General features: G+C 36.9%; 27 protein-coding genes, 9 long non-coding RNA genes, 2 other non-coding genes and 5 pseudogenes across 71 annotated transcripts in view; 17 read left to right on the top strand and 26 right to left on the bottom strand.

The window, feature by feature from the left end:
- The first annotated feature begins 2,667 nt into the window (after positions 1-2,667).
- Positions 2,668-7,070, top strand: LOC103953317 (ALA-interacting subunit 3). Its single transcript, XM_009365059.3, has 8 exons — positions 2,668-3,047; positions 3,878-3,936; positions 4,056-4,130; positions 4,221-4,334; positions 4,535-4,605; positions 5,302-5,599; positions 5,780-6,069; positions 6,776-7,070. The coding sequence occupies exons 1-8, from the start codon at positions 2,960-2,962 to the stop codon at positions 6,879-6,881; spliced, it is 1,101 nt and encodes a 366-aa protein (XP_009363334.2). The 5' UTR covers positions 2,668-2,959; the 3' UTR covers positions 6,882-7,070.
- Positions 7,071-11,914: 4,844 nt separating this feature from the next.
- Positions 11,915-15,084, bottom strand: LOC108867662. The gene is made up of 2 exons (XR_001953633.2): positions 14,848-15,084; positions 11,915-11,966 (listed from the first exon to the last, which is right to left on the bottom strand). It is a non-coding gene; the product is annotated as an uncharacterized LOC108867662 (long non-coding RNA).
- A 15,089-nt stretch (positions 15,085-30,173) lies between these two features.
- Positions 30,174-30,913, bottom strand: LOC125470612. Its single transcript, XR_007252913.1, has 2 exons — positions 30,683-30,913; positions 30,174-30,390 (listed from the first exon to the last, which is right to left on the bottom strand). It is a non-coding gene; the product is annotated as an uncharacterized LOC125470612 (long non-coding RNA).
- A 234-nt stretch (positions 30,914-31,147) lies between these two features.
- On the bottom strand, positions 31,148-34,982 carry LOC103952792. 4 transcript variants are annotated; one of them, XR_007252909.1, is made up of 10 exons: positions 34,614-34,982; positions 34,441-34,510; positions 33,916-34,054; positions 33,668-33,770; positions 33,428-33,509; positions 33,248-33,289; positions 33,046-33,096; positions 32,270-32,928; positions 32,102-32,173; positions 31,148-32,008 (listed from the first exon to the last, which is right to left on the bottom strand). It is a non-coding gene; the product is annotated as an uncharacterized LOC103952792 (long non-coding RNA). The 4 variants fall into 4 exon arrangements; XR_007252910.1 differs by having other exon boundaries at positions 33,940-34,054; positions 34,609-34,982; XR_007252908.1 differs by having other exon boundaries at positions 33,940-34,054; positions 34,614-34,981.
- Positions 34,983-54,192: 19,210 nt separating this feature from the next.
- On the bottom strand, positions 54,193-54,903 carry LOC125470522. The gene is made up of 2 exons (XR_007252817.1): positions 54,774-54,903; positions 54,193-54,644 (listed from the first exon to the last, which is right to left on the bottom strand). It is a non-coding gene; the product is annotated as an uncharacterized LOC125470522 (long non-coding RNA).
- A 3,502-nt stretch (positions 54,904-58,405) lies between these two features.
- LOC103953318 lies at positions 58,406-59,059 on the bottom strand. Its single transcript, XR_007252816.1, has 2 exons — positions 58,890-59,059; positions 58,406-58,763 (listed from the first exon to the last, which is right to left on the bottom strand). It is a non-coding gene; the product is annotated as an uncharacterized LOC103953318 (long non-coding RNA).
- Positions 59,060-63,663: 4,604 nt separating this feature from the next.
- Positions 63,664-67,278, bottom strand: LOC103953357 (annotated as a pseudogene).
- Positions 67,279-68,034: 756 nt separating this feature from the next.
- Positions 68,035-68,883, bottom strand: LOC125470616. Its single transcript, XR_007252917.1, has 2 exons — positions 68,698-68,883; positions 68,035-68,399 (listed from the first exon to the last, which is right to left on the bottom strand). It is a non-coding gene; the product is annotated as an uncharacterized LOC125470616 (long non-coding RNA).
- A 2,899-nt stretch (positions 68,884-71,782) lies between these two features.
- LOC103953320 (inosine-5'-monophosphate dehydrogenase 2) lies at positions 71,783-75,664 on the bottom strand. The gene is made up of 4 exons (XM_009365060.3): positions 74,536-75,664; positions 73,788-73,967; positions 72,580-72,837; positions 71,783-72,122 (listed from the first exon to the last, which is right to left on the bottom strand). Exons 1-4 carry the CDS (start codon positions 75,529-75,531, stop codon positions 72,051-72,053), a joined length of 1,506 nt encoding a protein of 501 aa, XP_009363335.2. The 5' UTR covers positions 75,532-75,664; the 3' UTR covers positions 71,783-72,050.
- Positions 75,665-76,214: 550 nt separating this feature from the next.
- On the bottom strand, positions 76,215-78,013 carry LOC103953358 (proline-rich receptor-like protein kinase PERK8). The gene is made up of 3 exons (XM_009365100.2): positions 77,467-78,013; positions 76,470-77,306; positions 76,215-76,383 (listed from the first exon to the last, which is right to left on the bottom strand). The coding sequence occupies exons 1-3, from the start codon at positions 77,546-77,548 to the stop codon at positions 76,352-76,354; spliced, it is 951 nt and encodes a 316-aa protein (XP_009363375.2). The 5' UTR covers positions 77,549-78,013; the 3' UTR covers positions 76,215-76,351.
- A 1,688-nt stretch (positions 78,014-79,701) lies between these two features.
- LOC103953321 (pentatricopeptide repeat-containing protein At1g79490, mitochondrial-like) lies at positions 79,702-82,577 on the top strand. Its single transcript, XM_009365061.3, has one exon. It carries the CDS (start codon positions 79,899-79,901, stop codon positions 82,434-82,436), a length of 2,538 nt encoding a protein of 845 aa, XP_009363336.2. The 5' UTR covers positions 79,702-79,898; the 3' UTR covers positions 82,437-82,577.
- A 594-nt stretch (positions 82,578-83,171) lies between these two features.
- LOC103953322 lies at positions 83,172-84,508 on the bottom strand (annotated as a pseudogene).
- An 8,247-nt stretch (positions 84,509-92,755) lies between these two features.
- On the top strand, positions 92,756-102,251 carry LOC103953328 (2-dehydro-3-deoxyphosphooctonate aldolase-like). 5 transcript variants are annotated; one of them, XR_007252864.1, is made up of 15 exons: positions 92,756-92,993; positions 93,258-93,327; positions 93,432-93,532; positions 93,653-93,749; positions 94,093-94,158; positions 94,645-94,704; positions 94,862-94,936; positions 95,072-95,156; positions 95,489-95,547; positions 96,223-96,321; positions 96,674-96,721; positions 96,853-96,900; positions 97,313-97,391; positions 97,828-97,931; positions 98,238-102,251. XR_007252864.1 is itself a non-coding variant. In XM_048569838.1 (14 exons), exons 2-13 carry the CDS (start codon positions 93,292-93,294, stop codon positions 97,367-97,369), a joined length of 831 nt encoding a protein of 276 aa, XP_048425795.1. In that variant the 5' UTR covers positions 92,756-92,993; positions 93,258-93,291; the 3' UTR covers positions 97,370-97,391; positions 97,828-98,142. The 5 variants fall into 5 exon arrangements, 4 of the variants coding, with proteins under 4 accessions (XP_048425795.1, XP_048425796.1, XP_048425797.1 ...); XM_048569838.1 differs by lacking the exon at positions 98,238-102,251 and having other exon boundaries at positions 97,828-98,142; XM_048569839.1 differs by lacking the exon at positions 98,238-102,251 and having other exon boundaries at positions 93,264-93,327; positions 97,828-98,142.
- Positions 98,822-102,251, top strand: LOC103953327 (annotated as a pseudogene).
- A 1,633-nt stretch (positions 102,252-103,884) lies between these two features.
- On the top strand, positions 103,885-127,126 carry LOC103953324 (receptor-like protein EIX2). 19 transcript variants are annotated; one of them, XR_007252859.1, is made up of 19 exons: positions 120,729-120,871; positions 121,075-121,156; positions 121,265-121,442; positions 121,749-121,803; positions 121,933-121,984; positions 122,077-122,170; positions 122,258-122,293; positions 122,456-122,510; positions 123,299-123,330; positions 123,427-123,469; positions 123,552-123,620; positions 124,795-125,046; positions 125,123-125,245; positions 125,360-125,449; positions 125,575-125,734; positions 125,812-125,865; positions 126,020-126,114; positions 126,280-126,458; positions 126,550-127,126. XR_007252859.1 is itself a non-coding variant. In XM_048569830.1 (13 exons), the coding sequence occupies exons 1-12, from the start codon at positions 120,857-120,859 to the stop codon at positions 124,311-124,313; spliced, it is 723 nt and encodes a 240-aa protein (XP_048425787.1). In that variant the 5' UTR covers positions 120,729-120,856; the 3' UTR covers positions 124,314-124,350; positions 124,774-124,876. The 19 variants fall into 19 exon arrangements, 9 of the variants coding, with proteins under 9 accessions (XP_048425786.1, XP_048425787.1, XP_048425788.1 ...); XR_007252858.1 differs by having other exon boundaries at positions 125,575-125,865; XR_007252860.1 differs by lacking the exons at positions 123,299-123,330; positions 125,123-125,245; positions 125,360-125,449; ... (3 more) ...; positions 126,280-126,458; positions 126,550-127,126 and adding exons at positions 122,935-122,973; positions 124,302-124,350 and having other exon boundaries at positions 124,774-124,876.
- On the top strand, positions 107,072-113,351 carry LOC125468103 (annotated as a pseudogene).
- On the top strand, positions 119,883-120,669 carry LOC125470536 (receptor-like protein EIX2; the record flags this gene model as incomplete). The annotated part of the gene is made up of 1 exon (XM_048569758.1): positions 119,883-120,669. A coding segment is annotated over one exon (639 nt), but the record flags the coding sequence as incomplete, so codon positions are not given.
- On the top strand, positions 125,032-126,607 carry LOC125468090 (putative cyclin-B3-1). The gene is made up of 6 exons (XM_048569761.1): positions 125,032-125,046; positions 125,123-125,245; positions 125,360-125,449; positions 125,812-125,865; positions 126,280-126,458; positions 126,550-126,607. The coding sequence occupies exons 1-6, from the start codon at positions 125,032-125,034 to the stop codon at positions 126,605-126,607; spliced, it is 519 nt and encodes a 172-aa protein (XP_048425718.1).
- A 576-nt stretch (positions 127,127-127,702) lies between the features above and the next one.
- On the top strand, positions 127,703-128,985 carry LOC125470562. Its single transcript, XR_007252865.1, has 3 exons — positions 127,703-127,823; positions 127,915-127,956; positions 128,799-128,985. It is a non-coding gene; the product is annotated as an uncharacterized LOC125470562 (long non-coding RNA).
- Positions 128,986-129,346: 361 nt separating this feature from the next.
- Positions 129,347-130,794, bottom strand: LOC103953330. Its single transcript, XM_009365070.3, has 2 exons — positions 130,312-130,794; positions 129,347-130,097 (listed from the first exon to the last, which is right to left on the bottom strand). Exons 1-2 carry the CDS (start codon positions 130,611-130,613, stop codon positions 129,617-129,619), a joined length of 783 nt encoding a protein of 260 aa, XP_009363345.1. The 5' UTR covers positions 130,614-130,794; the 3' UTR covers positions 129,347-129,616.
- A 3,618-nt stretch (positions 130,795-134,412) lies between these two features.
- Positions 134,413-134,504, bottom strand: LOC125470636. Its single transcript, XR_007252932.1, has one exon. It is a non-coding gene; the product is annotated as a small nucleolar RNA snoR116 (small nucleolar RNA).
- Positions 134,505-134,567: 63 nt separating this feature from the next.
- On the bottom strand, positions 134,568-134,646 carry LOC125470637. The gene has a single exon (XR_007252933.1). It is a non-coding gene; the product is annotated as a small nucleolar RNA snoR117 (small nucleolar RNA).
- A 923-nt stretch (positions 134,647-135,569) lies between these two features.
- LOC103953331 lies at positions 135,570-138,405 on the bottom strand. Of its 2 annotated transcripts, XM_048569842.1 has the most exons (6): positions 138,247-138,405; positions 137,066-137,339; positions 136,600-136,838; positions 136,257-136,475; positions 135,877-136,146; positions 135,570-135,813 (listed from the first exon to the last, which is right to left on the bottom strand). In XM_048569842.1, exons 2-6 carry the CDS (start codon positions 137,337-137,339, stop codon positions 135,733-135,735), a joined length of 1,083 nt encoding a protein of 360 aa, XP_048425799.1. In that variant the 5' UTR covers positions 138,247-138,405; the 3' UTR covers positions 135,570-135,732. The 2 variants fall into 2 exon arrangements, with proteins under 2 accessions (XP_048425799.1, XP_009363346.2); XM_009365071.3 differs by having other exon boundaries at positions 135,570-136,146.
- Positions 138,406-140,547: 2,142 nt separating this feature from the next.
- On the bottom strand, positions 140,548-155,383 carry LOC103953359 (annotated as a pseudogene).
- Positions 144,164-147,908, bottom strand: LOC103953333 (ribosome biogenesis protein NSA2 homolog). The gene is given in 11 exon segments (XM_009365079.3): positions 144,164-144,616; positions 144,744-144,795; positions 144,886-145,074; positions 145,076-145,122; positions 145,370-145,427; positions 145,539-145,607; positions 145,692-145,800; positions 146,251-146,318; positions 146,418-146,537; positions 146,703-146,772; positions 147,790-147,908. Coding segments are annotated over 10 exon segments (783 nt in total). The 5' UTR covers positions 146,706-146,772; positions 147,790-147,908; the 3' UTR covers positions 144,164-144,548.
- On the top strand, positions 148,076-150,974 carry LOC103953332 (programmed cell death protein 2). The gene is given in 12 exon segments (XM_009365075.3): positions 148,076-148,230; positions 148,381-148,651; positions 148,654-148,721; positions 148,796-148,879; positions 148,995-149,125; positions 149,202-149,299; positions 149,430-149,518; positions 149,616-149,724; positions 149,818-149,972; positions 150,132-150,202; positions 150,384-150,498; positions 150,632-150,974. Coding segments are annotated over 11 exon segments (1,239 nt in total). The 5' UTR covers positions 148,076-148,230; positions 148,381-148,479; the 3' UTR covers positions 150,779-150,974.
- Positions 155,384-160,585: 5,202 nt separating the features above from the next.
- Positions 160,586-163,297, bottom strand: LOC103953335 (metal tolerance protein 10). The gene is given in 7 exon segments (XM_009365080.3): positions 160,586-161,182; positions 161,521-161,751; positions 161,873-161,953; positions 162,276-162,521; positions 162,716-162,777; positions 162,780-162,827; positions 162,899-163,297. Coding segments are annotated over 7 exon segments (1,212 nt in total). The 5' UTR covers positions 163,086-163,297; the 3' UTR covers positions 160,586-160,825.
- A 1,850-nt stretch (positions 163,298-165,147) lies between these two features.
- On the top strand, positions 165,148-170,204 carry LOC103953336 (DCN1-like protein 2). 2 transcript variants are annotated; one of them, XM_048569884.1, is made up of 11 exons: positions 165,148-165,331; positions 166,057-166,118; positions 166,538-166,674; positions 167,195-167,253; positions 167,387-167,410; positions 167,932-168,014; positions 168,131-168,195; positions 168,439-168,488; positions 168,825-169,010; positions 169,694-169,753; positions 169,857-170,204. In XM_048569884.1, the coding sequence occupies exons 1-11, from the start codon at positions 165,329-165,331 to the stop codon at positions 169,962-169,964; spliced, it is 837 nt and encodes a 278-aa protein (XP_048425841.1). In that variant the 5' UTR covers positions 165,148-165,328; the 3' UTR covers positions 169,965-170,204. The 2 variants fall into 2 exon arrangements, with proteins under 2 accessions (XP_048425841.1, XP_009363356.2); XM_009365081.2 differs by having other exon boundaries at positions 165,156-165,331; positions 168,909-169,010.
- An 18,954-nt stretch (positions 170,205-189,158) lies between these two features.
- Positions 189,159-193,563, bottom strand: LOC125470623 (glyceraldehyde-3-phosphate dehydrogenase GAPCP1, chloroplastic-like). The gene is made up of 14 exons (XM_048569926.1): positions 193,314-193,563; positions 192,806-192,900; positions 192,639-192,706; positions 192,517-192,555; positions 192,110-192,210; positions 191,453-191,565; positions 191,220-191,319; positions 190,990-191,136; positions 190,546-190,606; positions 190,353-190,450; positions 190,069-190,211; positions 189,889-189,972; positions 189,672-189,761; positions 189,159-189,552 (listed from the first exon to the last, which is right to left on the bottom strand). The coding sequence occupies exons 1-14, from the start codon at positions 193,401-193,403 to the stop codon at positions 189,504-189,506; spliced, it is 1,278 nt and encodes a 425-aa protein (XP_048425883.1). The 5' UTR covers positions 193,404-193,563; the 3' UTR covers positions 189,159-189,503.
- Positions 193,564-199,805: 6,242 nt separating this feature from the next.
- LOC125470538 lies at positions 199,806-203,285 on the top strand. Its single transcript, XM_048569762.1, has 12 exons — positions 199,806-200,007; positions 200,154-200,204; positions 200,473-200,603; positions 200,725-200,841; positions 200,968-201,087; positions 201,322-201,474; positions 201,819-201,832; positions 201,934-202,100; positions 202,213-202,266; positions 202,498-202,607; positions 202,785-202,898; positions 203,008-203,285. The coding sequence occupies exons 1-12, from the start codon at positions 199,831-199,833 to the stop codon at positions 203,195-203,197; spliced, it is 1,398 nt and encodes a 465-aa protein (XP_048425719.1). The 5' UTR covers positions 199,806-199,830; the 3' UTR covers positions 203,198-203,285.
- Positions 203,286-208,376: 5,091 nt separating this feature from the next.
- On the bottom strand, positions 208,377-211,516 carry LOC125470584 (phosphoglycerate kinase, cytosolic-like). The gene is made up of 7 exons (XM_048569874.1): positions 211,343-211,516; positions 211,017-211,228; positions 210,010-210,087; positions 209,651-209,911; positions 209,141-209,458; positions 208,898-209,056; positions 208,377-208,819 (listed from the first exon to the last, which is right to left on the bottom strand). Exons 1-7 carry the CDS (start codon positions 211,506-211,508, stop codon positions 208,625-208,627), a joined length of 1,389 nt encoding a protein of 462 aa, XP_048425831.1. The 5' UTR covers positions 211,509-211,516; the 3' UTR covers positions 208,377-208,624.
- Positions 211,517-214,989: 3,473 nt separating this feature from the next.
- On the bottom strand, positions 214,990-218,675 carry LOC125470565 (phosphoglycerate kinase, chloroplastic-like). Its single transcript, XM_048569845.1, has 6 exons — positions 218,037-218,675; positions 217,200-217,277; positions 216,817-217,077; positions 216,157-216,474; positions 215,845-216,003; positions 214,990-215,430 (listed from the first exon to the last, which is right to left on the bottom strand). The coding sequence occupies exons 1-6, from the start codon at positions 218,451-218,453 to the stop codon at positions 215,221-215,223; spliced, it is 1,443 nt and encodes a 480-aa protein (XP_048425802.1). The 5' UTR covers positions 218,454-218,675; the 3' UTR covers positions 214,990-215,220.
- Positions 218,676-219,844: 1,169 nt separating this feature from the next.
- On the top strand, positions 219,845-230,825 carry LOC125470596. 2 transcript variants are annotated; one of them, XM_048569890.1, is made up of 8 exons: positions 219,845-220,353; positions 220,684-220,743; positions 220,952-221,200; positions 221,379-221,455; positions 222,033-222,109; positions 222,390-222,522; positions 222,618-222,720; positions 230,745-230,825. In XM_048569890.1, exons 1-8 carry the CDS (start codon positions 219,897-219,899, stop codon positions 230,795-230,797), a joined length of 1,209 nt encoding a protein of 402 aa, XP_048425847.1. In that variant the 5' UTR covers positions 219,845-219,896; the 3' UTR covers positions 230,798-230,825. The 2 variants fall into 2 exon arrangements, with proteins under 2 accessions (XP_048425847.1, XP_048425846.1); XM_048569889.1 differs by lacking the exon at positions 230,745-230,825 and adding an exon at positions 222,913-223,050 and having other exon boundaries at positions 222,618-222,821.
- LOC125470598 (uncharacterized protein At4g26485-like) lies at positions 223,130-224,694 on the bottom strand. Its single transcript, XM_048569892.1, has 3 exons — positions 224,232-224,694; positions 223,600-223,798; positions 223,130-223,527 (listed from the first exon to the last, which is right to left on the bottom strand). The coding sequence occupies exons 1-3, from the start codon at positions 224,374-224,376 to the stop codon at positions 223,278-223,280; spliced, it is 594 nt and encodes a 197-aa protein (XP_048425849.1). The 5' UTR covers positions 224,377-224,694; the 3' UTR covers positions 223,130-223,277.
- On the top strand, positions 226,245-227,103 carry LOC125470600. Its single transcript, XR_007252894.1, has 3 exons — positions 226,245-226,577; positions 226,669-226,864; positions 226,963-227,103. It is a non-coding gene; the product is annotated as an uncharacterized LOC125470600 (long non-coding RNA).
- On the bottom strand, positions 227,164-228,969 carry LOC125470597 (uncharacterized protein At4g26485-like). The gene is made up of 3 exons (XM_048569891.1): positions 228,732-228,969; positions 227,649-227,847; positions 227,164-227,576 (listed from the first exon to the last, which is right to left on the bottom strand). Exons 1-3 carry the CDS (start codon positions 228,874-228,876, stop codon positions 227,270-227,272), a joined length of 651 nt encoding a protein of 216 aa, XP_048425848.1. The 5' UTR covers positions 228,877-228,969; the 3' UTR covers positions 227,164-227,269.
- Positions 230,826-231,136: 311 nt separating the features above from the next.
- Positions 231,137-232,768, bottom strand: LOC125470601 (uncharacterized protein At4g26485-like). Of its 2 annotated transcripts, none has more exons than XM_048569894.1 (3): positions 232,629-232,761; positions 231,618-231,816; positions 231,137-231,545 (listed from the first exon to the last, which is right to left on the bottom strand). In XM_048569894.1, exons 1-3 carry the CDS (start codon positions 232,684-232,686, stop codon positions 231,239-231,241), a joined length of 564 nt encoding a protein of 187 aa, XP_048425851.1. In that variant the 5' UTR covers positions 232,687-232,761; the 3' UTR covers positions 231,137-231,238. The 2 variants fall into 2 exon arrangements, with proteins under 2 accessions (XP_048425851.1, XP_048425850.1); XM_048569893.1 differs by having other exon boundaries at positions 231,138-231,545; positions 232,542-232,768.
- Positions 232,769-237,869: 5,101 nt separating this feature from the next.
- On the bottom strand, positions 237,870-239,541 carry LOC125470587 (uncharacterized protein At4g26485-like). Its single transcript, XM_048569878.1, has 3 exons — positions 239,260-239,541; positions 238,651-238,861; positions 237,870-238,418 (listed from the first exon to the last, which is right to left on the bottom strand). Exons 1-3 carry the CDS (start codon positions 239,411-239,413, stop codon positions 238,058-238,060), a joined length of 726 nt encoding a protein of 241 aa, XP_048425835.1. The 5' UTR covers positions 239,414-239,541; the 3' UTR covers positions 237,870-238,057.
- A 3,588-nt stretch (positions 239,542-243,129) lies between these two features.
- Positions 243,130-244,774, top strand: LOC125470580 (NAC domain-containing protein 68-like). Its single transcript, XM_048569872.1, has 5 exons — positions 243,130-243,290; positions 243,678-243,850; positions 243,960-244,140; positions 244,234-244,490; positions 244,581-244,774. Exons 1-5 carry the CDS (start codon positions 243,278-243,280, stop codon positions 244,653-244,655), a joined length of 699 nt encoding a protein of 232 aa, XP_048425829.1. The 5' UTR covers positions 243,130-243,277; the 3' UTR covers positions 244,656-244,774.
- Positions 244,775-253,088: 8,314 nt separating this feature from the next.
- Positions 253,089-255,505, bottom strand: LOC125470621. The gene is made up of 2 exons (XR_007252919.1): positions 255,042-255,505; positions 253,089-253,336 (listed from the first exon to the last, which is right to left on the bottom strand). It is a non-coding gene; the product is annotated as an uncharacterized LOC125470621 (long non-coding RNA).
- A 441-nt stretch (positions 255,506-255,946) lies between these two features.
- Positions 255,947-257,547, top strand: LOC125470619 (protein SOMBRERO-like). Of its 2 annotated transcripts, none has more exons than XM_048569925.1 (5): positions 255,947-256,089; positions 256,252-256,477; positions 256,661-256,844; positions 256,936-257,192; positions 257,276-257,547. In XM_048569925.1, the coding sequence occupies exons 3-5, from the start codon at positions 256,730-256,732 to the stop codon at positions 257,336-257,338; spliced, it is 435 nt and encodes a 144-aa protein (XP_048425882.1). In that variant the 5' UTR covers positions 255,947-256,089; positions 256,252-256,477; positions 256,661-256,729; the 3' UTR covers positions 257,339-257,547. The 2 variants fall into 2 exon arrangements, with proteins under 2 accessions (XP_048425882.1, XP_048425881.1); XM_048569924.1 differs by having other exon boundaries at positions 255,953-256,089; positions 256,227-256,477.
- Positions 257,548-257,823: 276 nt separating this feature from the next.
- On the bottom strand, positions 257,824-273,067 carry LOC125470618 (guanine nucleotide exchange factor SPIKE 1-like). 2 transcript variants are annotated; one of them, XM_048569923.1, is made up of 30 exons: positions 272,667-273,067; positions 272,272-272,434; positions 271,511-271,638; positions 271,274-271,377; positions 271,105-271,160; positions 270,846-270,943; positions 270,574-270,705; positions 270,144-270,419; positions 269,643-269,924; positions 269,003-269,170; positions 268,723-268,914; positions 268,564-268,607; positions 267,811-267,880; positions 267,243-267,404; positions 266,818-266,925; positions 266,599-266,636; positions 265,717-265,861; positions 265,346-265,472; positions 264,332-264,525; positions 263,775-263,905; positions 263,244-263,319; positions 262,820-262,930; positions 262,048-262,230; positions 261,525-261,671; positions 261,176-261,349; positions 260,686-261,033; positions 260,269-260,601; positions 259,529-259,714; positions 258,421-259,395; positions 257,824-258,310 (listed from the first exon to the last, which is right to left on the bottom strand). In XM_048569923.1, exons 1-30 carry the CDS (start codon positions 272,724-272,726, stop codon positions 258,056-258,058), a joined length of 5,466 nt encoding a protein of 1,821 aa, XP_048425880.1. In that variant the 5' UTR covers positions 272,727-273,067; the 3' UTR covers positions 257,824-258,055. The 2 variants fall into 2 exon arrangements, with proteins under 2 accessions (XP_048425880.1, XP_048425879.1); XM_048569922.1 differs by having other exon boundaries at positions 270,144-270,455; positions 272,667-273,066.
- A 6,346-nt stretch (positions 273,068-279,413) lies between these two features.
- Positions 279,414-282,171, top strand: part of LOC125470531 (ATP-dependent zinc metalloprotease FTSH 12, chloroplastic) — a 7,473-nt gene continuing 4,715 nt past the window's right edge. The window contains exons 1-6 of one of the 3 annotated variants that reach the window (XM_048569732.1): positions 279,415-279,934; positions 280,573-280,757; positions 280,943-281,169; positions 281,484-281,761; positions 281,896-281,973; positions 282,055-282,171. The exon at positions 282,055-282,171 is cut by the window's right edge and continues 126 nt beyond it. In XM_048569732.1, the coding sequence (XP_048425689.1) occupies positions 279,521-279,934; positions 280,573-280,757; positions 280,943-281,169; positions 281,484-281,761; positions 281,896-281,973; positions 282,055-282,171 (1,299 nt within the window). In that variant the 5' untranslated portion in view covers positions 279,415-279,520. Of the gene's footprint in view, positions 279,935-280,572; positions 280,758-280,942; positions 281,170-281,483; positions 281,762-281,895; positions 281,974-282,054 lie in introns of all 3 variants that reach the window. The other 2 variants (XM_048569733.1, XM_048569734.1) reach the window with 2 other exon arrangements.

The raw sequence follows: 282,171 nt of genomic DNA on the forward strand, positions 1-282,171 counted from the left end.
ACAATAGTTATAATATTATATGGTTTTAAATAGTTTTTATGTGCAAGGAATTCTAACAATAAATATAATTATCAGAATATATTTCAACAATACGGAGATAATTTCGGTTTAATTAATTATATTTTAACAGGATAGGCTCATTTTCTTATTTGCAAATAATGTATTTTTATTGTATAAATTTTTGAAACTGGAACCGTTCAATGTCTTTCTCTTAATTTAAAGATCAATCCTATAAAAAATCATTTGAATCAATGATCATTTAATATTCAAATGTATCAAATAAATGAACGATACATCGTTAGCTAAATTTCTGATAGGTTGAGACTCATTCAGTGCTTATGTCTTGGGGCTAGGCTTCCGAGTTCCTTCATTAACTTCACGTTGGCATATGTTGATCAATGGTCATCATCTGCACCAATCCATGCATGATGGATGCAGCAATGAACAATGATCCATGATGAAGAACTGGATCAATTGATCTCAAAAACTGGATTGGAACACGATCTATAGGTTACCTTCTACTTATGCGACTTTGTTTTTTAATTTTACATGAAATTGTCACCCAAAACTACTCGTTCCACATGCTACTTTTCTAAGGTCACAAGAAATAAAAAAGAAGACTAAAAAAAAGAAAAAAAAAACCCCCATCTCCAATCATTTTCTTCACTTGTTTTTAGTTTTATTCTATTTAGGTTACCATATATACATACATATATTTGTAAAAAGTTCAATACTTAATTGTGAATAGTAACTTTGGGGGTGTCATAGTTTATTGTGATATAACACTTTAGAGATTGAATAACATCATTTAAGATCCCATTTAATGGGCTGGATAAGACAGTTTGTGATCACTTAAAATACACTTAGTCCATATAAAAAAAATTAAAATAGACTTAGTCCAGTTCATTATTTGTTGTGTCAAATGTGAGATGAACATGACTGGACATGATAGGTTATAAATCTACAATAGAATGAGTTATCTAACCTATCCTTATACATAAGTTAGAAGTCTTATCGTACACGTTCTTGCTAATCTAATTCCATTCATAAGGTTCAATCTTGTCCAACCCACCAAATGGGCCGCAAAATCTTAGGTGGCTAGCACATTCATTTCACTTTGCCCTTTGAAAACATGTTTTTGGAGAGACAAACATCTTAATTGATGCTAATACTAGCGTTCGGCTTAATAGACACAATTTACATATTTGGGGTAAGACTCTGCCTACTATGACAAAAAAATGAGTGTTTATTATGCTGGTACTCGTTACCGTAATCACTCTATTTAATGGTTTAACTTTGATTTATTTTCTTGAGCAAAATATTATTTTATTTTAATTTTCTCCAATAACCAAAAACTTTTTATATTAGCACCTTACAAAATGTTGTGACTTATTTTCTTCATATTAAAATTTAATATTAAATAGCTTATTTACCTCACTATGCATTATGCAATGACAATTTTGACCTTATTTGGTTTTTTAAAAAAATAAAAATTTCTAAATACACCTTAAATCACTTTTAGCATATTATTTATCTTTTCAACTATCAAAACCCTCTCATCCTCCATGTTGAACAAAATCTTAACTAATGAAACTGTAAATATGTTGATTGAGAAAAATTATTTTTGACGAATGGAACACGAAATCGATGTTTCGGAAATTTCACATGAGGTAAGACTTCATATTTTTCATTGTTTTAGTGATTTCGATAACATCGATAATTATTTAATCTTGTATTTGCTGCGTTAAATTCCTATATTCATATTCATCTTTTAGACAAAAAATGATGAATATGAATATGGCTATATCAAGGCTTCTGTAGCGTATTCATATAGCTACATCATTGAATGTGATCTCGAGGCTTCTGTCCTTCCTTTCCTGGTCTAAATCAAGTTTTTGCTTTAATTCCTTGTCCTTATCATCTAGCTACATCATTGAACACAAAAAAAGTAAATACTTGAGGCTAAAACATGCGACTTAGCACGCGTTAATAAAACCTGAGATAGATGTTCCAATCTTACCGCAGCATAAATCTCATCATTCTTCTCGAAGTCGCCACATTTCCGTGGGAGGATATGGATATGAACATGGGGGTGCAGTCTGTCCTGCTTGGGGTCCATCCTAAGGTTCAAACAATGAGGACATAGTTAGCTTCGGGGGACATAAAACTATTACAATGTGCAGCAACAAAAATTTCAGAGCCGATATATGAATTTGAGAACTCCAACACATATCATAAGGTGTATACTGAGAATTAAAAATGAGTGTTATAAGATTTGAGAAATGTGGAGTGTATGTACAAAATATAAGATGTATATTGAGAATGTGGAATACGAGGGTATTATAGAAAAGTATGCGAGATGTATTAAGATAATTTTTAAGTGAAAAAACAAATTTAAGGTGCATTAAGTACATGAAATTTATTCAACAATTTATGTAGAGTAAATATAAAAAGCGTAACCAAATAATAGTAAACAAACAAAATAAAATTACCAACACAAGAAAAGAAAAATCAAATTGAAGAAGATTGGACACGGAGTCCAACCGTGTAATTGCATTGTACTAGTTTGACATTTCAATGGTCTTTGTTTCTCTCTCTCTCATAAATTTCTTATTCTAGTCTTCCTTCTTCTAGACGTAGAGAGAGAAAGAGAGGAGAGAGAGGGTCGCCGGCCACCTTGTAGAGAGGGAAAGAAAGGAGACGCTTTCTTCCACATCCCTCTCTCTAAAAAACTCAACACAAATCCCCAATTCCTCATTTCCTCAAAACCCACCACCTCCATATCCATTTAACCCTTAAAAGAAATCGACCCCAAAAAAAAAAAAGAAAAAAAATTCATCCGTTCGTCTATTGATCATCGCATACGATTCGAATCCGAAGTTCGAGTGGGTTTTTCTTAGTTTCGGAAAAAGAAAAAGTTATTTAAAATCTCTGCTGCGGAAGACAGGGTTCGTCTCTGATGAGTTCCAACACGGTGCCGTCAAGCTCAGGAGGCGCCGGATCTGCGGATGCAACGTCTACCAGGAGGCATTCGAAGCGACCCAAGTGTAATTTCCTTCCCAAGCCCTAATCTTGTGTATTAATTTTGGGTTTTGAGTTATTTTCAGAAATATCCAGATTAAATTTTGTAGATTTTTGCCATTTCTATTTTCAGTTATCTGAATTTTATTGTCTCAAAATTTTATGGTTCCTGTCTAGTATATATTTTCTGAGTGAGGTTTAGAAATTTAGAAGTCAATTACATGTTTGAGAGGATTTATTAAATTTGAGGTTAAATTTTCAACCTAGGCTGCGTTCATTAATTTGAAGGCAAGATTATTCGGTTTATGAAAATCGACACGAATAACTGTCGTGGTTTTAGAGTAAAATTATAAGATTTCGCATAAGGAGCCTTGTATGGATATGGCATCTGGTGGGTTAACTTAGATGATGGTAGGTAGGGGTCCATACCACTCAAAATACTTTCACTACAATGGATTTATATAAGGCACGTGGTAACTAGTGTTGGAAATCTTTCTGTGATTCAATTGTTGGGTACCTATGTGAAAGACTTGTCTATGGTAATAAAAGAGTATCTAATGTATACTGGCGGCGAAGTATGATTTGGCGTGGTGTGCTAATATATGGCAAAATATATGGATGTGCCAGACATAGTGAGTGATTTCAGCCAATGCGTGAAATCTGAAATTACGTAATCTAAGATGCTGATATGTAGAGGAAGCTTTTCCATTGTTTTTCCATTTGTTCACTTGATAAGGTGCAGGACTTGGTCGTCATGGACAAAGCCGACTTTATGTTATCTGTTGCATTTCATATGATTCTCAGTAGCCTTTCTATCAATTGTAAACTAAAAATGTTATAAACTTGATCTTTTCAGATTCAAGGTTTACTCAGCAGGAACTTCCAGCGTGTAAGCCAATTCTCACGCCACGATGGGTAGGTTTTATAGTATTGTATTCGATATCTCCTTAGTCAGGCCATCCACATTCACGTGTTAGATTTTTAGTTGAACTCTTGCCTTATCTCGTTGTGCGTGTGTGCACTTGTTCTTGCAGGTGATCTCAGCATTCATGCTCGTAAGCATTGTATTCATTCCCATCGGAGTTGCTTCCCTTTTTGCTTCTCGAGATGTATGGCTGATTTAAACCCAATTCTCTGCATAATCTGTTTTCTTTTCTAGTACTACATGTAGTTGATCAGGAAAATGATGTTTCTGTCAGGTTGTTGAAATTATTGATCGTTATGAAACTGATTGCATACCAACAACCAATAGAACTGATAAGGTCAGGTTCATACAAAGCCCTGGACCTAAAAAATGCAACAGAACTCTGAAGGTACGGTTTTCCCTTGGTTTTTTTACCATTAAGGGACTGTAGTTGCCACATATATGATTAATACTCATTTTTGGTGGTGGTTGCAATCCTTTTTGAGTTATATCTCCAGGAAATATGTAGCATTATGCACATTTAGATTAATTTTTTTCATTAGAACTGAGAGCTTATGCCCCATGGTTACTGATGGATAATTTGTGCAGGTATCAAAGCGTATGAAGCAGCCTATATATGTATATTATCAGCTTGACAATTTCTACCAGAATCATCGCAGGTATGTCTCCTACCTTAGCCATGATCCTGCATTTATGTTTAATATGGTTGATGCAAAAACCTTTATGCAGACAGTTAATGAAAGGGGTGGGTCAAATTACTGTAAGGCCTAAATTTTATCATGGCTATATTGGACCCTTGATGTTTGCAGGCCATATGTGAACAGACCAGTAGGTAGACCAGGTTCCATGGAATCGCTTATAGCACATAATGACACGTGGTCCAAAGAACAGCACGACTTTAAGATCATGTCTGGCATCCTGATTATGTTGTAGTTGTTGTCTAGCAGAGAAGATATTGGGTGTTTTATCAGGATTTTGATTCCTACTTGGTCTTGTACAAAATGAAAAATAAAACACTTAGTCAATCACGAGAGTTTTAGTAAAATCCTGATTCCTGGAGAAAAAGTATACACTTTATGTAAATCCATGTGATGTTGCAGCATAATTTGGGTTAAGGCATGTGCACTAGTTCTTTGAATAATTTTTCATTCACACAGTACACTATTCTCACTTCTGCTACCTGCCAGCAATTCTCATTCTTGAATAGTTTCACTGTGCAACTACAATGGATCTTCCTGGTAGATTGTCGCTACAAATGGTTTTGTCGGAAATATTTATAATCAAGTCAGAGATCTTCATTTGCCAGTATGTATAAATATTATTATCCACCCTGACTCTGGTTTTCCACATATCAGATATGTTAAGAGTCGAAGTGATCAACAGTTGAAAGATCCAAAGTCTCAGAGTGACGTAGATGCTTGTAAGCCTGAAGATATGGCAAATGGTCTACCTATTGTACCTTGTGGTCTTATTGCTTGGAGTTTGTTCAACGACACATATAGTTTCTCGCGCAATAAGCAGCAGTTGACGGTAAACAAGAAGGATATCTCTTGGAAGAGTGATAGGGAGCACAAGTTTGGCAAAAATGTCTTTCCAAAGAACTTTCAGAATGGATCTCTTAAAGGTGGCGCAACTCTCAATACATCCAAACCAGTAAGCTTTTTGCCACTTGTCATCTCTAGTTTTGAAGTGTTACGGTAAAAAATGAAAGTGTCTTGTATCGTACCAAATGATATTTGTTTTGCTGAAATGTTTTATTTTAATGGTTGGGTAAGTGAAATGTATTCTCCGGGAGGCAAGCGGTTAACCAGGTCAATATTTTTTGTTTAACAGTTAAGTGAGCAAGAGGACCTTATTGTTTGGATGAGAACTGCTGCACTACCAACATTTAGAAAGCTGTACGGGAAGATAGAGGTGGATCTGGAAGAAAATGATATGATAGAAGTGATACTGGATAACAATTACAACACATACAGTTTTAATGGAAAAAAGAAGCTCGTGCTCTCGACCACCAGTTGGATTGGTGGCAGGAATGACTTCCTTGGCATTGCTTATCTCACTGTTGGAGGGTTGTGCTTCTTTCTGGCCATGGCTTTCACAGTTGTGTATCTCGTTAAGCCAAGGTAAACTCCTAAACCAAACATACCTGCCTATTTTTATCATGCAAGGAATATTAAATGCTATCAACAGTTGCCTTCCATGAACTCTCCTCTTTGTGGCATGATGCTTGTATCATTGTCTGAATGGTCTTTCAAGATCCATAAGAACCAGCTAAAGAAACCCTGTAGACTACTTCATGTCGAGCTAGTTATTAGAGTGAATGCGATTTTTTAAAATAGAAAGATGTGGCATTTGTTTCCTTAACCGCTTGTCGCCTCAAGTAACACTCTTTGATGGCAGCTTAAAGATGTTTGTTGTGCATGCCCTTGTGATTCTTAAGTTCATTTCACTTTTGGTTTATGGCTGGTGTACTCTTACTAGGATTAGCTTTTTCTTTTTCTACCTTCGATATTACTGGCCTTGATTTTTCCAGCACAGCCTTCAATTTCGTAATATGTAGACACACACTCATCCACGTGAAATCTATAGCTTTGGTGAATATGGACTTTCTCCACATTATATGTTGACAGACAGATGACGTTCTGTTAACTGTACCATCCATGTTAATCGAACACTCTTTCGTAGTAATTTTGTCAATGCCTAGATAATTTTGTCCGGGGTTGGATATGATGTGGCCGCTATTTCTAAATGCTTCTACGTATGTACTTTTTGATAGCAAACACTTTAATATTTCAATATGATGACCAATGACCCTTTCTCTTCTTTCAGGCAACTTGGAGACCCAGTCGTATTTGTCTTGGAACAGAAATCCAGGAGGTCACTAAGGCAAGTAGAACTGCTGATGTCGATGGACTGGCTTAAGCGTTTCCCATGACCGATTTTAATCATATGTATATTAATGTTTTCAATGTGAGCAGTACATATAACTTTGGTAAGCATTTTGGTCATTTGGAGTTTTCTTTAATTTTTTTTCTTCCCAGTCTCTCCCGAGAGTGACAGAACGAACACTTTCATGTATAATTCCAGAAATAGTATTGAATACATCTAAAGTTATTTCCATTGATTGATCGCTCTGTCTGGGCGCTGTTGAAAATGTATGATTGGGTTGCGCTTGTGTTCTAAAGTAAGTTTGTCAATCTTCAAAGGATCCTCGGAAGGACGTTAGAAAGGTATTTGCCTTCTGGGTAGGATGGGTCAATGGGATGATTGCGTGCTGATACGGCGTCCCGTGGAACGGTTATTTTTCTCCTTGCCGCTGATGCTGCATCATGAAAATTTTAGCGAGCAAATAGTTGAGAAAGATGAAGAGTTGCTCCTCAAATTAATTATCAACCAAATTTATATGAATAAAGTGTCATGGTTTGATTCAGATAACAAGCTAACAGTACATGCCATTTCAAAAATCGGAAGAGATTTTCGTTTTACGCCTAGTCTTCCTGTGCACTTGCAGAAATAAGGGAAGGGAGTGCAGAAGGAGAAAGCGAGAGCGCGGACACAAATTCTATTCATTTTGGCCAAAAACGACATTTTCGTAACCGTGCTTCGAGGCAGCATTGTATGCTGTCTCTAGTTTCAGTTCCGAAGTGTAGAAAACTGTTGATTTTGAAGCTCTTTAGATACATTATAGCAATCGCGCTTGAAGTATAAATGAACAGAGTGGAACAAAATGTCGCTTCGGGAAACATGGGTATTGAATATCTTAAAAACCCGTAGATTCCCAATTTAAAGGAATTCCTGCCAAGATGACAGAACCTACCGTAGGTGCCTCTACATGAGCTTTAGGTAACCAAATATGAACTGATACCACAGGTACTTTGACGGCGAAGGAGGCGAACAAGCAATCCATAGAATGATGGTGAAAATCAGAGCTTTTTCTATTGTAGATGCAGCATCAACCTATATTCATCTGAAACACTCATCAACAATCGGAAACATACATGAACCTGAACGAATAATCTTCTTTATGCATACAAGGCTCCTAAGCCAGCGGAAATCGGTGTTCATATAATTTCATGAGATTAGTAACGTCTACTGTATTTAGGGCGTTAAACATTTAGTGAAGGTACCGTTCAATTTGCCTGAAGAATACGCAAGAACGTCCCACTCTGCGTCATAGCTCCCGAACATGAACAAGTCATGAGAAGACCACCTCTCTTTGTCAGTTGCATTGCCAATGAATTCAAATTTCTATACATCCCTGATGCAATATGTAAAACCTGGATTCAATAACAACCCAATAAGAAGCAGTAAGATTCACAAAAGAATCACTAACGGACAGGCAGAAGAAGCAATGAGTAATAGACGGGGGAACAAGCACAATGTGCTCGTATTTGTAATGAAACAACTCGAATACATGGTACGGATTTAACTGAACAGTACCTTCTTTCGGATTTAAATGACAATATCCCACGATTCATTCCTAGAAAGAGCACCCTTCATAAACTCACTTGCATCTTCTTTAAGCAACGTTATTCTTCCTGGATCCATGTTGTTAAGAACATTTTCTTTGGCTAGCTCAATCGCAGGCAATGATGAATCGATGCCTGACGGAATACAGGAATAATTAGAAACTCATCTAGCTTTTGAACATGCAATCTTAAGATGTCCTATGAAGATGAATATATAGCATCGAATTCTAGACGTCCTTTTAAACGGAAGATTACCGAGAAAGTTAAATGAATATCAGGTGAAAAATTCTCAGCTTTTGTTGCCTCACAAAATGAATACGTCTTCGGTATTAAAGATCCCTCCCATGGCCTGATTCATATTTTATGAGCAGGATGATCAAACAACAAAAGTGGGACAAAATCTATCTTTGAATGGCAGTTCAGTAAGAATCGAACCTAGCCAATTTCAGTGAAGTTCTTATAGAAGGACATGTTCTAAATCAAATTATTCATACCAATGACATTCGCAGCACCCCATTGTGCAGCATTTAGAGCAAAACTACCACTGTAGCAGAACATATCAAGAACTTTCTGACCGTCTGAAATTGTTGATATGAATTGATGGTTTCCACGCTGGTCAGCATTAAACCCTGTCTTCTGTCCCTCAAGTGAAATGGAATAAAAGATCCCGTTTTCCATAACCTAAATAATTGCAACAGGAAATTAAACATTCACTTACCACAGATCTCATAAAGCACAAAAAGGAAAAGTATAAACTGTGCTGCCTGAAGAATGTTAAATTTTGTGGGGTATCCTACTTTGTTCTTTGAGGACAGATATATGGATCCCTTTCCTTGGATTTTGACACATCCAATCCTTCTCCTTTTAAACTTCCAAAGACGGTCTCCAGTTTACATAATTAACTTGGTCAATTCTACTAATACAGGCCTCTACTTCTGCTTTGTACTTGTCAACCCAAGCAGCAGACAATGCTACTACCGCTACACATCCAAATGTATCCACAATTAGTCCTGACAATCTGTGGTGAAAAATGGATATCAACAGGAAAATTGGTGAACTAGTATGTCCACAGAAAATTCCATACAATATAGAACTACACATTTCAGATTAAGTGATACAAATCCCACATGTTTCGTTTACACTAATTTGAATTCCAAATTTGACGGCAAACTTAACAAAAGACAAGCTTAACAAGTTTAACAAGTTTCTATTAATCCTACAACAACACTAACAGAAATCTAAATTTACTACTCAAGGTCATGTACCTGTGTGCTTTTCACCATTGACAAGATGGAATCTCCAGTCTCCACACATTTGTACTAGCTGATGGAAGCCCCAAACTCTTACGTAGTTCTACAGCTTCATTAATTCTTCTTCAAGTTGCATCAGCTGAAAACTGAACATGGAGACTGAATTGTACATGCCCCATCCTATCAACACCTACCAAGGCCAGCCCCATCACAAAGACGTTTAAGAAATTTTAAGAATTAATCAACGCATAGAAAGCTCCTCACAAGAATTTTAAGAATCTTCTAGCATCAAAGTAAAGTTTAAGGAAAACAAATGAATGTGAAACTTTAACAGGCGGACTGGAAGAAGATGCTGCACACCTTTTTTTTTTTTTTTTTTTTTTCTTTCCGCAGCTCGGAGAACACTGTGTCAAACTGAAAAGGATTTATCTTTATCATCACCAAAAGTAAGCTGTTTACGGGTTTCCCCATACCCGGCTACCCGGCTTGCGTCAATGTGGCATCCATTTAGTGGGTTAATAAGTTGTTTAATGCTCTTCTTCTTCCTTTTTGTTGGTTTGTGTCTGCTTATCTTATGTGTGATGCCATCAATGTGGTACTATTTGATTTGAGAAAATTGAGAAAATTGCAGCAGTTTCTTTCGTATGGTTTTGGACTTCAATCTTAGTTTTGACTTTGTTCATGAAACTGCTATTTCTTTTGTCTGTATAGTTATCCAGTTGATTAATTCCTGAATTCCTTTCCTTATTTAATGCAAGTTTGATGGAAAGGACATGCCAATGGACCTCAAGTGTGAGATTTTATCTCAAAAGGTCTCCGTGTAATTAGAAGAAACACATTTTAGATTATTTTTGTACTTCTCCGATATGGGATTCTCTTCACTTGGCGTAATTAGAATTGAAACACCTACATTTAAACCTTATATTATTGTTGTACTTCTCCGATGTGGGATTCTCTTCACATACATCTTGGCTTGTATTGAGCCAACCTTTAACACCAACAATCGCCACCTTGGCGGTGCTCCACTTAGCTCTTGGCAGACTAGGATTCCCGAGCCCTACTCTATCAACCATGCATCGCTCTTGGCAGACTAGGATTCCCGAGCCCTGCTCTATCAACCATGCTTCACCTTTTTTCCCTAGTCCTCCAAGAGTAATGAGTTGCAACCGCGTATCAGAGTTTGACCATGTGCCTTCCACCTTAAAGGTGTGCGCCAAAGCCGAACCACATAAGTGTCCACTACTAAGGTTGTTGGGTACTAATATTGGCCCCACTTAACCACCTAGGTCCAATTTTTCTGGGTGGTATTACGACCAGTGGACCTCAGGTGTGGAGTTTTATCTCAAAAAATCTTGGTGCAATTAGGAGTGGAACACCTTATTTAAACCTTAGATTATAGTTGTAATTCTCCGATGTGGGATTCTCTTCACATTCATCTTGGCTTGTGTTGAGCCAACCTTTTACACTAACATGACCATTATAGGGCTGGAGTAAGGCGAATCGAAATATGAATAGCTCAGAAATTCGGTCATGCACTCAACAACCTCTATCGCAGAGTTGTACAAATGGATAAGTGATGCCACCATCATTTTGTTTCGGATAAGTGGGCGAAGTCCATCGACTTTGCAAAGATTGACCATTTTTGTTCCATTAGATGCGAAAACCTAATCTACTACGAAATTATCCAGTTTCCTATATTATTGAAGATACCTGTAATCTAGAGATCTTACACTTGGTGATCAAGGATTCATAGTCACTCACTTCCTTAAATCATACACTTCAATTCATGTTCCTCAAGTGAACACTCAAAGTTGATAACTCGCTACTATAACGATTAATTAATCCACCCTGGAGTTAGAGATAAGAGTTGGATAAGAGAAGAAATTACTCTTTCCCAAGCCAAAGGCTGTGTTTTACTCTCAAAATCTGAATTAATATTACAATAAGGGACAAGGGTTTATTTAGGTAGTCATGGAACATCCCTCCATGAATATATAGGATAAACCCTAATTAAGAAGACGCATGGATTACAACTAGGGACAATACAAGCACGAACCTGAGCTTAAAAACATTGAACTATATATAGCAAGAACTAAATAAGGTAAACGCACCTTGTGGTTATTCCAAATGAATCAAACCTTTATAAATTGGATCATGTGCAAATTCATCTTCAATTGCTAGATTAGCTATTCGCTCGGTATCAATGTCCTACTCCGGGCGCTTTATTTTGTACTGGTACGCTTATTTTGTTCGCCATGCCAATCTTTATTTGCAAATACCGCCTACTGGTCGTCACTTTCTCTGCAATGGCAATAAGGAAACTTGGTAATCAGTTATCAATCATATATGCTAAAAACGAATAAATGTATACATATATGAGAAAGAGACTAACTGCTATTTTGTATTCGAACAATAACAAAATACTGCCGTAGGAATCAAGTGAACAGTCCAAGTTTTATATGTCACAGATACATCGTTGATACACTCAATACTTTGATCTTACAGTTGTTAATGTGTGGTTGTGGGAGGATAAAATTCGGTTTTGACGCATGGGCTCATCGCGAGTTATCCAAAAGGATAGCCCAAGGACGTAAGGACATTATCAAGTTTTTGGCATAAAGCTCAAGAGGTATTAGAACGGTATGGTTAGGGACCGGCTATAGTGAAGCTTTCGAGAATCTTGAGAAGTTCAATACTTCGCAAGATTGTTGGCTAATTTTGTTTGGCTTCTCGAAATTTTGCCGGCACAATGGGTGATCTATAAGTAGTTGAAGGAATCAAGAAGCTCAACAACAAAAATTACAACATGTGGCGGCGTACATGGAGTCTTATTTGCAAGGCCAAGACCTTTGAGAGGTCGTCGGTGGTAGGGAAGGTACTCAGTCGGAAGAAGACACCAATGGCACATTGCGTAAGCGGAAAATCAAAGCAGGAAAATCAATGTTTTCCCTGAAGATCACAATTGAAGAAGAATTGTTGGACGAAAAGCCATAACACCGAAAAAAGCATTGGACACCTTCCCCACACTCCTTAAAAAAAAGAACAAATACAAGGCTACAGCTTCTCAAGAATAAGCTATTATCAGTGGCACAATAGGATATGACGATTGTTCAGTATTTTCACAAGGTAAAGTCCACATGTGCCCGGAAATTTCTGAATTAAATCCTACTGCTGCCATGGTAGAATCTAGGATAGAAAGAATAATTATCCAGTCTGAGACCCGAATACTAAGGCTTCGTTGTTGTTGTACAAGGATGGCTGACTCAATCATCGCTTGTTGAGTTTGAGAATAATGAAATGTTTGAAGGCAAATGTTACAACTGTAGAAAGAAAATTTATGTCGAGAGTAATGTTGCCACTTCCAAAAAACAAATAAGAACTTGAGGAAGATTGGGACCCCGAAACATCTTTTGCTATAGAGAAGCAGAAGTTAGCACTCACAACAAGAAGTCTAGAACAGACTGACTACGAGAATGGCCGTGGATTTAGGTTGTTCAAATCATATGACGGGCGATTAAGAGAAGTTGCAGTATCTTTCTGAATACATGGCGTGGTAGTAATACACGATAACCAAGGTTACTGATAGCCCATGTCGGTAAGGAGTAATGGTGCCCCGATATAGAACTAACCAGGTGTCACTACAAGATGTCTACCATGTTCAGAATCTGCTCTGATTGGTACAGCTGACTCGTCAGGTTACTATGTCTTGTTCGATCCCCAAGATGTGAAGGTGTATCGATATCTAAAGGTCTTAGAAAAGCCACCAACAAAGGGATGAAGATTGGAGTCAGTCTATGTAGTGTAAAAAAAAAAAATTGCATAAGTAGACAAGACAAAGAGTAACAAGACAACAAATTTATGGTATATGAGATTGGGTCATGTTAGCTATCATTAGCTCAGACATAGTTTCTGCTGGATGCTAGTATGGTCAAACACATCAACTACCATACAAGGAGTCAAAATTCAAAGCAAAAGAACCATTAGAGTTGGTTCACCCTGATATGTTTGGGCCTATCAAGCAACCATTGGTAGGTGGGATGCAGTGTATGGTGACGTTCATTGATGACTTCTTCATGTACGTGTGGGATTTCTTTATGAAAGAAAAGAGATAGTCGAAGGAGAAGTAGGAAAAAAGATTTGTTGCTTATGCACAGATAATGAAGGAGTATAACTCATGTGAGTTCTTCCAATATCTACGATAATATGAAATACGTCACCAATTCACTTATGCCAACACTCCACAACAGAACGATGTAATAGGAAGAAAGAATCGACATCTTGCACAGATATGTAAGAGTATGCTACATGCGAAAAATGTACTAGAAAGGTTTTGAGCTGAAGCTATGAGAACTGCAGCTTATGTGATCAACAGACTTTCTCAACCAAGGTTAGAATTTGTTTGACCCTTTGAGAAATTGTGGGATACGATACCTACAGGAGTTTGTATTTGTTCCAAGTCATCCACCCCATTTAAAATCAAGAAGTAGCAAGCAAGTAAAAGAGAACCAAGAAGTGGCAAGCAAGCAAATAACCAAGAAGTGAGTTCCATTTAAGTGTGAGTGAGATATAAGGTCTTTGTGAGGAATGTGAGTGTTTTAGAGTTTGTCCCTAAAAAGTAAGTAAGTGTCATAACTTTTAAAATTGTGTCTTCGAGAATTTATGTGTTGTAATATTTGTGAGTGTAATACAAGTAATTTGTTTACTTATTTTGTCTAACACTTAAATATTAGAGTTGTGTACTCTAATTTTCTCAACTGTTTATAAAAGCAAATTTCAACCTTCAGGCGATGGTTTTGGTACCTACAAGAGAAACTTGATGATAAGTGAATCTAGCTTGTGTATGTAGCTACATATTTATAAGACAAATGTATTAGGAAACTGTTATTAGCACTCTAAAAATCTCATTTTGCACTCTTTACTTGTGCATTTTTCTTTCTAATTATAGAAAGTTTGAAAGGCCAAATGAGATTTTTGAGGTGCTAATAACAATTCCCCATATATTGTTACCCTATATTTTACATGGCATGCATGACATGCATACTATTAATCTGCAGAACGGCAATATATTTTAGTATGCTGGTACATAAATCAACAGTAATGATTATGCCAAACCATGCGTAAGAAATCAATTGAGAGAGAGAGAGAGAGAGAGAGAGAGAGAGAGAGAGAGAGAGAGAGTAACTGTGTATTGGATCATCAGAATCATTGGCCAAGTCTGTTTTGGATGAGAGCAATAGCAATACAATGAAGGGAATCATGCAGACAACGCAGGCCTTGTGAACCATTGTTTTAGGTATACGTACGCAAAAGAATTTGAGATTGGAAAGGAAAGTATGAATGGAAAAGAGCAGAGAAGAGGTGAGAATAATTTGTGATTGATTTACTTGATTATTTGCATTATCACAGATTGTATATATATACATGTTACATCAGTTGACTTTGTAAAGTCATAGAAGGCAAGTATTAGAATACAATACAAAAGTAAAGACAGAGACCGAGTGAATCGTGCAGTGCAGCAAATCACGTCCTAATGGTAGATTTGTCTGCTTGGTTTGCTGGACCTGTAGTAATCTCTTTACCTATATCTACTTACTACTTTATATAAAGCGACCAAGTACATGTCTGATTAAATACGTTTTAGTTGCTGATTAGTCAAGGTCGTTGCCCCTTGATTGCGAATTACGGGACTCAACTCTTCCAGAAACCAAACTATTCCACGCGAATTACGGGACTCAACTCTTCCAGAAACCAAACTATTCCACGGTCATATATTGAAAATCAAATAAGTACAGCAATAGATTATAAGAAAATAATAATAGTTATGGTATAATTGGTCCTCAAGTCAAATGGTACGCCAAAGTAAAACTACCAAGTTTTTTTTGGCCACAAGGTAAAATTTTACCATCATCGCACAACAAACATACACAACCGGATGCACAAATTTACAGAGAGCACACAACAACTATGAACCTCCACAACACCAACAAAAGAATAGTCCAACCCGAGAGTTGATACCCAATATAGAAAAGACAAGCATATAAACCTAAGCGACTAAATCCTCTTTCGCCGCCGAAGCACTCTCCGTTGTCCACTAACCAGGCCCCCTACAATTGCCGAAGTTCAAACCCAGCCAAGCCCCAGGAACATAACCATAAACAAATTTCATCATCCTTAAACAAGCACCCCACAGATCGAGTTTGCATCCACCAAGGGAAGGAAGCTAGTGGGAAAAAACCTCCCACAGGCAAAAGTGCCGAGAGTGACACACAAATGGAAGGTGGTGGTGTAACCATCTGAGCCCAAGCTCTACACACCTTCCTAGAAAGTCGTGAAACACGGTAGAATGAAAACGTTACGAGATCGAAACAATGGAATCAAGATCGGATGAAGCCAAGTGAGAGAGAAAGAAAGAAAATGATTTGAGTAGATGCATGGAGGTGGAAAGATTATGGGGGAGGATAAGAAGGGATAGATCAGAAAAGGAGAATTTCCGATTGGGGGCAAAGGCTGGTTAAATCAGAAGCACAAGGGGTGGATGACAGAGGAAAAACGGGTAGGAAAAACAAAGAACAACAGAGGAGGAAAGCAGGAAGAAGAACAGGGAAATGGGCTGCCACCGACCCTAGCCACTACTAGGGTGACATGCCAGACCTCTATATCCTCCAAACGCCAGGGCAAGCACGTGCTGGCCGACACCCGAGGGTGACGAAGCCATATTAACATGCATGAAAGTTATGAAGAAAGAACAAACGTAAATAAAAACATGTAAATTTAACTAATATGAATATGCAATTGTAGGAACGTGTTCAGAGCATACAACTAATCAAGAATATTGTGGAAGGAATATTATGAAAAGGTACAAACAAAAGAATAGGTCATACACCAAGAGAACTTGAAGATACCAATGTGGGAGTACCTTGACGTTAGGATTATACGCCTCGATTCTAAGTCATGAAGTGTGCGCAAAACAAAGCATGAGTGGACCAAGTTTATATGTAAGTAATACTAAAACAATTACTCTTCAAACGTACGAACCCCCATAGAAAACTCATATAGCTAATAAGCAATAGGTTTTCTAAATACCCTAGCACACCATAAAACCTTCGTAAAACATATATCATATATAGTGTACTTAGTAGTGGTGTCACAATCGCTCGCCTAAATGCATATATAAATCTTCCTCCCATAGGCCCTATATTGTCCGCCCGAAGGCGTATATAAATATCATTCGCTCGAAGGCCTTACATCGCCTGCCCGAAGGCATATAAATCTTTTGCTTGTAGGCCCTACATCGCCTGCCCGAAGGCATGTATAAATCTTTCACCCGTAGGCCCTACATCGCCCACCCGAAGGCATATATAAATATCATTCACCTGAAGGCCCTACATTGCCCGCCCGAAGGCATATATAAATGAATATCCACTAAGTAAGCATAGAAAATCATAAACATAATCTTTCCAAAATATATCTCATCGGAGCTTAGTAGCTCAAACATCATATCATAAATCATAGGAGCGTTCGAGCTCAAATCATCATCATAAACCATGTTCATAAGTGTATATATATAATCATAAATATTTCAAAGAACGTAAATTCAATAAAGCATGATATTTCATAAAGCGTAAATCCGATAACTCATAAACGTTTCATAAAATGTAGTCATAAAAATCATGTTTTTCATGTATGCATTTCTAGTAATTAAATCATGCATTTTGGAAGGGAACTCATAGATACTCCGTTGCTGAAGAGCTGTTCGAATAAGGGAGGACGGAAATGCCACTAATAAATGAACCTAAGCACATAAAGGGACCAATTAGTAAAACCCTATTAAGACGACTGAATTTGGAAAAACGGAGTGCAGATTTAGAATCAGGGCGTTGAAATACCTTTAGAGGGGTGCCGGGCAAATTTTATAAAAGTCAACAAAAAGTCAACAAGAATATTCCAAAGAATATTCTTTAACGGAATATTCTTGAATATTCCATCGGATTTGGGGTCAGATCCGGGTCAACCCGGTTGTCGGAAAACCCACCAAAAACTGGGTTTTTGGCCGGAAATCTGGACAATTTTCAAAGCTTTGTAACTTCTTCGTTTCTTAACCAAATTTAACCCATAATATATTAAAACAAAACTAGGAAAGTGTAGAACAAGATTATACTTAAGAAGCCCAAAGGTTGCTGAAGATGGCCGGAAAATGGCCTGGAAGGTGACTGGTCCGCGGGAAAACTGAGGAACTCACTAGAAACTGGGGAAACTTTAAACGTTCATAACTTCTTCAATACTCAACGAAATTGAGTGGTTCAAATAAAATCATACTTCTTGACAAGACAAAGAGAATGGTACCTTTCTCAACGGCTAACTTGCCGTGGTTTGGCCCGAAAATAGCTTGAAAGCCGCGGGGGTCGCCGAAAACTGGGTAAACTTTAAAAGGTTATAACTTCCTCATTTCTTAGCCAAATCGGACCCATAATATGTCAAAACGAAGCTTAAGACAAGAGGAATAAGATTATACCTATTTAGAAGCCAAAAGGTAGCCAGGGATGGCCGAAAAATGCCTACAAACTTACGGGTCTCACCGAAAAACTGGGGAAGAGTCCCCTTGCCGTTTCTGGGTTTGCGGGGGTTCATATAGAGGGTGAGGGATGGTGGTGTGCAGCTGCTGCTATTGTTGTTATGTTTGTGTGCTTTCCTGGAAAGGGAAGGGTAGAGAGGGATGAGAGAAATGATCGAGAAGATAGAGTTTTAGAGAAAGTGATGGGAGGGAAAGAGAGTGACGGGGAGAGAATTTGAAATAGCATGCTATACATAAATACTTGAAGATAGGAAGAAGAATATATATAAAGAAGAAATCAAGTCAGAACGGTTACATAAAGGAGAATGCCACTCCGTCGCGATCGGATTGCAGTGATTCCTCTTTCAGGCCTCCAAGCTCATACTATCTTCCCCCATCAGTATAATAATAGTATCATAACTATAAAAAAATATAAAGTCAAAAATCTATAATAACGTAAGGTAAAAAATATGTACTCATAGTAAGATAACGTCAAAATAGATATGTATTAACATAGAAGATGAAAACTTGTACTAAATTTAAAACCGAAAGTGGAAATGACTCACCCAAACATTTGTAATGTAAAAAATACAAATATATAACTATAATAATGTAAGTGAAAATACTTGCACTGAAAATTAAAACCGAAAATGAAAATAGGTCTTGCCCAAGCATTCGTAACGTCACGTACTTTGTAAATAGGTGTGTGTGTCTTTGGGTCAAAGCCAAACAATAATTAATTAGTAACTAATACCGTAGACGGGTCTACTTACCTACTTGCATAGCAAACCCAACGAATAAGCTATCGATATTACAGTTTGCAGCCCGCAATATCGACAACACATTGTTGTCTCGATAAACAAGTAACTTCCTAAGGGTGCAAAATTACCATTTTATCCAACTCCAAGGTGACATCATCTCAAGCACACAGATTGCAATACTCTTCTGTCTAACAAGTGTTGCCTGTAGAATCTCTCATACTGTGTCTCAAATAGTGCCATACCCAAACCAAAAATAATAATTGTCGTTGTAAACAACTCTAATAGAGATCGGTGCAATTTCTAAACATGCTGAAAGCACATAACAGATGCACATAACATATCCTCCAAGGTCTGGATAGTTCGTTTAGACTGGCCAACAGTCTAAGAATGAAATGTGGTACTGGACAACAACTTAGTACCTATGGCCTTCAAAAAAGCTTCACAAGACTTAGAAGTGAAACGCGCATCCCAATAAGGTATAATAGTGACGGCACACCCTATAACTAAACAATGTGATTCACAAAGCCTAGGCAAGCTGATACATTGAAAAATTCTCTTGGATTTAGCGAAAGGCTATGTCGAGATAGCTAAAAAACCATTCAAGAATTTAAGGGTCGAATCATGTCCATTAAATATAAAGTACAAGATAACTGGATTGAATGCGTAACTTTGATGCAAGAACACGTGCGAGTACTTAACTTGATTATGTGGTGGCAAGTTGAGTTGGTTGAGTGCGGACTTAGACTTTTTCCCATTCTAATATTCACAACAACTTGTTACAACGATAACCTCAGGGAGATTCAATCACCAGTGGTAATGATTCGCTCGATAGGGTATTAATGGGTGATTGAATAATTGATGGTCTTAGCTAAAACTTTCAAACCTGAGTGGTTTTCTTGAATAGTCTATTTACTTTAGAAATGATACGAAGTCCTGTAAGGTAAACACAAACCCAAAGTTGACTAGCATGCCTTCCAATATCAGGAGGAATCTAGGATTACGATCGAACTCGATGTTAATCGAGATGTCAGTCTAACAAAGTCTAGAATGAAGAATTCTACCAAGCGGTTAAAAGTATAGTCCTCATAGATTGGTAGATAATATGATGAGTGAGTTGATCAACAAATACTGAAACGTCATCATAATCTCCACGTGTACAAGGTGGTTTGTACATGAAATTTATGTTGGCATTCACCCATTTCCATTTGCATCCCCAATGGGTCCTCGACAACCTAAAAAGGACAACTATGGAAATTTCTTCCTATCGCCAAACCGGAATAGAAAGAAATTGAGATAAGCCCAATGACTTCTATCTCTATGCTTTCATTTACTAATAAATCAAACCTTTCCTCACATAATCAGCGATATCCCATTCATACAATACCAATAATAAAATGGACGAAAACAGTGGTACAATTTAGTACTACCAGTATGCATGGCATACGCTGAAATGTGAGCCTCATAAAAAATTTTCCTTTTTCACAGCTTCAATACCCTTTGGAAAATACAATTTGTTTCTTATCAATAGAGTTCCAACTCATCGGACTTTCAAATCATGTCTCATGTCATTCGACATGCACTCCCTCGAACTCGCCCATTACTTATCAAACTGATCAACTCCTAGGGAATGCATGTCGTAGAGTATCGGTCCGTCGTTCAAAGTCTTCCTTCATTCCATTTCGTCACCAATGAGGTACAATCCTGACACGAATTTCATACTTCAAATAAGGATGTGGCAATTTAGACAGAAAGAAGATTACACAATTGTGCCAAAAAAAGCACCAATAAACGGAAGCTATGACATCAAAATGATATCAAAGCCGACAAACTACTAAAGTAAGAGACGATCTAAGTATACTCTTAACAAACGATGCTCTAATACCAAATTGACACACCTGACCTGATATCCTCAAAACACTAGGGCAGGCACATGATGGCTGATACCCGAGGGTGACGAAGCCATATTAACATGCATGAAAGTTATGAAGAAAGAACGAACGTAAATAAAAACACGTAAATTTAACTAATATGAATATGCAATTGTGGGAATGTGTTTAGAGTATACAACTAATCAAGAATACTGTGGAAGGAATATTATGAAAAGGTACAAACAAAGGAATGGGTCCTACACCGAGAGGACTTGAAGATATCAATGCGGGAGTGCCTTGACGCTGGGATTGTACACCTCGATTCTAAGTCTTGAATGAGATGCAAAACAAAGCATGAGTGGACCAAGTTTATATATAAGTAATACTAAAACAATTACTTTTCAAACGTACTAACCCCCAGTTTTAGAAAACTCATATAGCTAATAAGTAATAGGTTTTCCGAAAACCCTAGCATGCCATAAAACCTTCGTAAAACATATATCATATATAGTGTGCTTAGTAGTGGTATCACAATCACCCGAAGGCCCTACATCGCCCGCCTGAAGGCATATATAAATCATCTGCCCGTAGGCCCTACATCGTCCACTTGAAGGCATATATAAATATCATTCTCCCAAAGGCCCTACATCGCCCGCTTGAAGGCATATAAATCTTCCACACGTAGGCCTTACATTGCCTGCCCGAAAACATATATAAATATCATTCGCCCGAAAGCCCTATATCGCCCGCCCGAAGGCATATAAATCTTCTGCCCGTAAGCCCTACATCACCCGCCCAGGGACATAAATCTTCCACCCGTAGGCCCTACATCACCCACCTGGAGATATAAACTTCCACCCGTATGCCCTACATCACCCGTCTGAATGCATATATAAATATCATTTGCCCGAAAGCCCTACATTGCCCGCCCAAAGGCATATATAAATGAATATCCACTAAGTAAGCACAGAAAATCATAAACATAATCTTTGAAAAATATATCTCAACGAAGCTCAATAGCTTAAACATCATATCATAAATGATAGGAGTGTTCTAGCTCAAATCATCATCATAAACCATGTTCATAAGTATGTATATGTGTGTGTGTGTGTGTGTGTGTGTGTGTGTATTTCAAAGAACGTAAAAATGATAAAGCATGATATTTCATAAAACGTAAATCAGATAACTCATAAACGTTTCATAAAATGTAGTCATAAAAATCATGCTTTTCATGTATGCATTTCTAGTAATTAAATCATGCATTTTGAAAAGGGTCCACTCGCAGATATTCCGTCGTCGAAAAGCCGTTTGAACAAGGGAGGACAGAAACACCACTAATAAACGAACCTAAGCACATAAAAGGACCAATTAGTAAAACCCTATTAAGACGATTAAATTTGGAAAACGGAGCGTGGATTTGGAATCAGGGAGTCGAAATACTCTAAGAGGGGTCCTGCGCAAATTTCGTAAAAGTCAACAAAAGTCAACATGAATATTCCATAGAATATACCGAAGAATATTCCCTAATGGAATATTTTGAAGAATATTCCATCAGGTCTAGGTTGGGTCAGATTCGGGTCAACGGGTCGAGTCAACCCGGTCGTTGGAAAATCCACCGGAAAACTGGGTTTTTGACTGGAAATCTGGGCAATTTTCAAAGCTTCGTAACTTCTTCGGTTCTTAACCAAATTCAACCCATAATATATCAAAATGAAGCTAGGAAAGTGTAGAACAAGATTATACCTATTTGGAGGCTCAAAGGTTGTTGAAGATGGCCGGAAAATGACTGGTCCATGGGAAAATTGGGGAACTCGCCGGAAACTGGGTAAACTTTAAATGTTCATAACTTCTTCAATACTCCATGAAATCAGGTGATTCAAAAACAAAAATGATACTTCTTGATGAGATGAGACGAAGAGAATGATACTTTTTTTATGGCTAACTTACCATTGTTTGGCCGGAAAATGGCTTAAAAGCAATGGGGATCACCCTAAATTGGGTAAACTTTAAGAGGTTATAACTTCTTCATTTCCTAGCCAAATCAAACCCATAATATGTCAAAATGAAGTTTAAGACGAATGGAATAAAATTATACCTATTTGGAAGCCAAAAGGTGGTTAGAGATGGCCGAAAATGCCTGCAAACTCACGTGTATCATTGGAAAACTACGGAAGAGTCCCCTTGCCGTTTCTGGGTTCATGGGGTTCACATAAAGGGTGAGGGATGATGGTGTGCAGCTGCTACTGCTATTATTGTGTTTGTGTGCTTTCCCGAAGATGAGAGGTTAGAGAGATTAGAGAAATGAGAGAAGAGAGAGTTTTACAGAGAGTGAAGGGAAGGAAAGAGAGTAATAGGGAGAGGGAAGAGAGAGAGAGCTGAGAGACAAGGGAAACATATGGGCCCCTAGTGGCTCACAAAACAAGGTCCATTAAAGACAAAAATACAAATATCTCCCAAACATGAAATTACAAAGTGCCCTCGACGTTCTGTGTTTCGTAAAATCCGGGATGGGTCATTACATAGAATCGACGGCTAAATGATTCATTGGAATTAGGAGTACTAACTCACAAAAAGTGAGAAAACCTCTTGCACAGAGAGAAAGACCTTCACACGAAGAGAACTTTCAGTAAAAGTACCTAGTTTAAGCAAATGATTAGCAATAATAATTTTCTTTAAGGCAGATTAATCACCCTTTCATGCAGCATTACTATCACATGGGGCGACAACGTACTTTTAGCCCCATGTCATTTTACACCAAAATAGAAGCAGTAGCTCCAAAAAATGCATGGAACTGCATTAGCTATCAAGCACTTATTTTTTTCATAATATAAATTAAAGTCAGCATAAGCTTTAGTCCAAGAAATTAAAATTCGGGACTTAAGCTTACTAAGTTGACTAAAATTGTGTGTTTCTCTTTCTGCACCAAAATTCGAACTCACACCCCCGTAATTCAAATTAGTTTAAATTAATTCAAGCGGTAATATATGTTGTATTAACACTAAGCTGTGAATTGTAAAAGAAGTAAATGAAGAACAATTGCAGAGAACTTAGAGAAAGAAAGTGAATGACTGAAGTTTTGTACTGCTTTGAATGAATACCACTTACAGATAGGAGTTTGTTATACAAGTTACTAGATATTATTTGCTTCACTGATAAGCTACTACTAACTAACTAACTTCCTTATATTCCTACAATCTCAACAGACTAACAACCTTGCTGATGTGTCAACTAACTGCCTTGCTGATGTGTAAACATACATGTTGATGTGTATATCAGTCAACATCCCTCCTCAATCTCAACGAGGATCCCAAGTTTGAGATTGCATAAGTGCTTCAAGAAAGAAAGACTATGTAACCCTTTTGTTGATATGTCTACAGTTTGATCTTCAGTGGGCAAATATTGAACTTGAAAGTCCCATTTTTGAACCCTATCTCGTGCAAAGTGATAATCTGTGTCTAAGTACTTAATCCTTGAATGAAACACTGAATTTGCACTCAGAGCAATGATGTAAAACCCCTCCCCAAAAGTATTTTGTAATTTTACATTTCCCCTAAAAGTTTATGTAATTTTGCCTTTTAGTCCCCTATCCTTATCCAATCAAAATCTCTTTTTCAGATTTTCTTAAACCTTTCTTCCTCTCACTGCCTACCACGTGGCAGGTCACAAACTTATCTCTTTTTTTCCCTGATCTTTCTCAGCTCACTTTTTTCTCTCTCACTTTCACTTTATCTCTCTCTTGCACGCTCCCTTCTCGAACTACCCATGCCACCATCGAACCCACCACCAGTGAGACAATACCACCCTCACCCTTGCAAGGATCCCTCCTCCCTCTCCACCATCTTCATGAAGCTTCAGCACACCTAGAGAACACCAAACCCAGGTCCGGTGAGCCGTGGGTGTGCGAGCCTAAATCCAGCCATCTCGGGCCGTTTCACGGCAAACCTCAGGTACTAACTTCTCCCTCTCATCTCTACCTTTAATTTCTTAGGTAGATCGTACGTTAAGGTAACCATACGACGGCGACCGGAGCTAGGGAAGCTTCGGCCTTCCTCCCCGACGAGCAACGGGTCGAATGACCCAAGTCCAGTGAACCCAGGCCCTTTGGGCCATTTAGAACCTGGGGCCTCAGGCCCGTCAAGCCCAACCCACCTATTTTTATTTATTTATTTTCTATTAAAAACCCAAAAGCTATTAGGCTAGGCCTTTAGCCTAAGGCCTATTAGGACCAAACCTAAAACCCTTATAGGCTTAGGCCTTCGGGTCGTGTGAATTTGGGCCCGAACCCATGTACCCAAGCCCAAAACTAGGTCCAAAACCCTAGCCCAGTTGTGTGGCCAGCGCGTAGGTACGTGTCAGTGCCTATGCGTGGGGTACACGCGCCACCGTCCGCGACGGCGCTGACGACGGCCGCCAGAGCCGCCACCTTGTGACAATGCGTGAGGGCGTATAGGGAGGTGCGTGACCGTACTTAAGGTCCATTTTTATGTTTTTCAATGTCTCGAATCCGTTTATGACATCTGTTTCCTAAAATTCAATTGTTTGAGTGTAGTTTTGTTAATTGTACACTTTATGTGTTTAGGTGACACTATTAACGGCAATTCCGTCATTCCTATTTCATACGGCTCTACGATGATAGAGTATTTATGAGTAAACCCCTTCTAAAATGCATGTTTTAATAGTAGAAATGCATACATGAAAAACATGATTTAATGATTACGTTTTATGAGATATTATGCTTACTGAGAATATTTTGGAATGCCATATTTTATCGAACTCATGTTCTTTGTACTATAGATGATAGATGACTTTATATTGCTCATGAACGTGCTTTTGCACACTTCTTTATAGTATAGATAATGGATGACTTTATACTTTGAAGATGTTCTAGAGATATATGTACCTATATTTGGAAAGACTATGTTCAATGGTTTTGTGTTTATCTAGTGGTCACTACTCCGCCACGGGTCATGTATATGGTTGTTGGTTGTAGGCCCGGAGAAATAATCTCTGGCTTTGGGTCGAGAGACATGGAGTTGGCATTGGGCCAGGAGAAATAATCTCTGGCTACGGGCGTAGAGACATAAAAGTTGGCATTGGGCCAGGAGATATTGTTATTGGATACCACTATTTATCACACTATATACAAGATATGTTTTGGAAAGGTTTTATGGCATGCTATGGCTTTCGAAAAACTTATTATGTATTATAATATTGAAGTTTTCATTAAAACTTTGGAAGTTAGTATGTTGATAACTGTTTCAGTATTATATATATATATATATATATATATAACAACTTGGTACACTCTTGTTTGTTTTTCACCCCCTTAGGACATAGAAACGAGGATTACAGCCCGAGCTACGAGGCATTCCCCTACCAGTGACATCGTGCCATCTCTTCTACTTTGACATCATTGTAATAACATCTTCCGTTGTATTCTGAATTAGATTATGCTCTGAACATGTCATGCATTATCATTATGTTTTTTCATTGTTGACAGTTGAATATTACTTTATTATATTAGTTTTCAAACAAAATTTATATGCATGTTTTCTATGTTATCAGCTTATGCATTAATTAAATGGTTTTCGTCACCCTCGGGTGTCGACCAGCACGTGAGCATCCCGATGTCTCATGGACATCTGGATTGGGGCGTGTCAAATGGCAGACTTATTATCACAATATATCACAGTGGAAAAGGTAGCACATCAGCCATATCTTTTAAAACATTTTGTATCTATGCTACATCAACTACATTGTAGGCTAATGCCTTATACTCAGCTTATGTAGAACTCCTTGAAACTGAATCCTGCTTCTTTGACTACCAAGACACTGGTTTATTCCCAATGTAGACTACATAATCAATGACTGACCTCCTTGTGTTCAAGTTTGCAGCCCAATTTGAATCACTAAATGTTGTGATTCCCACTTCTGTATTAGTTGAGAATGTTATACCATTTTGCATAGTTCCTTTTAGAAACCTTAAAATCCTTTTAAATGCGCCAAAATGTACCCCTGTAGGTGAAGCCATGAACTAACGTTCATAATTTACTGCATATGCAATATCTGGCCTTGTAAAGGTTAGATATTGCAGAGATCTTACAATACTTCTATACAAACTAGGATCGGTCAACAATTCTCCTTCAGTTACTAGCATTGGACTGTGTGGCTTACATGGTGTTGATGTTGGCTTACAAGATTCCATTCCAGCTTTATGAAGAAGATCTCTGATGTACTTAGATTGATTTACACAAATATCATCATTTTTCTTGTAATTGACTTGCAACCCAAGAAAGTATGTTAACCTGCCCATATCTTTGAGTTCAAACACCTCAGATAACTCTGTGACGACATTTTGCACCTTCCTTGAATTAGAACCAGTTATTATAATATCATCTACATGTAACAGTAGTATGATAACATTGCACCACCACACTATTTGACAAATAAACTTGAATAAGATGTTGAAGCTTTAAATCCCATTGCAGGTAGGTAGCTTGTGAATTTGGAGTTCCAAGCTCTTGGAGCTTGTTTAAGTCCATATAGAGACTTGATAAGTTTGCATACATCGGATGGATTAATCATATCCACAAAACCCTGAGGTTGTTTCATGTAAATGTCTTCCTGAATTCACCATGCAAAAATGCATTTTTGATGTCTAGTTGTCTTAAATCCCAATATTTGATTGCAGCAAATGCCAATAGTATTCTTATTGTGGTGTGTTTCACAACAAGACTAAAGGTTTTTGAATAATCAATCCCTTGTTCTTGAGAGAACCCTTGTGCCACTAGCCTAGCTTTAGGCCTTGACATAGTACCATCTGGATTCGTTTTGAGTTTGTATACCCATTTGCTGCTAATAATGGATCTATCATCTGGTGGTGGTACCAATTCCCAAGTTTGTTAAGCCCTTGTTTCCACCAGAGAACCTCCTATTGTTGTAGTTAGACCTTTGTTGTGAATTAAAGGTATTTCCACCATTACTTCCATAGCTAGATCCTCCATTGAAACCATTTCCCCCTTGATTTCTTTGAGTATTTGAGCTTTCACCTTGTTCATAACCTTGGTAGCCTCCTTAACTTTGTGAACCTGAAGAACTTCCTTGAACAAACTTTGCAGACATTGAGTTAGACAAGGTATTGAGTTTTGATTTAATACTTCCCTCAACACCAAGAAGATGGGCCCTGAAATCTTTCAATGAAATTGGAGTTTCCCTTGAAAGAATTACTGTCTTGATCATCTCAAATTTTATTGGCAATTCAGATAAAGCAGCAACCACCAAATCATTTTGAGTGATATTTTCTCTTGCAACAATTAATTGGTCTCTAATACGCTGCAACCTAAGCAATTTGTCCACTGAATCAGCCCCCTTTTGTGCAGTATGAAATTCAGTCTTGAGTTGATTGATTCTCACAATTGAGATAGATGCATATCTCTCTTCCAAACCTTTCCATGCTTCATGTGAATTCTTGCAGCCAATGACATGATCCATAACTTCATCCGAAAGTGTTGCAATTAACAAACTAAACAAGGAAACATTTTTCTTGACCAATTCCTTATAGGCTATAGTAATTTCTTTTGTCACACCAGCATGAAGCGTAATGATAAACTTTGATGGACACTGAGATTCCCCATTAAACAAATCAAAAAGATCAAATCCCTTAGGTATTGTTTGGTATGCAGACGGGACGGGACGGGACAGGACGGAACAAAACAGAGCAGGAGCAAAGATGCCCTCGGATGAAAACAAGGAGGAAGAAGAAGGAGACGGAGAGGTTATAATTTTGTGTTCCACGGATGTGGAACGAGTCGTTCCAGGGGGGTGAGGTGGAACAAAAATTCACCCAAAACTCGTCCCATGGAACAGCTCGTTCCACCCGTTTTAGGCGCACCAAACGTGGGACGAAACGCCATGTCCCACTCTATTCCGTCCCTTCCCACGTACCAAACGGTACCTTAAGAACCGACTTAAACTGAAGGGGACTTTACAAAGTTATCTTCTTGTAGTTTGATAGTAATCATACCCAAAAGACTCAATTTTAACAGAACTGAACGCCATACCTTCAACAATTCAATATACTTTTCACAAATGCACAGGAAACCCTCTTACAAATTCACACAATGCATTCAAGAATTCACAAATTCAGCACTTCTTTGGCATCGGCCTTTCTGAGTGCGAGCAACAATCAATTTTTAACCAAAAGCATTAAAGGTCTTCATTTTTTGTCAAAAAAATGACACGTGATATTTGAAGTAGTGAAAATGTTCAAATAGAAATATTTCTGCAACTGTTGCTAGCACTTTCTCCCCTAAAAATGAAGAAATATTTCCCTTTATACATAACCCATTAAGTGATACATAAACAGTAGCAAAGAGCGTGCGACCTTTTTTTGGCTTATTTCTTCCATTGTCATCTGAAACTCGACATCATTCTCACTTTCTCCCCTAAAATGCAGATTTATCATGATAAATGCAATGAATTAAAGTCATGATTAATTTAGTAATTAACGTCGCCACTCACTCTCATACACCTCTTCCAGTAGTTTATATATAATCAAACCGCTTACCATACATCAATGGTGCTGCTTAGATATACTAATTAAAACTCAGTTAATTCTGGAACCAAAAATATAAACATCAAGAAACTTTGGTTAGTTGCTGATGTCTTGAAAGTGTTAAAAATATTTGAAGCATAAAAGTTTGAAAACATCTGAAATTTAACGAACAGATAAAGTAGATGAGCAATTGCTTGAATAAAAAGTAGAGGGCATAAAAATGAGAACAACCCTAACACGCATGAACTGAATACGAAAATAGTATGTTACTTTGTTTATCAAGTTTATGAGAACGAAATAACTGCCATACTTGTTATGATGTAATGTAAGGGTTCCACATCTATGCTACAAGCATTGGATGGGGTATGGATTCACGAGACCGAGACATTTTTTAGTGTGTCGAGAACACGGTCTGGTAGAAAGCTGTAATAATACACTTGGTTGGAAACATTAAAAAAAAAAAATCTAACCAATTATATTATGTCATTTAGTATATCAAGCCGTGAAAATTTTCTCTACCAAACCACTCTAAATCATCCAATGCTTGTAGTGTGAAAACTAAAAGGAAAATGGAATTTGCAGATGAATATAATTTCTTACGTTATGGACTTGATATTGAATCATACATGGCTTTATACAGTAAAAGGAAGTCTACTCTAGGTAAATACATCCTGATTGCTTGATAATTACATTAGGATCCTAGCTATAATCACTCTTAAGTGAATCGTTGACTTATTTTCTTTCCTTAAACATGTAACATGAAAAACTTTCCCGTGATGTAACTTTGAATAATATTTTATTCAATAATAAAAATAAAAAAATTTACAATCGGGGCGATCCCTGATGGGTCCTAGATGGCCGACTCATGGGACTTACTTTCCTATTCCAGGTGGGTTAGAAACTATCGGTACGCCTATTTGCGCCCGTTTCTTTGCCAAAATGGTCTCCACTTGCATTTGCAGATGCTGCGACCTCCTAATCATCATCTTCCCTGCATCATATGCAATGATAAGAAGAAACTTCCGTTATCAGTTGACATATATAGATGTTAAAGGCTGGTTACCTTTTCACTTTTCTAGTTTTTATTTTTATTTTTTTAATTTGTTTGAGAACTAAAAATTAAAAACAAAAAATAGAAATCAAGACGAATTTTAAATATAAAAAAAGTAGCTTTAATTTTCATTTAAAAAAATCGCAAATGAAATAGTTATCAGACCTAAACTAGAATTCAATACGTGCATGAGAGAGAGAGAGGGGAGAGAAAGAGAAAGAGAGAGAGTAACTGTGTATTGGATCTTCAGAAACATTGGCAAAGACTAATTCTGATGAGAACAGTAGCAATAGAAAGAAGGGGATCATGTAAACGCTGCAGGCCTTGTGAACCATTTTAATTACTTGAGATATGAAGTTTGGCTCCTTCGTTCCGTAGCTATTAGCTAAGCTAGCCCTTTTTATATATTGTGCGACTGGGCTACACCGCATATACCTAAACGCGTTTTAGCCTTTTTTTGAATTAGTAATTACTAGAAAGTTTTGCCCGCGCGTTGCTGCGGGATTAGAAATTGTGTGAAAAAATGTGTTTAAAGGTATAAACACATCAACTTTATCACATCTAATTGAATTACTGCATCAACATATTGACGCGCTTAATATGAAAATCCATAAACTATTTGACAATATGAAATCCAACAATCTCTAAAGATGAGAAATGAATGTAGAAATTCAGCAATCTCTAAAGATGAGAAATGAAAGTAGAAATCCTATCTCATATATATTAAAACAATTAACAAATTCTCAGTAAATGATCACAAAAGAGGTATAAAAAAGTAACTCAATTTCTTAATTTAAATCAGTTCTCACCATAACAAAATAATGATATCGTTTTCACATTAACTTGGATGATCACCAGCATTAATAAAACCAGTGACTTTGTGCAAGCAAACGACCAAATTAGATGCAAGCCAACCAACTTCGAATTTGACCAAATAAAAAAATAATTACAATTAAACTAACCTCTTATTCCCATATGAAGTAATTGTTGTTCCCTGATTTGCCTTTGTGACATCTTCTTCCCATATGAAGTAGGTGCTCAATCAGTTGATATAAACCATTTACTTGCCATTTTATTTATTCTTTACCTTTTGTTATTGTGATGTAATTCGGTAAGTCATTCTTATTGGGCGGTTATATTTTTCTCTTAATTTTGTTTGACATTATTATTTAATCAAGGACAGCACTGCTTATACTAAAAAACTGATTAAATAAACTGTGTAAAGACAGTGAGATAACAACATTTGGCAACTATAAAGAGTAGTGAGTTTGATAGACAGCTTCAAAACAAAGCATGTGCTAAGAATCTTAAATTTCGACTGTAGTCAGTTTGATAGACAGCTTCTTAAAAAATTGGAAAATGAGAATAGATTTGTTGAATTTATGTACAGATAAATTAAAACTTGTACAAAAAGCAAGTATAAAGAGTAGTTACCTAATCTTTTTTGGAAGAATCGGAATCTGTTTTTTGCAGCAATTGGAGATGACTTTTTTTCAATAGCTTGATAGGAACTCGGTCAAAGTCCTGCGCATTTTCTTCTGAGATATCTTCTACATCACTGTTTGAAATTGGTCCAAAGATCGGCAAACATGAGCATGCAATAGTTTAAGATTTGGACATTGGTAAAAAAAATTATACAGTTAGGAATGACCTTTGTTCAGAACTGGCAAAAAGACATCTTCTGACCGAAGAAGAATGGGAAAAGTAGTTTAAAGGAGGTACCCTAGGAAAGGGAAAAGAAAAGGATTGAAATACATGAAACAAAATTGTATCACAATAGAATTATATTATGAACAAAATAAGGATAGATTGTGTTTACCTAGTGTTTTTTTGCGGGAAATAAGTCTGGTTTTGCATGAGTTGGAAATGACCTTTTTCTGGCAATTTTATAGGATGTCAAGAAGTTTTTGCCCGTTTGTGTATGCGAAATGTACATTAAATAAGAGTTTGATTAAACATATGAAAAAAATATTGATTAATATGGTGTAAACACAAAATTACACATCGGTCAGGATGAGATTGCAATTAAGGGTTAAACCCCTCAGTCGTCATATGCATTCACAGAATGTAAACTGATTGGTATGTTTAAGCAGTAATGATGATACTTTTGGTCTAGCATAGTTAGCAATATGTGCAGTACATGTATTACCCTAATTGTATCTTATTATTAATCATTATAAGACTAAAATCTCTCCTCAAGCTTGTAAATAAGGTTGAGTTTAAATTGACTTTCCTACTTTGAACAAAACTTTATTCAGATACATCAAATAATCAGAATCATATAAAAACCAAGCATCCTAGTAGCTAGCTAGTACATGAAATCGTGGTTTCACTGATTATATTAAAAATATTAGGAAATTTTTTAGATACAAAAAGCAAATAAAGTTTGAAAAATCACTCATTGAATGTCCCAAGAGATCCTTATTTACAGCAACATTTCCAATCCTGGCTAGCCATCTTCCATATTGATGACGTTTGCTACACAGAGAAGAAACAAAACAAAAAGATTTTAGAGATTTTTATTTGGTATTTATATTATTTCTCATCGATATTTTATCTAAATTATTATATAAAATTATGAATAGCTATTAAGACCTTGTAATTCTTCTGTACATTCAGGCCCCTCTTGAGAATCCATTGCTTTTCCTGTAAAGACCGCATTATGTTAGTAATCAATTAGCATTTAAACGCTATTGTATATATAAATCTATTGAATGCATGATTAGTAGCATGAACTAAAACAACATGCTTTGACAGTTAAAATGGTAAGCCAAATTATATGTCAAAAAATGCTTACCCAAGTAAACTGAACATCCATCATTTGATTGTAATTCCCCAGCTAATCAAAGAAAAACCAAAAATTAAAAAATAGAATCAGCATATAGTATGGAAAATAGTCAGAACAAAAGCAGAATTTGACTGGAAAAAAATGCACATTTCTTGTAATTAAAAACATCATTGTGTTTTCTTGACAAACCTTGCTTCCCTTCCTGCTCTACCCTTCTTTGTTGCAACTATTGTCCCACAGATGCGCTTCGTATTGACCAGTCCATCTATACCTGATCAATAGAAATGCATCAAGAAATATAAAAAAAACTTAGCATCGAGGCAACTGTTCTTTACGGTTTCATATAACAAAAATGCTCAGTCAACCATGAATAAACAATAGCAATCATCGCTAATCAATCTTTCACCAAGAAACAACAAAAAAGCATACTTTTGAATATGCATTTGCGAGTAAATTTGTTGTCATGCCAACGTCAAGCTCTGGCCACCGAACTTATGACAATTTCCTCCATGCAACGTTGAAGTTCCAACTCCTGGAACAAAATGCAAGTACTTTCATAATTCTTCCAATTCCTTTCTACATTCAACCAAACAAACACCATGTACTTGTCCTACCAATCTATTATAAACTCCTTCCACGACAAAACATTCATTTCACAAAAAATTAAAAATTCCTACCTTTAAATTGCTCCAAAGGCATACCTTTGAAGATGCATTTCCCAATAAATTTGTTGCCAATGTAGCCATCGAATCAGAATGTCAACCTCTAGTAGTGGCCATCAGAGAAATTTGTCGATGTAGGATTAAATTGCAACTTCTGGAACAAAATGTTAGAATTTTTATCATTATTTGAATTCCTATAACAAAACAAATAAAACTAATTCTTGCAGACCCTTTGCGTTTTCTACCATTCAAGAGTCCTTTGAAAATCTAACAGTCATCTTTATAAGCATTGCTAGAGCATGAGATTGGATAAAAATGCAAACATGATCCGAATTTTTAAAAACCTTTACGATAAAAAAAAAAAAAAAAAATTCTAAAACCCTTTGATTAGTTTTCAGACTTACAATTTCAACCCCAACGGAGGTAACCGCGAAGTAACAACATAGGGCAGATCCCATGGAAGCTCTTAGACAATTAGTAAAAGATGAATGCTTACAAAACTGAAAACAAAAACATTTAATCAAAGAAAAAAATACATACTTGATCACAAAGGGCTTGCAGCCTTGCAAGCTTGCAGACAAAAACCCCAATATTCGAAGACCAACGTTTCCTGAAAGCAAAAATCAAACCAGATCAGACAGCCAAAAGCAAATCACCAAAAAAATTTAAATCAAGTACACAAAAATCAAACCAGTTCGATATTGAGACCTTACAAAATCTTGGCGTCGGGGAAGTCATTGTCTGAGTGCTTCTCGACCTTGAACTGGAGCTGGTAACCATCGGGAAGTTCGCTGTTCTGTTTGGCCAAGAATTTTGAGCTTCAGAGAGAAAGCTATGCAGGAAAATTAAAGTAGATGGAGTTGACGAAGAGCAGCTAATTTGGAGTTGGATGATAACGGCAAATGGAGAACGAAGAGTTTCTGGGAGACAGAACAACAGAGAAAAGGGGAGAGGAAAAGAAGTGAAAAGCAACAGAAGGAAAAATAGTGAAAAGAAAGAGAAGATGCCAGAAGACGCTGCGATGGTCGACAGGTGGAGTGGAAGGGCAAAAATGCATATTTACTGTAGAGAATCCTAAACAAAAGGCAGCCATACAGCATTGTAATGGCATTTTCGCCATTTTACTGCTCTAGAACAGTACCACATCAGTTTGAGTTTTAGTATATATAAATTTGGCATTGAACTGACTACTGCATGCCAAGTCAAATATTAATGAGACTAGTTCAATCTTTCATACAATGGAGCTCGTATATGTACGTGATTCGGATCCCCACTCAAATTTAAAACCAAATGACTTGGACATAAGTTTGAGATAATTAATAATATATTGACGTATATTAAAATATGAGAATATGAAAGTAAAAGAGTCCAACAATGGTAGAAGGAGAAATCTTGCAAGGACTTATAAGAGGTTGAGCTACTTTGATATTGCCAATTGGTTTTATGGTAGAACCTGAACTTCTTCATGGTATCAAAGCAGGTTGTCCCACATGTGAAGTCGAATGACCACACATGCTCCACGTCACCCAATTCGTGTTGTCCACGTGTTTGGCTTAAAAATGCGCCACACATAAGGGACGTATGAAAATGTGAAGGTAAAAGAGTCTCACATTAGTAAAACAATAAATTTTGCAAGAGCTTATAAGAGGTTAAGCTACTCCCCATATTGTCAATTGGTTTTATGGTGAAACCTCAACTTCTTCACAAATGCTATGTGTAATAAGAAAACAATAGTAACAAGAGAACTTTCATGAAAAGGGTTTGGGCTAAGTTTATTTTAACCAAAAATCATGCTATAATTTTATTTAATGAAAAAGACTTAAATTTTAATGAAAAACCCTTAAACTTTAATAAAAATGACAGAAGAACTTAAATTTTAATGAAAAAGACATAATTTTATTATTAAAAAGAACTTGAAAAAACTAACGCGCGGGACCCGCGCATCCTCACACATATTGTTTATGAAATTTAACAGTACTACATTGTTTATGAATTTTACTGCAGTGTTTATGAAACTTACTACATTGTTTATGAAACTTAACGGTACTATACTGTTTATGAAATGTAATGGTACTACACTATTTATGAAATTTACTACATTATTTATGAAACTTACTATATTGTTTATGAAACTTATTATATTGTTTATAAAACTTAATAGTACTACACTGTTTATAAAACTTAGCGGTACTACACTGTTTATGAAACTTAACAATACTACTCTTTATGAAACTTAACGCTACTGCATTGTTTATGAAATTTAACACACGCTAGGCACACACGTTTATATTTTATGTTTTTTTTTGTCTTTGTCATTAAATAAAATTATTAGATAATTTTTTATTAAAATGCAAAATTTTGAAGTTATTTTCATTAATTTTCTTTAATTATAAAGGTAGACGGCTGGACTATGAACCAGCTTCCAGTTATGCGTGAAAACCCGGGCTAGTTCAAGAAGGTGATTAGTTTTTGTGTATGCAAGTAATACAATTATATCAAGCTCGTACACATATGTTGGTATTAGACTTGTGGAATAGTACGTACCTGCTCCTTCTAGCTATTCCGTCTCATCTTGCAATGTGATCTCATTATTTGTAGTAATTTAATGATCATTTCTGCCAAATAAAAATAATTAGTTGACGTAGATGCTAAAATAGGTGGGCACTGATTAGTTGAATCAGTTCTTAATTTATACATAAACACACTAAACATTTGATTGTATTAAATAGTTTTATTCGATGTCTAAAACGACATGTCAAACGAGACCTAATTATTGCATGATAGTCGAAATGTCTGCCATTCAGCAATTATATATGACAATTCCAACGTGTTCCTTACGAAATATTGAAAACCTATATCGACTATTGTTTAAGAAACTGATACAACAAATCCTGATAAAATATGAACCTGCTAGGGTTTCGTGGGTTCTAAGGTTTAAGCCATGAGAGAGAAGTGTTGAAGATGGTTTTGTATATTTGCTTAATGAAACAATTACAAGATGAAACATATATATAGGGAAGAAAAAGAACATAAGCCTAATTTTGCCTAACTTACCTATCTTGCTTGACTAACCTAACTTGCCTAACTTTGAACAAGAAAATTGACTAGCCTACCATTATTCCAACATGTTTATTTCATGCATTTTAATTGCTTAATACTCCCCCTCAAGGTGGAATGTGAATGTCAATCACACCCATCTTGCCAAGTAATGAGTGAAACATCCCTTGTCCAAGCGGCTTGGTAAATATATCAGCCAACTGTGCTCCAGTACGAACGTAGGCTGTCGTGATAACCCCTGATTGAATACGTTCACGAACAACATGGCAATCGATTTCTATGTGTTTGGTACGCTCGTGGAACACGGGATTGGCTGCTATATGAAGAGCCGCTTGATTGTCACAATGCAGTTTTGCTGGCACATGATGATCAACTCGTAAGTTAGCCAACAAGTATTTCATCCATGTAAGCTCACACGTCGCAGAGGCCATGGCACGATACTCTGCTTCTGCTGAAGATCGAGAAACGGTGGTTTGTTTCTTAGTCTTCCAAGATACCAATGCTCCTCCAAGGAATATGCAATAACCCGTGACAGATCTCCTTGTAATTGAACATCGAGCCCAATCGACATCACAATATCCAGCCAAGATTAGGTCCCCCTTCGAAGGAAATAGAAGTCCTTGTCCAGGTGCCCCTTTCAAGTATCGCAAGAGACGATGGACTGCATCTAAATGTGGTTTTCTTGGTTGTTGCATGTATTGGCTGAGTACATGAACTGCATATGAAATTTCCGGTCTAGTGATAGTAAGGTAAATAAGTTTACCAACAAGTCTCCTATACTTCGAGGCATCATGAAGAACTTGCCCTTCTGTTGGAGATAACTTCAAATTTTCTTCCATGGGAAATTTTGCAGGTTTGGCACCCAGTAAGCCGGCTTCATCAAGAATGTCAAGCGTGTATTTCCGTTGTGAGATAGAAATACCTTGAGAAGACCTAGCCACCTCTATGCCGAGAAAGTATTTTAATGGTCCCAGATCCTTGATTCGAAACTGAGTGTGAAGAAACTGTTTGAGATCACGAATGGCCTCTTCATCATTGCCTGTGATGATCATGTCATTGACGTAGATTAGTATAGCTGTGAATGAGTGATCACGTACCTTGGTAAACAAGGAATAATCGGCCTTGGATTGTTGATACCCAACTTGGTGTATAGCAGTGGAAAATTTGTGAAACCAGCTTCGAGAGGCTTGTTTAAGCCCATAAAGTGACTTGTTGAGTCGGCATACATTGTGCTCCCCCTGACGACGAAGACCAGGAGGCAGTTGCATATAGACTTCTTCCTCAAGATCTCCATGGAGGAAGGAATTTTGAACATCCATTTGGTGGAGAGACCAATGACGAACAGAAGCTACGGCCAAAAGACATCGGACGGTAATAAGTTTGGCAACTGGGGTGAAAGTCTATTTGTAATCGATACCTTCACGTTGTGTAAAACCCTTGGCAACAAGGCGAGCTTTATAACGCTCGACAGACCCATCTGAATGATACTTGACCTTGTAAACCCATTTGCAACCAATAGCTCGATGCCCGGGAGGGAGACGAGTGAGAGTCCAAGTCTGATTTTGTTCCAAGGCTAGGAGTTCAGCTTGCATGGCGGCTTGCCATGCAGGATCACTATTAGCTTGCTCAAAGGTAGTGGGTTCAACAATGTTGGAAATAACACAAGCAAAAGAACGGTGTGAAGAAGAAAGATGAGCATAAGAAACATAGTGAGATAAAGGGTAACGTGTACCTGACATGGAAGAGGAGGTGGCACTGGGAGCAAGAGAGTGTACATGATATAAATGATAGCCCTGAAGTCGTACGGAGGGTTTTGGAGGACGGTTGGAGTGGCGAATGGCAAGGGGAAGAGGGGAGGGAGCAGGCTCGGTGATGAGAGGGTCCGAGGAAGGGTTGGTGGCATGGATAGAGCGTGTGACTTGTGGTGGGTCGTGCAGTGGGTCGTGTGGTGTGTCGTGGGATGGAAGGGGGATGGTAGTGGTGGTAGGGGCAGGTGAGTCGATGGTAGTATCAAGGGGAAGGGGGAGAACAACACTGTCAGGTTGGTGATCTGGGGGTTGGGAAGGAAAGGGAAAGGTGTCCTCATGAAAGATCACATCACGGGGTGTGGAGAATTTGTGGGTAGTGAGATCATAAACACGGTACCCCTTTTGACCAAGAGGATATCCAACAAATATGCATTTCCGAGCACGTTGATCAAACTTGTGTGTGGGAGTGAGATTTGTGGCATAGCATAAGCAACCAAACACACGCAAGTGATGAAAATCTGGAGGTGTACAATGTAAAAGCTCAAATGGGGTTTTGTGATGGAGGAGTGGTGTTGGTAAGCGATTGATTAAATAACATGCCGTTTGAACACTTTCCCCCCAAAAAATTAAAGGTAAATTGGCTTGAAAACGAAGTGCTCGCCCAACATTTAAAAGATGGCGATGTTTTCTTTCAACGACCCCATTTTGTTGGGGAGTAGAAGGACAAGAAGTGTGAAACACAATACCCTTGCTATCAAAAAAAGAACGTAAAGAAATGAATTCAGCCCCATTATCTGCCCTAATCGTCTTGATCATGCGATTGAATTGTGTTTGAACCCAAGCAATAAAAGAACGTAACAACCCTTGTGTTTCAGATTTTAAACGCATAAGATGGATCCAAGTAAATCTTGAATAATCATCAACAATAGTCAAAAAATATCTAGCCCCCGAATGAGAATTGACTTGATGGGGTCCCCAAATATCACAATGTATTAAATCAAATGGTGCTTGAGATGAAATAAAGCTTGACGGAAAAGACAAACGAGTTTGTTTAGCAAGGGGACAAATGTCACACAAATGGCTAGAATCAAACATAATAGTTGGAACTTGCTTGGTCAAAAGTTGTAAGGGACCAGTGGAGGGATGTCCTAACCGTCGGTGCCAAAGGTTTGAATGACGGTTGACATTGTGAGCTAAATGAGGATTTTGTGTTGACGACAAGTAATAGAGCCCATTATATCGCTTGCCCAGGCCAATCGTCCTCCTCGTAGCCATGTCCTGTATCACACAAAAGGTAGGAAAGAAAATCACTATGCATTGTAGAGACTCAGTGAGTTTGCTAACGGATAACAAATAAACTTGAAAATTTGGAACATGTAACACATCATCAAGTTTAAGAAGAGGAGTTGCTTGGACGGAACCAACAGATTCTATAATGGCTTTTCCCCCATTCGGCATTTGTACATAATCACACATAGATTTCTTGTGAAGCAAGTGAGGTGAAGGAGATATATGATCCGTTGCCCCACTATCAATGATCCAATATAGGTTTTTCTGTGGTAAGGTTCCTGACATTTTAGACAGAGGTGTAAGAGTACCTGTGGCGTTTGCATAACGGTGAGGATTACCATCCAAGTTGTTTTTCTTGAGCATGGCCATGATCTGGTTGTACTCTTCAGGAGTGAACTTGGGGCTGTCACCGTTGGTTTCATGATGGTGCTGATCCGTGACTGTGGCGACTTCACTGCCAGTCTTTGTTTGATTAGCCGCAGGTTTCTTCTTGTTAGGAGGAATCATCTTTTTGCCATGGTATTTGTGCCCCGGTGGAAAGCTATTGAGATAGAAACACCGATCTACGGTATGATATTTTTTATCACAATATGAGCATTTAATAGAGGAGTTACCTCGTTGTGCAGCAGATTCCCTATGGCTTGTCAAATGCATCGCATGCAAACTGTTGTTATGACGAGTGAGAGATACCTCCACTTGTTTCTCTTGTTGTAAAACAAGAGAGTATGCCTTCCGAGTGTCGGGAAGTGGCTGCATCAACAAGATTTGCCCACGTACTGCGGCATAGGACTCGTTTAATCCCATGAGAAACTGCATCACTCTTTCCTTTTCATCACGTTCATTGATCTTCTTCAAACCCCCACAAGTGCATGTTGAGGGCTCATGATAGGACGTCAATTCATCCCACAATGCCTTTAGTTTGGTGTAGTAGACTGAGATCGATTGTTGCTCCTGTCTGTGCTCAACAATTTCTCTCTTAATTTGGTAAACACGTGAATCGTTCCCTTGAGAGAAACGATCACGCAAGTCAGCCCACACATCTGCTGCTGAAGTGTAGTAGGAAACGCTGCTTGCAATGTCTTCATGTACAGAATTCAGGATCCATGCGAGAACCATGTCATTGCATCGTTGCCACAATGCAAATTGTTTATCTGTTTCAGCAGGTGGGTCAATGGTTCCATCGACCAAACCTAGCTTGTTCTTAGCACTTAGACTGATGCGCATAGCACGGCTCCATGTGTTGTAGTTGTCTCCTTGAAGGGTTTTGGAGACCAAGATGTTCCCAGGTTGATCAGAGAGGTGTAATAAAAACGGGTTCGAGAGATCAGTAGCCATCTCTAATGGTTTTGTGTTGGTTCCTGAATCACTCATGATGACGATGTTGTTGGTTGTGGTGCGGAAGTGTTGAAGATAGGTGGGGTATTCAAAGTCACCAGAAACGATGCTCTGATACCATGATAAAATATGAACCTGCTAGGGTTTCGTGGGTTCTAAGGTTTAAGCCATGAGAGAGAAGTGTTGAAGATGGTTTTGTATATTTGCTTAATGAAACAATTACAAGATGAAACATATATATAGGGAAGAAAAAGAACATAAGCCTAATTTTGCCTAACTTACCTATCTTGCTTGACTAACCTAACTTGCCTAACTTTGAACAAGAAAATTGACTAGCCTACCATTATTCCAACATGTTTATTTCATGCATTTTAATTGATTAATAAATCCGAACTCATACACACTGGGACTCGTAGAGTTTACTTTGTTTAGTATTACACAAATTAGTTTTGTTTAGTATTACACACATCATTTTGTTACAAATTATATTGTTCATAAGAATTTAGCGACAATAGAGAGAAACAAAACCCCAGCTAGAGAGAAAAGAGAGAGTCCTACACCCTAGCCGCCGACTCATGGCTTTGGTTTTAGGGTCGCCCATGAACCACACATATTATACCCCTTTCTTCTTCTTCTTTTTTTTTTTTTTTTTTTTTTTTTTTATTTTTTTCTTTAGTCCAACTATCAATCACAACATCATACGATTTTCAAAATATGATCTAAGAAAATAATCTCTTTAGCATCACTCTTTTTGCTAACTTAAAATCAAATTACAAAAAGATCATCTGCGATGTTTTGTTGACTAAATCAAGATTACTTTTTTTTGTTGGTCATGTATGATTCCCTATCTGAGCTTTGAGTTTGGATTTGCCTCGAAAATTATGTTGTGATTGATAAGTTGAGAAGATTTACTCATTATTTGGTGTCATTTTTGCGCTTCGATGTAATGTCTTCTTCAATTGGTTTGAAAAACCAATTATATTTTTGTTTATATATTTTATTGCTTACGTAAGAAAATAAAAAATAAATTTTGTTATCCGCGATGACATGACGTGTTTCAGTTATGAGAAAATTTCAAAATGGAAATGTCTTATGAGGTTTCAATCTCGAATGTCTCTTTCAAAGAAAAAAGTGTAGATTAACCAATGTAATTAATAACTTCGTCAATGACTCAAGCTCAGGAAGTGGGTAGGAAAAAGTCTAACGTACAGCGACCACTTGAACTAGAAAATAGAGGCCAGGAATACTTTGAATCTTTCCCAAGGACGCTACAGCGACCACTTGGGGAGGAAAATTTGTCTGTCAGATAAGTTTTTCTGTGACTAATTTTTCATTATTTTTTTCTAACAAACGATATTATATATCTATACTAATTAAAGAGGTGAGAGATTAGGCTAATGCATGTTCCATTTATTAACGCTATTGAATTACAGAAATCTTAAAGAAGAAGAAACTAAAGGAATCGAAGAAGAAGAGAGAGAGCTTTCAATCATATATTCTGAGTAAAAGGAAATATTACATCATGAGTCTCTAAGTCTCTAAGACTATACTTATATAGAGACTATGTTGCACAGTTTTACATTTTTACCCTTTACACTTAACTCCAACTACCTCTAACTATTTGAAGATAAGTCCCACCTGATTCCAACTAATTCAATTTATTTTGGTTAATACTCCCCCCTCAAACAAAACTGGGAATTCCTAAGTTTTGTTTGCATCTACAACGAAGAACTAGTAGGACTGTCATGGTCCGTATCTGCTGACGCTTCTCGAGCTTGGAAAGACTATTGACCAACATCAGTTACTCCAATATGTAAACTATGACAATGTTGAATGAACACTGGACTATGTAAACCTTTTGTGAATATATACGCTACCTGTTCATGTGTTGATATGTATTGAACACGAAGATCCCCTTTTTGAACTTTTTCCCTTACAAAATGATAATCTGTGTCCAGATGTTTAATCTTCGAGTGGAAAACTGGATTGGAACACAATGCCAGAGCTGAAAGGTTATCACAATGCAAGGTAGGAGGTTGTGTAAGAACTTGATGAACATCCTTAAGCAGAGACCTAATCCAAAAGACATCTGCAGCACAATGGGCCAAGGCTTTGTACTCGGCTTATGTAGAACTTCGAGAGACAGTAGCATGTTTCTTTGACTGCCACGATATCGGATTGGAACCCAAATAAACAACATAACCAGTAATGGACCTCCTAGTGTTAATATCTGATGCCCAATCCGAATCAGAATAAGCACTGATTTAAAAATCAAAAGACTGAGTGTATGTCAACCCACAATTGGATGTACCCTGAAGATACTTCATAATCCTTTTCACCAGATACATATGGGACTCAGAAGGATTGGTCATATATTGACACACTACATTCACTAAGTGTGCAATATCTTGCCTGGTAAAAGTCAGGTACTGTAAGGCCCCAACCAAGCTTCTATAGTGAGTAGGGTCACACAATGGTGTGCCTTCAGTTGTAAGTAGTTGTGAGTGAGGCTTGGAAGGTGTGGAGGTTGGTTTACACTACTCCATTCCAGCCTTTTTCAACAACTCCTTTATGTATTTGGATTGATTCACAAACAAAGACCCATCTGCATGATATTGAATCTGGAGGCCCAAGAAATATGTCAACTTTCCTATATCTTTTAAATCAAGCACAGCTACAAGATGATTAATGACAGACTGAATTTTCTCACTATTAGATCCAGTTACAATGATGTCATCAACATATAAAAGGAGTAAAATAACATCACTCTTATCCACCTTCACAAATAAGCTTGTATCAGACATGGAGGTTTTAAAACCAAGTGCAGGCATAAAACTTGTAAATTTCGAATTCCAAGCTCTTGGAGCTTGTTTCAACCCATATAGTGATTTGATTAATCTGCACACATAACTTGGGTACTATGGATCCATAAAACCTTGGGGTTGGTTCATATATACTTCTTCTTCAAGTTCCCCATGCAAAAACGCATTTTTAATATCTAATTGTCCTAAAGTCCAGCTGTATTGGGCTGCCAATACTAGAATAAGCCTCATAGTTGCATGTCTAACCATAGGACTAAAAGTTTCGGAATAATCCAACCCTTGCTCTTGACTAAACCCTTGTGCTACCAATCAGGCTTTGTACCTTGACACTGTCCCATCAGGATTTCTTTTCACTTTATAAACCCATTTACTACCAATCACAACTCTATCACTTGGAGGAGGGACTAATTTCCATGTACCTTGTGACTTTAAAGCATCATACTATTTCCTGCATAGCATTCTGCCATTGAGACATAGTTGATGCAGCTCTACAGTTCTTTGGTTCCTCTTCCTCATGTATGTTAGCTAGAAAAGAAAAACCACATGGTATATGACCATTGACATCTTCAATATCATCATCTTTAAACTGAATAGATTTTAACTTGGGTATTGCAGCTAGACATGATGTGTAATCTCGTCTCATAATAGCACCTGTCTTAAGTCTAGTTTGAATAGTATAATTGTGTGACTGAGATTGAGTTTGTGCACTTGGAGGAAGAATTACCTGAAGTTGAGATAGATCGAGGACAAGAAGTAAGGGAACTGTATATTGAGAAGAGGAAAGAGTATTTGTGGATGCTTGAGTTTCAAATCCCTGTATTCCAGTGCTTGATTGTTCTGAAGAACTGTTAATGTGTGAAGTAGAAACTGAACCTTCTTGATGCATTGTATTCACAGAAGCTGAAAATCTGTGTTGTACAGGAACTGGTACTACCACAGTGCTACATTGAAGTGGACTTGAAGGGACTCTCTGTCCTTGAACTTTAGGTTTTATCAATGCAAAGATAACATGTCCAACCTCTGTCATCAAAGATAACATGTCTTGAAACAATACATTTCTGGCTTTGTACATTATAACAGACTACACCCTTATATCCCCTAGAATAACCCAAAAACACACATTGATCAGACCTAGGTAGTAACTTATGTGCAGAATATGGTCTTAACCAATGATATACTGCTGATCAAAATACTTTTAAATTTTGTAACTCAAGATCTTTACCATACAATTTCTTATAAGGGGACACCATGGACAACACTTTGCATGTCATTTGATTGATAAAAAAACACAGCATGTGCACATGCATAGTACCAAAAATCAAGTGGTAATGCAACTTGAGCAAAAAGAGTAATGGCAGTTTCCACTATATGCCAATGTTTTCTTTCAACTACTCCATTCTGTTGTGGAGTGTATGGACAAGAAATCATTTGTTCAACACCATTTGCAGCAAGAAAAGCTTTAAAGGAATGACTTGTGTACTCACCCCCACCATCAGATTGTATACATTTAATAGCAACACCAAACTGTGTAGAAATCCAGTTGTAAAAACTCACAAAAATTGCATACACATCTGATTTATTATACATTGGAAAAATCCAAACATACTTTGTATATTGATCAACAAAAGTAACATAGTATCTATACCCCTCTATTGTTTTGACTGGAGAAGGGCCCCATACATCTGAGTGCACCTTTTCAAATGGTGAGAAGTATCTATCATTGCTAGGAGAAAAATGAAGCCTACACATCTTTCCTCTAATACAGTAAGAACACATACTATGATTCATATCTAACTCTAATGGTATATTTGATTGTTTCAACATGATGGACACGATTTCATTGGATGGATGACCAAACCGTTGATGCCACATAGTTGATTTCACTAACTGTCCAAGAAAACCATAAGGCTGCTGAATCACAGATTGAACTCTTCTTGACTACTTGATAACAGGGATTTGAAACAATTGTCTTGCTTTACTCTTTCCTCTATACAGTATGTCCCTTGTCTTCTTGTATTGCACAAAAAACTCATTCTCATCACAAACAAACCAACTATGATTGTCAGCACACAATTGTTGTATAGATAGCAGGCTTCGGGCAATTTTTGGAACATGTAAAACATTATTAAGAACCAGGCTATGAGAGTTAGTTTTAATAGTAGTTGCACCAGTATTTTCAATAAATAAACTTGTCCCATTGCCAACTAAAATTGTTTCAAAACCTTGGAAATGTGTAACGTCAGTGATATGGTGAGATGCACCAGTATCAACAATCCAAGTATCCTGAGGAATTTGTTGGTCTGCCTGAGGAATTTATTGTTCTGCTTGCTAGACTATCATAACTGTGAACTGTGCAGGTGGTTGTTGACCTTGGAACACATAATTTCCTCTGTGATAGCAATCAAGAGCAGAATGACCACGTCTCCCATAAATCTGACAATCTATTTGAAAACTAATACTTGGTGCAGTAGCATTCCGGTGAAAACAATTAACAGTTGTATGTCATCTCTTGTTGCAGATTTATCACTCAATCACATTTGGAGACCTATTTGCTGTATTCCCACTCCACACATTTGTACCAAATTGTCTTGTACTGCCAGATGAAAAACCAGAAAAATAGCCTGTATTGGACCTTTTGCCTTTAAAACCAGCATTTGACTTAAAACTGTTATTACCCTTATAATTTGGCTTCGGTGTAAATGGAGGTCTTGAGCCAGAATTTGAAGAGTTACCCATATAGCCAACACCATAAGGAATCTGTGGATAAACAGTACCTGGAAATTGTTGAGGCATAGAAGGTTGTGGGTATGGTTGTTGTAGCATAGGAAATTGTTGAGGCATAGGAGGCTGTGGTAAACCAAATGATGACGAAAGGTGTTAATGCAGAGGAGGTTGAGGGTATAGGTGTGTGTATGGTTGAGAATAAGGCTCAAACGAATAGGGATATGGATTAGGAGTTAGGACACCCCCAGTTGTTCTAGGCAAGTGACTATGTCCTGCAGGATTAGACCCCCAAGCAGAAAACTCTCCTGGGGTCATTTGAGAACCTTGAACATATAATGTAGAGAGACCACTAGATTCACCTTCAATTTCTTTTTAAGCCCCAAGCAACAAAGCTCGAAATTCTTTAAGAGAAATAAATGATTCTCTGGCTAATATCGTTGTTCGTATTATAGCATACTCTTTTGGCAAACCAGCAAGACCAGCAATTATGACATCATTATCAGAAATGGATTCTCAAGCAGCAGTTAACCGTTCCCTTATATTCTTCAATCTTAGCAGATATTTATCAATTGAATCCCCTCCTTTGTTAATTGTATGCAATTCTGATTTCAAATGATTAACTTTAGACTTAGACACAGAAGCAAACCGATCCACAAGATTTAACCAAGCCTCGTACGCAGTTACACATCCAAGAACATATTCAATAGCCTCATCAGACAAAGTAGGTAGTAAAAGACTTAAAAGTGCCATATCTATGGACTCCCATTCAATATATGCATCATTAAGATCAGAAGAAACTCCTCCCTCAGGACGAACTACAAATTTCGACGGACAAGCAGTAGTGCCATCAAAATGCCCTAACAATTTATGACCCTTTAACACAGACTTAAAATGAAATGCCCATTTTGCAAAATTATCATCCTTCAACTTTATAGTGATCATTCCCAAAAAAATTTCAACTTTGACAGTAGAACTAGCCATGACTCCATGACGTAAAACACACACTTTCAAGAATCAAACAAACACCCAATCTTTGCTATCCAGAAAAAAAAAATCAAGAGAGAATGAAACTCCCTTTGCAATCAAGAAAGATTGAAACTTTCTTGAAGAAATCTTGAAATATAAGCGAACTCAAACACACAACATACACCAAATTCTGCGATCGAAACCTTTTAATCAAGACTGAAACCCAATTAATCTTCTAATCAGGACTGAAACCCAATTAGCCAACAAAATCAATTTACAATGTCACCTAAATTGGAGCCAGAATGCACACCCCAAGAACCACGATGAACTCTTTTCGAACTATTTGATCATGTGTAGCAGCAAAAGAACTAGAATCGACAACGGAAATGAGCAAATGCCGGCGATGATACCATATTAACACTATTGAATTACAGAAATCTTAAAGAAGAAGAAACTAAAGGAATCGAAGAAGAAGAGATAGAGCTTTCAATCATATATTCTGAGTAAAAGGAAATATTACATCATGAGTCTCTAAGTCTCTAAGACTATACTTACATAGAGACTATGTTGCACAGTTTAACATTTTTACCCTTTACACTTAACTCCAACTACCTCTAACTGTTTTGAAGATAAGTCACACCTGATTCCAACTAATTCAGTTTATTTTGGTTAATACCATTCAATTGCAAATAACTTCGCCACTCACTATTTTCTGTCTCCTCCACGTTCATTTTATCCTGCTAATTTCACATGCATCATGATGATTCCATAGCTTATACCAAGGCCAGCCCTGAGAATTTGGGGGCCCTAGGCGAGCCTTCGAAATGGGGCCCTAAAATTCTCTGATCTCCGGTTTTTTGTATATTGATTTGTATAAAAAAGAATTCATTAAATACATAAAAAGTTCTATTTTCACATCAAATATCCAAAGAATTTGTTAAAAATTAATATCAAAAGAAGATAAATATACAAACATTATTTAAACATTACATGATTCACACAAATGTACTAAATGTTTGCAGTCAAGAGTTTAAGATTGAGAGTGAAGAACAATAAAACTTGATAATCAAGAGAGTAAATAACAATAAAACTTGATTGACGAGTATAATAAATTTAACGCCAATTGTTTCTCTTGTGTTTTTTTTTCTTCTAAAATCAACATCACACTAACGAATTGAATATTAAAATAATCCATTGAATAAAAAGTTATTGAAAAAAAAATATATAATTCAAAGTTTTGATTACCTCAAAATACAATCTTTAAGATCATATGAAATCTAGTGACTGAAAGGCAGCTTCATGTTTCGAACTCAACACCCAAAGAAAAATGAAGCCAACATTTCCACTGCACAAACAAATGAATTATGATATTTCTTACTTTTTTTTTTTGTATTTATATGTTAATTACAACATTTCCAATAATACTTTGAATCTTTCCGAAGGACGCTACAACGACCACTTGGGGAGGAAAATTTGTCGTCGGATAAGTTTTTCTGTGACTAATTTTTTGTTATTTTTCTAACAAACGATATTATGTATCTATACTAATTAAAGAGGTGAAAGATTAGGCTAATGCATGTTCCATTCAGTTGCAAATAACTTCGCCACTCACTATTTTCTGTCTCCTCCACGTCCATTTTATCCTTCTAATTTCACGTGCATCATGATGATTCCATAGCTTATACAGCATTAATGGTGCTGCTTAGATATATATACTAAAATTTAGTTGTTGTGGAATCACAAGAGAAAAGAAAAGTTTAGGCTATTTCTAATGTACCAGAAGTTTGGAGTCGAACTATTATATTTGACTCAATTCCTCTCCAATTTATCAAAAATATTAGGGTTATGTTATATTTGGAAAATTGAGAAATTTTGAGAAATCTGAAAGGGTTATATTATATATGGGATAGGATCAAAGAACAAATATTTTGACAAATGCGTTTACACTTTTTAAGTCTTTAGATTCATAATATCTAACGGTTCTCATTTATTCATTAAATGACATGGATGCTCACGTGAATTTTAAATAATATTAAAGATGAAAAAATAAAACTGCAAAAGCAGTAAATTTGGAAGAAAATTAAAAATAAAATAAAAATGAAGAAACCCTGTAAACATGCAAACAAGGAAGGAGGTAGAACTCCATTGATTCAAAGTCCTTATTCGTCAGTCTTGATTAGTTCTCCTCACTTTTGGGATAAAATTATTTTTGTGAGAATGTAAAGGTAAAAGAGTCCCACATTGGTGAAAAAAGAAATCTTAGGCCATCTCCAACCGAAGCAGGGCCATAGGGCTCATTTTAGCCCTCTGGCCCTCCGAAAAATTAATATTTTAATGAACAGCGCAGACCATATTTTTTACCATCTCCAACCGAGGGCCATAGGGCTCTTTTTAGCCCTATCACAAAAAACCATCTCCAACCGAGGGCCAAAGGGCCAAACAGAATTTATTATTTAAATTTAAAAACTACAACAACTTAAATTTAAAAACAACAAATAACTTATATTTAAAAACTACAACTTAAATTTAAAGTCCATAATCAACATCATCTTCATCATCCGCCATTGTAGGAGTATAGTCGGAGGTAAACAACTGCCGCCGGGTCATAATTTCCCACCTTTTCCTATCAAAATAGGCCTTACTCATTGGAGTGTAATCCGAAGTGTCCCTTTGCATATTCCTATCATCCATCTCTTCTTGTATTTGTTTGGCCCGTTCTTCATGCCTACGGTTTCTTTCTTCCGCGGCAAAGGCATTTTGCTCTGCCATTAATCGCAATGAGGCCGCCACTTCCAGTTGAGCGGTGTAATCCTCCTTTGCCTTGCCTTTTTCCTTCAACCCTCGGGCCTAGTTTCGTCTCATAGCCCTAGGTATGGAACCTTCACCCGAAGACGGATTTTCTACCCTTGTTTCTTGAATGGTAGGAGATCCATCTTCATCTACATCTACAGCTGAGGATGCAAATCCAAACACCGGCATAGAACCTACTCTATGTTGAGGTGGATCTTCAAATAATACCTTACAAATTTCTCAACAACCGTGAAACTGAAAGGGTTTTGAGCTGCCCTCCATATACAATTCCTTCGTTTGGCGTACCTAGAAAATATAATTACAAAAATTAAAGGAAATTAATTTATGAAATTAAATGTAATATAATTAAATATTAAAAATAAATTGTGAAAACACTTACTTCATCGTAGTAATTGGTGCCGCTTTCATGTCTACTTGCGGTTGCTAACAGTGCTTGATGCCATTTATTCAAACTTGGTTGGAGATGTTTCTTCCATCTTGAAGAACAACTCTCATAGTTTCGGGTATTCGGTGGAGTGGTGCCTTCGTAGAACTCATAGTATTTTTTGGACACACGAGTCCAAACACCTTCACTTGTTTGAGAACTCCCCCTATCTTCCGAGACCCATCTATAAACCTTGCAAAGATCTTCATCTTCTTTTCGGGCCAAGCCCTACCTTTCATTACATATGAGGCCATGAAAATTATTGAAAAAATTGAAGGAAAGATTATTGGAAGAGGAAAATATGAGAATTGAAATGGTGTAGGCATGGTGAAAATTATGTGAGAAATGGTGTAGGAAGGCTTAGGTATTTATAGGAAAAAATGAGAATTTTAAAAAAAATTTGGCTAAAAAAAAAAAAAAAAAAAATCAAATCCAACGATAATTGACGTCAATTAGCCGTTAGGATTCAAAATGTGACCTGGCCCAAGGCCAGCTGGCTGGCTTCTTTGGGCCGGCTGGTTGGCCTTTTGGTCCTTTTTTGTCCAGTGGGGCCCACAAGCCCTTTGGCCTGGCCCTCGGTTCAAGACGGTTTTCGAGCTATTTTCGGCCTTCTGGCCCTTTAGAGCCTTTCAATTGGAGATAGTCTTACAAAGGCTTATAAGAGGTTGGGTTACCCCCCATATTGCTAATTGGTTTTATGGTGAAACCCCAACTTTCATCTTGGTATCAGAGCAGTTGACCCATGTGTGAAACCCAATGTCCATACGTGCTCCATGTCACCCAATTCGTGTTGTCCATGTGTTTGGTTTGAAAATTCATTAAATGTGAGGAGATGTGTGAACTTACAAGAGGTTGGACTACTCTTTGTTTTGAGATTGAACTACTCTCCGTATTGTCAATTAGTTTTATGGTACATGAAATCCCAACTTCTTCATTTTCAGCAAGCAGCAACATTGTTATCTAATGTGAGTGCTAGACGTGATAAATCTTCAAAAAACAATATAATGTCAACAAAACTTCATTCTAATCCTTGGCAAATATGACTTTTAGACTAAAATCATGAGTAAGGTCAAAATATAATTTTAGTCCCTTGATACATTAATAACCTCATTTATTAATTACATTTGCATTGTTTAATTATTTCTCTTTTTCTTCCTAATTTTAATGTATTAATTTTATTTCATTATAATTTTCATTGTCATTTCATTTATCGTAATATATTTTTTTGTAAACATTTAGATAAACTAATTTTTGTTATACAATATATTTTGATGTACTTTATCTTCTTCATTTAGGTACATTAAATTCATTATAATACATTTCGGTGTATACATTTAGGTACATACATCTCGATACAAACATTTAGGTACATTAATTCAATATAATACATTTGGGTACATACATTTTGGTACTAACATTTCGGTGCATACATTTCAGTAAACACATTTAGGTACATTAATTTAATATAATACATTTCGGTGCCTATATTTCAGTACATACATTTCGGTACTAACATTTAAATACATTAGTTCAATATACTACATTTTTTATTCATACGTTTAGTACATTAATTGAGTCTTTCAAGTTTGAAGAATGTGAAATAAAATTAATAAATAAATAAATAAAAACTTTTTTTGGTAAAAAAATAAATTAAAATTTGTATATTAATAAATTTAAATATTTATTGTGAGACATTAAATAAAATGCACATTAGTTATTTTGAATTAAGGACACATCAAGAGACTATAATCAATATGTAATCTAACACCAGGTTTATTTTAAATTTCGATCTTCTTGAAGGATTAAAGTTAAAAAACCCCAACAATTTATGGGTAGACCGTTGTTGCTTACAGAGTTTTCCTCCCCTTTTTTATTTTTTATTTTTGTCTAGTTTTGAATTCTTTTTTCAGTTTTATTTTTTTATTTTTAGTATTAGTTAACATATCCATATAACCATCTATGTCATTTAATAAATACATGAAGATCTTGAATGTTATGTAATCTAAAAGCTTAAAAGGGTGAAAATATTTATCCCTTGATCCTATCTTATTATATATAAAGATAACTTTAGTGCTTATATATATGCAAACATATACTTGATTCAATTCCTATCCATTGAAACCGCACCAAGCCAACCGGCCATATGATTAATCGGTTTAGTTCAGCCAGTTTAAGCCTTTTCCAATACATCCAATAAAAAGTAAATCATTTCAATAGTTTTTATATTTCAAAAGATCTACACTTCTCCAAAATTTCAATTCTAAAGCCCAATTCGAGCCAAGCGAAATGCTAAAAAATCGTGAAGCACGTGTGCTAATCTGAAAAACGAAAACTAGGCAACCGAAGGAAGTCTGAATGCAAAGAAGTAAGAACTGCCAACAGACGGGAGTCATGCCAGTCCAAGTTAACTAGCTAGGACTAAGTTTCAATTAAATAAAGAAGTTTTGATATAGGCACCTCGTTTTTCAATTTCGTTAATTAGACATCTATTTTCATTGATTAAATTTTTTTTTCTACAATTTTATTAGAGATACAATTGATTATCTAGAATATTGGTACATTTGATTTTATGGGACACTTGAATTTCTGGTACATTTTGTTTTTTTTGGTACACTTAGAATTTATGTACTAAAAGTTCATACATTTATTTTCAAATGCACCATAAGTTTTAAATACATTTTTTTATATAACAATATGTAAAAATTCTCACCTAATTAATTGAAGTTTTCTTATGACAGTATTAATGACTTTTTTTTAATGAAGAAAGAGACTAATTAAATAGAATAACAGAAATAAGAAGTTACTCTTTTTTTAATGATATTCATAAATTAGTTGAGTTAATATTTTTAATAAAGCCACTAATTTAAAATTACTAAATTGTAAGAAATTAGTGGTTAGCTAACTTAAGTGGATATTTATTAAATAATAGAAAATTGTTGCAAGTGGCTCTCTACCACAGTGGTGGAAATGAGTGTTACCCTTGCACCATGGTATGAGTTCAAACCCCGTTGGGATGCTGAGTTTGTAGTTGACCAAAGCATCTTAATCAAATTGTAAAGGAACAAATGTTTAGTCTAAACAAGTTGGAAAAACTGTAGGGCATTAAAACTCATGCTGGCGAAGGATTTATTAATTACAATCTCACAAAAGCATAAAATACAAACACATTTTGTAATTGTTAAAGTCATTACAACTTATAATAAATTGAAACTTATAACGTTTATTGTAAGACATCCATACAACCTATAATATATTGACTTGTGTAAAATAAATATAATTGATAAATAAAATATATATGATCGGTTCGGTTTGATTTTGATCGATTTCAAATTTTATCAAATCCAAACCAAATCAAAATAAATCACTTTCGTTTGGTTTTTAAATTGTTTGACTTTTTCTTGATCAAAACCAAACCAAACCAACCAAAACAGTTCTAATCAAACTGCTCGGTCGCCCGGTTTAATGGCCCCTACTTTCCTGATCCAGGCGGCTTTGTAGGTTTTGGTACATCTATTTGCTTTGCCACAATATGCAAATGCGATCTACTGATGATCTTCTCTCCGTCATCTGCAATGACAAGGATTAACTTTCATCATTAATTACCAACTTATACCAACCATATATAGATGCTAATTAGAAGAGAGAGAGAGAGAGAGAGAGAGAGAGAGAGAGAGAGAGAGAGAGAGAGAGAGTAACTGTGCTTTGGATTTCCAGAAACATTGGCAAGGACTAATTCGGATGAGAACAATAGTAATAGAATGATGGGAATCAGGTAAACAACGCTGGCCTTGTGAACCATATTGTATCAGATCGATGTACAAGTTTGGCTCCTTTGTTCCGTAGCTACTCAATATATAATGCGATGTCCAAGGCGCGTTTTAGGTGTTTGTTCCTGTACAAGTATTATAATTTGACCTGGAACTGATTTGCGTGCTAGGTCAAGGTTTCTGCATTTCCTTTTATGAGACTTTTAGTCTTCCATACTTTCGGTATATATGGCTTGGACATGAGTTCGAGATAATAATAGACTAATTCTTTGACATTTATCATTTATTTGCACACGAAGTTCATATAGCTGTGTTACTTGCGTACAAAGTTCACATGGGTCAAACATGGTAAGTAGTCTATACAAAGACTAGAAAATTACAAACATGTCACCAAATTTTAAAGCAATACCAATGTCCCAATTTTTATGATTAAAAAAAAGTATATATTATGGCATCAAGTTAATCGCTTATATATAGTGTAGAGCTTAGTTCATGAAATATGGGCATAGCTAACAGCAAACCACAGCCAAAATAAACAAACTTTTTTTTTTTTTCTTTTTAAACCCTAAACCCAACTACAAACAAAAAAAATTCTAAAACCCAAAGACCCGCTAAAAATTATTACCGAATTGTTTCTTGAATAAATTCCTCATTTCATTTGGAGAATGACACAAATAAACTTTGACCATCGAACGGTTTTGCTATTAAAAAAAAAGGTAATTTAGTCAAAGATCAATAAAAACTTTATTAGCAACATATCAGTGATATATTTTTATTAATTAGGTATAGGTCAATAATAAATGCTACATGGGCTTTAAGGCACTATCAATAGTCAAAATTTTACCCTTCTCTCATTCTCTCTCATTTTTTTCAAAAAAAATTGTGACTACATGCTGCCCCAACCTTTCTCCTCCACCCCACAATCAACCGCTAAGCAGATCTGTGAGATATGCAATCAAGCCGTCCACGTGCGCTCCGTCTTCCCCTGCCAGGACACCTCATCGATCTCTCTCAGCCTTCTCCCACTCCCAATCCAACCAACAACTTGTTCTTGGTATGAATCTTTGATGACACCACACCACCGCCACCACCTGCAGGAGAAGAAAAAAAAACCTGAAATCAAACCTAAAAAGCTCTAATTTTAATACATACGCCTCACTGCCACCATCTTTCACCGGCAAGGCTTTCTTGTTGAGCCTGAAACGGGTAAAGTCATGACGAGGATCTACGGGGGGATGAATTTTATGGGTTTTGATGTTTTCTTCTTTCGGGTTTGAAATATTTTTTTGTTTTAATTAATTTGATGGGTTTTATCTCCTTTTGTTCTATGATATGAAATTTATAGTTTTTTTTTTAAGAAGTAATTTTATGGGTCGAGATAGACTCCATGAAATGTGGAAAAGATTCAGGGAAGAAGAAGAGAACCAGGAAACGAACATTGCAATGCAGCGTCTGAATAGAAATGTAAAAATAGAACCAGGAAATGGACAAAACCTAAAAAAGAAGAAAAAAAATAAATAAATAAAAGAACTAGGAAACGGACACTGCATTGTAGCGTCTGAATCAAAATGTAAAAAAAAAGAAAAACAGAACCAGGAAACGGACACTACATTGCAATGTCTAAATCAAAATGTAAAAAAGAAAAAGAAAAAAAAAACAGAACCAGGAAACAAACACTGTGTTGTAGTTCTAAATCAAAATGTAATACAAGAAAAACAGGACAGAGAAACAAACACTGCATTGTAGTGCCTGAATCTAAACGTAAAAATAAATAGTCGCTCGAAGAATGAAGTATAGAAGGCGTGTGAGTGATGGAAAAAAAAAGGGAACTAGGAAATAGACACTGCAATGCAGCATTTGAGAAAGGGGGTGTCAATTGAAGTGGGTGCTAGCTGTAATGATAGATTCTGTAATTTTTGTTTATTTTAAATGCATTTAAGTGTCATAATACAGGATTGACCTATTTATAATTAATATAAATATTGTTGATCTATTGTCAATATGATAACTTTGTATTAATTTTATACAAAATCACCCAAAAAAAATGTAGTTGTTAGGGCGTTTACTAATTATGTATAAATTATAAGTAAAGGTCAAGGTCTTTACGCGTATATACATGAGAACCTATATAAACTTTCATCAATATAGAATTTCTTATGTTATATTTCCCCATCTCGATTTAATTATCCCAGATTTGATAAATGATGAGGTGTATGTAAATACTATACAATCAAGTAAACAGTCGTGTTCCTCAAATAACCCTATTTAAAGAATCTCAAGCGTAGATAAATGGGACTTCAAAAAATTCATAATTTAACACACCATACACAAAAATAGGAAAAAAAAGAAAAGAAAAAAAGAGAGCTACTAGACCTAGCCCTAGTTTGGTACTGAGGTGCTTCTAAAAAAAGTGGGTATCAAAAAAAGATGGAAGCTTTTTTATGTTTGGTAAACATTCAACTTCAACTTTTTTTCACAGTTTTAGATGCAAAACCCAACTTTTGTGCAAACCGATTTCGCAAGAGGCGCTGAGGCCTTTAATGAAAATTTTCAATACCCAAAATGACCTTTAGCAATTAAATAAATTATAAATTATACCCGTCAACTTCGTCGCCGACTCCGCTACGTCTCTCTTCTATCATCTCTGTCATAATAAAAGAAAAGATAAAAAATTTATTATATAATATTCAACATCATATCTTTTTTAGTCATTTTACATAGTCGCAGCTGTTTTACATAAAAATTTGCCAAACACTTTAACACTGCTTTTTTTGTTAAAAGTACTTTTACAAAAAAAAAAAAAGTTTACAAAACACTCTACTGCTTTATTTCACAGCTGTTTATTCTTGCAGCACAGCAGAAGTAGTTTTTTTTCAAAGCACAGCAATACCAAACCAGCCCTTACTCCATTATCTTATTTCTCTACCCACGTTATAATCCCACCCACCTTAAAAGAATTAAAAATTAAAGTGTTATTTTCCCACACACTATTATTCTCAAAATAAGCTTTAACATATACATACGTATGAAATTATAAAACAACATAATTATCATAATGCATCTTAGACGACAAAAACAAAAGGAAATACTAAAAGCTCATATAAATACTAAGCGTTCCTACAGGCTCTTATGCAGATCATGAGATTTAAAATATCTGACTATCGTCTCTGAAATTTTTGTGACAAGATGCAGTGATTATGTTTTTGAAAGAAGAAGAAAGAATAAATTTCTCGTGCATTGTGTACGGTTAGAAAGTAGCATGCAGGTTAAAATTTCACTTAATGGACCGTATACTAATATAACGGGGATAACCTTATAACTGCTAAAGGCATAACTCAAATTCTAGTCAAGGAGCGTATCTCAATTGTTGCAAAAGATGGGTTAGGGTAGATTGAGCATGGAACCCAACATTTTTCATTTTTTTTTTAATGATTAAAGAGGATAATTAATGTCCTTATCAATCATTTAACAAACAAACAAATTTATAATTAAAAAAATCCAATAAAAGGTGGGTGTGAAGATAAGACATTGAGGTCGTTATAACATCACTAAAAAATAATCTAACAGACTAATTGTGCCTTTTCATTGCATATAAGCTGCATGTGTTTATCATGATGAACCTTATCCAGTATCAATATATTGATACAAAATATGTATATATATAGTCCTATACTTAGGACATAAAAATGAGTACAGCTTATATATATATATATACATATTTATTTATATTGTTGACCATATATGTCATACAAATGTGGTTCCACATAAGATCTATGAATCTATCTCTGTTGTAAGAAATTGGTCATGCATATATCATCTCAGTTAGTTGATCCAGGCGGCCTTGGATTTGTTGGTACGTTTATTTTCTTTGCTGCAATAATATTCTTCATTTGCAGATGCGACCAACTGATCCTCTCTTCTGCAATGACAAAATATAAGGAACTTTGTTAATAAAAAATAAAAAATATATAATATTATTCTCCAATGACAAAATATAAGGAACTTTATTAATGAAAAATAATAAATATATAAATTAAACCTATACCAATCATGTATAAATGCTAATTAAACAGAGAGAGAGAGAGAGACTGTGCTTTGTGTTTGCAGAAACATTGGCAAGGACTAATTTGGATGAGAACAACAGCAATAGAATGATGGGAATCATGTAAACAACGCTGGCCTTCTGAACCATATTGTATCAGATTAAGATACAAGTTTGGCTCCTTCGTTCCCGTAACTAGCTACTTAATATATAATGCGATGTCTAAGACACGTTGTTTGACCTAGAACCGAGTAATGCGTGCTAGGTCAAGGTTTTTGATGCCGTTTTATGGAAGACTTTCATACTTTCGAGATATATAGCTTGGACATGAGTTTGAGATAATGATATTGTATCATAATTTTATATCATTTAAGCAGATAGCCAGTTAGCCACAACATTTAAAATAATCTGCTTTTTATTTAATTAGAAAGGAGTAAAAGACCAAAAAAGAAAAACAACAAACCCTAAAACCTCCTCCCCCGCTCCAGCCCCACCACCACAACCACACCCCACCACCACCCCCACCCCCCCCCCCCCCCCCCCCCCCCACCCCCCCCCACCCCCCCCCCCCCCCCCCCCAAACAAAAAAATTCTCTTTTTCCTTCCCGTACCGGCCCTGGAATGGAGTCGGTGGACTTCTCGCACAGTGCCCCAAATAAGTTTTTATGTATGTATAAATTTTTATAATGCAAACAAATGGCGTAGCATTCAAGTATGTCCTGTTGGTTGCCATGCGAAAAGGTAAACCAACTACAAACAAAAAAAATATATATCTAAAACCGAAAGACCCACTAAAAAATATTACCGAATTGTTTCTTGAATAAATTCCTCATTTCATTGGAGAATGAAGCAAATAAAATTTGACCATCTAACGGTTTTCCTATAAAATAAAATAAAAAAGTGTAGTTGTTAGGGCTAATTATGTTTAAATTATAAATAAAAGTCAAGGTCTTTACACGTTTATACATGAGAAACTAACTTCCATCAATACGAAATTTCTTATGTTATATTTCCACATCTCGATTTAATTATTCGACATTTGGTAAATGATGAGGTATATATACGTAAACACTATATAATCAAATATAATTTAACGTGTTCCTCAAATAACCCTCGTTAAAGAATCTCAAGCGTAAGTAAATGGGACTTCGAAAAATTCATAATTTAACCAAAAAAAATAATCAAACAGACGAATTGTGCCTTTTCGTTGCATATAAGCTGCATGTTTATTATGAACTATATCCAAGATCCGAATATTGATACTACATATGTATGTACGCAGTCCTATACTTAGGACATAAAAATGAGTACAGCTTATATATATATATATATGTATATATATATATATATGTATATATGTGTGTGTGTCATGCAAATGTGGTTCCAGTATATAATCTTAGCCGGTTGATCCAGACGGCCTTCGATTTGTTGGTACGTTTATTTTCTTTGCTGTAATAATATTCTTCATTTGCAGAAGCGACCTACTGACCATTCTCTTTTCTGCGATGACAAAATATACGGAACTTCATTAATGAAAATAATAAATATACTCCGTGGATAAATTCACAAACCCTAGCAAACTTAAGCATACACGTAGAAAGCTCTATGTTTATTACTATGAGAATAATTAACTCATTAATATGAGAATAATTAAACTCGCGTTCAGGTTCTGGATTAATTTCTGACTTTACATGAACTAATTATCATTTAAATAATTCGATCTCTATCACTTGCGTCCTTAGCAAACTATAACATGCCAAGTTGAATGGCATGGTACGTGCGAGTACTGTATAATATTAACAATTTTTTTGGACTAAAGAAAGTATATACATACCTTTACGTATACTTTTGTATGTATAAATGTATATACATGTATGCCTACCAGTGTGTTTACATTTATACTGATCTAAGTGCGTATTGCTTTCAACTTTGTGGGGTAATCAGTTCTACAATAAAATTACAAAAAAAAAATTTGATAAATAACATATCCAAATTAACACCGGTAAAAGAAATTTTGGCACAAGTGCAAAAGAAATTTCTTGTTATGAGGTTTCAGTGTGATCACTTTCTCAGCGACTCATGGCCAGGTAGCGGTGTAGACCTGCCTACTATATATAATTAAGCAGGGAAGTAAAAGTCAGATTGGACCAGAAAATAGGAGTCGGCCGGTCATAATTTGAATCTTCCAAACCCAACTGACTGGTAATATTACTAATGCATCCTCCATGAGGACGTGAAGAATGTCTACAACGATGAATTTTTAAAATTTTGCATGTCAGATTTGGACTACTATATATGACTTATTGTTAATTAGTTTTATAGTGAAATTTAATTTTTTGGTATGGTGCCAGAGTAGATTAATCAACATGTTAAGTTATTTTCATCATAAATGGCCATGCGGGCGTGTTTTCACGTATGAGGATATGAGGAATGCCCCTATATAACCTTGCGAAACTGAAAACTATTAAAAGTTAAACTAACTGATGCGTTGATTCATATATTTTCATTTTTATGTCAAACAATAGATTTGTTAGGTTAAATGTTAGATTAGGGAGCTGACGGGGTTCGAACTCATACCGTAGTGCATGTTTGATTCATATTTCTGTTATCATAGAGTTGCAGTTAATTAGCGATATAGTTATTGTTTCATTGTACTCATACTCACTTAATCTATATAAACAGGGATATGGTTGTTATTGCTAATGCGTAACAGGGGTGGGTGTGGGTCGTGTCGGCTCCATTTTTAGTGGATTCAGACTCGGTTTTTTTTTTTCTTTGGTAAATGTGTCTCAGCCAGTATGGGTTTATGTATTTATATTAGGGGAATGAGCTCATTTGGATCCATTTGATGCGGTATAGTTCCTATGGGTCGAGCTTGAGCATATCGTTTTCAATCATATGTCACATTACAAAACAACAATATAAAACAATCTTTATGTGTTTCCGTTACGAAAGAATTACATCTAACTAAGCCAATACCAACAAATATTCCAAAGAAAGAAGTTTGATCATTGTTTAGGGTCAGATAAATATGGAATTCTGGATCATGGGCTTCATTACGGGCTATTGATAAAATAACAAGTGCTAAGACAACCTTTAAACAATCTAGGCTTGGCTATCTACACATAAGAAATAGGGTTATTATACAAAATGGTCCCTGAGATTTGCATGATCAATAAAAATGGTCCCTGAGATTGAAAATCAATAGAAATGGTCCCTGAGATTGTTCACCATCCATGATTTTGGTCCTTCCGTTAAAAACTCTTTGGGCAATTTTCAAAGCTTCGTAACTCAATCAATTCTTAACCAAATTTGACCAATAAAATATTAAAATAAAGATAAGAAAGTGGAGAACAAGATTATACCAATTTGGAAGCCCAATGATTGTCGGAGATGGCCGAAAAATAGCCTGAAAGGTGACTGGTCAGCGGGAAAACTGAAAAACTCGCCGGAAACTGGGTAAACTTTAAACGTTCATAACTTCTTCAATACTCAACCAAATTGAGTGATTAAAAAATGAAAATCATAATTCTCGACGAGACGAAGAGAATGATATCTTTTTTTACTGCTAACTCGAGGTGGTTTGGCCGGAAAACTGATCGAAAGTGGCTAACTCGAAAATGGTTAGCCACTTTCGAGTCGTTGTCGGTCCAAACCACACGAGTTAGCCTTCAAAAAAAGTACTATTCTCTTTGTCTCGTCAAGAAGTATTATTTCCGTTTTTGAATCACTCAATTTGGTTGAGTATTGAAAAAGTTATGAACGTTTAAAGTTTACCCAGTTTCTGACGAGTTTTCTAGTTTTCCCGCGGATCAGTTACCTTTTAGGCTATTTTCCGGCCATCTCTGGCAATCGTTGGGCTTCCAAATGGTATAATCTTATTCTACTCCTATCTTCATTTTGATATATTATATATGGGTCGAATTTGGTTAAGAAACGATTGAGTTACAAAGTTTTGAAAATTTCCCAAAATCGTTTTTAACGGAAGGACCAAAATGATAGATGGTGGACAATCTCAGAGACTATTTCTATTTATTTTCAATCTTAGATACCATTTCTATTGATCATGCAAATCTCAATGATCATTTTGTATAATAACCCTAAGAAATATGGACTCGATTTTGGACGTGTTTTTACACAAACAAGTGGTGGGTTATTGGGAGGTGCAGAGGCCTGGATAAAAAGAGGAAGAAGAAATGAGAGATGGACGCTTGTGGCAGCAGAAAAGGGAAGGAGGGAGAGACAAGGTAGTGAACAGGAGGTTGTGTGGGATCGTAACCCTTTGATCTGTGATGAACTAGCAGGACCAATCGATCCCAATTTTCCGCACATAAAGGATTTAGAGAGGATCCCGTCCCATTTGTGAAGATGTGGGGAGAGATTTTTTCAAGTAACAGCTATTCATGTGGTACTCTATATGTGATAATACAGATAGAAAAAATGATATATTTTCTGTATCACTCAACTTATATAATGATACATAGAGTACCTATTTAAATATTAGACAGTTGAAAAAAATTTCTCTCTACTTAGAAAGTTCAAAGATCAATATCATGTGCTAATTCCGAGTCGCATACTCTCACTTATAGAGAATACACTTGCAAATGTGCTAGGTTAGTTATTAAGAGGTGATTTCCGCATTCATTTTTTCACTTCCACATACTCCTCCTTTTTATAGTCTACATATATTTAATAAATCAAAAGTTAATAAAGAGAAAACAGCAGTGCGAAAATCTATATATTGAAATAAGAGAAGGAAAAAAGAAAAAAAAAAGAACCTTGTGGTAAACAAACATAACTCGGACAAATTCTAACTAGTCATATGTCCCACGTAAAGTGCAGAATCAAACAAATGCGGGCAGATATGGAAGCTCTGATGACAACCAACAAAAAGCTAGAGAACCGTTTAAGACCAAATCTTTCGTTGCTCAGCAAGACTCTTGCAAAACCCGGTAGCAGTTTGGCAGGTTCGATCCTTGTTACTCATGCTAAATCGGCGATATCGGTTGCAGAATGGAACACGGAAGAATTCCAATTCCCCGAGACAGCAGTCACCAGCAGGAATGAGAAAAGCTGAAAAAGATATAACTATCAAAACGATTTCTTCTCGTATGAAACCAGACCATGAACTCCACCTTCTACTTGTGCTGCTCCTGTTCTTACCTGCATATATATATAGTTAAATACATTGTCAACTGATTGCGAAACCATATTAGTTCTTGATACAACCATCATAACATCTCAGGATGGAATGGGCTTTTCCTTGAGGTAATAGATGAGGCTGGAAATCTATCTAAGAATGGGGAGAGGGAAGAACCTCAGAGGTTACAGGATTCTTCTCTATAAGTAAATAAGTGTCTGTATATGTGTGACACACTGACAACCAATACAAATACTCTAGATTAACAGATTTCTTCCCTACTTATTTCGGTAGTTTAACTTGAGAGTGACGAACCAGATACAATAGACAATGGAACGGACTACGAAAGAGTAAGTTATCGAAAGAAGCATTGGCTACAACATCAATTCTTATTTAAAGTATAAAACTAAAATGACATCCTTAATAATGATGGCATGAATAACACAACAACGTATGCAAAATGGTCTACTTACCTCAAGCCTTAAAATGCTTGATTTTAAAAAGTCATGAGCAGACTGCAGTGAAGAAGCACCAAGATCTTGGAAACCTTGTTTTACAGCTTGCATTGTGTATGGTATGGACTTCAAAACAGAACCATTGTCTCATTGTCTGCAACTGCCCCAACCACCCCCCTTGCAATTTTCAGCTTAGCTATCTCCCCCAAGTTCACTCCCTTTTGTCATTGCTTCAATATACCCCATGCCTCGATATTTTTTAACTAGGCAACCATTCTAATAGAAAACATGAATTCACTTACATCACACCGTTTCATTAATACAGGTTAAGCATGCTGAAAACTAATCAACAATGACAAAGAAATAACAAACCACATGTTGCTTGTAAAAGACATATTCTGAAAGTCCGGTGCAATTATGCATAATATATACATACATATATATACAACTTTTGCTTTTAGTTCAAAATTAAGAAAATTTAATCAATTGCTTGATAAGATAATAACCATTAAAAAGGGAAACACACAGAAATGAAATACTATGTCCAATACAGTAAATAAGTTTAGCTTGGACACAGTACCGGACCCTTACCTAGCCTAATCCTAACCCATTTTGCCACTTACTCTCCCCACTTGTGCTTACCCGAAGGAGTCCAAACACTGTATGTAGGCTTCAAACTTATTAAGTTCAGGTCATCAAGGAGAGAGTCCATGCAAATACGAATGGCATTCCCAATGATGTAAAGGCACTAAAGATTGATGGCAAATCATAACACATCAATGAAGTACAACTGATCTGTCGACCATTATTGATGCAGTCCAAAAAGGATGAGAAATAATTCAAGATGTCTAGACAACATGGATACATTTGATCGGATTTGGATCCTCTCCTGAGCCTAAGGAGAGGATTCTCTCCTGACCAAGCAGTGTGGACCGTTGAATAAAACTTTAAAGGAACCCCCATATTTGTAGCTGTTGGATAAAAATCCAACGGCCCACACTGCTTGATCAAGAGGATCCTCTCCTTGGGCTCAGGAGAGGATCCAAATCCCATTTGATCCTCCTATCTATAAAGGTATGTTACGGATAACTTCTTGTTTCCAGGATCAATACTCATCAAACTAGAATAATTTTGCAAGGAATTAAGAATTTCACTGCCAAAATCATTGTTGTTGAGCTTTAATATTTGCAATGAACTTAATACCCCTAATGAAGTGGGAACATTACCAGAGAGATTGTTTAGACCAACATCTAGAAACCCTAGTTTGCTCCCCACACTCCATGTACGTATGAGGCAATTCCCCAAAAAATTGATTGCTCCTTAAAGACAAGACTACCAATTGTTGCATGTTGCAAACATAGGGGAGGAATAGTGACATTCAAATTATTATCATAAAGAGTTAAAACACTCAAATTCGGCATCATCAGGCCAATATTGGAAGGAATTGGCCCGGAAAATAGATTGCTTCCAAGATGAAGGTAAGTGACATTGGTGGACTACCAAAGCGAGAGTGGGCCCTCCAACTGATTATAACTCAAATCAATATATTTTAGACTTGAAAATTTCCAATGTGAGGGAAGATTTCTACGAAATTGATTGTTAGACAAGTCTAGAAGGATGAGTTGGGAAAGTATTGTAAGTCTCATGAGAGCTGCACACTTGTTAATACGTGAATCTAAGGTTTGAGGTTATACAGTTCCAGTATGACTTTTTTTGTAAGCTACCAAAAGTTGTGTACGATAAGGAATGTAGCTAAACAATCCTGATAAACTATACTAATGTTATATTAGCTGATATGGATACTTGGGATTGCATGATAAGGTTGAGTTCAATTAGGACTAACATTATGGGAAGTCTCCTAGTTGAACACCACTGCATAAGGTATAAATATAGGGTCCCTGCACTCTCAATTGATACGCAATAAAAGAGCCTCACACCCCATAGTATTGAGCCATTGCATTCTGAGATTGAGGAGTTGCAGAAGAAGCCTATCTCGTGTTCTAGCCAACATGGTTTCTTCAGGTTAGTGGCTATTTGGTTTTAGTGAATCAATTATGTATTAAACTAATCTTACAGATATCAACTAGGGGTGGGCGCGGGTTGGTTAACCGAATGTGGCGGGTTGGTTTGGATTGGTTCTCAATTTATGTGAAAATGAAAATACATAATAAATTTCTCTTCCAAAAGCTACAAAACATAGCAACAATATGAGTGATTGCTCAAAGTAAAGCACAAATGAAGCAGCCCAAGGATAGCACCAAAGCATCAGCTGATGCGTTCTCCAAATGGTGCCCATGTTCTTCTAGAAAGGGACTCTTAAACTAATTGGTTCCCAATTGTTTCCATGTCGTGGAAACACGGTAACTTGTAAATAACTAACCAGTTATATTACTACACGTATTAATTATGATTAAAAATTAAAATTAAATATATGCGGGTTCGGTTAACCACATCCTAAGAATTTTGAGAGCCGATTGACAAACCGCTTAAAGTTGATACAGTTCGATTTGACCACCAAAAATTAAAAAATAAATAAATAAATAAATAAAACCAAACCAAACCATCGATGCGGTTCAGGTGGTTCAACCTTTTTTTTTTAAATGCCCAGCCCTAATATCATCCATTCCTCTGGTATGGAATCCAAGATTCAATTACGATTTAGAAAGATGTCAACTAGTTCAGTTTGTTGTTGAAGCCATATCCAAAAACTAGGACTTACCTGATAGTTTATTATCACAATTGTGTAGAGCTTGAAGGGAGGAACCCAATCATAAGCCTGGTTGAAAATGAGGGACATGGGTCGGTCTCTGTTTCCTATAAATGTTAGTGCAATTGATGCTAGCACTCCCCTTTATATATAACCCACTTAAGTGATAAATGAACAATAGCAAAGAGCGCGCAACTTTCTTTTGGCTTATTTCTTCCAAGTTTATCTAAAACTCGACATCATTCACTTTTTCCTGAAACGCATATTAGGTCACTTGAGTACTAATTATTCAACCAAAGTGTTAAATACTAATTATGTCAAGTTAGTTTAATAGTTAAATGAATTAAAGTCATGATTAATTTAGTTATTAACGTCGCCACTCACTCCATACTCCTCTTCTAGTAGTTCAGATATAATCAAACCGCTTACCATAACTTTTACGTCAATGGTGCTGGTTAGATATACTAATTAAAACTCAGTTACTTTGGAATTAAAAAGAAAAAAAAATAAGAAACTTTTTAGTAATTAGTTGCTGCTGTCTAGGAAGTGTTAAAAATATTTGAAGCATAAAAAGTTGAAAACATATGAAGTACTTAACGAAAAGATGAAGCGATTGCTTGAATACAAAGTACAGGGCATAAACATGAGAACAACCCTAACACGCATGTACTGAATACAAAAGTAGTTTGGGTATCAAGTTTATGAGGACGAAATAACTGGTATAATTGTTATGATGTAATATGTAAGGGTTCCATTTCTATGCTACAGATGGTATGGATGCACGAAGAGATTTTTCAGTCTATTTGGATCAAAGTTCGGTACATAAAGTGTAATAATACAATTTGATAAAAAGTTGAAAAGAAACTTTTAATTATTTATATTATGACATTTGATGTATCAGACTGTGTTTCCCGATACACTGAAAAAATTCTCTACAAGACCACTCTAGATCATTCAATACTATTATCATTTAATGCTATGTAAAATGAAAGAATTTTCTGTAATTTAACTTTGAATAATATTTTATTCAATATATAATTAAAAAAATTATTTGCAATCGGGGCGATCCCTAATGGGTCCTAGATGGCCGGCTCATGGGGCTTCCCTTCCTATTCCAGGTGGCTTAGAACCTATTGGTACGTCTATTGACTGCATTTTCTTTGCCAGAATGATCTCCATTTGCAGATGCGACCCGGTAATCATCATCTTCCCTGCATCATATGCAATGATAAGAAGAAACTTTCATCATTAGTTAACATATATAGATGTTAAAGGCTGGTAACCTTTCCAATTTTCTGGTTTTTAGTTTTTTTTTTTTTTTAAATTTTATTTTTCATTTGTTTGAGAACTAGAAACTAAAAACAAAAAATAGAAATCAAAACAGCTTTAAAAAAAAAAATATATATATATATATATATATAGCTTTTAATTTTCATTTAAAAAACTGGCAGACGAAATAGTTATCAACCCTAAACAAGAATTATATATGAGAGAGAGAGAGAGAGTAACTGTGTACTGGATGTTCAGAAACATTGGCAAAGACTAATTTTGATGAGAACAATAGCAATAGAAAGAAGGGAATCATGTAAGCACCGCAGGCCTTGTGATTGTGAACCATTTTAATTACTCGCTGGAGATACAAAAGTTTGGCTCCTTTATTCCCGTAGATAGCTATCAGCTAAAGCTAGCCCTTTATATAATGTGCGATCTAGGCGACACCACATATCTAAACGCGTTTTAGCCTCTTTTTTTTTTTTAGTACTTATTTGGCATCGGACTGACGACCGCGTGCTAAGTCAAATTAATGGACTAGTTCAATCTTTCATACAATGGAGATCGTATACGTACGTGATTTGGATCGCATCCACAGTCAAATTTAAAACCGAATGACTTAGACATAAGTTTGAGATAATTAATAATACATTGACGTATATCAAAAGCTATAAACGGATGAGGATCCTCTCGTGATCTTCTTTGTAAGGATTTTTATCTGTTTATCGTACATCGTACAGTCAGTTTTTGTAAAATACAGTTTGTGTTTAATTAACAAATTCAAAATGATTTCTAACGTTTACGATGTACGATGAATGAATACGATGTGAGAATCGAATCCTCACAAAAAGAATCTGGATGGGATTCAAATCCTATATAAATAATAAGAAAATAATAATAACTAAGGTACAAGGCTGGACTATGAACCAGCTTCCAGTTATGCATGAAAACCCTAGCTAGTTTAAGAAGATGATTAGTTTTTGTGTACGCAAGTAATGCAATTATATCAAGCTCGTATACGAATGTTGGTATTATACGTGTAGAATGGTACGTACCCGCTTCTTCTAGCTTATTTCTATTCCGTCTCATCTTGCAATATAATCTCACGACAGTAATTTAAAGAGAATTTTTGCCAAAAGAAAATAATTAGTTGACGTAGATGCTAAAATAGGTGGCTGCTAAATCGGTACTTATTTTATACATAAGCACACCAAATCCGGACTCGTAGAGTTGGTTTATTTTATTTTTTTTAACAACAAACAATAGAGTTTAAATTGTTTAGTATTACACATTACACACATTATTTTGTTACAAATATTGTTAGTAAGAATATTAGTGACAGTAGAGTGAAAGGAAACCCTAGCTAGAGAGAAATGAGATAGTCCTACACCATAGCCCCCGACTCATGGCTTTGGTTTGAGGGTCGTCCCTTCTCGCTCTTTTTTATATTGGCAGATGTCAGGGGAATTTTTTTTTTTTTTATCATATTTTGTAAATTATATAATGTGACAGTTAATGATTAAAGTTGTTTTTTAAATTTAAAAAAAAAATTAATCATCAATTACCATATCATGTGATCTAAAAAATATAATCTTTCTAACATCTTTTTTTTTTTTTTCCTGTTTTTGAACTTAAACTCAAATTAGAAGAACATCCTTTGTGTTATTTTGCTGACTAAATTAGGATTATATATTTTATTGGTCATGCACGATTCTCTATGTGAGCTTTGCGTTAAGATTCGTCTCGACAATTATGTTGTGATTGGATTTTGAGAAGATTTACTCATTATCTGGTGTCATCTTTGTCCTTCGATGCAATGTTTCTTTCTATTGGTTTGAAAAACTTATTATCTTTTCAAGTTACATTATTTGAGCGTTGTAATTTTTTTGTTTGTATATTATGTCACTTATGTAAAAAATGTTAATAAATATTGTTACTCGTGATGAAATAATAAAAATGTCAAATAACGTGTTCCTGTTATGGGACAAGTCCAAAAAGAAATGTATTATGAGATCATTTCCAAAAGAGATGTCAAATTTAAAATTTAAAATTTAAATTTAAAGGCTTACATGGCACTATGGCATTTTTTCAACTTTTGCTCTCTAACCGATATGTCAAATTTTAAACATAAAATAATAATTTATATGTAATTTCTTTGCATTGAGAATGAAAATAAACAAAAGAATGATGCTTTAAACCAATAAAAAAAATTAATAAAAAGTATTTAATAATTAACCGATATGTCAATCTATGTCATGCCACATCAGATTTGGCTTCTCCGTTGGAAAACATTAATACTGTTTTTTGTTACCGTTATTGTTGATTTTGACAATTTAACATCTCTTTTAAAGGTGTTCTAAGATTTCACTATCGAATGTCTCTTTGAAAAAAATAAAAATAAACCTCAAATGTCCAACGTAATTAATAACTTTGTCAATGACTCATCAGGAAGTGGATAGAAAACGTGCAGCGTACTACACCAGAAAATAGGGGCCGGTCATACGTTGAATCGGTCCCAAAGGCCCTATAGCGACAACATAGGAAGGAAATACTGGCGTCGGTAAATTTTTTCATGACGAATTTTCTACTTTTGGCGAGGAGGTGTTTTCCTAGCGGTCAGTACAAATGCGCGTTCTAATCTATTGAGTTGCCAAATACAATTCTTATGTGTCATTGTAGGTAGCTACTTAGCATCATGGTTTAATAGTATTATTTTTTATTTATAAATGAGAGGTGTTAAATTCAATTCTCGTCAAAGAGAATTTGAACTACATATTGTTAGCTTATTGTGAAACTTTGCCTATTGTAAGACTTTACCTATTGTGTTAGTTCATAGTACTATTAAGTTTCACAAACAGTGTAATAAGTTTCATAAACAGTGTCGTACTGTTAAGTTTCATAAACAATGTAATATAGTTAAATTTCATAAACAGTGTAGTAAGTTTCATAAACAATTCAGTACCATTAAGTTTCATAAACAGTTTGTGTAAGGAGCGCTTAGGTTTGAGTGTCAAAATTCTTTTTTTAATATTAAAATTATGCTTTTTTCATTAAAATTTAAGTTTTGTTTTTGTCATTTTTATTAAAATTTAAGATTTTTTTTTATAAAAATTTAAGTCATTTTATTAAATAAAGTTATCACATAATTTTTTATTAAAATAAACTTAATCCAAGTCATTTCTATGAAAATTTCCCTTTATTTTTATTTTTTTTATTTTTATAGTCTTCAATGTATTTAATAAATCAAAGGTACTAAAGAGAAAACGGTCACTTTTTGTAACATCAAATATTCAGCGACTCTCTTTGCTTGTCTCCCTTTTCCTTTTGGCCACGTAAAGATACGAATCTTTATTTAAGAAAAAACCAAGTGGTAAACAATTGAAACCGCATTAATGAAAAGTTGTTTAGTTTCGATGATCATTAAATTAGCAACAGTCTTACAAAACCCGGTAGCAGTTTGACAGGCTCGATCCTTTTTACTCATCCTAAATTGGCGATATTGGTTGCAGAATGGAAAAGCTGGTAGAGTACCCAATTCCCCGAGACAGCAGTCACCAGCAGGAATGAGAAAAGCTGAGAAGATATAACCATCAAAACGATTTCTTCTCGTACGAAACCAGACCATGAACTCCACCTTCTACTTGTGCTGCTCCTGTTCTTACCTGCATATATAGTAAATACATTGTCAACTGATTGAGAAACCATATTAGTTCTTCATACGACCGTTGTAACATCTCAGGTCCCATAAGCAATTACAAGGTAATCGTGGAGTGGGCTTTTCCTTTAGGTAATAGATGGGGCTGGAAAACTATCTGAGAAGTGGGGAGAGGGAAGAGCCTGAGAGGTAACAGGCTTCTTCTCTGTAAGTAAAGAAGTGTACACCCAATACCAGTACTCTAGATTAAGGGATTTCTTCCCACTTTTTTTCGGTAGTTTAAACTTTAACTTGAGAGTGACGAACCAGAATACAACAGATAATGGAACGGACTACAAAAGAGTAAGTTATCGAAGAAGCATTGGCTGCAACATCAATTCTAATTTAAGGCACAGAACTAAAATGATATGCTTATTAATGATGACATGAATAACACAACAACATATGCAAAATGGTCTACTTACCTCTAGCCTTAAAATGCTTGATTTTAAGAGGTCATGAGCAGACTCCAGTGAGGAAGCACCAAGATCTTGGAAGCCTTGTTTTACAGCTTGCATTGTGTATGGTATGAATTTCAAAACAGAACCTTTGTCAGCAACTGCCCCAACCACCCCCTGTGCAATTTTCAGTTTAGCTGTATCCCCCAAGTACCTCTGATCACTCCCTTTTGTCATTGCTTCAAGAGATCCCATGCCTCGATATTTTTTGACTCGGAAACCATTCTAATAGAAAACATGAAATCACTATATCACGTGTTTCCTTAGTACAGGTTAAGCATACTGAAAGCTAATCAACAATGACAAAGAAATAACAGACAGTATGTTGCTTGTAAAAGACGTGTATGCTGTATGCGCACGCGCGCACACACACACACACACACACACATAACTTCTGCTTTTAGTTCAAAATTAAGAAAATTTAATCAATTTCTTAACAAGATAATAACCTTTAAAAACGAAACACACAGAAATGAAATACACACACACACACACACATATATAACTTCTGCTTTTAGTTCAAAATTAAGAAAATTTAATCAATTTCTTAACAAGATAATAACCTTTAAAAACGAAACACACAGAAATGAAATACTATGTCCAATACAGGACCCCATAAGTTTAGCTTGGACATGCATCCATGAAAAATCCAATCACAGTTTCAGGGAACCGGACCCTTACCAAGCCTAATCCTAACTCATTTTGTCACTTACTCTCACCACTTGGGCTAACCCAAAGGAGTCCAAATCCCCTGACTGTATGTAGGCTTCAAACTTATTAAGTTCTGGTCATCAGGGAGAGAGTCCATACAAACAAACAAATGGCATTCTTAATGATGTAAAAGAATTAACGATTGATAGCAAACCATAACACATCAATGAAGTATAACTGATGTGTTGAACAATATTGATGCAGTCCAAAAAGGATGAGAAATAATTCAGGATGTCTAACAAACTAGGTATGTTTCTTTACCATCCAGAGCTGTAATTCAGTATTCGTAAATCTGCCTAATAAACTCCTTAAACCACTCAAAAAGTCATAAAAGAACTAGAAAAGAAATTTTGAAGTAAACATTCAAACAAGAGAGAAGAAGTGTGAAAGTAAAATTTTATATCTGATGGTATGAGCAGTATCTCAGTTCCAGCAATAAAAACATGAGTAAATCCCAGACATACCTGATATACAAAAGCCCCGGGAGCCTCAGTGCTCCCAGCTAAGAAGCTTCCCATCATGACAGTAGAAGCCCCTAGGACCAAGGCCTTCACAATGTGTCCAGAATTGGAAATTCCACCATCAGCAATCACAGGCACACCACTTTGTGAAGCGATAGATGCAACCTTGTAAACAGCAGTTGCCTGATACATATCACCAAAATCAAAACATCTTTGTAAAATGGTATAGCTATCAGAAACCCTTACAAATAACAAATTGTCAAACAACAACCAAGCCTTATCCCACTAAGTGGGGTTAGGTGTATGAATCCTAGAACGCCACTGCGCTCGGTTTTGCACCAACTCTTCCGTTAGCTCCAAGTACTCCATATCTTTTCTTCTAAGTCTCTTTCAAAGTCTTAATATGAATTACACCGTGTTAATCAACTACATGGTTGTTGAGACCAGAAGGTAAACTCAAAACCGTTGTTTCTAAGTTCTATGTTTCCAAGTATCTAATAACAAGAGAGTAAAGCACCCATCAAAACAATGATTGTTAAGTAGGCACACTGTCAATGATTAAACAAATCCTTACTCAAACATTTATCACCCACTAAGAGTTTAAGCAATTTAACCAGTCACTACAAATATCATAACTTTCAACACTCTCCACATTCTAACAAGCCTTAATTTAGACACTATCAATGATAACACAACCTAAAGCATCTATCACAAAAACAAACAAGTAAACAAAAAGAAGGCATCTTTATACCTGTCCGCGGCCAACGGCGCAGACCTCTTGAGTGGTACAAATTGAGCCAGATCCCATTCCAACCCTCAACCCATCAACACCAGCCTGAATCAAATTCTGCGCCTGACTCACCGTCACCACATTCCCACCAACTACATCCAAATTCGAGTACATTTTCTTCACATACTTTATCATCTCAATCTGATAAATGGAGTTCCCCTGAGAGCTATCCAACACCACCACATCAATCCCTGCCTTCACCAACTCCTCCAATCTCTCCTTATCCGACTCCCTAGTCCCGATCGCCGCCCCGACACGCCATGTTCCGTCGGGCCCCACCGTCCCAACCCCCAATTTGGGGTACCCTTTAATCCTTTCCACCTCCTCCTTCGCCACCACATCCACAACCTCATTGTCCCTCACAGTCGCCACCACATCTCGCTTTTTCTGCTCCATGTACTCCCCAATCGCCCCCAAATCGTAACTCCACGGCACCGTGAAGTCCGTACAGTTCACCATGTAATCGTATATCTTCACCTCCTTGTCCCCCAACTTCACCCAATCCTTACCAGCCACGTACCCCAAAAGCTTCGAGCTGGGGCTGCCACTCTCAGTAACCAGGACGTAGGGATTGGAAGCGTCGAAAACGTCGTCGGATTGGATTCGATCGCCTGGGGATTTGAATACGGGATTGGAAAGAAGCGGGACCCGGCGGGACTTGACGGACCGGACCATGTGCGCTTGCTCGGACGACGTCGAGTTGGAGTGGATGATGCCGATGCCACCGAGTGCGGCCATGGAGACGGCCATGTGGGACTCTGTGACGGTGTCCATCGGGGATGACACGCAGGGGATCGAGAGAGGGACCCGGCGGCTGAGTTTGGAGGCTAGATGGACGGAGTCGGTGGGGAAGTCGATATAGTGAGGGAGGAAGATGACGTCATCGTAGGTATACGAGTAGCCCTGGTTGAAGAGGCGGTCGGAGGAGAAGCCGTCTTCGAAGATTGAGGCGGACATTGCGGTGGTTACGATGGAGGGGGAGGAAGGCGGCGGGTTCAGAGGTTTTTGTGACTAGTGAGTGAGGTGGGTAAATATGGAGGGAAACGTCCAAATTTATTGGTTGAGTGTGGGCGGGTGCATGACACCTACCCGTATTGATACTTACTAGACAAGCAAGATAATGATCACCAAGTATTCGATGAAATGTCTAATTGGAAAATGAAAATAAGAATCGACAAGTTATACTCAAATATCAATAAGCTTGCTAAGTGCTCAAATAAATTCGTCATTGATAAAACTGTTTTCGTCTTAAAAAAGTTTTAAATCATGCATTAAGAACTCATGAGGTACAATTCCTAAATACTCCACTAAATCGACCGTATCTTATTTCATATGTTTCGGTTTCACCTTGTCAAATATTATTCGTTGAACCTTTTCTTTTTTATTACTATTTCGTTGTGTAAAGTTTATTATTTTATTATTCCAACTTTAATGGTTGACAAATGAATGGCATAAAGGTGAGCCTATAATTTAAGTGAAGGGCAATTTAGCAAAAGCAAATTTATCATGATATTGTTCTGTCGAGTCATTGCCTTTGAACCTAACAAAGTTTGCATAAAAGATAAAACACTACAATCTATAACATAAAAACTTTATTGAAATCTATATTCATGATTGAACGACAAGTAATCTACATTTTAATTACAAAATTCCTGTTCGGATTAAGGTTACATGTACCGAAATTTTGTCCCTTTCGTGTCAATCAGTTGAAAAGAAAAGAAAAGAAAATGAAAGAAAAGAAGTTTACATTATGATTGTGATCGAGTCTATTTTGATCTCAATAATACTCAAACCGACATCCATCGTAGCCTGTGAAGACATAATCAAAACAACGAATCAGTTTTTGAAACAAGAAGTTAGTGTTAGTGAAGTTACTGAAATATGTACTCCCTTACTTGGATCAACAGTAACTAGTATAGCAGTTCCTCCAAAAGAACAAGAGCCACCAGCAACCTTAGTCCTTTGCCAGTAACTATTGAAGGCGTAGGAGGCATGGGCCAACAATGAATCTGGATTGAAACACGGCCCATTAGGCTGGATGGAAGCGCAATCCGCTCCCGACCCACAAGCATAATTCATAGCTTCTTGAATGATGGGGTCGGGCACAGACGGCTTAGCCACGCACCACAAAGGCGCTGTCGGGCCTCGCCTTGGACTCGGCGGCGTAGTGGGCGGAGGGAACACAATGGGAGGTAGGAAAACCGGCGGGCTTGGTTGAAACCCAAAAGGCGACGGGACAGAAGAAGGCGGGTTTGGAACAAGACCGGGCGGGCTGGGCTCGAAGTAAGGTGGGCTTGGGATGTAGATAGTGGGAGTAGGTATAAAGCCAGTCGGGCTCGGGACAGTACCGGGCAGATTAGGAGTGGAGATGGATTCTGGTGGGCCTGGGAGAATGCTTGTTGGGCTTGGAGGTGGGATTTGGATCGGAAGGATGCTTGGTGGTGATAACACAATAGGCGTTGGGACGGTTGTAGGGGGAGTTTCGGGGGTATTGGGCGGAGTTGTATCGTATGGAGGTGCATTTTCTGGCAAGGAAATTGGAGGTAATGAATCATAAGGTGGCAAAGTGAATGGTGAATCCACACCGTAGGGTTGGATGTCCTTTGATCCCTCCAATGGAAAGTCAATGCGGTTGATCAAGTCCAATTTGTTTGCAGCACTAAGAAACAAGTTGCTGTGCTTTGATGGACTTGGAAGAGTGCCTTTTAAAAATCTTATTGATCTGATTGCCTCTGCCAAAACATATAGAATTGTCAACGAACTTAAAATTCATCGCCTCTTACTATATCACTCATTACGCGATCTGGTCATGTGACGAGAGATATAGTGAGAGGTAGATGATACATCCATGCAAGGTTTAATATATAAATCAATGAAGGAAGAGGGACTTACCACATTGAGTGAAGGAAATAGTTGCCGCAGTCAGATAGAGAAAAAGAATTAAAAATCTTGTGTGATCTCTAGTCGTTTCCATGACTTGCAACGGAACCCAAAACTCCAGTCGAATCTGCTGCTTCTTCTTCGTGTCTTCTCCTTTTGCTCCAACTCCCAGAAAACTCGAAGACGGGAAGCAGGAAGGGATGCAGAGAAGGAGGTTTTACATATATAAAGAACGGGCAGATGAAGCAGGCTTGGAGCTCCCTAGAATTGTCCAAAAGAAGGGGCAACGGGAGCCAAGTGGCTATGAAGATTGATTCTTTAGCAGTCCAACTTTGAGTCACTTTGCTTAGATATGTGTCATTGAAGGGATACAAAGAAGGCTTCTAAGAGAAGGTGTATTTTATAGGAATGTGAACTATTTTGTATGTACAACATCTCTCTTTTGCCTCCTCGCTAACATTATTTGTTGCATGCAGCAAAACTAGAATATATGCTTGCTTGATCTTGGAAAAAAATCAAAGTGTGGTTTTTTCTGCCCTTTTCTGTTGCTTCCTTTCTACTCAAAGCTTTCCCTCTCTCTCTCTCTCTCTCTCTCTCTCTCTCTCTCTCTCTAAGTGGGGAAAACCATACTAAGGTACAAGGTACAAGGTGGATATGCATTATTCAAATGAATAATTGGTTGTTTAATGTCTAAGAATGTTTGTTATACAGTACGAGGTTTTGTAGCTTAAGCGATTAAAAGTGTTTACTCAGCATTCGAGATCTTGTGTTCAATCCCCGGCCCCAATATCACTTTGCATCAAAAGAATGCTTGTTACAATCAATTTTGTTCTGTTTGCATACCAGCTCGGATTTGCTTTGTTCAAATAGTTTGTACATATTTGGTTAAAAGTACATTTTGCAGGTTTGATTCTGGTACATAAAATGCCTTTAACACAAATTGCTTCAATGGGTTATTCTCAACACCTTGTCCCCAGTCCCCATTCCCCACCAAGGACTAATATACTAAATCTCTTTGATCTCTATATAATATTGAAGGGTGATTGGTGCTCTAATCCTCTCCTGACAAATTAAGAAACTAATCAAGGCAATGTCTTATTCCTTAAACATGGAAAAGGGAACTCATAGATCGAGAACATGAACCAAAAGTCAGCCTCATCAGACTCCTGAGATTTTAGAAGCAAACTCCTCTCCATGTTCTTTTTAGCCTGCTTTCCTTCCGTCCTCGTACCAAATCTAAGAGCGTAACTAATCGATGGTTAACTTGTAGCTCAAGTTATTAAGAGCGTATTCGTTTTTAGGCTGAAGTTCTTCGCATCAAAGCCTATTAGTAGACTCTTACATGTGATCAAATTGCAAAAGACAGGAGTCTTGTTGTGGTGATATTTATAAATCAATATTTACTTATTTCCAAAATGATGAGTGTGAGCAAAGAAATAAAATATGTAATTATGGCCGTAATTTTTTAAGGCAATGGGATTACAAACATATTTTATGTATTTTTCAGATGAATTATTCTTTTAAATTAATTTAGTTTATTACATATATACAGTTTTTATACGTGTTTTGCTCATTTTATAGAGTTACCAACATTTTGATCTCAATCTTTTAAAAATTGGCAATGACCACTCTTAAAGTTATAAAGTGTTACACTATTGTAAATTCTGGTCCATTTAACTGTTAAATAAACTGCTATTTTGTAATGTGACACTCATTAAACTCATTGACATTATGAGAAATCATATATGCATTAAGAGAATAAATCAGAACTTTTATCATCCAAAAACTCAAATTATCAAAATATATAAAGTGATGAAAATGACCCACGCTGCCACGCCACACAAATCCAACTTTGATGTAAGTAAAACCATTTCACCCATTTCCAGATCAAAGGATAATAGCTACAATTTAATACCAAGAGGGTGTCATTTAGTATTACGGTTTAGTGATATTTTTCTTTATTTGTAAGTGAGAGATCTTATGTTCGATTCTCACCAAAAGTGAATATGAATTACATTATTGCTAGCTCATTATGAGATTAAGTTCACCCTCCCCCCGCCCCACCCCCCTTTCCCCTTAATGTAGATATATTGTTTGTTGAAAGAAAAAAAAAAACCGATGGGGCACTAATTTAATATCTTGCAACTGCAGGGTTGATTTTGTCAGTTTAAAAAGATGGGGACCAAATTGTTAACTATCACAAATCACAGGGTACAAAATGCAATTAAAAATGGGAACTTTCTTTCGGGTATTTGCAGCACAGTACGGTAAACCCCCCAACGCTGCCTGCCCATTGACACTTCAGTCTGCTGCAGCTGCACATTGAAAGCTAGGGTTTAAGCTCCGCTCCAAAGAGGGCATCTTTCCAGCAATCAGGTAACACATTCAACCTCCATAAACCCTAATTTTATCCCCAAATCATAGTTCTGCATACCCAAAACTCAATGTTTTATAGGAGGAAGCTCTGCCCTGTAAGTATTTCTAGAGTCACCAAAAACCCTACAGTCAGCTCTGCGCTTCATAGTTCCAATTCACCGTACCCCAATCTGTGTGCAAATGAACTCCATAGTTATGGAGGAAGTTTCAGGTTATGGAGCTCTATAACGGGTTTCAATTCGATTTCTCATAGATTATCTGTACCGGCAAAACCCAATTTTGTGGGGAGCTCTGGTTTTTCAGGTACGAATTTGGTTGAAAAGCCGGTTTCTTTAGGCCCTGGTTTGATCAGAAAGTACTGTTCTGGGAAGAAGAGTGATGAGTGGATTGACGAGATTGACTATTTGGATGAATCAGGGAGTGTTATTTACACTGGGAAAGGTATAAGATCGGTTGAGCCAGGGCTCGATGACCATGTAATGGTAGGCGGGTTGAAAAAGCCAATGTTGAATGCCTCTGCCATTGCTAAAATTGTTGAGGTTGTAAAGAGGTGGAAATGGGGGCCTGAATTGGAGACCCAATTGGACAAACTCCAATTTGTACCAAACATGACTCACATTACTCAAGCGTTGAAGGTTATTAAAGATGGTGATGGGGCTTTGAGTTTGTTTCGATGGGCTAAGAGGCAGTCATGGTATTTGCCGAGTGATGAGTGTTATGTGGTGTTGTTTGATGGCCTAAACCAAAGCAAGGACTTTGATGGAATCCAATCATTGTTTGATGAAATGGTGCAGGATTCTGGTAGTAGTGGGGTTTTGTCATCGGGTGCATATAACCGTGTCATTCAGTTCTTGGCTAAAGCAGATAAAATGGAGGTGGCATTTTGTTGCTTTAAGAAGATTCAAGATTCAGGTTTCGAAGTTGATACTCAGACGTATAATTCGCTTATATTGCTGTTTTTGAATAAGGGTTTACCTTATAAGGCATTTGAGATATATGAGAGCATGCAAGCTGCAAGCTGCTCATTAGATGGATCAACCTATGAGTTGATGGTACCAAACTTGGCAAAGTCAGGCCGCCTTGATGCTGCATTTAAGCTCTTCCAAGAAATGAAAGGGAGGAACTTTAAACCCAGCTTTAATGTCTTTGCATCGCTTGTTGATTCAATGGGAAAAGCTGGGCGGTTGGACACGTCGATGAAGTTATACATGGAAATGCAGGGCTATGGTTTCAGGCCATCTGCTCCCATGTATGTTTCTATGATTGAGTCATATGTAAAGGCTGGGAAATTAGATGCTGCCCTTAGACTTTGGGATGAGATGAAGAAAGCGGGCTTTAGGCCTAACTTTGGGTTATACACAATGATTGTTGAGTCCCATGCAAAATCAGGGAAACTTGATATTGCAATGTCTACCTTTACCGATATGGAGAAGGCTGGATTTCTACCCACTCCTTCGACATATTCATGTCTATTGGAAATGCATGCTGCCTCTGGACAAGTAGATTCTGCTATGAAGCTGTATAACTCAATGACCAATGCAGGTTTAAGACCAGGTCTAAGTACTTACACATCCCTTTTGATGCTTTTGGCTAATAAGAAGCTTGTGGACGTGGCTGCCAAGATTTTGCTTGAGATGAAGACGATGGGTTATTCTGTTGATGTGAGCGCTAGCGATGTTTTGATGGTGTATATCAAGGAGGGTTCTGTTGATGTAGCCTTGCGGTGGTTGCGCTTCATGGGCTCATCAGGGATTAGAACAAATAATTTTATAATCAGACAGTTGTTCGAGTCATGTATGAAGAGTGGTTTGTATGAGTCAGCAAAACCTCTCTTAGAAACGTATGTGAACTCTGCTGCAAAAGTCGATCTCATACTTTACACATCCATTCTAGCGTATCTCGTAAGATGCCAGGAAGAAGAGCATGAGAGGCATTTGATGTCAATACTTGGTGCCACAAGACACGAGGCACACGCTTTTATGTGTGGACTCTTCACAGGCCCAGAACAGAGGAAACAACCAGTGTTATCTTTTGTGAGGGAATTTTTCCAAGGTATTGATTATGAGTTGGAAGAGGGACCTGCTAAGTACTTTGTTAATGTTCTTCTCAACTACCTTGTTCTTATGGGGCAGATAAATCGAGCCCGGTGTGTTTGGAAAGTTGCCTACGAGAATAAGCTTTTCCCAAAGGCAATAGTATTTGATCAGCAAATTGCTTGGTCCCTGGACGTCAGGAACTTATCAGTTGGAGCTGCTCTGATAGCAGTTGTGCATACTCTCCATAGGTTCAGAAAACGAATGTTATATTATGGTGTCATCCCAAGACGCATTAAATTGGTCACAGGACCGACTTTGAAGATAGTGGTTGCACAGATATTGAACTCGGTGGAATCTCCATTCGAGGTTAGCAAAGTGGTGCTGAGGGCACCGGGAGATGCTGTCATGGAGTGGTTTAAGAAACCCATTGTTCAACAGTTTCTTCTGAATGAGATTCCGTCAAGGTCCGATATCCTCATGCACAAGATGAACACTCTTTTTCCTAGTTCTGCACCTGAATTAAGATCTCTGGCCCCTCCCAAAATACTCATGCCAAGGAAAGCAATGTAAACACGGAGGATATTTGAAATTTGGTTATGCATTTGTTATATGGAAATGTATAAGTTGTTGATTTTTGACCACCTCTGAAATCAAAGCAACATGTACATAATCTTAAAAAGTTTCGGCAAGTTCTTTGTCCCTTCTCTTTTACGTTTGAATTTTTGTGTGAATTCATGAGACTTTCCCTTCTTCCTCCTAGCCCTTGCATAGGGCACTGTTTCATTTTGTTTGAGTCCTGCGGAGATGAGCTTTGGTAGGAAGTGGATGCTTAATTGCGCCCACTGCATCATCATCTGGATTGATGATGCAGTGGGCGCAATTAAGCATCGAACAGTTTGATATACACGGACTGGGGTTGCCGCAAGATCTGTGCTACGGAGATTCAGTGAGTCTGGAACTATTCTTGCTGTGCTTCAGTTATAATTCTCTTTGGAATTCATCATTTATAATTATACATCCTCGAATGGCAAATGCGAAGTTAGCTCTGGTGGATTTGATGAATTCTTTAATCAAAACCTGATGAGAGTATGGCTTGGATTTGATATGAACACGAGTACAATATGATGTTTCGTGGTTTTGGTTTAGAGTAGTGTGCTCTCGTTTGATTCCCACAGAACGAAGGAAATACTTATCGTTGATTTTGCAAAGCAAAGGCCGAGTTTTCCACTGATACTGAGCGACCTTTTGGGTTATATCGGAGGGAATCGAATCTTGGCCGATGCTAATACAAATTACTACATTAGAGGGACTTTAATTTTGAGGATTATTTCTCTCCAAACATGTTTCATGTCCGTGAAATCCGTTTAAAAAATCAAGGGGAACGAAGAAAATTCCTTCGCCGCTCTCGCTGGGGTGGGGGAAGAAGCCAAATTATAAGCTTTGCTCAGATTTCAAGCCCATTTGGCTAACAGAGACATACAACCAGTCCCCAGAAGGAGCGAAGAGTATGCTCCTAACTGAATCTTCAAATTGCCTTGCATTAATTCTAGGGTTCATGAAATCTGCTGCTAGTAGGTCAACAAGAGCCATGTAAATCAAAATTCCCCCTGAAGCAGCATTCAAAGTTCCTTAAACAATGAGTGCAGTCGGACTGTTCACGTCGTAAACTGTTGATATTCGGACACCTACTGCAATCCCTGCCGGCGTTGTGAGGGAGAAAAATGTCGCCATGACCATTGCAGACCGAGACTGGAATTTTGCCTGTAGGGCAGTACAACAGGAGATTTATAGTTATAAGTGAGATCATGAGCGGCTTTATTGTTTGAGGATTTACCATGGAGATGCAGCCACCAAGTCCCATGCCTTCAAAGAATTGATGGAAAGACAAAGCAACAATGAGAGGCTTTATTGTTTCCGGACTTGGGGCAGCAGCCAATGATATTCCGATTATAACTGAATGCACTAGGATCCCCAGCTCCAACACCTACAATATAACCATGGAAGTTAAAATCCAGAAAACGATCTACGTAACAATGTAGAACTTCAGATTGTCATCCTTAAATAAGATGTTTTTCTTCGATACAGTTCTTACTTGTGAAAAGACACGGTGCCTGATTAGTTCCGATGATCTCAATTCTTCGGAGCCATGAGCATGGCCCTGTGTGGAATGTGTGTGACCATGTACATGGCCTGCATGATCATCGTCACCGCTCTCTAGTTCATGAATCGTCACCTGGTTGGACTTTACATTCGATCTCTGATAGTACCCGGTTGCCAATGAATCGACCATCAGTGTTCTAGTGGCAGATAACATGGTAACAAAACCGGTGTAAGGGAACTTCCCCCATGGATTTTCTTTGATGCAGGGTGAAGTCAAGTTGTCAAATGCATCTGGGAGTATGTGAACGAACCCAATTGCTAGAATGACGCCTGCAGCGAAGGCCTTGATGAGGAAGAATGTGTCTTTTTCGGGCGTCAGAGTTGGGATTTTCTTGCCTAGCCAATGGCAGACTCACCCCCACAGAACCAGCAACAAGAATGGAGGCAATGGAGCCTAATTTATACCCGAGTGCATCTTCTTGGTTGTGTTCTGCGTCCTCGGATTCGCACGTACAGTCTCCGAATACTATAGCGGGGAGATAGAATAATTAGGATTGTGATTATCTTTAACATGTTGGAAGATTGACCTAACTGAAGAATGAACATGGTTTTAACTTTGAGGTATGAGAAAAGGGTGAGGGAAAGAAGGGTGGGAAAAGAGTATATAGTGAAAGGTTTTCGGGTTTTTGCCTTTTGGATCTAGTTTTTTTGGTAATAAGATGATATTCCAAGCTATTGTTTTTTACATGAAAGAGAATTTAAACTTACGTGCGACAGAGCAGACACACTGTCTTAACCAACTGACCTATATGTTGCCTTTTAAAACTTACAAAGCAAACAGGTTGCATGTGCATGTAGCACTAACATTAGGCTGGATGGGTTAAAGTCCAAAACTGCCACTTGATTCATTTCTATGGATGATAATTAGAAAGTTAAATAATTTGTGAGCATTATTTGAAGTTGTTGTTGGAAGTTCAAATAAAAACATAATGTCAATGTTTTTGTGCTGCTAGATGTCAATGCTTCTGTACTGGCCGAAAGTTGTGTGTGTGTACAAAATCTAAGAGTATGTGTGCGAAAGTCTAAAGCTGTGTGCGAAAGTCTAAAAGTATGTGTAAAAGTCTAAAGGTGTGTGTAAAAGTCTAAATGTACATGGGTAAGTGTGCAAAAGTCTAAAGTTAAAAGGATGTAAAGACTTTTTGAACACCTTCAATTTATTTTGCATGTGTTAGTCTTGTAAAATCTCTATAATATAGATAGGTGCATGTCCATTCAAAACATTCCCATTTTCAGCCATCGAGTTGAAACTCTTTTTAATATATCAAAGTGTTTGTTGTCACCGAAGCTTGCTGCTTCATCTCTCCCTTTCTTTTGTCCAATTGTATTGAGAGTGAAAGTGAGAGGTGTGATAGAGTTAGAAAACTCTTGTCACCCACATATTCTGGTATTGAGTTACTAAACTTTGAATACTGTTGAGTGTTTTTTATGTATATTTCATATCTGAAACCATTACACAATGCAACATATATGGGAGAACCGAAAGCAACAAAATGATGACATCCAACATAATGATGACCTCCAACATAATGATGACACATCCAATCCCACTAATCTTAATCTATTATCTATATGGGAGAACCGAAAGCAACAAAATGATGACCTTCAACATAATGATGACCTCCAACATAATGATGACACATCCAATACTCCCCCTCAAGCTGGATCCAAAAGGTTGATAGATCCAAGCTTGCCAAGAAGAAGCTGAAACTGATGAGAGGCCAATGATTTTGTGAATAGGTCCGCAAGTTGATCCGAGCTCCTTACAAAATGCGTTTGGATAACCTGAGATTGAACTTGTGTACGAACATAGTGACAATCGACTTCAATGTGCTTGGTTCTCTCATGAAAAACTGGGTTGGAAGCAATGTGCATTGCAGCCTGATTGTCACAGAAAAAGGACATGGATTGATGATTGAAAACACCTAAGTCACACAGTAAACCTTTGAGCCAGATTAGTTCACACGCAGTAGATGCCATTGCCCGATATTCTGCCTCAGCACTGGATCTTGCAACGACAGTTTGTTTTTTGCTTTTCCATGAGACAAGGTTGCCTCCCACAAACGTGCAAAATCCCGTTGTAGACTTACGATCAATGGAATTGCCAGCCCAATCTGCATCACAATAACCTGTAATCTGAGTGCTTGCATTTTTCTTCATGATTATACCACGTCCCACAGAACCTTTTAGATACCGAAGTATCCTTTTGACTAGGTTAAAGTGCTCCATCGTGGGAGAGTGCATAAATTGGCTAACAATACTGACAGCATAGGTAATGTCGGGCCTTGTGATGGTCAGGTATATCAACTTACCAACCAACCGCTGATAATAACTTATGTTTGGAAGAGATTGACCCTCTAAGCTGACTTTAAGTTTAATGTCAAGAGGTGTAGGGACCGGTTTAGCATCACTCATGTTTGCTTCCTTAAGGAGATCCAGAACATATTTGCGCTGGTTAAGGAAGAAGCCTTTGTGAGATGTAGCCATTTCGATGCCAAGGAAGTATCTCAGAACACCAAGATCTTTTATTGCAAAGCGTTGCTGAAGGGAGTGCTTGAGTTCTTTGATTTCTTCAGGGTTATCTCCGGTGATAATCAAGTCATCAACATACACAAGAACAACCAATGTACCAGCGGTGCCTGAGCGTACAAATAAAGAGGAGTCCGCATTGCTTCTTCCAAAACCAACACTGATAAGGACTGAACTGAGCTTAGCATACCAGGCTCTCGGTGATTATTTAAGACCATAAATTGATTTGTGTAGTTTACACACAACATCCTGTTTATGACTTTGAGAGTGACCCGGTGGTAATCTCATGTAGACGTCTTCTTCAAGCTCACCATGTAAGAAGGCGTTTTTTACATCCATTTGATACATAGGCCATCCTTTGTTGACAGCCACAGACAAGAGTACGCGCACTGTGTTCATCTTTGCAACGGGGGCAAAGGTTTCCTTGTAATCCACATCAAATGTTTGAGTGAAGCCACGGGCCACTAATCGTGCCTTGTGTCTTTCAATAGACCCATCCGAGTTGAATTTAATCTTGTATATCCACCTGCAGCCTACTATCTTCTTTCCTTTGGGCAGTGGCACAATGCTCCAGGTTTTATGTTGATCTAGTGCATGCAGTTCATCCTGCATTGCTTGCTGCCACACTTGGAATTGGTTAGCTTCTTGAAATGATTGAGGCTCTTCATGCGCAGATATATTACTCAAATAGGTAGTGTAATTATGTGACAACTTTTGATAAGAACAGTAGTTGGATAAGGGGTGCTTGAGCTTGTACGTAACAAAGTCTTGCAGTCTTGCTGGTGGGTGCCTCTCACGAGTTGGATTTCGTCGAGGTATGGTAGGAAGAGACTCTTCTGAAGGTTCTTCAGGACCAATACTACGTAGAGTTTCATCTTCTACAGGCATGTTGCTGTCGTCATATGAATCCGGTTGATTTGGAGCCACAAGATCCATTGTGTGAGTTTGATCACCCGCATTGTTGAGTATCTCAGTCCTTGGCAGTGGAAACATGTCCAAGATAATCTCCCCCTGACTTGTACTATCCAGAGACTTACTGTAATAAGAGTTAGTTTCATGAAATTGAACATCCTTTGAAACAATTAATCTCTTAAGTTGTGGATTATAACACTTATACCCTTTTTGTGTGGACGAGTAGCCAAGGAAAATGCATTTAGTTGCCCTAGGATCAAGTTTGTCTCGATGTAATGATTGAACATGAACAAAACAGATGCATCCAAAGACTTTAAGGTGAGACAAGTCCACCTTTCTGTTCTTGACTATCTCCATTGGGGATTTGAACCCCAAAACCCTACTAGGTAATCTGTTGATCAGGTAAGCTGCTGTCATGACGCTTTGAGACCAAAAACGTTTTGGTACATTCATTTGTAACATCAATGCCCTAGTTTTTTCAAGGAGATCTCGGTTTTTTCTCTCGGCAACACCATTTTGTTGGGGTGTGCCAACACAGCTAGTTTGATGTATGATGCCATTGTTGCTCAAATATTGAGTCATGACTTGGGACATGTATTCTGTGCCATTATCAGACCTTAGGGTTTTGATTTGAGAAGAAAAATGATTTTTGACAAGGTTGTGAAAGTCCTTAAACACTTCCATCACCTCATTTTTTGATTTTTAACAAATATAACCAGGTGGCTCTTGAATAATCATCAACAAAAGTTATGAAATATTTATAACCGTCAAAAGATTCATTTGTTGGTCCCCATATATCAAAGTGTACAAGCTCAAAAAGATGAGAAACTCTAGACATCGAAGACCCTAGAGGTAGTCTTGTTGCCTTTGACAAATGACAAGTTTCACAGTGGGTTGATTCTTTGCCTAAGTCAGGAAATAAGGTGGATAAGATAGGTTGAGATGGATGAGCTAGTCGTTGGTGCCACAAGGTGGAAGCTTGAATGGAGGTATGTATGGACTTTGACTTGGCATGGAACCCACAGGAAGAGCTTTTTGATATGTAATAGAGACCATCAAGGTAAAACCCCTCACCAATCGTCCTCTTGGTTATACAATCCTGAAAAATGACAGTTTTTGGTGAAAAAATGGCCAAACAATTTAAGGAATTTGTGATTCTTCCCACTGAGAGAAGTTGAAATGGAAATGATGGGACATATAGGGCCATAGACTCTATTTGATCAGATATCAGGTGGATTTTTCCCTTTCCTACAATCCTAGCACCTTCACCATTAGCAACAGATACATGTGAAGGATTATGTAGTTTCTCAAATCTATGTAACTTTGACATTTGATTAGTCATATGGTCTGTGGCACCAGAATCTACAACCCAAAAATCATGTAACTCATTTATTTTAAGAGCAGTTTGGAAAGCAGTTACGATACCTTTCAAGTCTGTCTGAGGTACATAATCAGCATCAGCTAAAAAACCTGCAAATTTGCCCATCAATGCAGTAGTACTTCCATCTTCATGATCAACCGATCCATCCTCTTTTCCCTTCTTTTTTTGGAGATACGCTGCGAACTCATTTAAAAGGATGGCAGGATTTGCAGTGAACTGTTGATAGGTATCAACATTGTTGATAGATGAAGATGTTGCAGTGTTGGCACGAGGGTGTGCTCGACTTGTCTTTGGTGCGGATTTATCCTTCATGAAGTCAGGTTTGAGTTCTGGATGTAGGATCCAGCACTTGTCTCTCACATGCCCGATGTTGTCACAATGTAGGCACTTTAAATGAGGGTTTTTTCCTTTATATCTTTTTTCATTTGTCAGGTAAGCCCTAGCTTCTGTCACGTTGGTTTTTATACCATTGTTCATGACTTTTCTCCTTACTTCCTCACGTTGGATAGTTGCACAGATACTAGTGAAGGATGGTAGCTCCGAGTTCATGAGAATGTGACTTCTCAAATCCTCATATTCTGAGCTCAAGCTAGACAATAATTGAAAAATTTTATCTTCTTCAGTTCTTTTAAGGAGCACAAAGAGATCAGTTGTGTGAGGTCTGTACACATCTAACTCATTCCACATGCTTCTCAAAGAACCAAGATGTTGAACAAAGCTTTTACCTTCTTGCTGTATGTTGGAGATATCCTTCTTGAGTTGAAAGATGCGAGCTGCATTGTTTTGGTTTCCATACATCTCCTTCACGGTGGTCCAAAGGATGAGAGACGACTCGGAATAGCTGAAGATTTCAGCAATATTCCTTTCCATAGAATTTAACAACCATGACATGACCAGTTGATCTTTACATAGCCACCCTCCATATTCTGGAGAAGAAGCATCTGGTGCAGGTTGACTGCCATTGATGAAACCGAGTTTGGATCTTCCACCGAGAGCAAGACTAACAGCCCTTGCCCATGGCAAATAATTAAACTCATTCAATAATACTGAACTGAGTCGTTGGTTTGGATTGATATCCATTTCCGAAGCGCTTCCAGATGAAGAAGCAATGATACTTCCATCTGCCATTGTTTTTGAAAAATAAACACAGCAGATTCGATATACAGAACTGGCTCAGGATGATGCCCGCTCTGATATCATGTTGAGTGTTTTTTATGTATATTTCATATCTGAAACCATTACACAATGCAACATATATGGGAGAACCGAAAGCAACAAAATGATGACATCCAACATAATGATGACCTCCAACATAATGATGACACATCCAATCCCACTAATCTTAATCTATTATCTATATGGGAGAACCGAAAGCAACAAAATGATGACCTTCAACATAATGATGACCTCCAACATAATGATGACACATCCAATAAATACCAACAACTGTCGGGACTCAGCAGGCAACCCCATCCCCAAGGTCCTGTTTATTTGCATCTTTTTTTTTTTTTTTTTTTTTATCAGAAACAACTTCATTGAAACAGCAAGACCATACAAAAGAGAGAAGGCACAGAAGCTTAGTCCCAAAAGGACCAACAAAAGGGAGCAAAGGGACCAACAAAAGGATAAGAAGACTTGGAGAAGAAACTCTAGTCGCCAAAACCAGGGAACCTAACGCCCCTTAGCCTCCCTAAGGAGGACAGGGAAGACCATCAATGGATAAGATATGCACAAGAGCGGATGGGGGCCTGGAAACCCAGACTTCCGGACACATCCCTCTTAAACTCTGCGGGGCAACCCAATCAGCTGCCGAATTCGCTTGGCGAGGAATCCAGCACCACTTGGCAGAAGGAAAGCTGAAGACTCCAAATTTGACGAATGAGAGGAAATAAAGACCACCTGACAGAAGCCGTCTTCATGGCAAAGATAGCAGCATGAGCTTCCGCATCCAGGGAAGAAGATGCCACACCCGAGCCAGAGTCACCCCCACCAAAAGAGACCCCCGATAATCCCTAATGATCACCCCAAGACCCATACGATGCGACACACTCGACCAGGCCGCATCACAGTTCACCTTTACCACCGACAAAGGAGGAGCGTGCCAACGAACCAGAGGAGCAGCGGGGATATCCCGGTTTACGGAGGAGACATGAAGGACCTTGGAAATGGATAAAAACTCAGAAATCGCTTCAGCGGCCCTCCCGGCAGTATCGAGAGGAGAAGGGCAGGTACCATTGAAAATGGCACAACACCTGGCTTTTCAAAGTCCATGGCCAAATGATGCGGTCCCAAGATGAAAGATCACCAGCGGGTGTACATTCAATAGCCAAGCAATCCAGGGGCGAAATGAAAGATTCAATTTCACCGAGATTCCAAGAACCAGTCGAAGTGTTTGTAATTTCACGGACAGTTCGAAGTGTTCAATTTCATCCTTTGTTACTCTATTTTGTGTTGTGTCTTTGTTCTTTTCATTGAGAAAATTACTTAACTTCTTATGTATAAACATTCATTTCTCCAAACAAAATAACCGTTCGACATGTGTCATGATAATGAGTTAATGTAATATATATACGAAATTGTGATTTACAAATAAAGAAAAACGATCAGGAGGCGAGAAATTTGTTGTAATCATTGGCAAAATCTCAACAATGCAGCGGTGCATTAATATTTGGCAGTCAACTCAATAATGTCCATATTTTACGTCTTCAGTTTTCTTCTATATTATATAATGTTCCGTTATCCATGCTGACATCTTGCATGCAGCTGCATGCATTGTTTAAATATCTAGTAGAACTAGTTAACTAGTAAAAGCTTTATAAAGGAGTTCACTCTTCAACATCTCACCCGAAAAGAGAATTGTGCCCAGTTGTGATATTCTGGATAGCTTTTTCTTACGATCGATGTTGCATTATTGCTTTAAAATGTTACGGTATCATTTAAGAATGTAAAAAGAGTAGGGTTATTAATTACATTTCATGCCATTTTTCTTCATAAATACTTTGGAGCTCATTATGTCAGAACACCAACAAGATCTAGTCGTACAAACTTGAAGCGAAAAGTTTCATTTTTTTATTTAAAAAAGATATCAGCTGATGGTTTCGTCGTCATTTTTTTTGGATCGAGAAGAGGATTAGGTCTCATTTGGGATCGACACAAAGGCCCTGTGGGGTGTAGGAAATATTTAGGCGCAACCACATGTGACTGGTCATTCGGCTACACCACATGGGGTGTGAGAAATAATTAGGTGCACTCACCGGAATCACATGATCGTTTGGCTATGCCACACACTTATTCTCTTCATACTCTTGTGAGTTGGTTTTACTCACCCTTCTCGATTTTTCTTCCTTGACACATTTCTGTGTGTTTCTAGCATTTGGATTGAATAAATCAATATAAAATTAAATAACGTAAATGAATAGGATGTGCGTATAAATGATTTCCCTATTTACTAAAGGGCAATTTAGTTATGTGAGATACTTGCGATTAGTACACGTGTGAATTTTAAAGAATGTGTGAAGTGTTTCAGCAAAGAGTGTCTTTTGGAAGTTAAGGCTAACAATATAATACGCTTTCTCTGAAAATAACGCATTATGAGCTCATTTGAAAGTGATTTAAAAATCACAGAAAGTGTTTGTCGTGAAAATATTTTTGAAACTAATCCTTAGTAAAAATACAAGTAAATCATGGAAAATCATTGTATGTGTTTCCTGCAATAACCACATAATTGCAAGGAGCATTTCAACTCCAAGTGCTTTTGGAACTTATAAATGTTTTCAGTTATTTTATAAACACTTCCAAACAAGTCCTGTGTTTGTATAATGTTGAAGCTAACAATAAAAGTCACTCTCTCTGGAAAAAAAACACATTACATATTCATACGCTTTTAACCACTTAAGATACAAATTCTTCACAATGCCATCATTAAACCAGAGAAAAAGAAGAAGAGGTTGAGAATAAACCCACTCATTTACAAGAAAAAATTTCCGGGACAATTTTCTGACTTGGGCCCTCACATAAACATAGCTGCGCTCGCACCTACACTCACATACGGCCGACAGTTACAGTGATAGAATATATCGCCTCTGCTTCTTTCTACCCCATCACTCACTGAACTCTCTTTCTCTCTCTGTTTTCGCGATCGAAGTGAGGTAGATTTGTTTCCTTGATAGATCTGTGAATATCAACTCCATTTTGGTCCGAATGTGCATTCACGTTTCGTTTAAATTTCTGTTTGGTTGCCCGGAAAATTGCGGGAAAATTTAGACGGCCTCCGGATCTTCGAATGACTATCAACATTCTGAATTCTCAATTTTTTTTTTTGTAATTTCGGGTTACTACTTTGATTAAAATAATATTTTTTGAGTAATGTAGTCTATGATTTACGTGATATAATTGAATCCTGATATGTGTAGCTGCAGTTGTATCGTTTCAGCTAAGTGGGAAGATATGGATTCGTCAGTGGTGCTATATAACCAGCTCAAGGTTTAATTTTGTTGGGATTTTTAAATTCTTACGTTAAATGGTATATAAATTTGGATGGTTTATGCTCCAATAGTACTTTAATTTTTCTCTTATTTCAATCCTAGCAGGCAGCAGAACCATTTTTCTTGCTAGCCGGTCCCAATGTGATCGAATCTGAGGAGCACATTTTCCGAATGGCCAAGCACATCAAGAGTGTTGCAACGAAGTATGCTCCTTGTCTTTGGGATTTATGCATTTTGTCGAAATGGGATAAAGATTGGATTTAAATCTTTGTGTATTTTTTCGAATTTTGACAAGATAGACAATTTGTTTTTCAATCTTGTAGAGTTGGATTGTCGCTGGTTTTCAAGTCAAGCTTTGACAAGGCCAACCGTACGTCCTCAAAATCATTCCGGGGTCCTGGCTTGGAGGAAGGCTTAAAGGTGGACCACTAGTCATTATCTTTTTCTCATGCTAAGTTTATATTTGAATCACTTTGGTTGCTATGGTCAAAGTATAGAGAACTTACTAGATATTGTTACATGTTCAAGTAAATTACCAGTGTCATCGGAGTTTGAGACTGCAAGTCCGTGTTGTTTCAGTTCTTCAATGACATGTGTTGATACATCTAAAGCTTTTAACAGTTTAGCTGCAATATTACTAGGGAATACATAAATTTGTAGAGTAGAATTTCTCTTGCATAATATTAACTCGGTATTATTATCGATATAGAAGACATTCAACTTAAAATCACTGATTCCTCTTTATTTCACCTTTTTATTTCAGATCCTTGAGAAGGTCAAAACAGCATTTGATCTCCCTATCATTACAGATGTACATGAAGCTAGCCAGGTGAGCATTCTATCTCCTCTCATCAGGTGAAATTTTTTTAAATCGTATTTTTAGTATACTTGTTTGCTTCAGCTTTAAATATTTATGTGTCAAAGATAATGCCTTAAGAGTAAGAAGGTCAAATTTTGCTTGAAAATGCGCTGTTTTCTTGATGAATAAGTGTGCACCATTTGGGTACCTCGGGTAGGCTTCACTATATATCTATGAAACAATGTCTGGATTAGTAGAAAAAGAGACTTTGGGATAGGTTATAATCTACTCTATTACTAAATTTTCTTGATTTTGGACTTGGTCAATAGATCTCTATATGTTCTATCTTGAATCAGTTGAATGTATACTTGCTTGCATAATGATGCAGCGCAACACATCGTCTCGTCCTTGTTTGTTTCTTTACCATTGCATGTTAAACAGCAAGGGAAGTTTGGACTGGCTATTAGGTCATGAACTGTTTCTCACGTTGTTCCTTTGCTTTTTTGTTTTTTCTAGTGTGAAGCAGTTGGTAGAGTTGCAGATATTATACAGATTCCTGCATTTTTATGCCGCCAGGTGAAGTTAATATGGAACCCTGTGCCTCCGCCATCATGACAAAGTTTTAATGATAAGTTGCTAAAGAAAGGAATCAAAGTTGAAATGGAAGTTTTTAAAGGATGCCATAAGTCGGGAGTCTTATCTTATTTGTGAGTCTGACTTCCTATGATGACAGACAGATCTTCTAGTTGCAGCAGCCAAGACTGGAAAAATTATCAATATTAAGAAGGGCCAGTTCTGTGCTCCTTCTGTGAGTGATTTAGATTTCTCCCCCACTCTCTGACCTAATTGATTAAAACTCCACTAACTAATCTCATTTAAATTATTTTGGTATCCTTGTGCTTTTGTTATTAATGTTAAAGTGTTCATATTTTATTATTTTCAGGTCATGGTAAATTCAGCTGAGAAGGTTAGACTGGCTGGAAACCCAAATGTGATGGTTTGTGAGAGGGGAACTATGTTTGGCTATAGTAAGTCTTACAGCATCTATGTTATCTCTTTAATTAGGCTGTCTGTTTCGGCTTCAATCAATGTTCTAGTGCTTGCCCCACTCTCTGCATGGCCATTGCTTAATTCGTCATGTTCCCCCTTTCCCCCTTATGTTTTTAAACTTTGATGCGTTGATTCTCCATTCATATTGTTTAAGATTTTATTGTTGCATTCTTATAATTTGGTCCTGCACATGTTTTTAAATTTTCACGCATCGATTCTCCATATTTTTTAAGGATTAAAGTTAATGTTGCATTCTTATAATTTGGTCCTGCTTAGTTGATTTATCCTATATCTCTGCTTTGTTTTATAGATGATTTAATTGTTGATCCCCGCAATTTGGAGTGGATCAGAGAAGCTAATTGTCCTGTCGTAAGTTGCTGTTTACATCTGTTCTTCCTTTTCCGTGCTCTTGTTATTTTGTAATAAAATTTCCGTCCGTTTTCTTTATATTGGAAGTACACAACTACCCCCATTCCTCCTTCTCCAACTAAACAGGTTTCCAAATTACTTTTTATAGTTTTTGGTTGAAATAGACAAAAGTGCTTCTGGTTGGAGAAGTACCTTTAGGAAGCTTCTGTAGGAAGTCTTGCCCGTTGAAATACAGAAAACACTTGGCTTTCTAACTCAAGTGTTTCACTACAGGTTGCTGACGTCACACATGCATTGCAACAGCCTGCTGGGACGTGAGAAAGTCTTACATATGGTTTCTCTTAGAAACGCATGGTTATAATAGCCACAACTTGTGTTCCGTGATATATCTCATTAAATCTGTAGCCAATATTATTATTTCCTTTTCACGTCTCCTTGACATTAGCAATGACCTGTGAAAAATCACTTAATTTGGGTGGTTGGGGAGAACGTGTTAGATTATTGCTTTTGAGTGACAACAAAATTTAGGAACTGCCTTTATCTTATTGCATGTGGAGATGAAATATTTCTTCTGGTTTTATCACTAGCAGCTATAATATGCTTACTTTAATTTGATATTGCTAATTGTTAAAATTTGATTCCTATATCATGGCTGAACTTTACTTTCTCCTATAGTTGGAGGATGGAGGTGTTGCCAGTGGTGGTCTTCGTGAATTAATACCATGCATTGCAAGAACAGCAGTTGCTGTTGGAGTGGATGGAATTTTCATGGAGGTAAAGTAACTTTCGGATGCCTGCATTTATGTTTCATTCCTTTTTAGGATTATGATTCTTATTTCTGGGATTTACTTCAAACAAATTTGTTGAAGTTTACTAATTCAGCTGTACGAATAAATTCTCATTCTCATTTATCTGCAACCATGTGCGTGCAAATTTGATAGTGTGCTATATGAATTCATCTTTCTTAGCTGTCAATTGTATGGCCACATGAAGCTGCTGATACAAAAATTTCTCAGGGTAGTCGTCTTTATGAATACATTTATACATATACCCACACACACACACACGTATCTACACACTTGCATACAGACTGTTGGCTTGCTAAGATTTTCCTTTGGGTACTTAGGTACATGATAATCCTTCTAATGCGCCAGTTGATGGTCCAACTCAATGGGTGAGTCATGCTTTCTTGTTTTCATGTGCATTTTCTCCCGTTTTGAGATGCTTGAATATATAAACATTGTTTAACGAAAAAGTATTTTATTAAGTTTAACTGTTTATATTACTTCTTGTTTATGATTTTAGCCCTTGCGCCACTTGGAGGAACTGTTGGTAGAGCTCATAGCAATTGCTGTAAGTCTCTTGCTCTATCCGTAATATGAGCACTTACATTATGATCATTTTTGTGTCAAGTGTTGTAAAACTCCTAAAGAACTCCATGTACATAGAATGCATAATATATTGGCTACTTGGAGAGACGAATTTATGGTTTTTACATTAACCATGGAAATGCAGTGTCAGCAGTTATGAATACTAGATTCTTTTAACACTTTCAAAACAATTCAGAAGTATGGTAATTAGGATTATTTTTATATGGTGTAGTCTTCCCTCCCAAAACCTTCCCTGGCGTTCTCACAATGCTAGAGAGTAAAAAAATAAAGAACAAGAACGGTTTTTCGTTTTGATTTTGCGTTCTTAGTAGAATGGTTTTTCATTTTATTGCTGGATATTGACCTAGATATTATGTTTTGTTGTTAATTTTTAGAGGGTAAGCAAGGGGAAGCAACGTTTCAACATTGATCTCACACCCTATCGCGATTAGAAGAGTTGAAGCTACTCTATTGGTAAGAATGGTGGTCTAATGCATTAAGTATTTGTCTTTTTTTCCTTTGTTACCCATTATTGTGAAGGTGGAGTGTAAAAGCTATAATAGAATGAAAGGGAGAGCACATCCACCTCGAGTCCACTATCGTAATTGATGAGGGTGCAGGTTTGGGCAAAAAGATGCAGAATTGAGCGTTTTGTGGCACCCTCAGTCACATACTTTTTGCCCCTCCAGGCAATACGTAGCAGAATTGAGGTTAAAGAGTTCGAAGTAGTGTCTTGTCATTGACGACAGATATGCTGCCTGGCGATAGATTTTTACAGAGTCTAATAAACATACTTTGGACCATAAAATGCCTTCTTTTCTTCCCTAACTGCATCTCCATTCAAGTTCTTGTCGCTTTGAGTCTGTGCCCGTTGTTACTTACGTATGGTTTTCATTTTTTCTTATTTCAGGTATTTATTTGCGTTCAAGTATTATAATGTTAAAGAGAGAACTAGATTTGTAGGGGAAGGGGAGTGACATTCTACCACAGCCTCCTGCATTCGATGAGACGGTGGTATGTTTGCATTTCATTTGTTTATCATTGTATTCCTGAATTCATTAGTTTTGCGCTCGGGTTAATCTGTTATCTTGGCCTGAAGAAATTGATTGTCATGATATTCGTGTTTGCGTTGCTCGTTGAATGTTTCGTACGTTGTAATGAAGATTTTGGAGTTCCGACTGTGTAGCCTGTAGCTTAAGAAATAAAGATCTTTGTGTTTCTTCAACTGTTAGTTTTCACTTGTCGTAGGATAAGCATCAAGGTGTTTTCAATATTAATTTTAACGTGCTTCTAATAAAAACCTTTTCACAAAAAATGCAGAACAAACTTTCGACCGTCAAATAACAGATGTTGGTGGAGATTTTTTGAGGATGTGTTTGCACTAAGTGGTAAATTTGGTTCTTAAAGTAGTAGTATGCCACGACTGTTGGCGCTTAAAGTGGTAGTGTTGACGCATGGAGAAGTAACATTGTGCTGAAATACAATTTACCACCTGAGGAAGCACTGTAATACTCAAATGTGAAAATGTTACTGAAGAGTGCTTGAAAACTCTCAACCGTCCCAATTCTTCTCTTGCTCCTTTCACTCCATCAAACATAGGAGAAGTTTGGAACATGACTAGTTGGACTAACAATATCCAATCGTTACAAGGTCGATTGAGGTTTCATATTCGACTATGCATATATATAGCTAATAAGATTTCAATTTAACTTACATAAATGACTCGTGAAAGTGTAAACGTTAATTTCTGCAGAGAACAAAAAAAAAAAAAAAAAAAAAAAAAAAAAAAAAAAAAAAAAGTTAAAAAAAAGGGGCTTTGAGCCTTTGAGTTAAATACCAAATTTGCCCTTTAAAAAACCATAAAACCTCAATTTCATAACACGTATTTCGCAAAGCCCTAATTCTTACAAATCAGAAAACCTTCACCGCAGCGCGGCCAAGCCTCGTCGTCGTCTGCTCCAAAAAAAAAAAAAAACAAAAATCCAAAACCTTTTACTCGGTCCAAAAACTTCGCCGGCACCGGTTATGGCGTAGTCCACCCGAAACTCGCCGGCCGCCTCCGGTTCATGGACTATCTCGACGAGGAGCAGAGGCGCGCCATCACCATGAAAAGCTCCTCCATTGCCCTCCACTACAAAGACCACTCCATCAACCTCATCGACTCCCCGGGCCACATGGACTTCTGCAGCGAGGTCTCCACCGCTGCCCGATTGAGCGACGGCGCTCTGTTTCTGGTCGAGGGCGTCCACATCCAGACCCACGCCGCGTTGCGCCAGGCCTGGATTGAGGAGCTGACGCCGTGCTTGGTGCTGAACAAGATCGACCGGCTGATCTCGGAGCTGAAATTGAGCCCCATGGAAGCTTACACGAGGTTAGTGCGTATTGTTCATGAGGTTAATTGGATTGTTAGTGCGTATAAGAGCGAGAAATATTTGTCCGACGTGGATGCTATACTTTCCGGGCCGGCTGTTGATGTGGGTGGTGATCAAAATCTGAGCCTTTTGGATGTGGAGGACGATGAGGAAGATACGTTTTAACCCCAGAAGGAGAATGTTGCGTTTGTGTGTGCTTTGGACGGTTGGGGTTTCTGCATTAATGAGTTTGCTGAGATTTACTCTTCGAAATTTGGGGTGAGTGCGGCTGCATTGACAAAGGCTTTGTGGGGACCGAGGTACGTTAATCCGAAAACCAAGATGATTGTGGGGAAGAAGGGTGTAGCTGGTGTGAAAAATGCTAGGCCAATGTTTGTTCAGTTTGTGCTTGAGCCGCTTTGGCAGGTATATCAGGCGGCTTTGGATGAGGATGGCGGTGGGAAAGTGATGCTTGAGAAAGTTATCGAGTCTTTTAATTTGAATGTGCCGCCCGTGAGCTTCAGAACAAGGATCAGAAGGTTGTGCTTCAAGATGTGATGAGTCGTTGGCTTCAGCTTTCTGATGCTGTGTTGTCAATGGTGGTTAGGTGTATGCCTGACCCGGTTGCGGCACAGGCGTTTAGGATAGGGCGGTTGCTTCCAAAGAGGCAGGTTATGAGTTATGGGGTTGATTCCGATGCACTTGCAGAGGCGGAGCTTGTGAGGAAATCGGTTGAAGCTTGCAATTCAAGCCCTCAAGCTCCCTGTGTTGCTTTTGTATCCAAAATGTTTGCTGTCCCAATGAAAGTACTTCCACAGAGGGGATTAGATGGGGAAATTGAAAACAACGTAAGTGATGAGGGTGAATTGAATGAGGGCTTTCTTGCATTTGCAAGGATATTTAGTGGGGTTCTTTATTCAGGACAGAAAATTTATGTGCTTTCAGCTTTGTATGATCCATTAAAAGGGGAGTCGGTGAAGAAGCATATGCAGGTGGCTGAGTTGAAATCTCTATATCTCATGATGGGCCAAGGATTAACACATGTGGCCTCTGCCCATGCCAGGAATCTTGTAGCAATTTGAGGCCTTGGCCAACATATACTGAAAAGTTTAACACCTTCATCGACGAAAAACTGTTGGCCTTTCTCCAGTATGGCATTTCAGATTGCTTCTACTCTAAGAGTCGCAAATGAGCCAACTCATCCTGCAGATATGGATGCACTGACTAAGGGTTTGCGGCTGTTGAACCGGGCTGACCCGTTTGTTGGGGTAACAGTTTCTGATGGGGGAGAAAATGTTGTGTCTGCTGCAGGAGAGGTACATCTTGAAAGATGCGTAAAAGATTTGAAGGAGAGATTTGCAAGGGTAAGCCTGGAAGTGTCTCCACCTCTTGTGTCTTATAAAGAGACCTTTGAGGGTAATGTAGGTGATAAACTTGAGAATTTGAAATTCTTTCGTTCAACCTCAGATTGTGTTGAGAAAAAGACAGCAAACGGTAGGTGTACGATAAAGGTGCATGTCATAAAGCTCCCTCCTTTAACTAAAGTGCTTGAAGATAGTTCTGATTTACTTGGAGATATCCTTGGAGGTAGGGCTTCCCAGATCAATAAAAGTTTTGACACAGAGATTTCAACGGTTGCAGAAGACGAGAACCCGATTGAAGCACTGAAGAAACGTATCACGGATGCTGTGGAGAGTGATATTCTGTCTAGTGGGGATGCCGACAAGGATAGGGTTGAGAAATGTAAACTAAAGTGGCAAAAACTACTTAAAGGGATATGGGCACTTGGCCCTTCGCAAGTAGGTCCTAATATCCTCCTTACTCAGTTACTCCAGACCTCAAAGGAAAGGGTTCGGACGGCTCTGTCCTCATCTGTGGCTCCTCTCACGTATCTCAAAAATTAGGATTCGTCGATGCTTCTGGCAGTGGCAATATAGCTGCTGATACATCTTCAGAAGTAGCTCAGGCATTGTCAGTTGAGGCAGAAAACCTTGAAAGCAGTGTTGTATCTGGGTTTCAAGTGGCGACAGCAGCTGGACCTTTATGTGATGAACCTATGCGGGGTTTAGCATTTATTATTGAGGCTAAAACTGAACCGTTGACTGCTCAGTCTGATGAAGGGGAAGCCTGCCACCACCAACGTGAGCAATGTGGTATCTTCAGAGGACAGGTAATGAGTCTAATGACAACCATCAAAGATGCTTGTAGAGAAGCCGTGCTTCAAAAGAAGCCTCGGCTTGTGGAAGCCATGTACTTCTGTGAGTTGAACACGTCAACTGAGCATTTGGGTTCTATGTACGCTGTGCTTGGGCGAAGGCGGGCTAGAGTTTTAAAGGAGGAAATGCAGGAAGGCTCCCCATTGTTCACTGTGCATGCATATGTGCCTGTTTCTGAAAGGTTTGGTTTTGCGGATGAGCTTAGAAGATGGACTGCTGGTGCTGCAAGTGCTCTTCTTGTGCTTAGTCACTGGGAAGCACTTCCAGAGGATCCTTTCTTTGTACCAAAAACAGAAGAAGAACTAGAGGAGTTTGGTGACGGTTCTAGTGTGCTTCCCAATAACGCGAGGAAACTAATTAATGCTGTAAGATGGAAGAAGGGGCTTCCTGTAGAGGAAAAAGTAGTACAGCATGCGACCAAGCAGATGACCCTGGCTCGTAAAGTGTAGAGGATGTTGATATACTTTAGCTTTAGAGTTAGGGCCAATTGTGGTGAGTGATTTACTTCCTTCTGTGGAAATGTAGAGGCTGTTGATATAGTTGTAATTAACTGGCTATAGCTTAATATCTTCTGGCAAAGTGGCAATGCTGCTATAGGTTGAGACTAAGTTGGTTGCGAAAGTGGCTCGCAATCGCAGTTTTCGTATGTTGCTGTGGCTGGATAACAATTTTGATGGCTCGACAGAAATTGAAATTTTGAATGGAAAGATTTAGGTTGCTGTAGGAGGATGTTAATTTGAAAGAAAGGATTCGATGTTTTCTTTTGATTTGATGTTGAATCAGCGTTAAAAAGGTTTTTTGTGCTTTATTTTTAAGCAAGTTACATGAATGTGTTCATGACCTGCCATTTGTGAGCTGGCCAGGGCATTGCACGGTGGTGTTCCTCGACCAAACATGTTACGTGCTGTGTTTGGGACCTGGGAAGAGAAAAATTTAGCTGACACCGTTGTACGCAACGGTTGCGTCTGCATCTCTTCTTCGTGGGAAAGAAAGGAGAGAGGGTAGGGGTGACTTAATCTGGATGCCCTAGCCCAGGGACCAAAGACTCGCATGCGGAGCTCAAGAAAACATGAAAAAAAGGTGAATAGAAGAGAGACAGGTGCAAAATGCGCATCAGTAATTAGGGATGATATACAACGAGAAATTTGGGCTAAAGTCACACAGTAGATCAAGTACAGTTATTTTAGGATTCAAACATGAGCCTTTCTTTACAAGCGTGGAGGGATATCATCGTAACACTACATGGATAATATTTTTTCGCACACAAGCACACTTCAGTTTATTTTTGTTCCTTGATTTTTCTCTACTTTATTCGGTCTAAAATTCATGAATAAACAAAAGTATGAATGGAGAAAAAATGTGTGGAAATCTTTTTTCATAATTATTTCCTGATTTCATAACAAAACAAAGGAAAAAAGAAAGAAAGAAGAAAATGATAAACGCAAGAAAGAAGAAAATGATAAAGGCACACGTTTTTTAATTTCCTACACATTCGTTGGTTCTATTTGATCTATTCAATCTAATGTTTAGAAATAAATAAGAGTGTGTCACAAACTAAAAGTAGTGTATGAAAATCACTCCTCAAAAAGCTTTGTAAGATAATTATTTTCGACAATCACACGAAAACGTGTATAGAAAGGCCAAATTGCTAAGTCATAGTCGGTCACATAACCCCTTCTCTGTCATGTTGCCTTAAGGGACACTCCAAAGTCCAAACTGTAGGGAAAATGATAGTCCAATAGTTATATGAAAAATTAAACGAAGTTAGGGTGAGATGACAAATTGAATAGAGACATATAACTTATTTTGGATGGAAAACTTAACAGAATTTAGGCGAGATGACAAATTAACGACTTTAGAAAATTGGCACAACAAATTGCTTAAAAATTTAGTTTACATGACAAATTAAAAAAAGGTGTACAAGTTCATACAGTATTAAACCAAAGTTACAAAAAATGTTTCAGTTCTTATTTTAACATTTTTTTTTTGCAGTTGTTAGCTTGTTTTGTTATCGTTTGGATTTTGTTGTCCGCAATGGATGGATCTTGTCTGGATTTTGTTGTCGTCAATTATGATGTATTTTAAGATCTTTTTTTCACCTTTAACAGACGCTGGAGGAGACTAAATATTCAGAGTCATCGCTGCATATGGATTCTCCATCACGCATGCATTTTCATTTGGTCCTACACGGCTTCATTATTATTCGGAAACGTCCACAGAAAAATCTATGTATTTCCCATTAGTGAAAAACAGATGAGAAAGCGACTAGTGTGACAATGACGATTTTGAAGTGTTAATAACATTTTCGTTGTGTAGAAAATTTGTAAATAACGACACGATAGTCATATCCAAGTAAAGACTACCAGCATCTGTGGTGAAGGTGATGGACTTGCAAACTTGTTCAACCCGACGCATCTATATCCGTTATCGTTCGAACAAAATATAAAACATTCTAAATACGTTTTCAAAATTTTACACCACATGAAAAGAACAGTTCCAGCAGAAGACCTTAATTCAAAGTCTCCGCTGCATATGGATTTCTACGACGCAACAGAACTAGGTCCCAGCTGTGTCGATAATGGACTTGCCAACTTGTAAAATGGGTTGTGAAGACCCGCCCTCTTTTCTTTTATCCATCAGACAAGTTTCGTTGCAACTCCTCGATCTGCATCGATAATCTATTCCTATAAATTCTGGGATTTAGAAGCTAAACATCATCATCACCAAAGCATAGCAAAGAAAAGTGTGTGTGATAATGGATAGCCACTATCACCTCAGTATTGCTCACTGTTTCCTTCTTTTCCTTTTGGCGTCTTCCTACATGCGGAGTACTACTCAACTCTGTTTCTGTTTGGCCAGTGGTGAACTTTCAAGCAGTGTGGAAACAAATTCGTGCATCGACGAAGAAAGACGAGCGCTTCTCATCTTTAAACGACATCTTGTTGATCCTTCTGGCAGGCTTTCCTCTTGGGTGGGTCACGATTGCTGTCGATGGGAAGGGATTTCATGCAACAACCTCACTGGTCATGTCGTGAAGATGGACCTCCGGAATCGATACCCAGATCTAAATTCCTTTCCGGCTTATTTTAAGTCTCAATTGGGAGGTAAGATAAATGCTTCTCTGTTGAGCTTGAAACATTTAAATTACCTGGACCTAAGCCTTAATGATTTTCATGGCATTCAAGTTCCTAAGTTCTTCGGGGAGCTTAAAAGTTTGCAATATCTCAATCTCTCCTCTGCGTCATTTGGAGGAGAGATTCCCCCTTCTCTTGGTAACCTATCAAGCCTCAATTTTCTTGACCTTGGGGGGGATCCAACCTTAGGGAGTAATCAACTCTCATCTTCCAGAAATTTGAATTGGCTGTCTCGCCTCTCTTCTCTAAAATACCTTGATCTCGGAGGCATGAATCTTAGCACCACAGGAGTCAATTGGGCGTATGCTGTTAATATGCTTCCTTCATTAGCAGAGTTACACTTATCTGATTGCCAAATTGAAAGCATTTCACTCTCACTGCGGAGCATTAACTTGACATCACTTTTTAATCTTACCAGCCTCATAACACTTGATCTATCCTGGAATGATTTCGGTGATCGTTTCCCAAGTGAATTTGCAAACTTCAAATCTCTGGAATACCTTGATTTATCTAGTACAGGCTTAGAAGGCCAAATTCCTAAAGTCATTGGAAATTTGTGCAAGCTAAAGGTCTTAAGTCATTATGAAAACGAATTTAATGGGGGGCTTGAAGAGTTTTGGAGAAGTTTCTCAAATTGTTTAAATATTGCATTAGAGTCACTAGATTTGTCTTCTTGTGAGCTGGGAAGCCAACTGCCGGTCTCCTTAGGAATGTTTAAAAGTATGCAGAATCTCTACCTTCAACACAACTCTTTGTGGGGCTCAATTCCAGATTCCATTCAAAACTTGTCATCCTTGAAAACTTTAGACCTCTCTTCTAATATGATGACCGGCTCCATTCCAGATTCCATTGGAAACTTGTCATCCTTGAAAACTTTGGACCTCTCTTATAATATGATGAACGGCTCCATTTCACAAAGTTTGGGACAACTCTCTCAGCTAGTTTCCCTCGATCTGTCTTCTAATCCTTGGGAGGGCAATCTAACGGAAGCCCATTTCATAAATCTTATCCGGTTACAAGATTTTAGAGCAGGAGGCATATACAACCACACGTCCCTCATTTTTGACATGGCTTATGATTGGGTTCCTCCATTCAAGCTCCACATAATAGATATCATAAAGTGTCAGATAGGTCCTGGTTTTGGGGTATGGCTTCAATCTCAAACTGAACTGAGGAGCATCTGTCTTACGGGTAATGGAATCTCGGATTCCTTACCAAATGACTGGCTGTTAAAGATATCTTCACAACTCATCCAACTAGACTTGTCTTACAATCAATTTCGTGGAAACCTTCCATCCCATTTGAAATCTCCAAAATTGGAGTGGATTGATTTGAGTTATAATCAGTTGGAGGGCCCACTCCCACTTTGGTCGGCCACTAAGGTCACTCACTTTGATCTTGAAAGCAATTCCTTTTCCGGGCCAATTCCCTCCAATATTGACCAGATGATGCCCAATTTGAATTCTTTGTATCTTTCTGAGAATCATTTGAATGGCAATATTCCTCGCTCTATCTGTAACATGCAGCAATTGCAAGAATTGTTTCTTTCTGATAATCATTTGAATGGCACTATTCCTCCCTTTGTTTACAACATGAAGCAGTTGCAAATCTTGTCTCTAAGGAGCAATCAATTTCACGGAGAATTTCGTCATGCATGGAATGTGGGGAGCAATATGAGGTATCTAGATGTTAGTCAAAACAATCTCTCGGGTAATATTCCCACATCATTGGGGGTATTAATTTCACTGGAAGTATTAAAGCTCAACAACAACAATTTTGACGGTGAAATTCCAAATTCCTTGCAAAATTGTTCTCAGTTGACGAGTATTGATCTTGGAGACAACAAGTTATTTGGCAAAATACCACAGTGGATAGGAGGATTAAATGTATCCATGTTGAATATGATACGATTACGGTCCAACAAATTTAGTGGACATATATCCCAGCAACTGTGCAATCTTCAACAACTTCATATCCTCGACCTTAGTCACAACAACATTTCAGGTACTATTCCCAAGTGTTTGGGTAATTTGGCTTCGCTGGTCAATGATTCATATACATCAGATGATACTTTTTATTACTCTGATGAGCAAACCACACTGACACTAAAAGGAAGGGAACTTGTGTACAACACGACTCTGGATCTTGTAACGAGCATTGATCTTTCATCAAATAATTTACAAGGTGAAATTCCTGAAGAAATAAGTAGCCTCATTCTATTGGGCACCTTGAACTTGTCTAGGAATCAATTGATTGGAAAGATCCCTTCCGAGATCGGAAACTTGCATTGGCTCGAAACACTTGATCTCTCACACAACCATCTTTCAGGACAGATTCCTCAAAGCTTGTCATCTTTAACCTCACTATCCCACTTGAACTTGTCTTACAACAACTTGTCTGGAAGAATTCCTTCAGGAAACCAGCTTTAAACGCTCATTGATCCGTCCATTTATATGGAAAATCCATCGCTATGCGGCGTTCCTCTCTCAACTAAGTGCCCTGGAGATGACACTTTCCCATCTAAGGATACAAAAGACATGAATGAAGGTGGAAATGATGAGTTGTGGTTCTATGTCATCATGGTATTTGGCTTTATTGTAGGCTTTTGGGGGGTTTGCGGCACATTGATCTTAAAGACATCATGGAGGTATGCATATTTTCAGTTCTTCGACAACATCAAAGACAAGGTAGCACTAGCAATTGTATTGAAAGTGGCTTATTTTCAATGAATGTTTTCTTATGTTTGATAGTACTACGTATATTTGTGGTTTCCTTTGTATTTGGTTTATGGGACTTGCAACTTATGTATTGAATCAAAAAAATTCTGCCTTTCAATAAATGTTCCCACAAACAATTATGTATTAACTTGGAATTAATTAAAATTTCTAGTTTGTACTTATCAATCGCATAAACCAAAAAAATTAGGGAAGGGGTAGTAACGTACAATCGCGTTTATTTCATAAAACGAAAATAAAGACGAGACGACTCAGACCTCTGCAACGGTCGACTGTTCTCATTCCGCTCCATCTCCGAAGATCAGAATCCGAGAAGAGCAAGAGATATCTCCAAAATGACGTCGTTTAAGGTACGCTTCCTCCTACAAATTTATCGACAAACTATCGTTTCGATGTAATTCTTGAGAAATCGAATTTATTCGAAAAATCAATTCAATTGGGGCTGCGTTTTGAAATTTGAATTACTGTTCGTACAATTATGGGTTTCTTTTGTGGAAGTTGCTTTCTCGTGAATTTTGTCTTGAACTGATTGAAATTCTCTCGGTTTTGAAATTTGAATCACTACGACACTTGTAGAGAGATGCAAAATGTTGGCCGCTAAGGTCGGAAAAATCCATAAAGGTTTTCGATTCCCGGATAACTTTCTTTGATTTCTTTCTCTGGTTTTTCCTTTGGATGAAATCAGTTCTGACATCTGCGAAACCCTGCTTGGGTTTTCGTAATTTTCGGCCAGAATTCGGCGTAGGACAGAATCGGGTGGGAGAAGAAAACTCAACATGCTCACGTGCTTGGTTCTTCTGCTGGTTTTAAGTTCTTGTGGTGGTGGTGGGAGAAGAACTAGAAGAAAACTCTACAAGTTCTTCTAGGATTGTAGGGGGTGATGCCTCTAAAATTATGTTGGTACCTTTTCATTTGCTCATATAGTTCCTTCATTTTTGGATTTTGAGCTAAGAAGTTCTAAATTTGGGCCATCTTCAATGCAGGAGCGGTAAAAGTGAGAGGATTAAATCTTTGCAACGGTATGCATTTTGATATTATGATACCTATACGTGCTTGTGAATTCAATATTCTTTTGATATTTTGATATAACTGTAGATGTTAGCAAAGGTGTGAGTAGGTTCGAGATCCTTTGCTTTTGTTTTAATGTAGTATTGTATTCTTTTGTATTTTTGTAGGGTTTCAGTGGGTACAAACGTTAAGACTGTGAATTTATCATCAAGGATATCCTTCCTGGTAAGAATGTTAAATCCTAGCATGCATTTTCCTTGTAACTCTCTTATTTACATGATTGCATAGTATGTTGTTCTACTGACTTCAGTAGATAACTAGATATCTCTCTGTAATATGAAAATGAACAAAAGAGCCTTCATATGAGTGGTTCAAAGATCTCATAGTTACTTACAGCCCTTAAGCAGGGTACTTCAAGTTAGTTTTCATATATAGTTCCACCCCCAAACTGGACAAAAGTTGCAAAACTTTAAAGTTTTCTTCCTGTCCATGTTTTGCTTTTTGAAGGTCAACTAAGTTTTTGTTTTCCACTGTTACATTGTATGTTTGACAACGCAAAGACAGGGTTTTGTTTTTCTTGACAAGCTTAGCGAGTATCAACGCCTATCATTTCATATATGTTGTTCTTCCAATTGAAAGAATTGATTTTTGTGTTACTTCAATCAGGGAAAAGGCCGGGAAAGCTTTAATACTTCAGAAATGCTGGTATAGTTTCCCGGATTCAATTGTACCATTTGAAATATTTTTTATTATGGATAAACTGTAGTTATTAAAGAGCTGAAGGCACCTTCAGAGAGTCAAAGGACCAAGGCTATGGGTCTAAATCGTGAACCTATTGTTACAGACGGCAGGTCTAAGCCACCTTTGTTTTCCCTCTTTATAAGAAATTAGAAATTATGCCGCAATTTGTTTGTTGTGCCTTTGAAATATTCTAATCTGGCTCATATGCTTATGAAACTAAACATATAAAGACCCTTGATTAAACTTATAACTTTTTTTTAAAGGAGGACTTCATATACTTCACTTAAGCTGATAAGGTATCTGACCAGCACACATGTTTGTTTATTTACTGTGGATAAGATCTGTATCTGTTATTGATGTATTTTCTATTTCCTCCCTCCATTTTAAAGGAAATCATTGCCGGTGCTAAAGGTCAACCCAGAGGAAGCAAGTATTCCGAAGGTTGATGTCATGCATTATAATAATGTTCCTTGGTTCAGTTTAACAGGAGTAGGATTTCAAGTTGGACATTTATATTTTTTGCTTTCCTGCTTGTAGGAAAATGCTGGTAGAAATTCTGAAGGAAAAAGAGGGTATTATGGTAAGATGCCGTGAATATTTAAGATTTGACAAGTGCATGGCACATGATGTCTGACCAAATGGCATTTTGGAATACAATTAAGGCTACGGTTGGCAAGAAAGTAGTACCTAGAGTAAATGATACCACGAGGAGCCATCTGTTGAGGAATCGAGTGAGTGATATCTTTGTGATTATGTGAGTGACAGTGATCCATACTACTAGTTTTCTATCCCGCTTAAAGCCAGTTAAAATGTTTTGCTGATAGTGGTGCATATTCCTTTAAATCTCATTTTGCTCCTGAATGAATGGAATGGAAGCGTCTTTCTTGCATTTTATGGATAGGATTGTTTTTTGCTTCTGAATAATATGTCAATTTCAGAACTCAAAGCAAATAACAGCAGATGCAGAAGTAAAACTATAAGGGTGTACAACAAAGAACTTGTATTCTGCTGTTCACCCCCAATTTTATGAGTTTTGTGGCTCCTCCCAGTTATTTTTAGATATTTTGAATATTGTCCTGGAAAAGGAAAATTTATCATTTTTCTTGTCCCCTGGTATCTAAGAATTGATATTATAATGCTACATGCGAATACAATTTTTGGTCTTGAAAGTTACAGCATCTAGATTTCGAATGGCTGCATTGGAGAGTTTGGTTTTAGGTTTAGTCGCATTGTTTTTTACTCTTGATGGGTTTCTGTATTCATTTTATTCTTCTTTACTACTATAGTTTGAATTACTACATTCATTAACTTTCTAATTCATTGAATGTCTCTTATGTTGAATGATCATTTAAGCTTTTATGTCTTAATTAAACACGGTTGAGATTTCTATCTATTAATAGTTTGCATGTGATTTGAGATTGCAGGGGTCAGCGTAATTCAAATGTCCGTGTATTGCCAAGAAATTCTGTCAGGGTAAGTCTAATCAGAAATGGAATTCATGTCCCTCCTCCTCAAATGAGAAAAAAGAATTAATGTCTCGTTTTGTTTGACCAGTTCTGAATTGTAGTTGCTCAAGTTTGTCTACTTCAGACAGTAAAACAATTTCATTTGTGTTGCCATATTTTACTTTCAGTACTTCAACAATCTGTCAATTTTTTTAAAGTCATTTGGTCCTGAAATCTGTTGACTTGTGTTATTGCTTAACATGGCAACCATTTTGGCATCAACTTGAAGCTTTACGGCAGTGCACTCAATTTAGTACTTCGCCTGAGTGATTGCTTTACATTACTATGAGATTACGGCATCATCCTGACTTTGTTTCTTGGCATGTTTGATCTATATGAAGTAGATGTGCGTTCTATTTATCTTCCCTTTAATTTTATTACAATCCAGCCAACTTTGTCCACACTGAAGGCTCGTGAGTCGCAAAGGACTTTGAAATCCAAGGGTGCATCACGTCCAAACAAATTAGTTTCTGCTACTGCAACTTCATCCAAAACTGAAAAGTGGCTACTTCTCTTCCTGAGAAAGTTAAGCATGAAGCCACTCAGGGAGAGCTCCCATCTGAAGCCAACTGCAGCCAGAGTGCTTCAACTACCATTTCCAGGATAAAATCAAATAGGAGGAGATCTTACACATCTCTATTGATGACTGGATCAAAGGTTGGGGCTTACCGTGTTCTATTGATGCCTTTATTCCTTACTCGTGAACTACTTTCACACTTGGCCCTATTTGCGGTTACTAGAGGACCGTGTTGAAGCTTTGAAGGCGGAAGAGCTGCCAAGTATTGATGACGATTGCAATCAACTGGAAGTTTCCGATGATGTTGATGAGATCTATCAGTATTACTGGGTTTCTGAGGTAATGATTATGATGTTTCTATACCACTGTTTTCATCTTAGTGTGGTAAGATAGTAGGTTTAGTGTAGTTCTGATTCTGACTTGTTGGCTTTGTTAAAATTGTCTTTAACTGCAGGCACAGAATCCACCTCCAGAAAATTTTATGTCGATTCAGGCAGGCATTACTCATCATATGCGAGGCATATTGGTCAACTGGTTAATTGAAGTACCGATTTAACCTTTTGATGAACTATGATGTTTTTGTATTCCCTTTTGTCTTGCTTTGTTCAATTTTACATTTCATGATGTTTAATAGCTGGCTATCCCCTTGATTTGTTCATCCGGAACAGGTACATTACAAATTCGAGTTAATGCAAGAAACTGTCTCATGGTGACATTGCTCGATCAACATCTTTCCCAAGTTACAATTAAGAAGGATGACATGCAGTTAGTTGGTATCACTGCACTCTTGTTGGCATCAAAATATGAGGACTTTTGGCATCCAAGGGTAAATATCAATATCTCAACTCATATCCATTTTTTCGTGATTTTGTTTCTAATTATCTACAACAAGAAAAATTACAGTTCAAAATTTAATTAGCATCTTAGTTGAGACATACACCAGAGTAAAGGTGCTTGGAATGGTATGTGCTTTTCTTAGACTCGGATTAATTCAGTATATCTGTTTTGTTAGAATCTGGAAATGTCCTGGTGCATATCTTATGAGATGAATAATGCTGCATTCTATAGTTCCCTTTTCGCTTGTCCTAAAATAAACACCGTCTTTGCTTTTCAGGAGAAAGCCTTTCTGAAAAAGCTGAAGTTTCGTCTTAATGCACCTACTCCATATGTCTTCATGTTAAGATTTCTCAAGGCTGCTCAGTCAGAAACAAAGGTATTCAGTAGTTTCTAAAGCTAACAGACATAAATTTTGATTAATGATTAACAGCATTACTAAGAAAGAAAGAGATTGACATGCCAGAGTCTAGTGGATATTAGTTCTTGATATGGATTAGATAACAGCAAAGTTGCTAACCGGCTGTTACTTTGCGGACTGTTTTGCAGCTTGAACACTTGGTTCTACCTTATCGAGTTGTGCTTGGTTGAGTATGAAGCGTTAAGGTTCAAGCCCTCGTTGCTGTGCGCAGCAGCCCTATCTGTCGCAAGGTGCACCCAGCAGATTACTCCGGCTTGGACCCCGCTCGTTACGAAGTATCCCAAATCAGGTACAGCTTTAAAGACAAGTAAATAACTTTGTTTCCTTATCTAGTGCTTGCTTCAGAATAAATTTTAATGATCGATGTTTGATCGTTGCATAGACTGTGCAGAGATGGTCTTAAGATTTCACAAAGCTGCAAGAGTGGGAAATTTGAAGGTCACATACGAAAAGTACTCTAGCCCTGATCTCAGTGGTGTTTGCAGCAATAAAACCATTGGAGACGCTTCCACTCCGATTCAGCTTAGAGGATCCTTTCTTTGTACCGAAGACAGAAGAAGAACTTGAGGAGCTTGGTGACGGTTCTAGTGTGCTTCCCAATACTGCGAGGAAACTAATTAACGATGTAAGACGGAAGAAGGGGCTTCCTGTAGAGGAAAAAGTAGTACAGCACGCGACCAAGCGGAGGACCCTGGCTCGTAAAGTGTAGAGGTTGTTGATGTACTTTAGCTTTAGTGTTAGGGCCAATCTAGGTGAGTGATTTACTTCCTTCTGTGGAAGTGTAGAGGTTGTTGATATAGTTGTAATTAACTTACTATATCTTAATATCTTCTGCAAATTGGCAATGCTGCTATAGATTGAGACTAAATTGGTTGCGAGAGTGGCTCGCAATCGCAGTTTTCGCATGTTGCTGTGGCTGGATAACAATTTTGATGGCTCGACAGAAATTTTGAATTTTGAATGGAAAGATTTTGAGACTAAATTGTTAATTTGAAAGAAAGGATTCGATGTTTTCTTTTAATTTGATATCGAATTGGTGTCAAAGAGGTTTTTCGTGCTTTCTTTTTTAACAAGTTTACGTGAATATGTTCATGATCGGTTGTGTCTGAGGTGGCCAGGGCATTCCACGACCAAGCGTGCTACATGCCGTGGTTAGGGCTTCGGAAGAAAAAAACTTAGCTTAAACCCGTTGTATGCAACGATTACGGCTGCCTCTCTTTTCCGTAGGGAGAAAAGGATAGGGAAGGACGAACTACGAGTTTGGATCAAATGCCATAACATTTTTATTTGTACAAAAAGAGAAATTGGGCAGAAGCTACACAATAGGTTAAGTGTAGTTATCTTGGGATTCAGACATGTGACATTCTTTACAAGTATGGAGGGGTCTCACACAACCATCTTTCAGGACAGATTCCTCAAAGCTTGTCATCTTTAACCTCTCTATCCCACTTGAACTTGTCTTACAACAACTTGTCTGGAAGAATTCCTTCAGGAAACCAGCTTCAAACGCTCATTGATTCGTCCATTTATATGGAAAATCCATCGCTATGCGGCGTTCCTCTCTCAACTAAGTGCCCTGGAGATGACACTTTCCCATCTAAGGATACAAAAGACATGAATGAAGGTGGAAATGATGAGTTGTGGTTCTATGCCAGCATGGTACTTGGCTTTATTGTAGGCTTTTGGGGGGTTTGCGGCACATTGATCTTAAAGACATCATGGAGGTATGCATATTTTCAGTTCTTCGACAACATCAAAGACAAGTTAGCACTAGCAATTGCATTGAAAGTGGCTCGTTTTCAAAGAATGTTTTCTTATGTTTGATAGTACTACGTATATTTGTGGTTTCCTTTGTATTTGGTTTGTGGGACTTGCAACTTATGTATTGAATCAAAAAAATTCTGCCTTTCAATAAATGTTCCCACAAACAATTATGTATTAACTTGGAATTAATTAAAATTTCTAGTTTGTACTTATCAATCGCATAAACCAAAAAAATTAGGGAAGGGGTAGTAACGTACAATCGCGTTTATTTCATAAAACGAAAATAAAGACGAGACGACTCAGACCTCTGCAACGGTCGACTGTTCTCATTCCGCTCCATCTCCGAAGATCAGAATCCGAGAAGAGCAAGAGATATCTCCAAAATGACGTCGTTTAAGGTACGCTTCCTCCTACAAAAATTCTTTTTTGGATTTTGTTGTCGTCAATTGTGATAAATTTTCTGCTCCCTAACAGACGCTAGAGGAGACTTAACTATTCATAGTCTCGGCTGCACATGGATTTTCCACCAAAGACTAATTGGTGTGCCAAGACTTCTTAGGCTAGCCATCTCTATCATGCATTCGATATCATTTGGTCCTACACGGCTTCGTTAGAATTCGGAAAATGCAATAGAAAAATCTCTGTATGTCCCAATAGTGGCAAACAGATAAGAAAGCAACTAGTGTGACAATGACGATTTTTGAGTGTGTTAATAACATTTCCATTGTGTAGAAAATTTGTAAATAACGACACAACAGTCGTATCCAAGTAGAGACTACCCGCAAGTGCGGTGTAGGTGACGGACTTGGAAACTTGTTCAACCCAATGCATCTATATCCATTTTCACTCGAACAAAATATAAAACGTATCTAAATCCATTTTCGTAAGTTTATACCACAAGAAATGAACAGTTCCCAGCTGAAGACCCTTAATTCAAAGTCTCTGCTGCATATGGATTTCTATTACCCATCAGAACCAGGTCCCAGATGTGTCGACAATGGACTTGCCAACTCGTAAAATGGACTTGCCAGCTGAAGACCCTTAATTCAAAGTCTCTGTTTGCTTGTTTTGTTCTTGTCTGGATTTTGTTGTCTACAATGGATGATCTTGTCTGGATTTTGTTGTCGTCAATTATGATATATTTTCTGCTCTCTAACAGACGCTGGAGGAGACCAACTGTTCAAAGTTTTGGCTGCATATGGATTTTCCCCCAAAGACTAATTGGTGTGCCAAGACTTCCGCGGCTAGCAAACTCCATCATGCATTCGTTAAACAAGTTCACATGATTGTGTCCATGACCTGCTATCTGTGAGCTGGCCAGGGCTTTGCACGGTGGTGTTCCACGACCAAACGTGTTACATGCTGTGGTTGGGACTTGGGAAGAGAAAAATTTAGCTGAAACCTGCTGTATGCAACAGTTGCGTCTGCATCTCTTTTCTGTGGGAGGAAAGGAGAGGGAAGGGGTGACGGGGGAGTGATGATCGGTGGAGAAAATAAAGTTGTTGATTGAAGATGGAGGACCAAGGAGTTTGGATCAAATGCAATAACATTTTTATTTAGGCTTATTTTTAGCTACATCCCTTGAAACTCGATTTTGATATCACAAGTCAAAGTATAACGAATTTTGAGTTTCAGGAAGTAAAGTTACTCGATTTCACATATTAGATCAAGTATAATTATTTGGAGATTTAAACATGGGTCTTTCTTTAAAATGTGAAGGGACATCATCGTAATACTAACGGCATAATATTTTTTTGCTTATTGTAACTACTTGCTAGGTCATAAATGATTTTGCCCAAACGCACCCTCCAGCTTATTTTTGTTCCTTGATTTTTCTCTGTCTTTTTCAGTCCAATATTCATGAACAAACAAAAAGTATAGATGAAGAGAAAAAGTGTGTGAAAATTATTTTTTCAAAAATAGTTTCCTAATTTCACAATAAAGGAAAAGAAAAGGAAATGATAAACACAAACCCTTTTTAACCTCTTACACATTCGGTGGTTATGTTTGATTTATTCAATTTAATATTTAGAAATAAAAAATAATGTGTGACAAACCTTGTTGTGTGAGAATTACTCTCCGAAAAAGCTTTGTAGGATAAATGTTTTCAACTATCAGAGGACAACGTGTATAGAAAAGCCAAATTACTATGTCATAGTCGGTCACATAACCCGTTCTCTGTTATGTTGGTTTAAGGGATACTCCAAAGTCCAAACTATGGGAAATGAAATATGATAGTCCAATATTAGTTATCTGACAAATTGAATGGAGTTAGAGTGAGAAGATAAATTGAATGGAGGCACATGATGGAAAACTTAACAGAATTAGCACGGAATTACAAATTTACGATTTTGGAAAGTTAGTACGAAAAATTGCTTAAAATTTTAGTTTGTATAACAAATTGAAAAATGTGTAAGAGTTCATATGACATTTCAAAAACTTTCTCTATACTAATATTCTTGCACTGCGTTATTGAAACAAACATCGGAATTATGTCTCTCTAGCTACCTCTCGTCGCTGTAAACCAGAGTCTTTGTTGTTGTCTGGATTTTGTTGTCGTCAATTATGATATTTTTCTGCTCTCTAAAAGACGCTGGAGAAGACTCACTATTCAAAGTCTCCGCGGCATATGGATTTTCCACCAAAGACTAATTGCTGTGCTTAGACTTCTGCGGCTAGCAATCTCCATCATGCATGCTTTTTCATTTGGTCCTACACAGCTTCATAAGAATTCGGAAACTTCCATAGAAAGATCTCTGTATTTCCCTTTAGTGAAAAACAAGTAAGAAAGCGACTAGCGTGGCAATGACGATTTTTTGAGTGTTAATAACATTTCCATTATGTAGAAAATTTGTAAATAACGACACGACAATCATATCCAAGTCAAGAGTACCAGCGAGTGTGGAGTAGGCGATGGACTTGTAAACTTGTTCAACCCGACACATCTATATCCATTTTCGTTCGAAAAAAATATAAAACATATCTAAATCCGTTTTCGTAATTTAATACCACAATAAAAGAAGAGTAAATAAGATGATAGGTTGTGAATTTCTACAACCCATAATGGACGTCAAAGATCCTTAATTCAAGGACCCAGCTGTGTCCACAATGGACTTGCAAACTTGTAAAAGGGGTTATGAACACACGACTTTCGTTGCAACTCCCCGATCTACATCGATAATCTATTCCTATAAATTTTGAAATTTAGCAGCTAAACATCACCATCACCAAAGCATAGCAAAGAAAATTGTGTGTGATAATGGACAGCCACTATCACCTCAGTATTGCTCACTATTTCCTTCTTTTTCTTTTGGCGTCTTCCTACATGCGGAGTACTACCAAATTCTGTTTCTGTTTGGCCAGTGGTGAACTTTCAAGCAGTGTGGAAACAAATTCGTGCATCGACGAAGAAAGACGAGCGCTTCTCATCTTTAAACGACATCTTGTTGATCATTCTGGCAGGCTTTCCTCTTGGGTAGGTCACGATTGCTGTCGATGGGAAGGGATTTCATGCAACAATCTCACCGGTCATGTCGTGAAGATGGACCTCCGGAATCGATACCCAGATCTACATTCCATTTTTGATGAAGAGTCGGCGTATGAAATGGCTCAATTGAGAGGTAAGATAAATGCTTCTCTGTTGAGCTTGAAACATTTAAATTACCTGGACCTAAGCTTTAATGATTTTCATCGCATTCAAGTTCCTAAGTTCTTCGGGGAGCTTAAAAGTTTGCAATATCTTAATCTCTCATCTGCATCATTTAGAGGAGAGATTCCCCCTTCTCTTGGTAACCTGTCAAGCCTCAATTTTCTTGACCTTGGGTGGAATCAACTCTCAACTTCCAGAAATTTGAATTGGCTGTCTCGCCTCTCTTCTCTAAAATACCTTGATCTCGGAGACATGGATCTTAGCACCACAGGAGTCAATTGGGCGTATGCTGTTAATATGCTTCCTTCATTAGCAGAGTTACACTTATCTCATTGCCAAATTGAAAGCATTTCACTCTCACTGCAGAGCATTAACTTGACATCACTTTTTAATCTTACCAGCCTCATAACACTTGATCTATCCTCGAATGATTTCGGTGGTCCTTTCCCAAGTGACTTTGCAAACTTCAAATCTCTGGAATACCTTGATTTATCTAGTACAGGCTTAGAAGGCCAAATTCCTAAAGGCATTGGAAATTTGTGCAAGCTAAAGGTCTTAAGTCTTTATGAAAACGAATTTAATGGGGGGCTCGAAGAGTTTTGGAGAAGTTTCTCAAATTGTTCAAATATTGCATTAGAGTCATTAGATTTGTCTTCTTGTGAGCTGGGAAGCCAACTGCCGGTCTCCTTAGGAATGTTTAAAAGTATGCAGAATCTCTACCTTCAAGACAACTCTTTGTGGGGCTCAATTCCAGATTCCATTGGAAACTTGTCATCCTTGAAAACTTTATACCTCTCTTATAATATGATGAACAGCTCCATTCCAGATTCCATTGGAAACTTGTCATCCTTGAAAACTTTAGACCTCTCTTCTAATATGATGAACGGCTCCATTCCACAAAGTATGGGACAACTCTCTCAGCTAGTTTCCCTCGATCTGTCTTCTAATCCTTGGGAGGGCAATCTAACAGAAGCCCATTTCATAAATCTTACCCGGTTACAAGATTTTAGAGCAGGAGGCAAAGATGACCACACGTCCTTCATTTTCGACATGGCGTATGATTGGGTTCCTCCATTCAAGCTCCACACAATTTATATCATAAATTGTCATATAGGTCCCGGTTTTGGGATATGGCTTCAATCTCAAACTGAACTGAGAGACATCAATCTTCGTGGTAATGGAATCTCGGATTCCTTACCAAAGGACTGGCTGTTAAAGATATCTTCCCAACTCATCCAACTAGACTTGTCTTACAACCAATTTCGTGGAAACCTTCCATCCAATTTGAAATCTCCAAAATTGGAGTTGATTGACTTGAGTCATAATCAGTTGGACGGCCCATTCCCACTTTGGTCGGCCACTAAGGTCACTAACTTTGATCTTCAAAGCAATTCCTTTTTCGGGCCAATTCCCTCCAATATTGACCAGATGATGCCCAATTTGAATTCTTTGTATCTTTCTAAGAATCATTTGAATGGCAATATTCCTCGCTCTATCTGTAACATGCAGCAATTGCAAGAATTGTCTCTTTTTGAGAATCATTTGAATGGCACTATTCCTCCCTTTGTTTACAACATGAAGCAGTTGCAAATCTTGTCTCTAAGGAGCAATCAATTTCACGGAGAATTTCGTCATGCATGGAGTGTGGGGAGCAATATGAGGTATCTAGATGTTAGTCAAAACAATCTCTCGGGTAATATTTCCACATCATTGGGGGTATTAATTTCACTGGAAGTATTAAAGCTCAACAACAACAATTTTGAAGGTGAAATTCCAAATTCCCTGCAAAATTGTTCTCAGTTGAGGAGTATTGATCTTGGAGACAACAAGTTATTTGGCAAAATACCACAGTGGATAGGAGGATTAAATGTATCCATGTTGAATATGATACGATTACGGTCCAACAATTTAGTGGACATATATCCCAGCAACTGTGCAATCTTCAACAACTTCATATCCTCGACCTTAGTCACAACAACATTTCAGGTACTATTCCCAAGTGTTTGGGTAATTTGGCTTCGCTGGTCAATGATTCATATACATCATATGATACTCTTTATGCCTCTAATGAGCAAACCACACTAACACTAAAAGGAAGGGAACTTGTGTACAATAATACTCTATATCTTGTAAAGAGCATTGATCTTTCATCAAATACTTTACAAGGTGAAATCCCTGAAGAAATAAGTAGCCTCATTCTATTGGGTACCTTGAACTTGTCTAGGAATCAATTGACTGGAAAGATCCCTTCCGAGATCGGAAACTTGCATTGGCTCGAAACACTTGATCTCTCACACAACCACCTTTCAGGACAGATTCCTCAAAGCTTGTCATCTTTAACCTCACTATCCCACTTGAACTTGTCTTACAACAACTTGTCTGGAAGAATTCCTTCAGGAAACCAGCTTCAAACGCTCATTGATCCGTCCATTTATATGGAAAATCCATCGCTATGCGGCGTTCCTTTCTCAACTAAGTGCCCTGGAGATGACACTTTCCCATCTAAGGATACAAAAGACATGAATGAAGGTGGAAATGATGAGTTGTGGTTCTATGTCAGCATGGTACTTGGCTTTATTGTAGGCTTTTGGGGGATTTGCGGCACATTGATCTTAAAGACATCATGGAGGTATGCATATTTTCAGTTCTTCGACAACATCAAAGACAAGGTAGCACTAGCAATTGCATTGAAAGTGGCTCGTTTTCAAAGAATGTTTTCTTATGTTTGATAGTACTATGTATATTTGTGGTTTCCTTTGTATTTGGTTTATAGGACTTGCAACTTATGTATTGAATAAAAAAAATTCTACCTTTCAATAAATGTTCCCACAAACAATTATGTATTAACTTGGAATTAATTAAAATTTCTAGTTTGTACTTATCAATCGCATAAGCCAAAAAAATTAGGGAAGGGGTAGTAACGTACAATCGCGTTTATTTCATAAAACGAAAATAAAGACCGCCGATTTAACGAGACGACTCAGACCTCTGCAACGGTCGACTGTTCTCATTCCGCTCCATCTCCGAAGATCAGAATCCGAGAAGAGCAAGAGATATCTCCAAAATGACGTCGTTTAAGGTACGCTTCCTCCTACAAATCTATCGATAAACTATCGTTTCCATGTAATTCTTGAGAAATCGAATTTATTCGAAAAATCAATTCAATTGGGGCTGCGTTTTGAAATTTGAATTACTGTTCGTACAATTATGGGTTTCTTTTGTGGAAGTTGCTTTCTCGTGAATTTTGTCTTGAACTGATTGAAATTCTCTCGGTTTTTCTAGAAATTGGATCATCGGCAGAGCACTACGACACTTGTAGAGAGATGGAAAATGTTGGCTGCTAAGGTCGGAAAAATCCATAAAGGTTTTCGATTCCCGGATAACTTTCTTTGATTTCTTTCTCTGGTTTTTCCTTTGGATGAAATCAGTTCTGACATCTGCGAAACCCTGCTTGGTTTTTCGTAATTTTCAGCCAGAATTCGGCCTAGGACAGAAAACTCAACATGCTCACGTGGTGTGGAACCGCAATTCTTGGTTCTTCTGCTGGTTTTAAGGTCTTGTGGTGGTGATTTATTTACTTCTGACCTTCTTTTTCGATATTTTAAGGTTTATACAGAAAGTGACACTGCCAAAGCTGATGCCGGGATCGGGTAATTGTAGTTTTAAATTTGTGCAATTTCTTTTCCATTATTGAATGTTGTGGTTTTAATCAATGTCTAAGTTGTTGTAGAACTGAGATCAACTAAGCCTTCGTTCCACAATTTAAATCTTCCGATTTGTATTGGTATGTAACAATGCTAACAATTCAAATAGAATGGGAGCCTTGTACAATGATGTAGCTAAGTAGAGGCCAAAAAGTATTTGATATTATCCGTATCTGCCCACTTCCTGCAAGTTTTTGGCAATTACGTAGATTGTAAGGGGGAATTATATCTGTGTGCTGCTTTTAATTTCAGGAGTTATGCAACAGTTAACAAAGTATCGACTGTGGAGAATACAGCTGCTTTAAAGGTAACTAACGACCTCCTTATTCCGCTGCTTGTTTTGAGGTGGATTGGGATGGAGTGTTGTTTCTTTTGATAAGGAGTTTTTGTTTTAATTATATATTTACTGCTATCTATAAATTGTTTTGTTATCAAGGCTGGTTTGAAAAGTATGGAGAAGCAAAAAGGCATACTTGGTAGTTCTGCAGGTAAGGTTCAACGACACTGTACTTGTTATGCAAAGTTGAGTTACACATTTTGAATCTGTTCTGTTTTCAAATTTTTGTTGTCCTTATCTTAGCAAATGCAAATGTTGGAAGAAGACCATTGGCCGACGTCAGCAATGTTCAAAGCAACTCTTCTAGGATTGTTGGGGGTGATGCCTCTAAAGGAAAGTTGGTACCTTTTCATTTGCTCATATAGTTCCTTCATTTTTGGATTTTGAGCTAAGAAGTTCTAAATTTGGGCCATCTTAAATGCAGGAGCGGTAAAGGTGAGAGGATTAAATCTTTGCAGCAGTATGCGTTTTGATATTATGATACCTATACGTGCTTGTGAATTCAATATTCTTTTGATATTTTGATATAACTGTAGATGTTAGCAAAGGTGTGAGTAGGTTCGAGATCCTTTGCTTTTACTGTTGCTTTAATGTAGTATTGAATTCTTTTGTATTTTTGTAGGGTTTCAGTGGGTACAGGCGTTCAGACTGAATTGATCATCAAGGATATCCTCCTGGTAAGAATGTTAAATCCTAGCATGCATTTTCCTTGTAACTCTCTTATTTACATGATTGCATAGTATGTTGTTCTACTGACTTCAGTAGATATCTCTCTGTAATCTGAAAATGAACAAAAGAGCCCTCATATGAGTGGTTCAAAGATGTCACAGTCACTTACAGCCTTTAAGCAGGGTACTTCAAGTTAGTTTTCATATATAGTTCTACCCCCAAACCGGACAAAAGTTACAAAACTTAAAAGTTTTCTTCCTGTCCATGTTTTGCTTTTTGAAGGTCAACTTTCCATTGTTCTGTTGTATGTTTGACAACGCAAAGACAGGGTTTTGTTTTGCTTGACAAGTTTAGCGAGTATCAACGCCAATCATTTCATATATTGTTGTTCTTCCAATTGTAAGAATTGTTTTTTTGTGTTACTTCAATCAGGGAAAAGGGCGGGAAAGCTTTAATACTTCAGAAATGCTGGTGTAGTTTCCCGGATTCAATTGTACCATTTGAATTTCTTTTTATTATGGATAAACCTGTAGCTATTAAAGACTTGAAAGCACCTTCAGAGAATCAAAGGACCAAGGCTATGGGTCTAAACCGTGAATCTATTGTTACAGATGGCAGCTCTGAGCCACCTTTGTTTCCCTCTTCATAAGAAATTAGAAATTGTGCCGCAATTTGTTTGTTGTGCCTTTGTAATATTGACATGTTTGTTTATTTACTGTGAATAAGATCTGTATCTGATATTGATGTATTTTCTATTTCCTCTCTCCATTTTAAATGAAATCATTGCTGGTGCTAGAGGTCAACCCAGAGGAAGCAAGTATTCCGAAGGTTGATGTCTTGCATTATATTAATGTTCTTTGGTTCAGTTTAACAGGAGTAGGATATCAAGTTGGACATTTATATTTTTTGCTTACCTGCTTGTAGGAAAATGCTGGTAGAAATTCTGAAGGAAAAAGAGGGTATTATGGTAAGATGCTGTGAATAGTTAAGATTTGACGAGTGCGTGGCACATGATGTCTGACCAAGTGGCATTTTGGAATACAATTAAGGCTACGGTTGGCAAGATAGTAGTACCTAGAGTAGACGATACCACGAGGAACCATCTGTTGAGGAATCGAGTAAGTGATGTCTTTGTGATTATGCGAGTGACAGTGATCCATACTACTAGTTTTCTATCCCGCTTAAAGCGAGTTAAAAGGTTTTGCTGATACTGGTGCATATTCCTTTAAACCTCATTTTGCTTCTGAATGAATGGAATGGAAGCATCTTTCTTGCATTTTACGGATAGGATTGTTTGTTCTCACTTCAGGCATGACTAATATGTCAATTTCAGAACTCAAAGCAAATAGCAGCAGATGCAGAAGTAAAACTATAAGGGAGTACAACAAAGAACTTGTATTCTGCAGTTCACCCCCAATTTTATGAATCTTGTGGTTCCTCCCAGTTATTTTTAGATCTTTCTAATATTGTCCTGGAAAAGGAAAATTTTTAGATCTTCCTCCCAAATTTAATGCTACATGTGAATACAATTTTTAGTCTTGAAAGTTACAGCATATAGATTTCGAATGGCTGCATTGGAGAGTTTGGTTTTAGGTATAGTCACATTGTTTTCTAGTCTTGATGGGCTTCTGTATTCATTTTATTCTTTTTTACTACGATAGTTTGAATTACTACATTCATTAACTTTCTAATTCATTGAATGTCTCCTATGTTGAATGATCATTTAAGCTTTTATGTCTTAATTAAACACGGTTGAGATTTCTATCTATTAATAGTTTGCATGTGATTTGAGATTGCAGGGGTCAGCGTAATTCAATTCTCCGTGTGTTGCTACGAAATTCTGTCAGGGTAAGTCTAATGAGATATATAACTCATGCCCCTCCTCCTCCTCAAATGAGGAAAAAAGAATTAATGTGTCGTTTTGTTTGACCAGTTCTGAAATGTAGTTGCTCAAGTTTGTCTACTTCAGACAGTAAAACAATTTCATTTGTGTTGCCATATTTTACTTTCAGTACTTCAACAATCTGTCAGTTTTTTTAAAGTCATTTGGTCCTGAAATCTGTTGACTTGTGTTATTGCTTAACATGGCAACCATTTTGGCATCAACTTGAAGGATTACAGCAGTGCATTCAATTAAGTACTTCACCTGAGTGATTGCTTTACATTACCATGAGATTACTGCATCATCCTGACTTGTTTCTTCACATGTTAGATCTATATGAAATAGATGTACGTTCTATTTATCTTCCCTTTAATTTTATTACGATCCAGCCAACTTTGTCCACACTGAAGGCTCGTGAGTCGCAAAGGGCTTTGAAATCCAAGGGTGCATCAGGTCCAAACAAATTAGTTTCTGCTACTGCAACTTCATCCAAAACTGAAAAAGTGGTCTCTTCCTGTCTTCCTGAGAACGTTAAGCATGAAGCCACTCAGGGAGGGCTCCCATCTGAAGCCAGCTGCAGCCTTGGTGCTTCAACTATCATTTCCAGGAGAAAATCAAATAGGATGAGATCTTAGACATCTCTATTCATGACTGGATCAAAGGTTGGGGCTTACTGTGTTCTATTGATGCCTTTATTCCTTACTCGTGAACTACATTCACACTTGGCCCCATTTGCAGTTATTAGAGGACCGTGTTGAAGCTTTGAAGGCAGAAGAGATGCCAAGCATTGATGACGACTGCAATCAACCGGAAGTTTCCGATTATGTTGATAAGATCTATCAGTATTACTGGGTTTCTGAGGTAATGGTTATGATGTCTCTATACCACTGTTTTCATCTTAGTCTGGTAAGATAGTAGGTTTTGTGTAGTTCTAATTCTGACTTGTTGGCTTTGTTAAATTGTCTTTAACTGCAGGCACAGAATCAACCTCCAGAAAATTTAATGTCGATTCAGGCAGACATTGCTCCTCATATGCGAGGCATATTGGTCAACTGGTTAATTGAAGTACCGATTTAACCTTTTGATGAACTATGATGTTTTTGTATTCCTTTTTGTCTTGCTTTGTTCAATTTTACATTTCATGATGTTTAATAGCTGGCTATCCCCTTTATTTGTTCATCCGGAAACAGGTACACTACAAATTCGAGTTAATGCAAGAAACTCTTTATCTCGTGGTGACATTGCTCGATCAATATCTTTCCCAAGTCACAATTAAGAAGATGACATGCAGTTAGTTGGTCTCACTGCACTCTTGTTGGCATCAAGTATGAGGACTTTTGGCATCCAAGGGTAAATATCAATATCTCAAACTTGTATGCATTATTTTTCATGATTTTTTTTCTAGTTCTCTACAAGAAAAATTGCAGGTCAAAGATAGCATCTCAGCTGAGACATACACGAGAGCACAGGTGCTTGGAATGGTATGTGTTTTTCTTAGTCAGACTCGGATTATTTCAGTATATCTGTTTTGTTAGAATCTGGAAATATCCTTGTGCATATCTTCTGAGATGAAAAATAATGCTGCATTCTATAGTCCCTTTTCGCTTGTCCTATGATAAAGTCTTTGCTTTTTAGGAGAAAGCCCTTCTGAAAAAGCTGAATTTTCGTCTTAATGCACCTACTCCATATGTCTTCAAAGATTTCTCAAGGCTGCTCAGTCAGAAACAAAGGTATAGTTTCTAAGGCTAACAGACAGAATTTTCTATTAATGATTAACACCATTACTAAAAAAGAAAGAGATTGATACGCCAGAGTTTAGTAGGTATTAGTTTTCGATATGGATTAGAAAACAGCAAAGTTGCTAACAGTCTGTTACTTTGCGGACTGTTTTGCAGCTTGAACACTTGGCATTCTACCTTATCGAGTTGTGCTTAGTTGAATATGAACCGTTAAGGTTCAAGCCCTCATTGCTGTGCGCAGCAGCCCTATATGTTGCAAGGTGCACCCTGCAGATTACTCCGGCTTGGACTCCGCTGCTCTGCAAACACTCTCGTTATGAAGTATCCCAAATCAGGTACTGCTTTAAAGACAAGTAAACAACATTGTTTCCTTATCTAGTGCTTGCTTCAGAATAAATTTTAGTGATCGATGTTTGATCGTTGCAGAGACTGTTCAGAGATGGTCTTAAGATTTCACAAAGCTGCAAGAATGGGAAGTTTGTAGGTCACATACGAAAAGTATTCTAGCCCTGATCTCAGTTGTGTTGCAGTGATAAAACCGTTGGACACACTTCCACTCTGATTCAGCTCAGAGGGGTGAAGATAAGAATGTTAACAAATCAAGGGATAAAGACTTCAGCATCATCTGGTAGACATGTTTTCCCCCGCAGTTGTTGAAGCATGTGTAGCAGGACAAAATTCTGCTTGTATTTCATATTGATCTAACACGATGAAGGCCATCCATCAAGCTTGTCGTAAAGAAGCCATATTTCGTAGCGCATCTACTGATGGCGTCTGTCTACTCAACGGTTTTCAAGATTGTAAAATCTTTTGTTCATTTGGTACCGCAATTCACATCAGTATGTTGTGTTGCACGCGTTTATGTTATGATCTCATAGAAGTGTAACAACATCATGTTGTTGCTAAGAAATTATGACCTCAAACTGAACACAACGTTGTTGTGATAACTATTGCTGTGTGAATCTAGTTTCTTGTTAATGGTACATATTGCATTGATCAATCATTATATTATCTCCCTTTATCTTTTGATAGATCCAAATTAGCTCTTAATTAACGTTACACGGTCTGATTTTAATGACTAGTACTTGTTTACGTAAGCGAACATATTTGTTGATGAGCCGTGACTCAAGTTGCAGGGGTAGGGTGAAAGTAGATCCTAGATTCGATTCCCGTTTTAAAGAAAAACCAAACCAGTTTTCGCATGGATCTTCACTAGGGGTGGGTTCAAAAAACCGAAAACCGAAAAAAACCGAAAACCGAACCGGACCGAGGCCGAAAAAAATCGAACCGTAAAAAAACCGAACCGAATCTGACCAGTTCGGTTTCGGTTTTTGAGGTTCAGAAACCGAACCGAACCGATATATATATATATTTTTTTTTTGAATATTTATAAATAGTTTAGTCATACAATCATAACAAAACAGAACCTGTTGCTAAGTTGGTTTCAGTGAAACTTTACAATCCTGGAGGAATGGGTTCGAACCCTTATGCCTCCAGGATTTGTAAGATTATTTTTAATTTTTTAATCTTTTTAACAAAACCCTTTAACTGTAACCCTAGGTCCCTAACCCTCCTCTTCCTTATTTTTCATTCCGCCTCCTTATTTTTCAATCACTCTCTGTCTATCTCAAACTCTCTGTCTCTCTCAAGCTTCAAGAAAATCCTCCCCCATAGTGACGAATGAGGCTGTGCAAAAGGCTGTAAGTTTTTGAGTTTTTTATGTTTAAATATCTTAAATTGACATGCAGTGATTATCTTTCACTTATTGGAGTATCATTCTTTCTTGCACAGGTTGCTGCTCTGAAGGGCTCTGACCACGGCCGACCCACAAATGTGAGTACAAGGCTGGATTCTTTCTCTCTCTCTCTCTCTCTCTCTCTCTCTCTCTCTCTCTCTCTCTCCTTCTCTTCGTGCATTTGTGCTAGTCTGTATATATATTCACACACAGATATAAAACTTAAATGATGAAATGAACGAAAACAATTCCAGAACTTTCAAGTGGAAGTACAGACCTCTGGAGCCATCCACCTATAAGTCCCAGTTTCTGCTGTCATTACTCCAGATTGAGATTTTACTCTAGCAACCCCGAAATCAGCAACCTTAACAACCTGTAAAGTGATGCATATATCAAAAAGGCTTTAGAAATGGTAGGTTAATGATCATTAAAATATTAGCAGCTAAACTAGACAAAGAATTACTTTTCTAACTTGATTAAAGTATCATGAGGGTCTCTTACTTCATTTTCATCCATCAAGAGATTGGCGGCTTTTAAATCCCTGTGGATTATGTTATTTTGATGCAAGTAGGTCATTCCTTTGGAAACATCAATTGCGACCTTGAGCAAGGATGGAAGCTTAACTTAGTGCAGTTTGATTTTTCATGCATTTCATTCTTAATCAAATTGCATCTAACTTAGTGCAGTTTCTTAAGAACCCATTCCATTGTCATGACTTCATATTAAATTGTTAAAACATATATGTGCATCGTACCTTTGCTTATTATATGTTTTGTATCTTAATTAGATGAAGTCAAGTGCATCAAAGGCCTCGAGCTCAAGCTCAAACTCAATGAGACTATTTTAATTATTCCATTTGGTTTTGTTAGAACTTAGACTATTTTAATTACATGCTTGCTTTACATCATGTTGACATGTTTCATTTTTTATTTGTATGTAGAAATGGCAAGTGGAAACTCAAACAAAGGTGCTATGTTGCCGCCTAGGCCGCCTAAGCATTGAGCTTGAGAACTTGGAAGATTTTATTTGTCCCAAGACATGAAATGATGAAACGTTGGAAGATTTTATGTCAAATGTAGATGTGTAAAATTGATTTCATACTTGTAGGTTTTCATGTGGATGACTTTGAAGAAAAAACCAAACCGGTTCTCGCATGGATCTTCACTGCAGGAAGACCTTGGACATAGCAGAACAGGTTTGTCTGCTCCGAAATGTGCACGAAATTGGCTTGTCCGAGATGCAGTTAGTTAGAAAGCCGTTTCTGTCAAGAAATGAAGCCTGATGGAGGATATCAAGCAGAACATTTTCCGAATGGTTGATAGGCTCGAAGTAAAGAAGCGAAACAAAGGTCACAAGTGGAGAGAAACATAACTCCGAGTAGAACATACGTGCATTTGACTAGTAATGACAAGAAACTACTGAGAACAGCGACCGGACCAGATAACGAAGCGATGAAGGAGGCAGAATCGATCATGTAAAGCAACATTATAAATGGAAAACAAAATTTATTAAATGAAACAAGATTTCATATATACTATTCCGACCTGTATAAGCTCAAAAAATGTAGCCTAGCTTCTTTGCCTCCACCACCACAAGAAGTATATATTGAACTCTGCAGGATCTCCCTATGTATATACAACCTTGATCTTCAACAAAAACCATTATCTGCTATCTACCAACATATAATACAAAACGTAATGCACAAGTACATATACGTTACATATTCTACCGTATAGATTAATATCAGAAGTAGCTCAATCAGCTAACCAAACCATCTTGTGGAAGCAAGTAACCATCCCGATTCAAAGTCCCCCTCACTGCTCGATAAAACTCCAACCACGAAGATGAGTACGCATCTGCAGGACCCCACAGAAATGTCAGATTAGGACTAGCAGGGCCTGGTGCCATTAAATCCAACACTGATGCAGCTGGTTTGAGCTTCTGTGGAAAGTTAAACGCCAAGTTATCAACTTTATGTTCATATATTTTGCCCTTTCGGTCCAATTTATACCGCGAGGTGCCCTGAAACTGACCCTTCGCTTCCCATGGAACTCGAGGAACACCCTTCATGTTCCACCTTATCAGTATCACATTCTCTGAAGGCTGCCAAATCCTATAAACCTCGAGGGAGATATCGCGGAACAGAATCTTTCCATGAAATCGCAATGCCCAGAAGATCAATTTGTAATTCTCAATGCCAGTGAATGTGTTCAAAGGATCCATAAATGTTATATCATCCCTGAAATTCATCAAATTCCACAAATGAATCCCATCAAATGCAACTCTACATTTCCAGTAACATATTAAACAATTACAAAATCATCAAATTTCAAACAACAATTCAATCTATGATGTCAATTCTAAAACTACCAAACAATTTAATGAATGTATAAACATTCTGATAAACCAAACACTAGCAAAGAAAAATTAAGAAACCCAGATGAACAAATTACCTATAAATGTCATAATTAAGGTCCTTGGCGAAAATTAAAGGGACATCTTCACGAAGCGTCCGTACAGCCAGGCCAAGATTGACATAAAAATCGTCCCTTTGCTGCTTATCCTGCGCAACCCTGGAGGTGTCAAGCTGCGCACCCTCCAACAAAGTGGGCGTCTGTACGCTGGCCAGAGGAGAGAGGTGAGAGAAAGAAAAACTGGGTCTTGTCTGGGAGAGCATTTGGTGAAAGGGTTTTTCTTTTGGTTTGGTTTGGAGGAGTAAGGAGGAAGCAGAGAAATTTGGTAGCAGAAAAGCCATTGCCTTCTCTCTGTTATCTGGTCTCCGAGTTCACGTGCTCATGTGAAAAGCTTTCTAGAGAGAGAAAGGGAAGGATTTACAGTTTTAGAGAGAGAGAGAGAGAGAGAGAGAGAGAAGATGATTTTTGAGAGCTCTGTGTCTTGTGTGTGCGTGTGGGTTGGAGGACAGAGCATAATTTGGTGTTGGCGTTGGTGTTGATATATTGAGTGGTTTTGAAGATGGCCATGAATGTGTCTCGTGTTCCGATTGATTGGAAGGGCTTCAAAGTTGAAAGTGGACCAAAGTGAAAGAAATAATATTTGTGGCTCTTGCACTTTCACCCCCTTAACTTTGCTCTATTTCTTTCAATTTTCTTTTGGATTTTGGTATCATGACGTGCAAAAATCTTCTTGCTCTCAAGCCCCTTTATTCTCCAAAAATTAACTTTGTTGGCATCTTAAAACTTTCTTATTAGCCCCTTTAAAGACGTGAGAATAGCCATATTTGTTAACGAGCTGATATGTTTCATTTATGCATCATAGTTTGATATCTCTTTGGGCAAAGTTGAATACAGCATGGGTTTAGCCAGTTTGGCTAAAACAACGCGTTTCCCCTCCTACACTCAATTTCGAATTCCTCGTCTTTATATAAAATCAAATTTAAAAATAAAGAAAGAAGACCCTTCCTTTCTTTTCAACTTTCAATTGTATTCTAAGTTCTAACTCATTCAACAAAAAAGAATTGAACCTTAGGATTTAATTTATATCTCCAAGTAATTAAAGAATATTTCTCCCGCATTCAAGGTCTTCGGTTTGATTTTCTCCTTTGTTAATATCACTTGTATTGGGAAATAAAAGATAAACACCTAGACTTTCTAATTGATGATCTCATCCTATTACATCCCCTCTCACTTTCATTGGTCATCTGTAAAGCACTGAGAAGTTTCAACAAAGAGATTAATGTTTGTTTCACATTTCATGGGTATTCAATTCAAACACATAATAATACTAGTATGCAGTCTTTAGCCAAGATGCCTCCTTTCACAAGAAAGAGAATAACAAGATAAACTTGCTCTTTAAACCTTTTGGTATTAAACCAAAGCATATCTTCCTTCAAAACTCTAATAACATCCAAACTGATTATCCTGACGAATACGATCTTTCTCTTCAATCTACTACATTTCAGGTTCAAACTCTCTTCATGTAAATGTAACTTAGAGTAGTAATATCGTTTGTAATAATAATAATAATAATAAAAAGTGAAAGAACTAAACTCATTTTCTTGTTGGATGGGAGGAGGATAGGAATCGAAGAAGATAATGAAATCTTATCCCCAAGGGCCAAGAGTGAAGACCAAATTTGAGTTAGAAATGTACAAGTGCACATTGTCTATGAGGTGGGGCCATGCCTAATTGTCTGCCTTCTTAGTTTGATTGGAATGTAGATGGGAAGGGTTCGAAGAACCCAAGTAGGAAGAATGACAAAACGATGCAAAAGGTTAAGCCATTCCCAAGAATCTTCAAATTCAGAAAGCACATTCCTTTTAGGATATACCCATTCCAATTGTGTACCTTCCAATTCCACTTTTTTCATTTTAGGATATACCAACTGTGTACCTTTGAATTGAGGAAGCACATTCATTTTAGGATATACCAATTGCGCACCTTACATTATATTCCATGTTAACGTTAACTAATGTTTGGTGTTGCAATTTAGTACTAAGGTCTAGTGATATTTCTCTTCAATTGTAAGTGAGAGATCTTAGGCTCAATTCTAGCCAAAGGCGAATTTAAACCACATTATTGCTAACCCATTGTGAGGCTTAGCTCACCCCTCCCCTTAGTGTAGATAATATCGCATGTTCAAAAAAAAAAATGTTTGGTGTTATTTCCTGTGTTTAAATGAGAGAATTGAAATTTTATGGTGTTAACGCAAAATCCTTTTAGACCCTAAAGAAAATGGACCCGTTGAGGTGGGCCTGGAGAATGAAAGGAAGATCAAAGAATTGCTTCTTAGCTAGCCCAATAAGAAGGGACTCCGATCACTACAGATGACCGCTCGATGGTATGGATCAAGTATCAACAAAGAAGACGAGTGCCTATTCAGAAAGTACTTTCCGACCACTTGGAACAAGTTAGCAAATTGAAAACTTAATAGAACGAAGCCCCAGAGATAGGCCTACTCAGACATTAACTCTAAGCAATGTGTTGGCCATCAACGAGAGCAGAGGTTTACGATCAAACATAAAGGTTGTCAAATCAAGCGCTCAAGTCGGTGTTTCCTCAGCCACTTGGGGCCAAGCAGATCGGTCGGTACGTGTTGGCCCATAAAACCTTGTAACTAGTTATGAGCAAGGCCCACTTCACCTACACGTGTCGACTGAGTAAAAGAGTAGCCAACAAAATAAGCCTACACACCTAGTTCATTTAACGCTAAAGCGGTGGAATACTAAAAAGCCCACGACTTTTGGGACTCATAGGAAGCTTATATAAGAGAGACGAGTACCTCTTATAAGCGCTCGAGCACACAAGAGAGAAAAAATAACATTGATACATAGCACTTCTTAACTCATATCAAATATATACCACTACAATGTACGTAGCTCAGATTTGAGGGTAAACCACTTAAATTTTGTTGTCAATTACTTGTAGCCTTTATTTCGAGCCCATCAAGAACCGACCATACTGTTGACTTGGCAATTTTAAGTGTTAACATATGGAACTTGAATTAAACTTGTTTGAAGTGCACTACAAAAATTAAATTGGGTTGAACTATAAAAATTAAATTAGGTGGGACTTGGTAGTGACTGAACGCAATGCATTTCGGAGAAGGTTTTTGTTTAGTGTTTGGCGGTGCATTCAGGGGCACAAAAATACCTATGAAGATCCTACGAGGACCCTCCGAATATTTGGGCAGGAGCACAATCCTAGGGCTAGGCCTATATAGGCTACAATCCAAGAAGTTTTTTCCGTATTGTTAAACCACAAATAGTTATAGGCATACATCCATGAAGGGGGGTGAATAAGTTGCAGGCTTGTAGCGAGCTCCACATGAGGAAGAAGCCTAATCTTTCCTTCAACGTTGTCGTTTCTTGCTGGACCTTACTAGCTTTAAATGAAATGGGTCGTTTACTATGTTTGAGCTTCTTAGCATGTTGAATTTTTTTTTTTTAACAAACGATATTATTTAAATTAAAATCATCTTAAACTCTTAAATTAAAACCTAAAATTGTTGGTGCGTAAATTCGATGTAATGTGAACCTTACATCTAATCTCTATTTTTATAAAAGAATGGGAATCCATTTTACCTCCCTGTATGAGAATGTTCTTGTGAATTTTACAAGAAAACCTGCGGCCATACCCACAATTACATTCAATTGGTTCAATTTTAACAGTTAGATCTGAAGTTAAAGGAATGTGGGAACATCTGAATGCATAAAACCTTAGAAAAAGGAAAATGCCAGAATCTCAACTCCCAATCTCTGGGCAACGTACAGCACTGAAAGGCCTACTGCATTTAGAACATCAGAGACTCTAATTTGTTGCCTTTCCAAACCCCAATTATTTTCGAATGTAGGAACATCTGAATGCATAAACCCTTTTGAAAGTTAAGGGGAAATGCCAGAATCTCAGTTCCCAGCTTCTTATCGGCAACGTACAGCACTAATTACGCTATCGAAACAAGCGAATCAGAGACTCTAATTTGTTGCCTTTTTCAATCACCAAATCCAACCAATTTCAATGCTTTTTCAATCATGCAAATTACCCAATCGAAAAAAGACAACAACTTTGCCTAAATCAACAGAAAATATGAATAAAACAAGGCTCAGCGTGTAAAGTCAAGTTGGCATCAACAAGCCCAAAATCCAGAGCTCTCAAAGTTTGATGGTATACAGATTTAATCATCACTGCCTCTCTTTCGAAAACCCAACATCTACAAATTAAAATACTTTTCAAGAACAAATTAAAAGGGTAGGAGGGCTCAGAGGCTAGTGATTCAAACATCAAAGATACCAAAATATCTCAGATGGTACGGACAATACAGTATCACCGGCCAATTTCACCCCCAGATAAAAACAGAGGGTCGAAGGAGGAGGAAGGAGGAGGAAGGAGGACGGAGGAGGGGCAAACTACATACTGAGATGGTTGATGGGAGGTTCCGGAGGTGGGTTTAAATAGTAGAGACAATAACCAATCGAAACCCTAGTTGTGTAAAGTTACTATGATGCCCTTCGTTGAGATGGGCTTTGTTTGTTGTGAAACCCGAATTGAGAAAATGGAGGCCCAAGTTTTTTCAAGGCAACTTGGGATACGAAGGTATAGAAATTGACTGCATATGCTTTTTCCTGAGCGAACGGTTGAGATTGCTGCTATCTAGTTTTGCTGTTCCTTTTTGCCCTTCGTGCGCAGGAGAGCAAAGCTCTATGAAGGTTCATACCTAAGACTGCTACAACCTAGTTTTGCTATTCCTTTGGAAACGAGTGCTTTTAGCCTACTCGTGATAGAAAGAACCATACAAGAAAGTCAATTTAAATCTAGTACAAATATGAACTTGTTATTGGTTTAGTGATATTGAGCTTAAAAATTTTGTTAAATATTTTTGTCGTACTAAAGAGGTTTTGCGTAATTAGTGTTTCAAAATCCCCTACATACGAACTAAATGCGCCACCATTAGTTCAAATAATAGTTTGCGCGACGAACAAGTAAAAAAGGGTCACCTAAAAATTAGCCTAACGGAAACTGCGTCGTGCGCAAACTATCTTGCAAAGGCCGTGAAAGCAGGGTTTGCGTGAAGAAGGCGTAACCTGCATCCTGCAAAAGTTTTCGCATGATGCATCTTGCTCTTATTGTCACGCAAAGAAAAGTGCACGACACATGTATTGTTGTCATTGCGCAAACCCTTTTTTATTTTTTTTGACAAAAGATTTTTTATTTTATTTTTTTATAAATATTTTAATTAAATTATAAATAATAATTAATAAACCAAGAAAAAGCATTTAATTATAAAATATATGAAAATGTACATACAAGCTATTCGAACAGAAAAGAAAAAAAAACTACAAGTAGTTGTCTGGGTTTAATGCATCAGGCTGCTGGGTATCGACTAGGCGAAATAGCTAGAAGGTCGAAGGTGGAGCAAGATCAGTTGCTGGCATCGAGATTTGGAGGCTGAACATTTATAAGGCCCATAAGGGCTATAGTCTGGGCTTTCAAGGCATCCCAGGTTGCTTTCAGGGCATCCCAATCTGCTTTCAGGGCATCCCAGGTTGCTTTATGGGCATCCCAATCTGCTTTCAGGGCATCCCAGGTTGCTTTATGGGCCGCAATATTATCTTTTAGGATTTTCACTTCCTCCGTCAGGTCAATAACTTGTCCTGTGGTCGATTTAGAAGAGGAGGCACTCGTCTCACGAACCTGCACCTTCCCCATACCCCGAACAACCTTGCCATGACGACAACCGAGCTTCTGATCCACCCTATACGAGAAGGGCATCGAACCAGAATGGTGGAGAAGTGTCTCTATCTCCCAAGCTTTCTTGCCAACAACAGATCTCTTCTGTTAAACACACAATATACATGTTAGTGCAACTATTTGAAAGAAATTATTAAAAAAGCTTAAAAATAATAAAACATTAATAAATTATTATTAAAATATTATGTACATACCACAAATTTTGTATCCGTAAAATGTTTGCAGAGCCACTCCCAATCTTCCGGCCGCTCCAACAACTCAACTGGGCAACCCTCTAGACAAGCAATCTCCGGATCATCCCATTTCTTAAAATGCGCATGGAGTTCGCACTTCCAATGTTTGTATTGGGTTGCTAAGTTCTCCTCTAAGTAGGCGGTGGCCTCCAGGGGTATGTCCTCAAGATTATAATTGACCTACAAATATAAAAATGGTAAAATAATAGTAAGAAATTTAATAATATTAAGATAATATACTTTGGTTTATAATATTTGTAAACAAAATTAAAAAATGATAACGACTATAAATTAATATATTAACCGACAACTCATGCCGCAACAGTTTCTTTGTCCTCTCGGGAATTTCTGCCCAAGACTCCCACTGCATAGGACAATGCCACCGAATAAAAAAACCACAACTATTAGCGATGCTGCTATGCTGCTGTGAGGTAGCCGCTCCACGATGTTGCAAGTCATACGCAATCTTGATCAATTCGTTGGATAGACGTACTGTGTGTGTCAGCTTCAACATTTGATTAGGCCCCCTGGATTTTTTTTTAGCTGCCGAAAAAAACTTAAATGGTGAAAACCCTAATCTTAATTTCTACAGAAAATTCGACAAAACCTCCCCTACTAGTATAGCATTCCCAAAACCTAAACAGTAAAATGATAGTAATGCACACTCACAACACAAAATTCACAATCCAGCAAATTTTCACAATCATAAAAAATAATAGTTTTAAAATGAAAAAAAATACAACAAAGTGAGAATTAGAAAAAAAAACTACCTGGCTGGGAGCCCCCACCCTCGACTGTGGATGTCGAGGAGGTGTGATCAAAAGGCTCTGGATGGCGGCGACGCCGATAGGGGCGTTGTGCATTGAGCGGCTGAACTGACACTGACGACGTCGATGATGCGGGCACCTGAGACGACCTAGGAGTAGCCTCAATAATGGGTGTAGGTTCCCCAATCAATGGAGCACTCACGACTGAAGCAGTAGGTGCTGAAAATGCAGGAGGCGCATTGGTCACACCCCGACGACGAGTAATCAACTGCGACATCTATACAATTTTTTAACCATAAAAATATAACATTAGAAATTAATCATTTCTTGCATTTGAAACTAATCAATTAGCAGCCAAAGTGATGTTTTGGTTTTCTCTTGATTAGAATCAAACAATCAAACACTATTTTTCAATTTCAGCTAAATCTGAAATTTCAATCTATAATTCTCATCAAGCACAACGTTCCACAATGTAACAAACACAGAACACCTTGCTGATCTTTCACAATGGGGAGAGGGATCAGTTGGGGGCTGAGGGTGGGGGTGATGTTATTTTCTCTCTGCTAAAGCGACATTATCCACTAGTGATCAATGAGAGCAATCTTTTACAACAAATTGCAGGTAACACAACAATCTTGATCATGGGCAGTCCACATCTGTCCCATGATTGACCATGTGGAGCTACGATCGAATATAAACATTGGAAAAGTCATCAAATTTACATGATACAGGTAGCACTCCAAGCTTCAGGAAGCTAACACATATTCAACATTCTTTACCATAAAAGATTAGACAGATAAATTGTCTTTAAAAGAAATAATTCAGTAATTGTATGCAGGATGACAACATACATATGCTATTACGAACAGCAATTTGATGACTTTCGCGGTAGAAATCCAAAATCCAAAAAGGTAGAAATCCCTAAAATCCCCAAATCATGCGAATCAGCAATTCATTCAACCCACGTCGATTGACATAAAAATCTCAAAAATTAAGACAAACCCAATTCATATCTCACCAAATCAAGCCTGCCCATGTCCACAACAAAACAAATAATCCATTTGAGACCCAAAAGAAAGCTACTTTCGCGGTAAAATCAAGAACAAGAATACCAAATTACCAATCGGTCATGTAAGGTGAAAAGAATGAATGGAGGAAGAAACAGAGGAGGGTAGAGAGAGTACCAGGAAGAGATCGACGAGGATGTGGTCAGGGAGAGGAGAGAGATCGGATATACTGTGCAACTCCCACCTTAACTGGAGTGGTCTCTGAAGGGAAGAATGAGAACACCTAGCCTAGGGTTACTCAAAGCAAAAAGCGCCCATCTTTTCCAATCGAATTTTAAAAAAAACAAACCATCCATTTTTTTCCAATTAAACCGCTAAAATTTTAACAAATTGTGCGACACTTGTATACATTACGACGTCGGGCTATGAGTGTTTGGGCAACAATTCTATTATGGGGTTGCTATTTAAAAAAAAAAAATTTATTATCTATATAAAATAAATAAAATTTAAAGCTACTTAATAAATATATATATCATTCAATTTAACAGGTTTACATTAATCATCATCCGAACTACAATTTAACGATTACTTTAACTCTGATTTTGATGATTTTTTTTACAGCTACACTTTTTACCCTTTATGAATACAATAAATGAATTAGATCTTCACTTTAGAATATTACTAGTGGATACCACAAAAACTTATGTTATACTTAATGAAAGTATAAAACAAACTGTTAAGTGTTAGTGAATCTATCATTTTGATGGGATACGTATTCTATGAAACTAGTTTCAACGATCCAACCTCAAACTTGTTTGTATATACTTCGTGATCACATATGCCAAAAATCGCAGAAAACAAACATTAGAGATCAAGTAATAGGACAAAACTTTTCGACGATTATAAACCAAAAATCACAATTTAATGGTTACTTTAACTCCAATTTTGATGATTTTTTACAGCTACACTCCTTAACCCTATATGAATACAATGAATGATTTTGATCTTCAATTTAAAATATTTACATTAGTGAATACCACAAAATCTTATATTATACTTAATGAAAGTATAAAGAAACTCTTAAGTATTAGTGAATCTACCGTTTTGATGGGATACGTTTTCTACGAAACTAGTTTCAAAGATCCAACCTTCAAACCTGTTTATATATACTTCAAGATCGCATACACCAAAAATCGCAAAAAATAAACATTCAGAGATCAAGTGATGGGACACAACTTTTCGATGGTTATAAACAAAAAAACACAATTTGACGGTTATTTTAACTTCGATTTTGATGATTTTTTACAACTATACTCCTTAATACTATATGAATATAATGAACAAATTCAATCGTCAATTTAAAATATTTACACAAGTGGACCACAAAATCTTATGTTATACTTAATGAAAGTATAATATAAACTCTAAGTGTTTGTTGAATCTATTGTTTTGATAGCGTCGCGCATACTGTTTAGTGCGAAACATTACCATGTTTTTTCTAGAAAATTGCGCAACAGACCAATCATGTCGCGCAAAGGCTCTTTCAGCAACAGAGAATTATAACATCGCGCACAAGGGTGTTTGCGTGACACATTTGTCTGTCACGCAAAAACATTTTGTGCAACACAATTTTCCCATCAAACAAAAACCCTTTGTGTGACGCATTGGTTGCTCCGTCGCTCAAAAACCCTTTGCGCAATGCATTTAGTCTGTCACACAATTTTCTAGCGCCAAACCAAAATTTTATTGCTTTTTTTCCAAACATTACGCAACGCATGTGTACCTTCGTCGCGCTAAAACATTTTGCACGATGGAAAGCTTTGTCCCCTAATGGACCGTTGCACAAAACGTCATTGCGTGATGCTTCTTTGTCAATGTCATGCGAAGCGTTTTTGTGTGACATAATATGATTTGTCGCGCAATTTTCCATTGCGCAAGTGTGTTTTTGTATTAATTTTTGTACGTGACTTGATACATTAATTAACCCTTATGTTTCGATCTCATGTTCCAAGGCTCTTAGACATGAAAGTGCTGTGAGTTGTTGCTTTGTCTGCAGTAGCAGATGAGTTGCTTGATTGACAAGCAATGTAGACTGTAGAGGTTGAATGAGCTATTCCAATTGTGGGAAGGAATCAAGTTTTCCCTCTTCATGTGGTGTCTGCAATGGAATGTGTTAAAATACGTGCGTTCAACTTTTATAGGACATTTGGGAAGAGCTCAGCATCATAGTTGGTGTGTGTATTAGTGTTTGCTTCGTCAAATAATGTAATTGACACCAAGAAATGAGCAAATACTCACAATTGAGGAATAAAAAGCGACAGTAAAGGTAATTCCATAAAGTTCTATAAACATTTGTACTACAAGCAAAGAGATTACAAAATGAATGCACAACCAGCCACTTAAATTAAAAAACTTTGTTCTGTGAAAAAAACATAGCTCTGCAAGTTACTACCATCTTCACCATCACCATCATCGTTATCATACACTGTTCTTGTGTTCCAGGCCTGTGAGTGAACTCAAAATCTGCATGCACAAAAGCCCTGTTCGACTTCTGGGAGTTGCTCGAGCTTCTCTTGGAGTGTCTCACCAATGTTATGCGCTTTGTTCAGAAGCAAGTTTTCTGGTAAGACTATGTCAACCTCCACAAAGTAATGAGAACCAAATGTGTACGCCCTCACTGTGTCAATGTGCTTGATCTCTTCGTGGTGGTTCCATATCAAGTATGTCAACTTCGCTAAAAATTCGGGTGGGGCTGTTCGTCCAATTAGCGCATGTACATTTTCCAAGACTGTCTTTGCCCATGTATTAATCGTGTATAGTGCTATCTGTATAATGTGTTTGAGAATGAAGTTCAAATTAATGAACAAACATAGTAAGTACAGTAGATCAGCGGAAGCGAAATTGGTAAATGAAGAACTTACTATAATAGCACCAGTAGGATCAATCCACCAGAAGAACGAAAACAGCTAGGACTGCTGCTGCTAAACCAACTGAATTAGTAATGACATCGAAAAAATGGTCTTGTGCATAAGCCCCGTACAATTTCATTTTTAAATCTACGACAGTAGACCATGAGCACAAGCTTCACCACCGTGACTGAGACCATGATGCCGATCATCCACTTCTCCTGCATACTATTCATTTTTTAAGGTGGTGACTGCAACAAAAAGATACAAGGGATACAGCAAGAACATTAATTACAAAACAAGCTAAATTAAGTTCTACACAATAACCAAAATTTTACAACAAACAGTTGCATATAGGACCATGAACTCCGTTCATTTGATGAAGAAAAACGACCTAGTGATGTCAAAATAGACCTCTGTTGTTTGTGACTTATGAACTACAGTTTTAACGGAGTCTGAAACCTGGCCAGATTCCTTCCTAGTCCAACTTTAAAGAGGGAGTGTGAAGAAAAATATAAAAAAGGTGTCACCTACCTTTGACGCGAGTTGTCGACCAGACTCGAGCAATATTTGCAGTCCAAGAGTAGCCATAACAGATGCAAAGACAATGATACCCTGCATGATCAACCACAATTGAAGATTTACACAAAAAAAAAAGCAAAAAAAAGAACAGAACAAATCAAGAACACAGCAAATATGCAGCTCCAATTCATCCAATTGTTGTAGAAACAAAGACCCAACTATTTTCAGAATTGCCACGGTTACCAAGTTTGATAACTTACCACTGGCTGCATACGCTTCTTCCCAATAGGATAGCGAAACTGGTTGGGATTTTTCATGGCATTAGCAGTGAACCACAAAATAAAGCCGGATAAGAGATCCAAGAGGGAATCCAAGGTAGAGGCGATAACTGACAATGATCTGCTCGTAATTGAAGCATAAACTTTTGCAGCAAAAAGCACCAAATTAACTACGTTTGATGCATGAACTGCCATCCGCTCACTCTTCGCCAGCTGCTTCATTTGATCCTGAATTCAAAAAACTGAATTTTAATCGAGAAACTAGACATTCCAAGAAATGCATGCTTTGAGAAACAACGACAGCTCCTTAACCAGGTTCATGCGCGTAATTATGTGATGTAGAGTAAATAAAAAACAACGATAACAAACTGCTAAAACTAGGCTGCTTCTGCACCCTCTTAAACATATGTTTTAACAAAGATAATTAACACCAAACCACCAAATAGCCCATGAACGAAGTGGTTTTTGCTAATAACTCCCAAGATTCAATCTTTACTTGATACAATCAAGATTACTAACAATGCATGCAATTCAAACACAAAGACCGAAACGGATCATGAAGTAAACGACGAACAGAATCCTTACTGGGCGCGCAGAGGCGACCGAGAGCGAAACGACAGCGTCAACTGTTATCGTCGTCACCAGTAGTACTGCTCTGCTGGGGAAGCCGGAACTCCTTAACATCGAGCCTCCACGAGCCGTCGTCTTCTGACACCAGAAGTGTGTCACTTCGGCCTCCAGAAGTGGCCGAACTAATCTCCATCCTTGGACGAAACGTATGTTTGTTTAGTGTTGGTGTGAGCGAATGAATGTGAGTTCGTTGTGATACTATTTATACGTGAACTATATGAGTTTGCTTAGAAATCCTTTTAAAATTAAAATAATAGTTCAAAAAGGTGTTAGGTTCATCAGCATCTGCTTTTTTCTATTAATTTTTTTTATTAAATTACAATAAATATTATCCCTTATTTTTAGATTATTTTTTTCTCAATTTTAGGATTACGTACAATAATTCTATATTGTTTCTTCTTTTTCCCTCCTCCTGATTTGTATCTCAATTTTTTCTTGGACCTCTATGACATATTAACGTGTTGACTAAATTATGTTGTAGATATTATATATATATATATATCAGCATATATACTAGTATGAATTTATAAAAGGGAACTTTAACGAAAAGTTTCGATACTATTTACTTTAACGAAAAACCACATTTTTACACTAAAAAGTCAATCATGGTACTATTTATTTTGTCCTTATCGTTAAAACTCAAAGTTTTCAAGTTATTTTTATTAGTTTTCCTATTTATAAATGTATGGAAGAATTTAAAAAATAAATAAATAAAAAGAGGGACAACTGGTAGCAAACCACGATTATCCATCCCTTTCGGGCCACAAGTCTAGCTTCCACACCAGCAACGGTTTTTGAGACCTTGGGTTTTTAATTTGAAAGAAACCTCGCAATTCATCATTTACCACTAGGCCACCAACTCATGGTTAAGAATAAATTTTTTTGAACTATTTCATGAATGATAGGTAGGTTAAATTTTTTGTATTTTCCAAATATATATATATATATATATATATTAAAGAAAAATAAAAGAGTTATTCTATTATTATGGTTGAAATCAAATATTTGAGCTTAATTAGTCAAAATTCCCACAAACGGCAAATATGGAAATCCGCAACAAACCAACAAGTATACTACCTTCAGTTGTAGTACTCTTCATCACCAACTCGTAAACGAAAACGGAATTCAATTCCAAATTGTGGTTTGGAAACTAAGGATTTTTCTTCCTTATTTCCAAGCATAAAGAGGGTCTAGAGTCCCTAATTCATTAACATACCTTTTCCTTTTTCATAAATTACGAGCCCTTACTCTAATAATATAAAAAATTATTATATCTTGGGGTTACACATACGTATCATTAGCTTTGTACATTCTAAAATTAGAATAATAAAACGTACCACTAGCTTGGTACGCACCAAATAAAAAATTACATAACCTTTCACAGTTAAGTCTTTAGTAACAAGCTAAAATATACGTACCTATATGAGCTACATTGGATATGTGGTGTTGTTGAGTTTTGCGTGATTTAGTGCTGGTTATTATTATTATTATTATTATTATTAAAGGATGAGGAAGGATTCAAAAATATTACAATCATTTATGAGAGAAAAGAGTTTGGAACCAAAGACGACGGTGAAAACGGAACACCCCATCCAATATGATTTTAGTTGTACATAATTTTAGTTTTAGTTGATCATCTATAAAGTTGTGAAATTCAGAATGAAAACCCCACACTCCAAGTGAAAATATGTCAATAAGAGTGAAATTTGAATGTTAAAATTGTGCTACCAAAGATCAATCGAATTGAATGTTTGAATGTTCATCATAACTAAAGATCAATCAATTGCATTAGTCATAATTAAGATTTAATTTGGTGCAAGCATTATGTTAAACAAAAAATCTAGATGGGAAAACAAAATTTATAGACTAATCAATACAAATTGTGCTACCAAGAAATGATCATGTCAGGAGGAAAAATTTATCGGTTGATACTAATTTGGAAATAAACAACTATTCTCAATCAGCCACAATATGCACTAACACTCCAAAGTTTTGAGATCCACTAAACGATACAGCGTCGGTTTATAACCATATAGTTTTTCGTCTCAAACATTAGGAGTGAGAGTGTTTCGGCTAGAACATGTACCAGATGCAAGGCCACAAGTCCACTCCACAATTCAGTAATGTTCATCAAGTGATCCTCTTAAACGAGCAGAACTGCATTAACACACCCGTCGTTCTCTGGATTATTTGTCACCTGAGCATACTTCCCTGCATCAACCATAAAGAACAGATAAATGCAGCAACATAAGTCAGAATCTAAACCATCCAACTTTAAAAGAGTGTGATGGCAAAGCTAAATGAGATGGCATCAGCTAAAACGCCAACCGGAACTCACCCCATACAACTTTCCCGGCAGGTGTGACTAGACCTAGTTCACTGACATTCACCTGATATCCACAAAACAATTAGATAGCGCAAAACACCAAGGGGATTGGCATTATAAACGGTCATAAATCATCACATAACTAAATATGTACCTCAATGATGGTTCCCTTGGTCAAGACACCAAGAGATGTATACATTTGACCGTTAGGATTCTTCTTCACGCCAATGATCTCAAGGTTAAAAGTGGCTTTAAGTTCAGGATGTGTCACATGAGATTTGGTGAATCGTAACCCACTGGGACGAATAAATCGCTCATACTTGGGAGGTTTTCTTGTGAAACCATGGTCCCACAAATGTGGCTTTTGTGACCATCCTCTTCCATTGCTTGGCTACAATAAAGAATCGAGTAAATAAGCAACCAGGGGACTAAGTAATACATTCACATGAAAATACTGGCATCAGTTTCAATTATCCTCAATGTCCCATTATACAAGCTTTAGCAAGAACACATCAGAATCGATAAATCTTTTTCGGATGGAAATCCAAATCATAAACGAAAAATTTAGAGAATAAATCAACCAACAGAACACTTCGATTGCTATGACAGTAGAGAGGGAGAATTTGTAGATTACTTACTCTTGCGTTTTCCAGATCTAAGAATTTTGAACATCTCATCTTCAGCCACAGGCCTTACCTAGAGAGGATATAAAACAGTCCAAAAATTATATTAGTGATTAGCATACAACAAAAACTGATTCACACAGAAAAATGGAGACAACGAGAACAGCGTGGCATATGCTCTTACCTTAGGCAGGGGGACTTCCCATTTCCCCGCTTTCTCCTTCCGCTTTTGCTTAATGGTGTTGTTCAAAATCTATTTCCAGCATAACCTCAGATAAGAAACATGGACAAAATCTTCCTTTAAAAAAATTATCATTAATAACTGGAAATCCCATACTTTCGCACGTGTTGTAGTGTCACGATCCAGCAGATATGCTGGAATAGAGCCTTCATGAACATCATCATCCACCTTGCGCCTAGTTGATGACTCCTCATGCATCATCAACCTGTGGGCATTCACAAAACAAAAATTTTATTTTACGTATATATAAATCGTCAGTAGCATGAACACACAGAAGATGCAATGAAGTATCGACATAAAAACAAATACCTCTAATGGCCCCTAAACAATATAAAAATGCACAAATAAGTAGAGTGAAGCCTATACAATTTAAATATAATTGTAACTATGTCTCTGTGTATATATAACACCAAATTGATAGTCATGATGAGTGCTATATGAAACTAAAAGTTAAAACGCATCAAATGAATGTAGTTTAGGTGCCGAGAGGTACATATTAACAGTCTATTCTACAGGGAAAAGGACAATCATATTAATGCATCTTAATATGATTGGCTAGATGAAAAGCTATTACGTAATAAGATATCATTGGTAAGAAACCTAATTCATATAACACAACAATTAATCAGATTAAATGCTAGGTAAGAGAACTCACGTTTTCTTCATGAGAGCCTTTTCAGCATAGCGCTTCTTAGCGAACATCTTACCCTTGATACCCAGAGCCTGTTCCAATGCAAACATTCCAAAGAAACAAAATAAGCTTAAGATTCCAATTTGATTTTCACTTTCCAAGAAAAACAGAAGAAAAGGATTGGAATTAACCTTCTGAGCAATTTCAGAACGCTTATGAACAAGACGAGCCTCCTTCTTGCGCTTTCGCTCAAAGTGGTCAGGTCGGTACCCATACCGCTTCCTGTGGAGGTCTATGTAATCTCCCTGCGGCTGAATTTCACAAAAAAAAACATTGGCATACAATATTAAATGCGTCCTAAACATTATGAAAGCTTGAATTTCACAAACATGAAGGACATACAATATTAAATGCATCCTAACCAATAAGATAGCTTAAGGAAAAAAAAGAAAAGCAAAGAGAGATGAAGAACAAACCATAGCTACTGAGAATTTGTCGCTTTCGGTTTGTTGTCAGAAACTGTCACACAGAGAGCTCAAAACGAATCTATAAAACCATTAATCACAAAAATAAATTAATTGAAACTAAAATGGTTAACTATCAGGGGAAAAAAATGAATAACCATTTAACGGTAACAAAGAGAATTTTCCTTGACCTGGGTTACTTCCTATCGTGTGATTTCATCCGATAACAACAATGTTCAGAACAAAATTTCAGTCATTTAAATTCTCAAACTTGTTGAGGGCAAGAAAGACAAGAGGAAGGATAGGCTGAGAGGAGGAGGTGCAGCTGTGAGAGAGCTGATGAGGAGGACGAGAGTTTGAGAGGGGATCTGTGAGTTATCCAAGGCTAGGGTTTCTAACATGTGGGTTAAATGTTTAAGATTAAGTGACTCTATCCCCGGAATCCATATCATAAATAGCATCCTTTTTTTTTGCAATACTGCATAGCATACCCTAAAAACTCATTACCATATGCCCTGTATCACCCTTTTTTCTCTTTATTATAGAAACCTAAATCAGAGAGCTTCTCCAACTCCCTCTCTGCCGTTCATCTCACATGAACCCTAGCCCCAAAATATATACAGTAAATTCAAACGGTTCAATCTACATAACTAATTTAGCCCGACTTTTTTGTATCGAATCTAAAAAATGGTAGTTGTGCAGCTTGTGCTTATATAATCATCCCCTATGCACAGAATTCCAGTAACATGCTTAACGAAACGCCGGATAAATTACAGCTCCAAAACATCAAATAAATCACAAATGTCAAGACTCGAGCTTTACTTCACCCTCAAAACTGAAATTTTATCTTTCACATAAATTAGAAAATCAAATTTACTCTTTCACTTCACCCATGCTTAACCAGAATACGCAATCACATACTCAAACAATTTAACCCCTTTTATTTCACTTCGTTCGCTTAATACAAATTCAAATTCGCCCACCATAGCAGGCCTCCATAGCCACCAAGAAAATAGTTTAACAGTAAATAAAAAATAAAATATAAATTCAAGAAAAAAATATTGGATTACAAACAGCCATCCATGTGCAAAGTTCGTACCTGTGAGGTTGAGTAAGCCCTAGTGCCTAGGAAGAAGACAGACCGAGGAGCCGAAGAGCCGGCGATGTTGGTGAGAGCGAGGAAAGACAGAGGCGGTGAACTAAAAAGGGAAGTGTTCGGGGGTTTAGGGTATAGCTTATTAGAAGAACCAATCAGAAGAAGCCACGTGTTTATTAAGAGAGAGAAAATTGAGAAAATAAAAAAACTCAACGGCCCATAATCCCCATTATCCGGCCCATCTCACCCGCCCTAAACCCAGCTTAACCCCTTTCTTCTTCTCTTCTTCTCCAACCTTCACAAAGCATCACCAGGCATATACCCAGCTCACCCGCCGTAAACCCAGCTCACACTTCACAAAGCATCACCAGCTGCGCCACAAGCCGCCGTCCACGCCCCTTCTCTTTTCCCTCCAATTCCGCGCTTGACCTGCGATTATTTCAGGTAATTTTTCTCTACACTTAATTTAAAATTTCAGGGTTTATCGATTAATTGAGTAGTTGTGCTACGATTTGTATCACTTTGTGATTTTTATTGACTTATTAGATTAATTCATGTTTGGTTTGATTAGAAGCTTGATTTTTTACTGGTTAGCTTGAAGCTTGAAGCTTTAGTTCTTCAGGTACCTTCGTGTTTTCGTTAAGGTATATTCCGATTTGAGAGTGAAGAACAAACCCTAAATTGCTAAAGGAAATGGCTGGTACTCTGAAAGGCGATGGTACGGAAGAGTTTAAGGGTCTTAGAATCACATCACTGGACGATGATAGTGACCAAGAAGAAGAACAAAAGGAGCAAGATATTGCTATGGATGACGATGACGAAGAAGAAGAAGATGAAGAAGCAAGAAATTCGGTGATTTTGGGTTTTGTGAAAAACCCAAGAGAGCCCGGTCTCTTCTTCGTCATTTCTTTCCTTCCAAGGCTGGAGGAGTTCCTGTATGCTGTTGAACCCTTCAATTTCTATTTACATACAAGTCGGACTTTTCTGATGTTTTCTCTTTGTCATATAGGCTTGGCTGGATCCAGAAAATTTGCCATCGGGAGATCGTGTTTTTGCGACATATGCTGGCGAACCTTTGCAATTTGTGCTTCAGGTGAGGGATGATTGAATTTCATTGAACAAATTATATCTTTATTATGCCCTTTTCAAGTTATAAACTTTGACAATTAGGTTGTGGTAATTGGTCTTTGTGTTTATTGGGCGACTAGGTATATGCTCCGGAGGAGAAGGAATCTGCTTTTCATCGAACATTGTTTGTCTTTATGTGTACGTCAATGGTGTGTCTTCGCCGTGACCAACACGAGCAATGGAAATGCCAGCGGGACAAGCCCTCTAGAAGGTATTGTTCTCGCTTTCATGTCTATACCGAAGGATTTGTAGTTTGTGTTTCTGATTATGTGATGTTTTTTTTATAGCGTGAAGGTTTTTCGTTGCCAATTACCCCGCGATAATCCTTTCTACTCAAGTGAGCCTCCAAAGAAGGATAGTACGGACGACCCTCTTAAGGCTGGAGGTAGCATCTTGTTTCACTTAGCATTTACTGAACGATATTTATGCTCCTTCAGTAATGCAGTTTGATGTTTTTTACATGTTCTGCCAATTTAAGGGACCTTTTGATGATCTTTGCCCTTTGATTGTTATAGCTGCACTCTGTAGTTGGTGTGGTACCTGGAAGGGGAGTAAACGCTGTACTGGTTGCAGAAAAGCACTTTATTGCTCAGAGAAACATTGGGTAATTGGATTTTTTGGGTTTCTGCGGCATTTTTTTTCGCTTTCAAATAGCAACAGCTATCCCTAAAGTGCACCCAATATTTTTCCGTGGTTTGTAGATCAAGCATTCTCGGTCTGGTCATGAACATGATTGTCAACGATTGAGGATTCAGCTGGGTGACAGTAGCTCTGCTAACAGTGAATCCACTTCTACTGTAATTCCAAAAGGCAAGTACATAGTTTAATTTTCTTGGAAGGCTTTTTGGGTCTGTCCATTCAAGATCTTAATAATCTTCTTTCTTTTTTTTCATTTGTGAACAGTTGCAAGCAATAATTTATGGCCAGAATACAAAATTATACAGGAGCCTGAAAGTTCGTATGACATGGAAATGCCTAATGATGATGTGGGCACTAATTCTTTGATCTCTAGTAACCGGATGGATGACGGGCTAATGTCGATAGCAGACAATTTTACGGTATTAATTGTTGTTCTCTATAATCAACATTTATATTGTCTTTCTTTTGGTAGAAATGGTAGTTGTGATCTGTACTCTTCTCCCCCCATTTTTTTCTCTAATAAGAGAAAACTAGTTTTTAGCTACTTAAACTCTTACATGTTTATACCTCTGTAAAAGGGTGATGGTGACAGAAAGAGCTGGGCTTCGTTCCATGTGCGCGTAGCCCTCGCCCCTGAACAAATACTAAGGTGATTTATATTTTCGATAAATCGTGCAAAGTATGGATGTGATTTGATGCTGAATGTCACGTTAAAGTTTGTGGAACTTGTTGCATTCCTTCGCTTTCATTGATCATAACCACTATTTCCTCTGCCCTATTTTACCTTACAATTAATTGATCAGTTTCAATTTTTTTTCCCCAAATAACAGGTACTGTAGGAGTCCGGGTGCTAAGCCCTTATGGCCCGTGTCAAGTGGCCGGCCATCCACGGCTGATATTCCTAAATGCAGTTATTGTAGTGGCCCAATGTGTTTTGAATTTCAGGTACCAGATTAACAATTGTTCGTTTTGATTGAAGCCCGATTCCGAGTTTTTGCATTTCAGTTTCTTTTACTACGACGATTGCCCTCATCTTTCTAGCAAATTTTTTTACCTTGTGCATTTTTGTTGGCTTCAGATTATGCCTCAGTTGCTATTTTACTTTAACGTGAAGAATGACGTGGACTCGCTTGATTGGGCTACGATCGCTGTGTATACATGTGAAGCCTCCTGTGATGCAAGTGTGGTTTACAAAGAAGAATTCGCTTGGGTTCAACTTTCTTAGCCATTTGCTCTTTTGCCAGATGCTTTGTACCCTTTAGATATGAGATCAAGTCTTGCTAATATTAGTCTGAATCAAGTTGTGTAGTTTTCTTACTTATCGGAACGATAAGATTTTGATTGTCAGAAGCTTTCCCATTTTTCTTATTGGAATGATGTGATCATGGTGTTCAAACCCTGTCAACAAGGACGGGTTGTCACTAGTCGCTGGTCGCTGGTTTTTCAAGTTTTCAGTTTTATAGTTTGAGAAGTGGAAGAGATATAAAGACGACTTTATTATCGTTTTCTCTAGGTTTTCACCTCTAAGTGAGAGGTCATAGATTTGACTCTTCTAATTGGCGAGTTTCAATACCAAATTAAATGCCTTGTGGTCCCTAAACAGAATCACTCGCTACAAATTCATACTCGGTCTTCATTTTGCTGGAGAATGTACTGACTTCAAATCTCATAAACGACAAAGTATTGGAACGGATTGTTGTTTGCATATTTCAATAAGCTTTAACCATTGGAATTTATAGCCCATCTTATAGGGTTTCTATGTTTAATTCCTCTCAAACATTGGAATTGATTCTTTATCAAAATAAAAATAAATAGTTAAAAAAATAAAATAAAAAATAAATATTGTTTAAAACCTTAAACAACCCTTGTACAACAATTATAGCACCAAATTAAGAACACAACTTCTATTCCACTCTTCCTATCTGATTTCATTGGTCAAGACGGTGCTAACTTAGCATTGTTGTGCTCATGCCTGTGAGTAGTCTCACATGAACGAAAGCTCGTTCCACCTCAGGAAGGTTTTCGATCTTTTCCTGAAGCGTCTCTCCGATGTTATGTGCGTGGCTGAGAGACATATCTCCGGGCAAGACAATGTCAGCCTCCACAAAATAGTTGCAGCCAAAAGTGTATGCTCTCACCTTGTCAATGTGCTTGATCTCCTTGTCATGGTTCCATATCAGGTATGTCAATTTTGCCAAGTACTCTGCTGGTGCTGTCTTCCCTATCAGTGACCACACATTTTCCATCACTGTTTTCGCCCAATTCCCTATTGTGTACAAAGCAATCTGCATCCCATTGTGTTTCGAAATTCAGTTGTGTTCGTTGCCTTAAAATAGTTTAGGGTTGAGTAGTTTTTTTATCTTTGTGTTTTGGTTGGATTTTCAATTTCGGTCCATCTGTTTTCATATCGGTCAATTTGGTCTCTATGATTCAACTAGTAAACTATTTTGGCCTTTTCCGTCTGGTTTGACCGTTTGGGCGTTAATGTGCGCACGTGAAACGCATAGAGGCTCACACATCAAAATAGACGGAAAAGGCCACCACCCACGTGTTTACAACAGGATCAAGAACTAGGTCTTGCAGATACTTGGCATAATTAACAAAATTAGATGTTCATTAGTTAAGAAGCTGAAAGTACTGACAATGATAGCTCCAACAGGATCAAGCCACCAGTAACCGGCGAGATTCGAACAATATTTGTAGTCCAAGAGTTGCCGGCCAGATGCAAAAACAATAATTCCCTGCAATGCATTTGAGATTTAGTGCATGAAGTTAAGTTAGAACTAAATGTCCAAAAAGTTAGGTTTCATATTCTCATGAACATAATCCTACAAAATCATTGATTTATTGTGCCGGATTCGATGCCATGAGATTGAATTGCTAATGTTCTCTCAAATGCTTACCACCGAAAGATCTGGCGAACATCAATATATGAAATACATCGCAGAATTTAACAGCTACATGCTCACTCAAGATGACATGCACGGGAATTCAACGGCTACATGCTCACTCAAGATTACATGCACGGCGATTCAACGGATGAATGAGATCCACTGAAAGGCACTTTATGCTGTACATTGATGCATGGTAGGACTATACTTACCACAGGCTGCATCAGGGCCTTACTAATCGGGTACCGATACTGATTAGGTTTTCTCATTGCATGAGAAGTGAACCAAAGAATGAAGCCTGACAAGAGGTCTAAGAGAGAATCCAAAGTTGAAGCAATTACTGCCAAAGATCTGCTCTCAAGTGACTTTTTTCCAGGAAAAGCACCAAGTTAGCCACATTAGATGCATATATTGCAATCCTTTCGCTGCCCGCAAGTTGGTTCACCTCATCCTGAAACCAAAAAATTCAATTCAGCAATTAAGAAAAAAGCTTGTGCTTAAAAGGTATCTTCTAAAGCGATCTTATAGTAATCCACCGGTAAGGAAATTTGAACTTAGGTGCAAGGGCATAGTGCGTTGACCAAGAGTGGCGGAGCCGAAATTTTACATGAGGGGCCTCACCTACGTGTTAAAAAAAAAGGATAATATTTACAAGAGAGTATAATACATGTTTCGAGTTGTGAGCTAATTAAATTTTTCAGTGTCGAAATTAACCTTCTAACATCAAGTCAATAAAAAGAGTAGTTAATCAAAATAAATGACAATTAAGAGAAATTAACCTTCCAATATCAAGTCAATGAAAAATGCTAGGGAAAGCATGTTTTTAGGCTACATTTTGGAGATCACATGATGTTGCAATTGATGATTGGATTTCTTCTTTAATGATTTAAAGAAATAGTTCAACCATTAACCACTATATCATCATGTGGTCTCATAATATGACTCAAGTATATGATCTCTCTAACATTACCACAAGTCAAATCCTGGCTCTACTACTAGAATAAATTAGGAATTTTCGAACAATAAATGAGAAGAATGGATTGGGAATTTGGAGAACAAAATATATGAAATTTTAAAAATTTGGTTAAAAGTTAAAGAAAACATAGAGATTTACAAACCTTATGTCCAATCCGACCGGGCCCCCAAAATCCTGGCTCACTTCCCCGTAGCACGGTTGGTTTGGGCCCTACACACCCTCCGTTTGTTTTGGACCACACAAAAAGGTAACCATATTGGGATGCTTCGCCGCCTCGCCACTGGAAGAGGGGAACCGAGCCGTGAGCTCCCAAAGGCTCAGGTAGATAAGAATAACATATAAGGCTTATAGATCACTTGGACGATTGGTGTTAATCATCCACGAGTGGCCCCATTAACACTTCCGACCAAGATATTTTTTGATACCAAATTCAATCCCGGGCCGGGTCTCCCACATCTGGCTGACCACAGTTTACACGATTTGTCCACTGGCCCCTACCACCCTTGATTGTGTTACTAACAAGAATCCCAACCCAGAATTAAATTTAATAGTTTCAATTCGAAATAGATTGGAGGTAGAGATGAGGATTTGAAAGGCTTAATGACCCCCCTGGAGGGGAAAAAAAAAAAAAATAAAAAAAAGGGAGGCGGAAAAAACAAGTTGCAATAAAAAAAAATAAAAAAAACCTCTTTTTAATTATTATTGAATTAAAATAAAGGAAATTATTTTGAGGTTGAACTGAAAAGAAAAATAATAAAACAACCCTGTTTATTATGAGAATAACATTAAAATTATAATACTAAAATATTATTAAAAAATATAGAAACGAGTGAAAGGTGAACCCGTGAGGGCCTAGCCTAGGCTTCTTATAGTGCCTCAAAATCAACGACAAGCCTGAGTTAAACTTCCAGGCCAAAAACCCATCTCAGAAAATGAATCTATCTCATAGAATCCTTTGAGAAGTTTATTCTGCCTCTTGTAATATTGTGCAATTTTTCTCTGCCTCTCTGTGATGGAATTAGAGAGAATTTTAATACAATTTGAGTTTAATAATATGAAAGTATTAAAAGAAGGACATAATAAGAGCTTACTTAATGACTTGATAAAAGTTCCAAGGCCAAAATAAGAATCCATGCTTCTCTCAGCTGGAAGCTTGAATTCATCCATGTTGAGTGTGAGATCCTGGAATTTTAGAAGCGTTTTTATGAACTTTGGAGTACCTACATATTTTACAATTTCTAGTTCCTTTTAAATGGGTGATAATTTTACTTGAGTTCAAAGATTATTTTGAGGTAAAAAGATGAAAGTGGACGCGATTACGAGCTCAAGGCATCTTTTGGATTAATTTTCAGAGCTCGAACGAACTTACAGTGGAACTTTAAATATAACGGATTGGAGAACATCATGTGGCAACCAAAATGTGGCCTAAAGTCGGGACAAGCGTTGTTTGTTACTTGTCAACTTCTAGGTCGTTCATTGACTCTTTCTACAGATTTTTATCTATACATATATTTGATTTCCTTACCGTCTTGAAGGGATCTTTTGTAGCCAGACTCAACGTTTTGTATTTTTCAAAATCGTATTAAAGAGTTGGTTTAGTATGATAATTACCTTTAACTCTTTGGTTTTGTTGTAGATTGTGAATTTTTTTTCCTATATAAAAATTTTATCCAAATTCCGTTTCCCTTTTATTCTTCGTTTTACCAAAATGATTTCCGCTTCCGTACTACTTACCCTCAAATAGCCTTACGTTCTATTAGGAATGTAGTGCTATAGTGTTGGATTTTAACCCTATAGTATTACGTTATTAATAGAGTGTGGCACTATTACGTACCCGTTTTTTGGGTGTGACATTGAGCCTCCATGACGCCTCAGTTGGCACTGTCACAGTCTATCCCGTCGCGTCCGGCGACAAGAACTCAATCCGGTAATCCAAAGAATCGGTTCGAAGATCCGTGGCCATTTTTCTCAGCAGAAAGTGTTTGCTAGGAAGGCAAAGAATGGCCACTCAATAAATAAAGAAGAAAACACAGGTATATAAACATTTAGGTCCATTAATCCAACTGAAGAAAGAATCTTAAAACTTGAAATTGTTATTTAAATCACTAGATAAAGAATGGAAAATGTCGGTCAGCTGCTCCACAAACTCTTGAAATTGATAGTTTAATGGAAGTTTTCAGAGATTGGAGGATTATTTTTTAAGAGTATATTTGGCCCAGTGAAGCAAGAGGTGACTTTTGGTGCAAGGAATATGTACCAACTATAACTTAATTAGTCTATATTAAATGTGAGTGTGGAAGGAACCATACTATCATATTGGAAGAATTTGGTGTACGTGAAGAGTGCCTTTGATATGACCAAGAATATATTTCTAATTTCTATTACCTCGCGAGAAGATCTTGTGGAGCAGTTGCAAACAAACGTGTATTTGCATCATTGCATTTCATTTTAAGGCGTACACAATTGATAACATTTAAAATTGTATTTGTTGCAAGATAAAATATTGAGGAAACTTGATATAAGTTTAATTTTTTTTAATCAATGTTAGGAATAGTTCAGTTTCTTAAAATAAGTACAGTTTCTTAAATTTAGGATTATTTTATTAGCAATAAGTATTATTTATTGATAAGACTTTATTATACAAATTAATTTCTTTTTAATTATCTCTTTATTTATTTTTTTTGTTCTTGCATTCCAAACCCTATTTATAATTTTTTTATTTTATTTTATAATCAACCTCTGTCATAGGTACTGTTTAATGTATCTTATTTGTAGGTAATATATTTTTGAATTTTGTAATTAGGTTTCATATCTCACTTATAGGTAGAATATACGTTTAATTTTCTATCTACCTCCCTCCCTCTTATTATTACTAACCCATTATGAGGCTAAGTCCACCCCCTCTCTCGTAGCGTAGGTAATATCATTTATTCAACAAAAAAAACAAAAAATTATCTATCTACCTATGCCATAGGCTTTTATTCACAGTCTACCAATAACATAGATTAATTGTATTACATTTTTTTTTAAGAGTATATTTGACCCAGTGAAGCAAGAGGTGACTTTTGGTGCAAGGAATACGTACCAACTATAACTTAATTTGTGACATCCCGTCCCAAAATTCATATCAACGTACGTGTGAAATTACAACTTTGACCCTAGTTCGTTTTTGTCATGTTTTTGGTTGCTTGGTGTGGTGTTGGCAGGTGCTGGGCTACCCACACACTCTCACCTTCACTGTCTCTCTCCCCCGAGCTCCCTTCTTTCTTCTTCATCACTCGAACGTACGGACACACACACAACTACACCAAATCCTTGCAGATCGAAGGAACCAAGGACACTGTCGAACTTGTGAGGTTGAGAGGAGCACGATCGTACCATTTTCAGGTAAGGACTTCGACGTTTTCACGTCGATTTAACAAGCTCCAATTTGAGTACTATTCATGCAAACTTATTGTAGCACGTTTTTGGGATTTTGAAGCTCGTAGGTAGCTTGGTGGTGTCCCAAGGAGCCTCGGAGTGCTTCGTTGGAGGAGTTTTGACGTTGGAATAGCTTGGTTCGAAGTTGGCCGGTTTTTTAGTTTGGAGACAGGTATGATCTGGTGATTTTTAGCCCTTGAAACTTGTGTAACGTTGTTCTACTAGTCTAGGGCTTCATTTTGGTTCAAGAATCGTGAAAAATGGTGGAGAAACGAGTGAGAAAACGAAGTTTGAAGTTTTTTCCAGTTTCCTGCGCCGGCGACGTCGCCGGAGGCTCGCCGGAGAAGGTGACGGAATGTTCCGTCAAATCTGACGGAATATTCCTGACGCCGTTGACGGAATCCGTTATAACTAACGGAATATTCCTCACGGCGTCAGTTGACGCCGTCAGCGTGTCAGGCATGTGCCTGCGCGTGGCCGGCGCGTGTGGCCATGCCTTGGCCGGCGCGTGGGGGCGCGTGCGGCGGAGAAATTTTTTTCTAAAAATATGGTTGTGATCCTGAGGTTGTGTAGAGCACGTTGGTATATTCAATTGTCCATTTTGAGCAATGTATGAGAAGTTATTGCGAGAAGTTGGTTATGTGCTTTAAAGTTAACGTTTTTATAGTTATTTCGCATATAGGTGATACGTATCCCGAGGACGAACGTGCGCACTCGAGGCAGGGGGGCTACGACCCTTCCACTTACCAGTGAGTGGGCTTTTGGTTTTCCGTATATACCTATATACATTTATATTCCCAGAAATTGATTAAAAAGAGTTATTTGTTTTATGCCATGCACCATATTATTATCGTTTATGCATCATTACATGCATTAGTAGTGGCATACATATACATATGCATATTGGGTGCTGTGGACGCATAGGTAAGTGCCAGGTAAGTATTGTTCATATTTACATTCAGCAGTAGTTTGAGATGTTTAGAAAGCTCATAACCTGCACCCCCGGTGTTAGTGCTCCCGCCCAGAATAGGGCACAGTCCTTCACGTGATGTTCACATCCCGCACCACACGCTCAGCTTGGATCCAAGTTAGGTGCATAGTCCTGTCGTACAGACCACATTAGGTGGTTCCGACTCGTAGGTGACCCGCGTTTATTCGCACAGCCTTCACGTGATCGTAGCACTATAACGTATATATATGTTACACCCAGGCTTGTCGTACAGACCACTTTAGGTGGTTCCGACTCGTGGGCAGGTTCAGTTGTTGAGTTTGAGAATTGAGCTCTATACGCAGCCGTACAGGTCACGTTAGGTGACTCCGGCTGCCAGATTACATGTTATTGTTATGAGTTATACCTGAGCACTTGCATTTTATTATGAGATTCCGACATGGCATATTCTTGAGCATGATTGGCATACCTATACATACGTATATATGTTTATTTTCTGGGCAGTATATAGGTTTTACGGCGAGGGGTTAAAATGTATTTTACTACATGGTTTTCAAAGAGCTTTGTTTTTGCCCACTCACGCTTTTGTTTTGCGCTCCTCCAGGTTCTAGTTGCTTAGCAGGTTCGGTGGTTTCCCAGAGGGTTCTCCCGGCTTTTCTGACAGACACTCACCAGCGTAGGGTCACCTTCGGGTGTACTTTTGTCGCAACTTTTCTTTTGGACTGCTGTAGTCTTGCTCTGAATTTGTGTCTCACACGCTAGCACTTATTTTAGTACTTTGTATGCTAGTTTTTAAATTATTCGTACTTTCACATTACTTTCATTAGCTTCCGCACGTGCACATGGTTACGTCACCTTCGTGTGACGGCCAGCACGCCCTGATCTCGATCCGGGTGTGTCATAATTAGTCTATATTAAAATGTGTGTGTGGAAGGAACCATACTATCATATTGGAGGAATTTGGTGTACGTGAAGAGTGCCTTTGATATGACCAAGAATATATTTCTAATTTCTATTACCACGCGAGAAGATCCTGCGGAGCAGTTGTAAACAAACGTCTATTTGCATTTCATTTTACTTCGTGCACACTTGATGACATTTCAAATTGTATTTGTTGCAAGATAAAATATTGAGGAAACTTGATATAAGTTTAATTTCTTTTAATCAATGTTAGGAATAGTCAAGTTTCTTCAAATAAGTACAATTTCTTAAATTTAGGATTATTTTATTATCAATAAGTATTATTTATTGATAAGACTTTATTACACAAATTAATTTCTTTTTAATTATCTCTTTATTTATTTTTTTGTTATTTTTATTTTGTTCTTGTGTTCCAAACCCTATTGATAATTATTATTATTTTATAATCAATCTCTATCATAGGTACTGTTTAATGTATCTTATTTGTAGGTATTATATTTTTGTATTTTGTAATTAGGTTTCATATCTCACTTATAGGTAGAATATACGTTTAATTTTCTACCTACCTCCCTCCCTCTTATTATTACTAACCCATTATGAGGCTAAGTTCATCCTCTCTCTCATAGTATATATAATATCGTTTAATAAAAAAAAAAAATTGTCTATCTACCTATGCCATAGGCTTTTTATTCATAGTCTACCAATAACATAGATTAATTGTAAGGAAAACTAATGAAAATAGCTTGAAAACTTTGAGTTTTAATGATAATGACAAAATAAAGAGTAAAGTGAATAGTATCAGGTTTGACTTTTTATTGTAAAAATATGGTTTTTTTGTTAAAGTGAATAGTATCGCAGCTTTTTCGTTAAAACTCCCTTAATTGTATTACATTTTTTTTTCTTTTGATAATATACCTTTATCACAAAAGTTAATGAATTTACATTTTTTTTATCTAAAAAGACAAAATTGAGTAATTGATACAAAAATATGTGATTAGATAATTGGACTCAGTTCTAAAAACAACCTATACTTTTTGGACCCAGATCTAAAAGCCCCTAAAATATTACTCTGTCTTTTTCTTTCAAAAAGTGGACCAGTTAATGGTTTCGCTACTGCAGTCCACCATTCCGAAGGCCGGGAAGACTCACAGAGGCATTTCAGCTTCCCCCTAACTTCTATCGTGTGATTCATCAACGTCAAGAATCGAACACAGTATGTGAGCCTTCCCTGGCTACTCCTTAGGGTATAAGTACAGTGACATAGGTTGGAAACCGAAGTGACACATGAGTCAAAATTTTGGAGTGTTATTGGACGGCCAAACATATATAGTTTTAATTTTTGCGAATTAGTTTATGTAATTTATTAATTCTTGCAATTTAAGTCCAATTATTTCTTTTGTTTGTCCGACAAAATTAGAACTCTAACCACGTGTGAGGTGTTGTACACTTACATAATGTTCCTCTTGAATCACATATGCCACTCGTGTACTAATCCCATTAAGAAAAAAAAAAGAAGAAAATTAAGACATGTTTTTGAGTTGCAACACTTTAAACATGGATATATATATATTTTTTATTACCAGCGATATTTCATTCTAATTTATAAACTAGTAATAAAGTGGTTCAAATTCGCTTTTGTCAAGAATCGAACCTAAAACCTCTCTCATATAAGTGAAGAGGAATATCACTAGACCGTAATTCTAAGTGGCTGCAGTTAATTGAATTGAACAATAAAAATCTAAAACAAACAAGTTTGAACTTATGAGTCTTTTTTTATTGTTAAAAATACAAAACTTCTATTCTACTACAAACAAATCCCAAAAAGAATCTTTACAACAAATTATCTCTCTCTCTCTCTCTCTTAAATACTCGGTCTCCATTTTGTTCGGGATATATTAAATTCAAATCTCATAAACAACAAAGTGTTAGAACAAATTGTTGTTTACAATCAATCAGATCATAAATATTTCAGTAAGCTTCAACCATTGAAATTGATTCTTTAACAAAACTAAAAATAAATGTTGTTTAAAACCTTAAACAACCCTTGTTCAATAATTATAGCACCAAATTAAAAGCACAAACTTCTATTCCACTCTTCCTGTCTGATTTTATTTATCAAGATGGTGCTAACTTAGCATTGTTGTGCTCAGGCCTGTGAGTAGTATCAAAGTCGACATGAACGAAAGCTCGTTCTACCTCAGGAAGGTTTTCGATCTTTTCCTGAAGCGTCTCTCCGATGTTATGTGCGTGGCTGAGAGACATGTCTCCGGGCAAGACAATGTCAGCCTCCACAAAATAGTTGCAGCCAAAAGTGTATGCTCTCACCGTCTCAATGTGCTTGATCTCCTTGTCATGGTTCCATATCAGATATGTCAATTTTGCCAAGTACTCTGCTGGTGCTGTCTTCCCTATCAGTGACCACACATTATCCATCACTGTTTTCGCCCAATTCCCCATTGTGTACAAAGCAATCTGCATCCCATTGCGTTTCGAAATTCAGTTACATTTGTTGCCTTAAAATGGTTCAGGGTTAAGTACTTTTTCATCTTTGTGTTTTGTTCGGATTTTCAATTTTGGTTTTTTTCATATCGGTCAATTTGGTCTCCGTGTTTCAATTTGTTAGCCTTTTCCGACTGGTATGACTGTTAATACGCGCAAATGGACCGCACAAAGGCCCACACATCAAAATAGACCGAAAAGGCCACAGCCTACGTACGTGCGCACAGCAGGGTCAAGAGGATAACAAACAAGGTATTGCAGATACGTGGCCTAATTAACAAAATTAGGCGTTAATAGGCTGAATTACTTACAATGATAGCTCCAACAGGATCAAGCCACCAGTATAACCTGATTGCTAAAACTGCGGCTGCAAGACCAATTCCATTAGTGATGACATCAAACAGATGATCTTGAGCGTAAGCTCGAACAATTTCGTTCTTGAATCTACGACAATACACCATCAACACAAACTTCACAACTGTTGCAGACACCATTATCCCTATCATCCATTTTTCTTTCACTGGATCCATATCAGGTTGAGTCTGCATGAAAAAAACTATATATTATAATCGCCCTATCGACAAATGTGATGCTCAAAATTTAATTCGACATCTTGCGCTCAAGATTTCTTGCGTTACAATCAACTAGTGGACTCTTGAATACCTTCGCGAGAAGTTGCCGCCCAGATTCAAACAATATTTGTAGTCCAAGAGTTGCCATTACAGATGCAAAAACAACAATACCCTGCAATGCATTTAAGATTTAGTGCATGAAGTACAGTTAGAACTAATTGTCCGAAAAATTAGGATTCATATTCTCATGAACATAATCCTACAAAATCATTGATTTATTGTTGATTCAGTGCCTTGAGATTGAATTTCCAATGTTCTCTCAATTGCTAACCACCGAAAGATCTAACGTACATCAGTATATGAAATACATCGCAGAATTTAACGGCTACAACTCGCTCAAGATTACAAGCACAAGGAATTCAACGGATGAATGGGATCCACTTAGAAGGCACTTTATTCTATGCATTGATGTATAGTAGAAGGACTATACTTACCACAGGTTGCATCCGGGTTTTACCAATCGGGTACCGATACGGATTAGGTTTTCTCATTGCATGAGAAGTGAACCAAAGAATGAAGCCTGACAAGAGGTCTAAGAGAGAATCCAAAGTTGAAGCAATTACTGCCAAAGATCTGCTCTCAACCGAAGCATAAACTTTTGCCAGGAAAAGCACCAAATTAGCCACATTAGATGCATATATTGCCATCCTTTCATCTCTTGCAAGTTGGTTCACCTCATCCTGAAACCAAAAAATTCAAACGGTCCCAAAATTCAATGCAACAATTAAGAAAAAAGCTTGTGCTTGAAACGTATCTTCTGAAATGGTCTTCTAAATTGCTTTAATCTACAGGGAGGGGAATTTGAACTTGGATGCAAGGTGACGGGCAAATTTGATTGACAAACTGGCCTAAAACAACGAAATTAACGACAAACCTGTGTTAAACTTCCAGGCCAAAAACCCATCTCAGAAAATGAGTCTATCTCGCTGAATCCTTGAGAAGTTTATTCTGCCTCTTGTAATATTGTGCAATTTTTCTCTGCCTCCCTGTGATGGAATTAGAGATAATTTCAATGCTAATTTGAGTTTAATAATATGAAAAGGACTTGTGAACTTACTTAATGAGTTCACAAAAGAGCCAAGGCCAAAGTAAGAATCCATGCTTCTCTCAGCTGGAAGGTTGAATCCATCCATGTTGAGCCTCCACGATGCCTCAGTTGGCACTGTCACAGTCTCTCCCGTCAAGTCCGGCGACAAGAGCTCAGTCCGGTAATCCGAAGATTCCGTTCGAAGATCTGCCACCATGTTTTCTCAGCAGAAAGAGTTTGCTAGGAAGACAATGAATTGCAGCTTAATATATAAAGAAAAACACAGGCAAATAAACAAATACGGCTTACTTTACTAAAATGTAAACTAATCCAAGTGAAGAAAGAATTTTTTAGAAACTTTAAACAGCTATTTAAATCAGTAGATAAAGCATGTAAACAGCCGGTCAGATGCTACACAAACTCTTAAAACTGGTATAGTCAGTTTCAGAGATTGGAGATTAGTTTTTTATTATAAGAGGTGACTTTTCGTGCAAGGAATATGTGCCGACTATAAGTTGATTAGTCTATATTAAATGTATGTGGAAGGAACCATGGTATCCTACTTGGGGTATTCGGTGTGCGTGAAATGTGCCTTTGATGAGAATATATTTCTAAATTCTAATGCCATGGGAGAAGATCTTGTGTCGGGAGTCGTCAACCAACATGTATTTGCATTATTGTATTTCATTTTGTGCACAAGAGAGTCATGCGTACAGGTGTATACGTAATTTTTTTTTTTTTTTTTTATATTTATTAAAAGAGGACAATCGGTGACAAGTCACGGTTATCCTCCTATTCTGGGAGGTATTTTAGCCTTTCTAGCCATAAGTCTAGCTTCCATACCAACAGTAGGTTTCGAACCCAAAATCTCTAGTTTTTAATTTGAAATAAGTCTCACAATCTATCTTTTATCGCTGAGCCACCTATTAGATGTATACATAACTTGGTAAGATTTAAAGTTATGTTTGTTGCTGAGATAAATACTACACTTCATGATAAATGTATTGTGACATATTTTAGAGCTTTGGAGACCGAAGTGGCACACAAGTCAAATTATTTCTTTTGTTTTTCAGACAAAATTAGAACTCTAAAACCTTGTGTGAGGTGTTTTACACTTCGACAATGTTCCTCTTAAATCACACATATCACTTGTGTGCTTTCTATCAAGAAAAAGAAAAAAAAGTAATACTAGGAGTACTAAAGTTTTTAAATCAAATGATGAGATTGTAGATGATTGAATTATTAATTAAGTGTTGATTAACATACTTATTTCTTATTGGTGACATTTCATTGGTTGCAAATTTGATTTATAAATTTGATCTCTCTAGCATTACCCCAAGAAAAAATGAAGAAAATTAAGACATGTTTTTTTGAGTTGCAACACTTAGTAAATTACAGGAGTTTAATCACAAATATTTTGTTATTACAAGCGATATTTCACACTAATTTACAAAAAACAGAGGAGAGAGAGTTTAAACTTGAAACGTAATGGGTTGAAGAGGAACAAAGTAGAACTTCGACCAAATTTCAAAGATCAACAATGAGCCTATTGGATCTTTACTCTCTGGCACCAAACAATTCTGGACCAGCTTTATTGGGCTTAGTTGAATAGACTTTGATATTGGGCCAATTGAGTCTGAACGAAGCCCAACTGTAGAACTGATGGATTCATTGCATGGGCTAAGTAGTTCGCAGTTAAAACCTAAAATAAACCACAAGTTTGAACAGTCATTACTTACAAAATAGGCATTTGTTTTTTGTCAAAAATAATAAAGTCCTGCATTGAGTGCCCAAGGGTTCGCCAGGTAGGGCAAGCTAAGGAGAGTGACCATGGACCATTTTGTAGTACATTTAGCTTTCACAGCTTGATTCACAACGGTCATTACACGCTAAAGGTTCGTCATGCCACATTTTGTGAATCGTTAATACATGTGACTTTCGTAGTGGACTTCATACACATTTTTAAAATGTATCTCACACGAATTTAATAGTCAGCACACGTTAAAAGTAATTGTGTCGTATATTTATTATCGATTATAAAATGTTAAATACGTGATCCTTACTATACATCTTCATCCGCTTTTAACAATCAACACACATTAATAAGTCATCGTATCACACATTTATATCTGATTTACAAAACTTTAAACACGAAACTACTCACGGTACATCCAAACGCATTTAACGCCCGCTGTTCGTCGCCTTGGAAAAAAAAGCAGTAAGAAAGAAAAATGGAAACAAAAAGCAAAAAGCAAAAACAAAACAAAAAACAAAAAAGAGAAATAAAAACCAATTAAAAACACAATATGCAGGGAACCCAGACCCCATCGAGAGATAGATACAGAGGGATTCTTCTTCTGTATTTCTGTGTGCTTGTTACACAGAAACTGAGCAAAACCCTAGTTTTCTCTCTCTAAAAGCAGTTCAAGGTCTGCGATTTCATCATCGTCCACCTCAAAGATGGTGAGTACTCTCTATTTTTTTCAACTGTATTTTCAAATTCCACGATTTTTGTGTCAAATTTCTTCGATTCTCACTGGTTCGGTTTCATGTATGCTTATGGTTCCTGATCAGTCTCTCGCTTCTCTAGGGTTGCTTTAACTTTAACCTTTTACTGTTTCACCCTTTCATGATTTGTTCTGCAAATTATAGCGACTTTTTCACTTGACTGTCATGCCAAAGTTTCAATTTTTAGTAACATTTCATATTTTGAGAAGCTGGGAGAGCTGAGAAAAGGGATTAAAAGATGTTGGATTTGAGAACGTACACTAGTTAAGGAGTTTTCGGGTTTTTTCGGTTGTGAGATTAGTTAACAAGAGGCTGTTGGTTTTTTAGGTTTTGAAGAAAATTGATGCAAAATGAAATTTATGGACAGGGGAAAACCTCTGTTGATGTGAATTTGAAGAAAATTTGGTTTTGTTTTGCACTTTCTTGACAAAAGAAGTAACCTTTTGTTGTTGGTGACACAACATAGAGATCATTACCCACTGTTTCATTTTCCTCTTATAAGATTACCCACTTTTCAGTTACATTTTTGCAAAGATTATTTCTTGGATGTTGATATTATGCTAATCATATGCGTTCGTTTGTATTTGCGCGCACACACTTACATATACCTGAATCAATATGCGCATAGTTTGGTTTTGTTATCTCTCTCTCTGCTTCACCTTTGATTTTCTTTTTGACAGCACAAGTCGGGTAGAGGCCAACGCGAAAAGCTCCAGCAGTTCATCATGATAACTGGAGCAAGGTAATCCGAAAAGCTCCAGCAAGTTCTGTTTTTCTTCAGTTCGCGTCTTTAGATCAATGGCAGTTTTGCTAGCTTATGCATGTTATGCATTGATATTTAGAGCACCATTTAAAACCAGTTGACGTTGTATATTCAATAGTCAATCACGAAGATTTTAAAATTTTACATGTAACTCCAACATATTTTTTGCCTTGCTAAGGGACATGTGTGTTTCTGTTGTGTTAGATTTGGTTGAGTTGAGCAGTTTTATTCGTCAGCTTGTTTATGTATCTTTTGAGTTGAATTGGATTAATTGGCTGCACACGCATATGTGCTTTGTATTAGACTGGTGGCGTGTTTTGTACCTTTTTCTCTCCTTACTCTTGAGCAGTTTTAGTGTGATTCTTGGAGTGAGAAGTCTAACTTCCCATCATGTGCAGCGAAAAAGTGGCTTTGCAGGCTCTGAAGTCTAGTGATTGGCATCTTGAAGGAGCGTTTGATGTATTCTACAGTCAGCCCCAGCTGCAAACACATACTGATTCTAGGCATTTGGAGGAATTATACAATAGATATAAAGGCAAGCTTTACCTTTCCATTTACTCTTGTCCTCAATCTTAGACATTAGTGTCCATCTTTTGTTTCACATTCATAGCAAATTGAAAAGACAGAGATGTAAGTCAGTTTATAAATTCACACGCATGTGGTGTTATCAAGTTTGTAATGGATGAATTTGGCTGGAATCTTAATACTTTAGTTGTGAACACGAGATTTTTGAATCTGAACTTTATATAAATGTTTTATATTAAAAAATTAATGGGATTGTTTTTTTCTTCAAGCTTTTCATCAGCCATGTCTTACTCAAATATGTATTCCGATACTGGATTTGGTACATACTGATGAACTTGATGATTAGCGATAATATTGCATGTACAGATATAAATTTATCATTTGTGATAAGTGATAGCATTGTACCTAAAATCAAATGACCCATCAAATGTTTCTCTCATCTTTTTTTCTTTTTTAATTTTTAAACTAAAGTTTATATGGTTAGCAGAATTTTCTTTTCACTGATAAAATAGTTTTTTTTTTCTTTCCAGATCCACGTGTTGACATGATACTTGTTGATGGTATCAGCCTCCTTTGCAATGATCTTCAGGTAACTGTTTGGTGCAGATAGTAACTGTCTCAGTCATTTGTCTTTAACATTGTTGTTTGTTTCTTATGATTGTTTAATTTCAATTTCTTGTTCTTTTATTTTGACTGACATGCTAGCCTTCATTATTTGACAGGTGGATCCTCAAGATATTGTCATGGTACGTATATTCAAATAAACCTTTTTCTGGTCAAGATGTGCATGCCTACGGAGTTCCTTTCAAGTCTGCCAAATTACTATTTAGGCAACTGAGAATTCAATTCTAGGAAGTTCTGTCCATTTGAGCTAAAGAACCTTTTTGCTTGAAAATCCAACAGAAATTCTAACAATTTTAATAAGATTAGGGTAGATATGGTAATTTTCTGACTGGGGCCTATTACAGTTGTGGGCGCAGTCTAATATAGATTTCTAGGGATTAAATGTTACATTGACAGATTGGAGACTAATGTTTAGCAGGCTAAAATTTTGGGACATTGGTAATATTTAGTTTGAACTGTATAAAAGAGAATTGCTATGCAGGTAATGAAGAGGTTGTCATATGAAAAGTAAGCTTCATGAAAATCATATATATGGTACCAATTTGATCGGTTAACTTTTGTTTTTAGTTTGCATACTTATTTTTTTTCAACCTATCCGTGTGACTTGGCTGGTGATTTTTGGTACAATGGGCTGTTGATGCAGTTAGTTGTTTCCTGGCACATGAAGGCAGCTACCATGTGTGAATTTTCCAAGCAGGAGTTCATAGATGGATTAGAATCACTAGGGTAGGTACAAAGGGTTTAGATGTTTATTACATTCTTCTAGACCTCAAATATAATACGTACATAGTTTATAACCATGAGAGATTCAGTTAACAGAAGTTTGTGTTATCTGATGGCAGGATAGATTCTTTGGACAAGTTCCGTGAAAAGATACCATTTATGAGATCCGAGCTGAAAGATGAACGTAAGTGAAATGTGATTATAGTTTTAGTTAAGTAATTAGGGTTTAGGGTGATTTTAACATTGTTAAGTGAAATCCAACAGAAATTCTAACAATTTTAATAAGATTGGTTATTTGTGGAAGATACTCGTGATTTTAACATGTATTTTTGTTGAAATAGCTTGACTGTTCTGTAAAGATTATTGATGTGATTTGAATTTTGCAAGAATACCTTTTCATTGCTGAAATGATCTTTTGATTTTCCAGAAAAGTTTCGAGAGATATATAATTTTGCTTTTGGCTGGGCAAAAGAAAAGGTATGTGCTTTTACTTTTTACTTTACTGCATGAAGATTTTGATTTGTTCTATTCTAGACAGTGCTTACCTCTCAAACTTGATAGATAAAACTAGAAAGAATTCCTTGATATATATTCTTGATGGGTGCGAATTTGGACTTGAAACATGTGCATGAAAACACAATTCATAACGTATTCAACCACAGCTTCAGGAATAGTCTGTGATGCATATGTCATACTTCTGATGATAGATATAGTCTTCATGTTCAATAACTTAACAATAAGATTATTATTTTTTTAATTTTAATTTTCTGGAATAAATAATTATATCTGTTAAAGTTTCTAATATAAATTCAGGTATTAATATATGTGTGTGTGGGCGTGCGCGTGTGCTTTGTGTTCATGTTCATATACACGTATATTGCTTCATTTTCATTTCAGGGTCAGAAATCTTTGGCATTGGATACTGCAATTGGAATGTGGCAATTACTGTTTGCTGAAAAGCAGTGGCCGTATGTTGAACACTGGTGTCAGTTCTTACAGGTAAGTTACAGAATTTAGTATTTGTTGAAATTAGCTACACTCACTGGGCTTGCAATAATCATTTATATTATCCAATAGGAATCATTGCCAATTTTTGCAACTCCTTGAGCGTGATGAATGTTTAATATGAATGCATATCTCCAATGTGCACCACAATTTATGGCCAAGTAGTTCTGATGAATTTTTACAGTTTCCATGCAAAATGGTGGCTTCATGTTGTTACCTTTAGTATGCTAACTATATGATAAAAGAAGTAAAAAAAAAAAAAAAAAAAGGCCTACTTGGGGGTTCCAAACCTTGATTCCCATATGTATGTAAGGCGAAGGTGCTGTGATGAACGCAGGTGAAGACTCAGGGGCGGGGCCCTGGATTGAGCCGCTCTTACATACCTGGGTGGAGCCCAAACGAGGAAGGTGTTAGTGGTTTATCATTAGGTCCATAAAGCTAATCCGAAATCTGCCATTGTTCCACCAGTGGTGTATAGGCCCTTATCAAAAATTTAGTCCTAACATCATTCTTTTACGAAATCATTGTCACACCTGTTACATCTTAGAAAGTAAGTTTGCATTGAAATGGCATTATACGTCCCAAAGTGATTGGGAGAAATACAAAATTACCAGAAAATATTATCTTGATATATTTGTGTTGATATATATTTTCTCTTCTTGATTCCATCATTTCAGGCTCGGCATAACAAGGCAATTTCAAGGGACACATGGTCTCAACTATTGGAGTTTGCGAGGGTAAGATATCAAGCATCTATGTAACCAAAACAAAACCCGAACAAGGCTACCCTTTTTCTTACCTTTTTATTTCTTTGGTTAACTTGATATTCCGTGTTTGTAGGCTGTAGATTCTTCACTGTCAAACTATGATGCGGAAGGTGCCTGGCCATATCTTATTGACGAATTTGTCGAGTACTTGAAGGAGAACGGAGTAATCCAAAAGGGTTAATTGCCTGCCTGAATGGAGCCAAAACTGTTTAGGACTGCTTGAGTGGTGAGTGAGGAGTTTCTCTCATCTGCATTACTGTAATTGAGTTGTGTTGCCCTGTAATTGAACTCGGTTCGTCTTCAAAACGAGACGGCCAAAACCTGGAACTCTAAAATCTAAGATTATATTTTACAATCGGTTAGATGGTTGACCTGGATTGTGTATTATCTAGTACAATATTTGCCTCTTTGTTTCGTAAAATATCTAGTACGATGTCTGGATGGGTGAAGCCAGTGTTTACATTCTGTCTGAACGATAATGAAACTTGTATCAACGAAAGGAGAGATACCCTCATGCAATCAAAACATGTCACATGGTGTGCTTTTATTGACAAAGAATTCGCTTTTTGAACATGTGGCAATCATTTATTAAACAAGCAACGCCACGGGGACTAGGCATCGGTTGCAAGAGGAAATCGGAGAGAACCAAGAGAATGAAACGTAAGAAGAGAGTTACAAAAGGCCATCCGCATATTGTTTACAAATGGCTACCTATAATTATAGAATATCTGCCCTCCATATCTTATTTTATTACTGGATCTTTTTTATTTCCCTCAAATCAAACAATATTATCTACATTAAGAGAAAATCTCACAGTGGGATAACAATAAGGTGGTTTTAGTTTGCCTTTAACAAGAATCGAACTTAAAACCTTTTATTTACAGGTGAAGAGAAAAAACCACTAGACTGTGGTACTAAATGGTTTTTTTCAAATCTTATTCATTTGTTTACGCTCATTAAACAGCATCCAAGCACGGAGAAACTTCCACACTTTTTTAAGTCATAAAAAAGCAAAATTCTATTTGCCGTCTTTGTGTGACAAAACAATATCGTTTTGCAAATCGTTACTAACGGCCCTAGAATTTTGTTTTTCTTTATTTCCAAAATCCCAGAGGTCAAATTTTAGATATAAACTTGGTGATGTTTTTACATTCTAAAATAAAAAAACCTTCTTCTTTGTTTTTTTCTTGTCAAATGATATAATAGTTAGATTTGATATTAGATTAAAAAATCAGCAGAATTTGAATCCACACCGTAATGTAAGAGCAACACTCCTCAAAAGAACGTTTACAATTGTTAAAGTAGAGAGCTCTACATTTTTGCTCCACACTTTCGTGCTATATATATGAAGGCCCAGGGGGCTTTTAAGACATACTTGTTAAGAAAACATATGCAACTCGCTAAGCTTGCAATTGCAAGACATGGAGATCAACATGTTTTTTGGGCTCGTGTTGTTGGTCTTCCCACTCCTCTTGCCATCAAGTTCTCTCACTCTCATTGCACTATATAACAAATTTCATTTTTCTTCTTGTAGTTTCATTCTGTTAGCATCGTTAGTTCATTCCATCAAATGAGGAATTTCATAATTTTGATATTTATGATTTATCAATATTACTTTTTTTTTTTTTTTTGTGTCTTTTTGATTAATTTGTATTTGTTTAATTTAGAGATGGTGATGCAAGTTGGGGCGATGGAGTGTAAGTATAGGAGCTGTCCATTCAGAGGGAGTACTTCGATGACGACAAGTGCTACATAATTTGCCAAAGTGAGGGTTTTGAGCGTGGCCAATGCGAAGGGATTATACGCTGTCATTGCATGTGCACTAAGATTTGTGGATCTCCTTCGGGAGAACCACCGCGGTATGGCGAAGAACCTCCTCCTCCTTATGGTGAAGAACATCCTCCACCGTATGGTGAAGAACCTTCACCTCCGTATGGTGAAGAACCCCCCACCTCCGAGTGAAGAACCTCCCCTTCCGTATGAAGGAGCTCTAGGCGCGGCGGTGAAGATGGAAGACGTGGTGGACATGCATGTGGGGTGGTGAAGTGGCGGAGACGAGAAGGAAAAGTCGTTTTAAAATGGCTGTTCCCCATATGTGATTGTACTTTGCAAAATAATTATTTTATGTTCATAAATAAAGTTTCTGTAGCTGATTATCTAATTAGTGTTAATCAGAGTTCCTACAGCTTATTGCTGATTATCTCTAAATCCTAATAGGTTGAGATAAAAAATTGATGGTCCAAGGATTACCACAACTCTTTGCCAATATTCAGTAGATTTTCATGAGTTTCAACATATATATCCAATACCTAACTGGGCTAATTAACTTACCCCAATAATTTAATTAAGAAAATTAGAGATCATGTCTTATACCAAATTTTAATGTCACAAATGTGACCTCACTAAAGCTTCTTTTTTTTTTTTTCTTTTTTGGTGGAATAGCAACGGCAGACTTTCAGATTGTAATGTTGATGGTACTGTTATACCTCCCTGACTTGTAATCTGTGATCTCGCTAAAACTGAACCGGAGTTTTCGAAAAGGTAAATGAGTATCACATAAAAAATCCATACATGTAAATCAAAACTATATGGTGTTGGGTAAATTACAAAGAAATTACAAAAAATTACAATGAAATAAAATTCTTGTAGACAATTAGGTTGAAGCGCGAGTATCTCGTGTTTTTAACTAGACTCAAGCTCACTAAAGTTTGAAAAAATCCGGTGCAATAGTATATCTCTTAACTTGTCTCTTTCAGGATACAACAATCTAATTGTGTGAATTAAACTTATCTGCACCAAAGAAAGAGTCCAAAAATCCACCACACGAATACCATTTTTTGGCCAGTCAGAAAACAATAAAAAGATGAAGGAGAACAAGACTCGATCTTAATCTTTCACCGTTCCACTTGATGACAAGTAAGAACAAAGAATCACAGAAGGCCGTCCGGATATTGTTTACAAAGGAAACCTAAACTATATACAATATCTCTCCTCCAGATATTATTTTATTACTGGATCCTCACTTTTTCCTCAAACATTATTCATTTACTACACACATAAAATAGAATCCGAGCACAAGCCAAATAAAAAGACGACACTTTTCAAGTCAAAGGGCTTAAAATTTTGCTTTTAGGATTTAGGGTTTATTAAATTTAATTAATTGTAAGGTGTTAAAGTCGATAAGCTTCCACACTTTCGTGCTATATATATGAAGGGCCATGGAAGCTGTTGAATACATGCTAAGGAACCATATGTAACTAGGTAGGCATTCAACTGCGAGACATGGAAATCAACAAGTTATTTGGGCTCATATTGTTCGTATTCCTTCTCCTTTTGCCATCAGGTTCTCTCTCTCTCTCTCTCTCTCTCTCTCTCTCTCTCATCGTTTACTCAGAATTTGCTTTTCGCCCTTAGTTCATTCCGGTAGCACTAGTAGTCCATTCCATCAAATGAGCACATAAGTTGAGGAACAAATCAACTTAGTTTACGGATTATAATAATAAAGTGAAAACAGAACAAAATTGTAACAAAAATAGTGATGAAAGTAAAGATCCAAGTAATAAACTACATGGAACTCTTAGTGCATTTTAGCCCTTTATGTATCTATGACTTAGTCCATTCCATTAAATGAGCACAAAAGTTAAGGAACAAATCAACTTAGTCTACAGATAAGAATAAAGTCAAAACAAAACAAAATTATAACAAAAATAGTGATGAAAGTAATCCAAGTAATAAACTACATGGAACTCTTGGTGCATTTTAGCCCTTTATGTATCTATGACTTTGTTATTAATATTATTTTTCGTTCTGATTAATTTTTATTATTTGTTTAATTTAGGGATGGTGATGCAAGTTGTGGCGAAGGAGTGTAAGTATAGGAGCCGTCTATTCAGAGGGATGTGCTTCGATAACGTATTATTCCTTCTTTTGCACAACATCTCCCACTTTTTGGTTTTTTATGTTTGTTACAGATAAATTTGAAGTCTATCTCTATCACATGGATAGATTATTAACACTTGATATCTTAACCAAAAAACCGAGAAAAGTATGGGTAGATTATTTACACCACTTTGGCCTGCCACATGATATTTTCGTCATGTTAAAGAAATTGATTGTTAAGAATACTTATATAAAGATATTTAAAACAATTCATTTTACTTAAGATAACTGAAAGCCTTGCCACTTAGTATTGCGGTCTAATGTTATTTCTCTTCACTTGTAAAAAGGTCTTGGGTTCGACTCTCGCCAAAGGCGAATCTAAACTCATTATTGCCTTGCCACTTAGTATTGCGGTCTAGTGGTATTTCTCTTCACTTGTAAAAAGGTCTTGGGTTCGACTCTCGCCAAAGGCGAATCTAAACTCATTATTGCGAATTCATTGTAAGGTTAAAGCCTGCTCTCTTCCCCTTAGGGTAGATAATATCATTTTTTCAAAAAAAAAAAAAAAAAAGCTGAAAGCCATAACCGGTTACGATTGCCATAGATGATTAATGGCTTAGATCATCTTTTTTTTTTTTTTTTAGTACAACAATATATTTTATTCTAAAAAAAGGAAGAAGTTTGGTTAAGCTATGTAATAAACCTAATTTGGTATCTACATATACACTATCCTCCAATCGATGAAAGCCATTGTAAACTTTAGATCCACCAGTAATCAATATCAATATCAGAGTGTGGATCTGAATAGATCTTCTATAATTACCAAATCCTTAAGTAAATCCATGCTACTAAAAAGTAGGGTTTTGGAAACCATACGTGACGTGTGATTTGATACTTTGTATACATATAAATAGAGATAAACAGTCTACACATATACATCATTGACAGATAGAAAATAACATTATTGGTAGAAGGTAAATTAAAATTTTGAAGATTAAGACATGGAGAGGAACTTTGGTCTTGTTTTGTTCTTTATATATGATCATCCTTATAACTTCCCGTAAGTCTCTCTCTCTCTCTCTCTCTCTCTCAATTCAAAAATAGTTACATATATATGCTAATATGCATTAGAATTTAGTTAAAAGGTTGGAATACTTATTGATTATATGCAGGAGAGACAGTGAAGCAAAGATTTGTTCAGTGCCAAGTAAAACATTCAAAGGGATATGCATCATACAGAGGAACTGCATGGTGAGATGCCACAGCGAGGGTTATGGTTACGGCAAATGCTCACATGTCCTACGCCGGTGCATGTGCTATAAACCTTGTGACCCTGGATCAAACTACTCATGAAATTTCATGAATATTAATTTTAGCTAGCTCCCCTTCATTAATCTTGATATATAAGATGTATAAAGTGTCTCATATCATGAAGAATCATTGAGATTAATAATAAATAAAGTCAGTGTTTGAGTTTTAATTTTTGTTAGTCTCTTTTAATATTAATTTCATTCTAATTTGACGTGGTTACATGAGTAAACAATTTATTTTGAGAACTGTTTGATATTAATTAACATTTTAAAACAGTTATCGTACACTATTTAATTCTTTTATTTTTCTCACCGATAACGAGTGCATAATGATAAAATAAAACACACAAAAAATACAAATTATCTCGTTTCATGAACAATGAAGCGAAATCCCATTTTAAAGATTCTTATATAGGATATATATGGTTTTTATATATGATCGATCATCTTTTCTTAATGTCACACTAGCTACTAGAGAGAATGAAGGTAGCATGCATCAACACCTAGATCGAATTATGGTGGGTTTGGCGCGCATCTCTGAAACAAATCTTGCCAACCATGACAATCGATGGCATCACAATAGTCGTGGCAGGAACACGACCACCAGTTATACCACGTGCACCACCCCGTCACGTGACCCTCCTCTTTGCAATTTTTTTTGCACTCGACGTTGTGCATATGGGTAAAACATTTTCTCCCACCGCCCCATGTTTTGCTATCGTCGGTCCTGCATAAGTCCGTTGGTGCCGCTGCAATTTCTGCATTAAGTTTAAGTACCATAAGAAACTACAATTAGTTAATTAACCCTAAGACTCTTTTCAGCATTGAAAACCCTAAACTCAATTTGATTAAGTTTATTGGAAGAGGTGCTCTTCTTTACGTAAAAATTTAATGCATGAAAAAAGATTGAAAGAAAAAAAATTAATTAAAATGTGTACAATTGAATTTCAACTAGTAGATGATCGGGTTGAAGTCAAGTTAGATTTGGGCAGATTTTTACTTTATTAGATCGAACAGAAACCAGATTGAGCATGGGTGGATTCGGGTTGCACCCTATATATATGGAGGGAGGAGCGATATCGCTAATCACTTGTTTGAGCCCGTTCCACAATGTACTCTCGTGATTCGAATCGTTCAAATTTAATTCAGAATATCATTGCTAGATCATCAACGGAAAAATTTATTCAATCGAAAATCATTCGGCGAGATTCGAATCGTTCAAATTTAATTTAGAATATCATTGCTAGATCATCAACGGAAAAATTTATTCAATCGAAAATCATTCGGCTCTTCAATTATTATTGTGAACATTTCATTGCTTATCAACAACTTTGACGTCATCTATTGTCATGCAATAATTAGATAACAATCTCTGATTGTAGTGAATTTTTGCATGCATGATCTTAATTTCAATAGTAACCTAAAAATTGATCGGGTCATATTATGCAAAATATTGTTCGGTAAGTTCAAACAAGTGATTAATTTCATATTAAAATACTAACTGGTTAGAGGTTGAGTGATCCCTCTATATATTTACTTAACAGTGTACTCATCTTTTCTTTCTATATAAAAAAATATGGGAAAAACTGTATTAGAGATTATTTTCCTTCCATGTTCTACCTTCCCTCTACAGATACAAAAGAAGGAAAGTGTAAAATTGGTAATGAGACAGACTTACGAGAAGTTGAGGAAAGAAGCAACAAGAATATGAAGCCAAACAGCCTTGTATCCATGGGTACGTGGCTAAATGTATTCTACTCTGTATTTTTCCAGCTCTGAGTGCAATATAATTTTGATATAACTTGTTCAACGTCGAACAAAAGGATCGAAGAGAAACGGTAAGCACATCCTACAGAGAGATGGAGGAGAAAATGAATCTTTCATTCATTCAGTAAGAGTCCTTACAAATATGAAAGATTATATACTTCTTAGCTAACTAACTAATGTAATAACTAGACTTAACTAATAAAGCTAATTAGCTAATTACAACTCAATCTAACAAATAATAAAACTAACAATAATAAGTTAATAACAAAAAGGTTGAGTTTGAGATGTACTAGTAACTTCCACACATGCTACTCATGGAGGAGAGAGATAGAGAGAGAGAGAGTGATAACATTAAAATAAAATTCCCATAATACTCATGACTTTTAAAATAAATACTAAAATTCATCAACTTCCGAGACATTAGTTTACTAATTTTTTTTTTTATACAAATTTAGTCTTCCTAACATTACTCATATCATCGTTTTAATTCTTTTGGTTGAAAAGAGTTATTTTAATATGAATAATGCTAAAGAAACTCTCTCAAAAGTGGGACTTTCTATGGCTCTATGCCACTTCATGTTTCAATATATCTGGCACAATTTGGCATGGGAATTATGCAAGAAACATGAGGTCACAGAAAGTCTATAAAGAATTCTGCTTTGAGAGAGTTTTCTTAACATTTTTGTTTTAGTATATAGTAAATAGATCATATAGGTTTTATTTTGAATATCCGCAACATTTAAAAACAAAATCAGTTAATATCGTTTAACTTAAATGCAATGCTAATAAATTTCAATGGAGAAGTATAACGAAATATGCTAATAAATTTCAATGGAGAAGTATAACGAAATATTTACGCTAGCTAAAAGGTGGAAGGTATATAGGGCCTAATGCATACAATGAGTCATCCATGATAATTTGGTATCAAAATCGTTATATATCTATATATATATGAGTTGGACCTAAAATTTCAAGTAGAGATAAATAGTACAAAACTATAATACTAATTAAATAACAACTAATCACTAATTAATATACTAGTTACCGACTAAAAAAATATAAAAACATTCACTAATATAGGCGCTGGGCGGATGGGTGGTGTTGGGGAGAAAACTTCCCGATTTCACATAATATAGAAAAAATCAGGACGGGGAGGAGGGTTTGAGAATTGGACTTTAACATGGAGTGGACAATACAAGGAAAGCTCAATTTTTTTTACTTCAAAATTTTTTTTATTTTTTTTAAATGGGACAAATGGTGGCAAGCCACTGTTATCCATCATTTCTGGAGGTTTGAAAGACTCATAGAGGCATTTCAGCCTTCTCCTAGCCACAAGTCTGGCTTCCACACTAGCAACGGATTTCGAACTCGAGACAAATATGTGGTAAGTGTAGCATTATTTTAGAGATAGACCCTACCTTTATTTTAAAGATAAAATAAATTAATATGTGATAAGTGTAGCATTACTCTTTTTGACTTTTTATTACGTTTTTAGCAATGCCGAAATAACAAGATAACATGTAGTATGGAGACGATGTGTTGAGTAAGAGACTGTTAGATCCAAATAATTAAAATTACCTTTGACAAGAACAAAATAATTAAAATGACCGTTTCTTAAGTAATAGAAGATAAAACACTAAAAAACTCAAAGGACGATGATAGAAAAGTTCAGATCAAGATACTTAATCAATAACATTTTAGTAAAGTAAAAGAAATTAATTTGAACAACGTTTGGAAATTAATACATTGTGTTCGACCAATAATTTCCTTCAATTCTGAAAAGAACTGTATTAGTGAATTGGATAGGAGTGAAGCTGCATGCATGAGTGTTCGAATAGTATATATCCTGGATCCAGATGGCTGTTCCTCCATGTACATGCACATATATACTCTTCTGCACTTGACAACGCATATAGCCGAACCCACACATGACCACACCTGGCGAAAGCCATTGCAAATTTAGATCCACCTGTAACCAAAATTCATTTTTATTTATTATCAGATGTGCTGATGAAATCTATGTCGATATAAAAAAGTAGGGTATCGAAACAATACATGACGTGTGCTTGGAAGCTTTATATATACCCGTCTATACAGATGCAATGTTGGAAGAGAGAGTGATAATATTGGTGGTAGAAGGCACTTGAAAATCTGAACACTTAAGTCATGGAGAGGAACTACTTTGGTCTTATTTTGTTCTTCATCATCCTCTTAACTTCTAGTAAGTCTCCCTCTCTCCCTCCTCAAAATTTTATACATACAGTTGTAACACGTGACATGGATCGAAATTAGCATTTTGATGAATTTTAACATAATTCTAATTAAGTAGGATCTAGTCAAATTGTCACATAATCTTTCACATATATATCTTCGAAACTTGGAAAGTAATTAATAGTTAACTGAAATTTGTAATATTTTTGTACAGACGAGATGGTGATCCACAGTGAAGCTAGGGTTTGTGATGTTCCAAGCAAAACTTTCAGAGGGTTATGCTTCAGAGATACCCATTGTATCGTGAGATGCCACAGTGAGGGTTACGGTTACGGCAAATGCTCCCATGTCCTGCGTCAGTGCCGCTGCCTAAAGGCTTGTGGGCGGCTAGCTGAAAGTGAAACTACTCATGGAACTGAAACCTCACCATAAATTAAGCTCCAGACGTCGATCTCATGTCCTGAATATATTATAATTAGATAAATAATCAGCCTTATTTTGGCGTCGCCCGGACGTCAAAAATATAAAGGCCAACTTTGTAAGTTGTTCAAATCGAGAACTCCTTGGTAACTCAAATATATATGAATCCAAGGATTAACAAGCTCTTGAATAAGAACTTTTCAGTTTCCAACTTCTTCTGCTGTATAGCGAAATGTTTCAATGCACTAGAAACATGACTTGATATATATACCAAGGCTACAATATAAATTGTTAAAAAAAAATTTGACCTTTTTAATAAATTGTATTATAACATGTACCGAGTTGTATTTTCAACATTAAAAATTTTTTCGCTACAAATTGTTAAAAAAAAAAAATTTGACGTTTTTAATCAATTGTATTATAACATGTACCGAGTCGTATTTTCAGCACTAAAAATTTTTCCGCTGCGCAGAAGCGTTATATGCTAAATACTTGCCCCAGAACAAATATATGGCATCATATTTGCAAAACTACAACTATTTTTGCCCATTACCGTATGACAAATTTTGTTCCGGGAATAGTAGAAAAAGAAATAATATATAGGGTAAGCACACTGAAATAATCAATAACGACAACATATTTATTATATATTTACAACACATTGATGATATTGACATTATAAACATTGATCATCATTCGTTGTTATGTTATCTTTGTGTCTAAAAGCAAAAATTAAGTAAAGGGTAATCTTTTTGCGTCCAAAAATAATTCAAAATGAGTCACGTTTATAGCTATTACAACTTGATTTCATTTTTGTAAGAGTTCATTGCAATAGTGTCATTATTGCTGATTTCCCTAACTACGTTCTAATGATTGTATTAACCAATTGGTGATGTTAATCAATTGAGTGATGATGTTAATTTCCGGACCATTTTTGATAAAAATATTTTAAATTTCATGCAGTTTTTTTTTTTTTTTTCTTTCCGAAGCTCCCCATCGAGAGAGCAACTGTACTCAAGTTGGGATAAGTTTGTACTGAAATGTGTTATTTTAGTTTCTTTTCTAAATTTTATTGTATTGATATTGGAAGAATTAGCCGTCCTACAGCCGTCAAGCCGTCCTACAACCGTCCTACAGCCGTCCTACAGCCGTCCTACCTTGTCCTACCTGCACACTAGCCGTCCTACCTTGTCTTACCTACACACTAGGACGGCTACCTTGTCCTACCTACACACTTGTATCATGTATATATATCCTTGTAATCTTGTAGAGAAATAAAAATGAGAAAAAGCATTCTCTTCCATATTTTCCACATGGTATCAGAGCCGGAACCTTAACCGGCCTGACTCCATTGTTGTCCCTTCTCTTCTTCTGCACATTCGTTTCGATAATGGCAGAAGATAATCTTTTTGTCTCAGAAACTGAAAGCTTCACAGCTCCTCGCCCTAGTTTTCTAGAAGCTGAAGTCAACCCAAACCAACGTTTGTGTTCTGTGTTGTTAAATGAGTTTAACTATCTTCCATGGTCCAGATCAATGTCTCTTGCCCTTGGAGGAAGATCCAAACTTGGATTCGTCAATGGAAGTATTGAAGCACCTGACGTCGCATCGCCGGAGTATGAAGCATGGCTGTGCAAAGACCAGCTGGTCATGTCGTGGCTCCTCAACTCCATGGATCCTAAGCTGTCTGAAATTTTCAGTTTTTCAGAATCCTCTAGTGCTCTTTGGAAGGCAGTCAAGGACATGTATGGAAATCAAAACAATGCTGCTCGAGTGTTCCAGCTTAAGAGGAATCTTGCAAGTCTTCAACAAGGTGATAAATCCTTTGTTCATCATCTCGGTTGCATGAAAAACATGTGGAACGAACTAGAAATGTATCGACCACACACTATCGATGCTGCCGTACTGTTAAAAAGGTTCGAGGAAGACAAAATCTTTCATTTGCTTGCAAGTTTGGGTTCTGAATATGAAGATCTTAGAAGCCATATTTTAATGAATCCCGAATTTCCGTCATTTGCAAGTGTTTGCACTACTATCCAGCGAGAAGAAGTACGCAGAAAAGTCATGAATGTTGACGTAAAACCTAGTGTGTCTGAGGCTAGAGCTTTTGTGACAAATCACAAGTCATTTGGAGATAAAGTATACAAGGGAAAAAGGCCAGATCTGAAGTGTCTACATTGTAATAATGTTGGACATCTAATAGATCGATGCTGGATATTGCACCCTGAGTTGAAGCCAAGGTTTGAGAACAAGCCTTTAAGAGATCATAAGGGCTCACACGCTAGACCATATACAAACAAGTACCATGCTGCTGCTGCTACATCCATCGGTGGGTCGATGAACTTTACAGCCAATCCGGCTGACTTGTTGAATGAGTTCTCAACCTACCTTCAAACCAGAAAAGGAAGCACAGGTGAAACGTCGACTGGGGAAAGTCAAACTGCTATTCTTGGACAGTTTGCAGGGTTCTTAGCTGAATCTGGTCATGTACCTCAAGGAGACATTCCAGGTATCATGTGTGCTCTTTCAACTGCTCTAAATGTTAGTCACTCTCATGATTTTTGGATTATAGACTCAGGTGCCACATATCACATGACAAATCAATATTCTAAGCTATACGATTTTGAAAGCCACACTAAACCATCACTAGTTTCTGTAGCAAATGGTAGAGGTGTGCCAGTTCTAGGTAGAGGGAAAGTTAAACTGATCTCAGAAACTGTTGAGTCCACAGCGTTATATGTTCCATCTTTTCCTTTTCAATTATTGTCCGTAGGAAAGATTACAAACTCTCTAAACTGTCGTGCAATTTTTTCCCCCCACAATGTTGTTTTTCAAGATCTAGCCACCAAGAAGTTGATTGGTGAAGGTCACTACCTAAATGGGCTGTACTATTTTTCAGAGGACCTCAATGTTCCAAAGGGGTTCCAAGTCAGCTCAAACCTAGAACATCGGTTGTGGCATCAACGCCTAGCACATCCCTCAGAATCTGTGTTGTCTACGTTGTTCCCTAGTTTATGCAAATCCTCCCTTGTATGTGAAATTTGTCATTTGTCAAAATCTACTAGACTCCCATTCAATTCTTCCATGTCTAGGACTAGCAAGTTGTTTGAGATGGTGCACTCCGATGTTTGGGGACCTGCAGCTCTAGAGTCTTTTGATGGTTATAGGTACTACGTTATCTTTGTTGATGATTTCTCAAGAGCCACTTGGTTATACCTCCTAAAATTCAAAAGTGAAGTTATGGATGCTTTCAAGGATTTTCATAATCTTGTCATGAACCATTTTTCGTCCCAAATCCACATACTAAGGTCTGATAATGGCACTGAATATACATCCAAAAATATGACTAACTATTTGAGCACCCATGGATTTATACATCAAACAAGTTGTGTAGGTACTCCTCAGCAAAATGGAATTGCCGAAAGGAAGAATCGGGACCTACTTGAAAAAACCAGGGCGCTAATGTTGCAAATGAATGTGCCTAAGAGGTTTTGGTCTCAAGGAGTTCTTGCAGCCACCTACCTTATCAACAGACTGCCTAGTCGTGTTCTGGATACAAAATCACCATCTGAGGTTATGCAAAACAAAAAAATTAATCTTTCCCATCTGAGAATCTTTGGATGTACCTGTTATGTTCATATTCAATCCCATCACCGAGACAAGCTTGATCCCAAAGCTATCAAGTGTGTTTTCATGGGATACTCCTCCACCCAAAAAGGGTACAAATGCTACAATCCGTGCTCCAGGAAGATGTTTGTCTCAAGAGATGTACGGTTTGATGAAAACCAACCATATTTCAACAAATCATCAGATCAAAATCGTCAGGGGGAGCATTTCCTAGATCTCTTCCCATTGCCAAATCCAGTCGAACCAAGTGACTGTGTCCATTCACTACCTCACAACCGGGACTCTCATGCAACTCTTAATGACAACCTGCTTATTGGAGACGACACTGAAGCCTCAGAAGCACAAGTAGTTCCCCATGACCATAACACAACATCTATACAAGAGAGTGGAGTTGAACCTATTGTGATCCCAGCTCAACCCCGCAGGAATCCGACTCGAGATCGACATCCACCATCAAGGTTGCAAGACTATGAAACTTACCATGCCAGGTACCCTATTCACAAGTTTGTAAATTACTCCAAAGTCTCTCACTCTCATGCAGTTTTCCTCAGTAAACTGTCCTATGAAAGTGAACCAAGGAACTTTCAAGAAGCCAATTGTCAAGTTGTGTGGAGGCTAGCCATGGAAGAAGAACTCAAAGCCTTGAATGAAAATAAAACCTGGAGTGTAGTTCAACTTCCCAAAGGCAAGAAGGTGGTAGGCAGTCGATGGGTCTATAAAATCGAGTTTAATTCTGATGGCTCAATTGAACGACACAAGGCAAGATTGGTGGCTCGCGGTTTTACTCAAACTTTTGGAGTGGACTATAAGGAGACATTTGCTCCCGTGGCTAAGATGAGCACAATAAGGGTTTTGTTATCTGTTGCAGTGAACCATGAATGGCCATTGTACCAAATGGATGTAAAAAATGCTTTTTTACATGGAGACCTCGAAGAGGAAGTCTACATGCAACTACCCCCGGGTCATCCACAAGCACAGAATTCAGGTATGGCTTGCAAGCTTCATAAGTCAATCTATGGCTTGAAACAATCTCCTCGTGCCTGGTATGCCAAACTGAGCTCGGTACTTGAAAATTTTGGGTTCAAGAGAAGTCATGCTGATTCTTCCCTGTTTGTTCGAATAGGATCAGTTGGCAAATTAGTTGTACTAATCTATGTTGATGATATCATCATCACAGGTGATAACATTGATGAGATTCACACTCTTAAACATTCTCTTCATCAACAATTTGCCATTAAAGACTTAGGAGTTTTAAAATACTTCTTTGGGATTGAACTGGCCACTTCCCCCAAGGGATTTTTTTTGAGTCAAAGGAAATATGTGATTGACTTACTTCAAGAAGTGAAGATGATGGATTGCAAACCAACTCGTACTCCTCTTGATAGCAAATTGAAGTTGGACTTGACAGGAGAACCTCTCAGTGATATCAGTTACTACCAACGATTGGTGGGTAAGCTTATATATCTCACCATCACCAGACCGGATATAACTTACGCCGTCAGTCTTGTAAGCCAATTCATGCATGCACCCACTGAAGCTCATTTAAATGTTGTTAAAAGAATTCTCAGATACCTCAAAGGCTCCATTGGTCGGGGAATCGTCATGAAAAACAATGGTCATACTCAAATCTTTGCCTACACCGATGCTAACTGGGCAGGGAATGCTATTGATAGAAAATCCACTACTGGCTACTGCACGTTGGTTGGAGGAAACCTCGTGACATGGAAGAGCAAAAAACAAAATGTAATTGCTCGCTCAAGTGCCGAAGCTGAGTATAGAGCCATGGCTTCCACTGCATGTGAACTCATTTGGCTCAAGGGCCTTCTCTCGGACTTGGGGTTCTCAATCAACACACCTATGTCTCTTTTCTGTGACAATCAAGCAGCTATGCATATTGCCTCCAATCCGGTGTTCCATGAACGCACCAAACACATTGAAGTTGACTGTCACTACGTTCGGGAACAAGTTCAGTCCAAGGCAATTCAAACTACATTCACTCGAAGCCAAGATCAACTTGCTGATATTTTCACGAAGTCTCTTGCTTCTCCTCAGTTTCAAAGTCTGCTCTCCAAGCTTGGATCAATTAACCTCCTTGATCCAGCTTGAGGGGGAGTATTGGAAGAATTAGCCGTCCTACAGCCGTCAAGCCGTCCTACAACCGTCCTACCTTGTCCTACCTGCACACTAGCCGTCCTACAGCCGTCAAGCCGTCCTACAGCCGTCCTACCTTGTCCTACCTACACACTAGGACGGCTACCTTGTCCTACCTACACACTTGTATCATGTATATATATCCTTGTAATCTTGTAGAGAAATAAAAATGAGAAAAAGCATTCTCTTCCATATTTTCCACAATTGACATGTGTTCTTTAGTTTGTTTTCTAATATTTAGCTATTTGATTATTCTTCAAAAGTGAAATCGTGAAAGTTCAGAGATGGCTCTTCTTGAATGAACCCAGATAGCTCTTCGTTCCATGCACGTATACGTTCTCCTATCCAGTTGACAACGCATGCGGCTTTTGTTGCTAAACAAACACATGTCCACACTAAAGGAAGACACCATAAACTCTTAGGTCCACCTATAACCAAGATTTAAATGGTATATGCGTATCAAATGATGATGAGTCTAGAATGTGAAGAAGAAAAAAAAAAAAAACATGACGTGGTACTATATGTGTATATATATATACACAAGCAGAGAGAGAGGGAGTAACTCAGTAACATTGGTATTTGTAGAAGGCTTGAAAATCTGAAGATTAAGGCATGGAGAGGAACTTGTTTGGTCTTGTTCTCTTCTTTATCATCCTTCTAACTTCTCGTAAGTTTCTCTCTCAATATTGTTTGGAATATCATGTTAATGGTTAACGATGGAACTGTCAGCATATTAAGTCCTCGTTCAAGGACATCCCTTCAAAACTATATAAATTCAAAACTGTGTGGACTTTCTTAAATATTAGACAATAATATACATACGCATATGAATGTAGTTAAACTTTCGCATGATTTTTTACATGCATGTTGAGAAGTACATAATTAACTAAACTAATACATACAGAAGAGATGGTGATGCATAGTGAAGCAAGGATTTGTGAAGAGCCAAGCAAAACATTCAGAGGGCTATGCTTCAAAGACGCCAACTGTATCGTGAGATGCCGAAGTGAGGGTCACGGTTATGGCAAATGCTCCCATATCCTTCGCCAGTGCCGCTGCTTGAAGGCTTGTGCGGCCGCTGAAACTGATCAAAGCTTACCATGAATGTTTAAGATCACAACTTGTACTTCCTAAATCTTGATATGGGGTCTATGAAGTGTCTCACATCATGAACTTGTGAATCTAATGAATAAAGTTGCATATTCTATGAACTTCCAATGTTTCTTAAAAGACTTGGTGGTAACTTAAGTATATTAGCTAATTAACCATTAACATAGTATATTAGCTATGCATATTGGCATTAAGTATAATTATGGAGAACGCGAAATTACCTTTTTGTTGGTTTTACAAGCATAAGTGAATAATGAGCACTCTATCCAGCAAAACGCTTTGCATTTCAGCAAAATTTGGCGGTTCACTGGAAAAGAATCAAAGGGGTGCCTTAGCTAATTACAATTTAGGTTTTTTATTTTTGCTCCAATTACAATATAGGTGTGATGGAAGATTTGAAAGTTAATTTATGCGGTCATTTGTTTCTTCTCAACTATCAATTTTTTGCTTAGAGTTTACGTTTTTTTGCACACGATGCGAAAAAGAAGTAGGAATAACAAAAACAATTAGATCGTATAAGATTATACTTGTGGCATTTCCTGCAACGGAGCGTGGGCATTTTTGCTAGTGAGGACTATGCACAATGCCGTCCCAGTGTGATATCGACTGCACAAGGGCGAGCTATCCTCGCAGCCATTGCTCCTGGTTGAACTGCTACTGCTGTTGGGACTAATGCTCCCTGCAAATTAAATCATTTTTGTCTGCTAGCGATAAATCTTATTATATATTTACCACAATTAAATAAGTCTGCTAGCCATGCATTACAACCACAAACAGGATTCTTTTGGTGACGATCCTGAAAATTCGTAAATCGTGTGCATTTATCATATATCTTGCGGTTAATTTTTGTTAGGTAATGTTTGTATTTAATTTTAAATAAAAATATTTAAAATAATTTATGATCGCACGATATACAATAAATGAACATAATTCACATATTCTCGCCGATTCACAAAAACCCCATTTCCTTTTCTTTTCTTTTTTTGTGGCTGCGATGTGTGAGAGAAGAGTGCTCGTGGCGGCTAGAAGGCAACTACTACACTTCTCAGTTTACTGATCTCACCCCATTTCTTTTTTTTTTCCTTTTCCTTTTTAAGTAAATTTTTCATAACAAACGTGATAATTATGCGCTAAACTGCCCATGAGAAATGACGTTGCGCACTAAAGTGACTTAAACTACAAAGGTTGAAGGAGTTTTTTATTTTTATTTTTTATTTTTTGGTCGAAAAAGATTGAAAGAATTAGCCTATGTGTGTTGACATAATCCTATCTAATTTTTTCATATACCAAGATTATTTTTTATAAACTTCGAGCAAGTTTAGTATACTAAAAGGAAGTCGAACGTAAGTCTTTTTTTTTTTTCGAACAATAAATGATACTTCGACGTCAGTGACTAAAATATTTGTGGGAATAAGAGAGAGTCGCATGTGGTCCAATATTTGAAATAGAACTGTGAATCACATTACTAAACAACAACAAAAATTGAGGGCTTACAAAATAAACAGAATAAAAATTGGGATTTATTTCTAAACGGTGTTTTGTTTGGGGGATTAATGCTAAACCCTCTGCCTTTTTTTTTTTTTAAGGTCCGAAGGCACATCAGAGTTGCCAGTGTAAAAGCTGTTATTTGTAGGAGTGCAATAAAATTGGTCAGACCGACTCCTAGCCAATGGGTTTTGATCCATATATCCAATTTTTCCAAAACAAGTTATAATTAATTGGCATTAGTTGATAAGTTTTCTTCTTATGGCAATTAAATAATGCAACCTTATAACTTGTAAGCTAGCTCTAAATCATGACGGATCCTTGACAAATCCTTTAAATCCATACCCTACACACACACACACACACACACACATATATACATGTATTGCTACAACTCAGTTAAAAATTGAAGAGAAAACATGGATAAGAAGTTCAATCTTGGGCTTGTTTTTCTGTTCATCATCCTTCTTGCTTCTCGTACTTCTCTCTCTCTCTTTCTCTCTCTCTCTCTCTCTCTCTCTATATATATATATATATGTATGTATGTATGTATGTATGTATGTATGTTGTTGTACTAATTTTGACAAGTTAACTAACCAATATGTATTGATGTGCAAAAGAGACAGTGCAGCATACAGAAGCTTACAATAACGAGCAGTGTAAATACCTGGAATTTTGCCTGAGTCTGTCTTATTGTAAAATGGAATGTAGGAGGGAAGGATTTCATCTCAGCCATTGCTCCGGGTTCAACTGCTACTGCTGTTGGGAGTAGCCCTTCCTGCAAACGTATATTTAACATAAATAAATAACTTATCATTTGCGCACCAGCGATAATAATCTTATTGTATACTTATCACACTTAAATAACCATGATGGCAATTACTGATGTACATTATAAACTTATAACTATCATGATAAAATAAGATGCGAGAGATTTTCGTATCGTGATTTAATGAAATTTGTACTTGAATATTTACCTTTTATATAGCCCATTGTTTGTTAGTTTTGCTCTTGAGTTGGATTGGTACTCGGTTAAATCAACGTATTATAACTTTACTATCTTGTCGTCATTTTCTAAATTTTGTTGATTTTTTCTAATATGTAAGAAGCAAAGGGCGTTTTGGGTATTTAAAAATATTTAATCATAAGGGCTTTTCCTTAATAATATTTATTAATTTACAATATGGGTAACCAATTGGCAATCGATAGATACAGAGGTCCACGATCATGTAAAAACTTATGCAAGGTTTAAATTTTATACATTTAACCCGTTCATTCAAATATGAAATCATTTAAACCTAATACGTGGACGATACATTAATTGATGAGAGACGCGCGAAAGATGGGCTCTGCATGTGAACATTGGGGTTCCGACACATATTAGAATGTGAGTTTCTAACACTAGATCAATCGACAATGGTTGAAGAGGCCTAAAGTTATTTAATTAAACACTAAATCAAAAGAAAGCAAAACCTTGTTCGAATTATTTATGTTCGAATGTCATTCACTTCAAGAATTTCTTCGACACAAACTCACAAAGGGAGCGGTATATTATAATACGGTACAAATAGATGATGTATTTAGCCCACAACCTGCAAGCTCATGCAAGTCAAATTTTCCATTATTTTCGAGTAGAATTATGCTATGTCCGCCTAAATCTCCACTTCAATAAAAACGAGATCAAGTGTATAACTACTCTTCAACCAAACGCGTAGCAAGCATCAAAGCGCTAAAAATTGGAATGACACTCGGCAACCGAGACTTATGCTGCCACCAACGCCATGTGCTCTATGAGGTCCAAAACTCGGTTGCTGTTAGAAAGACAAAAGCTTCATTAGTCAGACGCATTGAACTTGACACCATAGACTTTGTACTAACAGATACCGCAGGCAGCAAATTGTAATGCACATGCAGAGTGTAGAGTGTTTACCTGTATCCCCACTCGTTGTCGTACCACGAAACAAGCTTAACAAAGGAGGAACTAAGTGCTAATCCAGCCTTGGCATCGAATATACTGGACCTGGAATTAAAGGAATAAATTACAGACAGATCAGTAACGAACATCCATAACTGAATCTTACGAAGTAAATTCACGCTAGTATTGCTTTCCTTTTGAAGAATGCTTAGGAAAAAGAAAAGGATCCTACCTTGAGTCACCAACAAAATCATTGGAGACGACATCATCTTCTGTGTATCCGAGGATGCCTCTAAGTGGCCCATCAGCGGCATACCTTCAAGTAAGATATCAAAGTAAATGAGCTATCCAAAGAAGGGGGGAAGAAAGATGCATAAAGGTAGATACTATATACACAACGAAGAACACGTACCTGATCGCAGCTTTGACATCCTCATACGAAGAACTCTTCTCAAGTCGACAAGTTAGGTCCACGACAGATACATTAGGAGTGGGGACACGAAAGGCCATACCAGTGAGCTTTCCATTGAGTTCTGGTAGAACTTTTCCAACTGCCTACAATTTGAAGGAGCAAAAGAGATTAGTGTACCTTTAAACCCCGAAAATAAATATAAAAAACAACCATCGACAAAATCATTTAAAACACCAAAATATCTTTGGAAAGTACCACCAAGAATTTATTTTAAGATATAGTACCTTTGCAGCACCAGTAGAACTGGGGATGATGTTCTGTCCAGCTCCTCGGCCTCCTCTCCAGTCCTTCTTTGACGGGCCATCGACTGTCTTCTGTGTTGCTGAACGTGTAAAACCATCAGTATGTTAACCCCATAACAAGTGATCAACAATCACATACATGTGTTTTAGAGAAAGAGAGGCAGAGGGAAAGAACCTGTAGTTGCATGCACAGTTGTCATCAAACCTTCAAGAATACCAAATTCCTCATGAATCACCTACAAAATACATTTAATGAGGTACGATATGGCAAGAGGCAGTAGCTTATTACGAAGTGCTAACACAGGAAGAAAGCAGAAAGAACAAATAAATAATAAAGATATCAACTATTGGTGACGATGCCAAAAAGAATGATTAAATTGAAAGGAAAAGGATATAATAAAAGCAGACATGTTTTTGTATAACATCTACCATCCAGAACAAATAAATAATAAAGATATCAACCATTTGGTGACGATGCCAAAAAATAATTATTAAATTGAAAGGAAAAGGATATAATAAAAGCAGACATGTTTTTGTATAACATCTACCATCCAGAATTGTAGTTCAAATTATAATGGAGCTCAAATTTATATCAATAATTTATAGGAGGCAATCAAACCTTGGCAAGAGGAGCAAGGCAGTTGGTGGTACAGCTCGCATTAGAAACAATGTCCATATTTGGCTTGTATGTATTCTCATTTACTCCAACGACAAACATGGGTGCATCGGCTGATGGGGCGGATATTACCACTTTCTTTGCACCACCCTGCAAAGGAGAAGCAATCAGAGATCAACCTGGTGTCCAGTAACGGACAAAACAATGCAGAAAATTGACTTAAAGCAACAAACCTTTTTATGAAATGCAGCCTTCTCAAGTGTTGTAAAAATCCCAGAAGATTCGACAACATATTCAACCCCATAATCACCCCAAGGGATCTCAGCAGGATCTCTGGATAAGGTTAAGAAGTTAATCCCGAATCACAAATAGCTTCACATGATACTCTTTACAATAAGAAAAGCAAATTCTGGTGCACAACATTCTCTAGAGAATTAGATTACTGCTGAAAATCACAGCACAATACCTTTTGCTCACAACTTTGATTGCCTTGCCATTTATTTCCAAGGTGGAATCATCCACAACACTAATTGATCCATTGAATATTCCATGCGTAGAGTCAAACTTAAACATGTAAGCCTGGACATTGAAAAACAAAAACGAAAATTAAACCTTCATAAGAATAAAAGAAAAAGCAAGAGCATTCTTGTCAGCTGCGTAGAGTCATACTTAAACATTTAAGCCTAGACATTGAAAAACAAAAACAAAAATTAAACCTTCATAAGAATAAAAGAAAAGGCAAGAGCATTCTTGTCAGCAATAAGTTTGAAACTGGTTATAGGACAGGAGCAAAATGCACATCCAGGAAAAAATCATCAATGTTTTACCTTTTACTTGCATCAAAACATCAAACAAACAAAAATATATACAGTTTCAATATTTCAGTTAAATATTCAAGTTTAACTGTACGGATACTAGCATTGAGAAAAACAAAGTAATTGGGAACAGTTCAAATATATTCGTTGACACCCTAACTTAAGTAATTTGCAACACTTCCTACACTGTCTAATGAATATCACTCCCATCTTAAAACATAAAGAAGAACTATGTGCTATGTAATTATGACAAAGGAAACTAGCATATTGCAAATAAACATTGTTAATGATACACCCGTATGACTTACCATGTACTTGGGATCTACTAGAGGATCATTGACTGCTACAACTTCTATATCATCTCTAGTGGTTGCAATTCTTAGAACCAACCTTCCAATTCTACCGAAACCTGCACAAATAGTGTTTTCATCATATAACAACTAAAATCACCCTTTATAAAGGCAAGACATTCTAAACATCAGTTAAATGTAAATAGTGTGTTATTGGTATATCAGCAGTACTATGACTAACAGCTAACGATTTTTTAGCATCCAAAAACAATTAAAGAAGCTAATGAGAAAAGCAAAGTAGTAATATTGAAATTATAGTCAAAACAACTTATTACTTAGTAATCAAAACTAACCTAAACTAAGCAAAGAAAACATCATTTGTGCCTACGGATAAGCAAGAAAAAGCACAACTTCAACGAACTTACCGTTGATTCCGATCTTTGTCTTCCCACCACTCCCGGATCCTAAACAAAACAACCAATCAAGAGTGAGCTTCAGAGCAATACAACTCAACTCCACGTTCAAAAAGTATTTTTGGCGTTCTTACTCTGAACTGTTGGTGGCGGTTCGGTGGCTGTGGCCTTGATGGGTTGGACGCTCCTGGCGCTGCATATCCTAGAAAACAGAACATATATCACAGTCTATAACAAGAACAAAGCCTCGAATTGCAAAACCGAAAGTTTAAACATCAAAATTGAGACTGAGTTGCTCAACTGTAAAGAATATGAGCCGCTTGGGATGGAAGTGCCAAATATGGATGATTGCACCTTGGGACAGTTCAGATTGCGACTAAACCCAACGCTCGACACCTGAACAACAAATTACAACCAAAATTAAAACAAAGAGAAACAGAAACTACATTTGCTATTTATTGCTTTAGTGAGTAGTGATTTCCTCTGATCCAATAAATTAAACCAGAAAAATAAAATATGAAAAATCATACAGATATTTAAAGCTTAAGAAAATTCAACTGATTACTAAGTGAAAGAACAAAAAATGTAATTTGAAAAACTAAATACGAGCAGAAATTCAAGGCCTTTAACTTGATAACAAAAACTCATAAAAATCAAATAATTTATTCAAAAGAACACACTTTTCAGTCCTCTGTTTTTTCAAGCATCCAACAAATACGCAATTGACCGATACAGAACGACGTGTTTTGAAACAGTTGGGAGGTGATTAGCCTCAAGCAGCTGAGGGGAGCGAAAAAAAAAAAAAAGACCTTGAAAGAGGCGGAGGCGGCGAGGTCGGCGCGGGAGGCTTCGACCAACGGAGCTGAGACAGTAGATCTGAGCAGAGAAGAAGCCGCCATTTCTGATCGGTTCGGAGCTCTCTTACTCTCTCTTGGTCCGAAGCGAATGGAATGAAAAACCCTAAATAACAGAAGCTTTTTAAGCAGCTATTGGGGACTCCGAACAGGCCACCGCCAGAGGCCAACTGTGTTTTTTGTTTTCCTTTTTTAAATAATTTTTATTTTTTTAATTAAAAAAAATAAGAAGAATATCGTGAGAAAGCATGCGGAGTTTCTTATGGAGCTCACCTGAAACTCTCTCTCTCATGCTTCCTCTTTCTCTCTCGTCACGTTCTTTATGGGGCCAATCTCCTGCGAACTACATCGAATACCTTGATGGTATGTAACCGTCGATGTATTGAGGCGTGGGATATTGACGGTTGGGATTTGAGTAAGTGTGGGTTACGGTGAGAGTGGAAACAGCGGATGAGCAGCTGTGTAAATCACGTAGGTGAGTTTGTCGTGACGTGGTGAGGAGAGAAAGGGTCTCGTGGTTCTCGACAGCCACGTTTGACCTTTGTGGGCTTTTTGGGGCTTTTCTCCTTTTTTGGCTTTCAAGCCGGTCCTACGGATGGCCGGTTCACCTTCCCGGTCCATTGTTCTTTTGTTTGTTACGTTTAGGTCTCAATCCATGGAAATTTGTGTGTCAACCCGGGAAAACACGTCTAGCTACACACAATCAAATTGACTTCCAGGTTTGAGAACTTAATTTTAGTGTAATGGTAGATAAACTAACTTTTTAAACCGCATTTTGAACATACAAATGACGTGATCCTCAAAATGAAACAGAAGTTTTGCCTGTGAAGGAATTATACCTATGTATACGATAACAAGCACAAAGGATGTAATGGAGTTGGATGTTTAGTGTTCGGCTAGAGTCATTAGAGCATTTCTAATAACTTTCTTTAAATGTTACTCTTCAAATACAAATTTATTGACTGGGCAGTTTGAAAACTAAAATTTGTTGATTCACAATTTTGCTCCTATAGACTCTACAAATATTGGTTTTTTTAATTACTTTTCATCACGTCACGTTTTTTTATATTTAATTTTTGGAAAAAAGTTGGCAAAGAAAAAGTGAGATAGAGAGACTCCAAATCTAGAGATTGTAGGACATTTTCTAAATTTGAATACTCATTTGACAACTTTGTTGGAGCACAAAAAAATCTTATATGGTAGTTCAAATTTAGTTTTGTAGACTCTCTCGAAAATGATCTTAGACATCCATGTGATTCGTTCATGTGCATACAAGAATTTTTCCCTCAATTGTTGTTTTTCTATTATTCATAAGGTTCCAAACTTTCTTTCATGCAATGTAACGATGGAGACTAAGAAAAGGTTGAAATGCATTTACCAAAAGAAAAGGTTGAATCAATCCTAAATTTCCTTCTTAATAAGAAAATGGCTAGGGTTTGGCAACACGCACAGCGGTATTAGTGTTTGGGGAAAATCAAGAAAATGTAACTATATATATACATATAATTTTGCAAATTGATGGTGAAATCTTTCAATTCAGTTATATTTTATAGATGAAGTGTGCATGTGCAATGTTTTTCTCAAGTAGAGGACAATATCTTAACTTTTTTGCTTAAATGTCAAAATAGTTTTTGTATGTTATCTTATTTGTAAATTTGGTCTTGTGTTTTTAATTTAGTCAAATCGGTCTTCGTATTTATTTTTGTTAGCCAATATTGAACAATCCGTTGCTCTACTACCTTACCAAACCTTCAAATACGAACCGCACAAACCTGCTTTGTTATTTTGTGTTGGTCGGGGGAATCAAAGTGGGGACATTCACGGTAGAAGTAGAGGACACATAATACATAAGTGCGAATAAACCTAAATTATTGACATTGATGATTGAATGTGAGATTATATCAGCGTGGAGCCAACGCATGACACACGGTACTCTTTTGGCCTTAGCTTTGTTGGGGTGTGCGTGAAGTGGTAGGTTAGGGTTGAAAACAACCAAATACAGCTCTGCACGTGCTCTTCCCTATAAGTAGGAAAATACTAATACTCCATGCATGCACAACAAGAAATCAATCACGCGCCCATTCGCGACTCATTTTAACACTCTTTTAATTTGATGTAGACTAAGAACTAAAAGTTGGAAGAGAAATCGATCACGCACCCACACACCTAGTGACGGATGCACATCGGAACCAAGGTAGTTCCAGAATTATTTGGAGTCTAAGAAATATACATGTGAAAGTTTTTCAAGGACAGTCCGAATATTTGGTAGGAAAATTAACGAAAAGTCTAAAAAAACTTTAGTTTTAATGAAAAATGACAAATAAAGATGTAGTGAATAGTACCAGGAAAAGGTAAAAGTATGGTTTTTCGTGAAAAGTAAACAATACCAGTTGTTTTTAGTTAAAACTCCTATATTTGGTGGGGTTTTTTTTGTGCCCACCAAATATTTGACAAAATGTCTCTCGCATGTTTCGTTGACAGCACTCTAGAAATTCTCTCAATAACACTTAGCAGATTACTTTAGCATATGATAATTAATATCTTCTAACATGTGCGCAACTTGGTGCGGCTGACGACAACAAACTCGTCAAGTGTTAAACGAAATGCCTCAGTGAATAAACTGAATTTTTATGTGCGCTTCGCGCTCAATTTATATCTAAAAAACTTAAACCTTTAACATTATAACCTCCTAAAATTTGAATCATGGATCCGCTACCGAATATCTACAACTGATTTTAACATTTGTCTTGGGAATAGAGTTGGAAGCTAATAGCCGGAAGGCATATATATGCCAACAAAGTAACAAGTGCAATCTTGCTTTCGGGGATGACATGATATGTTTGTTGTCTCATTAGGTCATGGCATTTTCTTAGGCACAACCGCACAAGCTTGGACTAATACACAAAACATCTGTTTGATGTCAACGGGTACTTTGTTTTCACATGATGACAATGTCCAACATGATAATGAAATGGATATTATTTACTCCTTAATGAAATATACCTAATTATGGGACCATACATATAGTCGATAATACATGTAAATTACCTTTATTAAAAGAGAGACTTTTATGAAAGGGGTTTAGCGGCTAATATGGTAGCGGAGTAATCGGTCTCTTTCATTAACAACTATAGGTATAAATCTCAATATATTCTAGATTTAAGTGTGTTGACTGGTTATGTGATTTAACTTATTTGTCTACATTGAACCCTTATTTGAAAGCACCTATTAAGAACGTTGAAGGTTCGTGGAATTACTAAATTTTTGCTCGCAATCTTGTACATAGATGCATTTGTGTGCTATTCATCTATATAAATTTGTTTTAAGAAAAGTCATCAAAGACTCTTTTGTCTATTATATGTGTGTGTGTGTGTGTGTGTGTGTGAATTTTGATACGAAGATATAGATGTCTAAACAACTGGTTGATTAGATTATGGATTCCAAAGAAGGCTTACGAAACAAAGAATGTTGTTGGAAGAGTAACATTCAAAGTTACCCATCATATATAAGCACACCAATAATAGCCACTAGCCTACTTGGTTATAAGCTTATATTCGAATTATAATTGTAATTAGACGCCTACATTATAACAATAAATCAACACATATGAGTAGTTGTTTACTAATCAAGATGTTAAAGGTGTCTTGGGAACTCATGATGCATGTGTTTTTTTTTCAAATAAATAAAAAGAAACGATAGCAAATTTCAATCAATCAGAGAAAAAAAAAAAAGTACACAATATAGCGGCAGAAGCAGGCTTAAATCAAGTTGCAATCCTCAAAGAGTAAATTTAGAATAAAATTTGGTGGAGAATCCAACCAAGCACAGGGAAGTTCGACAGTGAGAGCATAACAGGCAAGGTGATCGGCGACGCCATTAACTTGGCGGCAGACATGGGTGTAGGCGTAGCTAACCTCAGTGATCATTGAAAGCAAAGCTTTTGTATTCTCCACAATTTTTTCCAATCGGAGGCTAATTGGTCAAAGGCTTCTTTATTGCTCTAATAATTTGAAGTGAATCACTCTCTATAAAATGTTTTTGAAAACCTCTGGTTGCCGTCCAAACTACGCCTTCTCTAACCGCCAAGGCCTCCGCTTGTAAAGGGGAGAAAAATCTCTGAATCCCTGCAGTCCGCCTCGACAAAATCTCCAGCTGCACTACTTACAACAAAACCTGCCCCTCCAATTTTCCGCTCCGAGCTCCAAGAACCATCAATGTTCATTTTCAGACTAACCATTGCCGGTGCTGACCAATGAGGGATGTCAGGAAGATGAGTTGGAGTGTGTGAGGGCCTCGAGTTTACTGCTACAAACTCATGCCACCAAGACATAGCCCTAGCAACCAGCACATTTGTCATAATTGTCAGACCATAGGCCCCAAAGAGCCCAGCAAATCATCAAGAAAAGATCAAAATGATAAGATGGGAGTTTGTCATCCAATTTCATTGCTCATATTCTTTGAAAGTTGGGGGATGAAAAGTCTGTTTGGAATTGCTTGTGTAGAAAACAATTATACTCACAATGCTTACAAAGTATTTTTATCAGAATTCAGAAATACCTAGGGATTTTAATTAATAATCCGAGTGCTTCTTAAAAAGCACATTGAAGGTGCTTATCGGAGAAACTCCTTAATCTAGAAAGCACTTTCAACATTTTCCACTTAATATAGTCGAAAACACTTTTGATTGTCAAAAAGTGATTTTACTTCTTTTAAAAACAATCTCAAACATGCCCGAAAATTAAATTATAAGATAAAACAACATTGGAACAGATATGATCATTTTGTATAAGTTTTTGTACTCTCCTGTCAACTTTTCTCATCTCTCTTCCATCTCTAATTCTCTTATATTAAAAAAAAAAAAAAAAATAGTAACACGGCCATAGATTTCTAGTACTCATTGTATATAGTATATACACAAATGATATAATTTAATTTATCTTGAAGTTAGATTGGTGTAGAGATTTTGGTATCGCATCATGTATGCGAGATTGCAAGTCACCATACAATTTTGTTATATTTTCCAAGTTGTCAGTAATTCTTACACACGAAGTGAAATGTTAATATACTTAATAGAGTAATTAGGTTTGCATGCATCGAATTTGGCAAACGTGTAAGAAATGCAGCACTTTAGGTTAATTAGCTTTTAGGCTGGTAGTAGTTTTCTTGTCTTCCAAGTTTTATCATTTGTTCTTGAGGTTCTGTGTTTGTCTTTTGTATTCAATTTCTTTTGAACATTCATGATTTCGTAAACCAAAGTTATTTATTTACTACTAATGTTAGAATAAAATTGATCATTTATTAAGGCATAACAAAAATAAAATTAACTTCTTACTTCTATTTATACAAACGATATTGAGAGGAGAAAGTTGAACTCAAAATCTCAAACGTAAAAATAAATTCTCTTAACCAACTAAGTTATTAACTTTTTGCAAATTATCTTTTTACTTGATATAAAGTTGTTTGATTTTTTTTTTTTTTTTTTTTTTTTTGTTTGCCTGACTTGATATAGAGTTTATATCACGAAAAAGAAAAGAGCAAAAACGGAAAGTTTTTAGTTGTGTAATAAGGAAGACGAAGAAAATTTCAGCATTGGTTAGACATGGAAAGCCAAGTGTCATTCTCTGAGAAGCTCTCCCCCAACGAAGAGTAATTGCCACATAACTTTCCGGCAACAATGGTCATTTGTCCACCTTCCATCTTCCTCCTTCATTTCATATAACATTCCAGCATACCTTTCTCTCGAGAGACCATACAATTAAAAATAAAGATAAATAAAAAATCTGTTCTCTCATTGAACCTCTTGCCGCTGGTAATCCACTCCAAAACTCTTTTGCCTCTTTGGAAAATTTATCTTCCTATTTATGTTGTCAAAATCGTTGATTATACGAAATCATGCATGTTCGAAAGCAATAACATAGAATGACACATAAATGCGTTGATTTTCAATCAGACAACATAACGTCACATATATGATTAGAGATCATCAATTTACTTACGCATGGAATTAATTTTTTATATATATGCATGTATATTGTATTTCTATGTGCTTGTTTTGGGTTGGCATGTTGTGGGGTCTAATATAAATCTGTTGATAGTTCATCATATATATCCAATATATGGTGAAAAACTGCAGCTTTTTTGCGGGGTGGTTATTTGTTTTGGGCTTCGGATGTTGCTAAGACGGAAATATGTTTGATTTAGGTTGCAAATTCTGGTCTTAGGGAAGAAATGAATTAAATCATTGTTTACTGCCTTAAGGCTGCGATGAATTGCACAGTATTGGATTTAATTTGGAAATCCGGGGTATGAGAATTTTCATTCTTACTAAGAAACTTTGTGTGATTTTTCTGTTTCTCACATAGTTGTTTTTCCTAGAATATTTATTTATGTGCACTTAATGAATACTGCTATAAGAAATTAATCTTCTTGTGTATATCAGATGCTAGGATAAAGATCCAACAAAATTGCAAGGATGGCTGTCAGCTATAAATATTGGGATGACTGTGTTGATCCCCACGACCTGGAAGAATTGTGGAGTAGTCCTTATGTGGCTGCAGAATGGTTAGATGTTGGAGAGACCAAGGGCCAGAAAGTTCACCTCTCGCGCGATCCCGATGGAAATGCTTATTTGACACAGACCGAAATGAAGGTGAAGCGCACAGTTCTAACTACATTGAAGGAAATGATTTACTATAAGTTTGACTAAAGAGAATTCTTTTGGAATGAATTAGGCGTAGACCATTTGCTTCCGAATTTGTTGAATTATTTACCTTGCATCATATGGCTGTTTTTCAGGCTGTGGCTGAGATCATCATCCGCCGGCATTTTGGTTCACAAATAGATCCTGTAAGTTTTCTATGATACAAACAGATTAGCTAGTCTTTTCCCTAATTTCCTATAATGTGCTTTAATCAGATTGGATTGAACTCACTTTTTTCTCCGTCCAATAGAATAATAGAATGCACTTTTCCTCAGTGGCATATATATCTGGTCTTCGCAATTGAGTCATCAGCTGCTTAGAATGCAGCTTCAATCTCTGCTGGACAATAAACATGCCCTTGTTACGCGGTTATGGCTTTTCTTCCCCTTATTTTGCCTTTTGTTTCTGCTGCAGGATATGATTTGTGCTATTGCAGACCTTCAAAGTGATAGACAACCCCTTGCTACGCGGTATGATAAAAAAGCTAAGTCCACCTCTGTAGGGATCATGCAACTTTTTCCAAACACAGCTGAATGGCTAGCTCGGTACGATCTATATGATCTGATTTGATCTTGCGAATGTGACTCTCAAATGGACCAGAAATGTTTTTATCTACTTTTTATGTAATTTTGGTGCAATGACGTTGTAAGTAAAACTTTCTTGCAGTGATTTGGGTTACCATTCATATGATGTTCAAGGGGATCACGATCTTCTGTTCAAGCCTTTTGTAAATGTATATTTTGGTGCTGCATATCTTAAATGGTTAGCAAAATTTGAGAACAAGTGAGTTACAAAATATAGTGTTCGTCTCATCATTTTTTGTATCTTGTTACGTGTGGCTTCTATGAATGTGGACTTGGTTATATCCATCTTCTAAAATTCGATACTGATATATTTCCATCTTTGTAGAGAAAGAAGTGAAGAATTCATAATTAGGGCATATAAAGGTGGTACCAAGAAGGCAACTCACAAATCAACTTTGCCATATTGGCAACGGTATCGCTTAGTCAAAGAAAGTCTTCCATCCAGGTTGCTATCTTCTCTCTATCACTATAATCTGGAACTTGGTTTAAGCATTTTTGTAACAATAATTTTCTTTTTGACAATGTAATGATGCACTGAAATGTTTTCCTTTATTTGTAGCGAAAAGAAAACAATGTGTTGCGTTTGTTGAATTATGAAGTCTCAATAATTGTTAAGTAGAAGCTAAAGTTTTTCAGATATATTCCAGAGCTGATTATGGTGTATCAAACCTTTGTGCAGAAAAAGTTTTGAAGGTCATCCATCTCCAATTCATGGCTCCGCTTCTAAAACCCATCATGCTGCACCGTCTGCACCCTCACACAATGCAGGTTGGTCCTCTTTCCAGTTACAGTGCGTGCTACAGTTATTCGCGCCAGCTCAACTGATAAATATGTTATAGAAAAATATATTATATTTTGTTTAGTATGAACATTGTAAAGAGAACATTTGTGGAGACGGCAGTCTGTGAGTTGGCAAGGACGGTACTAATCCAAACATGTTGTGTTTTGATAAGTGTTTTACCATGTTTGATGATTCTTTGTTTGTGCTTTAATATAAAGGAAAACTAATGAAAAAGTTTGAAAACTTTAAGTTTTAACGATAAGGACAAAATAAAAGATAAAGTGAATAGTACCATGATTGACTTTTTAGTGTAAAAATATGATTTTTTGTTAAAATGAACAGTACCGAAAGCTTTTCGTTAAAGTTCCCAATAGAATGCAATCCCGAATATATAGGTTTCCTCAAGAATGTAGATCCTCTTCTTAGCTTTGTCATACAAAATTCAAGAATTTTCTGTCATTTTTATTCCTCATTTGCATTATATTACTAAGCCGAGAAAATTTTGATCAGGTCATCATGTTTATTGGGATGTCAGAGCGTCCCCAGAAGACATGGAGGAAATGTGGAATCGTCATGACGTCTCTAAAGAGTGGACCAAGACTGGAGAGAAAAAGGGAAAAGTACGATTTTCCATTGACGAAAAGAAAAGACCATATCTTTCTCGTGTAGAACTGAAGGTACGAATTTAGAAAAGACCGTGGTTTGAAGTTTACGATTATATTTTTTCGGTTTGCATTGTGAGTGAAATCAACCTTAACATGTCACCTAAATGATATTGACTTCTTGCAGGCAGTTGCAGATATCATACTCACAAAACACTTCAGTACAAAGCCAATTAAACCTGTAAGTATAACCTCTAAGTTGTGAAATATATTTTCGACACTGGTTTTTACAACCTGATTCTTCATCTGAGATATGTAAAAGCCTGGAAGATAACAAAACTATTTTTCATTTTCGTTGTGTTTTTCAGTTTCATAAGCATTTCTATCCTAACTCAGTTCACTTCTTTGACTCCGACGATCACTGTCTTTTACTTTGTTATTCTTCTTTGCGGGGGACTTATTTTTTGCACAGTCAGTTCTTTGTGCTCTTGCAGAGGTTATTAGCTTGCGTTTCCTGAATGGTGTCGGACCACGTGCTGGAATTATGGGAATCGACTATTCTACAGCTTCATGGCTCTACAAGTATGTCAATCTCCTTAACAGAACTTAATTGGAACAGAGAAGCATGCTCAAAAAGTTTATAGCAATCTTTCTAGAGATCAAGATCTTAGCTTGTCATGATTGTTCCAGTGTTTGGAAATGTTAAAGCAGATTATTTTCAGTTTTTACTATACACTTAAACTTCCGCGTTGTGTGCAGCGAGATGGGCTTTAGAGCATATAATCCTAATCAAGGTGATGATCTTTGCAAGCCATTTTTCTCGATGTACTTTGGTGCAGCCTATTTAGCATGGTTAGCGGAATATGAAGGGAGGTAAGTGTGTTACAGGATTTATTTGTCATTGGAAATAATTTTTCGATTGCCTAATGTGGATATCATTGACCACGTTACGTCTAATTTGATGGTCATAATAAACGAGCAGCTCAAGAACTCCGGAGTTCGTTGTTCAGGCTTATATCTTGGGGCCAAAGAATGTGAATCCTCAGGATTCAGGTCCGCAGTGGCTCAAGTTTGAGCAAGCCTTGAGCCACTATGAAGACGTGAAAAAGTTTCAAGAGTACGTACCATCTCGCTTCATTTGTGAACGTTCAGAATCTTCAGTTTATGACTGATGAATCAACCTTTTCGTTGTAGGGAGTACGGGAGCTGCACTATCATGTAAGCTGACGAAAACCACGTACGTTGCCACCTTCGATTATAAAGGGTTCCGTCCTTCGAAGCATGCGTGAAAAACTCGAATGGATTGAGAAAATGCTGCAAGGATTTAGAGTTGGTTTTCACTTGTTGAATTGCTTTTGTGATATTTTTGGAGTGCTACTTTTTGTTTTTGGCAAAACCTATGTCCCAGTACTTAATATTAACACTTTGATGCGTCTGTTTTCTCAAAAGAGGATAGTTCTGATGCATTTGCAATAGGATGAGTCACACATTTGGCTCTAAAAATAATACCTCTAATTAAATTTAAAATCCACTTGTAAGTGCCGAGGTCTTAGGTTTGAATCTTATGGATGACAAATGCGATACCAAATTTTTCCTATCACATCCTAGTGTAAATACATTGTATTAAAAAAATCATAAAGTTCGTGAATGACAAGTTCAATATAAATTTCGTGAAAGATGGTATTACAATAGAAGCCAACAACTTAAATAAACATAATCAAAATGCATTGGAGAAGCTTAAGGGTCTTAGGTAATTAAACAAAATCAAAACGGCACTAATCGGACGACAAATGAAAAGGTTGATTTTTATTACAAAAAATAAATGTAATTTTGAAAACCTAAACAACCTCAGATGATCTTAGACACGATGGGCTCATGGTAAAACCATTAGTCTTCTTATGCTCGCAATTCTTTTCAAAATGACATATTATACGTCTAATTCTTATGCTCATGGTAAAACCATTAGTCTTCTTATGCTCAACTATTAGGTCATTAACAGTTTCATACCTCGTCTTTAAAAAGTTTCAATGTCATACCGTATCTTCGAATTTGTTGCAATGTCATACCTTCTGTCAGTTATCTGTCAATTCCTCCGTTAAATGCTGACGTGTCACACCTTCTATTAAAAAACTAAAAAAATATTATTAAAAAAAAATAATAATAAATTTTAATTATTAAAATAATAATTAATTAAAGAAAAGTTATTAAAAATTAAAAATATAAAAAAAAAAAAACAAAAACCCACCCCATGTTCGTCTTCCTCCCCTCCCCGGCCCACCCAACCCCCTTCTCCCCCCACCCCCTGCAACCCAGAAAGAAAGAAGAAGAGGAAGAAGAAGAAGAAAAAAAAAAAAAAAACCCACCCCATGTTTGTCTTCCCCCCGCCCAACCCCCTTCTCCCCCCTACCCCCTGCAACCCAGAAAGAAAGAAAGAAGAAGAAGAAGAAAAGAAAAAAAAAAACCATCTTCATCTTCCCCAACCCCTCCTTCCCTGCAACCCATCCATTTCTTCCTCCTCCCGTCTTCCCATTCCCTCCTCCTCCGCACCCACCCTCGCACCCACTACCTGCAAAAAAAATAAAAAAAAAAAACCATCTTCATCTTCCCCAATCCCCCTTTCCCTGCAACCCAGATCCCGTCTTCCACCGATTCCGCAGGTGAAGAAATTGGGCACGGAGAAAATGGGAGGAATGGGTGTGGATTTAAGGAGTGGGGTGTGTAGAGGAGGGAAGATGGTGGGTGCGGAGGAGGAGGGAAGGGGAAGAAAGGGGTGGGTTGCAAGGAAGGGGGGTCGGGGAAGATGAAGATGGGTTCTTCTTCTTCTTCTTCTTCTTCTTCTTTCTTTCTGGGTTGCAGGGGTGGGGGGAGAAGGGGGTGGAAGGGGGGGGGGAGATGAACATGGGTGGTTTTTTTTTTATATAATTATTTTAATATTTAAAAAATATTATATGATTTTTTTTTGTTTTTAATAATATTTTATTAGTTTTTTAATAAAAAGTGTGCCACGTCACAAGCCACGTCATCATTTAACAGAGGAATTGGCAGACAACTGATGGAAGGTATGAAATTGTAACAAATTCATAGATGAGGTATGACATTGAAACTTTTTAAAGACAAGGTATGAAACTATTCATGACCAATAATTAAGGTAGTTCTATGTAATTTACCCTATTTTTATTTAGTTGATAGAAGACTAGAAGGTATTGGATATGAATGTAAATAACATGTGATGTGCACATGATATTAGATAGGAGTGTAAACGACATGCAGTAGCTTACTCTCTAAGTCAATGTATTAGAAGAGTTTAAAAGGGGCTTTTCCCTCCATGTATTGTAAGTGTGTAAAAATACAATTGCAGAGAAATTAATTCTTTGAGATTCATAGCTTCTTCTCTGAACCTTTCTTCTTCTTCGTATAATTTGTGAGTTGTTCTTGATCTTTTCAGTGTGTTAAGAGAAGGAAACCTAGAAGTTTAGAATTTCCGGAATGTTATAATTCCAATAAAATTAATAATAGAATTAGTGAAAACTAGAAAGTAATGCCCGCATATTGCTGCGTGTTTAAAAATTGTAAGAAATATTATATTTGAAAGAAATAAAAGATTGGGTCCTAGAAGATTAATATTATTTACATCGAAAACATTAGGAAGATTTATTCATACAAAAGATTTAATCGATACAGTCCATATACAAAAAATTGTAAAACTTTTGGCTATCTACAGTAAAAAAAAAAATAGATCGAGACATTCCATTGTGGTTTTTGATTGAGAGTATAACTTATATACAAAAGATTACAAAACATTGGGTTATTTACATGCAAAAAATATTAGGGAATATTGTTTCATTTAGCTTGAGAAAATATGACCAAAATTGTTCACTGCAGCACCAAAAGTTTCCCTCCAATACTCTTAATTGTCAAGAAAGCAGTCTAGGCAAAGGAAAAAAAAAAATGAAATTACGTGCAATTATTTTATACATCAATAGATTTATACTATATGAAGAAAATAGGAAAGTATGAAGAAAAAATGAGCTAAGCCCATCCCTCTCTCACATTCTTCTTTCCTTCCACTGTTTTCGTACCCTAACCTAAATTTTTCTTCCATCCATTCTCTACTATTTTTCTTTGACCATCCGCAAAACCTAAACACCCCTCCTTTCCCCAACCAGTTTATTTCAAACGGCCTCCAATCTGATTATATTACTTTGTAATATCCACCCTCCAACTCGATGTACTTCCACATCTATCAGAAAAGTTACATGCTTGGAAAAGCACGCTAGAAAACTCTCCAACCCAGAATATAATGGAATTAAAATTTTCGCTCAAAAAAAACTCAACATGTCTCTCGTTAAAAAAAAGTGCAAAAAAAAAAAAAAACCCTTGCCGCTGGAAACATGCAACACTTTCTTGGAAAGGACAGATCAACGAGCAGAAAAATATTTCGAACCCAACCAAATAGAAGCAAAAATTAACAATTCTAACAGATAATCGAAGAACAGCAAAGCAAAAGCCTCAAGGTTTTGAACAACAAAACCTACAAAGAAAGAGGATGACAAATTTTAACACTTCAAATTGAACAAAACCAAATCCACAAATTTGGAAAAAGAACTGTCAGATGCAAGAATCGAATAGCTCACCGGAAAATGATGAAGTTGCAAAACCATTAAGATTGACAGAGAAGACAGCGAGAGAAAGCAAACGATCTCTAGACAACAAAAAATCCTAATGCAACCTAACTATGCAAATATTTACATAAATCCTTTACCCAAACAGTAACATTCCAGAGGGAAATGCACCTAAGATCAAATATTTCGAGCCGACTTCCGTGGAAAATTCAGACTTTAGAACGTATCCGCTATTTTAGCCATATCCGCAGCGCTCATCCTTTATTCCTAGATGCTTTGAATATCCCTGTAGAACCTAGAAGAGCGAAAGAATAACTGGAGAGAAAAGAGTGGCAAATCCATCCGCACCCTATAAAATCCCACCAAAATCATAAAACATTGAACAAAATAAGGGGCAAATCCGTCCGCACACCATAGATCAACAATAACCCACAAAACTCAGTTTTAGTATATATAAATATCTATTAACTTTTAATTTTTTAAGAAAAGTACCTCAACTATTACAAATTTGACATTCTACTATAAAATCCCACCAAAATGAAAAAACATTGAAGAAAATGAGGGGCAAATCCGTCTGCACCCTATAGATCAATAGTAACCCAAAAAACTCAGTTTTAGTATATATAAATATCTATTAACTTTTAATTTTTTAAAGTACCTCAACTATTACTCTTGCACAAGGCGTCCAAAATATTAGGATTGAACCTACCAAAAGGGTACTAAATTGAGCAGCTCACATTCTTTCACTGCTCTATTTCAGTTTCCTCGAATATCTCAATCATTGTGACAAAAAGTTATAGTATACATTTTTTTTTCTTCAATAAAACGAACGAGTCCAACATGGAAAAAAGAATTAAGCAGGATATATAGAAAGACTTATCGACTACTTGCATGAACATACAAAAAATTATGAATATAATGTGTTTCATGGTAAGTGCATGCAAAGAAAGATGTATGAAAAGTATGAATCAACTTCGTTTCACTTTCGATATGAACATTTACAATTATTTTCATTTTGGATCCTATACTTTTGAAAATTATTTTTTATTTGTACTTTTAAAAGGATTTTCACTTTAGACGCTATACTATTAAGACTTGACCCTAATTTACCATTCATGTTGAACGCTTTATCAGAGGCTTTGGTTTTGCATTGCCATGCCAACTTGAACACTTCCCCACTTTAAACTTTGGTAAATACCAAATTCCGATTCCACCCTCAGAGTCAATTGAAACTCTAATCCAATTTACGAAAGGACATGAGGCTGACAATATGGAAGATAGATAGGGTTGCTGCCAGGCACATCACACACTTCGAGATTACAACCATCCAATGGAGGCAAATTATCTGTGTTACTGTTTGGGTGCCATTTCCATCATCTTCTATTTTGTGCAATCATAATTAAGTTATATCAACATTTTATATTAATTTTTTTTATAGAGATAATAAGATAAAAAACAATAGAAATATAAAATATTGACATAACTTAACCGTGAGCGTACAAATAGAAAGGGATAGGAAGAGCATCCAAACAGGAAGACAGACAATCTGCCTCCCCATCCAATAAGGTTTGAAAAACTCTTCAACATAACAATGACGCAGTCACATAGATTATTTCACGTGTTACAATATGAACAAACAATAAAATTCGTTGCAAGACATCACACCACACAGTAGAATTTCTCCTTAAATCAAACCATCATACAACATTATAACGATCAAACAACAAAGTTGGTACCAATAACATCACTTTCCATAGCAAACTGATATCAAGTGTAGCAAAACACTTTGGATCATTAACATTGTTCCAAAAAATATCCATCCCACGTAAAAAGGTAAAATCTCAAGACGGTACTTATTCAAATCTCTACCCCTATAAGCCTCTACAAGATCAGCTCTGTTTTACTTGATCCACTCTGGTTGAAAACCAACCATTTAACTGCAACGAAATGCACAAAATAAACTGAGAAATTTTCAGCTTAAGCATCGTCAAGAGCAAGGACTCCGGGGAGTGTTTTGCCTTCGAGGAGCTCTAAGCTTGCACCGCCTCCAGTTGAGATGTGGCTCATCTTCTCAGCAAGCCCAGCCTTCTCAACAGCGGCAACTGAGTCACCACCTCCGATGATTGTTGTCACCCCCTTGCCGCTCAGCTCTGCAAGCTTCTTAGCTATTGCCTGATGACATGAAATGGGTTAGATTCATAATCAGTGCCTAACTTTATAAAATCTATATGAATTAAGTTTATTATGTACGTCAGTCCCAGCAGCAAACTTCTCAAACTCAAAAACACCCATGGGTCCGTTCCAGATAACAGTTTGAGTGGTATCCAGAGCTTCACTGAAAGTTTTGATCGAGTCTGGTCCAATATCCAATCCCATCCACCCATCTGGAATAGCAGAAGCTGGCACAACCTGCATGAAAACATAAGCATTTGAGAAACCATAAAGGCAACATTTCTGTGATAGTTATCAAAACAATGGAGAAGAACTCCTGACCTTGCTGTTTGCATCAGCAGCAAACTTGTCAGCAATAACCACATCAGTTGGGAGGAGAATAGAAACCCCCTTAGATTTGGCCTTCTCAAGAAGTGACTTTGCAAGAACAAGCTTGTCTTCCTCCACAAGGGAAGATCCAACTGAATGCCCTTGGGCCTTGTAGAAGGTAAAGATCATTCCTCCACCGAGTAAGAGAATGTTAACCTTCTCCAACAAGGATTCTATCACTCCAATCTTGGATGACACCTTTGCACCGCCAACAATGGCAGTAAATGGCCTCTTAGGATTTGCTACGGCACCAACAAGGTAGTCAAGTTCCTGATAGCACCACATGAATAAAACACGGGGTTACCACAACAATAAAAATTGTTGTACCATATATGAAAAGTAAATGTGTGTAACATCTTGCGACCGCCATTATCCTTAAGAGGGAATAGCTTCAATGAGAAGTAGAGCAGTGGAGCATTCATAGTTTAAGTAAGTGCAAATGGTGAGTTAAAAGTGAGATACCTTCTGCATAAGGAATCCAGCAACGGAAGGCTTCAAGTACTTAGCCACTCCCTCTGTTGATGCATGAGCCCTATGAGCAGTACCAAAAGCATCATTCACATACACATCTGCAAGTGAAGCAAGCTTCTTGGCGAATTCAGGGTCATTCTTCTCTTCCTCTTTGTAGAACCTCACATTCTCAAGGAGCAAAACTCCTCCCTCTGGAAGTTGAGCAACCAATTTCTCGACTTCCTCACCAATACAGTCATTGGCAATCTTAACCTGTAGCAGAAAATAAATAAATATGTGATGATCAAATAGAGCTTTCCATGAGATAAAAACCATCGGACAAAAATTGTAATGTTTAAGAAAATACAAACCTCCAGTCCAAGGAGCTCAGAAAGCCTGGGCACAAGAGGCTTCAAACTGTATTTGGGAGTAGCTCCCTTGGGACGTCCCTAAAAACAACAATCCAGAGAATATTTTCATAAGTAACTTTCAAAGGTTACCTCAAATTGGTTTAGCATATAAGAACATAAACACAAACATAAAAACCATTCACCAGATCTTGCAACACATATCTATCCCACTATATCTAGGCATTTAGAAAAAAGTATTATACAAGTAAAAGAAGCAGTGAAAAGTGAAAACAGAGAAATTGGGGATGAAATAAGCAGAAGAATGAAACAGCTAAGTCCAAAAATGATAATAACTGCACAATAAACGAAATAGCGGAACGAATCAGCAAGCTATAACTTCAAGGACTACTTAAGCACCCGAAGAGCTGCACAACTTGCCAAGGTCATCAAAAGAGATGTTTTAAAGAAACCAAACTTTTCAAAGTAAACAAACCATATTGATCATTGATTGCTTTCAAAGGATCAATCCTAGGAATCAGTATTCGGTTATTACTAACAGCAAACGGTCACTGCTACAAACCAATGAGACAGATGAAACCAGACACAATCCTAACTAAGATGCAACATCAGCGAATACATAAAAGTAAACTAAAAGTTATCAGAAACTCCAATACTGGGCACAAACTTAAAGCAAATAATATGGTCAAAATAATACGATAAGTAAAAAATATATAGAATGGTAAAACAAAATGGGGATCTTCAAATTGATCAACATTGATCAAGCAGCAAATCCATCGCAATCCTTATCAATCAAACTTAAAAGATCCAAGCCGACCACGCAAAGCAGATCCAATCAGTAACTTTTAGAATTCTGAACAACTTCAACAAAGAAACTAATCGATTCAAAACACACAAATCTTACAAACCAACACAAACCCATACATTTGATTCCCAAACAAACAGAACCCAGATTCTAAAATAGTAAAAATGGTAAGGAATATTGCGGATTAATCGAAGCCATGAATTACCAAGTGAGAAGCAAGGATAACTTTGGCGCCATAGCCGATCAAGTACTTGATGGTGGGCACGGCGGCGCGGACCCTAGTATCGTCAGTGATGTTGGAGTTATCATCCAAAGGAACATTGAGATCAACCCTCACAAACACTCTCTTCCCCTTCAACTCAGCCTCCTTCAAAGTACTCACGCTCTTCTTGGTCGCCATCGTAGCACAAAAATCACCTTCATGACAATCCAAAAACAGTAGAAATCGATCAGAATTAAAAAAAAACCCAGATGAAGTATTCAATAAATAAATACGAAAAGAAGCGAAAGATTGGGTTTTTAGGGGCTTACGGAAACAAAGCTGAGAAAATGTGGTGGGTTTTTGCCTTTTGGGAGTGAGATCAATGAACAAGACCGGGAGACTGGCCTTATAGGGAAAACCATGGGCTGGCAGTATATGGTTTTGTGGTGTTGATAAAATTTCTTCACCTAATATGTTTTGGCATATTCTTGGCATCCTAAATAGGTCACTTTTGCTTATTATAGATTATAGGCTCGTTTATATGTGTTTTTATAATTAGTGAAATATTTTTGAATATAATTCTTAGTAAAAATGCTAGTAAATCTTGTAAAAACACTTAAAGTGCTTCTTGAAAAAAACACATAACTAGTGTTTCTTGTAGAAAGCACTTCAAATACTTTTGGAATTCAAAAACATTTTTTTTAAAAGCGCTTTCATTTATTTTAAAAGCACATCTAAATAAATCAGTTGATCAAGTAGTGTGTCTACAAACATCGTACCACTACAATAACTAATGTTAGATGAAAGCAGACTTTGAGATGTGTAGCACATATACTAAACCACTCATTCAACCACAACTAACATAATGCTAATGCTCATTGTCTTTCAATTTGATGAACAAAAATAATCTCGTGTCGATAGCTTACTCGAGTTCCAATATGCTTCCTATAAATTACATTGATCTTAATTTAGAAACGATTTATGGCTCTTGTCAAATATTTTTCAGATTGAAATATAATTTCCTAGGTGCAAAATTATCATATTCGAAATAAGATTGGGCACGGACATCTTGAGATGAGACACCTACAGGTTATGGCATCATACAGCAACGGTTCAACTATTAATTAAAGTGAGCATGCTGCATGCCATCACGAGATGTCCTTTTGACTGGTGGATATCCTTTGACGAAATAGACAACTTCTTATATAAATATGGGTGAGATGATAAAATCTAATGACTTATTTGTTTCCTTACCAGTTACTATGAATAGGGTATCAAATTTATTTTAGTTCACACTTCCACTTTCGATCACTAACATGCTAAGAATCAAAATATCTTTTTTGCATTTCACATTAAATTTCGTAATTTGATACTTGAAAAATCAAGAATGAAGTGGATTAGGAGGAGTAGTTTGTCTGAATCGCATTCCCTTTGTCGCATATTCTGAAACTTTTTGGTTCTTGTCTATCTATGTTTTGTTCTTGTCACCATTTCTTCTCGTATTCAAGTATGCAAACATCCCACCAATGTTATAAGAAATCTCAAATTTAAATCCAGATAAAGCATAAATCACAAACAAATACAAACTTGGGGCGAAAAAAAGGCCCAACAAAAAAATGCAGCAGTCGAAGGGCCCTAGAACAAAGCTCAGATCGACAAGCAAAAGAAGGCCAATACTAGACACAACAAAACCAGCCTAAAACCCTAATTCCGCCTAAAACATAGTTGAGTGGTTTTGTTTTTCCTGTCTGTGAACCGGCGATTGTATTTCGCTTTTTCAATGACCACTGCAAGTTTTGATCATGCTCGTAGTACCAATCGTTGGAGTCGCAACCGAAAAAGAAAGAGAAAAACTAGTAGGATGGATAGATTCAGTCAGATGCATTGAGGGCCAAGGGGTGGGGTGTCAGCTGACCCCTTGAATTTCGGTGAACGTCTTCATGGATACCTTGGATGCTAATCTTTCGAACTTTGGTAAATGTCCATAGATACATTGGGTGTTATCCTTTTGAATATTAGAGTTGGCTTCATACATGCCCTCCAACTGACTTCAGGCCTACCAAGACTTGGTGAATGTCTATAGATACCTTGGATGTTGTCCCTTGCACACATTAACAAGTGTGTAATATGCATTTCCAAGTGACTTCAGGCCTACCAAAACTCGATGAAATTACGATATGCATGCTATTTCTGGTAAAAAAAAAAATTGCATAGTGCGCGCACTATTCTTACTAACCCTCTTAATATTATTTCCTGATCCACCACTGAATTCAGTAATCTCCCGATCGAGATCGCTCATGAAATTATGTCTCGCCTCAACTTCAAAGACCTTACTAGGGTTGGCTGCGTGTCCAAAGCATGCAGAGAGTTTTATATGTCGAACCTGTACTTGAATTTTCATGACTTTTCTGGTGTGGATATATCCACTCGTCGAAAGAACAAAAGGTTTTCAATTCTTTGAAAAGGTTCTTCATTCGACGTGGGGTGCATCTTAAGATACAATGCTTTCGTTTCCGTTGGTGCTTTTTTGATGACGACTATGATGTTGATTTCCGATTGCGATTGAGGGAATGGATTGAGGATTGAAATTGCTGTGAGGTGCAATGTTGAAGTGCTTCATCTTGTTGTCACTTATATTAGGTTTGGAGAGCTTCCTGCTTCCATCTTACACTGTAAATCGTTGAAATCTCTGCTTGTGGACATGAAGTGCACGATTAGTAATGTGCCCTCCATCGATTTTTTGTCTAATCTCAATTACCTGAGGCTGAAAGGTGTTTCGATAAAGGATGAAGATGATCAATTTTTGAAGTGGATTTCATGTTGCTGCACTTCCATGAAGGAATTACTTCTTAAAGATTGTGGATTTTGGCATGAGTCTGATTACTACATCTACAAACGCCATGTTATTAACAGATCAGGTGACAGACTGAAAAACTTACATTTAAATCCACAGATTCGGAGGAAGACAAGGAAATTGGTCAATATTTATGCTCCAAACCTCAAGTGTTTGGAATGGTTTGGGGAATGTACGACTAGCCAAAATCTTGGAAACTTAATGTGCTTGGAGAAGGCTGAGATTTCTTCGTCAGTTCCGATCTGTAACTTTGATATCTTATTTGATTTTCTTTGTAGCATCCGCAAGGTTAAAGTTCTTACTCTGCATCCAGATATTCTTGAGGTAAGACAACACTACTTCACAAATTAAGCAGATTGATTCACGTTTTAATCACAAACTCGTTATTTATTTCGTTGATGTTTTTTTTCATCCAATTTACTTGTTTGTCTGTCTTTTCAGCTTCTATGGTTTAATATGGACGATCAGAAATGGCAAGATCCTTCATTTATTTCTCAAGCCAAGGAGGTAGTCATACCATATGATGAATATGAGCCTGATATTGAGCCCGCATATTCTATCTTTGGACGATTTTGTTTAATTTTCTTTGTTTACTGCTAAGACGTTTTCTAATGCCACGTTCGCATCAGGTCAGGAGATTTGAAATGTGAATGCTGGTTTATATTTGCATTCCAAATGTTTTCAGAGTTAGTTTCGTTGCACATTGCCAATGGTTCTTCTCTATATGCAAGAATATAATGCTTAGTAGTTGTCGTTGCGATAAATGTTATGTTTTTGTCATTGTAAAAGGATGAATTATTTGTTTGCTTTTCACAGCATGGCGTCCTTGAGATTTTGATGTTTTCTTGTATGTTGGCATCATTTCTGCACATACAGCAGATATGAAAAAACAAAATACGTACGCATTTTCTAATACTACGACGAACGTATGTTTTGAACTTTAATTTTTTTGTTCTAAAACAAGGGCTAACTACAGTTTATGAAGATTGTACTTTGTCAGTCCGTTGAATGTTTGATTTTCGCAGCTTGGAACATCGAACCAGAAACCAAAGCCATAGGCGCAGGGGTTAACAAGTTGTGATTGAGATAGAGAATCAACCATGAGACACTTTAAAAAGAAAATGTTGCAAAGAACAAATTTATTAGATTGATCGAAAGGCTGCCTTTGTCCCTCCCCGCCATCTCTTACGGAAACTTTATATAGAGACATATTGGGACCTTATATGAAAGGTAACATTAGACATTTACAACTCGAACTCACATCTTGCTACACACCATTTCTTGTTTACAGACTCGAATTAAACACCAACACGGTGGGCAGGGAAAAAAATGCAGTGGGAAAAAAATAGGTCCTTACACAGGAACTGGTATGGCTTCGTCAAGAGCAAGTACACCAGGAAGTTCTTTGCCTTCCAACAGCTCCAAACTAGCACCACCACCAGTTGATATGTGGCTCATCACACTAGCGACTCCTACTTTCTCCACGGCTGCAACAGAATCTCCACCTCCGATGATTGTTGTTACTCCCTTCCCACTAAGTTCTGCAAGCTTCTTTGCAACAGACTGCAAAGAAAGAGGTATAACTTGCATCACCACTCACATCACTTTCATATTCCCAAAGAGTAATTCTAACGGGAAGAGAAGCTAAAAATTTCCTCTGACAAAAATCTACTACACGGTCAAATATATTAAACTAAACTTAAACGGTGCAAACTGGTATACTACACATCAACTTAAATGGAACTCATTGTGGATACAAAGCTAAATAGTAGATTAATCAGGCAACTAGTGGAGCATCGACTTTGTTAAGTAAATGCGAGAACTATTTATCTTGTATTTGGAGGTCTAGATATAGAGTTTACTACGTTACAAGATAACTTTTCTCGACACAGTATGCATTTGTAATAAGATACATAGGAACTGCACATAGCAACACTGAACAGGTAAAAACCAGAAAAGAAAAAAATTCCTGCATACCTCTGTTCCTACTGCGAACTTGTCAAACTCAAACACTCCCATTGGTCCATTCCAGATGATGGTTTTAGTGGTATCCAGTGCATCATTGAATGTCTTAATAGAGTCTGGACCAATATCCAATCCCATCCACCCATCAGGGATGCTTGAAGCTGGAACAATCTGCAAGTACAAAACCAACTCGTCATTTCTTCCACATGGAATGCTGATCAAAGTTAATAAAACATTAGCACAGTAATATTATTGGTGAGATCATTTGGTGTTAGGTTGTGAACCGAAGAATAAAATTGTAAAAGGTCAGGTAAGACAATGAACCTTGCTGTTTGCATCAGGAGCAAACTTGTCTGCAATTACGACATCAGTGGGCAACAAAAGAGACACTCCTTTTTCCTTGGCCTTTGCTATGAGTGATGTAGCAAGTTCTAGTTTATCTTCTTCTACCAGAGATGAACCGACTGAGAGACCTTGTGCCTTGTAAAATGTGAAAATCATACCTCCACCAAGAAGTAAGATATCAACCTTCTCTAAAAGTGACTCAATCACTCCGATCTTGGATGAGACCTTTGAACCACCAACAATGGCAGCAAATGGCCTTTTGGGGCTTGATACTGCCCCAACGAGATAGTCGAGTTCCTAAGAAAAAGGAATAAAACATTAACATTTAAACGAGGAGTTCATACAGAAAAGAAGGGAGGTAGGCTTGGACAGTGGAACGATCACAAAGGAAATTTATGTTTTTCATTAGAAATATATCTTGGTAACTACCAACATGCAAAACATCTGCCGGGGTGAAAACCCAGCCCAATTAAGCAACTTGAGTTGTGATACTTAAATCCCAATACAACTTTAGCTTGACTGGTTTTAACTAAAGCTTCAAATTACGAAATCAGTATTACTTGAAGCCTTGAAGGTCAAAAAAACACTAGAATAACTTATGGCCAATAATACAGCAGATACGAGAATGGGACCCCTCACCTTCTGTAAAAGGAAACCGGCTACGGATGGCCTCAAGAATTTTGTGACTCCCTCAGTTGAGGCATGAGCTCTATGTGCAGTCCCAAATGCATCGTTAACATAAAGATCTGCTAAGGCGGCAAGCTTCTTTGCATGCTCAGGATCATTCTTCTCTTCTTCCTTGTAAAACCTCACATTTTCAAGAAGAAGAACACTACCTTCAGGAAGTGAAGCCACCAGCTTCTCTACTTCTGGACCAATTGAATCCTCAGCTTTGACAACCTGTTTCAATTATGCAAACAAAAGTAGAAGTAGCAAAAAATCAGTTTCACTAAACACCCGTATTTATTGCCATTTTGATTTGTCTTCTTATTACAATTTTACTTCTTAATAAAAATGTATGCCTGAATGCCAAGAAGCTCCGAAAGCCGAGGTACAAGAGGTGCCAAGCTAAATTTTGGGGTCACACCTTTTGGTCGTCCCTGAAATAAAATGCACATTGATTCAGCTTGCATTAAATACCACTGTATTTGGCAACAAAGAGATGCCAAAAGTACAAGAAAACTACAATCATACAGCACCATAAAAGTTGAAAACATAGCCCCAACCATCAACACTGAAAACATACAAGAAAATTCTTAATCGGCGATGAAAGAAAGCCGGTGCTTCAAGAAAAACCACAGATTTATTGCATGACATCATTCAACAACTGATGAGATCTGCCCAAATATCAAATCGGAAGATGAAGCCATAAACCACATCTGTTAATGGTAGTGATAGTGCGACTGCAACTAATAGTCTAATCTCAAACAGAACCATCAACTTCATCCATCCGAAACAAAAAATTCCAACCAATGACGCAAAATAATTTTGGTAATCCACATTGTAACAAGTTCAGAGAAAAAAGATACCAAATTAGTACATTGATAAGACTGTGATAAGACTGTAAAAACTAAATAAACCAATTGGACCGAAATCAAGCCAAAACAAACCCAGAAACAGACACAAACCATTTCAATTCTCAAAAGGCCACAAACACAACTCAAAGCTCATGCATTTTTTACACAAACAAGCACATGTCCAAAGATTTCGACTTCAGCCCAATTCCAAATCAATCAAAAGGGAAAAAGAGAGTAACTAACAGAACCCATTTCGGCAAAGTTGATAAAGAAACCATAAAAAACAGAGAAAACAAGCAAATCCCAGTAACAAAAAGCGCATAATTGAAATAACCCACATACCAAATGACTGGAAAGGATGACTTTAGCCCCATTCTCAATCAAATGCTTAATGGTGGGGATAGCAGCGCGGATTCTAGTATCATCAGTGATGTTCTGGCTGTCATCCAAAGGTACATTCAAGTCAGCCCTGACAAACACCTTCTTCCCCTTCAGCTCCGCCGCCGAAAGGTCCCCGACGCTCTTCTTCGCCATCGCAACAACGCCTCTGACCCCTTTGCCGGATCCAAAGGATCGGACTTTGGAAGCTACTTGAAGAGCGAGGAGGGGGTCGGCAGCGGAGAAGCCAAGGCGGCGGAGGGCAGTGGGTTTGAGGGAGGAGGGGAGCGAGACATGGGAGAGGGAAGCGCGGGTGCGGGAGGTGGAAGCAGTGGCGGAGTGGAGGAGGGAGAAGGTGGTGGGTGCGGTGGTGGAGGCCATTGCTGTTGGGGTGTGGGATAGTAAACGGAGGTTGACCGAGTGATAGGAGAGGTTAATGGGGTTGTTTTTTCGGTTTTTGTGGATTGGGAGAGATGTGGACGGGAAGAACAATGGGACTGATTGGGTGGTATGTGTGGGGGTTGTGGATTTCTCCTTATCGTTGAGGAGAGGTTCAAAGTGTTCGATGCTTCTGAGGGATTGAAAAAAGTGGCAACTGTGATATGATGGGGGGTAAATGAATCAGCCTATGATCACAAAGCTATTCATTTCTCCAAAAACAGTGTCACGGAATGGATGAGCCCTTTGGACTCAATTCCAAGTCCCTCCCATTCTCCCCTCTTCCTTGTTCTCCTCCAATCCTTCTATATTATAAGACTAGGTTCTGGTGTTACAAGTCAATTATGCATTGTTACATATAAAAATTTAACTGCATAATAGTGTGTGGATATTAAATTACTCTTACGATTATATTTCTGATCATATCACCTAGAATACATGAGTGATTGACATCTATTGATGTTGAGTAAACTAAACATATTTGAAATGTTTACATCCGCCATGCCATGATTGTGAACCGTTCACTAAGTTGAGAGTGATTATCCTCATTAGTGGTCTAAATAACTCACGAGTTCAAAGGTAAGAGAAACTACAAGATTTCTAGACATCTTAACTGTTGAGCGGTGATGTCATAACTTAATATGCTTAGCATAATTTGAATAAATCTTATATTTTGTGGATCAGGATCTCACATTATGCATCAAATACGCCGTATAAAATTTCTCCACCTACATGTACTTTATACACCCTATAAAGAAAAGGGTTGTTCCAATCCATTGCCATGACCTATATCCCTAAGAATCGATACCCAATCTCAATTTTTATTCCACACTTTTATTTCAAGTAGTATTTATAAATAACTAATGAGAATTGCTATTACAAAATGAGATTTTTAGAGTGTCAATCTAATTAAACTTTCTATAATTAAAAAGAAAAATATACTTATAATGAGTGTAGAATGAGATTTTTAGAGTGCTAATAACAATTCTCTAATTAATTCATGTAACTTATTTGATTTGATTTCATCTCATTCTCATTCTTATTACTTATACTTCATATTTAGAGTTCGACTTGCAAAATTTGAGATTCAATATTTAAAAAAACCGATACAATATCATAACTAATTGACCTAACTCATTGCATGTTAAATTTGATATCCCATTTTAAGTAAGGAACTAAAAGTTTGAGTACAAATGCTTTAGGCTGTGGAAATGCTCATTTCCCGACCCAAACCATGCATAACGTGTCACTAACTCAAACAAGCATATGACTGGCATTCACAATATCAGTCGAACCAACTGCCACCCAACTTCCAAAGCAATGAAAAAACCCAACTTTCTTTATCCTAACTAATAAACAAACCGACATCCAACGGTCTTATCTCTCATGGCGTTTGCTCCGCCAAACCTCAGTTCAATCCCTCACTCTCTCTCCTCCAAGCCATTTCCCCCCCAATTTTCCTCTCTTTCCCTCCAAACACCGCCGCGCGCACGGCCACCCGCCACCTCTCTTCGCGCCTCGAGGCGCCAAACCGTCCCCAGATCAGCTCTTCGAGAGTGGAAAGAGTACGAGGATGCGGTGAAGCGCAAGGACCTTGCCCGGGCTCTCAATTTCTTGCAATCAATCGAAACCCAGAAAAACCCAATTGAGCTTGCTAATGGGTCCTTGCCGGTTGAGTCGACCCGGCCTCGACTCGGCGATCTGGGGTTGGTTGGGTTGGAGAGGGATTGGGACGTCCTGGACACGTGCCTCAATGCTGACAATATGAAGCTTGTGGGCAAAGCTTATGGCTTTCTCAAGGACAGAGGATTCTTGCCCAATTTTGGGAAATTCAGGAATGTTGGTAATGTAAATTTAGCTACTTCCGAGAAAAAATTTATTGGGTATTTGTGGAATTTGCTTACCATTTGATCCTAATTGTTCAAAAAACCCAATTTGCTTATCGTTAGTGAAAAGTTGTGCACCCATCTGCCTCTAGGCTATTGTGACGGCATCCGAAACCAATAATACTATCATGTGAGAAATTTAATCATGGCATTGCGTTATTGGTTTGGATATCGCCATAGTGGTGTTACTGGCATACCGAGTCTAGGTAAGGGAAGCATTTGAACTTTTAGATCATTGCTGTATCTCATGTTGTTTTCTCTATGTTTTTCTTCTTTCCTCCCTGTAGTTTTGGAGGGAACACGCAATGTTACACCAACAGTGTTGAAGACTTCAACCGGTTTAGAAGGTGCTTATTCTGATTCCTTTCACAATGGACTTTGATGTAGATTAGTAATTGTTAGAGATTCACACCTTTCCCCTATCTTATCGGCGATCTTATACTGAAATGTTCTGCATTGGACTCTTTTATGTTGCAAAATGTATGTTCTTATTATGATATATGGTCTTTAAGAGCCTAGTTCTGATTTAAGCCATTTCTACGTTACTTTATCCAGCATCAAAATTTGCTCCAAAAAAGTGGGGTCTTTCCGAAAGTTCTGGCCCCATTTTGGTTGCCTTTCTTGGGGGACTATCTTTTCTTCTTTCTCAAGGCATCGATCTCAGGCCTAACCTTACAGCAGTATTGGGGCTAGCATTTGCGGATTCTATCTTCCTTGGTGGTACCTGTTTAGCTCAACTCTCAAGTTATTGGCCTCCAAATAGACGCCGTATCCTCATTCATGAAGCAGGGCATCTGTTAATAGGTAAACACACTTTTTCCTGGTCCATATTTTAGTATTGGATGTTACAAAATTGAATGATGCTGTGGATTTGACCAAGGGCATGTACCATTTCTTAAATCTTCAACCACCTTTACTAAAGTGACATCCTTGCAAGAGTGTAAACCCTGTGCAGTTAACTGGTTCCCGTATTAAATTGCAGCTTATCTGATGGGTTGCCCAATTCGTGGGGTGATATTGGACCCAATTGTTGCAATGCAAATGGGCATTCAAGGGCAGGTAATTTCTTTCCTCTGTTGGCTTTATACGAGATCTGGTTTGGTTTTGTTTGCTGTGCTTTCAACAGTGAAATCTTGCCATCATTACGTGTTTCTAAACCTATATGAAGTTACTACTAAACGGATTTAGGATATGAATGTGATTCCTGCATATTTTTTACTATACTGGATTGACGGTAGGTCATATGTGACGTCTTTTCAGAGCAATCATATATCTATTGCAAATTTTTATCTTGTCATCGAATACTTAAGTGTAACATTTTATTAATGTGCCTTGCATTTGAGTAGAATTACTGAATGAGCATAGGTGCCACCCAGGTTTATGTATGCGCATAATCTTATGAAACTCAGAGGACAGTAGATTTCATTGTGCTAGCTTGGTTTTCTTACAAAGTCAGTCTCTTATACATTTTTTTGGGCTGCAATGTATAGAGTTTTGACCTTGTTTAAGGACATAATGATCACTACATTTTTCATTATTAATATGTAGTGATGATAGCATATGACTTGTCGTCCTTCATTGCAATGTAGTGCTGTTAGGATGAAAAGTTAAGATCATACCGACTACTATTTTACAGGCTGGAACTCAATTTTGGGATGAGAAAATGGCCAATGACCTTGCTGAAGGACGACTTGATGGCACTGCTTTTGACAGGTGGGTATGAAATGAAATTGCAAGTAGGTGTCTTGAATAAGCTCATTTGGTTTCCAAAACTTGAACGAAAACAAAAAAAATTCTTTAGGGTGACGTTGCTACTTTCCTTGAATAAATATGTTGGAAGTGAACTGTAGATTATTTTTCCTTAAGCTTATGTAAAATGTCCAAGGTTTCCTTAGTTTGCCTCTGCATTTTAGATCTTTTGATTATGTATTGTGGACTTAAGAGTAATAACACAGGCCAAGCGTTTGCTAATTTCTTCACATTATGTGTTCAGGTACTGCATGGTGCTTTTCGCAGGCATTGCTGCTGAAGCTCTTATTTATGGTGAGGCAGAGGGTGGAGAAAATGATGAAAATCTATTTAGGGGCATCTGTGTTCTTCTAGAACCCCCACTGTCTGTTCCCGAGGTACTCTCTATAACTGAAAATTTGTAGTTCTGTGATTTCCGTTAACTTAAAGTACTAAGATTTTCACACCTTTTTTTCGTTGTTATCTTGAGAAGATGTCAAATCAAGCAAGGTGGTCCCTTTTACAAGCTTACAATATGCTCAAATGGCATAAAAATGCACACCGAGCTGCAGTTAAAGCTTTAGAAAGCCGAAGTGGTCTTAGTGTTGTAATTAGGAGTATTGAGGAAGCAATGACAACAAATACGTGAGCGGAAGTAACTTCACGAAAAATGGCTTCTTCCCACATTGGTGACGAGGTAAATTCTGGCCACGTTCTATTTGGTTTGTTTCAATTGTGTGCTATTCATTCCTAGATTAAACTTATTTTCTGTGTTTTCTATTTGACAGGGCGGAGCACAAGAGATTGAAAGTATGATTGGTGTAAGAAAGGCCTCCGAAATGCAGTCATTTTAGGTGACACTATGCTATTCCTCACAAACAATTCGGATCTATGGTGGACACAAAGAATTGTCTTCCAACAAGTAGGTGGATATTCCGAGAAGGAAGATGCCGAGATAAATGAAAATTGCATAGAGAGAAATGATCGAATTGACTTGCTGACTTGTTGCTGTGTTACTCCATACCGAAGTTTAAACAATAAGAAAATAGTTTACATGTTGAAGAACAGAGGCGAGAACGAAATCAGATCTCGAATTCAATAAGGTGAATCAAGAACCAGAAGTTCAAGTGGTAGCTTGGCAAATTTGTAGGTACTACACTTTTCTAACACGAAATGTCCGGTTGCATTTTCTCCCACTTCCTTTCTTATTGAGATAACCTGGATAATCCGCTCGCGTGAAAGGTGCTTCCTCAACCAGATATAACCCTACCTCTTCTGCTAACTTCACTATGTTCCATCTGCTGAAAGGATTACCGGTCTTGTGTGTCACATGAACTTCTCCTCTTCCTGTCAGCATTTCAGACGCAGCTGTGAAGAACCGCTTGACCAGATCTTGATGCAACCTGGAAAATGCATCGTTCTAACGCATGACTTTACATTTGATTCATGTAGAATTGCTCTGTATTAAAACTTACTCAATTTGAAACCTCTGGTGTTCCCTTCCGAAGAAGCCCGCGTGAGGGAAATTAAAGACGATTTGATCAAATAGTTTATCGGCTAGCAGAGGGTGTTGGATCATGGTATCCACATCCACTTTATGCAATACTACACATCCCTTTGCCTTTAAATTCTTCAATGTCCTCACTGCATCTGGGTACTTCTCCACAAGTGATTCTACAAGTAGCATGGAAGGGATTTTAGTCAAGAAATTGGTATAAACATACACATATACATACAAATATCAATATATAAGTTAAAAGGACATTGTTTCTTTTTTGGTGCCTACCCAAGAATGCATGTTTACGATTGAAACCGTCTGTATTTTATATAAAATGTTTGATCATCTAAAATGTGGAAAACACCATGGTTCGTTAAGATAAAGTTGAAATGAAAATGAAGAAAATCGAACAACTAAAAAAGCGTCAATTTGATCGATATTCGGCAGTGGCAGGGATAATCCTTTAAAGAGAATCTAAAAAGTAAATGGTTCTGATCGTTGAATCACTCCGAAAACAAAATGTTCTTAATTTAAGAAGGTTGATGATATCAATAATATGAATTCTCGGTGCAGTGTAGCAAAAACGAAACAGATTATCACCCGTAATACCTTTGGAGTCGAGAGAAGTGGCGACAACGTTGTTTGCAGAGCCAAATGCAGTGGCTAAGGAAGCAGCAAAAGAAAAGTTGCCCTCACCTACTAACAGTATCTTCTGAGAGCTGCTGTAGTGCATAATCCATTTCTCCTCTTCCATTTGATGGAAGCCCTGCGCTGCACCACCGTGTTTGTTGAATCTATTTATCGACGAAACTAGTTATTGCTTTTAAGGGGTCTTGCCGTTATTGCCATTTAATTTTTATAAGGGAAAGGAACATACTTCAGTTGACGGAAAGGAAATGTATATTGATACGTTCAATCTCGTCCCAACATAGCCCCATCCTTCTCTTTACGATGATTCCAAATCCAAGATAGGAATCAAAAGTTATTCCATAGTTAATTTACTTGAAATTTCTTCTTCTTTTTTCTTCTTCTTTTGTCTTTCTGGGAACAAAAGCTGTTTAGAAGTTTGATAATTCTCTCTTCCGAGTCTTGAAAGTTGCAACATTAGTTAATACAACAGGTATTAACCCCCGATGAATAATACTTAGGTACTTGCTTTTAAGGGGTCTTGCCGTTATTGCCATTTAATTTTTATGAGGGAAAGGAACATACTTTAGTTGACGGTAAGGAAATGTATATTGATACATTCAATCTCGTTCCAACGTAGCCTCCATCCGTCTCTTTATGATGATTCCAAATCCAAGATAGGAATCAAAAGTTATTCCATAATTAATGGACTTGAAATTTCTTCTTCTTTTGTCTTTTTGGGAACAAAAGCTATTTAGAAGTTTGATAATTTTCTCTTCCGAGTCTTGAAAGTTGCAACATTAATTAATACAACAGGTATTACCCACAATGAATAATACTTAGGTACTCGCTTTTTTATTTTGGTTCAATGATGTTTTAACACATATTTTATTTTTTATTTAAAAAAAAAAAAAGACGTGTTTTTTGGGTTCCAAAACAAATAAACATGTGACATCTTTTAATTGAGTCAAATTAAAAAGCGAGTTTATGAGGTACTCGGTATTGAGTACCTAAGTATTATCCTTGGCCGATTTACGTGGAAGTCTGAAGAAGTGCATGTGAGGACCTCTGAGGACCACCCAACTATCTGGGCAGGTGGTGAAAGAGAGAAGACCACAGTGGATGTTTAGATGCAGTGCAACAGAAGCTTAGAACCACCCCAAAAAAATAAATGTAATTTTAGACGAAAAGGAACATGAAGAAGACTACCATGACGCTTCTGTTCTTGGACCTTGGTTCCAATCAGGTTGTGTAACCTAACATTTTAAGTAATAAAGGAATAACGTACTACTCAACTAATTCTTTTTACACCATATATTTCTTTTGAAATCCACTATATATTCATACGCCTTCTGAAAAATATTTCATACAGTACTAAGAACTCGTAATCACTTGAATTTTCATCTACGATTACTAAAATACAAAACCAAAAATTATGATATTTTGGATGTTATATGTTAAATTATAAATCTAATTAAAATAATAACCCCAATTCTCAATACAAATATAGTTTTTTTAAGTGTAAATATGCACTTATTTATATGATAAATAATAAGTTTATTTAAATCCTCCTAATCTGCCTAGAACCCTACCCTAAGCCCCATCTAGATGCATAGGCGTTAACCCCAACTTGCCGTCCGACAAACATCTAGCATAATTTAATTAGGACACCTTATGCTAGAATCCTGAATGTGTGACTACTTATAAGTTCAAAAATCGGCTAATACCTCTTATACAAAGAGTTAGAAGAAAAAGGGTCGCATGAATTGGGTCTAAGACTGTTTTGAACTTGAGGTGATTATTTTGGGATGGGGATTCTCTCTGCATGTGTTTTTTTTAGTGCAAGATGATACATGTCTTTATAATATATATGCACCGTCCAAAACTATCCAAGGGTTGATTTTTCGTTAAAGTAAACAGTACCGTGAGCTTTTCGTTAAAACTCCCTTCTAACAATACCACGTACTTAATAAACAGAACAGCCTTGGTGCTCGGCCGGTCGGCCCCCATATCCACACATCCTTCCTCCTCCCTTATCACCTGCCTCTCTCCTCCGCCCTCAAGATAAGACTGCCATTGCCAGAGTCTCGTTGGGATGCCAAACATTGTCATTTTGGCAATCTGTTTGCTCTTTGATCTGAACTTAACTTGGGGATAACTGGAAAGTTGATACGGTGGCTGAGGAAGGAAGGAAGACGGAGTGGGTACTGGTATTGGCAACGGTGGCTGAAGCTCTAATTTACGGTGAGGCAGAGGGTGGAGAAAATGATGAAAATCTATTTAGGGGCATCTGTGTTCTTCTAGAACCCCCCTTTGTCTGTTCCCGAGGTACTCTATAACTGAAAATTTGTAGTTCTGTGATTTCCGTTCACTTAAAGTACTAAGATTTTCACACCTTTTATGTTGTTATCTTGAGAAGCTATCAAATCAAGCAAGGTGGTCCCTTCTACAAGCTTACAATATGCTCAAATGGCATAAAAATGCACACCGAGCTGCAGTTAAAGCTTTAGAAAGCCGAAGTGGTCTTAGCGTTGTAATTAGGACTATTGAGGAAGCAATGTCAACAAATAAGTGAGCAGCGGTAACTTCACGAAAAATGGCTTCTTCCCACATTGGTGATGAGCTAAATTCTGGTCACGTCCTATTTGGTTTGTTTCAATTGCGTGCTATTCATTCCTAGATTAACTTATTTTCTGCGTTTTCTATTTGACAGGGCGGAGCACAAGAGATTGAACATGTAATTGGTGTAAGAAAGGCCTCCGAAATGCAGTCATTTTAGGTGACACTAGGCTATTCCTCGCGAACAATTCGGATCTACGGTGGACACAAACAATTGTCTTTCAACAAGTAGGTGGGTATTCCGACAAGAAAGATGCCGAGATTAATGAAAATTTCATAGAGACAAATGATCGAATTGACTTGCTGACTTGTTGCTGTGTTACTCCATGCCCAAGTTTAAACAATAAGAAAATAGTTTACATGTTGAAGAACAGAGGCGAGAACGAAATCAGATCAAGAATTCAATAAGGTGACTCAAGAACCAGAAGTTGAAGTGGTAGCTTGGCAAATTTGTAGGTACTACACTGTCCAACACGAAATGTCCGGTTGCATTTTCTCCCACTTCCCTTCTTATTGAGATAACCTGGATAATCCGCTCGCGTGAAAGGTGCCTCCTCAACCAGATATAACCCTACCTCTTCTGCTAACTTCACTATGTTCCAGTTGCTGAAAGGATTACTGGTCTTGTGTGTCACATGAACTTCTCCTCTTCCCGTCAGCATTTCAGACACAGTGGCGAAGAACCGCTTGACCAGATCTTGATGCAACCTGAAAAATGCATCGCTCGAATGCATCACTATACATTTGATTCATGTAGAATTTCTCTGTATTAGAACTTACTCAATTTGAAACCTCTGGCTTTCCATGCCGATGAAGCCCGCGTGAGGGAAATTAAAGACGATTCGATCAAATAGTTTATCAGCTAGCAGAGGGTGTTGGCTCATGGTATCCACATCCACTTCATGCAGTACTACACATCCCTTTCCCTTTAACTTCTTCCATTTCCTCACTGCATTTGGGTACTTCTCCATAAATGACTCTACAAGTAGCATGGAAGGGATTTTAGTCAAGAAATTGGTATAAACATACATATATATACACACACACACACACACACACACACACACACATACAAATATCAATATATAAGTTAAGGACAACGTTTCTTTTTTGGTGCCTACCCTAGAATGCATGTTGACGATTGAAACAGTTTATATTTTAAATAAAATGTTTGATCATCTAAACTGTGGAAAACACCATGGTTGGTTAAGATAAAGTTGAAATGAAAATGAAGACAATCGAACAACTCAACAATTCTCAATTTGACTGATATTTGGCACGGATAATCCTTGAAAGAGAATCTAAAAACTAAATGGTTTTGATCGTTAAATCACACCCTATAAATTTGAAATGAAAATGAAGACAATCGAACAACTCAACAATTCTCAATTTGATTGATATTTGGCACAGATAATCCTTGAAAGATAATCTAAAAACTAAATGGTTTTTATCGTTAAATCACACCCTATAAAATTGAAATGAAAATGAAGACAATCGAACAACTCAACAATTCTCAATTTGATTGATATTTGGCATGGATAATCCTTGAAAGAGAATCTAAAAAACTAAATGGTTTTGATCGTTAAATCACACCCTGAAACGGATAAAGTTGAAATGTAAATGAAGGCAATCGAACAACTCAACAATTCTCAATTTGATTGATATTTAGCACGGATAATCCTTCAAAAAGAATCTAAAAACTAAATGATTTTAATCGTTAAACCACACTCTGAAACGGTTTTTGATTGCTGAACCACATTATGAAAATAAAATGTTCTTAATTTAAGAAAGTGAATGTGATATCCTTAACGTGAATTCTCGCTGCAGTGTAGCAAAGACGAAGTAGATTATCACCCGTAATACCTCTGGAGTCGAGAGAAGTGGCGACAGTGTTGTTTGCAGAGCCAAATGCAGTGGCTAAGCAAGCAGCAAAAGAGAAGTTGCCCTCACCTACTAACAGTATCTTCTGAGAGCTGCTGTAGTGCATAATCTTCTTCTCCTCTTCCATTTGAGTCTCTGTAATTTACTTGAAATTTCTTCTTCTTTTGTCTTTTGGGAAACAAAAGCTGTAAAGAACTTTGATACTTTTCTCCTCCGAGTCTTGAAAGTTGCAACATTAATGAATACAGCACGTGTTAGCGGATGAATAATACTTAGGTACTCGTTTTTTTATTTTGGTCCAATGATGTTTTGACACGTATTTTATTATTTAAAAAAATAAAAGATATTTTTTTTAGGTTTCAAAACAAAGAAACATGTGACATCTTTTAATTGAGTCAAATTAAAAAGTGAGTTTATGAGGTACTCAGTATTGAGTACCTAAGTATTATCCTTAGCCAATTTACATGGAAGTATGAAGAAGTGCATGTGAGGACCTCTGAGGATCACCCAACGGTCTGGGCAGGTGGTGAAAGAGAGAAGACCACAATGGATATTCAAATGCAGTGCAACAGAAGCCTAGAATCACAAAAAAAAAAAAAAAAAAAAAAAAAAAAAAAAAAAAAAAAATAATCTAATTTCAGACGAAAATGAACATGAAGAAGACTACCATGACTCTTTTGTTCTTGGTTTCAACGAAGAAGAAATACAAAATGACTTTTGACTCCATTTCTCACATGATCAACTCCTCATTTTTCTTTTTTAATTGTTGTCCAATCAGGTTGTGTAACCTAACATTTTAAATAATAAAGGAATAACGTACTACTCAACTAATACTTTTTACACCATATATTTCTTTTGAAATTCACTATATATTCATACGCTTTCTAAAAATAGTATTAAGAACTCATAATCACTCGAATTTTCATCTACCATCAAATTCTCTAAAATACAAAACCAAAAATTATGATATTTTGGATGGTATATGTTAAATTATAAACCTAATTAAAATAATAAACTTAAATTCTTAATACAAATATAGTTTTTTTAAGTGTAAATATGTACTTATTTATATGATAATTAATAAGTTTACTTAAATCTTCCTAATCTGCCTAGAACCTTGTCTATACCCTAGCTAGACGCATAGGTATTAATCCCAACTTGCCGTCCGACTAACATCTAGCATAATTTAATTAGGATGCCCTATGCTAGAATCCAATGTGTGGCTACTTATAAGTTCAAAAATGGGCTAATACCTCTTATACAAAGAGTTAGAAGAAAAAGGGTCGCATTGAATTGACTGTCCTTGATAATTATTAATTTCCAAAGTAGACCATGAAGACTGTTTTGTACTTGGGATGAAGATTATCCCTGTATGTTTTTTTTTAGTGCAACATTATACATGTCTTTATAATATATATGCACCGTCCAAAACTATCCAAGGGTTCTAACAATGCCACGTACTTAATAAACAGAACAGCCTTGGTGCTCGGCCGGTCGGCCCCCATATCCGCACATCCTTCCTCCTCCCTTATCACCTGCCTCTCTCCTCCGCCCTCAAGACAAGACTGCCATTGCCAAAGTCTCGTTGGGATGCCAACCATTGTCATTTTGGCAACCTGTTTGCTCTTTGATCTGAACTTAACTTGGGGATAACTGGAAAGTTGATACGGCGGCTGAGGAAGGAAGGAAGACGGCGTGGGTACTGGTATTGGCAACGGTGGCTGAAGCCCTTATTTATGGTGAGGCAGAGGGTGGAGAAAATGATGAAAATCTATTTAGGGGCATCTGTGTTCTTCTAGAACCCCCATTGTCTGTTCCCGAGGTACTCTCTAACTGAAAATTTGTAGTTCTGTGATTTCCGTTCACTTAAAGTACTAAGATTTTCACACCTTTTATGTTGTTATCTTGAGAAGCTATCAAATCAAGCTTACAATATGCTCAAATGGCATAAAAATGCACACCGAGCTGCAGTTAAAGCTTTAGAAAGCCGAAGTGGTCTTAGCGTTGTAATTAGGAGTATTGAGGAAGCAATGTCAACAAATACGTGAGCAGCGGTAACTTCACGAAAAATGGCTTCTTCCCACATTGGTGACGAGCTAAATTCTGGTCACGTCCTATTTGGTTTGTTTCAATTGCGTGCTATTCATTCCTAGATTAACTTATTTTCTGTGTTTTATATTTGACAGGGCGGAGCACAAGAGATTGAACATATAATTGGTGTAAGAAAGGCCTCCGAAATGCAGTCATTTTAGGTGACACTAGGCTATTCCTCGTGAACAATTCGGATCTACGGTGGACACAAAGAATTGTCTTTCAACAAGTAGGTGGGTATTCCGAGAAGAAAGATGCCGAGATGAAAATTTCATAGAGACAAATGATCGAATTGACTTGCTGACTTGTTGCTGAGTTAATCCATGCCCAAGTTTAAACAATAAGAAAATAGTTTACATGTTGAAGAACAGAGGCGAGAACGAAATCAGATCAAGAATTCAATAAGGTGAATCAAGAACCAGAAGTTGAAGTGGTAGCTTGGCAAATTTGTAGGTACTACACTGTCCAACACGAAATGTCCGGTTGCATTTTCTCCCACTTCCCTTCTTATTGAGATAACCTGGATAATCCGCACGCGTGAAAGGTGCCTCCTCAACCAGATATAACCCTACCTCTTCTGCTAACTTCACTATGTTCCAGTTGCTGAAAGGATTACTGGTCTTGTGTGTCACATGAATTTCTCCTCTTCCCGTCAGCATTTCAGACGCAGTGGCGAAGAACCGCTTGACCAGATCTTGATGCAACCTGAAAAATGCATCGCTCGAATGCATCACTATACATTTGATTCATGTAGAATTTCTCTGTATTAGAACTTACTCAATTTGAAACCTCTGGCTTTCCATGCCGATGAAGCCCGCGTGAGGGAAATTAAAGACGATTCGATCAAATAGTTTATCAGCTAGCAGAGGGTGTTGGCTCATGGTATCCACATCCACTTCATGCAGTACTACACATCCCTTTCCCTTTAACTTCTTCCATTTCCTCACTGCATTTGGGTACTTCTCCATAAATGACTCTACAAGTAGTATGTAAGGGATTTTAATCAAGAAATTGGTATAAACATACATATATATACATACAAATATCAATATATAAGTTAAGGACATCGTTTCTTTTTTGGTGCCTACCCTAGAATGCATGTTGACGATTGAAACAGTTTATATTTTAAATAAAATGTTTGATCATCTAAACTGTGGAAAACACCATGATTGGTTAAGATAAAGTTGAAACGAAAATGAAGACAATCGAACAACTCGACAATTCTCAATTTGATTGATATTTGGCACGGATAATCCTTGAAAGAGAATCTAAAAAACTAAATGGTTTTGATCGTTAAATCACACCCTATAAAATTGAAATGAAAATGAAGACAATCGAACAACTCAACAATTCTCAATTTGATTGATATTTGGCACGGACAATCCTTGAAAGAGAATCTAAAAAACTAAATGGTTTTGATCGTTAAATCACACCTTGAAACGGATAAAGTTGAGATGTAAATAAAGGCAATCGAACAACTCAACAATTCTCAATTTGATTGATATTTGGCACGGATAATCCTTCAAAAAGAATCTAAAAACTAAATGATTTTGATCGTTAAACCACACTCTGAAACGGTTTTTGATTGCTAAACCACATTATGAAAATAAAATGTTCTTAATTTAAGAAAGTGAATGATATCCTTAACGTGAATTCTCGCTGCAGTGTAGCAAAGACGAAGTAGATTATCACCCGTAATACCTTTGGAGTCGAGAGAAGTGGCGAAAATGTTGTTTGCAGAGCCAAATGCAGTGGCTAAGCAAGCAGCAAAAGAGAAGTTGCCCTCACCTACTAACAGTATCTTCTGAGAGCTGCTGTAGTGCATAATCTTCTTCTCCTCTTCCATTTGAGTCTCTGTAATTTACTTGAAATTTCTTCTTCTTTTGTCTTTTGGGAAACAAAAGCTGTTAAGAACTTCTGATACTTTTCTCTTCCGAGTCTTGAAAGTTGCAACATTAATTAATACAACACGTATTAGCGGATGAATAATACTTAGGTACTTGCTTTTTTATTTTGGTCCAATGATGTTTTAACACGTATTTTATTATTTTAAAAAATAAAAGATAATTTTTTTTAGGTTTCAAAACAAAGAAACATGTGACATCTTTTAATTGAGTCAAATTAAAAAGTAAGTTTATGAGGTACTCAGTATTGAGTACCTAAGTATTATCCTTAGCCGATTTACATGGAAGTATGAAGAAGTGCATGTGAGGACCTCTGAGGACCACCCAACGGTCTGGGCAGATGGTGAAAGAGAGAATACCACAATGGATGTTCAAATGCAGTGCAACAGAAGCTTAGAACCAAAAAATAAAAAATGTAATTTCAGACGAAAATGAACATGAAGAAGACTACCATGACTTTTTTGTTCTTGGACCTTGGTTTCAACGAAGAAGAAGAAAATAAAAAATGACTTTTTGACTCCATGTCTCACACTCACATGATCAACTCCTCATTTTTCTTTTTCAATTGTTATCCAATCAAGTTGTACAACCTAATATTTGAAGTAATAAAGGACTAACGTACTACTCAACTAATACTTTTTACACCATATATTTCTTTTGAAATTCAGTATATATTCATACGCTTTCTGAAAATTATTTCGTAAAATACTAAGAATTCATAATCACTTGAATTTTCATCTACCATCAAATTCACTAAAATACAAAACCAAAAATTATGGTATTTTGAATGGTATATGTTAAATTATAAACCTAATTAAAATAATAAACCCAAATTCTCAATACAAATTAATATAGTTTTTTAAGTGTAAATATGCACTTATTTATATGATAAATAATAAGTTTACTTAAATTCTCCTAGTCTGCGTAGAACCCTGCCTAGACCCCATTTAGAGACATAGGTGTTAACTCCAACTTGCCATCCGACTAACATCTAGCATAATTTAACTAGGACACCTTATGCTAGAATCCTGAATGTGTGGCTACTTATAAGTTCAAAAATGGGCCAATACCTCTTATACAAAGAGTCAGAAGAAAAAGGGTCGCATTGAATTGACTGTCCTTGATAATTATTAATTTCCAAAGTAGACCATGAAGACTGTTTTGTACATGGGATGAAGATTATCCCTGTATGTTTTTTTTTAGTGCAAGATTATACATGTTATATATGCACCGTCCAAAACTATCCAAGCGTTCTAACAATGCCACGTACTTAATAAACAGAACAGCCTTGGTGCTCGGCCGGTCGGCCCCCATATCCGCACATCCTTCCTCCTCCCTTATCACCTGCCTCTCTCCTCCGCCCTCAAGACAAGACTGCCATTGCCAAAGTCTCGTTGGGATGCCAACCATTGTCATTTTGGCAACCTGTTTGCTCTTTGATCTGAACTTAACTTGGGGATAACTGGAAAGTTGATACGGTGGCTGAGGGAGGAAGGAAGACGGCGTGGGTACTAGTATTGGCAACGGCGGAAGCCCTGCCACCGGGAAAAAGAAAGGACGGTGAACATAAAACTAATTCATTAAACACGTGGCGTTGCCATATCCCTTGGATCGTTTTAAACGCTTCATATTACAAGACTTGCATAGTCTCTGCTTTTACTAGACGGATCAAAAGAAAAAAAAAAAAGATTCAGACAAAATGAAAAGAAGCTGCTTTTTTTTTTCAAAATCGTGGTCCTTGGCAGCAGAAAGCAGAAGCATCTCAGACCATGCTTAAGTTTGAAGTCTTTGGTAGCGTTAAGTCTCTCCTAGGTTGTTAGAAAGCAATCAGGATCCCTATCATAAAGGGCCTAGATTAGACGTGTAATCAGTAATTAACATGTATATATTTCCTTTCTTTCTTGTATAGTAGTATTGCAGGATCAGCTGCTTGTTTATGGGGGAACTCTCTGTATAAAGTTAGTAGACTAATATCAGTACCATCATTCTGGCCAATTCTATTCCTCAATCATTTGATTAGATTTTACATAGGTTTCTTATCCAGACTGTCTATACATGGAGAAATTTTTCCATGTGCTTCGATTACAAACCGGTATATTACGTGTCATAATAATGACACAAGTAGAGAGATTTGAGATTTGAGATATGATATATTTTTTAGTATCTCTCTACTTATATTATCACATACGATGTACCAGCTTGTGTGTTAAATATATAAAAAAAATCTCTCATATATATGTTTCATCATAGATACATAACTACTTTTTGATATCTTGCTAATTATTATTAAGGCAATTCTATTTATGCACAGAAAGCTAACAAATTGCTGGCAAAGTCTTTAATACAGATGAATGTCATATACAATGGTAGGGTTTACTTCTATTGAATAGTGTGTTAATTTTGTGTGTATAAATAACAATGTTGTTAATTATTTTTCAAGAGTGGTGCTAAAAGCTTCATTAATTTAAGGCATCATATGGTATAGATAATTTGATTGGAATAAATAAGACACTATTTTAAAAGTACGTTCAAGAAAAAACGGAGAAATGGACCAACTTAAGGATAGGAGACGTTACTCTAGCTAGAACAAAATCTTCATTCATTCCAACTAATACTTTATACCAAACAAGGCTAAATGTTACTGATGTCATACAAGCTAACGTCAATTCTTTTTAAACTCGTTCCAGTGGAGGAAAATGTCTACTTGAAACCATGATACAATTGATATAAATAAAATCCAACATCATCTTCACTTGTTCAGTTTTTCAAATATTGAAGTAAACTTAATTGGGACAGTTTTGTTCTGGTAAATTCCGATGCATTATTTGCAGAGATTAATTGCTTGGGAAACTTGAAGGTGCTACACTTTCGCACAGGAAATTCCATATAGCTTTTGACCCCACTTCCTCTCTTATTTAAATAACCTGGATAATCACATCGTAAGAGCTCTGCTTCCTCAACCAAATGCAGCCCAAATTCTTCTGCCAACTCTGCAACTAATCTTCCATTCATTGAAAGGATGTGCAGTCTTGTGTCACATGAATCCCTCCATAGGTGGTCAGCATTTTATATGCACTCTTGAAGTAATTTCTAACCAAATTCTGATAATGCCTGAAAGTGCATTGCATGCAGTATTATTAATTTCACGTATAAATAACGAGGAAAATTAAACACGATGCGATCAAATAATTTCTGAATCAAGAGAGGGTGTTGGCTCATGGTGTGGACGTCCACTTCAAGGAATCCGTCCTCTTAACTCCTTCACGTACCCTTTGCACTTAAACACTTGCAATTTGTCCACTTCATGCAGTACAAAGCAATCCCGGTCTGTTCTCAAAGAGTAATATTGCTAGGTAGACTAAGTTTGTAGACTAAATTTACAAACTAAATTATGTGTCGCCAATAAAAAAATAAGCACGTTAATAAATATTTAATAATAATCCAACCATCAACTTTTATGTTATTTAGTTTACAAAATTTAATCTACAAATTTAATCTCTCTAGCATTACTCGTCTTCAAAACTCCTCCACTTTGCACTTAAATACTTGAAATCTAGAGATAGAGTTGCTAGGATGGGGACAACTGTTAGGCTCCCCATTTGATTAAAATAATTACTATTTATAACTCCAAGTTTGTAGCTTTAGGTCATCTCCAACCGAAGGAGGGCCAGAGTGCTCTCTTTGGCTCTATAGTCCTCCAAGAAATTAATATTTTAATGAACAGTGCATCGCTATATTTCTTAACCGAGGGGCCAGAGGGTCATAGGGCCAAATATAATTTATTATTTAAATTTGAAAACTACAACAACTTAAATTTAAAAACTACAACTGAGGAGCCAAAGGGTCATAGGGCCAAACATAATTTATTGTTTAAGTTTCATGTTGTTAAATGTTTTTTTTTTATGTTGTTTAATGTTATTTAATGTTGTTTAATACTGGTTAATGTTGTTTCATGTTACTTAATGTTATTTAATGTTGTTTAATGGCTTAGGAAGTTATAGAAAAAAATATAGATTTTTTTTTAAATTTTGTAAAAAAAAAAAAAAAAAAACTGTATAAAAAAACAAAAAATTCAAATATAATGCCTAGCTGACGTCAGCATATTACCGTTGCATTCAAAATCCGGCCTGGCCCAAGGCTGGGTGGGTGGGTTAGGCTAGCCGGTTAGCCCTTTGGCCCTTTTTTGTCCCGTGGGGTCCACAAGCCTTTTGGCCTAGCCCTCGGTTGGAGACAGTTTTCGGCTATTTTCGGCCATCTGGACCCTTTGGTTGGAGATGGCCTTACATGCATGCATGCATGTTGGTAATTGTAGGGTTTCCTCAATGGAATTTGGAAGGGAAATCATTTTTACACATTTTTTCTTTTGCACATCCTTGTTCATTTAGCCCGTTGATTCGTTCAATTAAATGGCTTAAAAACAAACAAAATTGTGTAAAAGGAGAAAAATGGTGTGTAGAAATTACTTCCCGATTGAAAAGCTACTAATGCTTAACTCTTGTGAATCCGTGCACCTTCGAGCTGGATTAATAGTTGATGCATGCCGATGTTGAAGATAAAGGGATGCCTATAAATTGAAAAGAAAAGTAGATGAAATCAAACTTTGCTAGAATATGTTTTGTAAAAGAAACTGCTATTAACACTTTAAAAAAGTGATAATACAATAATAGTTTTACAACTTATAATGAATGAATGTGCCGACATTTTCAATGCGCCAATAACAGTTTTCTTCTTGAACTTTCTTTGGATATTTTTCGGTACTCATACGCTTAATGGACCCCATGCATTCATCACAAATATTTCACATCAGCAGGAGATGCACCATACACCATTTTAGTATTGGTGTTAGGCTGAAATCGAAATCCTTCTTGGATGGGTTTTACCTCATTAGATTAGTGGCCTCATATCTATCGCTTTTGCACAACATTAAGTCACCTAAACCACCACTTTTAAATGTTGATAATTGTTGAATGCCAGAATAAATTAGCTGCCGTCTTGTTTATTCATTTTTCCCAAAACTTTTCTGTTTGCAAGATTATCCTTTCACTGAAAAGAGTTACAATAGAGCCCCTAGGAAATTCAGTAGTAATACGTAGGAAATTCAATTGTTAGGAAAAAAAAAAAATTCCCTTACAATCAGTTAATGATAACATATGAAGCTGGAAGTACAAGGTTTTCCATATGGCTCCGGCCATACGAGACTGGGAACTTATTTTCCTTTATACATGTTCTAAACAAGCACAAGATTTAGGCTCATGCGACACAACTCGCTCAATGTACGTAGGACTGACAGATTTCATATGATGTGGCTTACAGTTACACGTGACGACCCCAAATTCCACAATATCTAGGCCATGGACCCGAAGAAGTAGTTCCAAGGTGGAAACCGGAAGTGGTAGAATGGTCCAACATCTTGGCAAATTTGTAGGTGCTACACATTCCAACCGGAAAAGTTTGGTCAAACATCCCAGCCCCTCTCTTATTTTCGTAGCCTGGATAATCCCATTTCGAGAATGGTTCTTTATGAACCAAAATCAATCCAGCCTGATAAGCTAAATCCACTATATTCCATTCACTGAAAGGATATGTTGTCTTGTGTGTCACATGAATTTCTCCTACTCTCGTCAGCATTTCCCTTGCATTCTCGAAGAATCCCCTAACCAAATCCTGATGATACCTGAAAAATGCATGAATTTAGTCTAGAATTTGAGTCCTCTGATACATTGTCGTGCTAGTGTTCTGCTTGGTATCGAAAGTATGTCATTCCAATCCTTCGTTTAGTAATCATTCTCATATAAATACTAAACACCGGCTTTGCCCAAAAACAAAAACCGTATGAGCACAAAACATACCATGACCGGATGACCCTTTAAACAAAATGCTGCATAAATGGGTGTGTTTGAACTTACCAAATCTGGTACATTTCGCGTTCACAGGAACGGGAACCCTTCAAGTAACCCGCATGAGGAAAATTATATATTATGCGATCCAAGCGCACGTTGATCAAGCAAGGGTGCTTGCTCATATAGTGGACATCCACCTCATGCAATACAGTGCATTCCCTGGACTCTAATTCCTCCACATTACTCATAGCTTTTGAATACTCCACCATTAACGACTCTACATTTAGCATGTAAATGATCAATCAGAAACCCTTTTGTTGAAACAAAATGGAACTAAAATCTGTGTGCCCCTCTATCTACTATTCCACCATTGATGAATTCTACCATTAGCATGCAAAGGATTTCAAGCAGGACTCAGAAACCCTCAGGTCGAAGTTTAAGCAAAAAAATAAAATCTTTGCTCCCCTCAATCTATTATTTCATCTGGGTAATTACCAAAATGTAAATTTTAGAATTAAATACAGATTTAATTTGCAACATCAACACTAAGTTGGTTTTTATTTTTTTACTAAAATTTCAAACTGGGTTTTCTTCAAAAATCAAAGACTTGGGTTGAAACTAGGAGTGAAAAATAAATTATTTGGATGTTGACACAAGTGAATGTTGTGGAATTACCTCTGGTGTCACGAGAAGTGGCAACCATGTTGTCAGCGAAGTCAAAGGCTCTGGCTAAGCAAACGGCAAAAGAGAAGTCGCCTTCTCCGACCAACAGTATATTCTGATAGTTGCTGTAATTCTTAATCCTTCTCTCAAAGCTAAACACTTCCATTTCACTGATTCAGTGATTCTCTTCTTCTTCTTCAACTTTCTCAGAACTGCTGTTTGGCCTTGCTATTATTTTCCTCTTGGGAAATTATACACCGGTTTAACTTTTGAACTTTTTTAGTACAATTTTTTAACTTTTTGAGTCGCTATATATATAGAAATATGATTAAGATCAACTTTAAAAAATGTGGGTTTCCTGTATAAGAAAATATGTTTTATTTATTTTTAATAATATCATTTGGAGTAAGAAGTTAAGGGTCAAGTTAAACTATATAATGGACTTGTCTTAATAAGTTGGTATTTAACTCGTGTAAGTGAAATTTAAAACATTTTTCACTTATAAGTGAAAATAAATACTTAATATTTGTAGTACTAAGTGACCAAAAAAAATATAAATTTAAACATGAATGATTGAGCACTGTTATGTTTTTTCATCCGCACTATAAAATTATAAATAGCAAATCAATGTGAAGTGGGTGGAAAAATAAAATAATGGACAAACGTAGTACCACTCTTATTGTTATGTTAATGTGTTTTGACAAGTTATTATTCGAATAAGAAGTGACTTCTGCACAACTCATTTCTTTTTTGTACGCCATGTTTATTATTGATATTTACACTGAATAAACCAAAAAATAATAAGAAAAACGAATAAATAAGAGTGGAAATGAAAAAAAAAGTTGAGTATGTGGAAATAAGATGAGGAAACACACTACTCTAACAAATTGAAAAAAATACACCCCCCTCCCCCGCCCCCAAAATTTAAGTCTCATTGCTAGAAGTTATGTGTTGATGGGCGATCTATAAAAAATGATAAAAGGGGCACATACTTCTCTGTAAATCTTCAAAAAGACTTGTGATATGTCTTGACCTTGAAAGGAGATGAGGTAGTCTCACCCCTACTTTCCTACCTTGTCTTTTTTATTCTTTTCCCTTTTTCGTCAACATTTTTCTTCGTGATCAAGAATATTCCCTTGTAGTGGGATATATGATATAATTCACGTTCATCATTTCCTTTTGTTTTCTCTTATGCCAATTTCTCTCCCAATCCTTTGTCCAACATTTTCTATTTTCTCTAATCTTCAATCTATAATAAATTTAAAAGACTTCGTTGTGAGATATATAATCATATAATTTTGGCCTTCTAAGTTAAATCATGACCTAAACAATTATCCAAAGGTTCTTCATGATTAGATGCAATGATTTTATGATGATGCGACTTCAATTTTTCGTTGTTGTTCACATTTAAGGATATTGTTGGTAGTATGAGCTTGGTTTTGTGTTATGCTTATATTTAATGATATGCGTGTTTTTACCATTTTAAGGTTATTATTTTTATCTTCAATGTCATTTATACATGAGCCTTGCCGCATACACTAAATTTTTATTGCAATTATTAATTAAATTTCAACACAAATGAAAGCATAAAGCTTCCATTAGGAAACATATGCTTTACACGTCACTTGAGGAAAAGTAACTTCCTTTTCTTGTCACGTTTAGTACAATAATTCTCTAGTACGTTGTGTCGCGTACGTGTCTTGTTGCAGAAGCCTGGGCTTCTAGCTTCCTGTGGAAGCAGCTTTCTGTCAAATAATTAGATGAAAACATACGTGTCATTCCGAATTCTCTCCTCTTATTCCGTCTCATTTTTATCTCATTTTCTCACATTTTTCTTTTTATCTTTTTATAAAAAAATTAATATAAAATATTGACATAATTTAATTGTAACTATTTAAATACGAGAGGAGAAAAAGAGAGAAATTAGGAGGGAAGAAAATCCTCCTTCGTGTTATTTTGCTGAGATTACTTCGGGAGTCCGCTAGTTCTCTCCTATGGTGAAGAAAGGCGAGAACAACGAACCTATCTTAAAACTAAAGTCATTTATTCCACGCAACTTGCATCAGGAGTACAATCAAGGATGTCAGAAAAAGAAAAAAAAAAGTTGGCCTCTTTTATTCCTTTGATGATTGTTGTTTTGGCCGTGGAAGATAAAATAGCTATTAAGTCAATGGCTCAGATAGTGGTAGTGAATGTCTTTATTTTCAATGAGTCAGACATACTCTTGTAAATCATTTCAAGTAAATCTAAGAAGCTGCTATTAAAATCTTCATAAGGTTTTTCATTTGTTCCACGGAATACTAAATTATGTAACAAGACATTTCACAACAGCCATAAGTCGAAGCAACACTTGTTTCCAATGATGTCTCTTTCTTTGTCAATTGTTTGATTTTTTGTCCATCTAATTTTCAGCTCAATTCAAGTTCTTGAATTAGTGATATGCTCTTTGCTTTTATAATGTTGGTCAAGCTTCTTATCAAAATGTGTCCAATCACTAATTCCATCTTTTGCTAACTCACTTTTTGGAACCATTGTTTTAAGCAATTACACCAAAGCAAAAAAATTTATCCAACTCTTTTGAGTACACGGGTCATTTCTCATCACAAGTTTCACCCGTTGATACTTTTTTATTGTAGTAATGTGTAAGAATTTTTCTAGAGAGGTTATTCTTCCATTTTGATGTGTATGACTTTATGTAGTTTATGACAAACGATAAGATAATTTAGATTAAGTTTATCTAGACTATGGAAATTTGTAAGTTCTTTATGACAAACGACAAAATAATTTAGATTAAGTTTATCTATACTATGGAAAAAAAAATTGAATATGAGATACAAGCGACTTGCAGAATTTAATTGAAAATTTATTTCCCAGTTATGGTTGAGATAATAACTATGCAAATATCATCATACCCGACGTTCTTCTTAATCATCATTTAAAAATTATTTATTAAAAATTTCAATCAAGCAAACGCATCCATACTATTAAATAAATGAGAAATGGAAGTTCCAATATTCTCTCAGTGGTGAGAGCTTTTCTCTCAAATTGATAGTTATTCTCACTTCCTACAAACCACAGAAAATCTAGTGGTGCCAATCCTAGCTTCGGCCGGGGCCGGTTGTCGTTTCCTTCTTGCTTTCTTTCTCTTTGTTTTCCTTGATTCCACTGCTTTTTATTTCAAATTTCTACTCCAATCTATCATATTCCTCTATCCTTGCGGGTATTACTTTTCCTGGGTTTTCCTTACCCCGATCTTCAGCCATGCATCCTTTTGAGATTGTGCGTAGAGTTCCAGTGTATCCACCAGCTCGTGTGTTTCCAACACCACCACTTTATCTTTGTTATCTGTCGGTTTCGGCAGTGTCGTTCGTGGGTTTCCACGAACTTCATACTGATAGCTGACTTCTCTCGCTTAGTTGCCGGCTATTTCTAGTTTATGGATGTGCTCAGGTAGCAAATCGGGTTTGGAAGTGGCGTTTGTTGAAGTGGTGCTTGGTGGCGGAGATGGAATCCGATGGATTGGTTGGTTCTGGAAGGGTGGAGAAAGCTGTGGAAGGTGTCGAAGCTTCTGCTTTGGGAGACGTGATGTTAAGTTTGGGCCTAAATGTTTTTTTGGGTCATTTTGTGTTTTGTAATGTTTTAGGCCCATTTTTGTTTGTTGATACGTGGTCTTTGGGCCTCTGAAGTGTTGTATGTTTGTTGTTGGTGCTTAATAAAATATCTTTTTACCCAAAATAAAAAAGAAAAAAAAAAAGAGAAATGTATAATTATTACAAAATCGTTTAAACAAAATCATTTTTTTTTGCGGTAAAACTGTAAAAATAACTTGTTATTTGTGACACTGCGACACGTTTCTATAAGAGGGATTTTACCTTGCAAAAAAAAAAAAAAAAAAAAATTAAAATAAATGGGGTTGCGTTTTTAGCTTCCGAGGGAAGCTTACCCAGTACTCGGTAAAAACCTTCCCGCTCGCTGTTGCTCATCGTTGGAGGTGGTTGGATTCTGCTCAGAGCTGTAAGAAGAATCAACGATGGTGCAGAGAAGTAAGCAATCTTCCGTATTCTACATTCGAATTTGTGTATCTAACTGTGTTATGCATGGACTTATTGATCAATTTGCTAAATTTTTTAAGAATCTGGAAAAAAATTAAAATAAAATTAGGGTTTAATAAGCTTGAATTTAAAAAGGAACAGTTTTCGGTATCGGAAAATTGTGTTAGATTGTGAGTTGCGTTTTTTTGATTCGTGTGTTTTGCATGGAATGATAGATTGATTCATTTGCAGAGAGTGGTGGGATTGAATTTGTTATGAGGAAAAAATGGGGATGTGCATCAATAAGCTTGCTTGAATTGAAATGGTTATCGAATGGCCCTTAAATTTGTGTGTCTTTGTGCGTTGTGCATGGGATGATTTGATTGATTTGTTGTGCAGAGAGTAGTAGGCTTCAATCTGTTAAGGAGCAGGAGAAATTGGAGACGGATCCGATTGAATTGAGAAAGAAGCAGTTGATTCTTGATATACGGGAGGCGGGCAGAATAGGTGATCAAAATGAACAGAAGCGGAGGATTCGGTGGATTCACGAAACGGAGATGATGAACAAACTAGTATGTTGCATTTGGTCCCTAGTTTTTGCCCCTTTTTTTCATTTTTTATTTGTCTATTTGAACTTTTGACATCAGAAGTAGAAGACATTACGATAACCTATCTCTGCAGAGCAAAGCAAGGAAAATTCGAGATTTACAAGTACAGTTGATATCGCTCGGTTATACATTCAACCCGGAAGATGGACTATTAGTTTGTCACTACTTAAGGGAAAAGTGTTTGGACGGGGATCTTTTGTTTCACTCCATTGAAGACGCTGATGTTTACGCAAAGCATCCTCAGAACCTCATAGGTATTTTCTTTTGATACGTTATTATGTTTCTAGGGTTTAGGGTTTTGGGTACTGCTCTTTGTCTTTGACAGATAACTACTATTAATGTTACAGACAAATACAAAGCTGTTGGTGCTAGAAATATTTGGTATTTCTTCACCCGTACCCGCCCGAATGAAACTCAACCTGGTACCAGTACAAGTACAGAGCAGGTTCTGGCCGGAAAATGGATAATTGGCAACGAAATGGACGTGCTTCATCAGGGCGAGAAAGTCGGTGTAAAACAATTATTAGAGTATTGTGACGGGGATGCCAAGACCCAATATAAGATCATCGAGTACAAACTCGATCCTCTTCCAGATAATTTGAAGGTATGAAGTTTTAGCCTATAAAATATGTCCGTTTATTGACGCCTCCATTCGTTTTATTTGAAAAATGCATTGGTTTCAAATTGTGTACAGAGCGGTCCTTGGTTCGTCTGTAAGCTGTACAATGATGCAAGTTGCGTGGAGGTGCAGAGTTTAATTAATGGCTGATACTTCACCTTAATGATGTACCATTTCATGTCTTCAGCTCTGTCATCCTCCGGTGTTCTCTGACTGAGCTAATCGACGTTTGTTGCAACTGTGATTTGAATTTGAAGTCGGTTTATCCAGATTCTGTTTTGTGGCTACTTTGGTACCCTGATATTAGTCCAGATTCATGCGCATACCGTGTCATCTTAATTTTTTTTATAAGGCATGTTCATGGTGTTTTCATATTTGTGAGATCAGTCAGTTACTTGAGACTCAGTTCTGTATAACCGCTAACGACAAAACTGTTTCCACAACTTCCCATCTACCATCTCCACCCAAATTCGAAGGGTTTTAGGTCTAAAATCGTGTAGAACCTCACTGGAGAACTTGGTGGTTCTTGACGGCAATTCCGCCGTTCCGGCGAGTTTCACCACCCACCACCACCCTTAATCAATTCCCCTTGGACACAGGAACAAGATCTAACTAGTTGTAGGGACGTTGGAACACCGTGTAAGTTGAATTGAAGAACACCCACCTTAGGGTTTTCAATGGGTTTGAGTGGAATTGGAGCTCTTTCCGGCCAAATTGGACTTGACTAGAGGTATGAACATTGCTCCCCTCATTGAGATCTTCATTTTTTTTTTTTTTGTGAAATTAGGTAATTTTTGGAAATAGTTGAATTTTCCGGCAAGTTGGGACGGCCAACAGCCACCTACGGTGGTACGTGGGCTGGAGCACCCCCTGACCTTCCTAGGCTAAATTTGATACCCCAATTCTATATGCGAGGTATTATACTATTATTTTATAGCTTTGCAGTTTACTAACAAGTTTATTTTTTCTTTCTTTCTTTTAGTTGAATTAAATATTGGGTAATGGATTAATCTAGCTCAAAGTTTCGTCTGGCTTGGTAAATACAAATTTTAATTGTTCATGCAGGTACTACTTGTGCTACAATCTTGACCAAGGCTGTTTATACCGATTGGTTTATTTTTTTTTCACCTATATTTTAATTTCATTCACCATAAAAAGTTATGATTAAAAAATTGAAATGTTATTTCTCCACTCACTATTTTTTTTAAATGGTTATGTCTGAAACTAGACACGGGTACTATTTATGAAACTAAACATGAATACTACATTATTTCTTAAACATACTATTTCTGAAATTGAACACGGATACTACATTATTTCTTAAACTGAATACTGACTATTTTTTAAAACTAAACACGAGTACTATCACTATTTTTTAAACTGAACGCTGATTATTTATGAAACTAACACGAGTACTACACTATTTATTAAACTCACTATTTATGAAACTGTCACAGGTACTACACTATTTATTAAATTGACTGATTATTTATGAAACTGACACATGTACTACTGACTATTTATGAAACTGACACATGTACTACTGACTATTTATTAATCTGACTAACTATTTATGAAACTGACACATGTACTACACTATTTATGAAACTGACACATGTACTACACTATTTATTAAACTGACCAACAATTTATGAAACTGACACATGTACTACACTATTTATTAAACTGACTGACTATTTATGAAACTGACACATGTACTACACTATTATTAAATTAACTGACTATTTATGAAATTGAATACTGATTATTTTTATAAATTCAAGTTCATGCATGCATGCGTGCCCTTCTAATTAATAGAGGATAATGCTAAAGAAAACCAAATTTTAAACCAAATGATAAACATATTAATTAATGTTTAAGTAATAATTCAATCATCAACATTCACATTATTTGATTTACAAAATTTGGTAAAAATTTAATCTCGATGGCATTAATAACCAAAGAGCGAGTATGTGTTAATAATTGATTGGCACATATATAATTACACATGTGTGGTAAGGAAAAAAGAAGATCGACTCGAGGCTCGGAGTACCAATCATTAACAACCAACAATACTTAAATCGAATTTAAATATTAGTTATTGCTTCCAAAATTCAACTTCAACTTCAAATTCAAGAAGTACATCTAAAGAAGCTTAGTTAAAAGAATTTAGTTTTTTATTTTTCTTATTTTGTTTATATTATATTGTTATTCAAAAGAAGATTGAGGGAGAGGGATGTGGAACAAGAGCTCACCAAGTCTACCGAATTAAGTGATCCAGATCTTTGAAATTTCAATCTCACATACACGCATCATCCATGCATGGCATTGGCACCTGCCAGTGCAGAGTTTAATAATTTATTAACATTTCGATGAACAAATGAAAAGCCCAAATCTCATCTCTTTTTTGTTGTACTTAACTGACTTTTACATTAATTGGGTTCTTGTTACTTGCATTTTTTTTTTTTTTTGTGAAATGCCAAATAGAGGAACTGTCATTGGTTGGAAGAAAGCCAATACCACAATATCAATGCCTAGACCTTTCAACTCACAGCGCGATAGATAATCAGATTTTAAGAATAACATTGACAAGGTTACTAATCCTCTTGTTTAGGGAAGGAAGTCGATGAGGATCACATAAAGCTTGGGGAGACCGGGCCCTTTGAAATCCCAAGGCGAACTTCCATTGCATGATGTGTCCACAGGCTGGAAGGTTTCAAATTCCCAGGGAGTCAGGTAATCCTCAAAGCCAAAATCATTCAATCTCCCAGTCATAGCTTCCAAACCCAGCATTGAAGAAGGAATTGGTCCGACAGACCTCTGGAATCGAGAAGGAGTCCATCTTCGGTGGAAACGCACTCCCTATAAAATAATGTGATAAATAAAAACAATACGTAAGAACAAGTATGAAATATGATCCATTGTTCAAATTGGCGATATGATAATATAACACTCTAGACCATTTCACCATTGATCTTCTAAATTTGAGATCTGAACTCGATTAGAGCATGTAAATTTTAGATCAAATCGGTTCATTTTACAACCTTTAATTGATTCTGTGATGGAAGATTCCCTTTTTTTTTCTCTTTTCTTTCTGAACATGGTGCCAAAATACCTTTCTTTGTAATTTGTTGTCTTCATGAACAGTACATGTACCACCTTCGCGCTAATGGGTTGGAGCTTTGAAACTTTGAACGAACAGAACATGACACAAAAGAAATATAAAATACAAGTCAAATGGTAAACTCACAGTAATTATGTGTGAGTGGTGAAACTCACAGTAAATACAAGCCTATAAATTTCAGACTACAGGCTATCATGAAACTCATGAACAGAGACAAATTCTTATTTTGAACTTCCAAATTTTACAAAAACAAGATGAGTGGCGATCCCCTCAACATGGCCAATCTCTGCGTCCTAGTGGTAGTCATGGACTACCGTATGGGGAGAGTCAGGTGAACAATATCAACATGTGTCTTATGGGGTTCCCCATTATGGTGATTCTTCATCACACGCTAGTGGCGGGTATCTGCAATCAAGTGCACCACCTGGGCATCCCTATTCTTACTATGGTGGTAGCCAAGACGGCACTTCATCATCGTATGGTGGTGTTCTTGTATCACATCTGCTTTATGGGATTCCCCATTCAGGTGACTCTTCATCACATAGTGGTGGCCATGTTGGTGGCTATCCGCAAAACTCACCTATACCGTCAAGTGCACCATATGGTGACAGTCTTGCACAACATTTGTTTCATGGGGTTCCCCATTCTAGTGATTCTTCCTCACATATTGGTGGCTACCCGCAACTAAATGCATGTACACCGAGAAATGCACCATATCTTCTCCATTCTTACTATGGTGGTAGTCAAGATTGCACTTCATCACCATATAGTGGCGACCCTGTAGGACATCATTTTTATTGGGATCCCCATTATGGTGATTTTTCATCACATGTTGGTGGATATCTGCAACTACCTATACAGTCAAGTGCATCATATGGGCTTCCCCATTCTTACTATGGTGGTAGCCAAGACAGCGCCTCATCATCATATGGTGGTGCTTATCATGGTGGCTATTCAGGGGCACTATCACAGTCTACAACAGCAACAACAACTATAGAGTCCGAGCAAGAGGCACAACCTAAACCTCGCCTATTGACAACCAAGCTTGAACGTTTAAGCTTCAGAAAAATGTTACAGGACAAACCAATACGGTCATCTAGGAGAAGTGTTAAATCATTCTATCAAAGAGCCATTAGGTAAGTTTCTTGAACAACTTAACGTTATGTAAATTACTGTATCATTCATAACCCTTATTGTTAATTAATTTTATATAAAGAAACATTATAGTTTGATGATCACTAATCTGGCACAATCTCAAACATTGTATTTAGTAATCAATATTTTGATCTGGTAAACACCCAACTAATTTAGTCAGTAACGTCCGATGACATATTATACTATCCAATTGAAATAGTCAGTACAGTCCAACTGCCGATTAGTATTTTAATAAAAATATCTAAAATCTAAAATAAAAATTTTAAAATATTTAAGTGACTTGTTGTCTATTTTTATTTATTTGTCCAATTGATCGTAACATTCATTAACAGCATAAAAAAAAAATATAAGAGAACATATAAGTTCAATATTAGAAAATGCTTGAGTGGGATAAAGTAAATTTATTTATTTATTTTTAATTTACTTTGCAACTGGAATTATCAATAGGCTATTTATTGTAATTTTGTTGAATTTGTTATAGTTAAATGACCATCTGATGCGTGTAGAGGGAATTCAACTCTCTCTTTCTCTGAAGTATGCTATATAGCTATTCCTTCAGAGTGCAATAGAACATGAAACTTAAAATATTATGTAGTTTTTAAAAAATGCTAGGGGGTTAAATCTTTTATTTATTTATTTTGTTTATAACTAAAAAGGTAATTTAACCCAAAAATTAACAAAAATTTTACTCTTTAGTCATATAGGTTATGAATGTCATATGGGTTTAAGTCATTATAAATAGTCAGAACTTGACTTTTCTATCATTTCATTATAAAAAGTTAGAACCTAATTATTATGTCCTTCTCTTTCTCTCTATATACATGAATGTGATCGTATGGGCTTTAACTCTCTAGATTTAGGAGCTCCTAGCCAAATTCTTATTTTAGGAAGATTTGACATTTTTTTGGAGAGGATTTGAAAAAAATCATCTCCAATAGAGATGTTTTAACTGTATTAATGAATGTGCATATCTTTGTACTTTCAACCAACTAACAAATATTTTGGTGCAACTCGAAAGGGGAAGGAATAGTGCGGGGTTGTCTAGATGAGTTTAAAAATATCGTCTGTGTTGGTCATGAAGTTATGATTGTAAACACTCAAAAAGGAATATTTTAGTCCCCATCTTCATCTTTTTTTTTTTTCCTTTGTTTTTGAGTGTTTACAATCATAACTTCACCACCAACAAAGACGATGTTTTTAAACTCATCCAGACAACCCCGCACTATTCCTTCCTTTTTGAGTCGCACCAAAATATTTATTAGTTGGCTGAAAGTACAAAGATGTGCACATTCATTAATACAGTTAAAACATCTCTATCTAGAGAGTTAAAGCACATATGACATTCATATAGAGGGAAGGAGAAGGACATAAGAGTCAAGTTCTGACTATTTATAATGAAAGGATGGAAAAGTTAAGTTCTGACTACTTATAATGACTTAAATCCACATGACATTCATGACCCATGCATAATTACTATGCCATTGATATATGACTAAAGAGTAAAATTTTTGTTGATTTTTTGGCTAAATTACCTTTTTAGCTATAAACGCAATAAATAAATAAAAAGATTTAACCCTAGAATGTTTGAAAAAGTACATAATATTTTAAGTTTCATGTTCTATTGCACTCTAAAGGAATAGCTATATAGCATACTTCGGAGAAAGAGAGAGTTGAATTCTCTCTACACGCATCAGACTTAGAAACTAATCTATGGTCATTTAACTATAACAAACTCAACAAAATTACAATAAATAGCCTATTGATAATTCCAGTTGCAAAGTAAATTATAAATAAATAAATAAATTTACTTTATCTCACTCAAGTGAAGCATTTTCTAATATTGAACTTATATGTTCTCTTATATTTTTTATGCTGTTAATGAATGTTATGATCAATTGGACAAATAAATAAAAATAGACAACAAGTCACTTAAATATTTTTTAATTTTAATTTTAGATTTTAGATATTTTTATTAAAATACTAATTGGCAGCTTGGATTGTACTAACTATTCAATTGGATAGTATAATATGTCATCGGACGTTACTGACTAAATTAGTTTGGTGTTTACCAGATCAAAATATTGATTACTAAATACAATGTTTGAGATTGTGCCAGATTAGTGATCATCAAACTGTAATGTTTCTTTATATAAAATTAATAATTGACAATAAGGCCTATGAATGATATAGTAATTTACATAACATTAAGTTGTTCAAGAAACTTACCTAATGGCTCTTTGATAGAATGATTTAACACGTCTTCTTGATGACCATAGTGGTTTGTCCTGTAACATTTTTCCGAAGCTTCAATGTTCAAGCTTGGATGTCAATAGGCGACGTTTAGGTTGTGCCTCTTGCTCGAACTCTATTGGTTATTGTTGCTGTTGTAGCCGTGATAGTGCCCCTGAATAGCCACCATGATAAGCACCACCATATGATGATGAAGCGTTGTCTTGGCTACCACCATAGTAAGAATGGGGAAACCCATATGATGCACTTGACTGTACAGGTAGTTGCGAATAACCACCAGCATGTGATGAAAAATCACTAGAATGGGAAACCCAATATAACTGATGTTGTACATGATCACCACTATATGGTGATGAAGCGCAGTCTTGACTACCACCATAGTAAGAATGGAGAAGATATGGTGCACTTGTTGGTGTAGATGCATTTAGTTGTGGGTAGCCACCAACATGTGATGAATAATCACTAGAATGGGGAACCCCATGAAACAGATGTTGTGCAAAACTGTTACCATATGGTGCACTTGACGGTATAGGTGAGTTTTGCGGATAGCCACCAACATGGCCACCACTATGTGATGAAGAGTCACCAAAATGAGAAACCTCATAAAACAAATATGTACAAGACCACCACTATACGATGATGAAGCGACGTCTTGGCTACCACCATAGTAAGAATAGGGACATCCAGGTGGTGTACTTGATTGCGGATAGCCACTAACATGTGATGAAGAATCACCATAATGAGGAACCCCACAAGGCACATGTTGATATTGAAGGGCAATCCGTTCTACTGCCCAAGCACTTCACTTCGAAGACAACATCCTTTCCAACTCAGCTTTCAGATCCACTAAGGCTTGATTTTCTTCAATTTTAGCTCGACGCTCCAGCCTCAGCTTCTCCCTCACCTTCACAAGATCCTCTTACTAATCATTCGCCTTCATCTCCTCGAATGTGACTCGACAGGTTTAGCTAACGAAAGGAAAGGGATGGAAGAAGACAGAAGGAAAATTTAAAATTTCGCTCAGCTGTGACAGTAGGGTTGGTTGAGATGTCAAAGACAAAGGTTGAGGTTTGGATTTGAGTGGTTGTTGCGGCGCTGGCTCCATGAATAGAGGGAATGAAGTCTGTGATCCACTAATCGAGGATAGTGGTGTAGGCGTTTCGAGGCTCGTAGGCTCTAGAGGAGCAGTAAGCCATCTCCTTTTCAGTGGGATTTCTTCCTCCTCTTCAGGGCTTCCAGACGTTATGTCCCCAATCAATAATTGCGGTTGAGAAGGAGCAACTAATGATGTCGAAGAAAAGCTGCCAGATCGCTTTCGCTTTCTTGGTTATGAAGTTGTTTGGGGGAGGGCTTTGGATTTAAAGAAGTGGGTGCTTTCGTGGAAATGCATTTTGGGATCAACGAATCTGACGGTTAAAGTCAGTGAAGGATATGGAAGGCAATTTCTTATTTTTCATGCATCATTACAAACTTTATGGCACAGTACTTGAGTCTGCATGTCTGACTCTGAAACGACTCGCCTACTTCACAAAAAATTTAATCCACACATGAGTAGCTCCGTGCCAGCTCCCTTGTCATCATCTTCTCTGTTGTTTGTCTGTTTGAAATTAGGATCGATCTCTCCAAGCCAAGCACACCGAGAGATGAAAAGTTGAAGCATATCTCATCGGCCTTCAGCCTTCAGGGGTGATGAAAATTGGACCCTCCGTAATTCAAAGGAAGGGAGCAACGACATCTCCACCTTTTACAAAGGAGCAAAGAACAATTAACACCTCCACATTTTTATTCACGAGTGAACGGTCGAGATTAACTCGTTTAGTTCTTGTTGTAAACTAATGTGCGGGAAAGAATGACGGCGATCAAACTATTAATAAAATGCACGTTCTTCCATTTAAACAATAAAATAAAAAAATAAAAAAACCCAACAGAAAACGATATGAAAATACTAATTGATTTGGCAACTATTTTATCAACTCTTGCATCAATGACTTCTCAGAAAAATTGATTTCGCATTGTGGTTGTGGCACTAGAGTGTCAAGCGTGGACATACTGGAAACAGAAAGAGACAATTAAGGTGACGATTACTTCCAAATCTCGGATTGAATTTAGAAAACTACACAAGGAACCAGACACATAAATGTTTGAATGTACTGGAAACAACAGTAGCTAGCTTGGCAGGTCTCCAATTTCCGATTTCCAAACAATGTTGCATATACAAATCAAAGGGTCACTTCACAATGCTGCTGCACACCATATTTTCAACGTGCTTGATCGAGAATGATGCTCCCCCTGAGAGCCTCACCTGTTTCGGCAAAGAGCAAACATTGACCCAATGAAACCAAAAGCAAAACAATGCAAGATTAAACACGGGAAACCCTCACAACTCCATAAACATTTCGTTACTATCTAGTGTCGCTAACAAACAAGAATCGGAAAACTGAATCTCAAATTGTGTTTGGAAAACAAGAAGCTACTACCTATTTCTAAATCAATCAATACGCATGGGGTTTTGCATCTCTATTTAGTTCCAGTTTGACCCAATAGCTAGCTCGTCAGTTGATTTTTGATCCATCCAAAACGAACTTCTTCCTCAAGTGAAAGTGTGTGCACAGGAAATACATTGAATAATGCTCTAGCTCTTATCCCTGGAATTGCAGCAAATTAACTATGAAAGAGAATAAAGACTACCAACAAAGATTACTATTATATAAAATAAATGAAGGCCGACTCGTTGTAACCTGAAGTAGATAATTACAGGTATATTTCTTGAGAAAGTCAGTGGGATTCTCTACAACATCTCCCCGTAGTACAACATTTTGAAGAAAAAACCACTGCAACAAGCATAAAACTGAGGCCACAGACCATGTTTTGCTCTCAAACTTAACCTCTAATAGTAAGGACAACTAATCATCCAAATCATCATGGAACCCAGCCCTTAATATTACATATTGTACAAGGGCGAGGCCTAGACCTGCCTTTTCCCTTAACTAGCTGCCAAATTCTAGTTAGAATTCTCGAATGCCTAAGAACAAAGCTTTGATTTTCTTGATATATAGCACAACGGCGTTAGCCCTTATCCTCTACATATCCATACACTGACTCTATTAATCATGGATATCAAACACGAATGGAAGTTTTGAAATGATTAGTTCATAAGAATAAAAATGCATACAAGCCATAGGAACCAACTCATATAAAAAACAATAATGGCAAGAATAGCAAATCCAACTCGGTTTGACTTAAAGGTGTGGAGTCTGAAGACATATATCATTCATTTGTTGTTCAATGATGATGATGTTTCAATTAGATTGCAGTTGCTGCAGATGATGTGATCAAGTTGTGGTCTCTTAACTTAGACACAATAGACTTTAATCCAACCAAGGACTGCAAATGAAATGAAGGCCGATTCATTGAAACTTGAAGTAGATGATTACGAGTATATATCATGAGAGTGCAACAGTTTGACGAAAAACCACTACAACAAGCATAAAATTGAGGCAACAGAACAGACCATGTTTTACTTTCAAATTTAACATCATCGTAAGCACAACTAATCATCCAAAGAATTACGGAGCCCATCCCTTAATATTACATACCAGCCCTTCCCTTAACTAGCTTCCGCACTCTAGTTACAATTCTCAAATGCCTAATGACAAGGCTTTGTCTTCTTGATATACAGGACAGCGGCGTTAGCCCTTGTCCTCAACATATCCATACACTGACCCTAGTAATCATAGACATCAAACACAGATGAAAGTTTCGAAATGACTAGTTCGTAAGTGTAAAAATGCATATAATGCCATAGGGAGCCGACAGGCTGCCCTTTCATTTGTTGTTCAAAGATGATGATGCCTCAATTGGATTGCGGATGACGTGTATACTTGAATGACAACAAAAGTTTGACAATGCTTGCTTGTTGGGTTTCTATGGATGTAGTACAGTTAGAAGTTAAGGCTGCACGGAGGAGAAAGCAAATACAGTTAATGGGATAGAATTGGAAAGTTTACCTTACCGACAAAACTTACAGGGCAAAGCAACCAAGCACGGCTGCGTGAGCAGTCCCAAAAGATTCCCGCACCAATCGTATTCAAAGATGTGAGTGGAGAAGGTGTCGGCCTTGAAGGAGGAGAAATCGAATGATCTTTTTGAATCGCAGCCACCATCATTATAATTATAATCATCATCAGTAGCACTGGTGAGGGTGGTACTTGGTTTGGAGAAGGAAAACTCTAAAGTTTGAACAAGAAGACGCATCTTCCAAAGACCTTTTTTTTTTTGGGTGCTTGATGGGATTGGAAAGAACAAAGCAGACTTTTGAACCTCCTAGATGAGCAAAGCTATAAGGGCATCGCCCCCAAAATTCACTCGGCAACCTTGGCTCCAGCATTTGGATGGCCTTAATCCAAGTTCCGGGTCATTGGAATCGGTTCCGGAGTCATTGGAATATATATATATATATATATATATCCAAATGAAGCAGGCAGGCAGGTAAATAAAATTGTAAATACAAACAGTTGAAAGAATTGTAAATACAAACAGTTGAAAGAAGTAAACAACAGTTTGGAAGATGAACATACTGTCTGTCAGTTGAAATCCAATTACTTGAACGATACGCAAGGGATCCGAGATAGCGGGAGCGAGGCAAAGCACTCAACAGGGGTTGCGCTGCTTCGGCTCCATTTAGGTTTTACCAAAGTGATCCTTGAACCCAGAAATTGACAACTCCAAGCGAAAAGCCACAGAAAAGCAGCGAGAGAAGAGAACTAGGGTTTCCGATCTTACGCTGTGCTGCTGGGTACTTGAATGAAAATAACGCGGGTCACTCAGCTGGTTAGTCACTAATCCAACAGATTTAACTAACTAAATACACGATTAGCAACTCTAACTAAAAGCCCAAGTCTTTTATCAACCCAAAGCATTTTCAACGGCCCAACGAAGATAAATAACAACGGAAGACTTGCTTTAGAAGCTTCAGGATTTATCCGTCCGAAACGGACAACTTGGGGTTGGATTTTGGCTCAGAAGAATCAACAACGATAGCGATGGTGAAGAGAAGTAAGCCTGCCCTTTTGTTTTTGATGGATTGATTGATTCATTTGTTAAATTTGTTGAGGATCTGGAAAAATTGGGGATGAATCTGTTAACTTGATTGTTTGTGCAAAATCCATGAATATGATTGATTTGTTGTGCAGAGACTAGTGCTAATAATACTAGTAGGGTTAGGGTTAGGGTTGAATCTGACAAGGATGAGGAAATTTTGGGGACTAATAAGCTTGAATTGAGAAAGTTGAAGAGGATTCGCGAACAAGAGGAAGCGCTCAAGATTTCCTACCGACGTCAAGAGGAGCTTGAACGGCAGGAACTAGAGAGACTGGCGTGGGTATCTTCTTCCTTTGCTGCCTGCCGCCTTGAAATTCAGGCAGCCGAGATGTTTAGAAAACAGGTGGTTATCTTCTTTCTTTATTTATTTGCACTGCCCTAATACTTGAGAGTTTCCGACCTCATACGCCTCCGCGCTCAAATTCTTTTGCTGTCCTACTTTTTAATTACCCTATCTAAATCGGACTCCAACAACAAATAAACAAGTGACGTTTAACGCTATAGGCCATTACGATCATCTTTGCAGGTGGAAGCACTGAAAAAGCGAGAGTTGGAAAACGGTTGATATCCCTTGGTTACACATTCAACCCAGACGATGGAATACTTACTTCATCACCACTTAAGGGAAAAGTGCCTTGAAAACGCTCTTGGTTTTTATGCCATTCTTGAAGAAGCTGACGTCTACGCAAAGCATCCTCAGAACCTAATAGGTGTGTTTCTTTCCAAATTCATCTTTAGTTTTAGCAAGAATTGGGTACCCCTATCTGTGTTTGGCAGACTTAACTACTACGAATGTTACAGAAAACTACCGTGCTCTTGCTGCTGGAAATGTTGGGTATTTCTTCACCCGTAGCCGCCCAAATGAAACTCAACCTGATACTAGTACAGGTACAGATCATGTTCAGGCCGGACATTGGATCTTTGGCAAGGAATTGGACGTGCTTCATCAGGGCGAGAAAGTCGGTGTTAAACAATTACTAGAGTACTGTGCAGCGGGCGCCAAGACCAGATATAAGATCATCGAGTACAGACTCGATCCTTGTCCAGACAACTTAAAGGTATAAAAATTAGCCTGTGATGTATGTTCATTTATTACTCTCTTCATTCTACTCAAAATGTCTTGGTTTCAATTTGTGTACAGGATGGTCCTTGGTTCCTTTGTAAGCTGTACAACGACGGGAGTTACATGGAGGTGCAGAGGTAGCTCTAATTATGATTAGAATTTGAAGTCAGTCGTATCTGTCGTTAGTTGAGGGTAGGGATCTCTTTTTATGTTGCTACTTTGTTATGGTTTGTAACTTTGATTCCCACAAGGCACTCCAGCCGCAGCCTGTGTACTGCATGTTTGTGCTGGTACCTCGCCGTTGCTGCCGGTTTTTTGGCAAGGAATGAGAGTGTTATCTGGTTTTATAAGTACCGATGTACAAAATGTGCAATTTTTACCAGAGAAGCTACCACGAAACAGTATGAATATACTCAACTAGGGCTGGCATTTAAGTGAACCTCGCTCGGCGAGAACTGGTTGAGATATATTCCTGAGCTTCAGTTGATTTGGGTCGTAAAGTCCAGATTGTGCTGATTCACCCATACAAATCGTTACGAAACCAACTAGAATGGGTCAACCAATTCATCGATTTTGGTGTTTAGGGATCCAATCCAGTGTGCTGAATATAACCCAAGCTGACCAAATTAAGTATCAAACAACGATAGCATGGATTAATGTAATCTTGGAAACCTTGAAATCTTAGAGAGGTCTCCAAGCTGCTAATACATAAGGTCACGAAAATATGAACAGCCATAGAATATGTGCAACCCCACATGGGGGCCGGAAAGACATCGACGCATTGCAGCTACAGCCTGAGGCGAAAAACAATAAAAAAACGAAACGAAACAATAATACAACAGTAATTACACAAGAATGTCACAGCTCTGACAGAATGGCAGGGATGTAATGGGACAACTCGGCCGTCAGAGATTGAAATCCATTCACAAGCTGAGTGTGGAAGTCCTGATCTTCATCGCCGATCAATCTGAAGTGCACACGGATGGCACGCTTGCATACGGCCATGAATTCAAGGAGTGCAGCAATGAGTTGCTGCAGTTCCTGGGACCGCAACCTTGTTGCAGGCTCGCCCGACAGGAATGCAGTGCACACACTCAGTACCCCACTGTTGACCTGCAAATGGAAAGTAAGAAAATCCGATCAGCAAACGAAATTGAGTCATGGAGTCAGCAGCAGATGAGTTATTGGGTTTGGAGAAACATAGGTTGAGAAGAAAATTCCACCTGAACGGCAACACTGCCTTGAAGAATTCTCTGGAGGCTCTGGAGACGTGGAAGTTGATCCCCTTCAGAACTGCGAGGCTCTTCAAGTTCATTTCGTAAAGCAGCTGTCCGAGTTTCAATCATTCCAATGGCATTTTCTACTGGCGAGAACTCAAGCGATTCGGATTTGGTAACTAAAAGCCTGTTCACAAGAGCTGGGAATGAACCTTCAGTCTGAAGAACGGTCCGTCGCTTCCACTGGTCTTCCAATCCACCTTGAGTCTTTCCGTTTTTTGTAAATGGTGTATCAAACAAGAAACGATCAAAGACTCGCGCACGAACACTTCCAGTGGAAAGAGAAAAGATTCTCTCCCTTCTGCTTCCCAAATCTTCATCTTCCATGACCGGATCAACAGCAGTTATTTGCAGGTAGCAGACTCCAGGCTGCAATTCATCCGCCTTGACCTGCCTAGAATCTGGAATAATGTGTAAGGTGTGATTGCCATCCATCCTAGATTCGTATATGTGACTAAGTTTCTCCATTATATCACCTAGCCTTACATCGCGGGGCTCCCTATATACATATTCCTTTCTATCCAACTTTCCGAATCTATCACCGTAAAACCCCACCCTATAGTATGTCGCATCAGTGAATGGAATTGGGCTTGATTCCTGCTCAAGGATTGACTCATAGACATTGGTAAGCATCGTGTGACATTTACTCAGCTGTCCATACGCCCTCCTGCTTTTATAAACTGGAATAACAAGTTCCAGTATGCTTGCACAGAAATGAAAGAGTTCAGCTTGAGAAAACAGCTTATTTGCAAGTTGAAGGTACTTCACGGCAGAGTCAACGGTAAGTTTTGATGCACCATATCCCTCTACCTCAGCTGCAGATGTCTCAGAACTGATCTCATTGCTGACCATTGGACAAATTTTACGTAGAGCAGTTATGTGGTCTTTGCTCCAAACACCATCATTTCTCGCAACAAGGGCCTACACAAGATTAAAACAACCCGTTAGCTAATAGTAAAGTAGCGAGCACTTCTGCACTTAAAAAACAGAAAACAGATTTTGGGAATGGAAAAATGTTTAAGGCAGAGGTTGCACGGCGAAAAAAACCAATTACCTGCATTACAATACCAGCCACAGCAACGGCACACTGAGCAGCTTCAGCCCAAGACTGCATTTCCTGATGTGCATCACATAGATGCAGTAACCACATTATGTGAAGATCTGGGACAGGGGCAAATGCCATAGCAAGTCTATAGAAGCTTTCGGCAGCTGCATATCTATCCATAGTCATCAAAGAGCCCTGCAAAACAAATTGTGGCAGTATTACAACGTAAATCTAATATTCTCCTCATCTCAACATTTGTCAGAACTCAGAAGAACAAGAAAAACTTAGGGCAACCCAATTTCGGGAAACAATAACATTGTTTCTGTTCACAAGGAAATGGAAGGGGCAAGGTGGCACAAAGTTGTAATTTATACATAGGAGTACATGGCAGTCAGTCGTAAGCTTCCTTAATTTATGAATAGGATGGGGCATGAGGCATGAGAAACCACATGAAGTTTCACTACATTAGTTTTAAACCCAAAAACAGAAAGCGTAAGAGTTATTTCTTTGATCATTGTCAAACTGCTTCTATTTTAGGCATAGAAATTAGTGGCTCGCTAACAATTATCTTCTAACAGCAGTAAAGGAATTTCCATTGTCTATAGTGAAAGTGTTACTTTTGAAAATATTAGAACTTAAAAATCTACGAAAACAAAAAGAATCTATTAAAGAACCAAAGCACCTGGTAACACAAGATACAGATGTATATTCCCTACAAACAAAGTGGATGTAGGCATTGTCAAACTGACCAGGAGTGCATGTTCCAAGCTGGCATCAAGAGCAAGAAGAAGACTGTCAGCGAGAAATTTCACTTCTGACCAGGACCATCTATTTTCTGTCATTTTTTCTGGAATTTCTAACAGAGCACCGTCAGGAATTCCACACTCTCTCAATAGACTGGGGCTCTTAGCTTCATCTGCCACTTCCTCAAGTGACTTTCGAAGACGCCGTGCTTCACCGCTCTCTTCTAGTGTTCCATCAGCCTTCATCTGAGTCACTTGTACATCAGACATCAACTCTGACAATGTGATGATCAGCATGACCCTCAACCTTGCTGTTTGCATAAAGTAGTAGAAAGAACTCTACAACAAGAAGAAAAGAATGGGAATTATTTTTGGGTTGAGAATTAACAGGAGCATACAATGTCAATGTGTCGAGCAGCCTACCCTCATAAGCATTTGGAGCCCAATAACAGCCCTTTTTCTGATATTATCATTTCGGAACACCGCAAGTCGAAGAAGATGAAAAGTTACTTGCTTCAAGAAGCGGTCATTTTCCCTAGCCATCAAAGTTACACCATGAAGATTGAAGACACCGTTGAAGACAGGAAGCAATGATCTCCAGAAAGACAATGGTTGATTTCGAGAGAAGAAGCTCATGAATATGGCTGTGACACAATCAAATTTTCCGTAGTCAGTGGCGATGCTGTGGGATGCTGCCATTATGGAGAACTTCTCAGTTATTTCCAAAACCTGAAGACTGACAGAAGCACTCAAGTTTTCTTCCCAGAGCTCCTGAAAAGGTGAAAGCTATTAACTACCTCACAGTAGCAAAGAAATGACGGACAAGTTCGAAAGCAAGAAATTTTTTATTGCAGAATGTAAATGGGGCTCATGCTGCAATCAAACAAACACACAATGCTTACACAAAACTTACTAATTTTTGTCTCAATATTGGATGCAAAGATTCTCTTAATGCTTGAGCAGAAGCTCCAATTCTGGAAGATTGTGCCTGAGCCAGTGCTTCTCTCAAGGAATACGGCTGGCTAGGGGAGCTTAACTGAGAATTTACTCTCTGCCACGAATAACTGTTTTCAGGAGTACCCTGAGGCTGCATTAAAGAGATTAAAAACTCTTGAGGAACGTTTGAAAATGTTGGTTTCATTGTTAAAAAAGTGAATGCTTCCAAGATGAGACATGAAACTACTAATGAAAGCAAAACAATATTCATCCGGTACTCTTGACTCTTGTAAACTCCCTCATAAGGACCAGAAAAGTTAACTCACCCTGACTTCTTGTCTAGATGCTTCAGACAGATAGTTGTTGATCGCAGGGGATAGTCTATCAGAATACTTGGGGGAAGCAGGGGCATCACCAACAACAGGACTGCGAGAACTAGATCCAATAAGCATGCCATCAGCAGGTTTTCTGTGCTGTAAAACACATGAAATACAACTAGTGTTACGGGGAGCATTTATATAAAATAAAAAATTGGAAAATACAGTGTTTTTTTCTATATAATTCCTTTCACTATGGAAGAAACGCAAAGTGAACAAATTCAAGAATCTATGATCATAAAATGAGATATGTGCAGAGATGGACAAAAACGAATAAGCCTCGGAACAAAAACCAATATGAGCTAAATTGATCCTCCAAAAAGAACTAAACTAGTATGTCAAGAATGAGAAAATGAACACCCTGAAAAATGAGAGCAAAAGCATACTTTTAGTCCTAACAAAATGAATAGAAGGTAAAAAATCATCAACTACGGAACCAAATATCCTACACAAGTAATTAATAAAAGGCAACCTCAAATAGAACAAGGCATTCCTCCATGAGTTTGAAAAACAATCTAGTTCTAGCAATGCTCTGCTGCCACGCCTTGACAAGTGATGAATCATCAAGGTTCCGTACAATTTGCAAAATTGCAACCAAAACTTCACGCTTTTCAACAGAATTGAGGTTGTAAAATACAGGCATTTCATCAAGAATCTGCATAGATAACAACACTAATTAAGATTTCTTAATTTTTGACCACCAAATACCAATATTTTTCAACAGCATAAACTTTGATAATATCATAGTTGAGCACTGCCTGTATTAACCTACAATCGAATATATTATTTATTAGTAGGAAAATATACGTACTGAAGTTGAAACAAAGGATGATGCTGATGGAAGTATCAACTATTGTGATTTACATGAAGATATTTTGATATGATATTATTAGTAAACATTAATGGAAAAATGGATCTAAATTGTAAACTTCAACAGATAGTATATCAATGTTAGCTATATGAGACGTATGATAAACTTTATACTTCTACTATAGTGTAAAAAAGCATCTTTACTTATGGAATACTCAATTTGTCATAACCAAGAATTCTGTGGAAACCATCTCTGGCAACCCCAAAACCAGATATGCCCCAATAAATTGGCATTACCCCCTAGGTTCAATCTCTGTGGCAATATCAAAACCCCAAAGATTTTAAGTAGATTCCCGTTAGCAGGGATAAACAATAGAGGGAGGAAAATGTAACAGAAAACAACTATACATTGCACAAGGAAAATAAAACTGCACCTGTCCAATAAGTGGAAAATAGAGCTGGGCTATATATAGTTTATCTTCAGGCTTTTGGTATCGTGCATCAAACTCATGCTTGCACAAAAGGACTACCAAAATTCTTGCTGCCTACACATCAAATGAAAGAGTTAGAACAGAATCATAACATATTTTGCACATTTATCAACATCATGATTTTCAAAACTTGGAAATTTACGCATATCATGCATCCTAGCAGTGCATGCTTCCACTTTTTTTTTTTTTTTTGACAAAAATTGCTGTGCAAATTGAGGAGTGATAAGGTGTATAAATGTATCCACCAACATAAGCATAAAAGAAATGTCAATGCAGATTTTCTACTGCAAGCCTCTTGTTTCTTATTAAATAACAAAGAAACAATGACAATAAACAAGTAAATAAAGACTATCGACTACAAACTCACCTTTGCCCGCAGAGACAAATCGTCATGATCCCATGTAAGAAATAGCTCTTGTATTAAAACAGACGAAAGGTAATTCCTATGACATAGCATTCACTTCATCAAGACACACTAAACAATACTCAAAGCTTCTTATACAAGTAACCAAAGTCTTGAACAAATAATAGAGGATTTCATTCAGAAATATCTGCATTCAAAAACATAATCAAAGAGATAAAATAAATCTTTCTTTTCTTAATAGAAATAAACTTCCAAGGAGAGGGATCAGGATAGTGAAGGGAACAAACCTACTCCATCCCCATGTGGAATGAGTACAGTGTATAGTTTGTAAAGACAGGATACAAAACTGTTTGAAGTAATTAAACAAATATGAACTAGTAATCCAATGAATTCATCAAATTGGTAAATCTTTGGGTGCGGGTGCGTAAATTATGATACAAGACATACTTCTCTTTTTCAATAGTTCATCAGTGGTTTCCACTGTTAACAGTAAGAGGGTGAGATAACAAAATTTGATATTAAAGGATAAGTTACCTATCAGAAGGGTCTCTCCCAGGCATTTCCACAAAAAGGTCGTGATCGCATATAATTTGTAGAAATGTGAGCTTGCAATCATGCAGAACCAGTTGGCAAACCCCAGAAAACTTGTCCAGGTACAAGGACACCTACAGCACATTAAGGAGACCCATAAAGTGAATAGAAACTACATATTGGCAACGGGAAGGGTACATAAATGTGAAACCTAATCCTTAGGTTGGCTCTTTCAATCTCATTTTAAACCCCAGAAAACTTGTGCAGGTACAAGGACACCTGCATACATGATTCATCTAGAGCAGTATTTGTTAACTCAAAATTTTCATTATGTTATTTTGTTGTACATATATCTCTCTGGACTCCCCTTTGCTCTAGTAGCACTAATGGAATGGAAACCACAAAAGAAGTATATCTACATTCTACACACAATGAAAGGATAGGAGAAAGATTTGATTGAAAACTTGAACAAAACTTATTTACTAAGGCTATGCACCTTTGATATAACACCGTAGCTCAGCCCTAAGTTCTGAACAATGAAAGTTAAGCAGAAGGCATACCAATTCAAAAACTTGGCGAGGTTCAACGATGGAGAAGAGGTCATAACAAAAGAAAGCTAAACTGCTGTTTAAACGCTTTGCTAAGCTTAATCCCTTCTTACAACGTTCATGCACTTCAGTTAGTAGGCAATCATACAACTGCATTATACATCTGAATACACCTTCTTTCAATTGCATAGGCGGAATATCTTCACCTGCAATAAAATAAAAAATAAAAAATTTATACCAAAGGAACCTGAAGAAGATTCAAGAAAAGAGGAATTTCTCTGGAAATACATGTCAAAGTAACAGGGTAATCTCAAACCCAGGTACAAAACGAGAGTTAAATCGCTTCAAAAGCATCTGTTAGAGATAAAAACTAAATTCAGGAGATTCAAGAAAATTCCAGAAATGCTAACTGTGAAATTCAGAGATAAAAACAAAATCTGCCAGAACAATATACAATTGGCATGAAGTTTAAACTGTAAAGAAAATCCAATAAGCTAGGATAAGAAAACCATTCAAGGAAAACTGTTCTATAAATGAAAACAAAATTGCCAAAATATACCATCCTATTTGAATGATCGTTGAAACATTTAATGTAAGTATGTCTAACCTAGACTTTAACAAACTTAAGGCTCTAAGAACATAGCAACAATGATTGTGAACATTTGTGTCAGAAAGAAAATTCAATTTTATGCATGATTACGACTGTCAGTGAATTTTCACTGAAAGCTAATAAATTCTGGGTCCACCAAATACACCATCTGCCTGCTTCAATATATTCTCTCTGTTGGTTTACAGGCCATTTATTTACATGATATTGCTAACATGTACAACGGTTGCTAGACAGAAATCTAACTGCTGAAATTTTGATTTTCTACATGTAATTACTGGTATGTTATGTCTGTTCACTAGAAAGTTGTGTATGAGGTGAGAATGGCCGTGCTGTTTATTGGGAACACTCCCAAATATAGAGTTAAAATAGCAACCAGAGTATATGTAAGTAGTAAATTTCCTCGAAGTGAAATATACCTAAAGGAAGATTATGATAGAAAAGACGCATCTTCTCCAATCCCATTGACTTGACAATTAGCTCAAGGAAAAACCAGGCCATTGCCAAAACATCATCATACACAGGTCCAACACGATATCCTTTAGCCTGCACAATGAATTCATAAAGTTAAACGGAGCTGTTGGCAAATAGTAATGATGAGAATCATGAACCTATCTTGCAGTCACCACAGAATTTAAGGTGAAAGCATTAAGAATCAGCACAAGCATAGTTCACCAAAAGCAGAATTCTCAACCAAATTAGTAGGAAACCTCAAAACCCAATGTGGTGATCAAGAAAACCACACCTTAATATAATTGGCATATGAAAATCACCAGCAGGACAGGCATACCTTACTACGAGCCAAACTCCCCCAAACAGTTGACAAACCAGGATAAACTGGTGGTTGACGACCCCCAAAGTCATCAAAAGCGTAATCAACGTAATTAACTAGGAAATGATTTCTCTCAGCATCATCAACCGACTCTTGCTGCACCCTATAGAAGTCATTTCACACATGTCAAACTAAAATTCAAAAGGCTATCAGAAATTAATGCAATAAGTAAATAAGTGGAAGTGCTAAGGCTGGTCCAGAGCACAAATTTTACACCAAGGGGCCAACGTCTATGCACGGCACAGGACTTGTCTAAATTTTAAGCATGTCTTGGTTGTGTTCTGTGATAACCCTAACCCAAAACACGACCCATCAATTTTAGGTTTCCAAATAGGAAAACCCAAGATCATTCGCTAATTCAATGTATTCTGTATTATTTTAGCAATATTTATTTTCTTTCTTTTTTCAGCCAACAAAACAACAAAGAAAAACAAAAGAATACTAAACAAAACACCTTACAACACCATAAACACGGGACAAGCTGGTAAAATATTGCACAACAATGGTTGGAAACATGTTTCGAAGAAAACACGCATCCACACTAAATAAACCATAGCCAAAAGGATTTTTCCAGAAACAAAAAGATAAATAAAAAAGTAATACATGAAGAATTTCCTATAAAGTATAGCTTTCACCACACCATATTGCAAAGTTAATGCATGCCTAAGAAATACAATTACATAATATCTTGATAATAAAGTTAGTTATGGAAGAGACAAACAAGAAAAGTTTCAAAAAAATAAATAGTTAATTTTTTATAATTAATAATTTCACTTCTGAACTATGATAAATAACAATTCTGAAATAGAAAAAATCATTAATCAAAACTAAACAACACACCGGGTGACGATGTTAACCATGGCTCTGAAAGCTGCAACCTGAAAGCAGCAGTAGAATCCGAAAATAAGATGGCAGTACACAGGGCAGAAACCAGTCAGTAGAAGGATGATTATCAGATAATCTTGAAAAGTTACCAAAGGAATTAACGAACACTAATTCAAGAAAATAAGGACAACAAGTGGAGCCACAGGAACAACTAACAATAAAAATCAGTACTACCTGGAGGGTTTCTCCACCATTTCCTATTAGATGGAGAAGCATATTCAAAATTGGATGTAGAAACTGAAGCAAAGCAATGGAATCAACATTCTTCAAACTGTTAATAGCCTGCAAGCAAGGACATCATACACTTGAATCACTTCTTCAAATAGAGCCGGTTAACCACAGAGCCCAGGCGGAAAAAGTACATACAAAAAAGCAAAAAACTACACCAACCGTTGCAAGCCCAACACTCAGATGATACCAACCAAATGTTAGCGGTATATTGATAGTTTTTTTATTTATATATTGTGAACCTAAAGGGAAAAATCAGTACCATGTATTGCCGAATTTCTATGATAACTGAATAATGGAATCTTCATTACCATAAAATAAAATAAAACAGGACAAATGGATTTGAAATAAACAATTAAAAGGAAAAATACCTCCAGAAGTTCAGAACCCCAAGGTGCACTTGTTCGAAGAGTGTGCCTATCGTATTCAAGAAAAAAATCTCTTATGCGCTCATTGATAGGATACAGCGACGAACATAGTCTTAAGCGCAATCGAAAGATATTCTTTCCATCTTCCAAATAATCCAACCTCTCCTGGTTACAGGGAAGGTGAGTGGAATTGTCAGTTTAAGAAAACGAAGTGGGCACATAAATACTTAAAAGCTTCCTACCAACTACAAGATTAGAAAGCTGTTCGTAAATATGAGACTAGAACAAACGGTTTTAATATACACGATAACGGCACAGCATACAGGGTAATGGCTTAAAAACATAAATGAATGAGCATGCAAAATAAGCGAGAAATGAAATTTTAATATACTTGTCAAGAAAAATCTGAGGTTTCCACCGTTATATCCCATCTAAGATAAACTGAGGTTAACTCTAAAGTAATATACAAATAAAATTGAAAATGAATAAAACCAAAAAACTCAAATATTTTATATACTTTCACTAGTAGAAAGTAAACAAGTTATAAACTCAATATGAATTGCAAACATACTCTGCCCATATCCTGGAGATAATGTGGAACCAGCTCTCTCATAATTGGCAAAGAAATTTCAGAGCGCAACCTGAGTTGGAAAACAACCATTATTGCTTTAAGATGCTATCAATTATGGGTAACATTAAAAGTCAAAACTCTAAAGGCCAAGAAAACATAAAACATATAGCAAGATGGCAATAAAACTAAAGCACAATTTTAAATTTGCAGTTAATTGATGTAAAAAACAGGAATGGTGAAAACATAATATTGTTATGAGTAGCGCTATTCATACACCCATTTTACTTCTCACATACCCTTGTTAATTTTCGTCCATTGATCTTTTTCAATTCATTCGATCCAACGGCCGGAAATTGAGAGGGGTGTGTAAGAGGTAAAAATAGGTGTGTGGATAGCACCACCCTTGTTTAATTGGGAAAAATTGTTTGCATAGTCCATTATTAGCATTGAAACTCAACAGAAATAATTACAGTACTGTATTTGCATCATTTATCCAAACTAAAGGCATGTTCTTAGATACAAGTTATACAGTTGCTTTGACAAAAGCATCTTTAACTACCATAGAAGCAGGCATTTGTAACACTGGTATAAACTCTCAAACTATTTAAACTACTAAATTGGATCAAGATTAGTTTCAAGGGAATAACCAAACAATATATTAAGCGAGCAACCACATGACCAAAAATTGTGCTGAGTTTCATTCAGTTTAAGAACAAAAGAGGAAGAAAGATCAGGTTGAAGGCAAATACATACTGAGCATGCGTGGATAATGGAAGTGCCGCGTATCCAATTACTACCTGAAAAGTGAATGGATGGAGTAATCATTTGAATGAAGTGAATAAGATAAAACTAAAGCAACAAGGCAAAACCAGCTAGTCCTTCAGAGAAATAAAGCTTAAAAAATGAACTTACAGGCTTTGGAGCTTCCAATTTTGTTTGAAGATCTACATGAAAGAAAGTAAATAAAAGATGATGTGTTGGTGTCCAGGTAGCAGGGAGGGAGAGTTTGATCTCATCATGGTAGCAGGGCATCCTAGCCCCAACAGTCACTTGTGTTTGAGCCCACTTATGTAGTGATGCACCAGGTTCCCTTGGATACATTGCCTGGCCAAATCAGTTGTACAAACCAAACACTTAAGGGAAATTTCAGAACAGTGAATAGCTTAAATCAGAATAATCAAGGCATAATTACCTCCAAAGGCTGTCTACGAATATCATTATCATCCTCCCGCAGTTCAACCCTTATGAACAAATTCCTCTTCCGACTCAAACTAACAGTCATGGGATATACATATAGGCAATGAAAAAGCTGCAAGAAAGGCTCATTTCTTGTTGTCGTACGGAAGTCAAAAGCTTGAAACTGGAAGTTAATCAAAGCAAAACACTTAGTATATTAGACATGTAAAAATTAAAAACATAGTCAAAATTGATAAAACTATTCATTGGAATAGGTGTTTCTGAACACATCCTTCCATATGTCAAAAATATTATTATACAAATATGAATATATATATATGTGTGTGTGTGTGTGTGTGTGTGACCGTCTGTTACAGCCAACTAGAACAGCAATACAGATCAACTGACTCAAATATTACAGCCACAGTGAAAGCTAAACAACTCAACCCCTAACAATTACGCACATAAACAGAAACCGAAAAGGAAAAAAAAAAAAAAAAAAAAAAAACCTAAGAAACAGCTACCTCTCAGCTGACAATCGGCAAGAAGAAAGGGCCTGCTGTAGGGGTGTCATATTTTTAAAACCATTTGTGCAGAAAAATAATGACTCGCAGTAAGAAGTTCAAGACAGAAAGCATTATGATGCGTATACTTACATCATCAGTACTAGGAATTGAATTTCCATGAGCATTTGGTCCATTTCCAGATATTTCTTTGGTGTCGGAAGAATTCCACTTAGAGCTGCTACCCTGAGGACCATCCAAACCATTACTTGGAAGCTTCCCAAATGTGGAATCGGTAATGCGGTCATCAATAGAATCATTGGTAACACTACCACTTTCTGATACATTTTCCAAGTCAACAGTGTCATTCTGGTGCTTCTCAATTTCCAGTCTCAAAACACTTTTCACAGGTTTATGAATCTTGCGTTTGGGATCCTAAAATTGTCAGGAAAAACAAACCATCATAATCTGAACAACAGGCATCTAATGAAAGCTCCAAAAGTCAGAAACTGTCCGTCAATATGTACTACATAATTTGGGGGAAATAGGAAATGCAGACAAGAAAAATTCATGCCTACAAAGTGAATACATGTGCAGGAAAATTTAATAAATACCACGGAGGTATTAAATATTCATACAAGAGGATCTGCATACCTGAAGTGAGTCTTCAGTATAGCATTCTTTAACTTTATTTAAGTTTGATATTTCGACAACAACAGAGCTTCGACTTGAATAACCTAGCTTCCCATCTAATGTGACCTTTGCACTAGGCTCAAACACACCATCATGAGAACTTGTACCAGATATACTAGGAGCAAGAGGACTGCTTGGGGAAGCAGACCCACCAGAAGCTGCACCATTGCTGTTATCAAATAATGAAACAAATGCCCAAGCGAAGGACTCTCTGTAAGGCATTATTTGAGACCACACCTGCAGTTTTTGCTTTTCTTTCTCAGTCAAGTGTACCTGTTCAGATAGAGTGAACAAAGATTTTGTACAAAACAGAAAACTTAGCAATTTGTAAATTTATTTTTTCATGCCATACAGTTTTTAAGAATCGAGTAACATATATATTTCAACATACTGGTTCTTTGCGCGAATAAACTGAAGGTGTAACCCCGCCTTCTTCTGTGGCATGCTTCTCTAACTGGATTAGCAGACAAACTGATGATGATGGAGCATCTAAATAGAAGATTCCGCGAGGTTCAAAAGAAATCTTCAGCAAAAATGATGACAGACGCAATAGTAAATTTTTTAGTCGTAAATATATCCCAAAAATTAACTCCTAAAAATAATAAGTAAAGAAAAAGCACTAAAATTGACAGGGAAAAAAGTTAAATTGATCTTTTAGCTTACATCCTGCCCTTCAGTTGGTGCATGACGAAAATAAAAGTCCTCTGACAATTTTTCTCTTCTCTCCCTATTGTATAAGCACATTGTACCATAAAATGGCTCTACAAGAGAGAGGGACGGAGGGCGGAAGGAGAGGGCAAGAGAGAGAGAGAGAGAGAGAAGAGAAAAAAGTCAGAAATCTTGAAACATCTCAACGTTACAAAAGCATTGGTACAAAGTGAGCACCAATGATACCGCACCAGTACAAAGGCAAATCACTCACCAGCTAATCCCGCTTGAAATGATAGGGAAAGAACCTTCACTGAGATCTTCAATCCACTGAGACAGCCCAAATGAATAGAGAAAAAGACAATTAATAAACACAGGGATAAAGAACCAGAAAAGCAGAAACAAACTTCTAGTCAACAAAAAGATTTGTACGACTTCCATACTGAGATATTGGAGTTTCTGGAATCCTTTGTCCGAATATCATTGACCTTTCGTTTTCCCAATCAAATGCTGGTTCATAGGCAGGAAGGGGAGATTGACCAAAATGCTGCATATACAGTACCGCATTTAAGAGAATTAACACTAGAAAGGGGCAGGTGGGTCATTGATTAAAAAATCAAGGTACTGAACAAAGTTAAACTTATGTTGAATGTATAAACCTATCCTCAAACCAGTACAACCTTTGGATCATTGGACTGTACTGAATCGGATACAGTAGCCTCTGTGAATTGTCTTCCCGAGGTACTGGGGACATCATCATCAGTAGTATCTTCCACCTTGGTTCGCCTTGCACTTGCAAGATGCATCTCTGCAAATAGATTTAATATATATCAAGAACTCTACCAAGTAGTAGATGAAAAAAAAACAGTTCAGCAGGGTTCCCTCAAATCTACTGCAATTTAACTTGTTATTCTCAAACACTTAGCATCTAACAGGCAGCCAATCAAATAATCAGTTCTAATACTTGGATTACACCACTCTTGTGCTAGACTGACACCCACTCCAGGCGGGACAAATTCAGAACAACATGTACCCCCTAAATCTTCCACTACCTTTAAATTTTTCACAAAACTATATATCCTATGCCAAAAAACCAAATTAGAAGAATTCTATGGTTTTAACTTAATATTGCCTTTAGAACCAGGTAGATAAAATAAGAAATACAGGAGAAAGAATCAATCTTTTATCATTACTTAAGCACTCTAGGAAAATGGGCTTCAACCAGGTATTGGTAATGTACAAATTTACACCAATTCCATACTTTTGCAAAAAGGGTTTCAACCGTTAAACGAAAAGGGAGCATGGTGCCCAATTAGGAAAGTTTCCAGAGATATAATCTAAAAACTTAAAACCCTTCTGATACAAAAACCCAAATGCACCCCCATTTCAGCATGTTCGAGTAGGCGAAAGACTAAAAGACCAAAAGAAGGGTGCTGTATACCGGTTTCAATGTCAGTGTCAGGACCCTCATAAATCTGGTTCTGGAATGAGGGCGGTCCAACACTCTCATAGTGACCATACTTGTTGTCATCCTTCACCCAGTCAGTTGTATAGCACTGCACCAACTCCTTCAGATGTGGCCACTGCTCCAAATTCTCCTCAAACTACAAAAACCCAAGTCACCAAACAATAAAAAAAAGTAGACATTTTTAAGTCTTACCCTCAAAAATCAAACTCATACAAACATAAACCCACATTACATTGCTTTGCCAGTAAACTAAATACTCAAAAAAACAATACAATTAACTGCATTTTCTAAATTATAATTCTTGGAATCTTTTAACCCCAATAAACAAAAGGGTAGATAAAACAAAGACCGAGAGTGAGACACATTACCTTGTTCTGCCATTTGGTAGTATACGGAGTGGAATCGCGGCGAGGCCGCAGGCTGAGCATGGCGGATCTATTGGGTCGGGGTTCAGGAACAAGAGGGCGAAGAAAATACTGGGCTTCTCTCGAATTTGCGAAATTTGTCTTCTTTTTTCCTCTTTCTTTGTGTATTTTAATGGCGTTCGCAGACAGCAGTAGGCGAGAAAACAGGAAAATGTAGTGGTGTATTTGGTAGATCGTAACAGCAACCAAAAGCTAAAAACAGACAAATTTACAGAAATGATATGTGAGTTTTGAAAGAAAGGATGGAGATAGAGAGAGAGAGAGAGAGAGCTTGGAGCGAGAAATAGCTCAAGTCAAGAGGAGTTCAGCTGGAGAGAAATGCCAAGCAGGTCTTGGCTGTTTTATCGCACCCCAATGCTTCGGGTCTGGCCCCTACCTTTGTTTATTAGTTTTTTAGCTTTTTATAAAATTAGAATTAAGTATCATTTTTTCTACCAAATCAATAATTTTCAATGCAAGGTAATCAAAAAAATATTAATTTTCAATGCAAAGTAATAACATTCCATTATATATTTTCATAATACCTAGTTTGAAACTACTTTTTTAAAAAGCACTTGTGCTGAGAAACATTTTTAATGCTTTTTAAAACAGCACTTGGAGTATTTCTTGAAATAAGCTTATTTTCAGTGCATTTTTAACTGAAAAGTACTTAACTTTTTTCTACCAAATATAGTAAGAAGTGGTTTTAGTTATTTTAAACCTTCATATTACAACGGTCGTTCACATATGGTGCTAAATATGGTCTTATTATCATTGCTCATCTAGCAATGGGCTTATTAGAGTTATTGTAAAAAGAAAAAAAATTAAGTATCGAGCATGAAAGTTGAGAGATTATGTGGTGATCATAAGTGGTAACGAGTCCTACGTCACTCATGTATGGAAAAGTGAAGTGCCTCATATATTCATTTGTAATGTTTTATATTAAGACACGTTTTAAGCCTGAATGATAGGTCATGAGATCACGTATAATTATAGTACCTTGTTCAAATTATAGACTTGCAACGTTCTTCCTCACCAAGTTCGAATACTTTGCTTCCTTCTGCTTTAGCCACCGCAATGCACAAATGTATATACACTTTTATACCATCACTATCTTTACAATGAGAGACTAACGCAGCTTTTTAGTGACCATTTCTCCTAACTATTGCAGGCCATTCATGCGTGCTTTGATTGAGTTTGTTCACTTCACCCATCTAATATCTTAAGTTATCCAACTAGATTCCGTAACTCAAATGATTCATGTACTATATTTACTCAAATATTTTTTTCTATAACAAATTTGGCATTGTGAACGAATTCTAACAGTTTCTTCAACGTCGTCTTTTAGAGTAGTCTTAAAACAAGCATAACTTCATATGAAATAGTAAAAAATAGATGTCTCAACTTATGAACTGTAGAGGTAGAGCAGAAGTTGCACAAACAATTCCTTGTTATTGTTTCGCTTCTAAGAAAAGCAATTGGTATTTGCTTTCACCAGTTGGTATTTTGCTTCCAACCTAATTAAACTTGAAACATAAGTAACAACTAGTATATATGTCTACACATGCATCTAGGGTTTTAGTGGCAACCTTTTTAATTCCCTGCATATCCTACGAAGGAAGTGGGTGGCTTTTGGGACCTTTTGGAAGTGCTTGTGGCTTTTACTGTTGAGCTTTATATAGTAATGGATGACAAACTTGTTATATCAGCCCAAGTGGAAATTTATATATAGAAAAACGCCAGTTGGAAGGGGATGTGGGACCGATGGGTTGCTTCAAGCGTGTCACATGATAGATTTGCTACTTCGTTGACATAATCATTGCCTCGCTATTTCTGCTTGAAAAGAATAGTAATTTGAGTTGAGAGGTGAATTCCGTATTCTCTTTTGATTTTTTTATTTTTTCTGCTAAAATTATGTCTTATGAGTATCTTTTATTTTATTTTATTCGATGTAAAGAGAAGAAAGATCTGAGAAGCGATTCATTCTCTAGAACTCGAGGCGTTTATTTATTAGTTCTTCAATGGATGAGGATTAACTTGATTCTTCAATGGATGAGGATAAGTCCTTCCTCAAGTTGAGATCGATATACGAAACTTTATACTTATAATCAAAATCGTTCATGTTATAAATCACTTTTTAAAGATCATTGATCAAAAGTATTAGTAAAATATGAGCTTGTTTAATCAGCGAACTGTATACAAACAGATAGACATATACGGTAAAAACATTAAGAGGCGTTTATTTATTAGTTACAATAGATTGGCTAAACAATCTCAAATTTAATTGGTATTTTGTAAAGATGATTTTACATAAATATTTATAATATGAATTATTTCGATTATAAATACGAAGTTTTGTAAATCGTCTACTAAGTGAATCGAGGAGGAACTCCTCAATCTTGATGAGCCAAGCATTGCTCTAAAATATTTTCTCAAGGGGCTCAATGCTCAAGTACTTCGGCTGTACTTGAGCTCGACAAAAACAACTTACATTAAATGAGTTTACAACCATTTGACGTCTCGTGCCAATAAAATAATTTATATCAATCTTGGTAAATTTAAATCGTAATCCAATTTTTTTAATCCTAGATGTTCATTGAGTATACAACCATATAACGTCTCGTGCCAATGAAATCATTTATATCAATCTTGGTAAATTTAAGTCGTAATCCAATTTTTTTATCCTAGGTGTTCATTTTCTCTCTTGAAGGGTGGACCTTTGTTCAAAGGTTTTAAAACATAAAGCATAAGAGCAAGTCTAGTGGGAGGGCTTAGGCCGACTCCCAGCACCTTTTTTGGCCTGGCACCCAGCCGATTCACTCCAACCCACTCTAATAGCTCAGCTGATAACCCAAGCTAGTCTCCAGGGCAGTCCAAAATGTGCTGAGCTATGACACGGCCCATCTGATGTCATGCTTGCATTAGCAAGACGTCAAAGGCCATTGAATTTTTTTTTGAATCAGGCACATGCGAAACATGAGCGAATGGGGGCGTGTCCCCAACAAGAAAAAACGGGCGGGGTTCGCATGCGCAAGCACACTCGCGTAGCTGAAGGGGAGGCCACATGGCTCGTTATAGGTCGTTGGATTTCCAACGGCTAGTTTCCTGGACCGTTGGATTTCCAATGGTCGAAAAAATTTGAATTAAAATCCAACATCTAGTAACGTGATGTGATATGGGCCGTTCGATCCAAAGATCAATGGTCCACGTTCCCCCCCTCCCCCCCCCCCAAAAAAAAAGGCACAACGGTCAGAATTATGACCGTTGCCCACGTGTCAACATATGGGCCGTTGGATTTGAATCTTTTTCAAATCCAACGGTCTATATTAATTAACTAAATTAAAATTAATAAAAAATTGTTAAAAAATACATAAAAATTATTATTATTATTATTTTCTATAAATACCTAACCATCATCCTTATCCTTACACCACATTTCAATATTTTCCGCACTTTCTACCAAAGCTTTCATATACTTTTTGTGTGAAAAAAATGGCTACGTGGAAGCTCATTAAAGATATTACGTTGTGTGAATGCTGGGTTCACTCTACTCATGACCCAATTACGGGTAACAAAATGGAGTTGCGAGAAATGTGGAGTAGAATTATGGAAGCGTTTTGTGCTGTACATGGAAAAGATGCCAGAAGTAGTCAAGGTCTTCAAGGGCATTGGAAAAAACTCAACACATCATTGTTGGAAAAACACTATCTCAATTGCTTATGGTAATTTCTTATTTATTTGTAGTACTTAAAATAATTTCTTATTTACTTTTAGTAATAGATGTAATTTCTAGTACTTTAAGGGCCCGTTTGTTTGGCTTCACTAAACTTCCTTGGACTAGACTGGACTGTAATCCGGTGTTTGTTTCACGCGGGGACTACGTTTAGTGAGACTCGCCTTGACTGAGTCCAACTAACAGCTTCGTAGCGAAACCCCCCAAAATTGGGCGGACCGCTAAGACCACTTTACTCCACTTCACTCCTACCCTCTTCGTCCCCCCATCTACCTCTTTCTCACGTCCCACAACCTATTTCAAACCCAAATCCTACAAAATCCGAAACAAAAAAACAACAAAATTTCCCAAGGTTCCCTTTTCAGAACCAGATCCAACTCCCAAAATTCGAACCCAGATAACCCAGAAAACCAAAAAAAAATTTGCAATGGGATGAGCTTGAAAATTTCACCCAGAAAACCCAAACCAGATCCAACCCTCATCTTCTACCTTTGAGCCAATCACACATGCACCTCACCTCCTTCAATCTCTTTCTTGCTATGTGTTTTGATTTTAAGATTTGCAACCGATTTTGTGAGAAGAAGTGAAGAGGCGGGAGGCGGAGAGGAATAAAGAAGCATAGAGGATTTGCTTTGGAAATATTGGTCTATTCTTTAAAAAATAAATGCTGTTCTTTTAAAATAAAAGTAAAGGCAGAAAATGAAACATTAATTAGATTTTTAAAAGTTAAATAACTACAAATAATATTTTAATATTTGTTGTTTTGTTGTTTTTAAACGGAAAAGTAAAAAAAAAAAAAAAAAATTAGTTTAGTCCGATATTATACCAAACGCTTCACTAAGTTAGACCAGCTTAGTCTAATCTAAGCTAGTCCAACTTAGTCTAGTCTAAGCCAGTCCAGCTTAGTCCCTGAAGCTAATGTAGTTCGAGATAGTCCAGTACAATAAGCGCACCAAATATTTTTAGTACTTTACTTAAACACACCAACTCACAAAATAAACTTACATAAACTCACAAAATAAACTTAACAAAATACACTAAATAAAATTACATAAACTCACAAAATACACTAAATAAAAGTAAACTCACCAAATAAACTTAAAAAAACATATGAAATAAAATTACATAAACTCACAAAATAAACTTAACAAAATACACTAAATAAAATTACATAAACTCACCAAATAGATAGTGACACGTGGGTGACGAAATTGGTTAAAAATCATATCTGAAATTAAACTAAATTAAAATAAAATTTATTATTTATAAAAAAATTAATAATATTTTAATAAATGAGCTGGGTGCTAGCGCATTTTGTAGGAGTATTTATCAAATATAGCCAAATATTAGCATCTAATTTCAAAAATGTCAGTTTTTATAAAAACTTTCAAATATATCTAAAATATCACTTAAATAGACACAAATACTCTTAATTCATACAAATAATTAGTTGTTAATTAAAAAATTCTTGTGCAATAATCAAGTGGTGCTTTCGCTAATTTTTTTAATATGCACCCAAAGAATTTTTATTCAGTAAACCTTAAAATATGTTTTTTGCACTTTCTAAGAACACAACAAATATCTCGATTCACTACCATAGTCAATGATAATCTTCAAAACAGAATCCGAACACGGACAACACCATTAATAATGCAAAGGTGTGAAAAATTAAATACGAAGCACATATAATCCAAAGGAAAATTGAGATAAATAATATTACAAAAATTGATAGTTCATTCTTCCATAAATATTCAATCGAAGAAAAAAACTACAAAAGTAAAGAGAAAACGTAGACGAGGAAAAGTGCAAACAATTAACCATTTACACTCATCTTCGTTTAGGGGTGCACAATTCTTCACCAACAGTCGATGCCTACTCCTCCAATTTTAAGGTTTAGCTGTGATAACTCTTCATCAAATAAGGTTTTGGTTTTTATTTATTTATTAGGTTTAAAACTTAAGGATATTTGTGTATATTCAAGTGATAATTTGGATATATTTGAAATGTTTTATAAAAACTGACATTTTTGAAATTAGGAACTAATATTTGGCTATATTTGATAAATACTTTTTTGTAGGGGTGAAGATCGTTTGTGCCAGTGCATTTTTAGACTTTGTGCCAACGTATTTTTTAAGGGTGGAGAAGCATTTAGCCAATTTACTGTTTATGGGGTGGAGAAGCATTTAACCAATTTATTGTTTATGAGGTATATCAGTGTTTATTGAATGGATTAAGGCCTGATTTGGTACTGAGGTGATTCTGAAAAAAGTTGGTATAAAAAAAAGCTGAGAGCTGTTTTTGTGTTTGGTAAACATTCAGCTTCAGCTTTTTTTTCACAGTTTGGGTGAAAAAAAAGCCAAAAACAAGAAGCTGCAAAACCTAGCTTTGAAAAACTGGCTTTTTTTCCTATCTATTTTACAAAAAAGTTTACCAAACACTATAATACTATTATTATTTTTTTTTTCAAAAGCACTTTTACAAAAAAGTTTACCAAACACTCTGCTGCTTTATTTCACAGCTGTTTATTCTCACAGCATAGAAGAAGCAACTTTTTTTCAAAGTACAGCAATACTAAGGGCTGGTTTGGTATTGCTGTGCTTTGAAAAAAAACTGCTTCTGCTGTGCTGTGAGAATAAGCAGTTGTGAAATAAAGCAGCAGAGTGTTTGGTAAACTTTTTTGTAAAAGTGCTTTTGAAAAAAAAAAAAAAAGCAGTATTAGAGTGTTTGGTAAACTTTTATGTAAAACTGATGTGAAAAAAAGCCGGTTTTTCAAAGCTTGGTTTTGCAGCTTCTTGTTTTTGGCTTTTTTTCATCCAAAACTGTGAAAAAAAGCTGAAGATGAGTGTTTACCAAACACAAAAACAGTTCCCAATTTTTTTTTATAGCAATTTTTTTCAGAATCACCTCAGTACCAAACCAGGTCTATACCAGCCCTAAATGAGTTGAATGCCAGCTTTTTTTTTTATGGGAATGAACTTGGTCTACCGGATAAACCCCAAACCCTCTAAAAAAACTGGAGCAGTCACTCCTCTGTTCAAGTTCTTTCTCTATGCAATCTCTGTAATTCCCTGTTCTCCACCAAAAAATGGACCTTCAAATCACATTCAAATCGAACCCACTTCTCGTTTCTTCGACCCCATTCAGTCACACATCTCCAAGACCCCTTCTTTTCAACCTGCCCACAAAGCACAGACCCAAAATTTCCCGGCAAAAGCCAACCTTTCGAGTTATGGCGTCTGTAAATTCAAATGGGCCTGATAGGTTTTCTTGGCAGAGTCTGACTCGGTCCATACGCCGCGGTTCGGAGCGGTTTTGGTCAGATTTTGGTGAGTCAGTGAAGAAGGAAACTGGGTTTGATTTGAAGGAAGCTAATGTGACGGTAGGTGACTTTGTTGGGCGAGTTGGGGACGGGTTAAAGAAGGGTGGGACTGAGTTGGAGCGGTTTAGGACTGAGTTGCTGCCGGAGTTCGTCAGCTGGAATCGGTGGGAACGTTGGAAGGTAAGACAATTAGATTCAATTTTAATTTCTGTTTGGTTGCAGAGAAAGTAGAACAGTTAATAAGCTGCAAAGTTGAGTTTTTTGTTTTGATTAAGTAGCGGCGGGCACCGAATGTTACTTTGAATTGGAAATGTTAGCATTTGTATTAACACTTGTAACTCTTCAAGCACATACCCAATGACATTCATATGGCACGAAGGTCGATCCTTTTGAAATAGTTTGTGGAGTGCGAAGTATACAATAGAATGCCTCTTGTTTGAAAACAGCAGATAATTTGATGCAGAAAGTTTCCATAACTTTCAATCAAGTGGATTTTATAAGATAGTCCCAAACTGTCCTGCTCACGTATGAATAGAAAATACATAGATGCTAGATGATGAATGGATTATCAAAATATTTCAATAATGTTACAAGCGATTGAAATAAGTAGTAAGGCAGAAACGCGATTCTATAGCTTAGGTAGTTTTTATCATTTTTATATCGTTGCAAAAGTGATACTTATTTCGCCACAAAAAGGGTGATACTTAATATTTATAAGTCGCTAACGCACCATCTCTTGATAAACTTTTGTAATGATGCAGTCAAATTCTTTTATTTTTAATACATAATGATATGGTCTCTTCATTTGTTATTTTCAGGATCTCAAGACATGGGAATCTAAAAGAGTTGCTGCTTTGATTTTCTATGTTTTTATTACCTTAGTTTCTTGTCAAAGAATATATATAGCAATTCGAGCTCCTCTACAAAATCGTCAAAGAAAAGAGTTGACAGAGGCTTATATGGAGGCAGTGATTCCTGAACCATCTCCAATCAATGTTAGAAGGTAAGTTATTTTTGTGTGTATCTATCCTTTAGTTCATGTTGAATACATCACATTTATGATTTAAAGATTAAGACATGACATAGATAGGTCATAAACAAAAACAACGGAGAACGAGGAATAAAGATAAAGATGCTTAAGGGGATCCTTTCTGCTTTCAATAATCACGGCCCTCTGTTACACTGTAGGTTTAAGAAAGGCATGTGGAGGAAGATGACACCCAAAGGCTTGAAGATGAAGAAGTTTGTTGAAGGACCTGATGGAACACTTGTTCATGATAGTTCTTATGTTGGAGAGGATGCGTGGGATGATGATCCACAGCCGCCTCAGGAGAATGTGAAACAAATTATTGACAGTAATGTGAAATTAAATCCAGAGGAGAAGAAGGAACTGGAGGAAGACTTGGGAATTTCTGGTCAGTGTCTGTTTGGAATTTATTTAGAGTAATTTGAGTTGGTGTTCATTACAAATTTAGCATAGAAAATTTGGTTTAAAAAATGTTTTATCTTCATTGATTATTTGGTCTGAAACCCCTTTAAGTGAGCAACTTTGAACTCAAGAATTGTGCGATTTGATGTCTGGGTGTATGTGTACCGTCAGTCCACACTGAATTCTAGAGATTACAAACATAACTGCAACTAACCGATTGTTATTGTTAAATATCATGTAAAGTTAGTTATGCTTGTTGTATTGGACTCTGGCTAATTCTTTTTGGTGTTTGCTTTGCAGGTCAAGTTCAAGAAGATAGTGGAACATGGCGTGAAAGACTTCAAAAATGGAACGTGATCCTTCAGAAGGAAAAGTTAGCTGAGCAGTTGGACTCTGCAAAATCCAAGTATGTAGTTGAATTTGACATGAAAGAGGTTGAAAACAGTCTTCGCAAAGATGTGGTGGAAAAGGTAACAGAGACACAGGGAACCAGGGCATTATGGATAGCTAAAAGATGGTGGCTATATCGTCCTAGACTTCCATATACGTACTTTCTTCAGAAGCTTGATTGCTCTGAGGTAACAATTTGCTCTAACCTGTTATCGTTATTTATTTTTCTCTCCTTTTTAATAGATATCTCAAGGAATTTTTTCCAACATTGTGAGCCAAGGGTTAGGTAGGCAGTTTCTGATGCTGTATTCCTTTTGGACAGGTAGCTGCTGTTGTATTTACTGAGGACCTAAAAAGGATATATGTTACCATGAAAGAAGGTTTTCCATTAGAATATGTTGTAAGTTTACCAAATTTTTTTCATAGCCACCCTCATTTATCTAGACTTATGAAGGCTTAGTGTTTTTTCCTTTTATGGTAGGTTGATATCCCCCTAGACCCTTACTTGTTTGAGATTATCTCAAGTTCTGGAGTTGAAGTTGATCTTCTTCAAAAGCGCCAGATCCACTACTTTATGAAAGTTCTAGTTGCATTGGTG

Source organism: the organism of the source record quoted next, unplaced genomic scaffold (assembly GCF_019419815.1).
Source record: "Pyrus x bretschneideri cultivar Hongxiangsu unplaced genomic scaffold, Pyrus_bretschneideri_v1 Contig50, whole genome shotgun sequence".
In the NCBI taxonomy this organism is placed as follows: domain Eukaryota; kingdom Viridiplantae; phylum Streptophyta; class Magnoliopsida; order Rosales; family Rosaceae; genus Pyrus; species Pyrus x bretschneideri.

Bases quoted from the DNA above. Each gene is read 5' to 3' on its own strand.
- LOC125470584 (XM_048569874.1), bottom strand. From the start codon at position 211,508: ATGCCAAGAATATGCCAAAACATATTAGGTGAAGAAATTTTATCAACA. The intron at 211,229-211,342 runs GTAAGCCCCTAA...ATTGTCATGAAG, and splicing joins ATTTTCTCAGCTTTGTTTCC to GTGATTTTTGTGCTACGATG. The intron at 209,057-209,140 runs GTCAGGAGTTCT...GTTTTCATGCAG, and splicing joins CTGCTGATGCAAACAGCAAG to GTTGTGCCAGCTTCTGCTAT.
- LOC103953321 (XM_009365061.3), top strand. From the start codon at position 79,899: ATGTTTTATAGGAGGAAGCTCTGCCCTGTAAGTATTTCTAGAGTCACC.
- LOC125470618 (XM_048569922.1), bottom strand. From the start codon at position 272,726: ATGCTCAGCCTGCGGCCTCGCCGCGATTCCACTCCGTATACTACCAAA. The intron at 272,435-272,666 runs GTAATGTGTCTC...GGGTTTTTGTAG, and splicing joins CTACCAAATGGCAGAACAAG to TTTGAGGAGAATTTGGAGCA. The intron at 264,526-265,345 runs GTATATTTCACT...ATTTTATTGCAG, and splicing joins CTATCATAATCTTCCTTTAG to GTGAAGATATTCCGCCTATG.
- LOC103953331 (XM_009365071.3), bottom strand. From the start codon at position 137,339: ATGTCGCAGTTGATTACTCGTCGTCGGGGTGTGACCAATGCGCCTCCT. The intron at 136,839-137,065 runs GTAGTTTTTTTT...TTTTTTCGGCAG, and splicing joins GGGTGGGGGCTCCCAGCCAG to CTAAAAAAAAATCCAGGGGG. The intron at 136,476-136,599 runs GTTAATATATTA...TTATATTTGTAG, and splicing joins TGTTGCGGCATGAGTTGTCG to GTCAATTATAATCTTGAGGA.
- LOC125470538 (XM_048569762.1), top strand. From the start codon at position 199,831: ATGGCTGTCAGCTATAAATATTGGGATGACTGTGTTGATCCCCACGAC. The intron at 200,008-200,153 runs GTGAAGCGCACA...GCTGTTTTTCAG, and splicing joins TGACACAGACCGAAATGAAG to GCTGTGGCTGAGATCATCAT. The intron at 202,899-203,007 runs GTAAGTGTGTTA...ATAAACGAGCAG, and splicing joins TTAGCGGAATATGAAGGGAG to CTCAAGAACTCCGGAGTTCG.
- LOC103953330 (XM_009365070.3), bottom strand. From the start codon at position 130,613: ATGGCTTTTCTGCTACCAAATTTCTCTGCTTCCTCCTTACTCCTCCAA. The intron at 130,098-130,311 runs GTAATTTGTTCA...GATGAATTTCAG, and splicing joins CTTAATTATGACATTTATAG to GGATGATATAACATTTATGG.
- LOC103953358 (XM_009365100.2), bottom strand. From the start codon at position 77,548: ATGGAAACGACTAGAGATCACACAAGATTTTTAATTCTTTTTCTCTAT. The intron at 77,307-77,466 runs GTAAGTCCCTCT...ATGTTTTGGCAG, and splicing joins TATTTCCTTCACTCAATGTG to AGGCAATCAGATCAATAAGA. The intron at 76,384-76,469 runs GTAAGGGAGTAC...ATGTCTTCACAG, and splicing joins ACTAGTTACTGTTGATCCAA to GCTACGATGGATGTCGGTTT.
- LOC125470601 (XM_048569893.1), bottom strand. From the start codon at position 232,686: ATGGAAGAGGAGAAGAAGATTATGCACTACAGCAGCTCTCAGAAGATA. The intron at 231,817-232,541 runs GTATTACGGGTG...TACTACTTGTAG, and splicing joins CACTTCTCTCGACTCCAAAG to AGTCATTTATGGAGAAGTAC. The intron at 231,546-231,617 runs GTAAGTTCTAAT...TGCATTTTTCAG, and splicing joins AGCCAGAGGTTTCAAATTGA to GTTGCATCAAGATCTGGTCA.
- LOC125470598 (XM_048569892.1), bottom strand. From the start codon at position 224,376: ATGGAAGAGGAGAAATGGATTATGCACTACAGCAGCTCTCAGAAGATA. The intron at 223,799-224,231 runs GTATTACGGGTG...TGCTACTTGTAG, and splicing joins CACTTCTCTCGACTCCAAAG to AATCACTTGTGGAGAAGTAC. The intron at 223,528-223,599 runs GTAAGTTTTAAT...TGCATTTTCCAG, and splicing joins CACCAGAGGTTTCAAATTGA to GTTGCATCAAGATCTGGTCA.
- LOC125470587 (XM_048569878.1), bottom strand. From the start codon at position 239,413: ATGGAAGTGTTTAGCTTTGAGAGAAGGATTAAGAATTACAGCAACTAT. The intron at 238,862-239,259 runs GTAATTCCACAA...TGCTAAATGTAG, and splicing joins CACTTCTCGTGACACCAGAG to AGTCGTTAATGGTGGAGTAT. The intron at 238,419-238,650 runs GTAAGTTCAAAC...TGCATTTTTCAG, and splicing joins CGCGAAATGTACCAGATTTG to GTATCATCAGGATTTGGTTA.
- LOC103953328 (XM_048569838.1), top strand. From the start codon at position 93,292: ATGGATTCGTCAGTGGTGCTATATAACCAGCTCAAG. The intron at 93,328-93,431 runs GTTTAATTTTGT...TTTCAATCCTAG, and splicing joins TGCTATATAACCAGCTCAAG to CAGGCAGCAGAACCATTTTT. The intron at 96,901-97,312 runs GTAAGTCTCTTG...GTTAATTTTTAG, and splicing joins TAGAGCTCATAGCAATTGCT to AGGGTAAGCAAGGGGAAGCA.
- LOC125470565 (XM_048569845.1), bottom strand. From the start codon at position 218,453: ATGGCCTCCACCACCGCACCCACCACCTTCTCCCTCCTCCACTCCGCC. The intron at 217,078-217,199 runs GCATACATTTTT...TAATTGAAACAG, and splicing joins CGGAGCTTCTTGGCATTCAG to GTTGTCAAAGCTGAGGATTC. The intron at 215,431-215,844 runs GTATGCAGGAAT...CTTTCTTTGCAG, and splicing joins AGTTCGCAGTAGGAACAGAG to TCTGTTGCAAAGAAGCTTGC.
- LOC125470597 (XM_048569891.1), bottom strand. From the start codon at position 228,876: ATGGAAGAGGAGAAGAAGATTATGCACTACAGCAGCTCTCAGAAGATA. The intron at 227,848-228,731 runs GTATTACGGGTG...TGCTACTTGTAG, and splicing joins CACTTCTCTCGACTCCAGAG to AGTCATTTATGGAGAAGTAC. The intron at 227,577-227,648 runs GTAAGTTCTAAT...TGCATTTTTCAG, and splicing joins AGCCAGAGGTTTCAAATTGA to GTTGCATCAAGATCTGGTCA.
- LOC125470619 (XM_048569925.1), top strand. From the start codon at position 256,730: ATGGAATACTTACTTCATCACCACTTAAGGGAAAAGTGCCTTGAAAAC. The intron at 256,845-256,935 runs GTGTGTTTCTTT...CGAATGTTACAG, and splicing joins GCATCCTCAGAACCTAATAG to AAAACTACCGTGCTCTTGCT. The intron at 257,193-257,275 runs GTATAAAAATTA...ATTTGTGTACAG, and splicing joins CTTGTCCAGACAACTTAAAG to GATGGTCCTTGGTTCCTTTG.
- LOC125470623 (XM_048569926.1), bottom strand. From the start codon at position 193,403: ATGGCGGCTTCTTCTCTGCTCAGATCTACTGTCTCAGCTCCGTTGGTC. The intron at 190,607-190,989 runs GTTTGATTGCCT...TGTATTTTGTAG, and splicing joins GCCTTGCTCCTCTTGCCAAG to GTGATTCATGAGGAATTTGG. The intron at 189,973-190,068 runs GTACGTGTTCTT...TCTTACTTGAAG, and splicing joins GATGTCAAAGCTGCGATCAG to GTATGCCGCTGATGGGCCAC.
- LOC125470580 (XM_048569872.1), top strand. The intron at 243,851-243,959 runs GTATGTTGCATT...CTATCTCTGCAG, and splicing joins CGGAGATGATGAACAAACTA to AGCAAAGCAAGGAAAATTCG. The intron at 244,491-244,580 runs GTATGAAGTTTT...AATTGTGTACAG, and splicing joins CTCTTCCAGATAATTTGAAG to AGCGGTCCTTGGTTCGTCTG.
- LOC125470596 (XM_048569890.1), top strand. From the start codon at position 219,897: ATGGCGTTTGCTCCGCCAAACCTCAGTTCAATCCCTCACTCTCTCTCC. The intron at 220,744-220,951 runs GTGCTTATTCTG...TACTTTATCCAG, and splicing joins GACTTCAACCGGTTTAGAAG to CATCAAAATTTGCTCCAAAA. The intron at 222,110-222,389 runs GTGGGTATGAAA...TTATGTGTTCAG, and splicing joins GATGGCACTGCTTTTGACAG to GTACTGCATGGTGCTTTTCG.
- LOC103953324 (XM_048569829.1), top strand. From the start codon at position 117,403: ATGGACAGCCACTATCACCTCAGTATTGCTCACTATTTCCTTCTTTTT. The intron at 118,547-118,618 runs ATTCCATTGGAA...GCTCCATTCCAG, and splicing joins TTTGTGGGGCTCAATTCCAG to ATTCCATTGGAAACTTGTCA.
- LOC103953320 (XM_009365060.3), bottom strand. From the start codon at position 75,531: ATGTCCGCCTCAATCTTCGAAGACGGCTTCTCCTCCGACCGCCTCTTC. The intron at 72,838-73,787 runs GTATGTCTGGGA...GTTTTCTATTAG, and splicing joins CCGGGGCTTTTGTATATCAG to AATGGTTTCCGAGTCAAAAA. The intron at 72,123-72,579 runs GTAAGTAGACCA...CTATATATGCAG, and splicing joins CAAGCATTTTAAGGCTAGAG to GTAAGAACAGGAGCAGCACA.
- LOC103953336 (XM_048569884.1), top strand. The intron at 168,196-168,438 runs GTAAGTGAAATG...TTGATTTTCCAG, and splicing joins ATCCGAGCTGAAAGATGAAC to AAAAGTTTCGAGAGATATAT. The intron at 169,754-169,856 runs GTAAGATATCAA...CCGTGTTTGTAG, and splicing joins AACTATTGGAGTTTGCGAGG to GCTGTAGATTCTTCACTGTC.
- LOC103953317 (XM_009365059.3), top strand. From the start codon at position 2,960: ATGAGTTCCAACACGGTGCCGTCAAGCTCAGGAGGCGCCGGATCTGCG. The intron at 3,048-3,877 runs GTAATTTCCTTC...TGATCTTTTCAG, and splicing joins GCATTCGAAGCGACCCAAGT to ATTCAAGGTTTACTCAGCAG. The intron at 4,606-5,301 runs GTATGTCTCCTA...TCCACATATCAG, and splicing joins TTCTACCAGAATCATCGCAG to ATATGTTAAGAGTCGAAGTG.
- LOC125468090 (XM_048569761.1), top strand. The intron at 125,450-125,811 runs GTACCGATTTAA...GAAAAATTGCAG, and splicing joins TGGTCAACTGGTTAATTGAA to GTCAAAGATAGCATCTCAGC. The intron at 125,866-126,279 runs GTATGTGTTTTT...ACTGTTTTGCAG, and splicing joins GAGCACAGGTGCTTGGAATG to CTTGAACACTTGGCATTCTA.